We start from the raw sequence: 288358 nt of genomic DNA on the forward strand, positions 1-288358 counted from the left end.
TTCAACCAGGACCGGCTCAAAGAGCCCGAGGCTGGTTGTGCTTAGGAGGGGGGACCCCACGCAATTTTTTCCAGATTTTTTAAGACTTTAATCAACTTTTTAAGGTACACAATGAAGCCCTGCACGGATCTCACAGGTCCGGCCGGGATTCCTTGTGTTTTGTCAGGCAGTGTTTTACTCATCACTCCCGTAAAACATTGCCTGATATTACGAATCACATCGACATCGGAAAAAACGATTGTGCAAAACTCGGCAGCTTAGTGAATAACCGTATCAGGATTCAAAAAGTTGCAGTAAAATGCACCCGATACCATTCAAGTTCAAACACCCTTAAAAACGGCAAAAACACGAATATTAGTAAATAAACCCCTATGTGTACATTGTGCACTATTTGGATTAAATATGTAATGTGCTTTGATGGCTCTCCATGCGTACACAAACTCTGCCGTAAATACCCATACCACGCGCCGATGCGCAGGTCCGCGGGAGCAACCATACGCAAATTGCGGATATGTGCACGCACGGCAGAACAAGTGCACGCGCAGTGGGCATGTGTGTGCAGTTTATACGTGCTGTGTGTTCTGCAATATTTTTCGACTTTGACAGCTGGGAGATTAACTACTGCTCATTTAAATATCCTTGAAGACACGCACTGGACATAATCAGATTTCCAGCTGAATGTGTGAACATTGCTCTATTAACCCTACGCATTTCGTCCTATGGAATTCAACAGGGGTATATCTGGGTGATGAGAAAACAATGCATTGTCTAAACAAAATACAGTTAAGTTTGAAGAACAGGTGCATAAATGAAAAGCAAGAGGAGAAAAAACAAGCGGATACATACCAATACAACTTTAACAGACTGTTGATGCATCAATTTGCAAATAGGCTGAAGCTGAATACAATTTACAAATGAGCAGAGACCATCATCATACATACAAAATGATGGAATTAAAATTCCTATCCACTGGTAAACATATTGGAAGTACCTCAGATGAGGGCAAAGAAATACCATGGAAAAAAGGAGGGGTGAGGGGGGATGGAGGGGTCAGTTATCCATATGACCATGAATGGTTCATGGTCATAGGTATCTTGTATGATAATTGGTATACCTCAAAAGAGTGGTATAGCGATGGTGTATCCATGAAGTCACATATACCTTAATAAGAATAGACTGAATTTAATATAACAATCTACCATATTGTAAGGTGGTTATACCATTCAATTAGTTTAAAATATAACATTGGTGACTGATTCTTTGTGGATAAGTTTGCCTTGTAGTTATTTTTTTGCTTCTGTAGTGGGAACTTGGCTCTTTCCAAGCTTCACCTTCTGTGCCTGTTTATTAAGAAAAGGTATTTTTTTTTGCAGGAACAAATTAGGGTGCGGGCCCCGAAAAGCCCCGAACCACTGTCATGCCTCGGGTAGTATGGTCTGGGAGGTCTTAATGCAGATCTGCTCTTTGGAACCTAGAACGGGGCTGGTGCAAGCCAACACACAAATGATGATGCTGATGGCTGCAGACAGACACCCAGTAGGGAGGATAAGCTTCCATGTTCATAGATTTTCTACCCACTTCAGCAGATTGTGGCATTTGCCCATAAAAGTTAGTAGAAGGCCGTGGCAGCATGGATACATGGACGCAGGTGTATAACTCTGGCTCACACTGAATGTAATGTGTAGTGTTGAGGAAAAGGGGTGGGAAAACCTTAAGTCACTATCTATGCCAGCACACAGCAGAATCCTCAGATGGAAAGAGGGTACCATAGTTCGGCAGACAGCCAACACGAACAGGATGAATAAGAGCTCAATAAGTTAGTGGGAGCAGGGAAGATCTCCCCTTAAATCCAACAACTCCAGAGTTAATAGAAGACACTGTTAGGCAACAAGCCAGTTGTGAGGGACCAACCTTGTGGACAACTGGCGCTGAGGCGTTTGCAGATGAACACACTATCAGGGCCGGATTCCAGTGGAAGAGGAAAGCTCAATATTTGCATCCTGAGTGTATATAAAAGGTGCATGGAGATTACAGCTGTTCCTAGTATTACCTGCTTTAAGGTGATGGATAAGAAAACAGGACACAGAGCCATACTGGATGCCCCGCCACTGAAAATCCATCTCTCCGTTACTTTCACAGAACTTCAGTTGTATCATAATTTACATATTTTTATTAGCTCTTTAAAATGAGAATACTGCACAAATAGCAGGTACCATGTGAAATATTCATGTACAATACATATAACCTCCACCTCTTAAAACCCCTATTAAATTAAAATTGCAGAAGTTTTATTGGCTGCCTTAACATCAAACAGGGGTACGAAGCAAACTGTACATTTCAAAACAGTCGTTGAAGAAAAATGAATGGAATGACAAGATCCCTTTCTAAGGCTTGAATTTAAATGTTTAGACCGGAAATTTTCCGGTCCCCCAGTGAGAAATTTAAAACACCTCCAGCCAGGTTGCAACAGAATCTGCATTGTAAAAAGGAGTGTTATGATAGACTTACCATTGTTAACACTCTTTCTGCAAAGTAGACATGGTTCCACAGGGAAACATCGGGGGTGTAGAGTGGATCTGGATGCAGAGGCACCAACAGGCAAATCTTTAGCTGTCCCAGGATGCATAGGGGCCTCCTCTATAACCCCACCTCTAGGCACTGAGAGCTCAGTTTTGTTAACCCGTCCAGTGCAGGAAGCAGGCAAGAGAGAAGGCATATGTTAGTAACATAAGAACACATTCTCACAACAGGAGAATGTACCAGTGGCTAATGCCAAACAAACCCAAAGAAGCTAGGTACGTCAGGGTGGGCGCCCAGTGGAACCCTGTGTACTTTGCAGAAAGAGTGTTAACAATGGTAAGTCTACCATAACACTCCTTTTCTGCAACAGGATACACAGGTTTCCACAGGGAAACATCAGGGATGTCCAAAAGCAGTTCCTCAAGGGAGGGGACACGCCTTAGCGGATGTGAGAATCCGGCGTCCAAAGGAAGCATCCTGAGAGGCAAAGGTATCAAAGGCATAGAACCTTAAAAACGTGTTCACTGAGGACCACATAGCCACCTTGTACAATTGTTCTGCGGATGCGCCATGGCGGGCCGCCCAAGAAGCTCAATCAGACCAGGTAGAATCGACGCTGGAGATGGAAGACCAGCTTGCTCGTAAACATGTGCAATCACCATTCTAATCCATCTGGCCAAAGTTTGCTTATTTGCAGGCCAGCCACGTTTGTGGAATCCAAACAGGACAAAGAGGGCATCAGACCGTCTAATAGAGGCAGTCCTGTCCACATAGACATGGAAAGCCCTGACCACATCTAAAGAACGATCTTTAGCCAACAAGCCTGAAGAGATAAAGGCCAGAACCACAATCTCCTGGTTAAGGTGAAATGATGACACCACTTTAGGTAAGAAACCGGGTCGAGTTCTAAGTACCGCCTTGTCACAGTGGAAAATCAGAAAGGGTGGACGACAGGACAAAGCTCCTAAGTCTGAAACCTGTCTTGCAGAAGCAATAGCCAGCAAGAAGAGGACCTTGGCCGTAAGCTATTTAAGATCCACAGTTTGAAGAGGTTCAAATGGAGATTCTTGAAATGCTTTCAATACAAGAGACAGGTCCCATGGAGCCACAGGGGGGACATAGGGAGGCTGAATACGTAGAACACCCTGAATGAACGTATGTACATCAGGTATAGAGGCAATCTTGCGCTGAACCACACTGACAAGGCAGATATGTGACTCTTGAGGGAGGCCAGCCAAAGACCTAAATCTAAGCCTCTTTGCAGAAAAGCCAAAATTCTAGAAGTTCTAAATCTATAGGCATGATATTTCTTATTAACACACCAGGTGAAGTAAGAATGCCACACTCTGTAGTAAATCTGGGCAGAGGCCGGTGTGCGGGCCCTCAGCCTAGTCTGCATAATGGCCTCAGAGAACCCTTTGGACCTCAGGAGTGATGCTACAAGAGCTACGCCATCAAAGCCAGCCTGGCCAGATCCAGGTAGAGACAAGGGCCCTGCTGGAGGAGGTCATGACGATGAGGAAGTAGAAGGGTACGCTCGGCCGAGAGACCCTGCAGGTCGGAGAACCAGTGCCGTCTGGGCCACGCTGGAGCGATGAGAATCAGTATTCCTACTTCTTGCTTGAACTTCCAAAGTACCCCGGGCAGGAGTGACACAGAAGGGAATATGTAAGGCAGCTGAAAGTTCCATGGAACTGCTAATGCATCCATGAACACCACCTGAGGATCCCTGGTTCGTGTTCCGAAGACTGGAACCTTGTGGTTGTGTCGAGACACCATGAGGTCCACATGGTATGGTGCACCTGCACCCTTTGTTCCTATATTGTAGTATTGCAGTACTAAGTCCCAGCAAGGTAGCACATCCCAATATAAGAAGCTGGGGTGTGCAGTCCAGGCCCCGTCTCCATATAGTTTACATTATGTGTGTGTATACACACCTGAGGGATTGGGACAGCAGGCTCATATACTGGCCAATATATGCCAAGAACCTTGAACATATTATGGTTGTAATAATTTTAATGGTGTATGGTGCACCTGCACACTTTGTTCCTAGGCTGCCCAGGACTGTTTCGCCTTGGGCTTGGATGGTTTGGAAACCCAAGACTGTCTAGGGCAGGCATGTCCAAACTGCGGCCCTCCAGCTGTTGAGAAACTATACATCCCAGCATGCTCTGACACAGCTTTAGCATTCACTGACAGCAAAATTGTGTTAGGGCATGCTGGGATATGTAGTTTCACAACAGCTGGAGGGCCGCAGTTTGGACATGCCTGGTCTAGGGTATGACTGACCTTTCACTTTCCCTTGAGGTCGAAAAGAACAAAAAGTGGTGCTTTTTACCTTCTGAGGATTAGATGTGGGGAGAAAAGCAGTCTTAGCGGCTGCCAATTCAGACAATTTTATTTAGGTCTTTCCCCAAACAAAATGTTCCCAGTGAAAAGGAGGACTGCCAAGGTCTTCTTGGAGTCCAGGTCCACTTTCCATGGCCTCAACCACAGAAGGCGGCGTGCCTGGACAGACGTAGCCGACACCTTGGCCGCCAACACTCCCGCCTCAGGAAACACATCTTGGATATAATAAGCAGTGGTAATAGGAGACAAGTATTATCTGGCATTGTCTGAGATATTCTCAGGTAGCTCCTCCTCTGGCGCCTGAACCCACGCATCAATACCTTTTGTGGCCCAATAGGCAGCTATTGTGGGTCTATGAACAGCTCCTGTAAGGGAGTAAATAGCTTTCAGGGTTCCCTTAGTGAGGTGACAGGCAGAGTGGGTGGCACCACGAGGCAGGTAACATGAGAGTCCACCGGCGATGGAGTCTCCCATTTGGTACACAGCCTGTATACAGGCAGCTTTACATGGGAGAACCTGCCCAGCAATCCCGGAGACCTGCTGATATGCTTGTAAAATGGTGCCCAGCGTCTGTGAGGGAAAGAGGGATAGTGACACAGCTCCAGAGCGGGAAATCTGCAGGAGATGGCGCCCTGGGCTGGGGGAGGGGCTACAGATCAAGCGCCACCTCCCCTATGCTGGTCTTCCACCCCCGGTACTATGGAGCCTTATTAAAATAAGATTTTACTCACCGGTAAATCTATTTCTCGTAGTCCGTAGTGGATGCTGGGACTCCGTAAGGACCATGGGGAATAGCGGCTCCGCAGGAGACTGGGCACAACTAAAGAAAGCTTTAGGACTACCTGGTGTGCACTGGCTCCTCCCACTATGACCCTCCTCCAGACCTCAGTTAGGATACTGTGCCCGGAAGAGCTGACACAATAAGGAAGGATTTTGAATCCCGGGTAAGACTCATACCAGCCACACCAATCACACCGTATAACTCGTGATACCATATCCAGTTAACAGTATGAAATATAACTGAGCCTCTCAACAGATGGCTCAACAATAACCCTTTAGTTAGGCAATAACTATAAACAAGTATTGCAGACAATCCGCACTTGGGATGGGCGCCCAGCATCCACTACGGACTACGAGAAATAGATTTACCGGTGAGTAAAATCTTATTTTCTCTGACGTCCTAAGTGGATGCTGGGACTCCGTAAGGACCATGGGGATTATACCAAAGCTCCCAAACGGGCGGGAGAGTGCGGATGACTCTGCAGCACCGAATGGGCAAACTCTAGGTCCTCCTCAGCCAGGGTGTCAAACTTGTAGAATTTAGCAAATGTGTTTGACCCCGACCAAGTAGCTGCTCGGCAAAGTTGTAGAGCCGAGACCCCTCGGGCAGCCGCCCAAGAAGAGCCCACTTTCCTCGTGGAATGGGCTTTCACTGATTTAGGATGCGGCAGTCCAGCCGCAGAATGTGCAAGCTGAATCGTGCTACAGATCCAGCGAGCAATAGTCTGCTTAGAAGCAGGAGCACCCAGCTTGTTGGGTGCATACAGGATAAATAGCGAGTCAGTTTTCCTGACTCCAGCCGTCCTGGAACATATACTTTTCAGGGCCCTGACTACGTCCAGTAACTTGGAATCCTCCAAGTCCCAAGTAGCCGCAGGCACCACAATAGGTTGGTTCACATGAAAAACTGACACCACCTTAGGAAAGAATTGGGAACAAGTCCTCAATTCCGCCTTATCCATGTAAAAAAATCAGATAAGGGCTTTTGCATGACAAAGCCGCCAATTCTGATACACGCCTGGCCGACGCCAAGGCCAACAGCATGACCACTTTCCACGTGAGGTATTGTAGCTCCACGGATTTAAGTGGCTCAACCCAATGCGACTTCAGGAAATCCAACACCACGTTGAGATCCCACGGTGCCACTGGAGGCACAAATGGGGGCTGACTATGCAGCACTCCTTTAACAAAAGTCTGAACTTCAGGCAGTGAAGCCAGTTCTATTTTGGAAGAAAATCGATAGAGCCGAAATCTGGACCTTAATGGAACCCAATTTTTGGCCCATAGTCACCCTGACTATAGGAAGTGCAGAAATCGACCTAGCTGAAATTCCTCCTTTGGGGCCTTCCTGGCCTCACAGCACGCAACATATTTCCGCCATATGCGGTGATAATGGTTTGCGTTCACTTCTTTCCTAGCTTTAATTAGCGTAGGGATACTTCCTCCGGAATGCCCTTTTCCTTCAGGATCCGGTGTTCAACCGGCCTGCCGTCAAACGCAGCCGCGGTACGTCTTGGAACAGACAGGCCCCCTGCTGCAGCAGGTCCTGTCTGAGCGGCAGAGGCCATGGGTCCTCTGAGATCATTTCTTGGAGTTCTGGGTACCAAGCTCTTCTTGGCCAATCCGGAACAATGAGTATAGTTCTTACTCCTCTCATTATTCTCATTACCCTGGGTAAGAGAGGCAGAGAAGGGAACACATACACCGACTGGTACACCCACGGTGTCACCAGAGCGTCCACAGCTATCGCCTGAGGGTCCCTTGACCTGGCGCAATATCTTTGTAGCTTCTTGTTGAGGCGGGACGCCATCATGTCCACCTGTGGCCTTTCCCAACGGTGTACAATCATTTGGAAGACTTCTGGATGAAGTCCCCACTCTCCCGGGTGGAGGTCGTGTCTGCTGAGAAAATCTGCTTCCCAGTTGTCCACTACGGGAATGAACACTGCTGACAGTGCTAACACAATTTTCCGCCCATCGGAGAATCCTTGTGGCTTCTGCCATCGCCATCCTGCTTCTTGTGCCGCCCTGTCGGTTTACATGAGCGACCGCCGTGATGTTGTCTGACTAGATCAGCACCGCCCGGTGTTGAAGCAGGGCCTAGCCTGACTTAGGACATTGTAAATGGCCCTTAGTTCCAGAATATTTATATGTAGGGAAGTCTCCTGACTTTTCCATAGTCCTTGGAAGTTTCTTCCCTGTGTGACTGCCCCCCAGCCTCGAAAGCTGGCATCCATGGTCATCAGGACCCAGTCCTGTATGCCGAATCTGCGGCTCCCTAGAAGATGAGCACTCTGCAGCCACCACAACAGCGACACCATGGCCCTTGGAGACAGGGTTATCCGCCGATGCATCTGAAGATGCGACCCGGACCACTTGTCCAACAGATCCCACTGGAAGATCCTTGCATGGGACCTGGCGAATGGAATTTCTTCGTAAGAAGCTACCATCTTTCCCAGGGCTCGCGTGCATTGATGCACCGACACCTGTATTTGTATTAGGAGGTCTCTGTCTAGAGACGACAACGCCTAGGACTTCTCCTCCGGGAGAAACCCTTTTTATCCTGTTCTGTGTCCAGAACCATACCCAGGAACAGTAGACGCGTCGTAGGAACCAGCTGCGACTTTGGAATATTCAGAATCCAACCGTGCTGTTGTAGCACTTCCCGAGATAGTGCTACTCCGACGAACAACTGCTCCCTGGACCTCGCCTTTATAAGGAGATCGTCCAAGCACGGGATAAGTATTTCAGCCATTACCTTGGTAAATACCCTCGGTGCCGGGGACAGACCAACGGCAACGTCTGGAATTGGTAATGACCATCCTGTACCACAATTTTGAGGTACTCCTGGTGAAGAGGGTAAATAGGGACATGCAGGTAAGCATCCTTGATGTCCAGTGATACCATGAAATACTCCAGGCTTGCAATAATTGCCCTGAGCGATTCCATTTTGAACTTGAACCTTTGTATATAAGTGTTCAAGGATTTCACTTTCAGAATGGGTCTTACCGAACCGTCTGGTTTCGGTACCACAACATTTTGGAATAGTAACCCCGGCCTTGTTGAAGGGGGGGGTACCTTGATTTCACCTGCTGGAAGCACAGCTTGTGAATTGCCGCCAGTACTACCTCCCTTTCTCCGAGGGCAGCAGGCAAGGCTGATGTGAGGTGACGGCGAGGGGGAGTCGCCTTGAACTCCAGCCTGTATCCCTGTGATGCTACTTGCAGAACCTAGGGATCCACCTGTGGGCAAGCCCACTGGTCCCTGAAGTTCCCGAGACGCGTCCCCACCGCACCTGTCTCCACCTGTGGAGCCCCAGCGTCATGCGGTGGACTCAGAGGAAGCGGGGGAAGATTTTTGATCCTGGGAACTGGCTGTCTGGTGCAGCTTATTCCTTCTTCCCTTGTCTCTGTGCAGAAAGGAAGCGCCTTTGACCCGCTTGCTTTTCTGAAGCCGAAAGGACTGTACTTTTCTTAGGCTGTGAGGAAACCTGAGGTAAAAATTTTTCTTCCCAGCTGTTGCTGTGGATACGAGGTCCCAGAGACCATCCCCAAACAATTCCTCACCCTTATAAGGCAGAATCTCCATGTGCCTTTTAAAGGCAGCATCACCTGTCCACTGCTGGGTCTCTAATACCCTCCTGGCAGAATGGACATTGCATTAATTCTGGATGCCAGCCGGCAAATATCCCTCTGTGCATCCTTCATATATAAGACGACGTCTTTAATATGCTCTATGTTAGCAAAATATTATCCCTGTCTAGGGTATTAATATTATCTGACAGGGTATCAGACCACGCTGCAGCAGCACTATTTATGCTGAGGCAAATGCAGGTCTCAGTATAGTACCTGAGTGTGTATATACAGACTTCAGGATAGTCTCCTGCTTTTTATCAGCAGGCTCCTTCAAAGTGGCCGTATCCCAAGACGGCAGTGCCACCTTTTTTGACAAACGTGTGAGCGCCTTATCCACTCTAGGGGATATCTCCCAACGTGACCTATCCTCTGGCGGGAAAGGGTACGCCAGCAGTAACTTTTTAGAAATTACCATTTTCTTATCGGGGGAACCCACGCTCTTTACAGACTTCATTCACTCATCTGATGGGGGAACAAAACACTGGCTGCTTTTTCTCCCCAAACATAAAACCCCTTTAATGTGGTACTTGGATTTATGTCAGAAATGTGTAACACATTTTTCATTGCCGAGATCATGCAACGGATGTTCCTAGTGGATTGTGTATGTCTCAACCTCGTCGACACTGGAGTCAGACTCCGTGCCGACATCTGTGTCTGCCATCTGAGGTAACGGGCGTTTTTTGAGCCCCTGATGGCCTTTGAGACGCCTGGGCAAGCGCGGGCTGAGAAGCCGGCTGACCCGCAGCTGTTACGTCATCCAGCCTTTTATGTAAGGAGTTGACATTGTCGGTTAATACCTTCCACCTATCCATCCACTCTGGTGTCGGCCCCACAGGGGGCGACATCCCATTTATCGGCCTCTGCTCCGCCTCCACGTAACCTTCCTCATCCAACATGTCGACACACCGCACACACAGGGAATGCTCTGACTGAGGACAGGACCCCACAAAGTCCTTTGGGGAGACAGAGAGAGAGTATGCCAGCACACACCAGAGCGCTATATAATGCAGGGATTAACACTATAACTGAGTGATTTTCCCCCCAATAGCTGCTTGTATACACATATTGCGCCTAAATTTAGTGCCCCCCCTCTCTTTTTAACCCTTTGAGCGTGAAAACTACAGGGGAGAGCCTGGGGAGCTGTCTTCCAGCTGCACTGTGAAGATAAAATGGCGCCAGTGTGCTGAGGGAGATAGCCCCGCCCCTTTTTCGGCGGACTTTTCTCCCGCTTTTTTCATGGATTCTGGCAGGGGTAATTTATCACATATATAGCCCTGGGACTATATATTGTGATGATTTGCCAGCCAAGGTGTATTATATTGCCCTCAGGGCGCCCCCCCCCAGCGCCCTGCACCCTTCAGTGACCGGAGTGTGAGGTGTGCATGAGGAGCAATGGCGCACAGCTGCAGTGCTGTGCGCTACCTTGTTGAAGACAAGTCTTCTGCCGCCGATTTTCCGGAACACTTCTTGCTTCTGGCTCTGTAAGGGGGCCGGCGGCGCGGCTCCGGGACCGAACATCGAGGTCGGGTCCTGTGGTCGATCCCTCTGGAGCTAATGGTGTCCAGTAGCCTAAGAAGCCCAAGCTACCACCAGTTAGGTAGGTTCGCTTCTTCTCCCCTTAGTCCCTCGCTGCAGTGAGTCTGTTGCCAGCAGATCTCACTGTAAAATAAAAAACCTAAAATATACTTTCTTTCTAGGAGCTCAGGAGAGCCCCTAGTGTGCATCCAGCTCAGCTGGGCACAAGATTCTAACTGAGGTCTGGAGGAGGGTCATAGTGGGAGGAGCCAGTGCACACCAGGTAGTCCTAAAGCTTTCTTTAGTTGTGCCCAGTCTCCTGCGGAGCCGCTATTCCCCATGGTCCTTACGGAGTCCCAGCATCCACTTAGGACGTCAGAGAAATGGTGTTAGTACATCTGACCTGTGCTCCTATTGTCCTGGTGGTCTAGTGGGGTCCCTGTCCAATGACAGTGTCCACGCCAGCACCACAGCCTGTCTCCCTAGGCCGCGAATGGAACATGATTTAATAGCAGGTCCCGCTAGGAGACCCTTTTACCTGGCTCCCGGTAGCAGCCACGCTATCCTGGAGAACGGTCCGGGACTGTATGCGGGTGTCTCCGCCACAAGTACCCAGGATCCAGGCCAATGGGAGTATGCGGCGCCACTGGGGTGGTGATGGAGCTGTAGCACAGAAGTGAATCTTACAGTGCTGGCAGCTCAGAAGAAAAAGTCAGATTTCTGTCAAAAAGTTAAAGCTTTCAGGGCTCCTGTTTAGTGACCTGCTGCTGCAGGCACCAACTTCAAAACTGAGCTCACAGTGCCTGGAGGCGGGGTTATAGAGGACCCTATGCATCCTGGAACAGCTAAAGCTTTGCCAGTTGGTGCCTCTGGATCCAGGTCCACTCTACACCCCCGATGTTGTGTACACTGCTGCAGAAATATATTGCTTTACAAAATTTGATTTTGGTTTGTACCTAATCAATCCTTTGCTCCAAATCCCATGGGGAATGGGGGGGGGGGGCACACTGGAAACACTGAGTATAGTTGGTGCTGGAGGAGCCTGGGGCACAATTAAAGTTCAGAAGCACAGACTACTCCTCTTCTAAAACTAATCCCCTTTGTCAGGTCAAGGCAGTGGGTGAGGAGTAGGGAAGTAGCAGGCTGTGTTTCTGAATTTTAACTATTAGTGCCCCAGGCTCCTCCAGCACCCAGTATTTCCAGTTTTACCCAAGGCGAAACCTAGACATCGCTATGAGAAACTTTATTACAATGTTGTGATGGTGAGACTGCTAGTCTACTTCACTCATAGTAATGGGAAGGTTCATGTCCCAAATGTCTGAAGTGACCATAGACAGTCTACTAGTTGTACATTATACAATACAATCTGCTTTCAAAGTCTTCCATCTTGGTCCCACATAGATCGGGATTTCTACTTGCAACACTCAGGGAGAGATCAGTCTCAAAGACCCCAATTCTACCTTTTACTTTGTCTGTTCTCACATATTTAAAGTAAATTACCTCTGAAGACCTACCGATTGCCATAAATTGTACAAATCGTCAATGAAGCTTCAATTATGGCAATGAGTAATATTTCCATAGAGCAGTGGTGGCCAAACTCTGTCCTGAAAACGTTAACAGTTCATGTTATCCATATCCTAACTGATAATGTATATTCATTACTAATACACTTTAAAAGATCCACAAGGATTCAAAAGATCCATGATCCTAAGGACCAAATTTAGCCATCACTGCCATAGAAGTTTCCACTGCTGGGATTGAGATGTCTTATAGGCCCTACACACTGGCCGACAATCCCCAAAGATATGAACGATCTCGTTCATTATTGAACGAGATACCGTTCATATCTTTGAGTGTGGAGTCACCAGCAATGAACGATGCGCGGCCCCATGCTCGTTCATCGCTGGTGCCGCGTTGGCTGTGCATGCAGGCCAATATGGACGATCTCGTCCATATTTGCCTGCACTGCTATGTAGACAGAAACTTCACTCCCCCCTGCCGCTGGGTCACCCGTATCCGCCGTTGGGCAGCTCGGCGGCGGATCTTTAAATGTGTAGGGCGCTTAACTCTTTCATCAGGCTGGGCCAACAGTATGGTCTCCAGCTGAACTAAGATGTTAGGCAGCAACAAGTAAATTTTTATTTGCTAAATTTACTGTTTATGCCAATTTTTCACTAAGGACTTGTTCCCCTCAATGATCGGGCCACTTTCCACACTTCTAAGCACATACTGTATTACTGTATCTGATAGGTTATCTTTCACAAAGAAAATGAAAACATTTGCTTACTGTCTTTCCATCAAGTGATTCCCGTTACCAATGTTAGATTGCTAAATAGCATTTGTACATCAGTTTACACTGAGCAGCTGAATTATTTTGATACACCGAGGTCTATTTGATGATAATTTGGTACACTAAATACCGAATCCAAACTGGTTAGCAACAAGAATGCTTATGGATGAGATTTAAAAAACATTTTTTAATACCTTACAAATTAGTGAATATTTCAGAGTTAAGCAACATAGTCTTCATTAAAATTGCCAAATTTTGGAATTTTATTGAAATAAACCAATTAAAAAAAATCATACCATCAATGTTACTGTAACAGCTAAAACATTTATATGTTGCACCTAAAATTAAATGGATAGGTGTAAGCTTTGTTCTTGAAAATACAATTAAAACAACAAACACTATCCACAATCGATATTCTACAACTTACGTGGGAAAACAAATAAAACATGCCTATTTTCTTTAAATGATCCAATTTATTAAAACATTCTACAAAAACAAACAAGAAAAAAAAAAAAGGGAAAATATGATCTTGTCCAAGAAAAGTAGCAAAGTTGTTTAATTGTTTGGGGGTGGTGGGGGGATATTTGTAGGTCCTTCATTTGGTAAAGGAGGCCTCATCATTGGGGGCATAGGTCCAGGTGGAAGGACTCCAGGTGCTGGAGGAGGTACACCTGGGGCTGGAGGTGGAGGAACTCCAGGTGCAGGAGGTGGTGGCACACCTGGGGGATGAATACCAGGAGGTGGTAATCCAGGTGGTGGGACACCAGGTGGAGGTACTGCAGGATTCGGAGGGGGTGGTGGTACACCAGGTGGTGGCACTCCAGGAGGAGGCAAGGATGGTGGCGGCACTGGAGGTGGTACACCAGGAGGAGGCACTCCTGGGGCAGGAGGAAGTTGAGGTGGTGGTCCAGGTGGAGCTGGTGCACCAGGAGGCATGGGAGGCATTGGCATTCCACCTGGAGGAGGCGGCGGCATATTTTCTGGCAAGGGTGGTCGAGGTGGCATCCCATTCAGCAGTGGTGGTGGTGGTCGTTTAACACCAGGTGGGGTAGGTGGTATTGTGGGTACAGGTGGTGGTTTCTCCATCTTAAAGTGGAACTGCAAGAAAAACTGAAAAAACACACAAAAAGTTCAGTTCATTTTGCAACGCACTTCCACAATGCTACAGTATGTACAGTGCATATCAGAAAATATTCACAGCACTTCACTTTTTCCACATTGTTATGTTACAGCCTTATTCAAAACTGGAATACCTTAATTTTTCCCTCAAAATTCTACACACAATACCCCATAATGACAATGTGAAAAAAATAAGATTTTACTTACCGGTAAATCTATTTCTCGTAGTCCGTAGTGGATGCTGGGGACTCCGTAAGGACCATGGGGAATAGACGGGCTCTGCAGGAGACATGGGCACTTTAAGAAAGAATTTAGATTGTGGTGTGCTCTGGCTCCTCCCTCTATGTCCCTCCTCCAGACCTCAGTTAGAGAAACTGTGCCCGGAAGAGCTGACAGTACAAGGAAAGGATTTTGGGAATCCAGGGTAAGACTCATACCAATCACACCGTATAACTTGTGATAACTTTACCCAGTTAACAGTATGAACAATCACAGAGCATCAGATAAACTCTGATGCAACTATAACATAACCCTTATTTAAGCAATAACTATATACAAGCATTGCAGAAGGAGTCCGCACTTGGGACGGGCGCCCAGCATCCACTACGGACTACGAGAAATAGATTTACCGGTAAGTAAAATATTATTTTCTCTAACGTCCTAGTGGATGCTGGGGACTCCGTAAGGACCATGGGGATTATACCAAAGCTCCCAAACGGGCGGGAGAGTGCGGATGACTCTGCAGCACCGAATGAGCAAACACAAGGTCCTCCTCAGCCAGGGTATCAAACTTGTAGAACTTTTCAAAGGTGTTTGAACCTGACCAAGTAGCCGCTCGGCAAAGCTGTAATGCCGAGACCCCTCGGGCAGCCGCCCAAGAAGAGCCCACCTTCCTTGTGGAATGGGCCTTAACTGATTTAGGCAGCGGCAACCCAGCCGCAGAATGAGCCTGCTGAATCGTGTTACAGATCCAGCGAGCAATAGTTTGCTTTGAAGCAGGCGCCCCAAGCTTGTTGGAAGCATACAGGATAAACAAAGATTCTGTTTTCCTGACCTTAGCCGTTCTGGCTACATAAACCTTCAAAGCCCCGACCACATCCAGTGACTCGGAATCCTCCAAGTCAGTAGTAGCCACAGGAACCACAATAGGTTGGTTTATATGAAAGGATGAAACCACTTTCGGCAGAAATTGTGGGCGGGTCCGCAATTCTGCTCTATCCGCATGAAAAACCAGATAAGGGCTTTTATGTGACAAAGCCAATTCTGACACACGCCTAGCCGAAGCCAAGGCTAATAGCATGACCACCTTCCACGTGAGATATTTTACTTCCACCGTTTTGAGTGGTTAAAACCAGTGTGATTTCAGGAAACTCAACACCACGTTAAGATCCCAAGGTGCCACTGGAGGCACAAAAGGGGGCTGAATATGCAGCACTCCCTTTACAAACGTCTGAACTCCAGGCAGAGAAGCCAGTTCTTTTTGAAAGAAAATGGATAAGGCCGAAATCTGAACCTTAATGGAACCCAATTTAAGGCCCAAAGTCACTCCCGACTGTAGGAAGTGAAGGAAACGGCCCAGCTGGAATTCCTCCGTAGGGGCATTCCTGGCCTCACCCCAAGCCACATATTTTCGCCATATACGGTGATAATGTTGAGCTGTCACATCCTTCCTAGCCTCTATCAGCGTAGGAATGACCTCATCCGGAATGCCTTTTTCTGCTAGGATCCAGCGTTCAACCGACATGCCGTCAAACGCAGCCGCGGTAAGTCTTGGAACAGACAGGGCCCTGTTGCACAAGTCCTGTCTTAGAGGCAGAGGCCACGGGTCCTCTGTGAGCATTTCTTGCAGATCTGGATACCAAGTCCTTCTTGGCCAATCCGGAACAATGAGTATTGTTCTCACTCCTCTTTTTCTTGATTCTCAGCACCTTGGGTATGAGAGGAAGAGGAGGAAATATATAGACCGACTGGAACACCCACGGTGTCACCAGTGCGTCCACAGCTATCGCCTGAGGGTCTCTTGACCTGGCGCAATATCTCTGCAGCTTTTTGTTGAGGCGGGATGCCATCATGTCCACCTGTGGCAGTTCCCACCGACTTGCAATTTGCATGAATACTTCTTGATGAAGTCCCCACTCTCCCGGGTGGAGGTCGTGCCTGCTGAGGAAGTCTGCTTCCCAGTTGTCCACTCCCGGAATGAACACTGCTGACCGTGCGCTTACGTGATTCTCCGCCCAGCGAAGAATTCTGGTGGCTTCTACCATCGCCACCCTGTTCCTTGTGCCGCTTTGGCGGTTTACATGAGCCACTGCGGTGATGTTGTCTGACTGAATCAGAACCGGTTGGTTGCGAAGCAGGGACTCCGCTTGACGTAGGGCGTTGTATATGGCCCTTAGTTCCAGGATGTTGATGTGAAGGCAAGTCTCCTGACTTGACCACAGCCCTTGAAAATTTCTTCCCTGTGTGACTGCCCCCCACCCTCGGAGGCTTGCATCCGTGGTCACCAGGACCCAGTCCTGAATGCCGAATCTGCGACCTTTGAGAAGGTGAGCACTCTGCAGCCCCACAGGAGAGACACCCTGGCCCTGGGGGATAGGGTGATTAACCGTTGCATCTGAAGATGTGATCCGGACCACTTGTCCAGTAAGTCCCATTGGAAGGTCCTCGCATGGAACCTGCCGAAGGGAATGGCCTCGTATGATGCCACCATCCTTCCCAGGACTCGAGTGCAGTGATGCACTGACACCTGTTTTGGTTTTAATAGATTCCTGACCAGTGTCATGAGCTCCTGAGCTCTCTCTATCGGGAGATAAACCCTTTTCTGGTCTGTGTCTAGGATCATGCCTAGGAGAGGCAGATGAGCTGTAGGAACCAACTGCGACTTTGGAATATATAGAATCCAGCCGTATTGCCGTTACACTTCCAGAGAAAGTGATACGCTGTTCAGCAACTGCTTTCTTGATCTCGCTTTTATGAGGAGATCGTCCAAGTACGTGATAATAGTGACACCTTGCTACCGCAGGAGCACCATCATTTCCGCCATTACCTTGGTGAATATTCTCGGGGCCGTGGAGAGACCAAACGGCAACGTCTGAAAATAAGAATTTACTCACCGGTAATTCTATTTCTCATAGTCCGTAGTGGATGCTGGGGACTCCGTAAGGACCATGGGGATTAGCGGCTCCGCAGGAGACTGGGCACAACTATAAAGAAAGCTTTTAGACTACTGGTGTGCACTGGCTCCTCCCACTAAGACCCTCCTCCAGACCTCAGTTAGGATACTGTGCCCGGAAGAGCTGACACAATTAGGAAGGATTTTGAATCCCGGGTAAGACTCATACCAGCCACACCAATCACACCGTATAACTCGTGATACAATACCCAGTTAACAGCAGGATAACAACTGAGCCTCTCAACAGATAGCTCAACAATAACCCTTTAGTTAAGCAATAACTATATACAAGTATTGCAGACAATCCGCACTTGGGATGGGCGCCCAGCATCCACTACGGACTATGAGAAATAGAAATACCGGTGAGTAAATTCTTATTTTCTCTAACGTCCTAAGTGGATGCTGGGGACTCCGTAAGGACCATGGGGATTATACCAAAGCTCCCAAACGGGCGGGAGAGTGCGGATGACTCTGCAGCACCGAATGAGAGAACTCAAGGTCCTCCTCAGCCAGGGTATCAAATTTGTAGAATTTTGCAAACGTGTTTGCCCCTGACCAAGTAGCAGCTCAGCAAGGTTGAAGAGCCGAGACCCCTCGGGAAGCCGCCCAAGAAGAGCCCACTTTCCTCGTGGAATGGGCTTTCACCGATTTAGGATGCGGTAGTCCAGCCGCAGAATGTGCAAGCTGAATCGTACTACAGATCCAGCGAGCAATAGTCTGCTTAGAAGCAGGTGCACCCAACTTGTTGGGCGCATACAGGATAAAGAGCGAGTCAGTCTTCCTGACTCCAGCTGTCCTGGAAACATAAATTTTTAGGGCCCTGACTACATCCAACAACTTGGAAGCCTCCAAGTCATTTGTAGCCGCAGGCACCACGACAGGTTGGTTCAGATGAAAAGCTGATACCACTTTGGGGAGAAACTGGGGACGAGTCCTCAATTCTGCCCTATCCATATGGAAAATCAGATAAGGGCTTTTACATTACAAAGCCGCCAATTCTGAAACACGCCTGGCCGAAGCCAAGGCCAACAACATGACCACTTTCCACGTGAGATATTTCAAATCCACGGTTTTCAGTGGCTCAAACCAATGTGACTTTAGGAAATCCAACACCACGTTGAGATCCCAAGGTGCCACTGGAGGCACAAAAGGGGGCTGAATATGCAGCACTCCCTTAACAAAAGTCTGAACTTCAGGTAGTGAAGCCAATTCTCTCTGGAAGAAAATAGATAGAGCCGAAATCTGGACCTTAATGGAACCCAATTTAAGGCCCATAGTCACCCCTGACTGTAGGAAGTGCAGGAACCGGCCCAGCTGAAATTCTTCCGTTGGGGCCTTCCTGGCCTCACACCACGCAACATATTTTCGCCATATGCGGTGATAATGGTTCGCGGTTACTTCTTTCCTAGATTTTATCAGCGTAGGAATGACTTCCTCCGGAATGCCCTTTTCCTTCAGGATCCGGTGTTCAACCGCCATGCCGTCAAACGCAGCCGCGGTAAGTCTTGGAACAGACAGGGCCCCTGCTGCAGCAGGTCCTGTCTGAGCGGTAGAGGCCATGGGTCCTCTGACATCATTTCTTGAAGTTCCGGATACCACGCTCTTCTTGGCCAATCCGGAACAATGAGTATAGTTCTTACTCCTCCTTATTATCCTCAGTACCTTTGGTATGAGAGGAAGAGGAGGGAACACATAAACCGATCGGTACACCCACGGTGTTACCAGAGCGTCCACAGCTATCGCCTGCGGGTCTCTTGACCTGGCGCAATATTTTTCTAGCTTTTTGTTTAGGCGGGACGCCATCATGTCCACCTGTGGTTTTTCCCACTGGTTTACAATCATTTGAAAGACTTCTGGATGAAGTCCCCACTCTCCCGGGTGGAGGTCGTGCCTGCTGAGGAAGTCTGCTTCCCAGTTGTCCACTCCCGGAATGAACACTGCTGACAGTGCTAACACGTGATTTTCCGCCCATCGGAGAATCCTTGTGGCTTCTGCCATCGCCGTCCTGCTTCTCGTGCCGCCCTGTCGATTTACATGGGCGACCACCGTGATGTTGTCTGACTGGATCAGTACCAGTTGGTTTTGAAGCAGGGGTTTTGCCTGACTTAGGGCATTGTAAATGGCCCTTAGTTCCAGAATATTTATGTGCAGGGAAGTCTCCTGACTTGACCATAGTCCTTGGAAGTTTCTTCCCTGTGTGACTGCTCCCCAGCCTCGAAGGCTGGCATCCGTGGTCACCAGGACCCAGTCCTGTATGCCGAATCTGCGGCCCACTTGAAGATGAGCACTCTGCAGCCACCACAGCAGAGACACCCTTGTCCTCGGAGACAGGGTTATCAGACGATGCATCTGAAGATGCGATCCGGACCACTTGTCTAACAGGTCCCACTGAAAGGTTCTTGCATGAAACCTGCCGAATGGAATCGCTTCGTAGGAAGCTACCATTTTTCCCAGGATCCGCGTGCAGTGATGCACCGACACCTGTTTTGGTTTTAGGAGGCCTCTGACTAGAGATGACAGCTCCTTGGCCTTCTCCTCCGGGAGAAACACTTTTCTCTGTTCTGTGTCCAGAACCATCCCTAGGAACAGCAGGCGTGTCGTAGGGACCAGCTGTGACTTTGGAATGTTTAGAATCCAGCCGTGATGTTGTAGCACTTCCCGAGATAGTGCTACCCCTACCAACAACTGCTCTCTGGACCTCGCCTTTATCAAAAGATCGTCCAAGTACGGGATAATTAAAACTCCCTTCCTTCGAAGGAGTATCATCATTTCCGCCATTACCTTGGTAAAGACCCTCGGAGCCGTGGAGAGACCGAACGGCAACGTATGGAATTGGTAATGACAATCTTGTACCACAAACCTGAGGTACTCCTGGTGAGGATGGTAAATGGGGACATGTAGGTAAGCATCCTTGATGTCCAGCGATACCATGTAATCTCCCTCGTCCAGGCTTGCAATAACCGCCCTGAGCGATTCCATCTTGAACTTGAATTTTTTTATATATGTGTTCAAGGATTTCAAATTTAAAATGGGTCTCACCGAACCGTTCGGTTTCGGTACCACAAACATTGTGGAATAGTAACCCCTTCCTTGTTGAAGTAGGGGCACCTTTACTATCACTTGTTGTGAATACAGCTTTTGAATTGCCTGTAACACTGCCTCCCTGCCTGAGGGAGTGGTTGGCAAGGCAGATTTGAGGAAACGGCGGGGGGGAGAAGTCTCGAATTCCAGTTTGTACCCCTGAGATACTATTTGAAGGATCCAGGGATCCACCTGTGAGCGAGCCCACTGATTGCTGAAATTTTTGAGACGGGCCCCCACCGTACCTGGCTCCGCCTGTGGAGCCCCAGCGTCATGCTGTGGACTTAGAGGAAGCGGGGGAGGACTTTTGCTCCTGGGAACTGGCTGTATGCTGCAGCTTTTTCCCTCTACCTCTGCCTCTGGGCAGAAAGGACGCGCCTTTAACCCGCTTGCCCCTATTGGGCCGAAAGGACTGTACCTGATAATACGGTGCTTTCTTTGGTTGTGAGGGAACATGGGGTAAAAATGTAGACTTCCCAGCTGTTGCTGTGGAAACGAGGTCCGAGAGACCATCCCCGAACAATTCCTCACCCTTATAAGGCAGAACTTCCATGTGTCGTTTGGAATCTGCATCACCTGTCCACTGCAGAGTCCATAACCCTCTCCTGGCAGAAATGGACATTGCACTAATTTTGGATGCCAGCCGGTAAATATCCCTCTGTGCATCCCTCATGTATAAAAGTGAGTCTTTTATATGCTCTACGTTTAGCAAAATAGTGTCCCTGTCTAGGGTATCTATATTTTCTGACAGGGAATCTGACCACGCAGCAGCAGGGCAGCACATCCAGGCTGAAGCTATAGCCGGTCTCAGTATCACACCTGTGTTTGTATATATATATATATATATATATATATATATATATATATATATATATATATATATTTCAGGATAGCCTCCTGCTTTCTATCAGCAGATTCCTTCAGGGCGGCCGTATCCGGAGACGGTAGTGCCACCTTCTTTGACAAGCGTGTGAGCGCTTTATCCACCCTAGGGGATGTTTCCCAGCGTGACCTATCCTCTGGCGGGAAAGGGTACGCCATTAGTAACCTCTTAGAAATTACCAGTTTTTTATCAGGGGAAGCCCACGCTTCTTCACACACTTCATTTAACTCTTCAGATGGAGGAAAAGCTACTGGTAATTTTTTCTCTCCAAACATTATACCCTTTTTTGTGGTACCGGGGGTAACATCAGAAATATGCAACACATTTTTCATTGCCTCAATCATGTAACGTGTGGCCCTACTGGAAGTTACATTAGTCTCTTCGTCGTCGACACTGGAGTCAGTATCCGTGTCGACATCTGTGTCAACCATCTGAGGTAGCGGGCGTTTTAGAGCCCCTGATGGTTTTTGAGACGCCTGGGCAGGCACAGGCTGAGAAGCCGGCTGTCCCACATTAGGTATGTCGTCAAACCTTTTATGTAAGGAGTCAACACTATCACGTAATTCCTTCCACAGCACCATCCACTCAGGTGTCGACCCCGCAGGGGGTGACATCACATTTACAGGCATCTGCTCCGCCTCCACATAAGCCTCCTCATCAAACATGTCGACACAGCCGTACCGACACACCGCAAACACACAGGGAATGCTCTGACAGAGGACAGGACCCCACAAAGCCCTTTGGGGATACAGAGAGAGAGTATGCCAGCACACACCAGAGCGCTATATAACACTGGGATCCCACTATCAATGAGTGTTTTCCCTATAGCTGCTTTTTTATATATATTACATATATATATATATATATATATATATATATATATATATATATATATATATATATATATATCTCTATCTATCTATCTATCTATACTGCGCCTAAATTTAGGGCCCCCCCTCTCTTTTTTACCCTTCTGTAGTATTCTCAGACTGCAGGGGAGAGCCAGGGAGCTTCCTTCCAGCGGAACTGTGAGGGAAAAATGGCGCCAGTGTGCTGAGGGAGAAGCCCCGCCCCCTTTTAGGCGGACTTTCTCCCGCTTTTTCTGTGATACTGGCAGGGGTAATTTTACATCTATATAGCCTCTGGGACTATATATGATGTATATTTTGCCAGCCAAGGTGTTATTTATTGCCCTCAGGGCGCCCCCCCCCCCAGCGCCCATCAGTGACCGAAGTGTGAGGTGTACATGAGGAGCAATGGCGCACAGCTACAGTGCTGTGCGCTACCTTGGTGAAGACCGAAGTCTTCTGCCGCCGATTTTCCGGACCTTCTTCGTGCTTCTGGCTCTGTAAGGGGGACGGCGGCGCGGCTCCGGGAACGAACACCAAGGTCGGGTCCTGCGGTCGATCCCTCTGGAGCTAATGGTGTCCAGTAGCCTAAGAAGCCCAAACTACCACCTGTTAGGTAGGTTCGCTTCTTCTCCCCTTAGTCCCTCGCTGCAGTGAGTCTGTTGCCAGCAGATCTCACTGAAAATAAAAAACCTATATATACTTTCTTTCTAGGTGCTCAGGAGAGCCCCTAGTGTGCATCCAGCTCAGCCGGACACAAGAATCTAACTGAGGTCTGGAGGAGGGTCTTAGTGGGAGGAGCCAGTGCACACCAGTAGTCTAAAAGCTTTCTTTATAGTTGTGCCCAGTCTCCTGCGGAGCCGCTAATCCCCATGGTCCTTACGGAGTCCGCAGCATCCACTTAGGACGTTAGAGAAATTGGTAATGACAATCCCGTACCGCAATTCTGAGGTACGCCTGATGAGGTGGATAAATGGGGACATGAAGACATGCATCCTTTATATACATACACATACATACTAGGGTCTCAATCTCTGCTGATAAGGTACCTGTCCACGCTGCCACAGCGCTATAAACCTATGCCGACACAATCGCAGGTCTGCGTAGTGTACCAGAATGTGCACGCTATCTGCAGGATCCCTGAGAACAGCTGTTACGTCAGGGCTACCTTTTGGGCAAACGTGACACCCTAGGGGAAGATTCCCATCGCATCCTGGCCCTGGTGGGGAAATGATACTCCCTGAGAATTCTTTGTGGGAAACTGCAGTCTCTTGTCTGGAGATTCCCGCTCTTTTTCATCATGAGGAGGGAAATTTACCTCAGCTTTCTTCCCCTTAAACATGTTTACCCTTGTGTCAGGGACAGATGAGTCATCAGTGATATGCAAATCATCTTTTATTACAATAATCATATATGGAATACTTTTCTGCCATTTTGGCTGTAACTTTGCATTATCGTAGTCGACACTGGAGTCAGACTCCGTGTCGATATCAGTGTCTATTATTTTGGATAGTGATCATTGAGAGACTCTGAAGGTCTCTGCGATATAGGGACAGACATGGGTAGATTTCCTGTCTGTTCTCTAGTCTTTTGTGCAATAAATTCATCTTAGCACTTAATTACACATATCCAAACAGGTGTCGGCGTTGTCGACGGAGACACCCTCTCACACACATATTTGCTCCATGTCCTCCTTAGGGGAGCCTTTTACCTCAGACATGTCGACACACACACGTACCGACACACCACACACTCAGGGAATGCTCATCTGAAGACAATTCCCCCATAAGGCCCTTTGGAGAGACAGAGAGAGAGTATGCCAGCACACACCCCAGCGCTATTAACCCAGGAATAACACAGTAACTTAATGTTAACCCAGTAGCTGCTGTTTATATTGATTTTTGCGCCTAATTATGTGCCCCCCCTCTCTTTTTACCCTCTTCTACCGTGTATCTGCAGGGGAGAGGCTGGGGAGCTTCCTCTCAGCGGTGATGTGGAGAAAAAACATGGCGCTGGTGAGTGTTGAGGAAGAAGCCCCGCCCCCTCGACGGCGGGCTTCTGTCCCGCTTTCATGTACAATTTTTGGCGGGGGCTCATACATATATACAGTGCCCAACTGTATATATGCAAACTTTTGCCAAAGAGGTCTCTAATTGCTGCCCAGGGCACCCCTCCCCCCCACCTGCACCCTTACAGTGACCGGAGTATGTGTGTGTAGTGTGGGAGCAATGGCGCACAGCTGCAGTGCTGTGCGCTACCTCAGTGAAGACTGGAGTCTTCTGCCGCCGATTTCGAAGTCTTCTTGCTTCTTTCACCCGGCTTCTGTCTTCCGGCGGCTCTGCGAGGGGGACGGCGGCGCGGCTCCGGGATCGGACGACGAGGGTGAGATCCTGTGTACGATCCCTCTGGAGCTAATGGTGTCCAGTAGCCTAAGAAGCAGGACCTATATGCAGAGAGTAGGGCTGCTTCTCTCCCCTCAGTCCCACGATGCAGGGAGTCTGTTGCCAGCAGAGCTCCCTGAAAATAAAAAAACCTAACAAAATACTTTCTTATAGCAAGCTCAGGATAGCTCACTAAACAGCACCCAGCTCGTCCGGGCACAGATTCAAACTGAGGTCTGGAGGAGGGACATAGAGGGAGGAGCCAGAGCACACCAGAATCTAAATTCTTTCTTAAAGTGCCCATGTCTCCTGCGGAGCCAGTCTATTCCCCATGGTCCTTACGGAGTCCCCAGCATCCACTAGGACGTTAGAGAAATAAGATTTTAAACCTACCGGTAAAACTTTTTCTCGTAGTCCGTAGAGGATGCTGGGGACTCCGTAAGGACCATGGAGATAGACTGGCTCCGCAGGAGACATGGGCACTTTAAGACTTTAGGATTTGGGTGTGCACTGGCTCCTCCCTCTATGCCCCTCCTCCAGACCTCAGTTAGAGAAACTGTGCCCAGAAGAGACGGACAGTACAAGGAAAGGATTTTTGTTAAACCAAGGGCAAGATTCATACCAGCCCACACCAATCACACCGTATAACTTGTGATAAACTAACCAGTTAACAGTATGAAATTCAACATAGCTTCAGTCGGAAACTGAAAGCAACCATAACATAACCCTTATGTAAGCAAAACTATATACAAGTCTTGCAGAAGTAGTCCGCACTTGGGACCGGCGCCCAGCATCCTCTACGGACTACGAGAAAAAGATTTACCGGTAGGTTTAAAATCTTATTTTCTCTTACGTCCTAGAGGATGCTTTGGACTCCGTAAGGACCATGGGGATTATACCAAAGCTCCCAAACGGGCGGGAGAGTGCGGATGACTCTGCAGCACCGATTGAGCAAACAGGAGGTCCCCCTCAGCCAGGGTATCAAATTTGTAGAATTTCGCAAACGTGTTTGCCCCTGACCAAGTAGCCGCTTGGCACAGCTGTAGTGCCGAGACCCCTCGGGCAGCCGCCCAAGAAGAGCCCACTTTCCTAGTGGAATGGGCCTTGACTGATTTAGGTAACGGCAATCTAGCCATCGTATTCGCCTGCTGAATCGTGGTACAGATCCAGCGAGCAATAGTCTGCTTTGAAGCAGGAGCGCAAACCTTGTTGGCTGCATACAGGATAAACAGCGCTTCAGTTTTTCTGACTTTGGCCGTCCTGGCCACGTAAATTTTCAAAGCCCTGACTACATCCAGATAATCAGAATCCTCCAAGTCTCGTGTAGCCACCGGCACCACAATAGGTTGGTTCATATGAAAGGATGACACCACCTTAGGCAAGAATTGAGGACGGGTCCGCAATTCCGCCCTATCCATATGGAAAACTAGATAGGGGGGCTTTTGTGAGACAAAGCCGCCAATTCTGACACTCGCCGAGCCGAAGCTAAGGCCAACAACATGACCACCTTCCAAGTGAGATATTTTAACTCTACTGTCTGAAGTGGTTCAAACCAGTGCGACTTAAGGAAACTCAAAACCACGTTAAGGTCCCAAGGCGCCACCGGAGGTACAAAAGGAGGCTGAATATGAAGCACTCCTTTACAAAAGTTTGTATTTCTGGAAGTGAAGCAAATTCTTTTTGAAAGAAAATGGATAATGCCGAAATCTGAACCTTAATGGAGCCTAATTTTAGGCCCAAATTCACTCCAGTTTGTAGAAAGTGAAGGAAACGGCCCAGATGGAATTGTTCCGTAGGAGCATTCCTGGCCTCACACCAAGCAACATATTTACGCCATATACAGTGATAATGTTTAGCTGTCACATCCTTCCTAGCCTTTATCAGAGTAGGAATGACCTCATCCGGAATGCCCTTTTCCGCTAGGATCCGGCGTTCAACCGCCATGCCGTCAAACTCAGCCGCGGTAAGTCTTGAAACAGACAGGGCCCCTGTTGCAACAGGTCCTGTCCTAGAGGAAGAGGCCACGGATCTTCTGTGAGCATCTCCTGCAATTCCGGGTACCAGGCCCTTCGTGGCCAAACTGGAACAATGAGAATTGTCCGAACTTCTCCTTTTCTTATTATTCTGAACACCTTTGGGATGAGAGGAAGAGGAGGAAAAACATATACTGAGTGGAACACCCACGGTGTCACTTGTGCGTCCACCGTTACCGCCTGAGAGTCTCTTGACCTGGCGCAATACCTTTGCAGTTTTTTGTTTAGGCGGGACGCCATCATGTCTAACTGGGGCAGGCCCCACTGGCTTGCAATCTGTGTGAAGACTTCCTGATGAAGTCCCCACTCTCCCGGATGCAGGTCGTGCCTGCTGAGGAAGTCTGCTTCCCAGTTGTCCACTCCCGGAATGAACACTGCTGATAGGGCGCTTACATGGTTTTCCGCCCAGCGTAGAATCTTTGTGGCTTCCGCCATTGCCACTCTTTGTGCCGCCCTGGCGGTTTACATGAGCTACTGCGGTGATGTTGTCTAACTGGATCAGAACTGGTAAGTCGCGAAGCAAAGTCTCCGCTTGACTAAGGGCGTTGAATATGGCCCTTAGCTCCAGGACGTTGATGTGAAGACAAGTCTCCTAACTTGACCAAAGACCCTGGAAGTTCCTTCCTTGTGTGACTGCACCCCAACCTCGGAGGCTCGCGTCCGTGGTCACCAGGACCCAATCCTGAATGCCAAATCTGCGGCCCTCTAGAAGGTGAGCACTCTGCAGCCACCACAGGAGAGACACCCTGGCCCTGGGGGACAGGGTGATCAACCGATGCATTTGTAGATGCGACCCGGACCATTTGTCCAGTAGGTCCCATTGGAAGGTCCGTGCATGGAACTTGCCGAATGGAATGGCCTCGTAAGATGCCACCATCTTTCCCAGGACTCACGTGCAGTGATGCACTGACACCTGTTTTGGTTTCAATAGGTTCCTGACCAAAGTCACGAGTTCTTGAGCCTTTTCTATCGGCAGATACACCCTTTTCTGGTCCGTATCCAGAATCATGCCCAAGAAGGGTAGACAAGTCGTAGGAACCAGCTGCGACTTCGGGATATTGAGAATCCAGCCGTGTTGCTATAACACCTTCAGTGAAAGTGACACGCTGTTCAGTAATTGTTCTCTTAATCTCGCTTTTATGAGATCATCGTCCAAGTACGGGATAATTGTGACACCTTGCTTGTGCAGGAGCACCATCATTTCCGCCATTACCTTGGTGAAAATTCTCGGGGCCGTGGAAAGCCCAAACGGCAACGTCTGAAATTGGTAATGACAATCCTGTACCGCAAATCTCAGGTACGCCTGATGAGGTGGATATATGGGAACATGAAGGTATGCATCCTTTATGTCCAGAGATACCATAAAATCTCCCCCTTCCAGGCTGGCAATGACCGCCCTGAGCGATTCCATCTTGAATTTGAACCTTTTCAAGTATAGGTTCAGGGATTTTAAATTTAAAATGGGTCTGACCGAACCGTCCGGTTTCGGGACCACAAACAAGGTTGAGTAATATCCCCTGCCCTTTTGAAGCGGGGGAACCACCACCTGTTGAAGATACAATTTGCCGATTGCATTTAACACTATCTCCCGTTCTTGAGGAGACGTTGGCAGAGGCGATTTGAAAAACCGGCGAGGAGGCACCTCTTCGAATTCCAGTTTGTAACCTAGGGAAACAATTTCTATTGCCCAGGGATCCACCTGTGAGTGGGCCCAGATGTGGCTGAAAATTCGAAGACGTGCCCCCACTGGGGCGGACTCCCTTAGTGGAGCCCCAGCGTCATGCGGTGGATTTTGTAGAGGCCGGGGAGGACTTCTATTCCTGGGAACTAGCTGTGTTGTGCAGCTTTTTCCCTCTGACCTTACCTCTGGCAAGAAAGGACGATCCACAGCCTTTCTTGTTTCTATTTGATCGAAAGGACTGCATTTGATAATGCGGTGCTTTTTTAGGTTGTGAGGGAATATAAGGTAAAAAATTAGATTTGCCTGCCGTAGCAGTGGAGACCAGGTCTGAGAGACCTTCCCCAAACAATTCCTCACCCTTTTAAGGTAAAACCTCCATATGCCTTTTTGAGTCGGCATCACCTGTCCATTGTCTGGTCCAAAGGACTCTTCTAGCCGAGATCGACATAGCGTTGATTCTCGAACCCAATAGACCAATGTCTCTTTGTGCATCTCTCATATATAAGACAGCATCTTTTATATGTCCTAGGGTCAATAGGATGGTATCCTTATCCAGGGTATCAATTTCCGCTGATAAGGTATCTGTCCATGCTGCTACAGCACTACACACCCATGCCGACGCAATAGCCGGTCTGAGTAAGGTACCTGAATGTGTATAAATGGACTTCAGGGTAACCTCCTGCTTGCGATCAGCAGGATCCCTGAGGGTAGCCGTATCTTGGGAAGGCAGCGCTACCTTTTTGGATAAGCGTGTCAAAGCTTTGTCCACCCTAGGGGATGATTCCCACCGTATCCTGTCTGTTGGCGGGAAAGGATACGCCATAAGAATCCTTTTGGGAATCTGCAGTTTCTTGTCTGGAGATTCCCAAGCTTTTTCACATAACTCGTTCAGCTCATGTGAGGGGGGAAAATTTATCTCCGTTTTCTTTCCCTTATACATGTGTACCCGCATGTCAGGGACAGGGGGTTCCTCTGTGATATGCAAAACATCTTTGATTGCAATAATCATATATCGAATACATTTACCCACCTTTGGCTGTGATTTTGCATCATCATATTCGACACTGGAGTCAGAATCCGTGTCAATTATTTGGGATAGTGGGCGCTTTTGGGCCCCCGAAGGTCCCTGCGACATAGGTACAGGCATGGGTTGACTCCCTGACTGTTCCCTAGCTTCAGCTTTATCTAATCTTTTGTGCAATAAATTTACATTGGCACTTAAAACATTCCACATATCCATCCAGTCAGGTGTCGGCGCCGTCACCACATTCATTTGCTCCTCCTCCTCCCTCGAAAAGCCTTCTACCTCAGACATGTCGACACACACGTACCGACACACCACACACTCAGGGAACCCTCTTATCTGAGGACAGTTCCCCCCACAAGGCCCTTAGGAGAGACAGAGAGAGAGAGTATGCCAGCACACACCCAGCGCTATAATAACCCAGGACAAAAACACAATATTTATGTTTACCCAGATAGCGCTTTTATACTCGATTCGCCAATTATGTGCCCCCCCCTCTACTTTAAAACCCTCTTGTCACCGTGATCTAAGCAGGGGAGAGTCCGGGGAGCTTCCTCTCAGCGGTGCTGTGGAGAAAAAATGGCGCTGGTCAGTGCTGAGGGAGAGGCCCCGCTATAAAATACAAAACTTCGGCGGGGGCTCGTAGGTATATATAGTGGCTGGCTGTATATACCCTTCTTTTGCCAGGAGAGGTTTATTTGCTGCCCAGGGCCCCCCCCCCCCCCCCCGCACCCTTACAGTGACACAGTATGTGAGGTGAATGGGAACAATGGCGCACAGCTGCAGTGCTGTGCGTTACCTCAGTGAAGAACAGTTTAGTCTTCTGCCGCCTCTGATGTCTTCTAACTTCACATACTCGCGTGGCGTCTACCTTCAGGCTCTGTGAGGAGGACGGCGGCGCGGCTCCGGGACGAACGGCGAGGATGAGACCTGCGTTCCGATCCCTCTGGAGCTAATGGTGTCCAGTAGCCTAAGAAGCAGAGCCTTTCAACTCACAGAAGTAGGTCTGCTTCTCTCCCCTCAGTCCCACGATGCAGGGAGTCTGTTGCCAGCAGGCTCCCTGAAAATAAAAAACCTAACAAAATACTTTGTCAGAAACTCAGGAGAGCCTCTGAAAAGCACCCACTCTCCTCTGGGCACAGTAATCAACTGAGGTCTGGAGGAGGGGCATAGAGGGAGGAGCCAGTGCACACCCAAATCCTAAAGTCTTTCTTAAAGTGCCCATGTCTCCTGCGGAGCCCGTCTATCTCCATAGTCCTTACGGAGTCCCCAGCATCCTCTAGGACGTAAGAGAAAAAAGTGTTTGAGATTTTTGCGAATTTATAAAAAAAAAACAAAAAAAAAAAAAAACTAAGAAATCACATGTACAAAAGTATTGTTAGCCATTGCTCAATACATTGTTAATGCACCTTTGGCAGCAATTACAGCCTCAAGTCTTTTTGACTATGATGCCATAAGCTTAGCACACCTATCTTTGCGCAGTTTTGCCCAATCCTCTTTGCAGCACCTCTCAAGCTCCATCAGGTTGGATGGGAAGCGTCGGTGCACAGCCATTTTCAGATCTCTCCAGAGATGTTCAATTGGATTCAAGTCTGGGCTCTGGCTGGGCCAATCAAGGACATTCACAGAGTTATCCTGAAGCCACTCCTTTGATATCTTGGCTGGGTGCTTAGGGTCGTTGCCCTGCTGAAAGATGAACCGTCGCCCCAGTCTGAGGTCAGGAGTGCTCTGGAGCAGGTTTTCATCCAGGATGTCTCTGTACATTGCTGCATTCATCTTTCCCACTATCCTGACTAGTCTCCCAGTTCCTGCCACTGAAAAACATCCCCAGAGCATGATGCTGCCACCACCATGCTTCACTCTAGGGATGGTATTGGCCTGGTGATAAGCGGTGCCTGGTTTCATCCAAACATGACGCCTGGCATTCACACCAAGGAGTTCAATCTTTGTCTCATCAGACCAGAGAATTTTGTTTCTCATGGTCTGAGAGTCCTTCAGGTGCATTTTGGCAAACTCCAAGCAAGCTGCCATGTGCTTTTTTTTTTACTAAGGTGTGGCTTCCGTCTGGCCACTCTACCATAAAGGCCTGATTGGTGGATTGCTGCTGAGACGGTTGTCCTTCTGAAAGGCTCTCCTCTCTCCACAGAGGAATGCTGTAGCTCTGAAAGAGTGACCATAGGCTTCTTGGTCACCTCGCTTTGAGCTTTATGGCAAAGGCTGTGACTACTTATGTACATGTGATTTCTTAGTTTTTTATAAATTTGCAAAACCGTAGATGGTACCTCTGCTATCACTGGTTAATAATAGTATGACCGCAGAAAAAAAAAACCCACAGCACAACACTTAAGTCCATTTATTTTTTTACTTTATCCATTTTTATAGAATTGTACCTACACATAAAACATTACAAGTGTCAAACATCAATTACTGCACTCGTGCATGTTTATTATAGGAAAACATATCAGTTCTCCATACAAAGGGAGAGATGTATGAAGTAGCGAGAGGAGTGGAGAAGTTGCCCATAGCAACCAATTAGCTTTGAGGTAGCACTGATCAAGTACATTCTCTAAAATGATAGATAGCGGCTGATTGGTTGCCATGGGTAACCTGTCCACTGGCTCACTTCTTCACTGCTTCATACATTTCCCCCAAAGGGACTTACCTCTAGATTTTAATTTTATATTTATGAAAAACTTACAGTTGAATCCTTTTCTCTGAAGCAGGCTGTGGCGCACTGGACCACGGGATTGGAGGCTGGGCTGAAGTTTGGCACTTAAACTACTGTAACTTTAATTCCAAAGTCCTCCCCCCTGCAAACCCAGCATGCCAGTACTTCTTTTAAAAGGGTCTGGTAAGGAGAAGCAGTAACTCAGTGTAACAGTTACAACACACAAACAAATCCACAGAGTAAAGACGGTCAAGAACCTAAACTTTGCATGACTGAGCATGAGGAAGAGAATGTAGTGTTCCACAGTCTGCTACAGAGAAAAGGATTCAACGTTAAAAGTGACCAAAAATCCTCTTTTCTCTTTCAGTAAGGCTGGTGGGGCACTGGACCACAGGACGTTCAACAGCCGCCCCCAGGGGAGAGAACAATCAGGCTGCCTGACAGGAGAACTGTACGTTCAAAGTGAGCATCAACTGAGGCAACCACATGAAACGTTAAAAACGAGTCAAGTAGTCCAAGATGGTGGATGCAGGGAATCTCACCCCTGTCATGACACGCCGATTACAAATCTCTGCTCCCTCCCCAGCCTGCAGGTGCCCGTTGCCGCTTCTGCTGCTGTGTGATGGGTACCTGAGCTGCCTGTCCAGCACTACTCACCTGCTCTGGGATGCTCCCGACATCCTGGCCGGAGCTCCGTTTGGTGTGCTGGAGACGCCGGAGCCATCTTAGGTCTGCAGGCTGGTGTGACATCCCCAGCGGCGGCTGCCCGTGGAGACCGGTACCGAGTGGCACTTCACTAGGTCGCTGACGTATGCTACAGGTGCTGAGTGTGCACCCCCCCCCTTGGGACTGCCTGCAGAGGAAGCTGGACAGAGGAAGTAGCCCAAATCCTGAGACAGGCTCCACACATGCGGTGCCTGGGAAGTGCCCACTCCAGCGTTTCTACAGCAGGGTGAGTGGCCTGGTTAGCACCCATACCACAGAGACCCACAAATCCCAGCCGGGCTCCCCCCCCCTTCCTTTTGCACTCTACACCAGCAGCCCCCTGCTTTACTGCCCGTTACATGGCCATAGTGCTACCTGCCTAGCAGTGGCTATTTTTTTAGTGACGTAGTCACTACATATTATTGCAGTTCCAAATATACATTACATCATTGCAGTCTACCTCCTTTGCAGTACTGAATCCTAGATCTATTTGGGGACTTTCTTTTGCTCTGAACGGATACTTGCAAATGCTAAATATTGTGTCTACTTGGAGCCATTACACTTCCCCTGAGTTAAAGCCCCTCTAGTGCCACAAGGCTTATATCTGCTGCTATCAGCTCTGTCCTGCTGAATTTATTTATATTCACAGAGATGCCTCCCCACTTTCTGCTGTACCCTCTTGCATACCATAAGCTGGCCTATTTCCCCCCCCCCCCTCCTTTTCAGCGCAGCCTGTGTATAGGATGGCCTCCTTGCCAAGGTTTTCAGTGGTACTTATCGTTACTCTTAATTTGGATTACCTCATCAACCTGGGAGGCCTTGAATGTAGTGAGTGGTGCTGTGCAGGCATATTTGTAACTTTGTATTTCACTCTATTTGACTAGTTATTCTATTGTCATCATTACACTTCCTATTTTAACTCGTATTAAATTGTGTTGTCCTCATGAACGCTATTTGTCATCTGCCTTGTTACCTCATCAACTTGTCTTCATTATGTAGGTTTGATTTCTCTCATTCAACACATGTGGCTTTATCCTCGCTCCCACACTCTACTACGCTCTATGAAAAAGTTCCTGGTGAATCAGTCCATGGCAACCAGCTCTACTCTCGCTTCTCTAGAGGAAACTCCTTCTGGCTACTCTTCCGTTTTTGATTGTTCCACGACTCGCTATACGTCTCAACGCAAATGCAAAACGGATGTGGGCGTTCGGTCAAAAATTAAACCGTCCGACACTGCAGCGATATTAGATTCCCTCCTGGATGAAAAGCTGGCTGACATCAAGGAAGACACCGACTCCACCATGGCTCAATTAAACCAATATTTACAGATCCTTAATGAAGTAGAACAAAGGGTCTACACATTGGACGATGATCAAAGTTCAGCTAAACAATTAATTTAGGTCCATCGACAAGAAATAACCAATCTTACTGACAAACTTGATGACTGGAAAATCGCAGCAGAAGAAACAACAACTTGCGAGTAGTGGCCATTCCAGTGTCGGTAATGGGTCATGAATTACTGGACCTTCTATTCAACTGGATACCGAAACAGCTAGCTATGGATCTGAAAGCGGGATCACTGGGTATCGAAAGGGCCCCACCGAATCGGTCTTGGTCGTAAGAATGGTGCTAGCCACCTTCGCTCGGTTATGAAAATTCTGAACTATACAGACAAAACTAAACTTCTTGACCATTATAAGGTTTCAACAAAATAGTGTAGTTGCATTTGGCTAGTGTTGGATGCTCAGCATTTTGGCCCATTTTACATTTTTTGCATTTATTTTGTTTCTTTAGCCACATGAGGATTGTGCATTGTTGCACATACTACACATGTATGCGGAAAGTTACTTTTATTTTATAGGTTTAATTCCACTGTGGTTCAATATGCTGGTATGTGTCATTATTTCTGCTTGCCTATATCACAAATCTCTATTAGTCGCAGTTTTCTTCCCCTCACATGCTTGGAGGAGGTGAGGCCCTTCATTGATGTTATGTGTAGTCTGGCTGAATAAGCCTTGGCTGGATCAGTCTGGGATGAATGTTATCAAAGGATTAATGTTTCCAAGGATGTCGTCTGTGACTTATTCTGAACGAAAACTGAAAGGAAACCACCAACAAATGCGGAAAATCCTACAAAGGCCAACAATACTTGGACTGCATCCCAACTACAAATGTATGTTCACTGCTAATATTCTCAAATCTTCACCGACTTGGAAAACTATACAATTACTTTCTGCAAAAGACACCTGTAGTGCAATTTTTACTCGGACTCTGCAACTACCTAGAAAACAAATTTTGCACTGAGAAGCATAGTTAATGAAGGAACACAGACTTGCTGTTTGCAAACACTGTGTAATATTCAATCTTACATCAGTAAAACATTTGCCTAACTGTTAACCTGTAGACATTAATCACACTTTAAATACTTGCAAATCGTCTTTATTTCTGCTATTCCACTGCTCTCTCATTCAGCCACCACTCCTCCTCCTATTCTCATTTTACTACCACTATTTACCCCATCCACACTATGGCCTGACTGGCAAGTTCCCCCATTAATCCCTTGTCTTCCTAATCCTTTATTCTGTCCCCCATCCTCCCCTCTGCCTCCCTTCCCCTCATCTTGTTTCCCCATTGCAATTTACTTCTGCCCCTTCACAGGCTCTCTACCCCACCACTCAACCCTGCTCTCTCTCTCCTCTGCCTGTCACCTCACCTCTTCTCCACCACCATCATACTGCACTCATTCCCTGTCTCACTCCTGCAGTCTCCCTTCCTAGCCAAGGACCCAGCACCATCATTACACCATCTATATCCCTTCCTTCCACATTAATCTTACCTCAATGCTACAGCAACCCTGATAATCTCATTCACATCTCTCCCACAAATTCTTACCCCCCCTACCTGTACCCTCTGGAATGCCAGATCTGTTTGGCCCCTACTCATGACCTTTTCATTTCCAATTCCCTGCATTTCCTGGCTATTCCAGAAAGCTGGATTACTCCCTATGACACCAATTCTCCTGCTGCTCTCTGCCTCACATTCTTCTCCCCCCCCTCCCCACCAACCCGGGGGATGCCATGGTTGTGGTGTTGGGGTCCTTTTACCCTCTAGCTACACATACCAACTTGGGATGCGGTCAACATCCTGCTAGACGGGATCCCGGCGGTCGAAATACAGACGCCGGAATCCCGACATATTCTCCATCCGTGGGTGTCCACGACACCCATAGAGGGATAATATAATAGTGTGCAGAGCGTAGCGAGGCACCGTGCCCGCAGCGTGGCGAGCGTTCCGCTCGCCACCCCTGTCGGGATTGTGTGGTCGGGATTCCGGCGTCGGTATTTTGACCGCCGGGATCCCGTCAAGCGGGATTATGTACTGATCCCACCAACTTATACCTCCAGAACCATCCCTTACATTTGAGGTCCATGCGATGCGCCTCTACCAACCTACTAATCTTCGAGTTGCTGTCATCTACCGTCCTGGCAATTCCTCCATATTCCTCGACAACTTTGCTTCCTGGCTACCTCACTTCCTCTCTTCTGACATTCCCTCCATTATCCTAGATGATTTCAACATCCCTATTGATAACCCCACAAAATCACCTGCCTCTAAACTCAGGTGATTAACCTCACCACTTCACTTGGTCATTCCCAGTGGACCACCTCACCCTCCCATGTGAACGGGAGCTCACTGGATCTGGTATTCACTCACCGCTGCAATATTTCTGATTTCTCCAATTTTCCTTTCCCCCTCTCTGACCACCATCTGCTCTCTTTCAACTTATCTATCTCCGCTTCCCCATCTCTCCCTCCTAAGGCTACCATCACTAAGCATAACATTGAGGCTATTGACACCTCATCCCTATCCTCCCTGTTCGACTCACTTCTCGCTCTCTCATGCCCTGAACAAGCTACATCCCTACACAATGCATCTCTTACTCCTGCTCTTGCCTCTGTCGCTCCACCAACCACTATTCACCCTCGCAGATCAACACCTCAACCCTGGCACACCAAATATCTTCAAAAATACTCACGCACTGCCAAGCGAGTGGAGGAAATCACTCTTCCTCCATTTTACATTTATACTTTCATCCTTCAGTGCTGCCCTTTCCCTCGCTAAACAATCATACTTCAAAATTCTCATCTCTACCCAGTCTTCCAACCCCCGGCGCCTCTTCGCCACTGTGAACTAACTCCTCTGCCCACTACCACCTCCTCCCCCATCCTCATTGTCTGCTCTTGACTTTGCTACTTATTTTACATCCAAGATTGATACCATACGTCAGGACATCCCATCCCACCAGACCAGCCACCACTCATCCCTTGCCACCCCTCCCCTTCCCTCTTACCAACTCTAACATCTTTTTCCCAAGTATCTGGTGAGGAAGTCATGGCCCTCATCAGTTCCTCCCCACTTGACACTATCCCCTCCCACCTTCTCCGCTACCGATCTCCTTCTGCTTGTTCCCATCTTGCCCACCTTCTCAATCTCTCCTTCTCATCAGGCACTGTCCCCTCTGCCTTCAAGCACCCTCTAGCCTCCCATATTCTTAAAAATAGTGATCCAAACACCCTCTCCAACTATCGACCCATCTCTCTCCTCACTTTTGCCTTCAAAACTCCTTGAGCATATTGTCTAGCTGCCTCACTGCCTTTTATTCCTCCAACTCAGTGCTTGACCCATTCCAGTCTGGTTTCCGCTCTTTCCACTCCACTGAAACTGCCCTCACAAAAGTCTGCAATACCTCCATGCAGCCAAATCTAAGGGCCACTACTCTCTGCTTATTCTTCTTGACCTCTCTGCTGCTTTTGACACTGTGGACCACCCTCATCTTCTGCAAATCCTTCACTCTCTTGGTCTGTGTGATACTGCCCTCTCCTGGATGTCGTCCTACCTCTCTGATCGTTCCTTCTCCGTCTCCTTTCATGACGCTACTTCCCCCCCACTTCCACACTAACTGTTGGTGTCCCCCAAGGTTCTGTTCTTATTCCTCTTCTTTTCTCTCTCTATACGTCCTATTTAGGTGAACTCATTAGTTTTTAACTTCCAATATCACCTCTATGCTGATGACACTCAAATCTACCTTTCATCCCCTGATCTCTCCCTGGCTCTCTTCTCTCGTACCTCCAACTGTCTTTCTGCTATCTATTCCTGGATGTCCCAGCGCTTTCTTAAACTCAACATGTCCAAGACCGAGCTGATCATCTTCCCGCCCAACCTCACCTCCCACAATCTCATTATCCATTGATGGCACGACTATCTTGTCTAGCCCCCCCAAGTACGCCGTCTTGGCGTAATCCTCGACTCCTCCCTCTCCTTCAAACCTCACATTCAGCTCCGCTCACAAACCTGTTATTTTCATCTCAAACATTTCCACGATCAAACCCATTCTCACCCAGGATGCCACCAAGATCACTATCCACTGATTATTTCCAGGCTGGATTACTGTAATCTCCTAACTGGCCTTCCTGACAATTACCTCTCTCCACTTCAATCTATCCTCAATGCTGTAGCCCGGCTTATCTTCCTCACCAAACGCACTACATCCACCTCCCCTCTCCTACAAGCCCTTCACTGGCTTCCCTTCCCTTTCAGAATCCAATTCAAACTTCTCACTCACTTGAAAAGCACTCACCCACTCCTCTCCCACTTACATTTCTGACCTTCTTTAGTCTCCCACCCGTCCTCTTCGCTTTGCTAATGCTCGCCGACTCTGTCTTCTGATTACTTCCTCCCACTCCTATTTCCAAGATTTTTGACGTGCTGCTCCGTTACTCTGGAATTCTCTACCTCTCCCCCTCAGACAGAACTTCAAACGGGCTCTTAAGACCCACTTCTTTATCAAACCCAGACAAATCTCATCCTAACTCTGTCTACCCAATCTGTGTCACCCGTGTCTGTCTGCCCCTCCCCTTTAGAATGTAAGCTCTCAAGACTAGGGCCCTCTTCCCTCATGTGCTTATTCTTTTTAACAATCCTCAACTGCCCAAATCCTGCAGTTTTCGGCCACCGTGATACTTATCTCAGAGTCATCTACGGATGTAGTTATGCTTGGTGACCCTGTACTTGTCCTATGTTGTCTTCAACTGTAAGTCACTGTTTTCCTGTTTTGATTACGTGCATATGTACTCTGTAATTGGGCGCTGCGGAACCATTGTGGCGCCATATAAAGGATAATAATAATGTTAATATCTATGGGTTATTAATACCATCCATACTGTCCTCATATCACGTGCATTGGACTGACGACATTAGGAATACCGTACATGCTCCTTGGATCGGATAGTGTATCTCTGCACCACATTTTAATAAAACCAGTGGCACTGCTATATTATTTCATAGAAATCTCAGATATTCCATATGCAGAAAATTTTAACATGGTCAGTGATCCGTCCATGGACAGATCGGAGGACGAGTACTCCCAAGGTCTATCTCACAAGGTGGTCTTTTTCTCACCTCTTTTTGCTCTCAGCTTGATCTAGTAGACCCTTGGTGCTTACTTCAACTCTCCCTGCAGTGAGATTATTCCTTTTACTCTCACCCACACTCTTCCAACTCTTGTATTGACTATTTTCTAATGTCTAGACACCCATTTTCTAAAGTCACCCATGCCTCTATCAAAAACTTAATTATATCTGACCATGCCCCAATACTCATAACCCTTCAGTTAGCCTCACCCCAATGTTTTCCTTAAGTTGGCATTTTCCCGCTTATCTTTGTAACTCTGAAGATCTCACTTTACATCTTAAACATCTATGGCATAACTGTCAGAAATAACCTAGACCAAATGGATGCAACACCATTATTCTGGAAGGGATTCTAAAACGGTCCTTAGAGGGCACATTATAGGTCTTACACCCATTCCAAGCAAAAACAGTTCACGTCTAGACTTCAAGAACTGAGCTCTGCCCTTACTACAGCATATCGTAATTACAAGAACAACGATACAGCCTAAAACAGCCTAACTGCATGCAAAACAAATTGATTACATCTTTCTTACAGAGCAGGCCCAAACTAACTATAACTATCAGAGAAAGTATTGAATGTTCAGCATTTCGGCCCTGTGCGCCATAATTTTGAACATACACTTTATGCTATACCCACCGTGCAAATACATGGTTAACAATGCCACCTCTAATTTTTGCCTCAAGAGGGGCACCAGATAAGGTTGCCCCCTTTCACCACATCTTTAACCTAGCCTTGGAAACCCTCTTACGTTAATAACTACATTTGTGTGGATATGAGGGCATATAAAAAAAAAAAAAAAAAAAAAAAAAAAAAAAAAAAGGATTTTGGTACTTACCAGGTAAATCCTTTTCTTTGAATCCATAGGGGTAACTGGAGTACTCTTGGGATATGGACGGGGCGTTAGCAGGGACAGGCACATTTAAATATTTAAATTAGTAACCCTCCACCCCCTCCATACTCCCAAAGGGTACCTCAGTGTTTTTTTTTTTGCTGAGCCGGACAGGAGCGATAGAGAGGATGAACAATAGAGAATTACATAAAACATAACGGACAACAATAAAGTTGACCCATAACGTAACGGACAGCTAAACAGTTGACACGGCAATAGATAACAATCACCTTAACATTTGAACAAGTCGGTGAGAATATATAACCATAAGATCTACTGAACTTACCTCAAGCCAGGTGAAACTGCTCTTGGTGGGCATCCAGTGACCCCTATGGATTCAAAGAAAAGGATTTACCTGGTACCAAAATCCTCTTTTCTTTTTCATCCACTGGAGTACTCTTGGGACGTACCAAAAAGTTTCCCCCGTGGGTGGGAGAGCTGTTTGGTACCTAGATGGCCAAAGCTAGAAGCCACAAATGTATTAATTTATATATATATATATATATATATATATATATATATATATATATATATATATATATATATATATATATATATATATATATATATACACATATACATATACATATATATATATACATACACACACACACACATATATATATACACACATATATAAATATACACACACACATATATATATATATATATATATATATACATATACACACACACACATATATATAAATATACACATACATATATACATATATATATATATATATATATATATATATATATATATATATATATATATATATATATATATATATATATATATATATATATATATATATATATACATACATATACATATACATACATACATACATACACTGATGACCATGTAGCCGCACGGCAAAGTTGCGTCATAGAAGCTCCACGACTTGCTGCCCGTGACGTTTCCACAGAACGCGTGGAATGCGCTGAAACTGATGCAGGCGGTTGCAGACTAGCATGAAGTTAAGCATGATGTATGGTCAGCTTAATCCATCTGGCCAACGTTTGCTTGGAAGCGGACCAACCTACTGTATCTTGACTGCATCATAAAGAACAATGTATCCGTTTTACGTACTGTAGATGTTCGGGCTACATAAATGCGGAGTGCACGTACCACATCCAAAGTAGCAGAAGTTCCTGCACCTTCTGATAAGACAGGAACTACGATTAGTTGATTGATGTGAAAAGACGACACTACCTTTGGTAGAAAAGCGGGATTTGTCCGAAGTTCCACTCTGTCATCATGAAACACCAGATACAGTGACTTGCATGACAAGGCACCCAAGTCTGAAACACGCCTTGCCGAACCTAAGGCTAGGAGAAAAACGGTTTTCCAAGTTAGAAATCGAACATCCACATGTTGTAAGGGTTCAAAAACTGAAGTCTGTAAAAAAATGTAAAACCAGATTCAAGTCCCATGGCGCTGTAGGTGGTATAAATGGAGGCTGAACGTGGAGGACACCTTGCAGGAAAGTGTGAACTGTTAGCAAAAGGGCCAAACGCCTTTGAAAGAAATTTGACAAGGCAGGGACCTGCACCTTGAGTGTAGAAAAACGTAGTCCTCCATCTAACCCCAGCTGTAAAAATAGCAAAAGATGGGATAACTTGAAAGAAGATGTTTGAAACTTCCGAACTTCACACCACCCAATATAAGCTCGCCAAATCCTGTGATAATGAGTTGCTGTAACTGGCTTCCTAGCACGTAACATGGTTGGTATAACAAGACGAGAGGGCATTCCAAAGTCTAAGAGAGCGGTTTCAACAGCCACCTGTCAAACGTTTGTTGATGTATGCGACTGCCGCCGCGTTATCTGACCGAACCTGGACAGTCTAAAACTGTAGCATGTACACTGCCTGTCGCAGCGCGTTGTAAATTTCCCAGAGTTCCAGGACATTTATTGACAGTAATCTTTCTGGGTCTGACCAAAGACCCTGAAGCTGGCAATTTAGGACCACTATTCCCCAATCTCAGACTTGCGTCCGTCATCAGAATTAACCAGTTCCAGACTCCGGTGAGATGATATATGTGGAGCCACCAGAGAAGTGATACTCTGGCCCTTGGAGACAAACGCACCAACTGATGGATTTGTAGATGCGAGCCTGACCATTGGTCAAGAAGATCCAGTTGAAAATGACGTAAGTGAAATCTTCCGAACTGGAGTGCCTCGAAAGACGCCACCATTTTTCCTAACAGTCGAATGCACAAATGCACCGTGACTGTCCGTGGTTTGAGCACTAACTGTACCAGATGAGGAATACTTTGTGCTTTCTGTTCTGGCAAGTAAACTCATTGATCCACTGTATCCACAATCACTCCAAGGAATTGAAGTCTTTAAGACGGAATCAAGCTTGATTTCTTGAAATTGACAATCCAACCGTGCTTAACTAATACACTGTACGTTAGTAAGGCATGTTGAAGGAGTATTTGCTGAGACGGAGCCTTGATGAGAAGATCGTCTAAGTACGGAACTATTATCACTCCCAGGGATCTGAGATGAGCTATTATCACAGACATCACCTTTGTGAATAACCGAGGCGCTGATAAGAGGTTAAATGGTAGCAGCTGTAATTGATAATGGTTCTGTTGTACTGCAAACCTTAAGTACACCTGATGCGGTGGCCAAATTGGAATGTGTAAGTACGCATCCTTGAGATCCAGCGAAATCATGAATTCCTGTGGTTCTAAACCTGCAATCACTGACTGCAAGGATTCCATCTTGAATCTGTAGTAAGTGACGTACTGATTGAGCCCCTTGAGGTTCAATATCGGTCTGACAGAGCAGTCCGGCTTTGGTACTACAAAAAGATTGGAATAACAACCTTGACCCTGTTGGTGAACTGGGACTGGAATCAAAACTGCTGAATCTAAGAGAGACTGAATCGCGGTCTGCAGAACTGCCTTCTTGTCCCCTGACACAGGCAGGCCTGTCTTGAAAAATCGCATTGGTTTTTGTAATTTTTAAACACTAAATTGCGGATTCACCCATCTGTGTATGTCTGAAACCACGCCAAGTGAAACGTCTGAAGGCGTGCTCTGACAACTGAAGATCTGAGATGGGCTGGAAGCCCGCCATGCCACTGGCTTGTCAGCGGCCTTTGTATACCAACGACTGTTAGTGGTTTGCTGAAAACCACGGCCTCTACCACGTCTACTCTTTATTATTACAAGTTATTTATATAGCTCACACATTCCGCAGCGCTTTACAAAGAATATTTGCCCATTCACATCAGTCCCTGCCCAAGTGGAGCTTACAATCTATCTTCTGTATGGTTGTTCCTCTAGCACAGCCTGGAAAGGACTGAGTTCTAAAGGATTTGAACGCTGGTCCAGCGTATTTTCGTTTTGGAACTGGTGTGGGCAATGGCAGGAAAAAAAAACTTTCTCCCAGTAGCCTGAGAAATCCATTTGTCTAATTAAGGACCAAACATAATAACACCAGCGCAAGGCAATGTTTCTATGCCTCGTTTTGACTCTGCCTCTGCCTGCCAAGAACGGAGCCAAAGTGCCCGTAAGGCCGCAACTAGAGACGCCGAAAGGCGAGAACTTGGCCGACGTCCACAGAAGCCGTATCTGAATACTCAGCAGATTCACAAATGTGATCAGAATGAAAAAAAATAAAAAAAAAAAAAAAAATAAAAAAAATAATAATATATATATATATTATATATATATATATATATATATATATATATATATATATATATATATATATATATATATATATATATATATATATATATATATATATATATATATATATATATATATATAGTCTTTTGTAAAAGAGGGCACTCACCAAATTTGTAAAAGGAAATCAGAAGGTCATTTATTGGTACAACATCAGGTCGACGTTTCGATCATATCCAAATGATCTTTGTCAAGACATCAAAGCAGTGTTGTTGGTGACAGAGCACCAGAAGCAGCATGTTCAGCAAGCTCACATACATAGCTATTTATACCATCATCAATCTGAGTTGGTCAGACACACCCACATGTGGCACTTCCTGTAAGCCCATTTAGTGTAAGAGAACAGATGACATAGATAATAGCCTCGCACAAGCTTCTATAAATCAGCTGGGTACTCTTACAAACTTATACTTTGTACCTAATGAAAAAACGAAGGCATGAAACACAATAACAGAGTCTTAGTGACTCAATAACGGGAAACCAGGAAGTGCGCGTGCGTTCCACCAACCCGTGGAACGCACGCGAGGAGCGGAAGTGACGCGCGTCCGGCCGCGAGTAGCCGGAACGGACGTGCGCTGCCATGACAACGAGCTAGTACTTCTAACAGTGCTGTAACAAGGGCGGAACTGACGTACCGTCATATTGCGGCATCATCTATTGTCATGGAAACAGCAGACGCAGATTAGTAAACTTATAGTCCGGCGCACATAAGAGTAATTTAAAGGAGTCTACTTTGCAGTGTATCAATTAATCCATGCGTGGTGTGCTGACCCAATACTTAGATCTGTGATGGCACATAGAATACCAAAATGTTATCTAATTAACATAAAACATAACTTTTAATAGTAATACAGATAAAAAGTACTAATAAAACAATAGACACCACAGTGTCATGAGATGTAGAGCAGGTCTGGCATAGCCGCCATAGTAATAGCTGGCATCCGCCAGGCCCGCAAACACATACAATGCACTGGGTCAAAGATACATATATAAAGAGCAAGACCAAGGATTTAGCTATTCCAAAGAAAATAGCACATCTCTAAATCATTATAGAAATATCCCATATGGATTAGCTTCATTTAAACCTTGTGGGGTAAGTGTCTCTAACTCAAAGATCCACCGTGATTCACGTTGTTTCAGCTTTAATTTCCTATCGCCACCACGAATAGAAGGGGGGATATGGTCGATAAGCATGCATTTAAGGCTGGATACTGAGTGTTTAAATTGTAACCAGTGTTTTGCTACTGGTTTATCAGTTCTATTGGTCTCCAGTGCCTGTCTGATGGCGTAACGATGGTTCGCCATACGTTCGCGGAAGCACCGCGTAGTGAGTCCGACATAATACAGCCCACATGGGCAGATGATGATGTAGATAACAAACTCAGACATACACGAAAGTTTGTATTTAATAGGGATTCGTTTTCCACTATGCGGATGGGCAAACGAAGATACACTCGTCATAGATCTGCATGTTGTACAGTCAGGACAGCGAAAATAGCCTGTTTTTCTCATCGTCAGCCATGTTGGATTGGCATTTTGTGGTTGTAGAGTCGGACGCATCAGCAACTGTCTTAGGTTAGGGCTCTCTACGGTAAGAGTGCATAGGAGGTCTTTGGCTTAGGCCTTCCAATTTGGCATCTGTTGCAACTATGGGCCAATGCTTTTTGATGGCTTTTTCGGCAGCTCTAGCGTTAGTATCAAAGGTCGACATAAAAATAAGCCGACTAGGGTCGAATCCTGAAGCAGGCTTGTAACCAATATTGTTGTATTTGACCTTCGCTTTCTTTAGGCATCTGGAGACCACTTTTGGCGAGTACCCTCGTGCTAGAAATCTCTCAGACATCTCTGAGAGCTGTTGTTCTGCAATAGTCGTTGAGGAATTATTACGCAACACGCGTAGAAATTGTGAAATTGGCATGCTTTCTTTAAGACTATCCGGGTGATGGCTGGTTGCAAACAGCAAAGTGTTGCGGTCAGTCTGTTTACGGAACAAGGTGGATCCTAGGTGATTGCCTTCTCGGAACATCGTAACATCAAGAAAATTCATAGTATCATGATGTATATAAGTGAAGCGGATAGAACTATCAACTGAGTTAAGATACTGAACCATTCCATGGAACTCAATCTCCGTGCCCCTCCACAAAATAAAAATGTCATCAATGTAACGCCCAAAATAAACAAACATCACCAAAATTCGGAAGGATATGCGTATTTTCATACTGATGCATGAATAGATTAGCATAGGATGGCGCCAGGTTGGAGCCCATGGCAGTTAACCGCCTTTTACGGTACGGGTTTTACTTGATCACCGTCTTGGATGTTTTTTAAATAAATTGTCTACACTTTTAATGCACTATTGGCACTCCCTGCTTTTTTCAAATTTCTTGGCAGGATCATTACCCGTTCGGAATCGGGTTTGTGGTGGGGAAGCGACAGTTGGAAGTCCCAGAGGTGCACACTGATAAAGATTGATCGACCAGCGAGACTGGGCGTCAGTGATTGTGAGGAACATTTGCTTCTCGTCTAGCCTGGGACTTGTAGTTCCACGGGACTGACTTTGCCTTGTTTATGCGCTCATACTATTTATTTTTTTATATATCTCTCTCTCTATATATATATATATCTCTATCTCTATCTCTCTCTATATATATATATATATATATATATATATATAATCTCTCTCTCTATATATATATATATCTCTCTCTCTCTCTATATATATATATCTCTATATATCTATATCTCTATATATCTCTCTATATATATCTATCTCTCTATATATATCTATCTCTCTATATATATCTATATCTCTATATATATCTATATCTCTATATATATCTATATCTCTCTATATCTATATCTCTCTATATCTATATATATATATATATATATAATCTATCTATCTATATCTCTATATATCCAATAATGGTCGCACTCACATCTTCAGAAGAGACAACGACTGGGGTGATCACTCCAAATGCAAAGCATTCTAATTATAGAAAGGAAGGTAGAGGCACTCTCCAGATTTTGTAAAGATGCAAAAAGTTAATTTATTGTACTATACGTTACATAATACACTCGAATAGTGTTTCTTAATGTATCCTCAAGCGCTTTCAGCCCACAGAGGGCCTTCATCAGGAGATCTCTATCTATCTATATATATCTCTCTATCTATATCTATATATATCTATATTATATCTATATCTATAGCTATCTATCTCGGATGCCATCAGAATGCAGTCAACGTTTCAGCGAAAACTTTTATAATAAATATATATATAATAAGATTTTACTTACCGATAAATCTATTTCTCGTAGTCCGTAGTGGATGCTGGGGACTCCGTCAGGACCATGGGGAATAGCGGCTCCGCAGGAGACAGGGCACAAAAATAAAGCTTTAGGATCAGGTGGTGTGCACTGGCTCCTCCCCCTATGACCCTCCTCCAAGCCTCAGTTAGGATACTGTGCCCGGACGAGCGTACACAATAAGGAAGGATAATGAATCCCGGGTAAGACTCATACCAGCCACACCAATCACACCGTACAACTTGTGATCTGAACCCAGTTAACAGTATGACAAACGTAGGAGCCTCTGAAAAGACGGCTCACAACAATAACAACCCGATTCTTTTGTAACAATAACTATGTACAAGTATTGCAGACAATCCGCACTTGGGATGGGCGCCCAGCATCCACTACGGACTACGAGAAATAGATTTATCGGTAAGTAAAATCTTATTTTCTCTGACGTCCTAAGTGGATGCTGGGGACTCCGTCAGGACCATGGGGATTATACCAAAGCTCCCAAACGGGCGGGAGAGTGCGGATGACTCTGCAGCACCGAATGAGAGAACTCCAGGTCCTCTTTAGCCAGGGTATCAAATTTGTAGAATTTTACAAACGTGTTCTCCCCCGACCACGTAGCTGCTCGGCAGAGTTGTAATGCTGAGACCCCCCGGGCAGCCGCCCAGGATGAGCCCACTTTCCTTGTGGAATGGGCCTTGACAGATTTAGGCTGTGGCAGGCCTGCCACAGAATGTGCAAGTTGAATTGTGCTACAAATCCAACGAGCAATCGTCTGCTTAGAAGCAGGAGCACCCAGCTTGTTGGGTGCATACAATATAAACAGCGAGTCAGACTTTCTGACTCCAGCAGTTCTTGAAATATATATTTTCAATGCCCGGACCACGTCCAACAACTTGGAATCCTCCAAATCGCTAGTAGCCGCAGGCACCACAATAGGCTGGTTCAGGTGAAACGCTGACACCACCTTAGGCAGAAAATGAGGACGCGTCCGCAGTTCTGCCCTGTCCGAATGGAAAATCAGATATGGGCTTTTATAGGATAAAGCCGCCAATTCTGACACTCTCCTGGCTGAAGCCAGGGCCAGTAGCATGGTTACTTTCCATGTAAGATATTTCAAATCCGCCGATTTGAGTGGCTCAAACCAATGGGATTTGAGAAAATCCAAAACTACATTAAGGTCCCACGGAGCCACTGGGGGCACAACCGGGGGCTGTATATGTAGTACTCCTTTTACAAAAGTCTGGACTTCAGGAACTGAAGCCAATTCTTTCTGGAAGAAAATCGACAGGGCCGAAATTTGAACCTTAATGGACCCCAATTTGAGGCCCATAGACAATCCTGTTTGCAGGAAATGTAGGAATCGACCCAATTGAAATTCCTCCGTGGGGGCCTTCCTGGCCTCACACCACGCAACATATTTTCTCCAAATGCGGTGATAATGTTGTGCCGTCACCTCCTTCCTGGCTTTTACCAGTGTAGGAATGACCTCTTCCGGAATGCCTTATTCCCTTAGAATTCGGCGTTCAACCGCCACGCCGTCAAACGCAGCCGCGGTAAGTCTTGGAATAGACACGGTCCCTGCTAAAGCAGGTCCCGTCTTAGAGGTAGAGGCCATGGATCCTCCGTGAGCATCTCTTGAAGTTCCGGGTACCAAGTTCTTCTTGGCCAATCCGGAGCCACGAGTATCGTTCTTACTCCCCTTTGCCGTATAATTCTCAGTACTTTTGGTATGAGAGGCAGAGGAGGGAACACATACACTGACTGGAACACCCACGGTGTTACCAGAGCGTCCACAGCTATTGCCTGAGGGTCTCTTGACCTGGCGCAATACCTGTCCAGTTTTTTGTTGAGGCGGGACGCCATCATATCCACCTTTGGTTTTTCCCAACGGTTCACAATCATGTGGAAGACTTCTGGATGAAGTCCCCACTCTCCCGGGTGTAGATCGTGTCTGCTGAGGAAGTCTGCTTCCCAGTTGTCCACTCCCGGAATGAACACTGCTGACAGTGCTATCACATGATCTTCCGCCCAGCGAAGAATCCTTGCAGCTTCTGCCATTGCTGTCCTGCTTCTTGTGCCGCCCTGTCTGTTTACGTGGGCGACTGCCGTTATGTTGTCCGACTGGATCAACACCGGCTGACCCTGAAGCAGGGGTTTTGCCAGACTTAGAGCATTGTAAATCGCTCTTAGCTCCAGTATGTTTATGTGAAAAGACATCTCCAGGCTTGACCATACTCCCTGGAAGTTTCTTCCCTGTGTGACCGCTCCCCAGCCTCTCAGACTGGCATCCGTGGTCACCAGGACCCAGTCCTGTATGCCGAATCTGCGGCCCTCTAACAGATGAGCACTCTGCAACCACCACAGAAGAGACACCCTTGTCCGTGGTGATAAGGTTATCCGCTGGTGCATCTGCAGATGCGATCCGGACCATTTGTCCAACAGATCCCACTGAAAAGTTCGTGCGTGGAATCTGCCGAATGGAATCGCTTCGTAAGAAGCCACCATCTTTCCCAGGACTCTTGTGCATTGATGCACAGACACTTTTCCTGGTTTTAGGAGGTTCCTGACAAGTTTGGATAACTCCTTGGCTTTCTCCTCCGGAAGAAACACCTTTTTCTGAACCGTGTCCAGAATCATTCCCAGGAACAGCAGACGTGTTGTCGGTGTCAACTGAGATTTTGGAAAATTCAGAATCCACCCGTGTTGTTGCAGCACTAATTGGGTTAGTGCTACTCCGTCCTCCAGCTGTTCTCTGGACCTTGCCCTTATCAGGAGATCGTCCAAGTAAGGGATAATTAATACGCCTCTTCTTCGAAGAAGAATCATCATTTCGGCCATTACCTTGGTAAAGACACGAGGTGCCGTGGACAATCCAAACGGCAGCGTCTGAAACTGATAATGACAGTTTTGCACCACGAACCTGAGGTACCCTTGATGTGAAGGGCAAATTGGGACATGCAGGTAAGCATCCTTTATGTCCAGGGACACCATAAAGTCCCCTTCTTCCAGATTCGCTATCACTGCTCTGAGTGACTCCATCTTGAACTTGAATTTCTGTATGTACAGATTCAAAGATTTCAGATTTAGAATAGGTCTTACCGAGCCGTCCGGCTTCGGTACCACAAATAGCGTGGAGTAATACCCTTTTCCTTGTTGTAGGAGGGGTACCTTGACTATCACCTGCTGAGAAAACAGCTTGTGAATGGCTTCCAATACCGTCGCCCTGTCTGAGGGAGACGTTGGCAAAGCAGACTTTAGGAACCGGCGAGGGGGAGACTTCTCGAATTCCAACCTGTAACCCTGAGATACTACCTGCAGGATCCAGGGGTCCACCTGTGAGCAAGCCCACTGTGCGCTGAAATTCTTGAGTCGACCCCCCACTGCTCCTGAGTCCGCTTGTAAAGCCCCAGCGTCATGCTGAGGGCTTTGCAGAACCCTGGGAGGGCTTCTGTTCCTGGGCAGGGGCAGCTTGCTGTCCTCTCTTACCCCTTCCTCTGCCCCGGGGCAGATATGACTGTCCTTTTGCCCGCTTGTTCTTATAGGACCGAAAGGACTGCGGCTGAAAAGACGGTGTCTTTTTCTGTTGGGAGGGGGTCTGAGGTAAAAAGGTGGATTTTCCGGCAGTTGCCGTGGCCACCAGATCCGATAGACCGACGCCAAATAATTCCTCCCCTTTATACGGCAATACTTCCATATGTCGTTTAGAATCCGCATCACCTGACCACTGTCGCGTCCATAAACTTCTTCTGGCAGATATGGACATCGCATTTACTCTCGATGCCAGAGTGCAAATATCCCTCTGAGCATCTCGCATATAAAGAAAAGCATCCTTTAATTGCTCTATAGTCAATAAAATACTGTCCCTATCCAGGGTATCAATATTTTCAGTCAGGGAATCCGACCAGACCACCCCAGCACTGCACATCCAGGCTGAGGCGATGGCTGGTCGCAGTATAACACCAGTATGTGTGTATATACTTTTTAGGGTAGTTTCCAGCCTCCTATCAGCTGGATCCTTGAGGGCGGCCGTATCAGGAGACGGTAACGCCACTTGTTTTGATAAGCGTGTGAGCGCCTTATCCACCCTAGGGGGTGTTTCCCAGCGCGCCCTAACCTCTGGCGGGAAAGGGTATAATGCCAATAACTTTTTTGAAATTAGCACTTTTCTATCTGGGTTAACCCACGCTTCATCACATACATCATTCAATTCCTCTGATTCAGGAAAAACTACAGGTAGTTTTTTCACCCCCCACATAATACCCCTTTATGTGGTACTTGCAGTATCAGAGATATGCAAAGCCTCCTTCATTGCCGTGATCATATAACGTGTGGCCCTACTTGAAAATACGTTTGTTTCTTCACCGTCGACACTAGATTCAGTGTCCGTGTCTGGGTCTGTGTCGACCGACTGGGGTAAAGGGCGTTTTACAGCCCCTGACGGTGTCTGAGACGCCTGGGCAGGTACCAACTGGTTTTCCGGCCGTCTCATGTCGTCAACTGATTTTTGTAATGTGCTGACATTATCACGGAATTCCATAAATAAAAGCCATCCACTCCGGTGTCGACTCCCTGGGGGGTGACATCACCATTATCGGCAATTGCTCTGCCTCCACACCAACATCGTCCTCATACATGTCGACACACACGTACCGACACAGCAGACACACAGGGAATGCTCTTATCGAAGACAGGACCCCACTAGCCCTTTGGGGAGACAGAGGGAGAGTTTGCCAGCACACACCCAAGCGCTATAATATATATGGGAACAACCTCATATAAGTGTTGTATCCTTATAGCAGCTTAAATATATCAAATATCGCCAAAAAAAGTGCCCCCCCTCTCTGTTTTACCCTGTTTCTGTAGTGCAGTGCAGGGGAGAGTCCTGGGAGCCTTCCTCACAGCGGAGCTGAGCAGGAAAATGGCGCTGTGTGCTGAGGAGAATAAGCCCCGCCCCCTATTCCGGCGGGCTTTTCTCCCGGAGTTTGAGATATCTGGCATGGGTTTAATACATCCATATAGCCTCAAGGGCTATATGTGATGTATTTTTTAGCCATAAAAGGTATTATACATTGCTGCCCAGGGCGCCCCCAGCAGCGCCCTGCACCCTCCGTGACCTATGGTGTGAAGTGTGTGACAACAATGGCGCACAGCTGCAGTGCTGTGCGCTACCTTCATGAAGACTGAAAAGCCTTCTGCCGCCGGTTTCTGGACCTTCAATCTTCAGCATCTGCAAGGGGGGTCGGCGGCGCGGCTCCGGGACGAACCCCAGGGTGAGACCTGTGTTCCGACTCCCTCTGGAGCTAATGGTGTCCAGTAGCCTAAGAAGCCAATCCATCCTGCACGCAGGTGAGTTGAACTTCTCTCCCCTAAGTCCCTCGATGCAGTGAGCCTGTTGCCAGCAGGACTCACTGAACATAAAAAACCTAAAAACTTTTTCTAAGCAGCTCCTTAAGAGAGCCACCTAGATTGCATCCTGCTCGGACGGGCACAAAAACCTAACTGAGGCTTGGAGGAGGGTCATAGGGGGAGGAGCCAGTGCACACCACCTGATCCTAAAGCTTTATTTTTGTGCCCTGTCTCCTGCGGAGCCGCTATTCCCCATGGTCCTGACGGAGTCCCCAGCATCCACTTAGGACGTCAGAGAAATATATTTTTTTTAAATATGGGAAGTGGGCATAGGGGGCAAATCTAACCTGTGGGCAAGCGCAAGGGGCTTACTAGCACTTGCCTCGCTGCCGGCATCCTGGTGGCCAGGATGCCGCTGTCGGTATACTGATGGCAGGCATCCCAGCCAACGGTATTACATAATGAAATCTATATACATATTTTTCCAGAAACTTACGTCTCAATGAATTCTCCCAACACCATAAAGTACCATCTACATAGGAACAACGTTTTAAGGGGAAATCTCGATCAACATTCGATCCTATCTCAAATAATGCAGTAATAAAAACCTTCACAAGGCTCCTTGATGATTCCATTTCGATATATGATCAATCTCAACGTTTATGTATCGCAATGTGACCAGGGAGAAACAGACAGCCATTAAAGATCTGGCATCTTATGATGGACATTATCATTAGGCCAACCAACAAAGATGGGGCCATTGTCATTCAGGTCAAAGCTACATATATACAAGAAATTGACAGACAGCTATCTGATCAATCCACATACAAGAAATTACGTTCTAATCCAATGACACCTCTTTAAAAAAAAGATTGATTATATCTTGAACAAAGCAACCTAGGATGGTCTCATTGATAGCAAAAATTCATCTGCTCTGGTCCAACCGTTTCCAAAAGTGGCAGATTTATACACATTGCCAAAAATACATAAAGACCCCTGTCACCCGCCGGGGAGGCCATTCATATCTGCCAGAGGGTCTTTAATGCAACAGATTTCGGAATTTCTTGACAAACTCATGGAACCTTTGATTACCAGACAGGACTCTTATTTAAGGTATACCACTCATTTATTGAATCTACTGAACACTCTTCCTAACATCCCAGACAATACCATCATGTGTACCATGGACGTGAGAGATTGTAAACAGTTATCCCACATACAGCTGGATTGACGGCAATGAGTAATTTTTAAGAATAAAAACAAGTGGTAAATCTTAACATTCCATTGTTTCTACAACTCTTGGAAGTAACTCTGACGCATAACTATTTCATCCACAACGGCGAGTATTACCTACAACTCACCGGTTGTGCGATGGGCTCTAACGTAGCTACTAGCTACGCAAATATGTACACGTTTTCACAAGAATGCAACTTTTTCTTTGCCATGGAAGAAACATCAAAGCATATCTTACTATACAAACGACATATAGATGATCTGCTGCTGTTCTGGACTGGTACTGCAGCACAATTATGCAGATTGCTAGAGAGAATTAATTGCATGCACACTCCCATTAAATTAACCTCCACATACAGTTACACGGATATTAATTTTCTTGATGTCCATATTAAAATCATTAATAACAAGATCAGTACATCTGTATTCAATAAACCTACAGATAGGAATACTTTTAAACAGCAGCTTTCATCCACCAGCACTCAAGAAAGCGCTACCCAAATCACAGATGTTTAGGGTGGCGAGGATAACGAGCAACGCAGTGGATGTAGAACCTGCATTAGATTGGGTAATAGAAAAATATATGCAGAGCAGAATTCTCTTTTGGCCCTTAAAGATGTAATGCAAATTCTCAGATCTTCTTTACTCCAATCTGCGCTTAGAGTTGCTGGTAATAAAGACAGAATTCCTTTGGTAACTGAGTTCACTACCGCCAGTTCAGTTATACCAAGGGCCACAAGGGCCCTATGGCAGATTGTCACTAGTAACAAAACCATACCTTGTTTTCAAAACACGCGAATTATGCCCAGTTGTCATTTAAGAAAGGGTTGCTTCAAGTGTTTTTCATGCACTACTTGTAAATATTTGATATCCGGATCTACCTATAAACATCCAATATCACATAAGTTTTGCATTCATCATCATCTGACATGCACCAAACAATTTGTCATTTATGTACTTCAATGTCCATGCGGTTTATTATAGGTCGGTCAGACCATTAGAATGTTCAAAGAGCGCATGGCGCTCCACCAATCCGCTATTAAGGCCACTTTGGAGAACAAAGACAACGACCAGCCAGTAGCACGCCACTACAAGGCTGCTAAACATCAATTACACCAACTAAAATACATGATTGTCGATCACGTCCCCATGCTGTCTAGGGGAGGTGACAGAGCAAAAATGCTGTCACAGAAAGACACGATGGATCCATTGTCTGAACACCCTAGCACAACATGGTTTAAATGAAAAAATTGTCTGTAATGTATTTCTAGGACTCTTCCGACAGTTTACGAACATTATCATCATTGGTCACTAATATGTAGTTCTGTGTATCCATATAGATGTTCTCTTTTTGATTATGAACTTAGTACACTTATCATAGGTGATTTATAGTGTGTGGCACTTTATTATAACTGTATGAGACTTTTTAACATTAATTTATATTTAGTATGTTTCACGTTTGTGTGTACCCCTGGTGATCCTTAGACACAGCGCTGTGAGGCTTCCGGCATCTGCAGTTACTCAGCAACAGAGTGTCGCCGGACATGACCAGATTCCTGCAGCCGCCCGGATGTGCTGCCTACCACTCGCAGACGGGAGCCAGCATGATGGACTCTTTCAGAAAACACATAATAAGGTAGGCTGGTATTACGGTTTTTGTTCACTGCATTGTCACCTTGAGAAAAACGCCTGCGCGGCGTTGAAACGTCAGTGCTTCAACATGCTGTACTTTTCTTCAATACATAATTTCTTCACTAAATCCAACAAGTGCCGCCTGTTTCCTGTGCATTGTGGGCGACTGCCGCATCCTGACCCTGGATACCTAATCTTTGTAACATTACAAGGAGGGCACCGTGGTCATTGCTCATATATGGAGCGCCTATTTATTCACTATAATATAAAAAAATAAAAATTATAAAATATATATATATATATATATATATATATATATATATATATATATATATATATATATATATATATATATATATATATATATATATATATATATATGCGGGGCACAGCTATGCACTTACCACTCACAGGGTGGGGTGCATGTAACACTGCACTCTCCACCACAGAAGCGGGGTACACAGCTGTACTTACCACTCACAGGGCGGGGTGCATGTAGCCCATGACCACATCGCTCTAATAAATACAAACAGAGAACCCAGCACTCAACAAGGTAAACTCACTTATCCTCAACAATTCAATAAATAAATGATGGGGGTTTAGTTGGTGGATTGGCCAATGCACGGAAGCCTGCATACCGATTTTCAAGGTACCCCACCTTCATGCAGGTCCTACACTATCACAGAGTCTTAAAACCTGACTACTTCACTGCTGTTACACAACTCATCTGCCTGCTAGATTTAATGTGTACCTGCCACAGACTTTATGGCTTTTAAAGGCACACTAGTCACCTATTGCACTGGCTCAAAGATGATTGCTAAAGAACAGCTGAGACAGGTTCAGGATAATAAAGTCCACACAGGGGTGCATGAGAAAGCTAGTGGCCACGGTTAATAAGAGCTAACAATAGATTAACCCCTTCATATACACACAGAGGAAAAACCACAGCACTCACCACACCAGAAGCGGGGCACAGCTATGCACTTACCACTCACAGGGTGGGGTGCATGTAACACTGCACTCTCCACCACAGAAGCGGGGTACACAGCTGTACTTACCACTCACAGGGCGAGGATAAGTGAGTTTACCTTGGTGAGTGCTGGGTTCTCTGTTTGTATTTATTAGAGCGATGTGGTCATGGGCTACATGCACCCCGCCCTGTGAGTGGTAAGTACAGCTGTGTACCCCGCTTCTGTGGTGGAGAGTGCAGTGTTACATGCACCCCACCCTGTGAGTGGTAAGTGCATAGCTGTGCCCCGCTTCTGGTGTGGTGAGTGCTGTGGTTTTTCCTCTGTGTGTATATGAAGGGGTTAATCTATTGTTAGCTCTTATTAACCGTGGCCACTAGCTTTCTCATGCACCCCTGTGTGGACTTTATTATCCTGAACCTGTCTCAGCTGTTCTTTAGCAATCATCTTTGAGCCAGTGCAATAGGTGACTAGTGTGCCTTTAAAAGCCATAAAGTCTGTGGCAGGTACACATTACATCTAGCAGGCAGATGATGCAGCAGTGAAGTAGTCAGGTTTTAAGACTCTGTGATAGTGTAGGACCTGCATGAAGGTGGGGTACCTTGAAAATCGGTATGCAGGCTTCCGTGCATTGGCCAATCCACCAACTAAACCCCCATCATTTATTTATTGAATTGTTGAGGATAAGTGAGTTTACCTTGGTGAGTGCTGGGTTCTATGTATGTATGTATGTATGTATGTATGTATGTATGTATGTATGTATGTATGTATATATGTATATATATATATATATATATATATATATATATATATATATATATATATATATATATATATATATATATATATATATATAGATATATATATATATAGATATGGATTTTGATGCCTACCGGTAAATCCTTTTCTCCTAGTCCGTAGAGGATGCTGGGGACGACATCAAGACGATGGGGTATAGACGGGATACGCAGGAGACATGGGCACTCTAAAGACTTTTCATTGGGTGTGAACTGGCTCCTCCCTCTATGCCCCTCCTCCAGACCTCGGTTGTAGGAACTGTGCCCAGGGAGACTGACACTTTTCGAGGAAAATTATTACTTAAATTAGTGGCGAGATATCTACCAACACCCTCAACCACGACGCACACATGGCATGCAACATAACACACGCCAACAGGCATGAACCAATTGCAGCAACATGCTGAAAACTAAGATAACACAACTTGTGTAAATCTCATAACTAAACTGCAGGTAAAGTACACACTGGGACGGGCGCCCAGCATCCTCTACGGACTAGGAGAAAAAGATTTACCGGTAGGTATCAAAATCCTACGTCCTAGAGGATGCTGGGGACGACATCAAGACCATGAGGTCTATACCAAAGCTCCAGTACGGGCGGGAAAGTGCGGATGACCCTGCAGCACCGATTGACCAAACTTTAGGTCCTCCTCGGCCAAGGTGTCAAACTTGTAGAACTTAGCAAATGTGTTTGACCCTGACCAAGTAGCTGCTCGGCAGAGTTGTAATGCAGAGACCCCCCGGGCAGCCGCCCAGGATGAGCCCACCTTCCTAGTGGAGTGGGCCTTTACCGACGTCTGTAACTGCAATCCAACCGTAGTATGAGCTTGCTGAATCGTATTTCTGATCCAACGTGCAATAGTCTGCTTGGAAGCAGGACATCCAATAATGTTGTGAGCATACAGGACAAAACAGAGACTCTGTTTTCCGTATACGAGCCGTTCTAGCAACATAGATTTTCAAAGCTCTAACCACATCTAGAGATTTGGAATCAGTGAATGTGTCAGTAACTACTGACACAACAATAGGTTGGTTTATGTGGAAAGATGAAACCACCTTCGGAAGAAAATGTTATTGAGTCCTCAACTCTGCCCTATCTTCATGGAAGATCAGGTAAGGGCTCTTGTGAGACAAGGCCACCAATTCAGACACCCGTCTTGCAGATGCCAAAGCCAAAAGCATCACCACTTTCCAAGTGAGAAACTTCAACTCTATCTTTTGTAGAGGCTCAAACCAATCCGATTGAAGGAACTGCAATATCACATTAAGGTCCCATGGTGCCACTGGAGGCTGGATGTGCAGAACCCCTTTCACGAAGGTCTGAACCTCTGGAAGAGAGGCCAATTGTTTTTGGAAGAACACTGACCTGGCCGAAATCTGGACCTTGATTGATCCCAATCGGAGGCCCGCCTCCACACCATCCTGCAAAAAATGGAGAAACGCCCTAAGTGAAACTCTTCCGTAGGAGCTTTCTTGGATTCACACCAAGACACATATTTTCTCCAAATACGGTGGTAATGTTTTGACGTTACTCCCTTTCTGGCCTGAATAAGGGTGGGGATGACTTCCTTGGGAATACCCTTCCTGGCTAGGATACGGCGCTCAACAGCCATGCCGTCAAACGTAGCCGCGGTAAGTCTTGGTACACGCACGGCCCCTGCTGCAGCAGGTCCTCTCGAGGAGGAAGAGGATCTTCTATGAGCAACTCCTGAAGATCTGGGTACCAAGCCCTCCTTGGCCAGCCTGGGGCACTGAAGATTGCTCGAACCTTTGTTTTCCTTATGATCCTGAGTACTTTTGGGATCAGCGGAAGTGGAGGGAAGACATACACTGACGGAAAAACCCACTGGGTCACCAGTGCATCCACTGATACTGCTTGAGGGTCTCTCGACCTGGAACAGTATCTCTGAAGCTTCTTGTTGAGACAAGACGCCATCATGTCTATTTGAGGAACTCCCCAAAGACTTGTCACCTCTGCGAAGACTTCTTGGTGGAAGCCCCACTCTCCTGGATGGAGATCGTGTCTGCTGAGGAAGTCTGCTTCCCAGTTGTCTACTCCCGGAATGAATATTGCCGACAGAGCTTGTAGATGTTTTTCTGCCCAGCGGTGGATTTTTGTCGCCTCTGCCATTGCCGCTCTGCTTTTCGTTCCGCCCTGCCTGTTTATGTATGCGACTGCTGTTACATTGTCCGCCTTGATCTGTACGGGACGGTCTTTAAGAAGATGTACCGCTTGTTGAAGGCCGTTGTAAATGGCTCTTAGCTCCAGCACATTTATGTGAAGGCAGGCTTCCTGATGTGACCAACGTCCCTGGAAGTTTTCTCCCTGAGAGACTGCTCCCCCGCCTCGGAGACTTGCAGTCCCAGTCCTGAATCCCGAACCTGCGTCCCTTTAGCAGGTGAGAGCTGTGCAACCACCACAGGAGCGAAATCCTGGTTTTTGACGACAGATTATCTTTCGGTGCATGTGTAGGTGTGACCCCGACCACTTGTCCAACGGGTCCCACTGGAATACTCTGGCATGGAACCTGCCAAACTGTATGGCCTCTTAGGCCGCCACCATCTTCCCCTACAACCGAATGCACTGATGGATCGACACACTCGATGGTTTCAATATCGGTTTTACCATTTTCTGGATTTCCAGAGCCTTTTCCAGTGGAAGAAATACTCTCAACTTCTGTGTCCAGAATCATCCCGAGGAAAGACAACCTTGTCGTCGGTTCCAATTGTGACTTTGGGTAATTTATGATCCACCCGTGTTGTTGGAGTATTGACAAAGAGTGATATGTTTCGTAACAACTGCTCCCTGGATCTCGCCTTGATCAGGAGATCGTCCAGATAAGGAATTATATTGACTCCTTTCTGACGAAGGAGGACTATCATCTCCGCCATCACCTTGGTGAATACCCTCGGCGCCGTGGAGAGACCGAAAGGTAACGTCTAGAATTGGTAATGGCAATCCTGAACTGCGAATCTCAGATAAGCCTGGTGAGAAGGATAAATGGGAACATGCAGGTAAGCATCCTTTATGTCCACTGACACCAGACTGGCAATCACCGCCCGAAGTGATTCCATCTTGAACTTGAACCTTCTCAGGTAGCAATTCAGATCTTTCAGATTTAGGATCGGTCTGACGAGCCGTCCGGCTTCGGAACAACAAAGAGGCTTGAATAAAAACCCCGCCCTTGCTGTGACAATGGCATTGCCGCTGTTACTGCTTCTCTTTCTGGCGGAGAAACTGGCAAGGTCGATTTGAAAAATCGCCATGGAGGAACGTCTTGAAACTCCAGTTTGTATCCCTGGGATACTATTTGCAACACCCAGGGATCCAGGCCAGACAGAATCCAACCCTGGCTAAAGAGTTTGAGAAGTGCCCCCACCCGAGTGGCCTCCCGCAAGGGAGTTCCAGTGTCATGCTGAGGATTTGGCAGAAGTAGGGGTAGACTTCTGCTCTTGGGAACCTGGAGCCGCTGTGGCCTTTTTTTACCCTTCCCTTACCTGCAAAGAAGAGGGAACCTCTCGTCTTTTTTATTTATTGGGCCGAAAGGACTGCATTTGCGGGTGATAGGTCTTTTTTGCCGGTGCAGGCGCAGAGGGCAAAAATGTCGACTTACCTGCAGTAGCCGTCGAGACTAACGCATCCAGGCCATCGCCAAATAAGGCCTCACCTTTATATGGGAGCGCCTCCATGTTTCTTTTGGAATCTGCATCCGCGTTCCACTGGCGAATCCACAACGCCCGCCTAGCCGATACTGCCATGGCAGCGGCTTGTGAACTCAAGAGTCCAATATCCTTCATTGCTTCCAGCATGTAGGCGGCAGCGTCCTTGATATTCCCTAACTTAAGGAGTATCTCATCTTTATCAATCGTGTCAATTTCTGATGACACGCTTTCTGACCATTTTTCAATAGCGCGACTCACCCATGCGCTGGCAATAGTGGGCCTGAGCAGTGTACCATTGGTAACAAATGGATTTCAATGTTGTTTCCATTTTGCGGTCTGCCGGCTCTTTAAGAGAAGCCGTGCCAGGAGCAGGGAGAATCACCTTCTTTGTCAACCTGGAAAGTGCACTGACTCCCATTTATTCCTGTTCTCAGCCGGGAAAGGGTAAGCTATGTGAATCCTTTTGGGAATACAATTTTTTTTTTAATCAGGATTCACCCACATCCCTTCAAACAGAGCATTTAGTTTGTGTGAAGGAGGGAACATGACTTTGGATTTCTTTTCCTTACATAAATAAGCCTTCTCCTGAGGTACAGGAGTGGTTTCTGTACCCTCCAACACGTCCCTTATAGCCACAATCATATATTGTATACTTTTTGACAATTTATGATCTATCTCTCTGGATTCACTATCGTCGACACAAGAATCAGAGTCCGTGTCGGTATCAGTGTTTACAACATTTGCAAATGGTCTCTTATGTGACCCAGAGGGGCCGCTCGCATAAGGAATAACAGCATCCTGAAAAATCACATCTTCCACAGATTTTCTCCAGCATACAGCCTTAGATTCAGACTTATCCAATCTACGGTTAATCAGATGCATACTGTCACGTATCTCTTTCACCCATGCAGGCTCTTGGTGTGCGGGTAGCGCCACCACATTACAACTCTGTGTCCCTAAAATGGCTTCCTCCAGGGAGGAACTCCCTGCCTCAGACGTGTACAGCACACTCACACACACTGAGACTTATTTTGGGGACAGACCCACAGTAAAATATGTCAGAGGGACACAGGATAGGAGCAGCCAGTTCACAATCCCAGCACCAGTATTGCCTGTGAACACAGTATGCCCACAGCCCAACAGCGCTTTTAAATAGTAAAATACACTATTAAATGCACCACAATCGCTTTGTGCCCCCCCTTAATAGCACCCTGTACTTGTCAGAAGTGGAGGAGAGGACCAGCGTGTTCTCTGCAGCCTGAGGAGAGAGAGAAAATGGCGCTGAGCAGTGTGCTGGCTGCCTGAGGAAGAAGCTCCGCCCCCGCAATGGCGCATCCTTACACGCAGTATAAACTCCTAATATTTATACTGGCGGGGGTAGGGCTGTGCCAGCGGCATCTTATGCCCCCTTTTAGCCAGTTTGAGGTATTTTCTTGCTGCCCAGGGCGCCGCTCCCCCCGCGCCCTGCAGTGCCTGTGTGTGGGCAGCAATGGCGCGCTGCACTCCCGCCAGCCGCCACTTACTTGATTGAAGATCATTCTTCTCACACTCACCTGTCTTCTGACTTCTGGCTCTGCGAGGGTGGTGACAGCGTGCTGTGGGAGTGAGCATCTAGACACGGCTAGCGTTCAGTACCCTTCAGGAGCTAATGGTGTCCTGTCAGCCAGAAGCAGAGCCATGAAACTCTTTAGGAAGTTGGTTCTGCTTCTGCCCCCTCAGTCCCACGAAGCAGGGAGTCTGATGCCAGCAGATCTCCCTGAAAATAAGAAACCTTACATAAGTCTTTTCAGAGAAACTCAGTAGAGCTCCTCAGAGTGCATCCAGTCTGCCTGGGCACATTTCTAAAACTGAGGTCTGGAGGAGGGGCATAGAGGGAGGAGCCAGTTCACAGTGTCCATGTCTCCTTCGGATCCCGTCTATAACCCATGGTCTTGATGTCGTCCCCAGCATCCTCTAGGACGTATGAGAAAATATATATATATATATATATATGTGTGTATATACAGGTTGAGTACCCCTTATCCATTATCCATGGTGATAGGACCTAAAGCTAAGCACAGATGGTGATAGGACCTAAATCTAAGCACAGAATGCATTTATGTTACATATACACCTTATCATGGTGATAGGACCTAAATCTAAGCACAGAATGCATTTATGTTACATATACACCTTATAAGCATAGCCGGAAGGTCATTTTAGCCAATATTTTTTGTAACTTTGTGCATTGAACAAAGTGTGTGTACATTCACACAATTCATTTAGGTTTCATATACACCTTATACACACAGCCTGAAGGTCATTTAATACAATAGTTTTAATAACTTGGTGTATTAAACAAAGTTTGTGTACATTGAGCCATCAAAAAACAAAGGTTTCACTATCTCACTCAAAAAAGCCCGTATTTCGGAATATTCGGATATGGGATACTCAACCTGTATTTATCGACAGTCTGCTGGCACTCGTACAGACCACTCCAGCTGCTCAGGGGCTCCACCATGTAGTATAGATAACCCCTCCAAAAGATGCAAACGTAAGACCTAAATACAATAATTTGTGCATTTGTTAAGTCTCTGAGTGCCTGCATCCTTTGGAGGGGGGAGATATATATATATATATACATACATACATACATACATACATACATACACACATACATACATACATACACACCATCAGATTATCTTTTGTCGCTTAGAAACGTCAGTTTTCTTTGCAAATGGCTCAGACTCATCCTCAGTGAGTTTCAGGATGTGTTTAATAGCCTCAATTACAGGAGCCACCTCGACTAAATTGGGAAATTCCTCTGCGAGAATGCTCTTACCTGCGCCCCGATGGAAATAGAAAAAGATTGTGCCCTATCTCCCGAGGCACCTAAAAGAAACTGGCATGCTGGGGTTGCAGAGGGGAAGAATTTGGATTTAAAGTTACTGTAGTTTAAGTGCCAAACTCCAGCCCATCCTGCAATCCCATGGTCCTGTGTCTCACCAGCCTTGCTTAAAGGGATATACTGTATACCTCTAAAAGGGAAAAATATAATGAACAATTAACAGGTAAAACTGCTGAGTCCTATGCAACTTTTCCTTGACTACAACTAAGCTGGCCATACACCAGACCAACTTTCCTCCCAAACATTGGAAAACAGAAAAACTGTTGTTCGGACCAGTTGTTTAAATAAGAGTTGTTCAAATTAAACGTTCTCTGGCTTTTGGAAGCAAAAGGCTGATTGTCATTGCTCCCATACATTGGATTATTGGAGGAAAGTTGGTTCGGTGTATGGCCAGATATACAGCTGATATCTGGATGACAACCATGGCACCATGGGAATAATGATGCTACACATGTTGTCTTTGTTACCTGCTTAGTTTCTCTGTTCCAGTGTGTCCAGAACTTCCCTTCAACCTTGTCAATCTCCCTGCTTGGGACCTGAAAGGAGGCAAAAGGCAGAGTAATCATTAATTATGCCTATCATTAGTGTAGCTTTAGTACATCTTCCTGGGGATTATCTAAAGCAGGAATATTTTCTGTGTAAATACGACTATTTGTCAGCTATAGATTGTAAGATTGCGAACAGGGCTTGTTACTGTTTGGTTAATTGATAGTTCTGTTTTACTACCGTATTTGTACCATATTGCAAAACTTTGTGGAGTATGCGGAATGGAATGTTATATAAAGCTGCACACTCCTCATTTGTTTATTATTCAGATATTAGAACTTTATACTCCTATCTCTCAAACATCCCCCTCTGCATGGAATACAGAACTCAGTCAGCATAAATAGCTCCTCCTGACTGATTTCTGCTGTGTACGGAAGATCAGTCTGTCCTAGGTGTCCCCAGCTGTAAGGAATTACTGTTAGCTGGGCTGAGACTGCATCCTTACATTTCTGCACAATTTCAGCGGAATATGTGTATAATGATCCTTTGTTTTTCCTTTTGTGTACTGGATATTTCCCTGCTCTTTTTACAATTATGTAGTGTAAAGAGTGATCTAGGACTGGTGGGACTTTATCTGTGACTTTTTATACTTATGCATAGTATCATGCTAAGCCACTGTTTTCCAACTCCTGTGCTGCGGCAGTCAGCACTGCCTTCAGTACAAGTGCCGGACCAGGCAGCGCTGGGCTCTTCTGGGAGGCTCAGGTGAGCACGGGCCTTGACATATCAAGACGCAGCAGTGTGACATAGGTCACGCAAGCTGCATTGATGTCCTGCCAGCCTGCTTTTTTCTCTGGAGGCCAATAGTGTACAAACAATGGTGTGTCTTAGCATTTTTAAAATCTTGGTCAGTGTGCCATGAGTTGAAAAACACTGTGCTAAACTGTCAGATGGAGACACCTTGGGCCTAATTCATAACCCAACCCTTGTGCCATGCATGCCACATAGTTCAGATATTCGGTATTTTGTACATGTGCAGTACGGGTATGAGACGCAGCACACAGTTCGGCATCGGACTGTCAGTGATTGATAGTCTGATAATACTTGGGGGTTGAGACCATCCTCAGTTTCCCAAAACGGAGGCATGTCACTGCCATTTTTGGGGAGGGACGGGGCCAGAATCTCCGTCAGAGGACGGAGATCTCTTGGCCTCTTTGTTGTATCTGCGGTGGCAGATGAACGTTGCAGATGAACCAATGTTGCACCTGATGCAGCTCGGCTCCACAATACAAGCCTCGTGCTTCATTAACATACAAGTGCTATCACTGCTGCTTCCATGTAAGCAGCAGCAATAGCTACTCCAACCACATCTGAATCAGGCCTCTTATGTTTAGCCTATGAGATGTGCATCTATTCCACTCCATAGAGATAGCGCTAAAAATCTAGCAGTCTTATTTCCGACCTCCCAGAGATTGGTATTAACTCCCCCGCTGTAAGCAAAGGGACCTGCCCCTCCCCCTCTTTCACTGAATCTCCAGAAAATGACCCAATACATCTCAATGCATATAGCCAAGGCTTGGCAGTGCACTTAGTGATGCCACAAGATAAGCTAGTTTGGACGCAAATTTTGGCTAAATTAGTTCAAGATCTGGTAAAAGTTTCCTCCTCTTTAGAGAGGATTCTAGAGAACTCCTTAAATCCGGTTCAGAGGATTTGCCTGATTCCGAGTGTCCTCTCAAGCTGAGGAATCAGACGTAGACAATTCCTCACTGTTTGGCAAGGACTCTGAAAGTTGGCATGTGGTGGATAACTTAATGCTAACAGTCTGTAGGGTACTACAAATCCAGCACAGCGAGGAATCAGCAAAGTCTGGTGATATACTGTTTAAGATGAAAAAATAATTTTCTTCTATGCAATTAAAAGAATTGCTCTGCGAGCTTAGGCCAAACCCCAGTATGTTTCCGGTAACATGCATGTAAAAGACTGTTTATCCCTTTACCAATGGATAAATGAGACATTTCACCTTGTGTGGATGCCTTTAATTGTTATCCTTTATTACAGAGTGCCCGCTTATTTTCTAGCACTGCACATTACGGGATCGAGAGAAAAACAAATTACAGTAACACGATACAGAACAAAATGCTGCACCTCTTATGAAAGGTATGGAAAGAAAATGCAAGACCATTTCTAAATCTATTTATGTAGCACCTGGTGATCAGAGCAACTCTTTCAGAATTCTTGCAGTCAGGGAGCATGTTTGTATTGCAATCTCAGCTGAACATTTGGGCATGCATCAATCTCCTCAGGGATTAAAATGTTTTTTTCCTTATGGATGTGAAAAAGCCAGGCCATGTCACAAGTCTTTCACACATGACTCACTGCAGATGTTACACTAGTGCCATTAAGGAACAATGGGGATGTTTTTTTATTCAATACTGGTTTTGGTTTGAAAACCAAATGGGTTACTTTATACCCATTTGAGTCTGAAGACACTCAATGTTCAGGTTTAAATTTGATTCATTGAGATCAGCTATCAACGGCATGGAATGAGACAAGCACATTGTTTCGATAGCAGGTTAGTGGTTTCAGTTGATCTGCCTTGTCATCTGGCAATGGCGCCACTGGTTTCTCAAAAATATACGTTATGGTAAGAACTTACAGTTGATAACGGCATTTCTCCCAAGTCCACAGGATAACAATGGGATATGATGAAGCGACAGCAGATTTGCACCAATCGGTCAAAGCTTTTCCGGCCTCCCAGCATGCAACGGGCCCGTCCATTTATCCCCGCCTCCTTGCTCAGGCAAATCAGTTGTATTCCAAAGCTCAAGGCAGGAGCATCATAGATAGCCCTAATCAGGCAATAAGAACACACATGCACACACTTCTGTACAAGAAGGAAGAGGTTAGTGAGTAAAAGGATCCTCAAATCAGGTGCGTCAGGGTGGGATCACTGTGGAACATGTGGACTTAGGAGAAATACCGTTATCAACGGTAAGTTCTTACCATAACGTATATTTCTCCGGCAGGGTCCAGAGGTTATCAACAGGATAACAATGGGATTTCCAAAAGCAATTTAGTGGTGGGGACGCTACTGACTAGACAGGAGAATCCTTCGCCCGAATTCAGCGTCATGAGAGGCAAAGGTATCCAAGGCGTAATGTCTAATGAATGTGTTAATGGAAGACCATGTGGCTGCCTTACATATCTGTTCTGCTGAAGCACCACGTTGTGCTGCCCATGATGGACCTACCTTACAAGTAGAGTGAGCAGAGACATTAGCCGGAACAGGGAGATCAGCCTGAGAATATGCTTCTGAAATTGTCGTCCGAAGCCATCTTGCCAGGGTCTGCTTATCAGCAGACCATCCTCTTGTGAAATCCGTAGAGAATGAAGAAAGAATCTGTCTTTCTGATGGCACTGGTACGATCCACGTAGATCCTTAATGCATGGACCACGTCCAGCGATGCATTTCCCGCAGAAAGGCCCGGTACCTGGAAAGCCGGGACTACAATTTCTTCATTAAGGTGGAATTTAGACACCACCTTCGGAAGACACCCAGATCTAGTTCTGAGAACTGCTTTATCTGGATAAAAAAAAAAAATCAGAAATGGGGAATGACATGATAATGCCCCTAAATCTGATACTCTTCTAGCCGACGCCATAGCCAGTAGAAAGAGAACTTTAGCTGTCAACCATTTAAGATCCACTTTATTAAGTGGTTCAAACGGGGCAACTTGAAGGGCTTTTAGGACTAGACTTAAGTCCCAAGGCACTGTAGGAGGAACAAAAGGAGGTTGAATGCGCAGCATTCCCTGGAAAAAAAGTACGCAAATCCTGTAAATTGGCAATTTTCTTTTGGAACCATAAAGTCAATGCCGACACTTTACACTCTCAAGGAAGCCACCTTCAAACCTTTATCCATTACTGCCTGAAGGAATGCGAAGACCATGGAAACTCTGAAAGACTTGGGCCCATTTTCCATTCACTGCACCAATGAATTAGGTTTGCCATATTCGGTGATAAATGCGAGCTGAGGAGGGTTTCCTTGCTGTGAGCATAGTTTGAATGACCTGTTCCGAGAATCCTCTTGACTCCAAGATAGAGGTTTCAAGAGCCACGCCGTCAAAAACAGTCGATCCAGATGTCTGTGATAACAAGGACCCTGCATCAGTAGATCTGGACGTTGAGTGAGCACAAGTGGAACATCCATCGACATCCTCTGCAGATCTGTGTACCAATGACTTCTAGGCCAAGCCGGAGCTATTAGTATCACGGCACCTTTTCCTTGCTTTATCTTTTTCACCACTCTGGGTAATAAGGTGATTGGAGGAAATACATAAGCCAGATGAAAATCCCATCTCACAGACAGGGCATCCACAAAGATCGCTCTGGGATCCTTTGTTCTTGACCCGTATGCGAGCACTTTGTTGTTCAGCCGGGATGCCATGTGATCTCTCTCTGGCAACCCCCACTTGTCTACTAGTCTGGAAGACCTCCGGGTGTAGAGCCCATTCGTTTGCCTGAATGGCGTGTCGAATGAGAAAGTCCGCTTCCCAGTTTAGGACTCCCGGAACGAACACTGCTAACAAGGCTGGATGATGAAGTTCTGCCCACTTTAGTATGTAACTTACCTCCTTTATCGCTTTTCGGCTGAGTTCCTCCCTAATGGTTGAGGTACGCTATTGCCGTCGCATTGTCCGAGCTGATCTGGACTGGTTTTCCCCCGAAGAATGTCCTTTGCCTGAATCAGTGCCATGTATATGGCCCAAAGTTCCAATATATTTATTGGCAGGCAACTTTCTTTCTTGGTCCATTGCCCCTGAAAAACACAGCCTTACCGACACTGCTCCCCAGCCCTGGAGACTGGCGTCTGTCATCAGAATTTCCCAATCTGATATCCAAAAGGGTCTCCCCTTGTCCAGATGGGATGTCTGTAGCCACCAGGCTAATGACCTTCTTACTTCTATCATAAGAACCATAGTCTGTGTTTTTATCATCTGATGCAACCCATTCCATTTGGCAAGAATCAGACGCTGCAGAGGCCTCGAGTGGAATTGTGCATACTCCACCATGTCGAATGTTGACACCATCAAACCGATCACGTGCATTGCTGCGTGAATGGATACCTTTTGACTGTGTAACAAGTCCTGAATCCTTGACTGAACCTTGGATATCTTGTTCAGAGGTAAAATTACTCTCTGAAAACTTGAATCCAGTACAGCCCCCAAGCGCTCCAGCATGGCCCAGACGGCATTGTTTCTCAGACCTACAGGGTCTCTCGTTAGAGAGTCTCTTCTACTTCCGCAACGTCCCGACCTCCTCGTTCAGGGCCTTTGTGTATACCAGGATTTGGCCCGGCTAGCTTTGACGGCGTGGCTCTTGAAGCTTCAGTTCTGAGGGCCAAAGGATTTTCTGAGGCGGTCATTCAAACTATGTTGAAGGCCCGTAAACTGGTTTCGGCTCGGATTTATCATAGGGTCTGGAATTCCTACTTTGCTTGGTGCGCATCTCTCAATCATGATGCTTACAAGTTTGTTTTTTTTAAATAGAGTTTATTTATTCAAAAAAGGATCACCAATACAGACATATCAATAGACATGGGAAAATCGAGTAATTCAGTACAGGCAATGCAGCAGTTTCCAGCATACGTGATCTCGAAAAATAAGGTACATTACGTCACATGTACAATTTTTCCCATACTATTACTAAGCTCACGGTGCAAAAAAAGGAAAAAAAAAATATATAATGTCTGTAAACAGGTCATAACTCACATATTAAACATTTTAAATTTTCTCCCCAGTCATTTACCAATTGCAACTCCAACTAGTAGGCCGTAACATAGCCTACAGAAATTTCTAGAACAAAGAAAGAAAAGAAAAGAAAAGAAAAGAAAAGAAAAGAAAAGGAAAGAAAGAAAGAAAGAAAGAAAGAAAGAAAGAAAGAAAGAAAGAAAGAAAGAAAGAAAGAAAGAAAGAAAGAAAGAAAGAAAGAAAGAAAGAAAGAAAGAAAGAAAGAAAGAAAGAAAGAAAAGTAAAGAAAAGAAAGAAAAGAAAGAAAGGTAAAGAAAAGAAAGAAAAGAAAGAAAGAAAGAAAAGAAAGAAAAGAAAGAAAAGAAAGAAAAAGAAAGAAAAAGAAAGAAAAAGAAAGAAAAAGAAAGAAAAAGAAAGAAAAAACATCAGGGAGCAGTATTACAATACAAAAGGTGAGGTATATGAAATAATGATTAATATCACGACCTGGCCTTGTATGAACCTAGGACCCACACCGCCCTCAGGGCGCAGTACTCTCATAGCGCAAGGGCAGGAGAGGAGTATACAGAGGTAGTCCAAGGGGACCATATTTTCTCATATTTGGAAATGAGATTATTTTTCATGTATACATAGCGGTCTTTAAGGAGAGTATCATTAACCAGAGCCTTAAAGGCTGTTACAGAAGGGCAACGCGGGGCCATCCATGACCGCGCAATGCACACTTTGGCCAGGGCACAAATACTACGAGCATAAAGGCCCTCCCACTTGGACCCCGAAGCAGGACCCCCCATTCCCAGTACACAGAATCTCGAGGTCAACATACTCCCAGGCATCCCCGTGTGCTCCAGAATCGACCTGACCCCAGAGCAGAACACCTGAATGGACGGACACTCCCACACAAGGTGCCAAAAGGATCCCCCATCGGTCCCACATTTAGGGCAAACAGCTGTAGTGCCAGCCCCAAACCTGGCCAACCGAGCCGGTGTCATATAGGATCTGTGCAAAATAAAGAGCTGTATTTGGTGGAATCGGAGTGACTTAGTCACCATACCCGGGTACTCCAGGGCAAGCTCCCAGTCCTCCTCGCCTATGGGGCCCAGGTCACCCGCCCAGCGCTCACGAAGTCCCGAGAGAGGGTCTGCATGAAATGTCATAGGTACGAGTAGGTAAAAGAAATCACACAGCGAGCTTAAAAAGGTCTTTATGGGGAAATGAAGGAGCACCAAGGATGAGTCCCGAAATTGTGATTGTAAGGCGTGTCGGAGTTGAAGGAATCTAAAAAAGTAAGAATTAGGTAGACCAAATTCCTCCTTTAACTGCTGAAACGATTTCAGCGTGCCATCCCTGTACAACTGGGATATGGAGACAATGGAGTACGGAGCCCACACCACCCCGCCCTCAAGAGCCCCCAACTTGGGTAGTGAAGTAGAGTGCCAGAGGGGAGTATCCGGGTCCAAGCCATCAAACCCAAGCAGATTTCTCAGAGCGAGCCAGATCTTCATGGCCTGGAAGACAATAGGGGGAGAGTACCGAGAAACCCTTCCACTCAGCAAAACCTGCACCGGAGAGAGGCCCGGGCAGTAGCACTGGAGAAATGCCCATTGTAAAGTGCCGGCATCCCCGCCCTGTATCCAGGTGCTAAGGTGTGATAACTGAGACGCAAAGTAGTACAGTTGAAAGTTGGGCAAGGCTAAACCTCCATCAGCTTTCAGCCTAGTGAGAGTATTCAGCTTTATCCTAGGCCTTTTGTTGGCCCAGATTAAGGAGGATAATATACCATTCAGTTTCCTAAAAAAGGACGGAAAGGTATATACCGGGGATTGCAAGACAATATATAATAGTTTGGGTAGAATTATCATTTTAATTAGACTAACCCTGCCAGTCACCGTCAACGGAAGCTTGCACCAAGCTCTCGACTTGCGTATAATCAGTTGCGTCAGTGGGTCCAAATTCAGGGGTATAAAATCAGAAGGGTTATTCGTGACTTGAATTCCAAGATATTTAAACTGATCTGTCCAACATAGCGGCAAGGAGAGCTTCGGGACCTGGGGAGAACCAATGACGGGCATAATAAATGACTTGGGCCAGTTGATACGGAGACCAGAAAAGCCGCCGAATTCCTCAATGACCTGCAGCAAAAAAGGCATATCAACAGCATAATCATGTAGGAATAACAGTAGGTCATCCGCATAAAGGGCAGTTTTGTCTACACAAGGGCCCGTGACAATTCCCCCAATGTCCGGGTGTGTCCTAATCAGGCAGGCCAAAGGCTCTATGGCTATAGCAAATAGGGCAGGAGAGAGGGGGCACCCCTATCTAGTACCCCGAGACAGGTTAAAGGAGGGCGAAATATAACCATTTACCAAGATCCTGGCACGCGGATTTTGATATAGCAGTCTGATCCATTGTATGAAGTTAGGGCCAAAGCCCATACATTTCATAACTCCCCACAGGTAGGACCATTCAACGCTATCGAACCCCTTAGCCGCGTCCAAAGAGACCATGACCGAGTCCGAGGGGAAGGTATGTGGAGCTTGCAGAATAGTATTCAGCCTGCGCAAGTTAATGGACGTGGACATAACCGGCATAAAGCCGGATTGATCCTGATGTATGATGGACTTAATAACCGAGTTGAGCCAAACTGCTAAAATTTTTGCCAGGATCTTAGCATCAGTAGGAATGAGGGAGATTGGCCTATAGGACTCCAAGAGTCTGGGGTCCTTGCCGGGCTTCGGCAGCACTACAATAACAGCCTCGGACATTGAGGGAGGAAGTTGGTTAGTAGTAAACGTGTCCGTAAACATAGTAAGCAACTTGGGGCCAAAGAACTCTATATGTGTTTTGTACAGCTCAGTGGGGATGCCATCGCAGCCCGGAGACTTGCCACTGGGGGACATGCCCACTGCCGCGGACACCTCCTCCAAAGTCAAAGGCGCCTCCAGAAAATTGCAAGCCTCGGGGGAGAGTCTGGAGAGGGGTACACTATTCAAATATATGTCCAAGTCTGCCGCAGAACACGTCAGTCGAGACTTATACAAATCCCTGAAGTATGAAAGTAACAATTGCGCAATATCTGGGGTGTTGTCTGCAATGGAGCTATCAGTACCAGACATCTGCGCAACCGCAGACCCAGGCCGGTCGTGATGTACCAAATGGGCCAACAAGCTTCCCGGTCTATCCGCCTGCATGTACAAATTAGTGGCCCGAAACAAAATGGAGTGAGCGTTTTTATCTGAGAGATGAGCCAGCCATGCCGCCTGAGCAGTCAGCCATTGCGTCTTAAGTGCAGAGGTGCCCTCCGCCAGATAAAGGATCTCGAGGTCCCTAAACTCTGATTCAAGTGTCCTCTCCTTCTCCCTACATGACAATTTATGTGCAGCAATTTTACCTATCAGTGTACCACGTAGAAAGGCTTTAAATGAGACCCATATGACAGGAGCCGGGGCCAAGCCCACATTATCAGGAGTCGGGGCCGAGCCCACATTATCCGCAAAAAACCCTCCCACCTTTTTGTTAAGTCCGAGCAGTCGCCCAACTGAGCTAGCCAGGATGGATGTACCTTCCAATACGACTGTCCCCTCTGGCACTCCACCTCCAAAGATAACAGCAAGGGCGAATGGTCGGACACCCCCCACAAGGCCTCATAGTGAACATCTAGGATTCTGGGCAGGAGCTCAGGGGAGACCAGGGCCAGGTCAATTCTGGAGAAATGATGCTTACAAGTTTAGTACGGCCAAGCTGTTGGCTTTCCTGCAACAGGGCCTAGGACTTAGGCCTTCGTCTGGCCTCCCTCAAGGTTCATATTTCGGCCTTGTCGGTATGGTTTCAGAGAAAAATTGCGACTCTGCCTGATGGTCATACGTTCACTCAGGGTGTTTTACGGATTCAACCTATGTCCTACCTGTGGCTCCTTGGGATTTGTCGGTGGTTCAGGAGGCCCTGCAAGAGTCTCCGTTTGAAACTTGTCCTCCAAAGAGAGGTCTTTGGATGTGGTACGGGCTCTCCGTATCTATGTAAAGAGGACAGCCTCCGTTAGGAAGCCTGATCCTCTCTTTGTACTTTTTGGTTTTCACAAACGTGGCTGGCCTGCGAATAAGCAGACACTGGCCAGATGGATTAGAATGGTGATTGCACAAGCTTATGTACAGGCTGGTCTTCCAGCTCCTGCTACCATCAAAGCCCATTCTACTCGGTCGGTTGGACCTTCTTGGGCGGCCCACCGTGGTACGACCCTTGGACAATTGTGCAAGGTGGCTACGTGGGTGGTCCTCAGTGAACACGTCTATAAGGTTCTATGCCTTCGATACCTCCGCCTCCCAGGATGCTTCCTTTGGACGCCGGGGTTCTTGTGCTCGCTACAGTGCGTCCCCTCCCATGAGGAATTTCTTTAGGACATCCCCGATGTTATCCCTGTGGAACCCAGTGTACCCCGCTGCAGAAAAGGAGAATTATGGTAAGACCTTATCGTTGTTAAATCTCTTTCTGCAAGGTACACTGGGTTCCACCCTGACGCACTTAGCTTCTTTGGGTTTGTATGGCATTAGCCGCTGATACCTTCTCCTGTCGTGAGAATGTGGTCTAAGTGGCTACTAACGGTTGTTGTCTCTTTTACCTGCTACTGCATTGGACAGGTTAACAAAACTGAGCTCCTGTGCACAAAGGCGGGGTTATAGAGGAGGTGGCGTTAAGCATCTTGGGAACAGTCAAAGCTTTTAGCCTGTTGGTGCCTCAGATCAAGATCCTACTCTACACCCCGATGTTATCCCTGTGGAACCCAGTGTACCTCGCAGAAAGAGATTTAACAGCGGTAAGTTCTTACCATAAATCTCCTTTTCTGAACTGCCTCTAACAAAGCCCTGGCCTTTGTCTCTACCCGAGACGGGCTGGTACAAAAAACCCTTCGAGGAGGGTGCTTCTTGAAGGCAAAAGCACAACCTAGAGATACCACTTCCTGCACCCAGGTATCTGTTGTAGACTGCTGCCAGATTTGTGTAAACTGAAGTCGGCCCACCACCCTGGGGTCCCCCAGGTGGAGGCCCGCACCATCAGGCTAATGGCTTATTATCTGTTTTCCCAACTGGTCCTCTGTTAGCCCAATGCTTTTTAGTCTTACCAGACTTGTTAGTTATATTGGGGCTGCTTGCCATCACTTTTTCCTTTAGCTTTTCCTTGAGATAGAAAGGGCAGAAAAGCCAGAACCTTAGGTTTGAAATTGTATGTGGAAGGAAACTTGACCTTCTTGGAGTCTGCTTCTGACTCCAGAATATCTGTCAATTCTTTACCAAAAAATAAGAATTTACTTACCGATAATTCTATTTCTCGTAGTCCGTAGTGGATGCTGGGACTTCCGTAAGGACCATGGGGATAGCGGCTCCGCAGGAGACTGGGCACAAAGTAAAAGCTTTAGGACTAGCTGGTGTGCACTGGCTCCTCCCCCTATGACCCTCCTCCAAGCCTCAGTTAGGATACTGTGCCCGGACGAGCGTACATAATAAGGAAGGATTTTGAATCCCGGGTAAGACTCATACCAGCCACACCAATCACACCGTACAACCTGTGATCTGAACCCAGTTAACAGTATGATAAAACTTAGGAGCCTCTAAAAAGATGGCTCACAACAATAAACAACCCGATTTTTTTGTAACAATAACTATATACAAGTATTGCAGACAATCCGCACTTGGGATGGGCGCCCAGCATCCACTACGGACTACGAGAAATAGAATTATCGGTAAGTAAATTCTTATTTTCTCTGACGTCCTAGTGGATGCTGGGACTTCCGTAAGGACCATGGGGATTATACCAAAGCTCCCTAACGGGCGGGAGAGTGCGGATGACTCTGCAGCACCGAATGAGAGAACTCCAGGTCCTCCTCAGCCAGGGTATCGAATTTGTAAAATTTTGCAAACGTGTTTGCCCCTGACCAAGTAGCTGCTCGGCAAAGTTGTAAAGCCGAGACCCCTCGGGCAGCCGCCCAAGATGAGCCCACTTTCCTTGTGGAATGGGCTTTAACAGATTTTGGCTGTGGCAGTCCTGCCACAGAATGTGCAAGCTGAATTGTACTACAAATCCAACGAGCAATCGTCTGCTTAGAAGCAGGAGCACCCAGCTTGTTGGGTGCATACAGGATAAACAGCGAGTCAGATTTTCTGACTCCAGCCGTCCTGGAAACATATTTTCAGGGCCCTGACTACGTCCAGTAACTTGGAGTCCTCCAAGTCCCTAGTAGCCGCAGGTACCACAATAGGTTGGTTCATGTGAAACGCTGAAACCACCTTAGGGAGAAATTGAGGACGAGTCGTCAATTCTGCCCTGTCTAAATGAAAAATTAGGTAAGGGCTTTTATATGATAAAGCCGCCAATTCTGAGACACGCCTGGCTGAAGCCAGGGCTAACAGCATTACCACTTTCCATGTGAGATATTTCAAGTCCACAGTGGTGAGTGGTTCAAACCAATGTGATTTTAGGAACCCTAAAACTACATTGAGATCCCAAGGTGCCACTGGTGGCACAAAAGGAGGCTGTATATGCAGTACCCCCTTGACAAACGTCTGAACTTCAGGCACTGAAGCCAGTTCTTTCTGGAAGAAGATCGACAGGGCCGAAATTTGAACCTTAATGGATCCTAATTTTAGGCCCATAGACAGTCCTGCTTGCAGGAAATGTAAGAAACGACCCAGTTGAAATTCCTCTGTGGGGGCCTTCTTGGCATCACACCACGCAACATATTTTCGCCAAATGCGGTGATAATGTTTCGCGGTTACATCCTTCCTGGCTTTGATCAGGGTAGGGATGACTTCATCTGGAATTTTTTTTTTTCCATCAGGATCCGGCGTTCAACCGCCATGCCGTCAAACGCAGCCGCAGTAAGTCTTGGAACAGACAAGGTCCCTGCTGGAGCAGGTCCTTTCTTAGAGGTAGAGGCCACGGATCCTCCGTGAGCATCTCTTGCAGTTCCGGGTACCAAGTTCTTCTTGGCCAACTGTTGAGACGGGACGCCATCATGTCCACCTTTGGTTTTTCCCAACGGTTTACAATCAGTTGGAAGACTTCTGGGTGAAGTCCCCACTCCCCCGGGTGGAGGTTGTGTCTGCTGAGGAAGTCTGCTTCCCAGTTGTCCACTCCCGGAATGAACACTGCTGACAGTGCTACCACATGATTTTCCGCCCAGCGAAGAATCCTTGCAGCTTCTGCCATTGCCCTCCTGCTTCTTGTGCCGCCCTGTCTGTTGACGTGGGCGACTGCCGTGATGTTGTACGATTGTATCAATACCGACTGACCCTGAAGCAGAGGCCTTGCTTGACTTAGGGCATTGTAAATGGCCCTTAGTTCCAGGATATTTATGTGAAGAGACGTTTCCATGCTTGACCACAAGCCCTGGAAATTTCTTCCCTGTGTGACTGCTCCCCAGCCTCTCAGGCTGGCATCCGTGGTCACCAGCATCCAATCCTGAATGCCGAATCTGCGGCCCTCTAGAAGATGAGCCCTCCGTAACCACCACAGGAGAGACACCCTTGTCCTTGGAGATAGGGTAATCCGCTGATGCATCTGAAGATGCGATCCGGACCATTTGTCCAGCAGATCCCACTGAAACGTTCTTGCATGGAATCTTCCGAATGGAATCGCTTCGTAAGAAGCCACCATTTTTCCCAGGACTCTCGTGCATTGATGCACTGACACCTGGCCTGGTTTTAGGAGGTTCCTGACTAGCTCGGATAACTCCCTGGCCTTCTCCTCCGGGAGAAACACCTTTTTCTGGACTGTGTCCAGAATCATCCCCAGGAACAGTAGACGTGTTGTTGGAATCAGCTGTGATTTTGGGATATTTAGAATCCACCCGTGCTGACGTAACACTACCTGAGACAGTGCTACTCCGAACTCTAACTGTTCCCTGGACCTTGCCCATATCAGGAGATCGTCCAAGTAAGGGATAATTAAGACGCCTTTTCTTCAAAGAAGAATCATCATTTCGGCCATTACCTTGGTAAAGACCCGGGGTGCCGTGGACAATCCAAACGGCAGCGTCTGAAACTGATAATGACAGTCTTGTACCACAAACCTGAGGTACCCTTGGTGAAAAAGGGAAGATTGGGACATGGAGATAAGCATCTTTGATGTCCAGAGATACCATATAGTCCCCTTCTTCCAGATTCGCTATCACTGCTCTGAGTGATTCCATCTTGAACTTGAACCTTTTTATGTAAGTGTTCAAGGATTTTAGATTTAAAATTGGTCTCACCGAGCCGTCCGGCTTCGGTACCACAAACAGCGTGGAATAATACCCCTTTCCCTGTTGTAGGAGGGGTACCTTGATCATCACCTGCTGGGAATACAGCTTGTGAATAGCTTCCAATACTGCCTCCCTGTCGGAGGGAGACGTTGGTAGAGCAGACTTCAAGAATCTTCGAGGGGGAGACGTCTCGAATTCCAATTTGTACCCCTGTGATACTACCTGCAGGATCCAGGGGTCCACTTGCGAGTGAGCCCACTGCGCGTTGAAATTTTTGAGACGGGCCCCCACCGTGCCTGAGTCCGCTTGTAAAGCCCCAGCGTCATGCTGAAGACTTGGCAGAAGCGGGGGAGGGCTTCTGCTCCTGGGAAGAGGCTGCCTGGTGCAGTCTTTTTCCTCTTCCTCTGCCCCGGGGCAGAAATGAGTGGACTTTTGCCCGCTTGTTCTTATGGGAACGAAAGGACTGAGTTTGAAAAGACGGTGTCTTTTTCTGCTGAGAGGTGACCTGGGGTAAAAAGGTGGACTTTCCAGCCGTTGCCGTGGCCACCAGGTCTGATAGACCGACCCCAAATAACTCCTCCCCTTTATACGGCAATACTTCCATATGTCGTTTGGAATCTGCATCACCTGACCACTGTCGCGTCCATAACGCCCTTCTGGCAGAAATGGACATCGCACTCACTCTTGATGCCATGGTGCAAATATCCCTCTGTGCATCACGCATATATAGTAATGCATCCTTTAAATGCTCTATAGTTAATAATATACTGTCCCTATCCAGGGTATCAATATTTTCAGTCAGGGAATCCGACCAAGCCACTCCAGCGCTGCACATCCAGGCTGAGGCGATTGCTGGTCGCAGTATAACACCAGTATGTGTGTATATACCTTTTAGGATATTTTCCAGCCTTCTATCAGCTGGTTCCTTGAGGGCGGCCGTATCAGGAGACGGTAACGCCACTTGTTTTGATAAGCGTGTGAGCGCCTTATCTACCCTGGGGGGTGTTTCCCAACGTGCCCTAACCTCTGGCGGGAAAGGGTATAGTGCCAATAATTTGTTAGAAATCAGCAGTTTTTTATCGGGGGAAACCCACGCCTTATCACACACCTCATTTAATTCATCTGATTCAGGAAAAACTACTGGTAGTTTTCACACCCCACATAATACCCTTTTTTGTGGTACTTGTAGTGTCAGAAATGTTCAATGCCTCCTTCATCGCCGTGATCATGTAACGTGTGGCCCTACTGGACATTACGTTCGTCTCCTCACCGTCGACACTGGATTCAGTATCCGTGTCTGGGTCTGTGTCGACCATCTGAGGTAACGGGCGTTTTAGCGCCCCTGACGGTGTCTGAGACGCCTGAATAGGCACTAACTGATTTGCCGGCTGTCTCATGTCGTCAACAGTTTTTTGCAAAGTGCTGACATTGTCACGTAATTCTTTAAATACAACCATCCAGTCAGGTGTCGACTCCCTAGGGGGTGACATCACTAACACAGGCAATTGCTCTGCTTCCACATCATTTTCCTCCTCATACATGTCGACACAATCGTACCGACACCCAGCACACACACAGGGAATGCTCTGACAGAGGATAGGACCCCACTAGCCCTTTGGGGAGACAGAGGGAGAGTTTGCCAGCACACACCAGAGCGCTATATATATTCAGGGATAACCTTATATAAGTGTTACTCCCTTTATAGCTGCTGTATTATATATTAGCTGCCAATAGTGCCCCCCTCTCTTGTTTTACCCTGTTTCTGTAGTGTAGTCTGCAGGGGAGTCAGGGAGCCGTCCTTCCAGCGGAGCTGTGAAAGAAAATGGCGCTTGTGTGCTGAGGAGATAGGCTCCGCCCCCTTCACGGCAGCCTTTTCTCCCGCTTTTTTCTGGAAAACTGGCAGGGGTTAAATGCATCCATATAGCCCAGGAGCTATATTTGATGCATTTCTTTAGCCACATAAGGTTTTTATCAAGTTTTATTGCGTCTCAGGGCGCTCCCCCCCAGCGCACTGCACCCTCAGTGACCGGAGTGTGAAGTGTACTGAGAGCAATGGCGCACAGCTGCAGTGCTGTGCGCTACCTTATCTGAAGACAGGAACGTCTTCTGCCGCCGCTTTCTCCGGACCTCTTCGCTCTTCTGGCTCTGTAAGGGGGCCGGCGGCGCGGCTCCGGGACCCATCCAGGCTGAACCTGTGATCGTCCCTCTGGAGCTATTGTCCAGTAGCCAAGAAGCCCAATCCACTCTGCACGCAGGTGAGTTCGCTTCTTCTCCCCTTAGTCCCGCGCTGCAGTGAGCCTGTTGCCAGCAGGACTCACTGAAAATAAAAAACCTAAGTATACTTTTACTTTTAAGCAGCTCAGGAGAGCCACCTAGATTGCACCCTTCTCGGCCGGGCACAAAATCTTAACTGAGGCTTGGAGGAGGGTCATAGGGGGAGGAGCCAGTGCACACCAGCTATTCCTAAAGCTTTTACTTTGTGCCCAGTCTCCTGCGGAGCCGCTATCCCCATGGTCCTTACGGAAGTCCCAGCATCCACTAGGACGTCAGAGAAATAATATATCCAGAAAAAGGCAAAAATTCCAAAACCTTCTTAGATTCTGAATCAGCTTTTCACGTACGTAGCCAAACTGCTCTGCGAGCAGCTATTGTTGAAGATAATGCCCTGGAGGCAATAGTACCCATATCCAATGCTGCTTCTTACAAGAACATTGCAGCCTGTTTTATACGAGCTATATGGGATTTTTGCTCTCTAGAAGCTATTGAAAAATCCCCCTCCATTGCATCAGCCCAGGCAGCCACTGCCTTTGCCATCCAAGCTGAAGCCATGGCTGGCCTTATGACTGCCCCAGACAGGGATAAAATGGTTTTTAGAAACTCTCCTATCCGTGACATCATTTAATGATGTTGAAGACAAAGGTAATGTAGATTTTCGCACTAATCAAATTACATGCATATCTACTTTAGGAGCCACCTCCATCTTTAAACAATCCCCAGCTGGAAGAGGATAATTGGAAATCAATTTCTTAGGAATTCTAAACTTACTGGGCGTAGCCCAAGCTTCTTCCACAATTTCTGTCAGCTGATCTGACCCTAATAACTCAGTCTTAACTGTTTTGGGACGTTTAAACACATGGTTTTTAACGCAGGCTCTGCTGAATCCTCTAAGGATAGAATGGCTTTCATTGCTTTAATTTACTCAGCTATATCCACTGAGCTGAGACCTACCTCATCCTCTTCGTATGCCGAAGTAGAATTTGAGCTTTCATCTTCCGATGAATCCTCATCTGAATAATGTGTAGCCTATGATTCTGAGGGTGAAGATTTACTTACCACCGGCTGATCAGCTTGTTTTGTTTTGAGAGGATGCTGCAGGAAGTGATACACCACAGGTGGGGGTTAATAGTGTAACCGATCCCTGGTACAGGAGTTGGAGGAATTATCCGTTCAGCTACACTGGATAAAGTCTGTGCAAACATAGCCCAAGGTGGATCCATCTGCACCTGATCTGCCTTGTATTTTTCATTAACCCCTGGTGAAAGCTAAAAAATTTGCACACAAACCATCCTGAACCAGATCCTGAGAGGAGAACACAGCTTTGCAAGACAAACATGATATGAGTGTTGGTGTTGCTGTGAGTGTACCTTCCTCACCTTTGCCGCTCAAGGACATGATAAATAATCAGCACTTCCACAGTGTACTACACAATTTGTGACTAATCGCTTTAAACTTCTTAAAGTGACCTACAATCCGACCCTACCCATGCAGTGAGGATCGGAACAAACTGACAGAAATATAGTAAAGTCAGCAATAACACTAGCAGTCAGTCACATGTTATACATTAGTATAGTAAGCAATATGAGCATATCATCAACTACATTTTATGTAGGAGAACATATTACTGCATCATGTTAAACAGATCTAACGTATTCAGGCACAACTGCGAAAGAAACCACAGTAAACGTATACAGACTCATATGCAATAGGCACTTATCTAACTATTCGTACTCAAAAGGGTAGAGAGAGAGAGAGAGACTTAGTGCTGTATTATCCTTACTCAGTAGAGTGGGATACAGGGAGACTCATCTCGCTTCCAGGACCGATCAATACGCTAGCGAACGCCGAGTGGATCCAGATGCTACTAGTGTACACTGCCGCTCCATGAACCTATAGTGAACACAGACGCTCTGTTAACACCGACGCACCAGTCACACAGCCGCCTATGCTGCAACTGGGTCCCCTTCGTGTACAGCGCCTGAGACGAAAGCGGGAAACAGTTCATGGCGGGAGACTCGGGAGGAAACTGGTCATGAACCGGGGGGAGGGACGACCAGGAGAGCGTCTGACTCCCCTCTGCTGACATCAACCCTAGGGATCGCGGCCTCATACTATTCCTGGAGCCACTGATCCCTAAGGCCTAGCGCTGGTGCACCCGTGGTGGCAGCAGCGTCAGCAACTGTTTGCTAGTCTACTCCAAAACAGTGCGGCTGTGTCCGTATTCCCCTACTAAGCGGAACAGATGCCTTACCTTCTCCCCATGCTCAGGCCACAGCCTGGTAACGTCTGCTGGACCTGCTAGTATATCCGACACAGACGCTCTCCGAAACAGCACTGTAGTCGTGGGTAAGCGTTGTCGCGACCCAGCGGAGAGTTGTTGGAGTGACTCATTCTAAGGTACGTATAAGACACTGTTTAGAAAGATCACTCAAGAAAAAATAGTAAGACTATAAAAATAAAATAACAAAGCTTAGGGCTGCTAAAAACCAGCATCCCTCTGACCATGGTCCGGTTCCTGTCTCACCAAACAAAAAACTGATTTGTCTGAGCAAGGAGATGGGGATATATGGAAGGGCCCGTTGCATGCTGGGAGGCTGGAAAAGCTTTGACCAATTGGTCTGCCGGAGAAATTATGTACATCTTTAGGGGTCTGCTGCTCAACACTCCACAGCAGAAAGTAATTCTTGCTGATGACAAGTCACCGCTTTACACAGAGTGGTATGGCTTTTTATTAATGCTGTTACATTTCAGTGCACATCTGCATGACAGTCTTAGAAGAGTCTCTACAATCGATGTGCTGGTGATGGTGTGACCAGACAACATCCAAGACGACATTGGTTGATTCAGTGGCAGCTCAAGCTACTTCCTCAACAGGTCACATGGAAGACTTTTTTTTCTCTTGTCTATTTCCACATCCTGTAGGGCAGGCATGTCCAAACTGCGGCTCTCCAGCTGTTGTGAAACTACATATCCCAGCATGCCCTAACACAGTTTTGCTATCAGTGAATGCTAAAGCTGTGTCAGGGCATGCTGGGATGTGTAGTTTCTCAACAGCTGGAGGGCCGCAGTTTGGACATGCCTGCTGTAGGGTGTCAGAAGTAGGAGCTCTACCTTTCCCGACACCTTCATACCTGAATGTTGTTGATGATAGGATAGTACTTTGTGTGTAATCATCATTTCGAACTAAGGTGGTTTCCAGCTTACAAATAAATCAAGACATTTTAATTCTAGTACCAGCTAAGAATCCATGTACAGAATAACAGTGAGCTCTACACTCCTTGTTAGGGCCTTGAAGATACAGATTGCAATGATATTAGTATATTGGATGATCTACTGGTCCCCTGGAATGCCTACATAAACTATTTGCTTGTCTCCAAACCAGTGATTGCTTGTTGAATATGGTCAGGGACCCGAGCCACAGAGCTAAGTTGGCCACCAGGGCATAAACTTTCATACTGCAGCCTCACCAAAGGGAAATATCAGCGCTGTGTGTCTAATGTGGAGTTAAAATATATAGCTAATGTTGTGCAAAGTAATGTTTAAATATCTAAATATTTAACATGTTCAAATTAATGGTTGGCACTGCTGGAACAGGGATTTAGTTCCAGCGCTGTTAGTAGCATTGTATAATCTTATTTTTAAAATGTATTGAATGTACACTTTTAGGGAGCAGTATTTTTGAAAGAGCCAGTGCATTGAGTGACAAAGCAACTTGGGGAGGCCTATTGTGCCACACAGACTCAAACAACATGGAAACCTTTAAATAATTATTTGATCTAAGGCCAGTAGTGCATTTGTTTTTCTTGAATTCCTGTATTATGGGTTATTTAAGGACTGTATTCCTTAAGAAAAAAATCCATTACAGTCTTCACACTAGGCTGTTTTAACAGGGTGCCGCGCCCTACCTGTTTTTATCTGCGCGCTGCTAAAACCACCTGCCTGTTGCCATATGCAGTGAGAACAGATGCCATGCACGCGGCATCTATTCACATTAAGGGGAGAGCTTGGCGAAGCGCAGCACATGCCCTCAGTGACCCGACAGCTGGGCACACCACCATTAGTGGCACGCCTCCAATAGTGACATCCCCCGGCCAGCCATACTGCCCCCATACCTCTGTGCCTTGCCCTGTCCACATCCTAGCAGGAACACATTATATGATAAATCAGACGGTGTTTTAAAATCAAAATAGATCATTTAGATTACTTCCTGATGGCTAAATAATCAGTGTGCCTATTCTGTGTGTTAAGTGGTAAATATTTAAAAGGAGGAAAGCAACCGACAGATAACCGTCAGTTAAGCTTACATTATTATTATTATTATTTTTTTTTTAAACCATTGTTTCTAGAAGCAAGATTATACATCTGAACTAATCCTAACTGGTTAAAACAGGTAGGGAGCAGATTAACCCCCTAACGTGTGTGTTGAAACTGTGCTAAAAGGCTCGCTGTGGCAGTAAAATGTGTATACCATGTTGAACATTATGGTGTATATATCCTCTGAATATATAGAGCAGTAACAACTTTAAGTACAGTGGTAATATTCCTAGGTGACGATTTAATGGTTGCCAGCGCCCCCTGCTGGGTATCTATGCTAATGGGCGTCAATCGTAACTATTCAATTGTTTCTGATAGACACCCATTAGCAGTGCTAAAAAGTCCCTAGTTTGGGCACCTAAACCCTGACTTTTTTCACCCAATCAAGCGTTTTACACAATAGATGCCCATTAGTGGGCGTCTATTGGAGAAACAATTATTTATTTATTACCAGTTATTTGAGTTGCTCCAATAGACGACCATTAGTAGTCACGCTTAGAGAAGCTCCTGAAGGAGTTTCCTGCATTTATTTTCTGTTTGCTGTTTCAGACAGGGCTTGTTGGCACCAGCCTGTCTGCTTCAAAGAACTTACAGGGGGTGAGGGGAGGGGGGGGGGGATGGTTCTGGTCCCCGCTGACAGGACACTTAGCTCCTGAGGGTCCTATTCGCAAGCCCCACCACGGCGAGAGCACAGTCCCGCAGCACGCCGCCACCCCTAACAGAGCTAGAAGTAATTAGAGTGGTGAGTAGGTGGCCGGCGTCCTGGTTAGCGGGTCGCCGTCTGTAATGGCGGCATCGGGGTATGGAGCGCAGCACTGACATGCAGGCTGCATCTCCAGGCTCAGTACAACATTGTGTGTGTGTTCCCGCTGTGAGGGGCAAGCTGAGCTTTTTAACATTACCCTACACGGTCAAACAGCTTACAGGGGTTCTAACCCGCTGTTAAGCTTCTCGGACACCTCAGCCAGTATAATAAAACCGGAAAGACCGTGCGCCATTACGGGGGCGAGGCTTCACTATGAACGGATCCAGCAGCTCACCAGCGCCATTTTCCCTCTGCAGCTCACACTGACAAGACTTGCCAAAAAGCGCAGCTCCTCCACAAAGACTCCACGTTTCCTCAGCGGTACCAGGAGATCATAGTAGGGGGGGTGGGGGGGTTAGAATACTAAGCCCTATTGAGGAGCTTAGTTTGTGACCCAGATGAGCTTGGCTTTAGCATAAAGGGCGCAGTGTGGCTGGCTCCATCTTCTCTGCGTCTCCCTGCGGGCTCTGTGTGGGTTAACTGTGCTTTCACCTTTACTGTGTGTGAGTGTGTGTGTCCTTTCACATCACCATGTCAAGGGAGTGTGTTTCCTGCACACTGTCTTCCCCGTGGGATTCACTACAGTGTACCCAGGATAGTACACATTCTCAGGCTAGTGGGTCTGAACCTGCATGGTTGGATTCCCTTAAAGGGATGATCTCATATATTTCTAATAAATTATCCCATAATGAGAAAGACGCAATACTTAAGACTGTGGAGGACCTGATGACTAGAGATTCAGTTCCCATACCAGCGTCTCAAACCCCTGCCATTTGTCCACAAAAGCCTACTCTGGCCCAAATCCTGCAGGCTGACACTGATGATGATGACGTATCAGAAGCGGAGGAGGGTGAAGTGGACTCGCGTGGGGGGGATGCAGCCCTGTCACAAGGAATATAGGCCCTGATAGAAGCTATTACAGAAGTCCTGCACATTTCTGACAAGGTGGCGGAGGTGGATGAGGAATCTTATTTTAATATAAAAAAAGAAATCCTCTGCTACTTTCCCTGCTTCAAAGGAGTCAAATTCTCTGTTTGAAGAAACTTGGGTTAGTCCGGACAAGAAGTTTCAGATCCCTAAAAAGGTTACTCACATCTTTCCCGTTTCCTCAGGATGATAGGAAAAAGTGGGAAAATCCACCGATTGTTGAGCATCGGTATCTAGGTTGTCACGTGAGATAGTCTTACCTGTCCCTGGGGCAGCCTCCTTAAAGGACACGGCTGACCGCAAAATTGAGACCACTCTCATCCCTGTACACAGCTGCTGGGGTGGCCCAGAGACCTACTATTGCTTGTGCATGGATCACTAGGGCCACTGCAAAATGGCCAGGTAATCTAATTGATGGGTTAGATTCTTTATCCAGGGGGGAGATAATTTTACTCCTACAGCGTATACAGAACTCTGCTAATTTTATGGTGGAGGCCATAAAGGAAATTGGTTTGCTCAACGCATGCACCACTGCCATGGCAGTGTCAGCACGCAGAGGCTTGTGGATACGCCAGTGGACTGCAGATGTGGATTCCGGGAAAGGCATGGAAAACCTACCATTCACAGGTGAAGCCCTTTTTGGAGATGAACTGGATACGTGGGTATCCAAGGCTACGGCGGGTAAGTCTACATACCTTCCTTCCGCAGCACCCCCAGCTAGGAAAACCTACTCTGCTCCAACCATGTAGTACTGTCAGACAGCGAAATTTAAAAGTAAATCCAGAGTTTCTTCTACAGCCTTCAAAGGCAATAGAGGTAAACCCAGAAAACTTGCAACTGCAGTTTCACGGGAACAGACCTCCGGTCCTGCTTCCTCAAAGCCTTCAGCATGACGGAGGACCACACTGCCTGGAAGTCAGGCAGGTGGGAGCCCAATTAAGATATTTCAGTCACATATGGGCAACATCATGCCTGGATCCATGGGTCAAAGATCTTATCGCCCAGGGCTACAGACTGGAGTTTCAGGAACTCCCATTTCACAGATTCTTCAAATCAGGCTTACCAGCTTCTTCAGAAGCAAGCATGACTTTACAGGCAGCAATTCAAAAACTGGTACAGACTCGGGTCATAGTTCCAGTTCCACTTCAACTGCAAAACAAGGGTTATTATTCCAACCTGTTTGTGGTGCCAAAACCCATACTTACGGGTGTTCAAATTCAAGATGGGAGTCTCTGAGAGCGGTGATCTCAGGTCTGGGGGGGGGGGGGAATTCCTGGCGTCTCTGGATATCAAGAATGCGTACCTTCATGTTCCTATTTGGCCGCCTATCACGCCCTGCCATTTTGCCTCTCCACGGCAATGAGGGTGTTCACCAAGGTAATGGCAGAGATAATGTTTCTCCTCCGCAAGCAAGGCGTAAACATAATACCGTACCTGGACGATCTGCTGATAAAAGAACCATCTAGGGAGGTTGTTAGACAACATTGCCCTCTCAACACGACTACTGCAGGATCACAAGTGGATTCTGAACCTGCCAAAATCTCACCTGGAACCAACACGGAGGCTTCCGTTCGTGGGGATGATACTGGATACAGAGGCACAGAAGGTATTCCTTCCATTAGAAAAGGCATTGGTAATTCAGTCGATGGTGCGGGACGTTCTAAGATATCGGTGCATCTATGCATTCGCCTCTTGGGGGGGGGGGGGGGGGGGGGGGGAGATAGTAGCCTCTGCAGTACGGAAGGTTTCATGCAAGGCCCTTCCAGCTGGATCTGTTGGACAAATGGTCCGGATTGCATCTTCACATGCACCAGAGGACACGTCTGTCGCCAAAAGCCAGGATTTCTCTTCTGTGGTGGCTTCAGACTTGTCACCTGACTGAGGGCCGAAGGTTCGGGATTCAAAATTGGATTCTGCTAACCACAAACGCAAGTCTCAGAGGTTGGGGAGCAGTCACCCAAGGGGAACAGTTCCAAGAAAAATGGTCAAGTCAGGAAACCATTCTTCCAATCAACATTCTGGAACTAAGGGCCATATTTAGAACGCCTTTCTGCAGGCATCACATCTTCTTCAGGATCACGCTATTCAGGTTCAGTCGGACAATGTGACGGTGGTAACGTACATAAACCAACAAGGCAAAACGAAGAGCAGAGCAGCAATGTCAGAGGTAACAAGGATTCTCATCTTGGCAGAACGGCACGCTGTGGCGTTGTTGGCAGTCTTCATTCTGGGAGTGGACAACTGGGAAGCAGACTTCCTCAGCAGACACGACCTCCACACAGGGGAGTGTGGGGCCTTCACCCGGAGGTGTTCGGGTGCTTGACATGTTGGTGAGGAATTCCACAAATCGACATGATGGCCTCTCGTCCCAACAAGAAGCTCAAGCAGTATTGTTCCAGGTCGAGAAACCCACAAGCAGTGGCGGTGGACGTTCTGGTGACTCCATGGGACTACCAGGTGGTGTACATGTTTCCACCACTTCCATTGAGCCCAAGAATTCTCAAAAGAATAAAAAAGGGAAAAGGCTCAAGTTATTCTCATTGCTCTGGACTGGCCAAGAAGGGCCTAGTACGCGGATCTATTGGATATGCTCCTAGAGGACCCGTGGCCTCTACCTCTTCGCGAGGATCATCTACCACAGGGGCCGTTTGTCTATCACGACTTACCGCGGCTACATTTGACGGCATGGAGGTTGAGCATCAAATTCTAGCCCGGAAAGGGATCCTGGACAGGGTTATTCCAACCTTGATCCAAGCCAGAAAGGGGGTAACTTCTAAACATTACCACCATATTTGGAAAAAATACATCCGTTGGTGTGAGAATAGGAAATTTCCTGTGGTGGAATTTCAACTGAGACGTTTTCTCCTTTTTCTGCAGTCAGGAGTGGATTTGGGCCTACGTTTGGGCTCCTTAAAAGTCCAGATTTCGGCCTTATCCATTTTCTTCCAGAAACAATTAGCTTCTCTCCCGGAGGTTCAGACATTTTTGAAGGGCGTTCAGCACATTCAACCGCCCTTTGTGCCTCCTACGGCACCCTTGGCATCTCAACTTGGTGTTGCAGTTCCTGCAGTCGGAATGATTTGAGCCTTTACAGGACGTTGATGTCAAGTTTCTTACATGGAAGGCCGTCACGCTGCTGGCCTTGGCTTCAGCAAGGCGTGTGTCGGAGCTGGGGGCGTTGTCTCACAAAAGCCCCTATTTGATTTTTCATGAAGATAGAGCTGAACTCAGAACTCGTCAGCAATATCTTCCAAAGGTGGTGTCTGCGTTTCATATCAACCAACCTATTGTGGTTCCGGTGGTTACCGACACCTCTGCTACTTTAAAGTCCTTGGATGTTGTGAGGGCTTTGAAGATCTATGTGAAGCGGACAGCTCGTCACAGAAAATCGGACTCGCGGTTTGTTCTCTATGATCCCAATAAAATTGGGCGTCCTGCTTCAAAGCAGTCTATTGCTCGCTGGATCAGGCTTACTATCCAGCATGTTTATTCTACAGCAGGTTTGCTGGTTCCAAGATCTGTACAGGCCGACTCTACTAGGTCGGTGGGTTCTTCCTGGGCGGCTGCCCAGGGTGTCTCTGCTTCACAGCTCTGCCGAGCAGCTACTTGGTCAGGTTCGAACATGTTTGCTAAGTTCTACAAGTTCGATACTTTAGCCTCTGAGGACCTTCAGTTTGGTGAATCTGTTCTGCAAGAACCTCAGCACTATCCCACCCGGTTTCGGAGCTGTGGTACATCCCCATGGTACTAATGTGGACCCCCAGTATCCTCTAGGACAGAAGTTCTCAAACTCGGTCCTCGGGAGCCCACACGGTGCATGTTTTGCAGGTAACCCAGCAGGTGCACAGGTGTATTAATTACTCACTGACACATTTTAAAAGGTCCACAGGTGGAGCTAATTATTTCACTTGCGATTCTGTGAGGAGACCTGCAAAACATGCACTGTGTGGGCTCCCGAGGACAGAGTTTGAGAACCTCTGCTCTAGGACGTAAAAGAAAATAGGATTTTAATTACTTACTGGTAAATCTTTTTCTCGTAGTCTGTCGAGGATACTGGGCGCCCGCCCAGTGCTTCGTGTTTTCCTGCACTGTTACTTGGTTCAGTATTGTTGTTGGTTCAGCTGTTGCTGTTCAAGTTTGGTTAGCATGGCTTTCCTCTTGTTTGTGTGTGCTGGTTCGAATCTCACCACTGTTCTTTTAAATCCTTCTCTCAAAGTATGTCAGTCTCCTCGGGCACAGTGTCTAGACCGAGTCTGGTAGGAGGGGCATAGAGGGAGGAGCCAGCGCACACTATTGATGTCTTAAAGTGCCCAAGGCTCATAGTGGGCCCGTCAATACCCCATGGTACTAATGTGGACCCCAGTTTCTACGGACTACAAGAAATGGTTTTACCAGTAGATAATTAAAATCCTATTTTTGTGTTATACTTTATCCATAACAGTAAATTATCTTAATTGTCCATGTTATTTGAAAAGTAGCCACTGCTTGTACCACCTGTCAGTGACAGAATGAAATAACGAGTTTTATGGTAAGAACTTACCTTTGTTAAAACTTTCTGCGAGGTACACTGGGCTCCACAAGGATAGACATTAGGGGTGTAGAGAAGGATCTTGATCCGAGGCACCAACAGGCTCAAAAGCTTTGACTGTTCCCAAGATGCATAGCGCCGCCTCCTCTATAACCCCGCCTCCCTGCACAGGAGCTCAGTTTTTAGTTAACCAGCCCAATGCAGTAGCAGGAAAAGAGATGACAATAGTTAGTAGCCAAAAACACCACATTCTCTCGGCAGGAGAAGTGTCAGCGGCTAATGCCATACCAACCCAAAGAAGCTAAGTGCGTCAGGGTGGGCGCCTTGTGGAGCCCAGTGTACCTTGCAGAAAGAGAGTTTTAACAAAGGTAAGTTCTTACCATAAAACTCGTTTTCTGCTGCGGGGTACACTAGTCTCCACAAGAATAAATATTGGGGATGTCCTAAAGCAGTTCCTTACGGGAGAGAACGCACTGTAGCGGGCACAAGAACCCGGCGTCCAAAGGAAGCATCCTGGGAAGCAGCAGTATCGAAGGCATAGAACCTTATGAACGTGTTCACTGAGGACCACGTAGCCGCCTTGCACAATTGTTCAAGGTTCGCACCAAGGCGGGCCACCCAAGAAGGTCCAACTGACCGAGTAGAATGGGCCGTAATGTGAGCAGGAGCTGACAGACCAGCCTTCACATAAGCATGTGCAATCACCATTCTAATCCATCTGGCCAAAATTTGCATGTGAGCAGGCCAGCCACGTTTGTGAAAACCAAACAGAACAAAGAGAGAATCAGATTTCCTAATAGAAGCAGTTCTCTTCACATAGATACGGAGAGCCCGTACCACATACAAAGACCGCTCTTTGGGAGACAAGTCAGGAGACACCATGGCCGGAACCACAATCTCCTGATTAAGGTGGAACGAAGAAACCACCTTAGGCAGATAACCGGGACGAGTCCTAAGAACCACCCGGTCACGGTGAAATATCAGATATGGGGAACTACAAGACAAGGCACCCAAATCCGACACTCTTCTAGCTGAGGCAATAGCCAGCAGAAACACCATCTTAAGGGAAAGCCACTTAAGATCAACTGAACCAAGAGGTTCAAACGGAGACTCTTGTAATGCCTCCAAAACCACCGACAAGTCCCAAGGAGCCACAGGTGGGACATAGGGAGGTTGGATACGCAACACTCTGAGTAAAGGTATGCACATAAGGTAAGGTCGCAATTTTTCTCGGAAACCATACAGACAAGGCAGAAATTTTTAACCTTGAGGGAGGCCAGACGCAGGCCTAAGTCCAGGCCCTGCTGAAGAAAAGCCAACAATTTGGCTGTACTAAATTTGGAAGCGTCATAATCGTTAGATGCGCACCAAACAAAGTAAGAATGCCAGACACCGGAGGGAACACGTACGGCAGCCGAAACCTCCACGGCACCGCCAGCGCATCCACGAATGCTGCTTGAGGATCCCTTGTCCTTGCTCCGAAGACCGGAACCTTGTGGTTGTGTCGAGACGCCATCAGATTAACGTCTGGAAGACCCCACTTTTCCCACTAGGAGTTGAAACACTTCTGGATGGAGATCCCACTCTCCGGCATGCACGCCCTGACGACTGAGAAAGTCCGCTTCCCAATTCAGGACTCCCGGAATGAATATTGCCCATTGCAGAATCCGTGAGACTTCCTTCATTGCCAAACGGCTTCGAGTGCCGCCTTGACGATTTACGTAAGCCTCTGTGGTGGTGTTGTCCGACTGTACTTGAACAGGACGGTTCTGAATTAAATGCTGGGCCAGGCTCAACGAGTTGAAGACCGCCCGCAATTCCAGAATGTTGATCGAGAGGAGAGACTCCTCCTTGGTCCACCGACCCTGAAGGGAGTGTTACTCCAGCACAGTGCCCCAGCCCCTTAGACTGGCATCTGTCGTCAACAGGACCCAGTCGGATATCCAGAAGGGACGGCCCCTGCACAATCGTTGGTCCTGGAGCCACCAGTGCAGCGACAGACGGACCTCCGGAGTCAATGAGATCATGCGAGACCTGATCCGGTGAGGCAGGCCATCCCACTTGGCCAGAATCAGCCTCTGGAGGGGGCGAGAATGGAATTGAGCATACTCCACCATGTCGAATGCCGACACCATGAGGCCCAGCACCTGCATAGCCGAATGTATCGACACTTGCGGACGAGAAAGGAAGCAACAAATCCTGTCCTGAAGCTTCAGGACTTTCTCCTGAGACAAGAACAACTGCTGGTTGCGAGTGTCCAATAGCGCTACCAGGTGCACCATGCTCTGAGCAGGGACCAGGGAGGATTTCTTCCAGTTGATGAGCCACCAGTGGGCTTGCAGAAACCGGATAGTCATATCCAGATGACGCAGGAGAAGTTCTGGGGAATTTGCCAGGATCAACAAGTCGTCCAGATACGGTAGGATCCTGACCCCTTGACGGCGGAGTACCAACGTCATCACTTTGGTAAAGACTCGCGGAGCCGTAGGTAAACCAAAAGGTAACGCCCGAAACTGGTAATGGAGGTTGCCAATCGCAAACCTCAGGTATTGCTGATGCGACACTGCTATCGGAATATGCAGGTAAGCATCCTGTATGTCCAGGGAGACCATATAATCCCCAGGTTCCAAGGACAGAACTATAGAGCAAAGGGTTTCCATACGGAACTTGGAGACTTTCACAAACTTTTTCAATGCCTTGAGGTTGAGAATGGGCCGGGATGACCCATTCGGTTTCGGGACTAGAAACAGCGGAGAATAGTACCCCCGGCCTCTCTGAGCAAGAAGCACCTGTACTACCACTCCTGTGTCCAGGAGGGTCTGTACCACCGAATGTAGAGTTTTTGCCTTAGTCTGGTCCAAAGGGACGTCTGTCATGCAAAATCGATGAAGGGGACGGTTTTTGAAGGCTATGGCGTAACCCCGAGTGACGACTTCCTGTACCCAGGCATTTGAACTGGTCTTCAACCATTCCTGGGTATATCCTAGAAGCCGGTCCCCCAGGGGGAGGCCCGCCCAGTCATGCGGCAGGCTTATCGGTCTTGGAAGCTGGCTGACTGGCAGCCCAGGATCTTTTTGGCTTTGGCTTACCAGGTTTGGAAGTGCGGGCCTGCTTGTGGTACACCTGACCTTTTGCTTTACCTGAAGGACGAAAGGGGCGAAAGGAAGTACCTTTAGCCTTCGACACAGAAGGAGCGGTACTTCGCAGACCGGCAGTTTTGGCAGGAGCCAAGTCAGCCACAATCTTATTTAAGTCCTCCCCAAACAGAATATCTCCCTTGAAAGGGAGTACCTCCGGGGTTTTTCTAGAGTCCAGATCCACAGACCAAGATCTCAGCCACAATATCCGGCGAGCCAGGACTGACGTAGTAGAGGCCTTGGCTGCTAGAATACCGGCATCAGAAGCCGCCTCTGTAATATAGTGAGAAGCTGTGACAATATATGACAAGCATTGTCTAGCATGGTCAGAAGATATTTCAGCTTCCAACTCTAGAGCCCATGCTTCAATAGCCTCTGCAGCCCATGTCGCTGCAATAGTGGGCCTTTGTGCAGCACCCGTGAGGGTGTAAATCGCCTTCAGACAACCCTCCACACGTTTATCCGTAGGCTCTTTTAGAGATGTGGCGGTAGTGACAGGTAGATCTGAGGAATCCACCATCCTAGCCACATGCGAGTCCACTGGAGGAGGAGTTTCCCAATTTTTAGACAGCTCTGGCGCGAGGGGATAGCGAGCCAGCATCTTCTTTTGAGGCACAAACTTCTTCCCTGGGTTTCCCCAAGATTCCTGACGTATATCCACTAGGTGGTCAGAATGAGGTAAAACTTGTTTAACCACCTTCTGACGTTTGAACCTATCTGGTTTCTTAGGAGGGACGGATGGCTCGGGATCATCCGTAATCTGTAGAATCAACTTAATAGCCTCCAAAAGATCAGGAACATCCACATGTGAACTACCCTCCCCATCAGCAGTATCTGTGTCAGAATCTGTGGGGTCAGTGTAAGCGCCGTCTTCATCAGACGAGGTGTCAGTGACAGCAGTGGATTGTGAGGAGGTAAGAGCTTGCTTAGAGGACCCCTTGGACTTAGGCGAGCGAGGGTCAGACTTTTTAGTAGTCAAGGACCAGTTAAATTTCTTCAATTGAGCAGACAGGTTATCTGCACACGGCGGGTTAGCCGCAGGGACCACATACGGTTGAACCGGCATAGGAGGTCCCATAGGGGGCGTTAGTTTAGTAACTAGCGTATTTAGAAGTGTGGAGAAAGTAGCCCACGGCGGGTCATTATGCACCCCCGTTGCAACAGTTCCACCGGGGGGCAAGGAGCCCCCAGAACCAGAGCCCGCAGCTGCTATATTCTCCTCATAGGGATCTGTGGCCTCAGCAACACCGGTAGTGTGTTCAGCCCCAGAACCGTTACCTTCAGAAGCAGACATGATATAACTTGCAATATCATGTAACACAGTACAATTGTCAGCAGCACAATACCTCTTGCCCAAACCCCTGCGCAGTGTAGTCAGCACAAGCAGGGATACAGGAGAGATATGGTGACTAAAATCAGAGAAAAATACAAAGTAGAGTATATCTTGTGAATATCCTATATTATATTATTATAAACCTGACGCACCAAGCCCCCTCAGGTTATAGAATAATAAGATTTTACTTACCGATAAATCTATTTCTCGGAGTCCGTAGTGGATGCTGGGGTTCCTGAAAGGACCATGGGGAATAGCGGCTCCGCAGGAGACAGGGCACAAAAAGTAAAGCTTTTTCCGATCAGGTGGTGTGCACTGGCTCCTCCCCCTATGACCCTCCTCCAGACTCCAGTTAGGTACTGTGCCCGGACGAGCGTACACAATAAGGGAGGATTTTGAATCCCGGGTAAGACTCATACCAGCCACACCAATCACACCGTACAACTTGTGATCTAAACCCAGTTAACAGTATGATAACAGCGGAGCCTCTGAAAGATGGCTTCCTACAACAATAACCCGAATAAGTTAACAATAACTATGTACAATTTATGCAGATAATCCGCACTTGGGATGGGCGCCCAGCATCCACTACGGACTCCGAGAAATAGATTTATCGGTAAGTAAAATCTTATTTTCTCTATCGTCCTAGTGGATGCTGGGGTTCCTGAAAGGACCATGGGGATTATACCAAAGCTCCCAAACGGGCGGGAGAGTGCGGATGACTCTGCAGCACCGAATGAGAGAACTCCAGGTCCTCCTTAGCCAGAGTATCAAATTTGTAAAATTTTACAAACGTGTTCTCCCCTGACCACGTAGCTGCTCGGCAAAGTTGTAATGCCGAGACCCCTCGGGCAGCCGCCCAAGATGAGCCCACCTTCCTTGTGGAGTGGGCCTTTACAGATTTAGGCTGTGGCAGGCCTGCCACAGAATGTGCCAGTTGGATTGTGCTACAGATCCAACGAGCAATCGTCTGCTTAGACGCAGGAGCACCCATCTTGTTGGGTGCATACAATATAAACAACGAGTCAGATTTTCTGACTCCAGCTGTTCTTGCAATATATATTTTTAATGCTCTGACAACGTCCAGTAACTTGGAGTCCTCCAAGTCACTTGTAGCCGCAGGCACTACAATAGGCTGGTTCAGATGAAATGCTGACACCACCTTAGGGAGAAAATGCGGACGAGTCCGCAGTTCTGCCCTGTCCGAATGGAAAATCAGATATGGGCTTTTGTAAGATAAAGCTGCCAATTCTGACACTCTCCTGGCAGAAGCCAGGGCTAGAAGCATGGTCACTTTCCAAGTGAGATATTTCAAATCCACCTTATTTAGTGGTTCAAACCAATGAGATTTTAGAAAATCCAAAACTACATTGAGATCCCACGGTGCCACTGGAGGCACCACAGGAGGCTGTATATGCAGCACTCCCTTAACAAAGGTCTGGACTTCAGGGACTGAAGCCAATTCTTTTTGAAAGAAAATCGACAGGGCCGAAATTTGAACCTTAATAGATCCCAATTTGAGACCCATAGACAATCCTGATTGCAGGAAATGTAGGAATCGACCCAGTTGAAATTCCTCCGTCGGAGCACTCCGATCTTCGCACCACGCAACATATTTTCGCCAAATTCGGTGATAATGTTGCACGGTTACTTCTTTCCTTGCTTTAATCAAAGTAGGAATGACTTCTTCCGGCATGCCTTTTTCCATTAGGATCCGGCGTTCAACCGCCATGCCGTCAAACGCAGCCGCGGTAAGTCTTGAAACAGACAGGGACCCTGCTGAAGCAAGTCCCTCCTTAGAGGTAGAGGCCACGGATCTTCCGTGATCATCTCTTGAAGTTCCGGGTACCAAGTCCTTCTTGGCCAATCCGGAACCACTAGTATCGTTCTTACGCCTCTTTGCCGTATAATTCTCAATACTTTTGGTATGAGAGGCAGAGGAGGAAACACATACACCGACTGGTACACCCAAGGCGTTACCAGCGCGTCCACAGCTATTGCCTGCGGATCTCTTGACCTGGCGCAATACCTGTCCAGTTTTTTGTTGAGGCGAGACGCCATCATGTCCACCATTGGTCTTTCCCAACAGGTTACCAGCATGTGGAAGACTTCTGGATGAAGTCCCCACTCTCCCGGGTGAAGATCGTGTCTGCTGAGGAAGTCTGCTTCCCAGTTGTCCACTCCCGGGATGAACACTGCTGATAGCGCTATCACATGATTCTCTGCCCAGCGAAGAATCCTTGCAGCTTCTGCCATTGCACTCCTGCTTCTTGTGCCGCCCTGTCTGTTCACATGGGCGACTGCCGTGATGTTGTCCGACTGGATCAACACCGGTTTTCCCTGAAGCAGAGGTTCTGCCTGGCTTAGAGCATTGTATATTGCTCTTAGTTCCAGAATGTTTATGTGAAGAGACGTTTCCAGGCTCGTCCATACTCCCTGGAAGTTTCTTCCTTGTGTGACTGCTCCCCAGCCTCTCAGGCTGGCGTCCGTGGTCACCAGGATCCAATCCTGTATGCCGAATCTGCGGCCCTCCAATAGATGAGGACTCTGCAACCACCACAGAAGAGACACCCTTGTCCTTGGAGACAGGGTTATCCGTAGGTGCATCTGAAGATGCGACCCTGACCATTTGTCCAACAGATCCCTTTGGAAAATTCTTGCGTGGAATCTGCCGAATGGAATTGCTTCGTAAGAAGCCACCATTTTTCCCAGGACTCTTGTGCATTGATGTACAGACACCTTTCCTGGTTTTAGGAGGTTCCTGACAAGCTCGGATAACTCCTTGGCTTTTTCCTCCGGGAGAAAAACCTTTTTCTGAACCGTGTCCAGAATCATCCCTAGGAACAGCAGACGAGTTGTCGGCATTAACTGGGATTTTGGAATATTCAGAATCCACCCGTGCTGTTTTAGCACTTCTTGAGACAGTGCTAATCCCATCTCTAGCTGTTCTCTGGACCTCGCCCTTATTAGGAGATCGTCCAAGTATGGGATAATTAATACGCCTTTTCTTCGAAGAAGAATCATCATCTCGGCCATTACCTTTGTAAAGATCCGAGGTGCCGTGGACAATCCGAACGGCAGCGTCTGAAACTGATAGTGACAGTTTTGTACAACGAACCTGAGGTACCCCTGGTGTGAGGGGTAAATTGGAACGTGGAGATACGCATCCTTGATGTCCAAGGATACCATAAAGTCCCCCTCTTCCAGGTTCGCTATCACTGCTCTGAGTGACTCCATTTTGAACTTGAACTTCTTTATGTACAGGTTCAAGGACTTCAGATTTAGAATAGGCCTTACCGAGCCATCCGGCTTCGGTACCACAAAAAGAGTGGAATAATACCCCTTCCCTTGTTGTAGAAGAGGTACCTTGACTATCACCTGCTGAGAGTACAGCTTGTGAATGGCTTCCAAAACCGTCTCCCTTTCGGAGGGGGACGTTGGTAAAGCAGACTTCAGGAAACGGCGAGGTGGATCCGTCTCTAATTCCAACCTGTACCCTTGAGATATTATCTGCAGGATCCAGGGATCTACCTGCGAGTGAGCCCACTGCGCGCTGTAATTTTTGAGACGACCGCCCACCATCCCCGAGTCCGCTTGAGGAGCCCCAGCGTCATGCTGAGGCTTTTGTAGAAGCCGGGGAGGGCTTCTGTTCCTGGGAAGGAGCTGCGTGTTGCTGTCTCTTCCCTCGACCTTTGCCTCGTGGCAGATATGAATAGCCCTTTGCTCTCTTATTTTTAAAGGAACGAAAGGGCTGCGGTTGAAAAGTCGGTGCCTTTTTCTGTGGGGGAGTGACTTGAGGTAGAAAGGTGGATTTCCCGGCTGTAGCCGTGGCCACCAAATCTGATAGACCGACTCCAAATAACTCCTCCCCTTTATACGGCAAAACTTCCATATGCCGTTTTGAATCCGCATCACCTGACCACTGTCGCGTCCATAAAGCTCTTCTGGCCGAAATGGACATAGCACTTACCCGTGATGCCAGTGTGCAGATATCCCTCTGTGCATCACGCATATAAAGAAATGCATCCTTTATTTGTTCTAACGACAGTAAAATATTGTCCCTGTCCAGGGTATCAATATTTTCAATCAGGGACTCTGACCAAACTACCCCAGCACTGCCCATCCAGGCAGTCGCTACAGCTGGTCGTAGTATAACACCTGCATGTGTGTATATACTTTTTTGGATATTTTCCATCCTCCTATCTGATGGATCTTTAAGTGCGGCCGTCTCAGGAGAGGGTAACGCCACTTGTTTAGATAAGCGTGTTAGCGCCTTGTCCACCCTAGGAGGTGTTTCCCAGCGCTCCCTAACCTCTGGCGGGAAAGGGTATAATGCCAATAATTTCTTTGAAATTATCAGTTTTTTATCAGGGGCAACCCACGCTTCATTACACACGTCATTTAATTCTTCTGATTCAGGAAAAACTATAGGTAGTTTTTTCATACCCCACATAATACCCTGTTTAGTGGTACCTGTAGTATCAGCTAAATGTAACGCCTCCTTCATTGCCAAAATCATATAACGTGTGGCCCTACTGGAAAATACGGTTGATTCGTCACCGTCACCACTGGAGTCATCGCCTGTGTCTGGGTCTGTGTCGACCGACTGAGGCAAAGGGCGTTTCACAGCCCCTGACGGTGTTTGAGTCGCCTGGACAGGCACTAATTGATTGTCCGGCCGCCTCATGTCGTCAAACGACTGCTTTAGCGTGTTGACACTATCCCGTAGTTCCATAAATAAAGGCATCCATTCCGGTGTCGACTCCCTAGGGGGTGACATCCTCATATTTGGCAATTGCTCCGCCTCCACACCAATATCGTCCTCATACATGTCGACACACACGTACCGACACACAGCAGACACACAGGGAATGCTCCTAACGAAGACAGGACCCACTAGCCCTTTGGGGAGACAGAGGGAGAGTTTGCCAGCACACACCAAAAAGCGCTATATATATATCAGGGATAGCCTTATAATAAGTGCTCCCTTATAGCTGCTTTGTTATATCAAATTATCGCCATAAATGTGCCCCCCCCTCTCTGTTTTACCCTGTTTCTGTAGTGCAGTGCAGGGGAGAGACTTGGGAGCCGTCCTGACCAGCGGAGCTGTGAGAGGAAATGGCGCCGTGTGCTGAGGAGATAGGCCCCGCCCCTTTTCTGGCGGGCTCGTCTCCCGCTATTTAGAGAAATCAGGCAGGGGTTAAATATCTCCATATAGCCTCTAGGGCTATATGTGAGGTATTTTTAGCCTTTATAGGTAATCATTTTGCCTCCCAGGGCGCCCCCCTCCCAGCGCCCTGCACCCTCAGTGACTGCCGTGTGAAGTGTGCTGAGAGGAAAATGGCGCACAGCTGCAGTGCTGTGCGCTACCTTTTGAAGACTGCAGGAGTCTTCAGCCGCCGATTCTGGACCTCTTCTGTCTTCAGCATCTGCAAGGGGGCCGGCGGCGTGGCTCCGGTGACCATCCAGGCTGTACCCGTGATCGTCCCTCTGGAGCTTGATGTCCAGTAGCCAAGAAGCCAATCCATCCTGCACGCAGGTGAGTTGACTCCTTCTCCCCTCAGTCCCTCGCTGCAGTGATCCTGTTGCCAGCAGGAATCACTGTAAAATAAAAAACCTAGCTAAACTTTTTCTAAGCAGCTCTTTAGGAGAGCCACCTAGATTGCACCCTTCTCGGCCGGGCACAAAAATCTAACTGGAGTCTGGAGGAGGGTCATAGGGGGAGGAGCCAGTGCACACCACCTGATCGGAAAAAGCTTTACTTTTTGTGCCCTGTCTCCTGCGGAGCCGCTATTCCCCATGGTCCTTTCAGGAACCCCAACATCCACTAGGACGATAGAGAAATAGGGATAGCAAGTTGAGTGAGAGACACGAAATGGAAATCACCCAGCAAGCTAATGCACACACATATAGTCACAGTTATACAATGCAGAGGTTATTACCAACAATAATACTGCACCGGACTAGCTTATATATATAGCTATGTAGTCAATAGATATAACACTGGATGTATATCACAGGGTGCTTGTACCAGAGAACCCTGACTAAATGCACTCTTAACTTTCACTGTCTAAATGACATGTAGAATACTTAGGTGTCATGTAAAGTCACAGCGCTGACAACCAGGCGGCTTTACACAGGAGGATTTGCCCAAGCAGTCCCAGGAACAGTGTAGCTGAGATAAATGGCGCCCAAACACTGACAGGGAGTGAGGGAGAGACAGATATGCAGCTCCAGGGCGGGAACATTTACTGGAAATGGCGCCCTGGGACTGGGGGAGGGGCTCCAGGTCTAAGCCTTATCCCCTCTGCTGGCAAAACCACCTGGTACAGCGGGCTACAAATAAAAAGGTTTAAAGAGAAAACCTGACCTGCACCCATGCCCTGGTGATCTAGTGGGATCGCCTGTACTGCCACAGTGTCCACCGCCAGCGCACGCAGCCAGCCTCCCACCGGCCGTGCCGGATCGCGGTACAGCACGGGTCCCGCGTGGGACCCACTCACCACCTCCCGAAGCGCGGCCACGCGATCCTGGAGAGCCCCCGTCGTGTGTGCCTGACCAGAAGAAAACCGGAGACTCCCGCTGTAGTTACCCGGCAACAAGGGCGCGGGAGTGTACAGCGCCGCTGGGGAGAGATGGAGCTGCAGCAGTGAATGTCTCCTGACATCTACACACTGCTGCAGCCCTTGAAGTCTTCACTTTTCTTCATAAAAAAAAAGCTCTTCTTAGGGCTGCCTGGAGCAGCCCCTCTGTTATGTGCCTGCTATCTGCGACACCAACTATAAAACTGAGCTTCTGTGCAGGGAGGCAGGGTTATAGAGGAGGCGGCGCTATGCATCTTGGGAACAGTCAAAGCTTTTGAGCCTGTTGGTGCCTCGGATCAAGATCCTACTCTACACCCCTAATGTCTATCCTTGTGGAGCCTAGTGTACCCCGCAGCAGAAATAAATACTGTGTGTTGCTAACGTAGACTAAATGGCACTAAGTAATTTCAGAGGAAAGTCATAACACTTCACTGAAAACAAATAGGATGTCCCCAGAGAACCAGAGTCAATACAAAAGCGTTCAGATGAACTGTATTATTGTGGTACTAAATACCTCTGGCCATTAAGAGTTTAGAATAGAAACTACAACACACCTTAAAAGCAATGGTTTCGTAAGGCTCTGCTGCCATCAAAAGATATTGCCAACGTCTGTCTGGAGGTTCAATCCTCTGTTCATAGGCTGACATGAAGCGATGCCTAGGAATGATGCTCTCTGCTATCTCTGGATAGTCAATCTGACAGAAGAAAATAAGAGTTTAAAGCATTTCAACATGGTAATGCAGAAAGAAACAACCCCCCCCCCAGAAAAAAAAAAAAAAAAAAACAACAAAAAAAAAAACAATGAATGTAAAAACCACTCACTAGTTTACAAGATTATGTATGTTTTTATAACTCGGCTAGTCAGCAGTCCGTCAAAACAACGTAACAACTTAACAGTAATGTCAGGCAAAACACGAATTCCCCCCATAGAAGTGAGGAGCAGCGTTAGCCTTTAATGATATAGGATATAAAAGAGGTAAAATATAATAAAAATAATAATACAGGTTGAGTATCCCATATCCAAATACTCCGAAATACGGAATTTTTTGAGTGAGGGTAAGGTAGTGAAACCTTTGTTTTCTGATGGCTCAATGTACACAAACTTTGTTTAATACACAAAGTTATTAAAAATATTGTAATAAATGACCTTCAGGCTGTGTGTATAAGGTGTATATGAAGCATAAATGCATTCTGTGCTTAGACTCAGGTCCCATCACCATATCTCATTATGGTATGCACTTATTCCAAAATACAGAAAAATCCGATATCCAAAATACTTCTGGTCCCAAGCATTTTGATTAAGGGATACTCAACCTGTAATAAGACTAAGCATAAGTAATGCTTAAAAAATAAATAAGCCTCAGTTACCTGAAACAGTAGTGATTGCTGGCCAACCTCAGAATCCCTCTGTTTGGTCACTGTAAATTAAAAAATAAGAATTTACTTACCGATAATTCTATTTCTCGTAGTCCGTAGTGGATGCTGGGGACTCCGTCAGGACCATGGGGATTAGCGGCTCCGCAGGAGACAGGGCACAAAAGTAAAAGCTTTAGGATCAGGTGGTGTGCACTGGCTCCTCCCCCTATGACCCTCCTCCAAGCCTCAGTTAGGATACTGTGCCCGGACGAGCGTACACAATAAGGAAGGATTTTGAATCCCGGGTAAGACTCATACCAGCCACACCAATCACACTGTACAACCTGTGATCTGAACCCAGTTAACAGCATGATAACAGCGGAGCATCTGAAAAGATGGCTCACAACAATAACCCGATTTTTGTAACAATAACTATGTACAAGTATTGCAGACAATCCGCACTTGGGATGGGCGCCCAGCATCCACTACGGACTACGAGAAATAGAATTATCGGTAAGTAAATTCTTATTTTCTCTGACGTCCTAAGTGGATGCTGGGGACTCCGTCAGGACCATGGGGATTATACCAAAGCTCCCAAACGGGCGGGAGAGTGCGGATGACTCTGCAGCACCGAATGAGAGAACTCCAGGTCCTCCTCAGTCAGGGTGTGCCCCTGACCAAGTATCAGCTCGGCAAAGTTGTAAAGCCGAGACCCCTCGGGCAGCCGCCCAAGATGAGCCCACCTTCCTTGTGGAATGGGCATTTACATATTTTGGCTGTGGCAGGCCTGCCACAGAATGTGCAAGCTGAATTGTACTACACATCCAACTAGCAATCGTCTGCTTAGAAGCAAGAGCACCCAGTTTGTTGGGTGCATACAGGATAACAGCAAGTCAGTTTTCCTGACTCCAGCCGTCCTGGAAACTATATTTTCAGGGCCCTGACAACATCTAGCAACTTGGAGTCCTCCAAGTCCCCAGTAGCCGCAGGCACCACAATAAGCCGGTTCGGGTGAAACACTGACACCACCTTAGGGAGAAACTGGGGATGAGTCCGCAGCTCTGCCCTGTCCGAATGGACAATCAGATATGGGCTTTTTTGAGACAAACGCCGCCAATTCTGACACTCGCCTGGCCGAGGCCAGGGCCAACAGCATGGTCACTTTCCCTGTGAGATATTTCAAATCCACAGATTTGAGCGGTTTAAACCAATGTGATTTTAGGAATCCCAGAACTACGTTGAGATCCCACAGTGCCACTGGAGGCACAAAAGGGGGTTGTATATGCAGTACTCCCTTGACAAACTTCTGGACTTCAGGAACTGAAGCCAATTCTTTCTGGAAGAAAATCGACAGGGCCGAAATTTGAACCTTAATGGACCCCAATTTTGAGGCCCATAGACACTCCTGTTTGCAGGAAATGCAGGAAACGACCGAGTTGAAATTTCTTCATGGGGCCTTCCTGGCCTCACACCACGCAACATATTTTTGCCACATGTGGTGATAATGTTGTGCGGTCACCTCCTTCCTGGCTTTGACCAGGGTAGGAATGACCTCTTCCGGAATGCCTTTTTCCCTTAGGATCCGGCGTTCAACCGCCATGCCGTCAAACGCAGCCGCGGTAAGTCTTGGAACAGACATGGTACTTGCTGAAGCAAGTCCCTTCTTAGCGGCAGAGGCCATGAGTCCTCTGTGAGCATCTCTTGAAGTTCCGGGTACCAAGTCCTTCTTGGCCAATCCGGAGCCACGAGTATAGTTCTTACTCCTCTACGTCTTATAATTCTCAATACCTTGGGTATGAGAAGCAGAGGAGGGAAGACATACACCGACTGGTACACCCACGGTGTTACCAGAACGTCCACAGCTATTGCCTGAGGGTCTTTTGACCTGGCGCAATACTTGTCCAGTTTTTTGTTCAGGCGGGACGCCATCATGTCCACCTTTGGTCTTTTCCAACGGTTCACAATCATGTGGAAGACTTCCCGATGAAGTCCCCACTCTCCCGGGTGGAGGTTGTGCCTGCTGAGGAAGTCTGCTTCCCAGTTGTCCACTCCCGGAATGAACACTGCTGACAGCGCTATCACATGATTTTCCGCCCAGCGAAAAATCCTTGCAGTTTCTGCCATTGCCCTCCTGCTTCTTGTGCCGCCCTGTCTGTTTACGTGGGCGACTGCCGTGATGTTGTCCCACTGGATCAATACCGGCTGACCTTGAAGCAGAGGTCTTGCTAAGCTTAGAGCATTGTAAATTGCCCTTAGCTCCAGTATATTTATGTGGAGAAAAATCTCCAGACTTGATCACACTCCCTGGAAATTTTTTCCTTGTGTGACTGCTCCCCAGCCTCTCAGGCTGGCCTCCGTGGTCACCAGCATCCAATCCTGAATGCCGAATCTGCGGCCCTCTAGAAGATGAGCACTCTGTAACCACCACAGGAGAGACACCCTTGTCCTTGGAGATAGGGTTATCCGCTGATGCATCTGAAAATGCGATCCGGACCATTTGTCCAGCAGATCCCACTGAAAAGTTCTTGCGTGGAATCTGCCGAATGGAATCGCTTCGTAATAAGCCACCATTTTTCCCAGGACTCTTGTGCAATGATGCACTGACACTTTTCCTGGTTTTAGGAGGTTCCTGACTAGCTCGGATAACTCCCTGGCTTTCTCCTCCGGGAGAAACACCTTTTTCTGGACTGTGTCCAGAACCATCCCTAGGAACAGCAGACGTGTCGTCGGAAACGGCTGCGATTTTGGATATTTAGAATCCACCCGTGCTGTCGTAGAACTACTTGAGATAGTGCTACTCTGACTTCCAACAGTTCTCTGGACCTTGCCCTTATCAGGAGATCGTCCAAGTAAGGGATAATTAAGACGCCTTTTCTTTGAAGAAGAATCATCATTTCGGCCATTACTTTGGTAAAGACCCGGGGTGCCGTGGACAATCCAAACGGCAGCGTCTGAAACTGATAGTGACAGTTCCGTACCACGAACCTGAGGTACCCTTGGTGAGAAGGGCAATTTGGGACATGGAGGTAAGCATCCTTGATGTCCAGGGACACCATATAGTCCCCTTCTTCCTGGTTCGCTATCACTGCTCTGAGTGACTCCATCTTTATTTGAACCTTTGTATGCAAGTGTTCAAAGATTTCCCATTTAGAATAGGTCTCACCGAGCCGTCTGGCTTCAGTACCACAATATAGTGTGGAATAATACCCCTTTCCTTGTTGTAGGAGGGGTACTTTGATTATCACCTGCTGGGAATACAGCTTGTGAATTGTTTCCAATACTGCCTCCCTGTCGGAGGAAGACGTTGGTAAAGCAGACATCAGGAGCCTGCGAGGGGGAGACGTCTCGAATCTCCAGTCTGTACCCCTGGGATACTACTTGTAGGATCCAGGGGTCCACTTGCGAGTGAGCCCACTACGCGCTGAAACTCTTGAGACGACCCCCCACCGCACTTGAGTCCGCTTGTACGGCCCCAGCGTCATGCTGAGGACTTGGCAGAAGCTGTGGAGGGCTTCTGTTCCTGGGAATGGGCTGCCTGCTGCAGTCTTCTTCCCTTTCCTCTATCCCTGGGCAGATATGACTGGCCTTTTGCCCGCTTGCCCTTATGGGGACGAAAGGACTGAGGCTGAAAAGACGGTGTCTTTTTCTGCTGAGATGTGATTTGGGGTAAAAAAGGTGGATTTTCCAGCTGTTGCCGAGGCCACCAGGTCCGATGGACTGACCCCAAATAACTCCTCCCTTTTATACGGCAATACTTCCATGTGCCGTTTGGAATCTGCATCACCTGACCACTGTCGTGTCCATAAACATCTTCTGGCAGATATGGACATCGCACTTACTCTTGATGCCAGAGTGCAAATATCCCTCTGTGCATCTCGCATATATAGAAATGCATCCTTTAAATGCTCTATAGTCAATAAAATACTGTCCCTGTCAAGGGTATCAATATTTTCAGTCAGGGAATCCGACCAAGCCACCCCAGCGCTGCACATCCAGGCTGAGGCGATCGCTGGTCGCAGTATAAACACCAGTATGTGTGTATATACCTTTTTAGGATATTTTCCAGCCTCTCAGCTGGCTCCTTGAGGGCGGCCCTATCTGGAGACGGTACCGCCACTTGTTTTGATAAGCGTGTGAGCGCCTTATCCACCCTAAAGGGTGTTTCCCAACGCGCCCTAACTTCTGGCGGGAAAGGGTATACCGCCAATAATTTTCTATCGGGGGAAACCCACGCATCATCACACACTTCATTTAATTTATCTGATTCAGGAAAAACTACAGGTAGTTTTTTCACACCCCACATAATACCCTTCTTGTGGTACTTGTAGTATCAGAAATATGTAACACCTCCTTCATTGCCCTTAACATGTAACGTGTGGCCCTAAAGGAAAATACGTTTGTTTCTTCACCGTCGACACTGGAGTCAGTGTCCGTGTCTGTGTCGACCGACTGAGGTAAATGAGCGTTTTACAGCCCCTGACGGTGTTTGAGACGCCTGGACAGGTACTAATTTGTTTGCCGGCCGTCTCATGTCGTCAACCGACCTTGCAGCGTGTTGACATTATCACGTAATTCCTTAAATAAGCCATCCATTCCGGTGTCGACTCCCTAGAGAGTGACATCACCATTTCAGGCAATTGCTCCGCCTCCTCACCAACATCGTCCTCATACATGTCGACACACACGTACCGACACAGCACACACACAGGGAATGCTCTGATAGAGGACAGGACCCCACTAGCCCTTTGGGGAGACAGAGGGAGAGTTTGCCAGCACACACCAAAAACGCTATAATTATACAGGGACAACCTTTATATAAGTGTTTTTCCCTTATAGCATTTTAATATATATATATACACATATCGCCAAATAAGTGCCCCCCCTCTCTGTTTTAACCCTGTTTCTGTAGTGCAGTGCAGGGGAGAGCCTGGGAGCCTTCCCACCAGCATTTCTGTGAGGGAAAATGGCGCTGTGTGCTGAGGAGAATAGGCCCCGCCCCCTTTTCGGCGGGCTTCTTCTCCCGTTTTTCTGAGACCTGGCAGGGGTTAAATACATCCATATAGCCCCCAGGGGCTATATGTGATGTATTTTTAGCCAGAATAAGGTACTATCATTGCTGCCCAGGGCGCCCCCCCCCAGCGCCCTGCACCCTCAGTGACCGCTGCTATGAAGTGTGCTGACAACAATGGCGCACAGCTGCAGTGCTGTGCGCTACCTTATGAAGACTGAAGAGTCTTCTGCCGCCGTTTCTGGACCTTCACTTTTCGGCATCTGCAAGGGGGGTCGGCGGCGCGGCTCCGGGACGAACCCCAGGGTGAGACCTGTGTTCCGACTCCCTCTGGAGCTAATGGTGTCCAGTAGCCTAAGAAGCCAATCCATCCTGCACGCAGGTGAGTTCACTTCTCTCCCCTAAGTCCCTCGTAGCAGTGAGCCTGTTGCCAGCAGGACTCACTGAAAATAAAAAACCTAACAAACTTTTACTCTAAGCAGCTCTTTAGGAGAGCCACCTAGATTGCACCCTTCTCGGCCGGGCACAAAAATCTAACTGAGGCTTGGAGGAGGGTCATAGGGGGAGGAGCCAGTGCACACCACCTGATCCTAAAGCTTTTACTTTTGTGCCCTGTCTCCTGCGGAGCCGCTAATCCCCATGGTCCTGACGGAGTCCCCAGCATCCACTTAGGACGTCAGAGAAATTAATTATTCTGGATTAATGGTTTATTTAATATCTAATGCAGACCGCTTTATAATTTCAAAAACACTTTCACCTTTATAACCAGGACGTCCAATCTTAACAAACTTCTTGACTTCAACCTTGACTTTCTCGGGGGCTGGTTGTGCAGGTGCCTCCTTGGCCTCCTTTGCTGCACGGCGAGCCCTAACCACAACAAGAAACTCCTGAACTACAGTACTTATAATAACACACACATATTACCCATCCCCATTTAATGCAACTTACAAATTTGTCTGATGTTTTTTCCCTTGTGTATGCGCAAGATAACTCCCCTATGGACAGAAAAATAAACCATTTAAACAGAACATAAACTTGAGCTCTCGCAGTGAATAGAAGAAATAATTAAGACAAAGGAATCTTTTCAATATGCGTAGAATAATGAACCTTAATCTAGTTAATTCTCAGTAAACTTTCAATAAAAATAACATTATGACTTTAACGCCTCCCCACCACCAAAAATAAAATTAGTAAAATATGGAGCAGCAGTCCAGGTACAGTTTTAATACACAACTCACCTCATTATTGTGCAGGGTGAGGCAAAGTTTGCATTCATATGAGCCCAAGTGATTCTTCATAAAATAAGGATCCTGGGAGAAAAAAAATTTTTTTTGTTTAACTAACATTTTTTGCCAACAGTGACAAGTTGTTAGACAGTATTTATGGATCAACTACTGATCATCAGCCCATAATAATTTAACATTTTGGGGTGGTAAATTCAATTGTTTTTCCCAGCTGCCGCCTCTGGATGGCACCCAACGGAGCATTCAATTGTTGCTGTTTGGGCGTGATTAGTTTTGGGGAGATATTTCAGCTCTGGCTCACCTGGGGTAGGGAGCCGAAATCTGCTAAAATTGACCTATTTGGGCACTTAAACGGCACTTTTTGAACCGCGCCAATTAGTTTAGTTGGGTCTAGCTGCTTTACACGGCTAGATACACACCTACACAGGAAAAACACACCAAATTTTAGAACCATACTGAGATGCAATTACACAAAACATGAACAACATACAGTGGTTCTTATTCTGAGAGGCATAACTATCACAAATCACTGAGGTATATGATTTTCTTAGCATCACAGTATGGTTTCAGACAGCTCTTGAAGAAATGCCATAAACAAGAACTAATTTCTGAAGGATCTCCACTCTTAAGCCATCTATAAAAATGAGTGGTTTCAGAAGAAATATTTTTGTCCTCTATGAAATAGAATACCCAAAGTATAGCACCATAGTTGCCTAGATTAGTAGGCTAATTTTTCATTAAGTTTTTAGAGATTTCATAGCTTTTGGAAACAAGTTCCACATTATATACATCTATATTACATATCTCTATACATATATCCACACACACACACACACACACACACACATATATTTGTATCCTGAAGACGGTAATAATAACACCGAAACATTGATCAGACCTGTGACTCTGTTTTAATATAAGTGGAGTACCGCACATGGGGATCTACATATGCTATAGAGGGCACCCATGCAGAATTACACTAATGGAGTGCCGGACATTGGGTGAATATACATTGGAATACATTGACTATTGCATCGATGTTTTTCTGTCAAGGCACCTATTTGTTTTATACTAACCACCTACAGGACGATTTTTTCTACTCTTTTTAAAAACACTATTAATTTTGGGTTCACAATAACCTGTTGACTTTTGCCATCTATGTAGAAACTTTGTTTTACCAGAGACGTTTTAACAATTTTCTGGTTAGAGCCTGTATGATTAATATGGCTGAGACCATAAGTGACGATTGTCTCTTTAACCCGGCACTATTCCCCATTGGGGATACGTTTGGATATTCTGACTCCGATGGGGAGGGAATACTCCACAAAGACTGTTTAAGTGATGCCCCTGAACGGTTACTGCCTGACATTATATATATCGCGACTTGTTGAGATTAAAAAAGAAAGATTGATTTCCATCTGCATGTTGTGTCACTCAGTGACTATTATAGATCCAAAAAAATATCAAGAGGGTTCAGGATCAGGAATTGTCAGACAATTGGACTGGCTTGGTAAACTTAACAACCAGGTAGCCAATTATAAACGTGACATCCTGAAATTTAAAAAGGAGAAACTATCGAAGGTCGAGCAAGACTATGGTCAATTCAATTCAGTGAGAGTTTGTCTTCAAATTCCTGACTTTACAAACTCCCGTGCATCACGGGAATTTGATTGTCAGGAATGTGTTTTTTAGTCGCCAATTCAATTCAGAGAGGGATATTGTAATTAGTCTGACTTAAATCTAATTGTCGGGAATTTGCAAACTCCCGGGAATTCAATTGTCAGGAATTTGGGTTTTTTTTTAGTCTGCAATTCACTTCAGGGAGGGATATTGTAATTAGTCTGACTTAAATATGCAAGTCGGGGGAAGGGACAGGGAGGAGACTTATTTTCCCTCCTTTTACTCCCAGGAATGCAATGTTAAGGCAAGACTTTGGAGTAGAAGCCACAACCATTTTGGTACTGACATGAAAGTAATGGTAGCAGCAGTGGGAAGCAATATATTGTTCTGTGGAAGTGTGGAAAAACATCAATCATCGCTTTATAATGTGACATAATTGTCGTTGGCACCAGTAGGCTAAGCTTGCTGGCACTGTGCAAGTCAAAGGCAGGGAATCTCTAATAATCACACGTAACTGGGATTGGTTTAGGGTGGCTTGCTTGGCATCATCAATATGGAAGTGTAATGGTTGAAGATCTTGGGCAGTCGACTTCAGCTGTGTTTTCTTTAGCGTATCACTTACTATCTTCCATTCCTCCGGAATGTGTTACAGTATTTAGGCACTGGTATGGTATTCTTTTAGGCTCCATTCTGCAAACATGTCCAAACCACTTTAAATGCTGTCTTTTAATATAGGATTCAACTGTGGGTTGGTCTTTGCATAGTTTTCGAATGTTTTACTTTCTCCGGTCCATTCGTTTTTCTTGAAGTATATTTCGTAAGCACCTCATTTGGAAACATTCCAGCTTTGTTAGGTCGTTTTTAAGTATTGCCATTATTCTGAACCATAAAGTAAGTTTGTTCTAACTGATATGTTTAATACCCTAATTTTTGTGGCAATGGTAGTGTCCTTTTGGTCCCAGAGGCCTTTTTTCTGAGATGCAAAGGCAGCTGTGGCACAACCTATGCATCTCGTGATGTCACTTGTAGCGGCTATCTGTTAACCGTTGATAGTTGAACCCAGGTATTTAAAGGTATCCACTTGTTCGCCGGTAGTATGCAGGGGAGGGTGTGTACAGTGAGAAGTAGTGTACTGTGTGAGAGGGTGCAGAGTAGCTGCAGTAGTGTTTGCGGGGAGGGGTATGCAGGGCGAGAGGTAGTGTACTCTGTGTGGGGAAGGGAGTATTGGGGGGGGGGGGGATGTATCCATGTGACCGGCGGTCAGGAGACGGACAATCACATGACCTCCCCCTACATCCCGCACCCTCACTATCCCGACGGTCAGTATGCTGACCAACAGGGACTATTCCCATTCGTGGGTGTCCACGACACCCATAGAGTGGTAATAGAAGCCTTGGCGAGCGCAGGGCACCACCGAGCCCTCAGCGCAGCGAGCCCGCAAGGGGCTCGCTACACACCCCCCCCGCCGGGATTCTGCTGCCGGTATGCTTACCACCGGTCAGCCATTCCACACCCGAGTGTTGGTTGAGAGGTAGCCATGCACAGGTCAAATATGGATATTTCACTATGCAAATGGGTATGTACCCAACTCCAAATTACTTCCAAAGTTACAAAAATACTGATCTGCAGTACATTTGTCCATGCACATGTGTTTGCCCTTTTCACTTTGGGAATTGCTCCTGTGCAAATGTCTTATGTTCTCATATAGTAAATACTCAGGGGTCTATGGGGTCGATTCAATTCAGCAATGTCACGATCCGGGTATCTGGACGCCATTTCTTACCCATCAGATGCCTCCTAAGGCTGGCTCAGCGCTCCAGGACCGGATCCCATCTGTTATCCTGATGTGTACATTCCTGTATCCTCTCCTGTCACTCTGGGACGCTGTCACAGTAAACGCCATATTACACCTGGCATGGCGTCTCCCGCGGCCTCCGCCGCCGTCCCTGCTCTTCTGCATGCAGAGTGTCTGAGTGGCGATTACGTCAGCCGCGGCCTCCGCTGTGTCCGCGTGGTTGGATGTGCATCTGTCAGCCTGGCGCCTCCTGTCTCCGGTGGCCGGCGCCGCCATTACTGTTTTCATTACCACATGGATTACAAACCAAACTTCCCTCCAAGTGTCTGCATGGGCGCAGCCATCTTGGATTCTGTCAGCTGATCATTTCCACCAATCTGTTCTCAGTATTGATAATCTGCATAATTGCCTAGCCAATCCCTTCCTTGCTGCAGGTATAAATACACTGTGCCTGAGCAAGGACGGCGTCAGTGCTTTGGTTGTCAAACCTAGTTCCTGTTTGTCTCTCTCCTGTGATTGTCTTCCAGGTTCCAGCTCCTGTCTCAAGACTTCCACCATAGAGACCCGCACCAGCATTCCACCTGCGGTGTAGCCTGACTCTCCAATCCATTGTGGATTCATCTGTTTCCAGCTACAACATTACCTGCTTCCAGCTCAGCTTCCAGCAGAGTACAGCTTCCCTTAAAGGGCCGGTGTCCTTTCTACACTTTACCACTCTCCACCGGTATTATTATTTCTCCGCTCTCAAGTTCTACATTTCAGTTCATATTTCATCGCTCCCAAGTTCATTTATTATTTAACTGGTTCCAGCCAGTATCCACTCCGTGCTAACAACAGTCTGGTTCCAGCCAGTATCCACAGCAGCTGTTTTATCTTCAGCAACCCAGCTTTTCCTGGAACACCAGCTGGCACAATCCTGGGTTATCTCCATTGCTACAGTCGGGCCTGGTAAGGACTTTCCATCTAGAAGATCATAAGAACTATCTCACACTACCAGTGCCCTGTGGCTCCTGCCATCCTGTAGTACCCAGGAACTGTATTTATTCTTTGCTGACTTTTACGTTTTCTTTTACTGCTGCTGTGTTGCGGAGTTGTCATAATAAACATCATTGACTTTTATCCAAGTTGTAGTGGTCACGCCTTCGGGCAATTATTATTCATGTTACTTACATGTCCAGGGGTCTGATACAACCTCCCAGGTTCCGGTACATCTCAGCCCCTACAACTGAGGCTGCCTCCCGTCAGCTCAGGCCCTCAGTTGTGACAGTAAGCACTGACCTAATGAATCCAGCCGGAGACCAGGATCAAGCGGCCAGGCCGATGCAAGAACTGGCAGCCCGACTAGAACATCAGGAGGCTGCACAGGGCCACATCATCCGCTGTCTCCAGGATCTCTCTACTCGGCTGGATGGGATTCAGACAACTCTCCGTGGATCAGGCGCGTCTGGTGCGTCAACCACAGTGACTCCAGCTATAACCCCACCCACCTAACCCATTTCTGCTCCACGTCTTCATCTTCCAACGCCAGCAAAATTTGACGGATCTCCAAGATTCTGCAGGGGATTTCTCAACTAGTGTGAGATTCAGTTTGAGCTACAACCTGGCAATTTTCCCAGTGACCGTACAAAAATTGCCTACATTATTTCTCTTCTCAGTGGCTCAGCCCTTGATTGGGCATCACCGTTATGGGAGAGGTTCGACACCCTGCTATCTTCCTACACTGCCTTCGTGTCAACATTCAGGCGCATCTTCGACGAGCCAGGCCGGGTAACCTCAGCTTCATCCGAGATTCTCCGTTTACGCCAGGGGTCACGTACTGTAGGACAATATCTGATACAGTTCCAGATCCTGGCATCCGAACTGGCATGGAACGACGAGGCCCTGTATGCTGCATTCTGGCATGGCTTATCTGAGCGTATTAAAGATGAGTTAGCTACCAGAGACTTACCTTCTAAGTTAGATGAGCTAATCTCATTCTGCACGAAAGTTGATTTACGTTTCAGAGAGAGAGAGAGCAACTGAGCGTGGAAGATCATCTGCTCCAAAATCTTCTGCTCCTCCTCCTCCTCAACTGTCACCATCTAAAGATGAGCCCATGCAACTTGGCCGTTCCCGTTTAACTCCTGCTGAGCGCCGAAGACGTCTCTCCGAGTTTCTCTGTCTCTATTGTGCAGCTCCGTCTCACACCATTAATGCCTGTCCCAAACGTCCGGGAAACTCCAAATCCTAGCTCGCCAAGGAGAGGGCCGGCTAGGAGTAATGATCTCCTCTCCATCTCCTCAAGATTGTAATCTCCCAGTCTCGCTTCAAGTTGCTCAACGTTATCGGAACGTCATTGCCCTCCTTGATTCCGGAGCAGCTGGGAACTTTATTACCGAAGCCTATGTTAAACGGTGGTCCCTACCCACTGAGAGACTTCCTTCGTCCATTTCTTTAACTGCCGTGGATGGCAGCAAAATTTTTGATGCAGTTATTTCTTTAAGGACTCTACCAGTTCGTCTGAGAGTGGGAGTTCTTCATTCCGAACTTATTTCTTTTTTAGTGATTCCAAGAGCCACACATCCTGTGGTCCTGGGCCTTCCATGGCTCCGTCTTCACAATCCTACAATTGATTGGATGACTACGCAAATCCTGGCATGGGGTTCCTCCTGTGCTGAGACATGTTTGTTTAAAGTATTGCCTGTCTGTTCTTCCTCCCCCAGGTCGTCTGATGTTCCACCTCCTCCATATCAAGATTTCACGGATGTGTTCAGTAAAGCTTCTGCTGATATCCTTCCTCCTCATAGAGAATGGGACTGTCCGATTGATCTCGTTCCAGGGAAGGTTCCACCTCGAGGCCGAACTTATCCGTTGTCTCTGCCTGAGACGCATTCTATGGAGGAATATATTAAAGAGAACCTAGCAAAGGGGTTCATTCGACCTTCTCCAGCCGGCGCAGGCTTCTTTTTTGTAAAAAAGAAAGATGGTGGTCTGCGGCCGTGCATCGACTACAGAGGTTTGAACGACATTACCATCAAGAACCGTTATCCTTTACCCCTGATTACTGAGCTCTTTGACAGAGTTAGCGGAGCTACCATCTTTACAAAGCTGGACTTGCGAGGTGCATACAATCTCATCCGGATCCGTGAGGGTGACGAGTGGAAGACCGCCTTTAACACCCGTGACGGACATTATGAGTACCTCGTCATGCCCTTCGGATTGAGCAATGCTCCAGCTGTCTTCCAGCATTTTGTCAATGAGATCTTCAGAGACATTCTATACCGTCATGTCGTGGTCTATCTAGACGATATCCTCCTTTTTGCCAACGATTTAGAGGAACATCGTTTTTGGGTTAAAGAGGTTCTGTCCCGTCTCCGTGTCAATCATCTCTATTGCAAATTAGAAAAATGCGTCTTTGAAGTCAAGTCCATTCCGTTTCTAGGGTACATTGTGTCCGGTTCCGGACTAGAGATGGATCCTGAGAAACTACAAGCAATCCAAAATTGGCCGGTACCCTTAACCCTCAAAGGGGTCCAGAGGTTCTTAGGGTTTGCCAACTATTACCGAAAGTTTATACGAGACTTTTCCACCATTGTGGCGCCTATTACTGCTTTCACTAAGAAGGGTGCTAACCCGTCCAAGTGGTCTGAAGAAGCCATGCAAGCATTTCATCTTTTAAAACAAAGGTTCATCTCTGCGCCTGTTCTGAAACAGCCTGACATCGACTCTCCTTTCATCTTAGAGGTGGATGCCTCCTCCGTTGGAGTAGGAGCGGTGTTATCTCAGAGGGCTAAAGATGGCCATTTACACCCTTGCAGTTTCTTCTCCCGGAAGTTCTCCCCAGCTGAGCGCAACTATGCCATTGGCGACCAGGAGTTGCTAGCCATCAAGCTCGCTCTAGAAGAGTGGAGGTATCTGTTGGAGGGAGCTTCTCATTCAATCACCATACTTACAGACCACAAGAACCTTTTATACCTGAAGGGCGCACAATGTCTCAACCCTCGTCAGGCCAGATGGGCACTTTTCTTTTCCAGGTTCGACTTTAAACTCCAGTTCTGTCCGGGCTCTCAGAATCGCAAGGCCGATGCCCTTTCCCGCTCATGGGAGCAAGAAAATGAGTCAGAGTCTTCAGACAAGCATCCTATTATAAATCCGTTGGCATTCTCCACGGTAGGGATGGACTCTACGCCCCCATCAGGGAAAAGTTTTGTGAAGCCGATGCTAAAGGAAGAAGCTCATGCATTGGGCCCATGCTTCCCGTTTTGCCGGACATACAGGTATCCAAAAAACCCTGGAGTTTATCTCTAGGTCCTATTGGTGGCCAACTCTGAAAAAGGACGTCTTGGAGTTTATTGCATCTTGCCCAAAGTGTGCCCAACATAAAGTATCCCGCCAGTCGCCTGCGGGGCAACTGGTTCCACTATCCGTTCCCCGTCGACCATGGACCCACTTGTCGATGGATTTCATTACAGACTTACCCATGTGCAACAAGTTCAATACCATCTGGGTGGTAGTTGACCGGTTCACCAAGATGGCACACTTCATTCCTCTCACCGGTCTTCCGTCAGCTTCCAAGTTGGCTCAAGTATTCATACAAGAGATCTTCCGACTCCACGGTCTTCCTGAAGAAATCTCAGATCGAGGAGTTCAATTCACAGCCAAATTCTGGCGAAGTTTATGTCAAGTCCTCCAAGTCAAGCTAAAGTTTTCCACGGCTTACCATCCTCAGACCAATGGTCAAACCGAGAGGGTGAATCAGGACTTGGAGGCCTTCCTCCGCATCTACGTGTCCTCCTCTCAAGATGACTGGGTTCAATTACTTCCCTGGGCCGAGTTCTGTCATAACAACCAGTATCATTCTTAATCTGCTTCAACACCATTCACCACTAACTTTGGATTCCACCCTAAAGTCCCTGAGTTCCAACCGCTTCCAGCAACTTCTGTTCCCGCAGTGGATATCACCTTGCATCAGTTTGCCAATATCTGGAAGAGCGTACGATCAGCTCTGCTCAAGGCATCGTTCAGGTACAAGAAGTTTGCGGATAAGAAGCGTCGAGCAGTTCCTGCTCTCAAGGTGGGTGATCGGGTATGGTTATCCACGAAGAATTTTAGGTTAAGAGTTCCCAGTATGAAGTTTGCACCTCGCTATATCGGTCCTTTCAAGATTGAACAAGTCATCAATCCTGTTGCTTACAGACTCCAGTTGCCTCCCTTCTTAAAAATACCCAGGACATTCCATGTTTCCCTGTTGAAACCGCTGATCTTGAATCGGTTTCATTCCTCACTTCCTCCAACTCCGAAAGTCCAAACTCAACGAGGCGTTGAGTATGAAGTGGCCAAGATCCTGGACTCACGTCACTGTTACGGTCAACTACAATATCTTATTGACTGGAAGGGTTATGGTCCTGAGGAACGTTCATGGACCAATGCTTCTGATGTCCATGCTCCTGCCTTGGTCCGGAGATTCCATTCCAAGTTTCCTCAAAAGCCAAAGAAGTGTCCTGGGGCCACTCCTAAAGGGGGGGGTGCTGTCACGATCCGGGTATCTGGACGCCATTTCTTACCCATCAGATGCCTCCTAAGGCTGGCTCAGCGCTCCAGGACCGGATCCCATCTGTTATCCTGATGTGTACATTCCTGTATCCTCTCCTGTCACTCTGGGACGCTGTCACAGTAAACGCCATATTACACCTGGCATGGCGTCTCCCGCGGCCTCCGCCGCCGTCCCTGCTCTTCTGCATGCAGAGTGTCTGAGTGGCGATTACGTCAGCCGCGGCCTCCGCTGTGTCCGCGTGGTTGGATGTGCATCTGTCAGCCTGGCGCCTCCTGTCTCCGGTGGCCGGCGCCGCCATTACTGTTTTCGTTACCACATGGATTACAAACCAAACTTCCCTCCAAGTGTCTGCATGGGCGCAGCCATCTTGGATTCTGTCAGCTGATCATTTCCACCAATCTGTTCTCAGTATTGATAATCTGCATAATTGCCTAGCCAATCCCTTCCTTGCTGCAGGTATAAATACACTGTGCCTGAGCAAGGACGGCGTCAGTGCTTTGGTTGTCAAACCTAGTTCCTGTTTGTCTCTCTCCTGTGATTGTCTTCCAGGTTCCAGCTCCTGTCTCAAGACTTCCACCATAGAGACCCGCACCAGCATTCCACCTGCGGTGTAGCCTGACTCTCCAATCCATTGTGGATTCATCTGTTTCCAGCTACAACATTACCTGCTTCCAGCTCAGCTTCCAGCAGAGTACAGCTTCCCTTAAAGGGCCGGTGTCCTTTCTACACTTTACCACTCTCCACCGGTATTATTATTTCTCCGCTCTCAAGTTCTACATTTCAGTTCATATTTCATCGCTCCCAAGTTCATTTATTATTTAACTGGTTCCAGCCAGTATCCACTCCGTGCTAACAACAGTCTGGTTCCAGCCAGTATCCACAGCAGCTGTTTTATCTTCAGCAACCCAGCTTTTCCTGGAACACCAGCTGGCACAATCCTGGGTTATCTCCATTGCTACAGTCGGGCCTGGTAAGGACTTTCCATCTAGAAGATCATAAGAACTATCTCACACTACCAGTGCCCTGTGGCTCCTGCCATCCTGTAGTACCCAGGAACAGTATTTATTCTTTGCTGACTTTTACGTTTTCTTTTACTGCTGCTGTGTTGCGGAGTTGTCATAATAAACATCATTGACTTTTATCCAAGTTGTCGTGGTCACGCCTTCGGGCAATTATTATTCATGTTACTTACATGTCCAGGGGTCTGATACAACCTCCCAGGTTCCGGTACATCTCAGCCCCTACAACTGAGGCTGCCTCCCGTCAGCTCAGGCCCTCAGTTGTGACAAGCAATTTATGAATAGCGCTGGGAATTAGCTCCCGACGCTATTCAATTCAGCTCCAGTTAAGTCGGCGATGGCCCGTTCTCGCCGACTAAACAGGTTGAATTGTCGGGAGAACGGGCATTCTCCGACTTAACTCCCCGGCGCGAGGCTGATTCCCGACAGAATCAGCCTCGCTCCGGCCGCAAGGCAGCACTTTTGTCGGGTTTCTTCTCTCATCCCCCAGGGATGAGAGAAGAATTTCCGACAATTGCGGGTCACTAGCAGCTGAATTGAATAGCGTCGGGAGCTAATTCCCGGCGCTATTCATAAGTTGCCGAACTGAATCGACCCCTATGTACACTAAGAGTAGGTTACTAATATGGTAGCATGAACTGCCGATCAACCGATTGTTTGGCCTAGTGTACTAGGAGTGGGGTGCAGGGTAGTGGCTGTAGTATAGTGTTTGTGGGGATGGGGGTGCAGTGCAGAGTAGTGACGGATTATGCAGGGAAGGGAGTTAAGTAGTGTATTGGGTGAGAGGTAAGGGGGGTACACACAGAGATCAGTGCTTAAATTCTAAGCAATCTGACTATATTGCTTAGAAGTTGAGCACGGATCTCTCCGTGTGTACCCCCACAGCGATAGCAATGCGCGGCCCCGCGCTTCACTGTCGCTGGTGCTAGATTGAGCCTGTATGGGGCTGTAGTGTACTGTAGGTGGGGCCGGGAGTCGAGATTAGCAGCAGTACTGTAGTGTGTGCAGGGTGAGCGGTGTAGAGTAGCAGTAGTAAAGTGTTTTTTTTTTTTTTTTTATTTAGCAGTGTAGTGCAGTGGTTTTCCAAACATTTTTGTATCACCAACTGAGTATCAGAATTTTTTTCACGGCACCGCAAGTCCAAAAGTTTTTATATAAAAATTCTGAAAATATTAAAATTAAGTAAAATGTTTTTCGAAGGGGTAAATTCAGTTTCAGCATTGATTGAATAGTGCCAGTATGGGGTCTCCCGCAGCTAATCAATTTAGCGCTCCGTAAATCAGAGAATGCCGGTTCTCGCAACTTAAACCTGCTGTTTTGTAGGGAGAACCAGCATTCTCTGACATAACTGCCCCGCTGCAATGTTGTTTGCGCTGCGGCACAAAACACATCGCTGTCCTAGTTGTGTAATCATGTACTGTACGATAAGATTTGATCGGCGTCCTCTTAAAACTCCAGTCAGGTGCATGCTGTCCTTCCTCCTTCAGATGAAATCCTCTACTGCAGCAAGATATGTTAGTTGAAACAACTAAGAAGGTAGAGGGACAAACCACTTGCTAAACTAGCCAGTGGGAATATAAAATGTGTTGGATTGAAAAATTAGACCTACTTACAGCATTTCTAATAGCTTAGTATTAAATTCAAAACAAAAATTTGTAAACTCTCACCCCTTGGGGGATGAGAGAAAAAAAAGGGAGAGTTTAAGTCTACAATTGTCGGGAATTCGAACTCTCTCCCCACCCGCGAGTTCATTGAATTGGTCTGACCATTATAACCTATAGGGAGAACAAATTGTCAGGAATTGTATATACATCGCCGACTAAACAGTCACATTGGCGAGAATTGAATTAGTGGGAATTCCAATTGTCGACAAAACTTAAGTAAACTAGTGGAATTGGCAACTAGTCATCGAATTGAATTGACCCCTATGGGGTCAATTCTATTCGGCAACTAAAGAATAGCGCCGGGAATTAGCTCCCGACGCTATTCAATTCTGCTACTAGTTGCCCGCAATTGTCGGGAATTCTTCTCTCATCCCCGGGGGATGAGAGAAGAGACCCGACAAAAGTGCTGCCTCGCGGCCGGCGCGAGGCTGATTCTGTCGGGAATCAGCCTCGCGCCGGGTAGTTAAGTCGGAGAATGCCCGTTCTCCCGACAAAACTACCCGACTTAACTTTAGCTGAATTGAATAGCGTCGGGAGCTAATTCCCGGCGCTATTCTTTAGTTGCCGAATAGAATTGACCCCTATGAGTACCACAGAGTATATCGCTGGCTATCTGGAGAAAAAGCTGAGGACAGGAGACGTGCGTTCTTCCAGAAACCCAGGTATCCAAAAACCAAATTTGACTCAGATTCATCTCATGAATTACAAAGCACAGCTAGTGATTCAGAATCTGGAGCAACGGGCTTTAATGTGTCCCCTTTAGGGGTTACTACCCGTGGAAAAAACAAACCGCGAGCAGTAAGTACACAAAAAGAGGGGGGCAGAACAAAAGGCAGAGGACATGGAGGAAAACCATCAATATCGCAGACGAGGTACTTTTTAATCTATCATCACATGATTTAACTTCGCTGAACTTAATTTGCTGTGGAAAGGACTTTCGTTTATACCCACTTCTCACTTTGATACGTTTGAATGGCATTTGGAAAAATACAAATTACGCCAATTGAAATTAAAGGAGTTTTAGGCTAATAAAGATATTGTACCTAAGATCGAGTCTGATATACCGATACAACTAAAACCATATATATAAAAAAAAAAATAAAAAAAATAAAAATAAGAATTTACTCACCGGTAATTATATTTCTCGTAGTCCGTAGTGGATGCTGGGGACTCCGTCAGGACCATGGGGAATAGCGGCTCCGCAGGAGACAGGGCACAAAATTTAAAAGTTTGACCACTAGGTGGTGTGTACTGGCTCCTCCCCCTATGACCCTCCTCCAAGCCTCAGTTAGGATACTGTGCCCGGACGAGCGTACACAATAAGGAAGGATTTTGAATCCCGGGTAAGACTCATACCAGCCACACCAATCACACCGTACAACTTGTGATCTGAACCCAGTTAACAGTATGATAACGTAGGAGCCTCTGAAAAGATGGCTCACAACAATAAACAACCCGATTTTTTTGTAACAATAACTATGTACAAGTATTGCAGACAATCCGCACTTGGGATGGGCGCCCAGCATCCACTACGGACTACGAGAAATAGAATTACCGGTGAGTAAATTCTTATTTTCTCTGACGTCCTAGTGGATGCTGGGGACTCCGTCAGGACCATGGGGATTATACCAAAGCTCCCAAACGGGCGGGAGAGTGCGGATGACTCTGCAGCACCGAATGAGAGAACTCCAGGTCCTCCGTAGCCAGGGTATCAAATTTGTAGAATTTTACAAACGTGTTCTCCCCTGACCACGTAGCTGCTCGGCAGAGTTGTAATGCCGAGACCCCTCGGGCAGCCGCCCAAGATGAGCCCACCTTCCTTGTGGAGTGGGCATTGACAGATTTGGGCTGTGGCAGGCCTGCCACAGAATGTGCCAGTTGAATTGTGCTACAAATCCAACGAGCAATAGTCTGCTTAGAAGCAGGAGCACCCAGCTTGTTGGGTGCATACAGTATAAACAGCGAGTCAGATTTTCTGACTCCAGCCGTCCTTGAAATATATATTTTCAATGCTCTGACAACGTCCAGCAACTTGGAATCCTCCAAATCGCTAGTAGCCGCAGGCACCACAATAGGCTGGTTCAGGTGAAACGCTGATACCACCTTAGGCAGAAAATGAGGACGCGTCCTCAATTCTGCCCTGTCCGAATGGAAAATCAGATATGGGCTTTTATACGATAAAGCCGCCAATTCCGACACTCTCCTGGCTGAAGCCAGGGCCAGTAGCATGGTTACTTTCCATGTAAGATATTTCAAATCTACCGATTTGAGTACTCCTTTTACAAAGTCTGGACTTCAGGAACTGAAGCCAATTCTTTCTGGAAGAAAATCGACAGGGCCGAAATTTGAACCTTAATGGACCCTAATTTGAGGCCCATAGATAATCCTGTTTGCAGGAAATGTAGGAATCGACCCAGTTGAAATTCCTCTGTCGAGGCCTTCCTGGCCTCACACCATGCAACATATTTTCTCCAAATGCGGTGATAATGTTGTGCAGTCACCTCCTTCCTGGCTTTGACCAGGGTAGGGATGACCTCTTCCGGAATGCCTTTTTCCCTTAGGATCCGGCGTTCAACCGCCATGCCGTCAAACGCAGCCGCGGTAAGTCTTGGAATAGACACTGTCTCTGCTGAAGCAGATCCCTTCTTAGAGGTAGAGGCCACGGATCTTCCGTGAGCATCTCCTGAAGTTCCGGGTACCAAGTCCTTCTTGGCCAGTCCGGAGCCACTAGTATCGTTCTTACTCCCCTTTGCCGTATAATTCTCAGTACCTTGGGTATGAGAGGCAGAGGAGGGAACACATACACTGACTGGTACACCCATGGTGTTACCAGAGCGTCCACAGCTATTGCCCGAGGGTCTCTTGACCTGGCGCAATACCTGTCCAGTTTTTTGTTGAGGCGGGACGCCATCATGTCCCCCATTGGTCTTTCCCAATGGACTACAATCATGTGGTGAACACTGCTGACAGTGCTATCACATGATTTTCCGCCCAGCGAAGAATCCTTGTAGCTTCTGCCATTGCCCTCCTGCTTCTTGTGCCGCCCTGTCTGTTTACGTGGGCGACTGCCGTGATGTTGTCCGACTGGATCAACACCGGCTGACCCTGAAGCAGAGGTTTTGCCAGGCTTAGAGCATTGTAGATTGCTCTTAGTTCCAGTATATTTATGTGAAGAGACGTTTCCAGGCTTGACCACACGCCCTGGAAGTTTCTTCCTTGTGTGACCGCTCCCCAGCCTCTCAGGCTGGCATCCGTGGTCACTAGGACCCAGTTCTGTATGCCGAATCTGCGGCCCTCTAACAGATGAGCACTCTGCAACCACCATAGCAGAGAGACCCTTGTCCTTGTCGACAATTTTATCCGCTGATGCATCTGCAGATGCGATCCGGACCATTTGTCTAGCAGATCCCACTGAAAAATTCGTGCATGGAATCTGCCGAATGGAATCGCTTCGTAAGAAGCCACCATTTTTCCCAGGACTCTTGTGCATTGATGCACAGACACTGTCCCTGGTTTTAGGAGGTTCCTGACGAGTTCGGATAACTCCCTGGCTTTCTCCTCCGGAAGAAATACCTTTTTCTGAACAGTGTCCAGAATCATCCCTAGGAACAGCAGACGTGTCGTCGGGATCAGTTGGGATTTTGGAAAATTCAGAATCCACCCGTGCTGTTGGAGCACTACTTGAGTTAGTGCTACTCCGACCTCCAGCTGTTCTCTGGATCTTGCCCTTATCAGGAGATCGTCCAAGTAAGGGATAATTAATACGCCTTCTCTTCGAAGAAGGATCATCATTTCGGCCATTACCTTGGTAAAGACCCTGGGTGCCGTGGACAATCCAAACGGCAGCGTCTGAAACGGATAATGACAGTTTTGTACCACGAACCTGAGGTACCCTTGGTGTGAAGGGCAAATTGGGACATGAAGGTAAGCATCCTTGATGTCCAAGGACACCATAAAATCCCCTTCTTCCAGATTCGCTATCACTGCTCTGAGTGACTCCATCTTGAACTTGAATTTTTGTATGTACAGGTTCAGAGATTTCAGATTTAGAATAGGTCTTACCGAGCCGTCCGGCTTCGGTACCACAAATAGCGTGGAGTAATACCCCTTTCCCTGTTGTAGAAGGGGTACCTTGATTATCACCTGCTGAGAATACAGCTTGTGAATGGCTTCCAATACCGTCGCCCTGTCTGAGGGAGACGTTGGCAAAGCAGATTTTAGGAACCGGCGAGGGGGAGACTTCTCGAATTCCAACCTGTAACCCTGAGATACTACCTGCAGGATCCAGGGGTCCACCTGCGAGTGAGCCCACTGTGCGCTGAAATTCTTGAGGCGACCCCCCACCGCCCCTGAGTCCGCTTGTAAGGTCCCAGCGTCATGCTGAGGCCTTTGCAGAAGCCGGGGAGGACTTCTGCTCCTGGGAAGGGGCTGCTTGCTGCAGTCTCTTACCCTTTCCTTTGCCTCGGGGCAAATATGAATGTCCTTTTGCTCGCTTGTTCTTATAGGAACGAAAGGACTGCGGCTGAAAAGACTGCGTCTTTTTCTGCTGGGAGGGGACTTGAGGTAAAAAGGTGGACTTCCCGGCTGTTGCCGTGGCTACCAAATCAGATAGACCGACCCCAAATAATTCCTCCCCTTTATAAGGCAATACTTCCATATGCCGTTTGGAATCCGCATCGCCTGACCACTGTCGTGTCCATAGACTTCTTCTGGCAGATATGGACATCGCACTTACTCTTGATGCCAGAGTGCAGATATCCCTCTGTGCATCTCGCATATAAAGGAATGCATCCTTTAATTGCTCTATAGTCAATAAAATACTGTCCCTATCCAGGGTATCAATATTTTCAGTCAGGGAATCCGACCAAGCCACCCCAGCACTGCACATCCAGGCTGAGGCGATTGCTGGTCGCAGTATAACACCAGTATGTGTGTATATACTTTTTAGAGTATTTTCCAGCCTCCTATCAGCTGGATCCTTGAGGGCGGCCGTATCAGGAGACGGTAACGCCACTTGTTTGGATAAATGTGTGAGCGCCTTGTCCACCCTAGGGGGTGTTTCCCAGCGCGCCCTAACCTCTGGCGGGAAATGGTATAACGCCAATAACTTCTTTGAAATTAGCAGTTTTTTTATCAGGGGTAACCCACGCTTCATCACACACGTCATTCAATTCCTCTGATTCAGGAAAAACTACAGGTAGTTTTTTCAGACCCCACATAATACCCCTTTTTGTGGTACTTGCAGTATCAGAGATATGCAAAGCCTCCTTCATTGCCGTGATCATATAACGTGTGGCCCTACTGGAAAATACGTTCGTTTCTTCACCGTCGACACTAGATTCGGTGTCCGTGTCTGGGTCTGTGTCGACCGACTGAGGCAAAGGGCGTTTTACAGCCCCTGACGGTGTTTGAGACGCCTGTACAGGTACTAACTGGTTTTTCCGGTCGTCTCATGTCGTCAACCGACTTTTGCATCGTGCTGACATTATCACGTAATTCCATAAACAAAGCCATCCATTCCGGTGTCGACTCCCTAGGGGGTGACATCACCATTACCGGCAATTGCTCCGCCTCCACACCAACATCGTCCTCATACATGTCGACACACGTACAGACACAGCAGACACACAGGGAATGCTCTGATAGAAGACAGGACCCCACTAGCCCTTTGGGGAGACAGAGGGAGAGTTTGCCAGCACACACCAAAGCGCTATAATTATATAGGAACAACCTTATATAAGTGTTGTTTCCTTATAGCTGCTTAAAATAAGAATTTACTCACCGGTAATTCTATTTCTCGTAGTCCGTAGTGGATGCTGGGAACTCCGTAAGGACCATGGGGAATAGCGGGCTCCGAAGGAGGCTGGGCACTCTAGAAAGATCTTAGACTACCTGGTGTGCACTGGCTCCTCCCACTATGACCCTCCTCCAAGCCTCAGTTAGGTACTGTGCCCGGACGAGCGTACACAATAAGGAAGGATTTTGAATCCCGGGTAAGACTCATACCAGCCACACCAATCACACCGTACAACTCGTGATATGAAACACAGTTAACAGCATGAAACAATAGAGCCTCTCAACAGATGGCTCAACAATAACCCGATTTAGTTAACAATAACTATGTACAAGTATTGCAGATAAACCGCACTTGGGATGGGCGCCCAGCATCCACTACGGACTACGAGAAATAGAATTACCGGTGAGTAAATTCTTATTTTCTCTAACGTCCTAGTGGATGCTGGGAACTCCGTAAGGACCATGGGGATTATACCAAAGCTCCCAAACGGGCGGGAGAGTGCGGATGACTCTGCAGCACTGAATGAGAGAACTCCAGGTCCTCCTCAGCCAGGGTATCAAATTTGTAGAATTTTGCAAACGTGTTTGCCCCTGACCAAGTAGCTGCTCGGCAAAGTTGTAAAGCCGAGACCCCTCGGGCAGCCGCCCAAGATGAGCCCACCTTCCTTGTGGAATGGGCATTGACAGATTTTGGCTGTGGCAGGCCTGCCACAGTATGTGCAAGCTGAATTGTACTACAAATCCAACGAGCAATAGTCTGCTTAGAAGCAGGAGCACCCAGCTTGTTAGGTGCATATAGGATAAACAGCGAGTCAGATTTTCTGACTCTAGCCGTTCTGGAAACATATATTTTCAGTGCCCTGACAACGTCTAGCAACTTGGAGTCCTCCAAGTCCCTAGTAGCCTAGGCACCACAATAGGCTGGTTCAGGTGAAACGCTGACACCACCTTTGGGAGAAACTGGGGACGAGTCCTCAATTCTGCCCTATCCATATGGAAAATCAAATAAGGGCTTTTACAAGACAAAGCCGCCAACTTTGATACTCGCCTGGCAGAAGCCAAGGCCAATAACATAACCACCTTCCACGTGAGATATTTCAGATCCACGGTTTTTAGTGCTTCAAACCAATGTGATTTTAAGAAACTCAACACCACGTTGAGATCCCAAGGTGCCACAGGAGGCACAAACGGGGGCTGACTCTGCAGCACTCCTTTTATAAATGTCTGAACTTCAGGTACTGAAGCTAGTTCTTTTTGAAAGAAAATCGACAGAGCCGAGATCTGTACCTTAATGGAACCCAATTTAAGGCCCATAGTCACTCCTGCTTGCAGGAAATGCAGAAATCGACCTAGTTGAAATTCCTCTGTTGGGGCCCTTTCGGCCTCACACCATGCAACATATTTTCGCCATATGCGGTGATAATGAGTTGCTGTAACCTCTTTCCTGGCTTTAGTAAGCGTAGGAATGACTTCCTCCGGAATGCCCTTTTCCTTCAGGATCCGGCGTTCAACCGCCATGCCGACAAACGCAGCCGCGGTAAGTCTTGGAACAGACAGGGCCCCTGCTGCCGCAGGTCCTGTCTGAGTGGCAGAGGCCATGGGTCCTCTGATATAAATTCTTGAAGTTCTGGGTACCAAGCTCTTCTTGGCCATCCACGAGTATCGTTCTTACTCCTCGCCTTCTTATTATTCTCAGTACCTTTGGTATGAGAGGCAGAGGGGAGAACACATAAACCGACTGGTACACCCACGGTGTTACCAGAGCGTCCATAGCTATCGCCTGAGGGTCCCTTGACCCGGTGCAATATCTTTTATAGCTTTTTGTTGAGGCGGGACGCCATCATGTCCACCTGTGGCCTTTCCCAATGGTGTACAATCCTATTGGAAGACTTCTGGAGGAAGTCCCCATTCTCCCGGGTGGAGGTCGTGTCTGTTGAGAAGATCTGCTTCCCAGTTGTCCACTCCGGGAATGAACACTGCTGACAGTGCTAACACATGATTTTCCGCCTATCGGAGAATCCTTGTGGCTTCTGCCATCGCCATCCTGCTTCTTGTGCCGCCCTGTTGGTTTACATGGGCGACTGCCGTGATGTTGTCTGATTGGAGCAGTACCGGCTGGTTTTGAAGCAGAGGCCTTGCCGGCCTCAGGGCATTGTAAATGGCCCTCAGGTCCAGAATATTTATGTGTAGGGAAATAACCTGACTTGACCAAAGTCCCTGGAAATTTCTTCCCTGTGTGACTGCCTCCCAGCCTCAAAGGCTGGGAATCCATGGTCACTAGGACCTAGTCCTGTATGCCGAACCTGCGGCCCTCTTGAAGATGGGCACTCTGCAGCCACCACAGTAGAGATACCCTGGTCCTTGGAGACAGGGTTATCAGCCTATGCATCGGAAGATGCGATCCGGACCACTTGTCCAACAGGTCCCTCTGAAAAGTTCTTGTATGGAACCTGCCTAATGGGATTGCTTCGTAGGAAGCTACCATTTTTCCCAGGACTCGCGTGCAATGATGCACCGCTACCTATTTTGGCTTCAGGAGGTCTCTGACTAGAGATGACAACTCCTTGGCTTTCTCCTCCGGGAGAAACACTATTTCTGGTTTATGTCCAGAACCATCCCCAGGAACAGTAGACGTGTCATAGGAACCAGCTGTGACTTTGGACTGTTTAGAATCCAACCATGCTGTTGTAGCACTTTCCAAAATAGTGCTACCCCGACTACCAACTGCTCCTTGGACCTCGCCCTTATAACGAGATTGTCCAAGTACGGGATAATTACAACTCCCTTTTTTTGAAGGAGTATCAACATTTCGGCCATTACCTTGATAAAACACCCTCGGTGCCATGTACAGTCCAAACGGCAGTGTCTGGACTTGGTAATGGTAATCCTGTACCACAAATCTGAGGTACTCCTGGCGAGGATGGTAAATGGGGACATGCAGGTAAGCATCCTTGATGTCCCAGGATACCATGTAATCCCCCTCGTCCAGGCTTGGAATAACCGCCCTGAGCGATTCCATCTTGAACTTGAATTTTTGTGTTCAAGGATTTTAAATATAAAATGGGTCACACCGAACCATGCGGTTTCGGTACCCCAACCCGTGTGGAATAGTAACCCCGTCCTTGTTGAAGTAGGGGCACCTTGAGTATTACCTGCTGGGAATACCGCTTATTAATTGCCTCTAGCACAGCCTCCCTGCCTGAGGGAGTTGTCAGCAAGGCATATTTTAGGAAACGGCTGGGGGGAGACATCTCGAATTCCAGCTTGTACCCCTGAAATACTACTTGAAAGAAACAGGGATCCACCTGTGAGCGAGCCCACTAATTGCTGAAATTTTTGAGACGGCCCCCCACCGTACCTGGCTACACCTGTGGAGCACCCGCGTCATGGTGTGGCCTCACAGGAGGCGGGGGAAGAATCTTGATTCTGGGAACAGGCTGACTGGTGCAGCTTTTTTCCCTCTACCCTTGTCTCTGTACAGAAAGGAAGCGCCATTTGTTTCTGAAGCCGAAAGGACTGTACCTTTGTCTGTGAGGAAACCTGAGGTAAAATTATTTCTTCCCAGCAGTTGCTGTGGATACGAGGTCCCAGAGACCATCCCCAAATAATTCCTCACCCTTATAAGGCTCTCTATGCGCTTTTTAAGTCAGCATCACCTGTCCAGTGACAGGTCTCTAATACCCTCCTGACAGAATGGACATTACATTTATTTTGGATGCCAGCCGGCAAAATATCCCTCTGTGCATCCCCCATATATAAGACGACGTCTTTAATATGTTTTTATGTTTGCCAACTAGTATCCCTGTTTGACAGGGTCACCGACCACGCTGCAGCAGCACTATCTGCAGGTCTCAGTCTAGTACCTGAGTGTGTAAATACAGACTTCAGGATAGCCTCCTGTTTTTTATCAACAGGTACCTATTAAAGTGGCCGTATCCTAAGACGGCAGTGCCACCTTTTTTGACAAACGTGTGAGCGCCTTATCCACCCTAGGGGATATCTCCCAGCGTAACTTATCCACCTGGCGGGAAAGGGTACGCCATCAGTAACTTTTTATAAATTACCAGTTTCTTAACGGGGGAACCCACGCTTTCACACACTTCATTTATTCATCTGATGGGGGAACAAAACACTGCCTGTTTTTTCTCCCCAAACCTAAAACCCATTTTTAGAGGTGCTTGGGTTAAAGTCAGAAATGTATAACACATTTTTTATTGCCGGGATCACGTCACGGATGTTCCTAGTGGATTGTGTATATGTCTCCACCTTGTCGACACTGGAGTCAGACTCCGTGTCGACATCTGTGTCTGCCATCTGAGAGAGCGGGCGTTTTTGAGCCCCTGATGGCCTTTGAGACGCCTGGGCAGGCGCGGGCTGCGAAGCCGGCTGTCCCACAGCTGTTACGTCATATGTAAGGAGTTGACACTGTCGGTTAATACCTTTCACCTATCCATCCACTCTGGTGTCGGCCCCACAGGGGGCGACATCACATATATCGGCCTCTGTTCTGTCACCATATAAGCCTCCTCATTCAACATGTCGACACAGCCGTACCGACACACCGCAGACACACAGGGAATGCTCTAAACGAGGACAGGACCCACAAAAGCCCTTTGGGGGGACAGAGTAAGAGTATGCCAGCACACACCAGAGCGCTATATATATATACAGGGACTAACTGAGTTATGTCCCTAATAGCTGCTTTTTATATAATATACTGTATACAGTGCCAATTTTAATGCCCCCCCTCTCTTTTCCCTCTTACTGTACTGTAGAATTGCAGGGAAGAGCCAGGGAGCTTCCTTCCAGCCGAGCTGTGAGGGAAAAATGGCGCCAGTGTGCTGAGGAGATAGGCTCCGCCCCTTTTTCGCGGCCTATTCTCCCGTTTTTTATGGAATTCTGGCAGGGGTATTTACCTCATATATAGCCCCTGGGGCCATATATTGAGGTATTTTAGCCAGCCAAGGTGTTTTTATTGCTGCCTCAGGGCGCCCCCCCCAGCGCCCTGCACCCTCAGTGACCGGAGTGTGAAGTGTGTGAGAGGAGCAATGGCGCACAGCTGCAGTGCTGTGCGCTACCTTGGTGAAGACAGAGTCTTCATGCCGCCGATTTTCCGGACCATCTTCTTGCTTCTGGCTCTGTAAGGGGGACGGCGGCGCGGCTCCGGGACCGAACATCAAGGCTGGGCCTGCGGTCGATCCCTCTGGAGCTAATGGTGTCCAGTAGCCTAAGAAGCCCAATCCGGCTGCAAGCAGGCGAGTTCGCTTCTTCTCCCCTTAGTCCCTCGCTGCAGTGAGCCTGTTGCCAGCAGGTCTCACTGAAAATAACAAATTCTAAGACTATAACTTTCTAAGAGCTCAGGAGAGCCCCTAGTGTGCATCCAACCTCGGCCGGGCACGAAATCTAACTGAGGCTTGGAGGAGGGTCATAGTGGGAGGAGCCAGTGCACACCAGGTAGTCTAAGATCTTTCTAGAGTGCCCAGCCTCCTTCGGAGCCCGCTATTCCCCATGGTCCTTACGGAGTTCCCAGCATCCACTAGGACGTTAGAGAAATATATATAATATCGCCAAAAAATGCCCCCTCTCTGTTTTTTACCCTGTTTCTGTAGTGCAGTGCAGGGGAGAGCCTGGGAGCCTTCCTAGCAGCGGAGCTGTGTAGGAAAATGGCGCTGTGTGCTGAGGATAGGCCCCGCCCCCTATTCCGGCGGGCTCTTCTCCCGGTTTTTCTGAGACCTGGCAGGGGTGAAATACATCCATATAGCCTCATGGACTATATGTGATGTATTCTTTTTAGCCAGAAAGGTATTAACATTGCTGCCCAGGGCGCCCCCCCCAGCGCCCTGCACCCTCAGTGACCGCCGGTGTGAAGTGTGCCTGAGCGCAATGGCGCACAGCTGCAGTGCTGTGCGCTACCTCATGAAGACTGAAAAGCCTTCAGCCGCCGGTTTCTGGACCTCTTCTTACTTCGGCATCTGCAAGGGGGTCGGCGGCGCGGCTCCGGTGACCCATCCAGGCTGTACCTGTGATCGTCCCTCTGGAGCTAGTGTCCAGTAGCCTAAGAAGCAAATCCATCCTGCACGCAGGTGAGTTCACTTCTTCTCCCCTAGGTCCCTCGTTGCAGTGAGCCTGTTGCCAGCAGGACTCACTGAAAATAATAAAACTATCAAAACTTTTACTCTAAGCAGCTCTTTATGAGAGCCACCTAGATTGCACCCTGCTCGGATGGGCACAAAAACCTAACTGAGGCTTGGAGGAGGGTCATAGGGGGAGGAGCCAGTACACACCACCTAGTGGTCAAACTTTTAAATTTTGTGCCCTGTCTCCTGCGGAGCCGCTATTCCCCATGGTCCTGACGGAGTCCCCAGCATCCACTAGGACGTCAGAGAAAAAAAAAAAAAAAGAATCAACTTTTGATCCCGCATCCTCAAATGCTTCTATAAAATCTTGCGTGTGTCTTTTGGACCATAATATATCTGAAATGACTAACCGTAAACCTAATATACAACCAAACTTGACGTCCTTGGAGAGAAAAGCTATGAAGACTCTCTTCCAACAAGAATTTGATTATCCGTCCCGCTGATAAAGGGGGCGGAGTAGGGCTCCAGGATTTGTGTGATTACAGAGCTGAAACTATGCGAAAATTACAAGACAGTGATACTTATTGTTGACTTAAATCGGATCCAACTCAGCTCTTTAAAAAGGATCTTAGAGAGTGTTTATTGATGGTGAAAGACAGCCTCCTTATTAGTGAGGAACTCTGATATTCTACTTCCAGATTTCCCTAAAACACCACTAATGTATACACTCCCTTGGTAGGCCAATCATATCAGCTCGTGACTCTTTGTTTCAGCCTTCTTCTATTCTTATTGATTTAGTACTTCAGCCATTGGTACAGAAACATAAGAATTTTCTATTAGATACAACCATGTTACTTAACAAATTAAGTGCATTTGGGTCTATACCTGATAATGCGTGGCTGATAAGTGTTGATGTATCAAGTTTGTATACGGTTATCCCCCATGGGGGCGGTATAAGAGCAGTGAGGAATATGCTGTTGACCGATGCTACACTCAAATCAGTATATGTGGATTTCCTTATTGATTTATTAACATTTGTGTTAACCAAAAATTATTTTCTTTTTGACTGTATTTATTATTTACAGCGTACTGGCTGCGCAATGGGGTCCTCTGTGGCCCCGGCTTATGCAAATTGTTTTATGTTTGACAGTGAAAGAGTTATTTTTCAGTGATGACTATTAGTTCCAGAATATTGTTTTATACACAGTTTATAGACTATTTCTAATCTGGAATGGTACTCAGAAATCATTCATTGAGTTAATCCTGAAAATTAACTCGTCCGAGACTCGTCAAATTGAATTTTAATATGAATCGTGAACAGCTGGATTTTCTGGACGTAACGATCAAAGTGATTGGTGGTAATATTTCTACGTCTGTCTTTTCTAAAGCGACAGACCGTAATACATTATTGCACATGAATAGTTGTCACCCCAAAAAGTTGAAGTTGGGACTTTCGTATTCACAGATTATCCATATTGCAAGGCTCAATGACCAATTGGATGTCGCTATGGTCAAGTTAGATTAACTAATTGAGAAGTTTGTGAATAGAGGATATTCACTGCAATCTCGTGTCAACACAAAAAAGAAAGTGTTGGCATTAAACCGCAGTGGTTACCTTTGGCTAATAGGTTCCCAGTCGTGACTAAATACCATAATCGGTCTCCGAAAATTGAGCGGATCAGTAAGGATCTCTGGCCTATCATCAAAACAGATGAAGGTATTGGTCTTTCTAATACAACTATTATGCCTTGTCATAGGCGTAATAAAAATTTACGAGATTAGCGAGAACAGATATTTCTGATTACAACAAGGAGGAACATTTTCTCTCACATAAAAAATGGGGTTGTTTCAGATGTTCATGTACTACTTGTCAATATTTAATACAGGGCGATACATTTTTTCATCCACATTCTGGAAAGGAGTATCAAATTCGTCACCACCTTGATTGTAATAGTGTATATGTGGTATACCAGATAATTTGCCCATGCGGCATGTCATAACGGAAAAACACAGTGCAAGTTTAAAGAGCGCATGTCAGCTCACCGATCAGCAATTAGGGCTGCTGTTGGATGTGGTACCAGCAAACAGCCGGTAGACCGGCATTTTGCAGAAAATGGTCAGTTTTACCAGTCTGAGATACCGCATGATTGATCATGTTCCTGTAACAGGAGGTTCGGACAGAAACTTGATGCTCCTACAGTGTGAGAATCGATGGATACATCGATTGAATGTAGTTAGCCTGAAGGGGTTAAATGATTATATACAGTGGTCATGTTTCCTTTAAATTATCTATCGCCAATTGCTGACATTAAGGTTCATTTTTCCACTATATACATAATTTTTTTGGGTCAGTGTATAGCAGCTGTTTATACATCGTCTAAATTATGTTATGATGGGATGGTCTTCATAATGAGGCTTTACAAGTATGGATTGCTGAGTACATATTTATAACATATTTATAAGGTATATCCATAGTATTACGGTATTCAATGTGTCATCTTGCTCTATATTGTACTTTTAGCTACATTATGGATTACTTTGTTACATTATTTTTCAGTGTGGCTGTGTGTCAGCGGGTTGCTATGGTGATGGGCTCACTGTATGTCAGCCGCTGGATGTGCGCCATTACGCAATGCTCCTTGTGCGGCTCCGGGACTGGCGGCTTACTTCCGGGATGACGGAGGGGGCTGGCGTCCCGCATGTATCGTCATGGAGGTCACTGGGGGTGGTTTCCCGAATTGTATGTTGTTTTTAAAAGAGGATTTTGGTACTTACCGATAAATCCAATTCTCTGAATCCTCTAGGGGACACTGGAATCCTATACGGTAGGGGTGTGAAGCTTGCAACCGGAGGTGTGGCACAACCTAAAATTAGCATTGTCTGCACAGCCGGCTCCTCCACCTTCACATCCCTCCTCCCTCAGTTTGGAAAATTTGACTGAGAGAATAGAACATGATACTATAGCACATGGCGAGGAACTGAACCGTACAACATACCAAAACAGCATCCCAGAAACTCTTAACCGAAAAACTAACGCTGTTTGCACGAACTGTTTGAACAAAGCAGGTTGACAGCACCAAGGCGGGCGTCCAGTGTCCCCTAGAGGATTCAGAGAAATGGATTTATCGGTAAGTACCAAAATCCTCTTTTCTCTTTCATCCACCAGGGGACACTGGGACGTCCCCTACTGTATAGGACTCCAAAGTTATCCCCCAGGGAGGGAGTGCTGTCGGTGGCCTGCAAAACTAAACGTCTGAACTTAGAGTCTCCGGACGCAAAGGTATCAAACTTGTAAAATTTTGCGAACGTGTTGGTTGAGGACCACGTCGCCGCTCTGCAAAGTTGAGTAGTGGAAGCACCTCTGGCAGCCGCCCATGAGGCACCCACTGATCGGGTGGTATGAGCTCCCGTTTGAACCGGAAACCTGTTTGCCACAGGAAATAATAAGAATTTACTTACCGATAATTCTATTTCTCATAGTCCGTAGTGGATGCTGGGGACTCCGTAAGGACCATGGGGAATAGCGGCTTCCCAGGAGACTGGGCACATCTAGAGAAAGCTTTAGGACTATCTGGTGTGCACTGGCTCCTCCCCCTATGACCCTCCTCCAAGCCTCAGTTAGGATACTGTGCCCGGACGAGCGTACACAATAAGGAAGGATTTTGAATCCCGGGTAAGACTCATACCAGCCACACCAATCACACCGTATAACCTGTGATCTGAACCCAGTTAACAGCATGATAACAGAGGAGCCTCTGAAAGATGGCTCACAACAATAATAACCCGATTTTTGTAACAATAACTATGTACAAGTATTGCAGACAATCCGCACTTGGGATGGGCGCCCAGCATCCACTACGGACTATGAGAAATAGAATTATCGGTAAGTAAATTCTTATTTTCTCGAACGTCCTAAGTGGATGCTGGGGACTCCGTAAGGACCATGGGGATTATACCAAAGCTCCCAAATGGGCGGGAGAGTGCGGATGACTCTGCAGCACCAAATGAGAGAACTCCAGGTCCTCCTCAGCCAGGATATCAATTTTGTAGAATTTTACAAACGTATTTGCTCCTGACCAAGTAGCTGCTCGGCAAAGTTGTAAAGCCGAGACCCCTCGGGCAGCCGCCCAAGATGAGCCCACCTTCCTTGTGGAGTGGGCATTTACAGATTTTTGGCTGTGGCAGGCCTGCCACAGAATGTGCAAGCTGAATTGTACTACAAATCCAACGAGCAATAGTCTGCTTAGAAGCAGGAGCACCCAGCTTGTTGGGTGCATACAGGATAAACAGCGAGTCAGATTTCCTGACTCCAGCCGTCCTGGAAACATATATTTTCAGGGCACTGACAACGTCTAGCAACTTGGAGGCCTCCAAGTCCCTAGTAGCCGCAGGCACCACAAATAGGTTGGTTCAGGTGAAACGCTGAAACCACCTTGGGGAGAAACTGAGGACGAGTCCTCAATTCCGCCCTGTCCGAATGGAAAATCAGATAAGGGCTTTTTCAGGATAAAGCCGCCAATTCTGACACGCGCCTGGCCCAGGCCAGGGCCAACAGCATGACCACTTTTCATGTGAGATATTTTAACTCCACAGATTTAAGTGGTTCAAACCAATGTGACTTTTGGAACCCAAAACTACATTGAGATCCCAAAGTGCCACTGGAGGCACAAAAGGAGGCTGTATATGCAGTACCCCTTTTACAAACGTCTGAACTTCAGGGACTGAAGCTAGTTCTTTTTGGAAGAAAATTTACAGGGCCGAAATTTGAACCTTAATGGACCCCAATTTCAGGCCCATAGACACTCTTGTTTGCAGGAAATGTAGGAATCGACCCAGTTGAATTTCCTCCGTCGGGCCTTACTGGCCTCGCACCACGCAACATATTTTCGCCAATTGCGGTGATAATGTTTTTGCGGTTAAATCCTTCCTGGCTTTGATCAGGATAGGGATGACTTCATCCGGAATGCCTTTTTTCCTTCAGGATCCGGCGTTCAACCGCCATGCCGTCAAACGCAGCCGCGGTAAGTCTTGGAACAGACAGGGTCCTTGCTGGAGCAGGTCCCTTCTTAGAGGTAGAGGCCACGGATCCTCCGTGAGCATCTCTTGAAGTTCCGGTTACCAAGTCCTTCTTGGCCAATCCGGAACCACGAATATAGTGCTTACTCCTCTCCATCTTATCAATCTCAGTACCTTGGGTATGAGAGGCAGAGAAGGGAACACATACCCTGACTGGTACACCCACGGTGTTACCAGAGCGTCTACAGCTTATTGCCTGAGGGTCCCTGGACCTGGCGCAATACCTGTCGAGTTTTTAATCATGTGGAAGACTTCTGGGTGAAGTCCCCACTCTCCCGGGTGGAGGTCGTGCTGAGGAAGTCTGCTTCCCAGTTGCCCACTCCCGGAATGAATACTGCTGACAGTGCTATCACATGATTTTCCGCCCAGCGAAGAATCCTTGCAGCTTCTGCCATTGCCCTCCTGCTTCTTGTGCCACCCTGTGTTTACGTGGGTGACTGCCGTGATGTTGTCCGACTGGATCAACACCGGCTGACCTTGAAGCAGAGGTCTTGCTAAGCTTAGAGCATTGTAAATGTCCCTTAGCTTCAGGATATTTATGTGAAGTGATGTCTCCAGGCTTGACCATAAGCCCTGGATATTCCTTCCCTGTGTGACTGCTCCCCAGCCTCGCAGGCTGGCATCCGTGGTCACCAGGACCCAGTCCTGAATGCCTAATCTGCGGCCCTCTAGAAGATGAGCACTCTGCAACCACCACAGGAGGGACACCCTTGTCCTTGGTGACAGGGTTATCCGCTGATGCATCTGAAGATGCGACCCGGACCATTTGTCCAGCAGGTCCCACTGGAAAGTTCTTGCGTGGAATCTGCCGAATGGGATTGCTTCGTAGGAAGCCACCATTTTACCCAGAACCCTTGTGCATTGATGCACTGAGACTTGAATCGGTTTTAGGAGGTTCCTGACTAGCTCGGATAACTCCCTGGCTTTCTCCTCCGGGAGAAACACCTTTTTCTGGACTGTGTCCAGGATCATCCCTAGGAACAGAAGACACGTCGTCGGAACCAGGTGCGATTTTGGAATATTGAGAATCCAATCGTGCTGCCGCAACACTACCTGAGATAGTGCTACACCGACCTCCAACTGTTCCCTGGATCTTACCCTTATCAGGGAATTGTCCAAGTAAGGGATAACTAAAATTCACTTCCTTCGAAGGAATATCATCATTTCGGCCATTACCTTGGTAAAGACCCGGGGTGCCGTGGACCATCCATACGGCAGCGTCTGAACTGATAGTGACAGTTCTGTACCATAAACCTGAGGTACCCTTGGTGAGAAGGGTAAATTTTGACAAGAAGGTAAGCATCCTTGATGTCCCGAGACATCATGTAGTCCCCTTCTTCCAGGTTCGCAATCACTGCTCTGAGTGACTCAATCTTGAATTTGAACCTCTGTATGTAAGTGTTCAAAGATTTTAGATTTAGAATCGGTCTCACCGAGCCGTCCGGCTTCGGTACCACAACAGTGTGGAATAATACCCCGTTCCCTGTTGCAGGAGGGGTATCTTGATTATCACCTGCTGGGAATACAGCTTGTGAATGGCTTCCAAAACTGTCTCCCTGTCAGAAGGAGACATCGGTAAAGCCGACTTTAGGAAACGGCGAGGGGGAGACGTCTCGAATTCTAATTTGTACCCCTGAGATATCACCTGAAGGATCCAGGGGTCTACTTGCGAGTGAGCCCACTGCGCGCTGAAATTCATTGAGACGGGCCCCCCACCGTGCCTGATTCTGCTTGTAAAGCCCCAGCGTATACTGAGGGCTTGGCAGAGGCGGGAGAGGGTTTCTGTTCCTGGGAACTGGCAGATTCCTGCAGCCTTTTTCCTCTCCCTCTGTCACAGGGCAGAAATGAGGAACCTTTTGCCCGCTTGTCCACGAAAAGACTGCGCCTAATAATACGGCGTCTTCTCATGTTGAGAGGCGACCTGGGGTACAAACGTGGAATTCCCAGCTGTTACCGTGGCCACCAGGTCTGAAAGACCGACCCCAAATAACTCCTCCCCTTAATAAAGCAATACTTCCAAATGCCGTTTGGAATACGCATCACCTGACCACTGACGTGTCCATAACCCTCTACTGGTAGAAATGGACAACGCGCCTAGACTTGATGCCAGTCGGCAAATATTCCGCTGTGCATCACGCATATATAGAAATGCATCTTTTAAATGTTCTATAGGCAAAAATATACTGTCCCTATCTAGGGTATCAATATTTTCAGTCAGGGAATCCGACCACGCCAACCCAGCACTGCACATCCAGGCTGAGGCGATTGCTGGTCGCAGTATAACACCAGTATGTGTGTAAATACCTTTTAGGATACCCTCCTGCTTTCTATCAGCAGGATCCTTAAGGACGGCCATCTCAGGCGACGGTAGAGCCCTTACAAGCGTGTGAGCGCTTTATCCACCCTAGGGGGTGTTTCCCAACTCACCCTAACCTCTGGCGGGAAAGGATATAATGCCAATAACATTTTAGAAATTATCAGTTGTTATCGGGGGAAACCCACGCATCATCACACACCTCATTTAATTTCTCAGATTCAGGAAAACTACAGGTAGTTTTTCCTCACCGAACATAATACCCCTTTTTTGGTGGTACTCGTATTATCAGAAATGTGTAAAACATTTTTCATTGCCTCAATCATGTAACGTGTGGCCCTACTGGAAGTCACATTCGTCTCTTCACCGTCGACACTGGAGTCAGTATCCGTGTCGGCGTCTATATCTGCCATCTGAGGTAACGGGCGCTTTAGAACCCCTGACGGCCTACGAGACGTCTGGACAGGCACAAGCTGAGTAGCCGGCTGTCTCATGTCAACCACTGTCTTTTATACAGAGCTGACACTGTCACGTAATTCCTTCCAACAGTTCATCCACTCAGGTGTCGACCCCCTAGGGGGTGACATCACTATTACAGGCAATCTGCTCCGTCTCCACATCATTTTTCTCCTCATACATGTCGACACAAAAGTACCGACATACAGCACACACACAGGGAATGCTCTGATAGAGGACAGGACCCCACTAGCCCTTTGGGGAGACAGAGGGAGAGTTTGCCAGCACACACCAGAGCGCTATATATATACAGGGATAACCTTATATAAGTGTTTTTCCCCTTATAGCTGCTGTATAGTTAATACTGCGCCTAATTAGTGCCCCCCTCTCTTTTTTAACCCTTTCTGTAGTGTAGTGACTGCAGGGGAGAGCCAGGGAGCTTCCCTCCAACGGAGCTGTGAGGGAAAATGGCGCCAGTGTGCTGAGGAGAGAAGGCCGCCGATAAGGGGGCGGAGCCTATCTCCCGTTTTTCTATGTATTCTGGCAGGGGTTAAATGCATCCATATAGCCCAGGAGCTATATGTGATGCATTTTTTTTGCCATCCAAGGTGTTTTTATTGCGTCTCAGGGCGCCCCCCCCCAGCGCCCTGCACCCTCAGTGACCGAAGTGTGAAGTGTGCTGAGAGCAATGGCGCACAGCTGCAGTGCTGTGCGCTACCTTGTTGAAGACAGGACATCTTCTGCCGCCGATTTTCCGGACCTCTTCTGCCTTCTGGCTCTGTAAGGGGGCCGGCGGCGCGGCTCTGGGACCCATCCAAGCTGGGCCTGTGATCGTCCCTCTGGAGCTAATGTCCAGTAGCCTAAGAAGCCCAATCCACTCTGCACGCAGGTGAGTTCGCTTCTTCTCCCCTTAGTCCCTCGATGCAGTGAGCCTGTTTGCCAGCAGGTCTCACTGAAAATAAAAAACCTAATCTAAAACTTTCACTAAGAAGCTCAGGAGAGCCCCTAGTGTGCACCCTTCTCGTTCGGGCACAGAGATCTAACTGAGGCTTGGAGGAGGGTCATAGGGGGAGGAGCCAGTGCACACCAGATAGTCCTAAAGCTTTCTTTAGATGTGCCCAGTCTCCTGCGGAGCCGCTATTCCCCATGGTCCTTACGGAGTCCCCAGCATCCACTTAGGACGTTAGAGAAATAAGCTTGCCGAATGGCAAGTCTAATCCATCTAGACAAAGACTGCTTAGATGCTGGCCAACCCTTCTTTGGTCCATCATAAAGAACAAACAAATGGTCCGACTTTCTGAAGGACGACGTAACTTGTACGTATACCCGTAAAGCTCGAACAACATCCAAGGACCCGTCCCCATCTGCGAGACCCCAATTAGCTGGTTTACGTGAAACCCCGAAACAACCTTAGAAAGGAAATCTGCTCTTGTACGGAGTTCTGCCCTATCCTCATGAAAAATTAAAAAAGGGACTCTTACAAGATAAGGCTCCCAACTCAGAATCCCGCCTGGCCGAAGCCAAGGCAAGCAATAATGTGACCTTCCAAGAGAGAGATTTCAGGTCTGTTCTTGCTATCTCAAAAATTCCAACACCAAATGTAAGTCCCATGGCGCAGTGGGAGGACGCAAAGGGGGTTGGATCCTCAGAACCCCTTGAAAAAAGGTTTGAACCTCTGGCAAGGATGCTAACCGCTGTTGAAATAGGATGGAGAGAGCCGAAATTTGAACCTTCAGAGAGCCCAGCCTCAGTCCTACCTCTAGACCGGCCTGCAGGAAAAGTAGAAATCTAGATAAGTGGAAGTTCGTTGAATTCCACCCACGTTCTTGACACCAGTCCATGTATCGCTTCCAAATCCTGTAGTAGTGCATGGCTGTGACCGGCTTCCTAGCGGCAATCATCGTAGGAATTGCCGTTCTTGGTATCCCTCTGTTCCTTATGATCCGGGTTTCAATAGCCACGCCGTTAAAAGCAGCCTGTTCAGGTCTGGGTGGTGGAACGGTCCCTGAGATAGCAGGTCCTCTCTCTGAGGTAACTGCCAAGGATCTTCCGCTAGTAACCCTCGCAAGTCTGAGTACCAATTCCTGCGGGGCCAATCTGGTACGATTAGAATCGGCCACACTCGTTCTCGTTTCAACCTTTTCAGAACCCTGGGTATGAGTGGGAAAGGTGGAAAAATGTAAACCTTCCTGTAACACCAAGGAAGTGTTATTGCATCCACTCCTTCTGCTGCTGGATCTCTTGTCCTGGACACACATCTGAGCAGCTGATGGTTTTCCGAGACGCCATTAGGTCTACTTGAGGTAGACCCCATCTCCTCACCACCATGTCGAAAATACCGCTGATGTAGGCACCACTCTCCCGGATGCATGTCCTGGCGACTGAGATAATCTGCTTCCCAGTTCTCGACACCTGGAATGAACACTGCCGAGAGGATGATGTTTCGCCTTTCTGCCCACAACAAGATCTTTGTGGCTTCATTTAACGCCATCCTGCTCTTTGTTTCTCCTTGACGGTTTATGTATACCGTCATCGTCCAACTGTATCTTAATGTGTTGACCCATGACTAGGTCTTCGGCTAAGAGAAGCGCATTGTAAACTGCTCTTCGTTCGAGAATGTTTATGGGTAGGCTGCTCTAGAGTAGGGTCCATCTGCCCTGAAACTGATCCTCCTCTAAGACGGCACCCCAACCTCTGAGACTGGCGTCCGTTGTCAGGATCCTCCAATCCCAAATGCCGAATCTCTTGCCTGCTGCGAGATTCCTGTGCAACGACCACCAAATTAAGGAGGTTCGTATGCGCGGTGGGGATTCTTCGATGTAAAAGAATACAAGAAAATACGGTAAAGATTAACTGCGCCCCTAGATGGCCGCAGTGAGGGCGAATAAGGAGGAGAGGTCACTCTCTCTCCACCAAAGCAATACAAAAAGTCCGCCTTCTACTGCGCTATCCGTAAGTCTTAAAATGGAAATACTGTCAGTCTTTCAACAAAACCCCAAACCCCAAATGGGGGGAGAATGGACAGTTCAGATTGTTCAAAATGGAAATAGTAGAATGTCACAAATGTAGGTGATTGATAGATGTATATCATGAGGGGATGTCAGGAAAGTTCTCAACTGGTACGCACCGTACTCACATGTACAATGTGCGTGAAGTGTCCATAAAAGGTAACTTTTTCCTTCCGGACTACCGTGAGGTCCGATACTCCTCCTTCCCTTTAATCGCCCCTCGTGAGACAAGAAATAGAAAACAGAGGCAGGACCCAAATGGTGTAATGCGTTCGTGGGACCAATTTTTATAGAGTATGTGTAGTGATCTTATTATTTAAACGAGAAACGTACCACACTTACATAAAAACACAATAAATACTCCTATAAAAGGTATCTTTAAAAGCCAAGAAGGTGAGGCGTACCCCAAACTCACGTTCTGTGGGAGTTTTGCAGACACATCAAGGTTTCTTAAGAAGATGGTTTCCTGCTTCTTCTTTAAACAATTCTCATTGGAACCATGAAGTTCATGAAAACCCACAGAAGAAATAACTTTTATGATATGTCCATTTATTGGGGAAAAGTGTCAAAATTTTTTATAATATAAAACAATGTCCAAACATGGATCACCATGCATAAACCATGGAGGAAAAATCCCCAATACTGGGAGGTAGTAATGGAAAAACACAGACCTAGGGTGCGGTAAATCCGGATTCCCACACTCCTAGGGACTGATCTCCTGGCTACCGCGGTGAACCTCCTTTACCACCAACGCGTTTCGACTGAAGAGTCTTTGTCAAGGTGCAGCTAGGTGGTGGATCATGCAGGAATAAATACCCTGCAGCATGGTGACTCCCCTTTATTGGGGGGCGGGTCAAAAAAAATGATTAAAAATGTGATGGGAATTGGTTGCATCCATATGTATAATGGGTGCTAACTCCTTATATGATGTGCTAATGATTATAAGCTTAATGAAGAAAAAAAACTGTGCTTAAAAACCGCATTTAAACGGTAAAAAAAAAAGACTAATTTGCGGCGTGCGTTCCACCGTCGTGGAACGCATGCCACTTCTGCCGGAAGTGAACTGGAACAGGTCTCCTGTAATAACCGCACCTGGCGTGGTTCAAAATGCAGCAAACCACACCATGGGTAGGACACAGCAGCGAAGCGACAACATCACGCTGGTCCCGCTGGAAAGACAGGGAGAGCAAGGCATGTCTCGTTTCGGCGTGTGTTCCACACCGCGTGGAGCGCACGCTACTCCCGCCGGAACCGTTGCCAGGGAGACATCGTTGCTATAGCGACGCAATGTAGAACGAAGTGCGGCTAGAGGGAGTGACGTGTCTCCGTAATGCAGGGCACGCTCGCAGGAAGATCACAGAAAGGCCAAATTCTAATGTAATGGTGTGCGTTCCACGTAGGTGGAACGCATGCGGAGGTTTCCTGAGATGGCGTGGCCGTTTACTTGGCGACATATGCAAAACAGCATTGCAGGTAAAAAAGGTACCTCATTTAAAAAGTGCGGACCTAAATTGAAAAATGAAATATTCAATGCAGAAGGGGTCCTAAACATGATCATGCTGTTTTGCATATGTCGCCAAGGAAACGGCCACGCCATCTCGGGAAACCTCCTAGTGTGTTCCACCTACGTGGAACGCACACCATTACATTAGAATTTGGCCTGTGATCTTCCTACGAGCGTGCCCTGCATTACGGAGACACGTCACTCCCTCTAGCCGCACTTCGTTCTACATTGCGTCGCTATAGCAACGATGTCTCCCTGGCAACGGTTCCGGCGGGAGTAGCGTGCGCTCCACGCTGTGTGGAACGCACGCCGAAACGAGACATGCCTTGCTCTCCCTGTCTTTCCAGCGGGACCAGCGTGAAGTTGTCGCTTCGCTGCTGTGTCCTACCCATGGTGTGGTTTGCTGCATTTTGAACCACGCCAGGTGTGGTTATTACAGGAGACCTGTTCCAGTTCACTTCCGGCGGAAGTGGCATGCGTTCCACGACGGTGGAACGCACGCCGCAAATTAGTCTTTTTTACCGTTTAAATGCGGTTTTTAAGCAGTTTTTTCTTCATTAAGCTTATAATCATTAGCACATCATATAAGGAGTTAGCACCCATTATACATATGGATGCAACCAATTCCCATCACATTTTTAATCATTTTTTTGACCCGCCCCCCAATAAAGGGGAGTCACCATGCTGCAGGGTATTTATTCCTGCATGATCCACCACCTAGCTGCACCTTGACAAAGACTCTTCAGTCGAAACGCGTTGGTGGTAAAGGAGGTTCACCCCGGTAGCCAGGAGATCAGTCCCTAGGAGTGTGGGAATCCGGATTTACCGCACCCCAGGTCTGTGTTTTTCCATTACTACCTCCCAGTATTGGGGATTTTTCCTCCATGGTTTATGCATGGTGATCCATGTTTGGACATTGTTTTATAATATAAAAAATTTTATGACACTTTTCCCCAATAAATGGACATATCATAAAAGTTATTTCTTCTGTGGGTTTTCATGAACTTCATGGTTCCAATGAGAATTGTTTAAAGAAGAAGCAGGAAGCCATCTTCTTAAAGAAACCTTTATGTGTCTGCAAAACTCCCACAGAACGCGAGTTTGGGGTACGCTTCACCTTCTTGGCTTTTAAAGATACCTTTACAGGAGTATTTGTGTTTTTATGTAAGTGTGGTACGTTTCTCGTTTAAATAATAAGATCACTACACATACTCTATAAAAATTGGTCCCACGAACGTATTACACCATTGGGGTCCTGCCTCTGTTTTCTATTTCTTGTCTCACGAGGGGCGATTAAAGGGAAGGAGGAGTATCGGACCTCACGGTAGTCCGGAAGGAAAAAAAGATACCTTTATGGACACTTCACGCACATTGTACATGCGAGTACGGTGCGTACCCGTTGAGAACTTTCCTGACATCCCCTCATGATATACATCTATCAATCACCTACATTTGTGACATTCTACTATTTCCATTTTGAACAATCTGAACTGTCCATTCTCCACCCATTTGGGGTTTTGTTGAAAGACTGACAGTATTTCCATTTTAAGACTTACGGATAGCGCAGTAGAAGGCGGACTTTGTTTTTCTTCGATGTAAAAGCCAGTGTGACCCTGCTCCCTGAGCAATGAGGTTCATCTGGAATGGTCGGGAATGAAGTCTGCCGTACTGGAGAGCTTCGAAAGACGCCACCATCTTCCCGAGAAGTTGCACACAGAGGTGTAGAGAAACAGTGTGTGACCTCAGTACCTGAGCCACTAATCTCTGTAGGTCCTGGACCTTGTTCCCTAGTAGGAATACTCTCAATTGTACCGTGTCTAAGATGAGACCGAGGAATTAAATCTGTTGAGTTGGCATGAGGTTGGATTTCTGGAAATTCACAATCCACTCATGTTGAATGAGAAATTGATGAGATGTCTGAACATCCTTGATCAACTGTTCCCGAGAAGATGCCTTGATTAGTAGATCGTCAAGATAAGGTATAATCGTGACCCTCAACAGTCAATTCTGCAACCCTGATTGCCACGATCTTCGTAAATATTCTTGGGGCCGATGATAGACCGAACAGCAAGGCCCTGAATTGGTAGTGATCCGTCACCAGTGCGAACCTTAAGTAAGCCTGGTGAGGGGCCCAGATTGGTATATGCAGATATGCATCCTTTATGTCCATGGATACCATGAACTCGCCTTGTTATAAGCCTGCAATGACCGACTGGATTGATTCCATCTTGAATTTGTAGACCCTTAGAAACTGGTTTAAAACGTTTAAATTGAGTATCGGCCTGACCGTCCAATCTGGCTTTGGCAAGACAAAAAGATTGGAATAGAAACCCATTCCTCTCGGAGAGGCGGGAACCGGAATAATGACCTCTGACCGTAGCAATTTTTTAATTGCTGTCAGTAATGCTTTTGCTTTCTGAGGGCACAGAGGCAATCCCGTTGTAAAAAACTGACTGTGAGGCCTCTGTTGAAAATCCAGTTTGTACCCCTGGGAGATTAGGTGGTTTATCCAAAGTTCTGGTGAGGTTTTGGCCCAGATGTCCCGAAAACCTTCCAGACATGCACCCACCAAGGGGGACCCCAGGTGAGCTGGTAGGCCGTCATGCCACGGTTTTGTCAGCAGGTTTATCCTGCTTTCTATGTGCTGCCTGTGAGCGGCCTCTACCTCTGCCCCCACGTACTTGTGTACCGAAACCTCTTCCTCGGGCTCGAAAGGACTGAACTAAATGAATTAAACGCTGGTCCCGAATAGCCTCTCCTAACCTCTGGAGTGGCTCTCGTATAAGGAGTAGGCAGAAAAGTGGACTTCCCTGCTGTAGCTTGCAAAATCCACTTGTCCAACTCTGGACCGAAAAGCATCTCACCCCCAAAGGGGATGGATTCTACCGCCTTCTTGGTGTCAGAGTCTCCTTGCCATTCTCTGAGCCATAAAATCCATCTAGCCGATATGGCTGATGCAGAGATGCGCGATGCTATCATGCTAATATCCTTAGAGGCTTGACACAAGTATGAAGCGGATTCCCGAATGTGTTCCGCCAGTTGGGTAATTTCTTCCAAGCTATTTTCCTCCTCGATAGCCTGTACAATACGTCCAGACCATGCTCCCATGGCCTTGTTAACCCAAGCACAGACGATCGTAGGCCTCTGTGCTGCACCAGCTGCTACAAAAAGTGAATTTAAAGCTGCGTCAACTTTACGATCTGAAGCACCCTTCAAAGTCGTTACATAAGGTATTGGTAAGATTGTCTTTGACAACCTTCCTAGTGAAGCATCCACTACTGGTGGAGTCTCCCACCTATCCATTACACCCTTAGGTAGGGGATAAGTTACTTGAAACCTCTTCGGAAATTGAAAACATTTGTCAGGTTGTTTCCAAGCTTCCTCAGAGATGGGAGGGATTTAAAAATAGGAAACACTGCTGAACGCGGTTTTTAGGATTCGAACAATTCGAAATCCTCTGGCTCCTTTAAATCTTCTACCTTAAAGTTCAGAATCTCCTTTACCGCGTCAATTAAAGAATCAAGACCCGAAATTGCCGTGTCTTCTTCCGGAAAATTGGCGTCTAGGTTGGATTCAATTAACTCACCTTCCTCTGTATCAATGAGAATACCCTCTTCCTCCTCTGATTACTGTATAATAGGAAGAGGTCTTTTAACAGCCTTGCGCACATTCGCTTCTGCGGGCGGTGTTAACACGATGAGAAATTCCTCCATTGTCTTTGAGAATCCCGCAGCCCATTCCGATTGCTGCTTACGTGATTCTGCCATCTCCTTGGAAATTCTATTTGCAAGGTTGTCTTCCCATGAGCCAGAGCACTGTTCCCAGGTGGAGCGTCCTTGTCTAAGCAGGAGTCGCACACCCCGGAACTGCCAACCCGCGTGCTCTTCTTGTTACACTTCGTACAAACATAACAGGTCTTGGAGGCCTTGGTTGGCGCTTTAGACATGTTGTTTGAAACCCTTACCAGGGTATTACGCAGCGCTTTCACCCTTTAAACTAGGAAGAGAAAGACTGTGAGAGATGACGGAAACAAAGGTATTGGATCCGGCTGGAATTATGTTTCCCGTCCTTATATAGAAAAAGGATCAAAGGAAAAAATAAATAAATTGAATTCAATAAATTTAAAAAAAAAAAAAAAAAAAAAAAAATGTAAAACAGCAGCCGAATTGCAACCCTCACCACAACTGTAAATCGGCAACGATGGTAGAGTTGGTATCCACTTGCTTCCTAATATTTTCTTCAGGATCTTTGTAGTAGAATTCCTTTGAAAATATAAATAATTATTATTTTTCAGGAGATCCTCACAGTACATAAGTTTCACCAGCAGAGGGAGCTGATACTATAACAAAAATCCCTCTGATACTAATGCTGCTTTCAGATCGCAAATGCCGGATCCCACCCGGTAAGAGAAACGTGGGATCCGGCATTTGCGCTCCTTTGCTGGCTTTCTGACCCGGCAATATACCGGGTCGGTTGCCATAGCAGCGGTGGGGGCGCAGCAGCAGCAGGGGTGGAGGCGGCGCTGGGAGATGAGCTCATCTCCTGCGCCGCCTCTCCCTATGCTGTGAATGGGAGCCGTGTCGCATCGGAACGGCTCCCATTCACACTGCACCTGACCCGGTATTCAACCCGGTAATAACCCTTCTTTTTTACTGGGTTGAATTACCGGGTCAGGCGACCCGCTAATTCAGCAAAGGAGCTTTCACATCTCACACTGACCCGTTTCGACACAGCAATATGCCGTGTCGATACCGGGTTATTTGTGCCATGTGAAAGGGGTATAAGTCTCTGACCGTAGCTCGCCAGCAGAGGGAGCTGTTGCCATCATAAAAGTCCCTCTTCCATCCTATTCGTTAATACAGAAGAAGGCGAAGTTATCTATTAATTCATATTGGCACCTGTATGGGATAATTAAGAAGCCCGCTATTGGAATAACGTGGACCCTAAACAAAATTCCCCTGTTGGTCCCACTGAAACCGGAGCCCTGGCGCCAGAGTCCGCACTCGCGCTACACAGAGTGCTATGTCTCTGCCTCCCCCGTTACCTCAATATCCCCCTGCACGCGGCTGAGGGATCTCCTCAGCCGCGCTACACCACACACTGCAGCGGCCCTCCCCGCCGGTGGGCGCGCGCCGGGAACCGCTCTTACTATGTCCCTTAGCGGCGCCGCACAGCGCTCATGCCTCCAGTGTAGGAACACCGCGCAAACTGCTGCTGAGAGGAGGAGGGGGTGGCGCCTTATGTAAAAACTAGCCATTTTAGTCTTGGGAATAAAATACCAATAAAAAAAAATAAAAATGAAAACTACAGTACGGTTAACTGTTGGTCCTGTACTCACTCAGATGCTGTGAAATGAAGGATCTCCTGTGGAGAGATGCAGGTCCCTTCAATAGGGAACTTTGTCTCTCCAATATATAAGTATGCCTTGTCTCCCTTTTATTAGGTGGACGCAGCACACTGTTTTAGAAATTTTAGTCAGGAGCTCAGTGCTCCACGTACTGTACCTCCAGCACAATTTTTCAAACTGAGGGAGGAGGGATATGAAGGGGGAGGAGCCGGCTGTGCAGACAATGCTAATTTTAGATTGTGCCACACCTCCGGCTGCAAGCTTCACACCCCTACTGTGTAGGACTCTATTGTCCCCTAGTGGATGAAAGAGAAAGTAAGATGTTTTTCATTCATTTGTATCCTGAAGACGGTAATAACACTGAAACGTTGACCAGACCTGTGACTCTGTTTTCATTATAAGTGGAGTGCCGCACATGGGGATCTACATATGCTGTGTGTCACGGACATTGCAATGAGGGCACCCACGTAGATTTACACTAATGGAGTGCCGGACATTGGGTGAAAATATATATGTCTATTTGATATAGGTTCCTTAATGCGCTATTATTAAATCAGTATGGTAAAAAGGGTTGTTTATACAATTTTATAAATTCATAACTTAAACTAAACATTTCTTTCTAATTAGGTAAAATAACCTGCCTTTGCTTAAAGAGAATTCTTTCAATTATTTCCATCATCATAGTATGGAAAGTCTATTGTCTAAGAATTAGTAAGTATACGATATTACTAAGATACTGATTAAATAGAACATTATGGAGTCTTTCAACAGATAACCATTATTTAAATAACAATTAAGGTTGTCATTCATGGTAAAATAATGTAATCTCTTTTTTAAAAAGATTTTTTCAATCTGATAATTATGAATCATCTTTTGAACTACATATTATGCTATGATGGATTAAATATGTTGTTTATAAAATATTCAAATTACCAGATGTATTGTGTATTAAGATACTTTTTCTCCTTTCTTACACCCAGACACCCCTGAAGAAGTCGCCATAGACGAAACAAAATATAATTTATTGTATTATCACTGTATTTATAAAAACTGAACAAACATACACGTTTTTAAAGCAGTTGACTTTTTTGTCAGAAACAATTATAAAAATGTATTTTTTAATATGTTATTTTGCAATTTAATAAAATATGTTTTTGACATTCGGGGGTGTGCGTTTATAAGGTACTAACAGGGCATCCTCAGTTCATATACATAAATATTGGAATGTCCATTTAATAAGAGCGCTCCTCAGAGATAAATAGACAGATAGATAGATATAATCACAGAGCTCAGCACTCATCATAATAAACCGCAGGGTTTTAGTTCAAGAACTGATCAATGCATGTAGGCTTGCAAGGGACCAAATTTCTATGCAAGTCTTACACTATCACTCAAAATTATAAACCAGTTAACTGCTATTACATTAGAAAAAAACTTTAAATATGCTAACTGGTATAAAGCTCACCTGCCAACTGATTTATGGCTTATAAAAGGTAAGAGTCTCCAATCATAGCTGCTGCAAAACTACTCGGAAGACAGCTGAGTTTTAAGCCAGTTAGCATACCTAAAGTTTAATTCTAATATGATAGCAGTTACCTGGTTTATAATTCTGAGTGATAGAGTAGGACTTGATGTGAAATGAGGTCGCTTGACATGGGCTGCAAGCTTAAATGCACTAATTCATGTATTAAAACCCCACTGTTTACTATGGTGAGTTTATTATGGAGAGTACTGAGCGCTATGATTTTATTCATACAATGTGGTTGCCTGCTATTTTGCATCACGAACCTTGGTATCGCAAGGGCAGTTTTGCACCCCAAATCCGGGAATCGTGAGTGCAGTGGATTACTGTGTGAAATATTGTATTGTAAAATCTAGGAGCCAGGATGAAAACGTAGGAGCCAGACCACCGTGCCCCCGCAATAAAGAGAAACTAACTGAACCCCCCCCACCACATAACTGAACAGCTTCCCCTCCCACCCCCAGGCAAACCAACCCCCACAGCCACACAACCAAGGGGATATCCCCTGGCATATCAGCCCTCCGCATCCACACTGCACTACCCCCAAGCAAACAACAACAACCCACCTCCCCAGCGGCCACATTAATGAGCAACTAAACCCCACGGCCACACAAATGAGGGGATACCTCCAGCCAAACAACCACTCCGCAGTCTTCCCCTGGGCAGACAATCCTTCCTACCCTGTGGCCACAGCACTTTCCCTCCGAAGCCACAATCCATGGCCACGCCATCCCTTATTGGAGATCTCTATGCAGCTGGAATTTGGAGACCGCAGACAGAGCAGGCCGGAACAGACACTCCTGTGCAAGAAATGTCTGCCGCAATACAGGCATGCCTCCAAAAATCTCCGCTGGGGCTGTTAGAGCTGAAGAGGATATGCTCGCTCCCTCCCTCCCTCCCTCCCTCCCAAATCTGGTAGCTAGGCAGCAAAATCTACCTGGCCCCTGGGATTTGTCAAGCCCTGATAAATATATCACCATCCAGAGCCCAGTATTCCACGTAGAACAAGACAGCTGCACTCGAGCCCTCACGAATAATTTGTATAATGCATTTTAGGGGCGACAGTCGGCTCCAAAATCCAAGAAGTTCAAACACAAGGTTTGATCATCAACGTTTCAGTGCTTTATAGGCATTACCATCATCATAGAAACATAGAATTTGACGACATAAGAACCACTTGGCTCATCTGGTCTGCCCCTTTTTATTTATCCTTTAGGCAATCTCAACCCTTTTTGAACCTTAAATCATTACCATGGTAGAGACCAATATAATTTCAATACCTTGTTGATATCAATGGTCTCCAAGGCCAGCTGCCTGAGACGTTCTCTTCTGTCCCTGTTGCTTTCAGATGCAGATGCAACTCCACCGCTGCCGGTCTTTCCACCAGCTCTGTGTTGGAAATCCATGGCTGGAGAGGCTTAAGGGACACACAGGGGAAGAAAACTGTAAAGACACAATAAATAAAAGTGAAGGCCTAAAATAGGCAGCTTTTTTTTTTTTATATCCCTGTATTCCTCTGATAAGAAGCAGTATAGATGGAAGTTTGCATAAGGTGCAGCAGAAAACCTATATGCAAGTTTATTGCATTTCTCTATAGGGTTCAAGAACTCCATGAAGATGAGGCACCCATCATGCATCCAGTTCTCAGAAAATGGAAAGGGCTTTTATATACATAAAAGGTCAGGTTAAAATATAGGCTTTTCAGAGTTCCATCCCACTCAAGAACTGCCCTGCCACTCACTTTTTATCTTGTGAGGAAGAGAAATTCTCTCTCACCTGCTCAGAACTTTGAATAAAGCTTATCACTGACTTTTGCATATAGGGGTACATTTACTAAAGTGCAGTTTTTTTTTTTTTATAGAAGTGGAGATGTTGCGCATAGCAATCAGATTCTAGTTATTATCTTCTAAAAGGTTCTAGATCAGGCACGTCCAAACTGCCGCCCTCCAGCTGTTGAGAAACTACATATCCCAGCATGCCCTGACAGTTTTGCTGTCAAAGAATGCTAAAGCCGTGTCAGGGCATGCTGGGATGTGTAGTTTCTCAACAGCTGGAGGGCCACAGTTTGGACATGCCTGTTCTAGAAAATGCTCTGAAAAATCAGATTGGTTGCTATGGGAAACATCTTCACTTCTGTAAAACTGCACTTTAGTAAATACACACCCCGAGTGTCTTCTGTATACATACAACCCCTGCACAACTTTTCCATCTTTCTAATTGTCCAATCATTTGGTGTGCAGTATTACCTGGTGTGTAAGCCTAAACCTGCATACTCTGTCAGCTATGTGAAGCTAATGGCCCCCATAGATCTGCTGCTGCGATTTCCCAACCCATTGGCACCACCGATCCGTGGCCATCGATGATCGGCAATCCGCAGGGGTAGTTAAACATACTAAAAATGTCAGATTCCCTAATTGAAAATGGTCGGGATTGGGGCATTGCTATTTTTAAACATGTTTAATATTCCCTACCCGGCTGTCGCAGGATCGAGGCATTGCCCCAATAAATACCAGATATACAGGGGCCATAAACCTAACATATACCCATCATTTTATAGAGTAAACTTGATAAATGCTTCTTCAAAGCTTATCGGTTACTAAGAGCAACGTCATTGTCTCCATTGCTAGATAAATCAACCCCTAGATTTCCATAGCATCATGTAAACTGGGGGCAACCCATCCCTTTTACATCTCTACTCTGCCCTCATCCCCTGACCTTTTCTTACGCAGTGTTGTCTGCACAAGTGCGCCAGCTGGTTGGTGTCACACAAGCAGCGATAGCGATGCTGCAAAGACGCTGCGCTAAAACCACGGCGGCGGGGCAGAGCATTCCCTCCGCCTGTGCCGCAGCAATCTGTAGGGAGAGCCCCGGCCACGCACCATAGACAAGAAAACTCCTCTCCCCAGAGCACTGTAACTGCGAAGAAGAGACAGGGGCTCAGAGCGCTGTGTGACACTGGTAATGCCCCTCTACTGGGAACCTACTCTCCCACCCCCTCTGTGCGTGGAACCCCGCGGCAAGTACGGTCAGCTACCCGGTATACTCACTGGTACAGGACCTCTCGTCGTCTTCCAAGCGCCACAGCTCTGTACCATAAATGCGCGGCGACGGACGCCGTGCGCTACAGACCGGACATGACGTGGCTCTAGAGAAAACTTTAATCAGACCTCAACTCACTAACACAGTCACTCACACCCACAGACATAGGCATACTTCCGGGTGTGAACGCGGCGGGTACCTGCTGGGGTCATAACTATGTGCTATCGACGCCCCAGTGTGTGAGAGACGGGCTGCGGTGTCTACTCTGTGCTCCTGTCATTGGGTTTCAGGGCCCCGGGCGCAACATGCGCTTCAACGAGAAGGAGCTGCTGTCTCTGTCCAGGCAGAGAGCAGAGAAGGCGGCTGAGCTGAGCATGAGGGCTCCCAAGAAAGGCAGCGGTGAGTGTGACCGGCCCGGAGACCCCGCACATCGATACTGGCCCCTGCTACGCATCCATCACTTGCGGCGTTTGTGTCCCCTGTACTCTCCCTGTCTCCTACTGTGCCCCTCACTCCCCCCACAGCTGTCATACACGACCCATCTGGTAATTAGTAAGGATCAGCTTTGGATTTATTAAGTACTAAGGGGTCTATTCATGTAGTAAACGAAAACAGAATTGCTACTTGTCACTAAGGGGTCTATTCATGTAGAAAATGAAATCAGAATTGCTACTTATCACTATACATCGCATCGCTTCGATGCGATGTATAGCCGTGATAAGTAGCAATTCATGTATACTTACCCTTCCGTCGATGCGCTGCGGTGTCTGGGGCTCCCGCGGTGACGTCTTCTCCGGCGGTCCCTCCCTGCGATGCGCGGAGTCCAGCGACGATCCCTTTGCGCATGCGCAGCTCAGTGACCTCCCGGCAGGCCGCAGTGGTTGCTGGGAGGTCGGGGGGCGGAGCCAGCACGAGGTGCCGAGCAGCGATCAGGGAAGCATTGAGCTTCCCTGATGTCTCCGCACCGCAGTTCAGGTTACGCCGTCCTCAGATGGCGAACCTGAACTCCATGGAGAAGCGGAAAGCAGAGCTTTCCGCACCTTCATGAATCGCACTCACCATACAAAGGTATGGTGATGCGATTCAGGCACAGAGCGGGGGTACCGCTGGAGAAGTCAGAGACTTCTCCACGGTAACCAGCTCTGTGAATTGCGGTAAGCAGAGAAAAGCCCTGTTTACCGCAAAACAGGGCTTTTCTCTGCTTCGTGAATAGACCCCTATACATCGTATCGCATCGCTTCGATGCGATGTATAGCTGTGATAAGTAGCAATTCATGTATACTTACCCTTCTGACGATGCGCTGCGGTGTCTGGGGCTCCTGCGGTGAGGTCTTCTCCAGCGGTCCTTCCCAGCGATGCGCGGGGTCCAGCGGCCGGTCCCTTTGCGCATGCGCAGGGTGTTGACCTCCCGGCCAGCCGCAGTGGTTGCTGGGAGGTTGGGGGCGGAGCCAGCGCGAGGTGCAGAGCAGCGATCAGGGAAGCATTGAGCTTCCCTGATGTCTCCGCACCACAGTTCAGGTTACGCCGTCCTGAGATGGCGAACCTGAACTCCATGGAGAAGCGGAAAGCAGAGCTTTCCGCACCTTCATGAATCGCACTCACCATACAAAGGTATGGTGATGCGATTCAGCCACAGAGCGGGGGTGCCGCTGGGGAAGTCAGGGACTTCTCCACGGTAACCCGCTCTGTGAATTGCGGTAAGCAGAGAAAAGCCCTGTTTAACGCAAAACAGGGCTTTTCTCTGCTGCATAAGGGGTCTATTCATGCAGCAGAGAAAAGCCCTGTTTTGCGTTAAACAGGGCTTTTCTCTGCTTACCGCAATGTTGTGAGAGGCAGAGAGGTTCCTGCATTAGGAGGAGGTGCAGGCCCTGACATGCCACATGGAGCATTATGGGGTTGCTCCAAGGTAGGTAGCTCTTAGCTTAGACATATTGTAGTAAGGAGCCATTATCATGTGGCTCCTTGCTGGTTAATCTTAGACCCAGATTGGGGTAATGGAGGTGTGAGGTGTGGTGCCTCTGGACTGGCTGAGCTGGATGGTCTTAGTGTGGCATACCTTTACATTCTATTAACACTTTTCACTTATTAGTTTTTTTAAACACTATTTCTCTATTTCTCTGACGTCCTAGTGGATGCTGGGGACTCCGTCAGGACCATGGGGAATAGCGGCTCTGCAGGAGACAGGGCACAAAATTTAAAAGTTTGACCACTAGGTGGTGTGTACTGGCTCCTCCCCCCATGACCCTCCTCCAAGCCTCAGTTAGGTTTTGTGCCCGTCCGAGCAGGGTGCAATCTAGGTGGCTCTCATAAAGAGCTGCTTAGAGTAAAAGTTTTGATAGTTTTATTATTTTCAGTGAGTCCTGCTGGCAACAGGCTCACTGCTACGAGGGACCTAGGGGAGAAGAAGTGAACTCACCTGCGTGCAGGATGGATTTGCTTCTTAGGCTACTGGACACTAGCTCCAGAGGGACGATCACAGGTACAGCCTGGATGGGTCACCGGAGCCGCGCCGCCGACCCCCTTGCAGATGCCGAAGTAAGAAGAGGTCCAGAAACCGGCGGCTGAAGGCTTTTCAGTCTTCATGAGGTAGCGCACAGCACTGCAGCTGTGCGCCATTGCGCTCAGGCACACTTCACACCGGCGGTCACTGAGGGTGCAGGGCGCTGGGGGGGGGCGCCCTGGGCAGCAATGTTAATACCTTTCTGGCTAAAAAGAATACATCACATATAGTCCATGAGGCTATATGGATGTATTTCACCCCTGCCAGGTCTCAGAAAAACCGGGAGAAGAGCCCGCCGGAATAGGGGGCGGGGCCTATCTCCTCAGCACACAGCGCCATTTTCCTACACAGCTCCGCTGCTAGGAAGGCTCCCAGGCTCTCCCCTGCACTGCACTACAGAAACAGGGTAAAAAACAGAGAGGGGGGGCATTTTTTGGCGATATTATATATATTTAAGCAGCTATAAGGAAACAACACTTATATAAGGTTGTTCCTATATAATTATAGCGCTTTGGTGTGTGCTGGCAAACTCTCCCTCTGTCTCCCCAAAGGGCTAGTGGGGTCCTGTCTTCTATCAGAGCATTCCCTGTGTGTCTGCTGTGTGTCGGTGCGTGTGTGTCGACATGTATGAGGACGATGTTGGTGTGGAGGCGGAGCAATTGCCGGTAATGGTGAGGTCACCCCCTAGGGAGTAGACACCGGAATGGATGGCTTTGTTTATGGAATTACGTGATAATGTCAGCACGCTGCAAAAGTCGGTTGACGACATGAGACGACCGGCAAACCAGTTAGTACCTGTACAGGCGTCTCAAACACCGTCAGGGGCTGTAAAACGCCCTTTGCCTCAGTCGGTCGACACAGACCCAGACACGGACACCGAATCTAGTGTCGACGGTGAAGAAACGAACGTATTTTCCAGTAGGGCCACACGTTATATGATCACGGCAATGAAGGAGGCTTTGCATATCTCTGATACTGCAAGTACCACAAAAAGGGGTATTATGTGGGGTCTGAAAAAAACTACCTGTAGTTTTTCCTGAATCAGAGGAATTGAATGACGTGTGTGATGAAGCGTGGGTTACCCCTGATAAAAAACTGCTAATTTCAAAGAAGTTATTGGCGTTATACCCTTTCCCGCCAGAGGTTAGGGCGCGCTGGGAAACACCCCCTAGGGTGGACAAGGCGCTCACACGTTTATCCAAACAAGTGGCGTTACCGTCTCCTGATACGGCCGCCCTCAAGGATCCAGCTGATAGGAGGCTGGAAAATACTCTAAAAAGTATATACACACATACTGGTGTTATACTGCGACCAGCAATCGCCTCAGCCTGGATGTGCAGTGCTGGGGTGGCTTGGTCGGATTCCCTGACTGAAAATATTGATACCCTGATAGGGACAGTATTTTATTGACTATAGAGCAATGAAAGGATGCATTCCTTTATATGCGAGATGCACAGAGGGATATCTGCACTCTGGCATCAAGAGTAAGTGCGATGTCCATATCTGCCAGAAGAAGTCTATGGACACGACAGTGGTCAGGTGATGCGGATTCCAGTATTTGCCCCGAGGCAAAGGAAAGGGTAAGAGACTGCAGCAAGCAGCCCCTTCCCAGGAGCAGAAGTCCTCCCCGGCTTCTGCAAAGGCCTCAGCATGACGCTGGGACCTTACAAGCGGACTCAGGGGCGGTGGGGGGTCGCCTCAAGAATTTCAGCGCACAGTGGGCTCACTCGCAGGTGGACCCCTGGATCCTGCAGGTAGTATCTCAGGGTTACAGGTTGGAATTCGAGAAGTCTCCCCCTCGCCGGTTCCTAAAATCTGCTTTGCCAACGTCTCCCTCAGACAGGGCGACGGTATTGGAAGCCATTCACAAGCTGTATTCTCAGCAGGTGATAATCAAGGTACCCCTTCTACAACAGGGAAAGGGGTATTACTCCACGCTATTTGTGGTACCGAAGCCGGACGGCTCGGTAAGACCTATTCTAAATCTGAAATCTCTGAACCTGTACATACAAAAATTCAAGTTCAAGATGGAGTCACTCAGAGCAGTGATAGCGAATCTGGAAGAAGGGGATTTTATGGTGTCCTTGGACATCAAGGATGCTTACCTTCATGTCCCAATTTGCCCTTCACACCAAGGGTACCTCAGGTTCGTGGTACAAAACTGTCATTATCAGTTTCAGACGCTGCCGTTTGGATTGTCCACGGCACCCAGGGTCTTTACCAAGGTAATGGCCGAAATGATGATCCTTCTTCGAAGAGAAGGCGTATTAATTATCCCTTACTTGGACGATCTCCTGATAAGGGCAAGATCCAGAGAACAGCTGGAGGTCGGAGTAGCACTAACTCAAGTAGTGCTCCAACAGCACGGGTGGATTCTGAATTTTCCAAAATCCCAACTGATCCCGACGACACGTCTGCTGTTCCTAGGGATGATTCTGGACACTGTTCAGAAAAAGGTATTTCTTCCGGAGGAGAAAGCCAGGGAGTTATCCGAACTCGTCAGGAACCTCCTAAAACCAGGGACAGTGTCTGTGCATCAATGCACAAGAGTCCTGGGAAAAATGGTGGCTTCTTACGAAGCGATTCCATTCGGCAGATTCCATGCACGAATTTTTCAGTGGGATCTGCTAGACAAATGGTCCGGATCGCATCTGCAGATGCATCAGCGGATAAAATTGTCGACAAGGACAAGGGTCTCTCTGCTATGGTGGTTGCAGAGTGCTCATCTGTTAGAGGGCCGCAGATTCGGCATACAGAACTGGGTCCTAGTGACCACGGATGCCAGCCTGAGAGGCTGGGGAGCGGTCACACAAGGAAGAAACTTCCAGGGCGTGTGGTCAAGCCTGGAAACGTCTCTCACATAAATATACTGGAACTAAGAGCAATCTACAATGCTCTAAGCCTGGCAAAACCTCTGCTTCAGGGTCAGCCGGTGTTGATCCAGTCGGACAACATCACGGCAGTCGCCCACGTAAACAGACAGGGCGGCACAAGAAGCAGGAGGGCAATGGCAGAAGCTGCAAGGATTCTTCGCTGGGCGGAAAATCATGTGATAGCACTGTCAGCAGTGTTCATCCCGGGAGTGGACAACTGGGAAGCAGACTTCCTCAGCAGACACGATCTTCACCCGGGAGAGTGGGGACTTCATCCAGAAGTCTTCCACATGATTGTAGTCCATTGGGAAAGACCAATGGTGGACATGATGGCGTCCCGCCTCAACAAAAAACTGGACAGGTATTGCGCCAGGTCAAGAGACCCTCAGGCAATAGCTGTGGACGCTCTGGTAACACCATGGGTGTACCAGTCAGTGTATGTGTTCCCTCCTCTGCCTCTCATACCCAAGGTACTGAGAATTATACGGCAAAGGGGAGTAAGAACGATACTAGTGGCTCCGGACTGGCCAAGAAGGACTTGGTACCCGGAACTTCAGGAGATGCTCACGGAAGATCCGTGGCCTCTACCTCTAAGAAGGGATCTGCTTCAGCAGGGACCGTGTCTATTCCAAGACTTACCGCGGCTGCGTTTGACGGCATGGCGGTTGAACGCCGGATCCTAAGGGAAAAAGGCATTCCGGAAGAGGTCATCCCTACCCTGGTCAAAGCCAGGAAGGAGGTGACTGCACAACATTATCACCGCATTTGGAGAAAATATGTTGCATGGTGTGAGGCCAGGAAGGCCCCGACAGAGGAATTTCAACTGGGTCGATTCCTACATTTCCTGCAAACAGGATTATCTATGGGCCTCAAATTAGGGTCCATTAAGGTTCAAATTTCGGCCCTGTCGATTTTCTTCCAGAAAGAATTGGCTTCAGTTCCTGAAGTCCAGACTTTTGTAAAAGGAGTACTACATATACAGCCCCCGGTTGTGCCCCCAGTGGCACCGTGGGATCTCAATGTAGTTTTGGATTTTCTCAAATCCCATTGGTTTGAGCCACTCAAATCGGTAGATTTGAAATATCTTACATGGAAAGTAACCATGCTACTGGCCCTGGCTTCAGCCAGGAGAGTGTCGGAATTGGCGGCTTTATCGTATAAAAGCCCATATCTGATTTTCCATTCGGACAGGGCAGAATTGAGGACGCGTCCTCATTTTCTGCCTAAGGTGGTATCAGCGTTTCACCTGAACCAGCCTATTGTGGTGCCTGCGGCTACTAGCGATTTGGAGGATTCCAAGTTGCTGGACGTTGTCAGAGCATTGTAAATATATATTTCAAGGACGGCTGGAGTCAGAAAATCTGACTCGCTGTTTATACTGTATGCACCCAACAAGCTGGGTGCTCCTGCTTCTAAGCAGATGATTGCTCGTTGGATTTGTAGCACAATTCAACTGGCACATTCTGTGGCAGGCCTGCCACAGCCTAAATCTGTCAATGCCCACTCCACACGGAAGGTGGGCTCATCTTGGGCGGCTGCCCGAGGGGTCTCGGCATTACAACTCTGCCGAGCAGCTACGTGGTCAGGGGAGAACACGTTTGTAAAATTCTACAAATTTGATACCCTGGCTAAGGAGGACCTGGAGTTCTCTCATTCGGTGCTGCAGAGTCATCCGCACTCTCCCGCCCGTTTGGGAGCTTTGGTATAATCCCCATGGTCCTGACGGAGTCCCCAGCATCCACTAGGACGTCAGAGAAAATAAGAATTTACTCACCGGTAATTCTATTTCTCGTAGTCCGTAGTGGATGCTGGGCGCCCATCCCAAGTGCGGATTGTCTGCAATACTTGTACATAGTTATTGTTACAAAAAAATCGGGTTGTTTATTGTTGTGAGCCATCTTTTCAGAGGCTCCTACGTTATCATACTGTTAACTGGGTTCAGATCACAAGTTGTACGGTGTGATTGGTGTGGCTGGTATGAGTCTTACCCGGGATTCAAAATCCTTCCTTATTGTGTACGCTCGTCCGGGCACAGTATCCTAACTGAGGCTTGGAGGAGGGTCATGGGGGGAGGAGCCAGTACACACCACCTAGTGGTCAAACTTTTAAATTTTGTGCCCTGTCTCCTGCGGAGCCGCTATTCCCCATGGTCCTGACGGAGTCCCCAGCATCCACTACGGACTACGAGAAATAGAATTACCGGTGAGTAAATTCTTATTTCTCTATCGTCCTAGTGGATGCTGGGGTTCCTGAAAGGACCATGGGGAATAGCGGCTCCGCAGGAGACAGGGCACAAAAAGGAAAGCTTTAGGATCAGGTGGTGTGCACTGGCTCCTCCCCCTATGACCCTCCTCCAAGCCTCAGTTAGGTTTTTGTGCCCGGCCGAGAAGGGTGCAATCTAGGTGGCTCTCCTAAAGAGCTGCTTAGAAAAGTTTAGCTTAGGTTTTTTATTTTACAGTGAGTCCTGCTGGCAACAGGATCACTGCATCGAGGGACTTAGGGGAGAAGAAGTGAACTCACCTGCGTGCAGGATGGATTGGCTTCTTTGGCTACTGGACATTAGCTCCAGAGGGACGATCACAGGTACAGCCTGGATGGTCACCGGAGCCTCGCCGCCGGCCCCCTTGCAGATGCTGAAAAGAGAAGAAGGTCCAGAATCGGCGGCAGAAGACTCCTCAGTCTTCTTAAGGTAGCGCACAGCACTGCAGCTGTGCGCCATTGCTCTCAGCACACTTCACACGGCAGTCACTGAGGGTGCTGGGCGCTGGGGGGGGGCGCCCTGGGCAGCAATGAAAATCCTTTTTTTGGCAAAAAATACCTCACATATAGCCTCCGGGGCTATATGGAGATATTTAACCCCTGCCAGAATCCATTTTTAAGCGGGAGACGAGCCAGCCGAAAAGGGGGCGGGGCCTATCTCCTCAGCACACAGCGCCATTTCCTCACACCGTTCCGCTGGTCAGGAAGGCTCCCAGGCTCTCCCCTGCACTGCACTACAGAAACAGGGTTAAATCAAGAGAGGGGGGGCAAAATTTGGCGAAAATTGTGATTTTATAAAAGCAGCTATAAGGGAGCACTTATTATAAGGCTATCCCTGTAAAATATAGCGCTTTGGTGTGTGCTGGCAAACTCTCCCTCTGTCTCCCCAAGGGGCTAGTGGGGTCCTGTCCTCTATCAGAGCATTCCCTGTGTGTGTGTGCTATATGTCGGTACGTGTGTGTCGACATGTATGAGGACGATGTTGGTGAGGAGGCGGAGCAAATTGCCTGTAATGGTGATGTCACTCTCTAGGGAGTCGACACCGGAATGGATGGCTTATTTATGGAATTACGTGATAATGTCAACACGCTGCAAGGTCGGTTGGCGACATGAGACGGCTGGCAAACAAATTAGTACCTGTCCAGGCGTCTCAAACACCGTCAGGGGCGTTAAAACGTCCTTTTACCTCAGTCGGTCCACAGACACAGACACGGACACTGATTTCAGTGTCGACGGTGAAGAAACAAACGTATTTCCCTTTAGGGCCACACGTTACTTGTTAAGGGCAATGAAGGAGGTGTTACATATTTCTGATACTACAAGTACCACAAAAGAGGGTATTATGTGGGATGTGAAAAAACTACCTGTAGTTTTTCCTGAATCAGATAAATTAAATGAAGTGTGTGATGATGCGTGGGTTCCCCCCGATAGAAAATTATTGGCGGTATACCCTTTCCCGCCAGAAGTTAGGGCGCGGTGGGAAACACCCCTTAGGGTGGATAAGGCGCTCACACGCTTATCAAAACAAGTGGCGGTACCGTCTATAGATAGGGCCGTCCTCAAGGAGCCAGCTGACAGGAGGCTGGAAAATATCATAAAAAGTATATACACACATACTGGTGTTATACTGCGACCAGCGATCGCCTCAGCCTGGATGTGCAGAGCTGGGGTGGCTTGGTCGGATTCCCTGACTAAAAATATTGATACCCTTGACAGGGACAGTATTTTATTGACTATAGAGCATTTAAAGGATGCATTTCTATATATACGAGATGCGCAGAGGGATATTTGCACTCTGGCATCAAGAGTAAGTGCGATGTCCATATCTGCCAGAAGATGTTTATGGACACGACAGTGGTCAGGTGATGCAGATTCCAAACGGCACAAAGGTGTATTGCCGTATAAAGGAAGAGGAGTTATTTGGGGTCGGTCCATTGGACCTGGTGGCCACGGCAACTGCTGGAAAATCCACCGTTTTTACCCTAAGTCACATCTCTGCAGAAAAAGACACCGTCTTTTCAGCCTCAGTCCTTTCGTCCCTATAAGAGTCATATCTGCCCAGGGATAGAGGAAAGGGAAGAAGACTGCAGCAGGCAGCCCATTCCCAGGAACAGAAGCCTTCCACCGCTTCTGCCAAGCTCTCAGCATGACGCTGGGACCGTACAGGACCCCTGGATCCTACAAGTAGTATCCCAGGGGTACAGATTGGAATGTCGAGACGTTTCCCCCTCGCAGGCTCCTGAAGTCTGCTTTACCAAGGTCTCCCTCCGACAAGGAGGCAGTATGGGAAACAATTCACAAGCTGTATTCCCAGCAGGTGATAATCAAATTACCCCTCCTACAACAAGGAAAGGGGTATTATTCCACACTATATTGTGGTACTGAAGCCAGAAGGCTAGGTGAGACCTATTCTAAATCAAAAAAATTTGAACACTTACAAAGGTTCAAATCAAGATGGAGTCACTCAGAGCAGTGATAACGAACCAGGAAGAAGGGGACTATATAGTGTCCCGGGACATCAGGGATGCTTACCTCCATGTCCCAAATTTGCCCTTCTCACTAAGGGTACTTCAGGTTCGTGGTACAGAACTGTCACTATCAGTTTCAGACGCTGCCGTTTGGATTGTCCACGGCACCCCGGGTCTTTACCAAGGTAATGGCCGAAATGATGATTCTTCTTCGAAGAAAAGGCGTCTTAATTATCCCTTACTTGGACGATCTCCTGATAAGGGCAAAGTCCAGGGAACAGTTGGAGGTCGGAGTAGCACTATCTCGGATACTGCTACAACAGCACGGGTGGATTCTAAATATTCCAAAATCGCAGCTCCTCCCGACGACACGTCTGCTGTGCCTAGGGATGATTCTGGACACAGTCCAGAAAAAGGTGTTTCTCCCGGAAGAGAAAGCCAGGGAGTTATCCGAGCTAGTCAGGAACCTCCTAAAACCAGGAAAAGTGTCAGTGCATCATTGCACAAGGGTCCTAGTAAAAATGGTGGCTTCCTACGAAGCAATTCCATTCGGCAGATTTCACGCAAGAACTTTTCAGTGGGATCTGCTGGACAAATGGTCCGGATCGCATCTTCAGATGCATCAGCGGATAACCCTATATCCAAGGACAAGGGTGTCTCTCCTGTGGTGGTTACAGAGTGCTCATCTTCTAGAGGGCCGCAGATTCGGCATTCAGGATTGGATGCTGGTGACCACGGAGGCCAGCCCGAGAGGCTGGGGAGCAGTCACACAAGGAAAAAATTTCCAGGGAGTGTGATCAAGTCTGGAGACTTTTCTCCACATAAATATACTGGAGCTAAGGGTAATTTTATAATGCTCTAAGCTTAGCAAGACCTCTGCTTCAAGGTCAGCCGGTATTGATCCAGTGGGAAAAACATCACGGCAGTCGCCCACGTAAACAGACAGGGCGGCACAAGAAGCAGGAGGGCAATGGCAAAAACTGCAAGGACTTTTCGCTGGGCGGAAAATCATGTGATAGCACTGTCAGCAGTGTTTCATTCCGGGAATGGAAACTGGGAAGCAGACTTCCTCAGCAGGCACGACCTCCACCCGGGAGAGTGGAAGCTTCATCGGGAAGTTTTTCCACATGATTGTGAACCGTTGGGAAATACCAAAGGTGGACATGATGGCGTCCCGTCTGAACAAAAAACGGGACAGGTATTGCGCCAGGTCAAGAGACCCTCAGGCAATAGCTGTGGACGTTCTGGTAACACCGTGGGTGTACCAGTCGGTGTATGTGTTCCCTCCTCTGCTTCTCATACCTAAGGTACTGAGAATTATAAGACGTAGAGGAGTAAGAACTATACTCATGGCTCCGGATTGGCCAAGAAGGACTTGGTACCCGGAACTTCAAGAGATGCTCACAGAGGACTTATGGCCTCTGCCGCTAAGAAGGGACTTGCTTCAGCAAGTACCATGTCTGTTCCAAGACTTACCGCAGCTGCGTTTGACGGCATGGCGGTGGAACGCCGGATCCTAAGGGAAAAAGGCATTCCGGAAGAGGTCATTCCTACCCTGGTCAAAGCCAGGAAGGAGGTGACCGCACAACATTATCACCACATGTGGCGAAAATATGTTGCGTGGTGTGAGGCCAGGAAGGCCCCACGAAGAAATTTCAACTCGGTCGATTCCTGCATTTCCTGCAAACAGGAGTGTCTATGGGCCTCAAATTGGGGTCCATTAAGGTTCAAATTTCGGCCCTGTCGATTTTCTTCCAGAAAGAATTGGCTTCAGTTCCTGAAGTCCAGAAGTTTGTCAAGGGAGTATTGCATATACAACCCCCTTTTGTGCCTCCAGTGGCACTGTGGGATCTCAACGTAGTTCTGGGATTCCTCAAATCACATTGGTTTAAAACCAGTCAAATCTGTGGATTTGAAGCATCTCACATGAAAAGTGACCATGCTCTTGGCCCTGGCCTGGGCCAGGCGAGTGTCAAATTGGTGGTTTTTTTCTCAAAAAAGCCCATATCTGTTTGTCCATTCGGACAGGGCAGAGCTGCGGACTCGTCCCCAGTTCTCTCCCTAAGGTGGTGTCAGTGTTTCACCTGAACCAGCTTATTGTGGTGCCTAGCGCCTACTAGGGACTTGGAGGACTCCAAGTTGCTAGATGTTGTCAGGGCCCTGAAAATATAGGTTCCAGAACGGCTGGAGTCAGGAAAACTGACTTGCTGTTATCCTGTATGCACCCAACAAACTGGGTGCTCTTGCTTCTAAGCAGACTATTGCTAGTTGGATGTGTAATACAATTCAGCTTGCACATTCTGTGGCAGGCCTGCCACAGCCAAAATATGTAAATGCCCATTCCACAAGGAAGGTGGGCTCATCTTGGGCGGCTGCCCGAGGGGTCTCGGCTTTACAACTTTGCCGAGCGGCTACTTAGTCAGGGGCAAACACGTTTGTAAAATCCTACAAATTTGATACCCTGGCTAAGGAGGACCTGGAGTTCTCTCATTCGGTGCTGCAGAGTCATCCGCACTCTCCCGCCCGTTTGGGAGCTTTGGTATAATCCCCATGGTCCTTTCAGGAACCCCAGCATCCACTAGGACGATAGAGAAAATAAGAATTTACTTACCGATAATTCTATTTCTCGGAGTCCGTAGTGGATGCTGGGCGCCCATCCCAAGTGCGGATTATCTGCAATACTTGTACATAGTTACAAAAATCGGGTTATTATTGTTGTGAGCCATCTTTTCAGAGGCTCCGCTGTTATCATACTGTTAACTGGGTTCAGATCACAGGTTGTACAGTGTGATTGGTGTGGCTGGTATGAGTCTTACCCGGGATTCAAAATCCTTCCTTATTGTGTACGCTCGTCCGGGCACAGTATCCTAACTGAGGCTTGGAGGAGGGTCATAGGGGGAGGAGCCAGTGCACACCACCTGATCCTAAAGCTTTACTTTTTGTGCCCTGTCTCCTGCGGAGCCGCTATTCCCCATGGTCCTTTCAGGAACCCCAGCATCCACTACGGACTCCGAGAAATAGAATTATCGGTAAGTAAATTCTTATTTTTTAATTGCATTTCATTTTTGTATCACTTTATAGCTTCGGCTTCCTAAATACTAATTCATTAAGACTATAGTTTTTTCACTGGTATGCTACGCTGGGCTTTCTGGCTTATGCTGGTGTTTTGGGGTGCCACACCCTGCACCTAGATATAGCGCTAGGGACCCCAAATATACAGAGACGCCTTGATGCGGCTTTGGGGCTTATTCACACATTTGCGCAAATATGTGTAACGAAGATCTCTGAATTCTATTATCATGTGGAATTTACATCTGGTTACGGTTATCATTCAGGGTGCTGGGGGAAACCAATGCCTTTTTTTCTTGCTTAGAAATACCCCTCCCTTTCGAGCACCTGAATGATATCACTAAGCTAATTGAGCATCTACCAATATATATAGGCTAAAAGCTTTGACTGTTCCCAGAATGCCTAGCGCCGCCTCCTCTAAAACCCCGCCTCCGTGCACAGGAGCTCAGTTTTGTAGTTGGTGCCATGCAGTAAGCAGGCACATAACAGGGGGGCTGCACCAGCAGCCCTGAGAGAAGCTTTTAAAGAATATTGAAGACTTCAAGGGCTGCAGCAGAGACACTGTGTTAGATGTCAGTCAGACATCTCCTGCTGCAGCTCCATCATCTCCCCCAGCAGCGCTATACACACCCGCGCCCTGGTTGCTGGGTACCTACAGCGGAGGCTCTGGTTTTATTCCAAGTTAGTCACACACACGACCGCTGCTCTCCCGGATCGTGTGGCCGCACTCAGGAAGGCGGTACGGGGGGGGGTCATCTCGACGGGACCCGTTGTAAATTGCAATCCCGCGCGTGCTGGCGTGGACACTGGAGTAATACAGGTACCCCACTAGACCACCAGGGTATGGGCACAGGTCGGTTTTCTCTCATAAAACAGTTTTTTCTGCTGCGGGGTACACTGGGCTCCACAAGGAATGGACAATGGGGTGTAGAGTAGGATTTGATCCGAGGCACCAACAGGCTCAAAGCTTTGACTGTTCCCAGAATGCATAGCGTCACCTCCTATATCACCCCGCCTCCTGCACAGGATCTAAGTTTTGTAGTTGGTGCTGCAGTAGCAGGCACTTAACAGAGGGGCTGCCCCAGGCAGCCCTAAGAAGAGCTTTTTTTTCTGAGGAAAAAAGTGAAGACTTCAAGGGCAGCAGCAGTGTTATATGTCAGTGGACATTCACGGCTGCAGCTCCGGCTCTCCCCAGCGGCGCTGTACACTCCTGAGCCCTGGTTGCCGGGTAACTACAGCAGGAGGCTCCGGTTTTTTTCTTGTCAGGCACACACGACGGGGGCTCTCCGGGATCGCGTGGCCGCGCTTCGGGAGGTGGTAAGTGGGTCCCGCTTGCGGGACCCGGTCTTTATCGCTATCCGGCGCGGTCAGTGGGAGGCGGGTTTGCGCGTACTGGCGGTGGACACTGTGGCAGTACAGGCGATCCCACTAGATCACCAAGGCATGGGACAGGTCAGGTTTTCTCTATAAACCGTTTTATTAGAGCCCGCTGTACCCGGTGGTTTTGCCAGCAGGGGGATAGAGCTTGGACCTGAAGCCTCTCCCCCAGCCCCAGGGCGCCTTTTTCTGCAAATGTTCCCGCCCTGGAGCTGCATATCTGTCTCTCCCTCACTCCCTGGCAGTGTCTGCGACGCCATTATCCCTCAGCTCACTGGTCCTGGGAATGCTTGGGCAAATCCTCCTATGTAAAGCCGCCTGGTTGTCAGTGCTGTGACTTTACAAGACACTTAAGTATTCTACCTGCCTTTTTTAGTCAGTGTTAGTTAAGAAAGAGTGCATATAGTCAGGGTTTTCTAGTACAATTACCCTGTGATATACATCCAGTTCTTACTGTGTACTGTTATATCTATTGTTATATAGCTGTGTAAGCTAGTCCAGTGCAGTATTATTGTTAGTAATAACCTCTGCATTGTACAGACTGTGACTATTTGTGTGTGCATTTGATAGCTGAGTAGTGTCCATTTCGTGTCTTTCACTTAACCTGCTATCCCTATATTCTATAACCTGAGGGGGCTTGGTGCATCAGGTTTTATCTAATATAGGATTTTCACAAAGATATACTGTATTACGTATTTTTCTCTGTGATTTAGTCACCATATCTCTCCTTTATCTCTGCTGGTGCTGACTACACTGCGCAGGGGTTTGGGCTAGAGGTATTGTGCTGCTGAAAAATTGTACTGTGTTACCTGATACTGCAAGTTATATCATGTCTGCTTCTGAGGGTAACGGTTCTGGGGCTGAACACACTGCCGGTGTTGCTGAAGCCGCAGATACCTATGAGGAGAATATAGCAGCTTTGGGCTCTGGTTCTGGAGGCTCCTTGCCCCCCAGTGGGACGGTGGCAACGGGGGTAAATAATTACCCGCCGTGGGCCGCTTTTACCACGCTTCTGCATGCGCTAGTTCATAAACCTAACACCCCCTATGGGACCCCCAATGCCGGTGCAACCGTTTGTGGTCCCTGCAGCTAACCTGCCGTGGGCAGACGATTTATCTGCTCAAATAAAGAAGTTAAACCAGTCCATGTCTACTAAAAAGTCTGACCGTCGCTCGCCTACGTCCAAGGGGTCCTCTAAGTGAGCGCTTGTCTCCTCACAATCCACTGCTGTCACTGACACCTCGTCGGATGAAGACGGCACTTACACTGACCCCACAGGTTCTGACTCCGATACGGCTGATGGGGAGGGTGGTTCACATGTGGATGTTCCTGATCTTTTGGACGCTATTAAGTTAATTTTACAGATTACGGATGATCCCGAGCCATCCGTTCCTCCTAAGAAACCAGATGGGTTCAAACGTCAAAAGGTGATTAAACAAGTTTTACCTCACTCTGACCACCTAATTGATATACGTCAGGAACCCTGGGAAAACCCGGGTACGAAGTTTGTGCCTCAAAAGAAGATGCTGGCTCGCTATCCCCTCATGCCGGAGCTTTCTAAGAATTGGGAAACGCCTCCTCCAGTGGACTCGCATGTGGCTAGGATGGTGGTTTCCTCAGCTCTACCGGTCACCACCGTCACGTCTATAAAAGAGCCTACGGATAAACGTGTGGAGGGTTGTCTGAAAGCGATTTACACCCTCACGGGTGCTGCACAAAGGCCCACTATTGCAGCTACTTGGGCGGCAGAGGCTATTGAAGCATGGGCCTTGGAGTTAGATGCTGAAATCTCCTCTTACCCTGCTAGACAATGCTTGTCTTATATTGTCACAGCTTCTCACTATATTAAAGAGGCGGCTTCTGATGCCGGTATTCTAGCAGCCAAGGCCTCTACTATGTCAGTCCTGGCTCGCAGGATATTGTGGCTGAGATCCTGGTCTGTGGATCTGGACTCTAGAAAAACCCTGGAGGTACTCCCTTTCAAGGGAGATATTCTGTTTGGGGAGGATTTAAATAAGATTGTGGCTGACTTGGCTACTGCCAAAACTGCCTGTCTGCCAAGTACTGCTCCTTCTGTGCTGAAGGCTAAAGGTACTTCCTTTCGCCCCTTTCGTCCTTCAGGTAAAGCAAAAGGTTAGGCGTACAACAAGCAGGCCCGCAGTTCCAAACCTGGTGAGCCTAAGCCCAAAAGAGCCTGGGCGGCCGTCAGCCAGCTTCCAAGACAGATAAGCCTGCCGCATGACGGGGCGGGCCTCCCTCTGGGGGATCCCCGGGTGGGGGGCCGGCTTCTAGGGTATACCCAGGAATGGTTGAAGACCACTCCAGATGCCTGGGTATCGGAAGTCGTCAACCGAACCCCTCATCGATTTTACCAGACAGATGTCCCGTTGGACAAGACAAAGGCAAACACTCTACATTCGGTGGTACAGACCCTCCTGGATACAGGAGTTGTAGTACAGGTACCTCTTGCGCAGAGGGGCCGGGGGTACTATTCTCCGCTGTTTCTAGTCCCGAAACCGAATGGGTCCTCCCGGCCCATTCTCAACCTCAAGGCATTGAACAGGTTTGTGAAGGTTTCCAAGTTCCGAATGGAAACCCTTCGCTCTATAGTTCTGGCCTTGGAACCTGGGGACTTCATGGTCTCCCTGGATATACAGGATGCTTACCTGCATATTCCTATAGCAGTGTCTCATCAGCAATACCTGAGATTTGCGATTGGCAACTGCCATTACCAGTTTCGGGCGTTACCTTTTGGTTTAGCAACGGCTCCGCGAGTCTTTACAAAAGTCATGGCGGTGATGACGGTGGTACTCCGCCGTCAAGGGGTCAGGATACTGCCGTATTTGGACGACTTGTTAATCCTGGCAAATTCCCCAGAACTTCTCCTGCGTCATCCAGATGTGACGAGCCACCCGTGGGCTTGCAGAAACCGGACCATCAACTGGAAGAAGTCATCCCTGATCCCTGCTTAGAGCATGGTGCATCTGGGAGCACTATTGGACACTCGCAACCAGCAGTTGTTCCTGTCTCAGGAGAAAGTCCTGAAACTTCAGGACAGGATTCGTTGCTTCCTATCTCGTCCGCAAGTGTCGATACATTCGGCGATGCAGGTGCTGGGGCTCATGGTGTCGGCATTCGACATGGTGGAGTACGCTCAATTTCACTCTCGCCCTCTCCAGAGGCTGATTCTAGCCAAATGGGACGGCCTGCCTCACCGGATCAGGTCTCAAATGATCTCATTGACTCCGGAGGTCCGTCTGTCGCTGCTCTGGTGGCTCCGGGACCAACAACTGCGCAGGGGCCGTCCGTTCTGGATATCCTACTGGGTCCAGTTGATGACAGATGCCAGTCTAAGGGGTTGGGGCGCGGTGCTGGAGCAACACTCACTTCAGGGGCGGTGGACCAAGGAGGAGTCCCTCCTCTCGATCAATATTCTGGAGTTGCGGGCGATCTTCAATGCCTTGAACCTAGCCCAGCATTTAATTCAGAACTGTCCTGTTAAAGTACAGACGGACAACGCCACCACAGTGGTTTACATAAATTATCAAGGCGGCACTCAAAGCCGCCTAGCAATGAAGGAAGTCTCACGGATTCTGCAGTGGGCAGAACGCCATCTACCGGCCATATCGGCAATATTCATTCCGGGAGTCCTGAATTGGGGAGCGGACTTTCTCAGTCATCAGGACGTGCATGCCGGCGAGTGGGGCCTCCATCCAGAAGTGTTTCAACTCCTAGTGGAAAAGTGGGGCCTTCCAGACGTAGATCTGATGGCGTCTCGACACAATCGCAAGGTTCCGATCTTCAGAGCAAGGACAAGGGATCCTCAAGCAGCATTTGTGGATGCGCTGGCGGTACCGTGGAGGTTTCGGCTGCCGTACGTGTTCCCTCCGGTGTCACTCCTGCCCAGGGTAATTCGGAAATTCAAGCAAGAAAAAGGAATTCTGCTTCTCATAGCTTCAGCTATGACTGCACTGGTTCTCAGACCTGCAAGGCCTATCGTCAGAGCGTCCAATTTTACTTCCACAACGCCCAGACCTCCTCGTTCAGGGCTCCTGTGTCTACCAGGACCTAGCCCGGCTGTCTTTGACGGCGTGGCTCTTGAAACTTCCGTCTTAAGGGCTAAAGGGTTTTCTGAGGCGGTCATTCAAACTATGTTGCGGGCCCGGAAACCGGCTTCTGCTCTGCTTTACTATAGGGTCTGGCATTCTTACTTTGGTGCTCATCTAACGATTATGACGCTTCCAAGTTTAGTATAGCCAAGTTGTTGGCTTTTCTTCAGCAGGACCTGGACTTAGGCCTGCATCTGGCCTCCCTCAAGGTTCAAATATCTGCCTTGTCGGTGTGGTTTCAGAGAAAAATTGCGACCTTACCTGATGTGCATACCTTTACTCAGGGCGTGTTGCGTATCCAACCTCCCTATGTCCCGCCTGTGGCTCCTTGGGACTTGTCGGTGGTTTTGGAGGCGTTACAAGAGTCTCCGTTTGAACCTCTTGGTTCAGCTGACCTTAAGTGGCTTTCCCTTAAGGTGGTGTTTCTGCTGGCTATTCCTTCAGCTAGAAGAGTGTCGGATTTGGGTGCCTTGTCCTTATCTGATATTTCACCGTGACCGGGCGGTTCTTAGGACTCGTCCCGGCTATCTACCTAAGGTGGTTTCTTCGTTCCACCTTAATCAGGAGATTGTAGTTCTGGCACTTGTTTTTCCTGATCTGTCTTCCAAAGAGCGGTCTTTGGATGTGGTACGGGCTCTCCGTATCTATGTGAAGAGAACTTCTCCTATTAGGAAATCTGATTCTCTCTTTGTTGTGTTTCGGTTTCACAAACGGGGCTGGCCTGCTCACAAGCAAACTCTGGCCAGATGGATTAGAATGGTGATTGCACATGCTTATGTGAAGGCTGGTCTCTCTGCTCCTGATCACATTAAGGCCCATTCTACTTGGTCTGTTGGACCTTCTTGGGTGGCCCAACGTGGTGCGACCCTTGAACAATTGTACAAGGCGGCTACGTGGTCCTCTCTGAACACGTTCATAAGGTTCTATGCCTTCGATACTGCCGCTTCCCAGGATGCTTCCTTTGGATGCTCGGTTCTTGTGCCCGCTACAGTGCGTCCCCTCCCATAAGGAACTGCTTTAGGACATCCTCATTGTCCATTCCTTGTGGAGCCCAGTGTACCCCGCAGCAGAAAACGAGTTTTATGGTAAGAACTTACCTTTGTAAAAACTCTTTCTGCGAGGTACACTGGGCTCCACAAGGCGCCCACCCTGACGCACTTAGCTTCTTTGTGTTGGTATGGCATTAGCCGCTGACACGTCTCCTGTCGTGAGTTTGCGGTGTTGTGGCTACTAACCGTTGTCGTCTCTTTTCCTGCTACTGCATTGGACTGGTTAACTAAAAACTGAGATCCTGTGCAGGGAGGTGGGGTGATGCATTCTGGGAACAGTCAAAGCTTTGAGCCTGTTGGTGCCTCGGATCAAGATCCTACTCTACACCCCATTGTCCATTCCTTGTGGAGCCCAGTGTACCTCGCAGAAAGAGTTTTAACAAAGGTAAGTTCTTACCATAAAACTCGTTATTAAGCCCCCAGTACCCGGTGGTGAAGTTCAGCAGGGGGATAAGGCTTTGACCTGTAGCCCCTCCCCCAGCCCCAGGGCACCATTTAGAGTAAATGTTCCTGCCCTGGAGCTGCATGTCTCTCTCTCCCTCACTTCCTGTCAGCGTTTGGGCGCCATTATAGCAAGCAGAGCTGATTCTGGGACTGTTTGGGCAAATTCTCCTCTGTAAAGCCGCCTGCCTGTCAGTGCTGTGCATTTTACAGGACACTTAAGTATTCTACATGTCTGCTGACAGTGTTAGTTAAGAAAAAGTGCATTTAGTCAGGGTAATTTAGTACAAGTACCCTGTGATATACATCCAGTCTTTCCTGTGCATTGCTATATCTATTAAGTGTATACTCTGTACATAGTACTACTCTGTATTGCTAGTCCAGTGCAATTATTGCATGTCATAATTTCTGCATTGTACAAACTGTGACTCTGTGTGTGTGTGTGCGCATATAGCTGCTGTGTGACCTCCATTTCGTGTATCTCACTCAGATTGCTATCCCTATATTCTATAATCTGAGGGGGCTAAGTGTGTCAGGTTTATCATAATATAGGCAGTTCACAGGATATACTCAGTGTGTATTTTTCTCTGTGATTTTTAGTCACCATATGCCTCTTGAATTCCCTGTTTGTGCTGATACACTATACAGGGGGTTCTTGTCAGGTATTGTGCTGCTGATATTGTACTGTGTTGCCTTGCATTGAGCTTTTGATTATGTCAGCTACAAAGGGCAACGGAGCTGGGGCTGATCCCACATTGCGTGGTGTTGACGCTGCAGACACATTTGAGGATAACATAGCAGCTGAGGGTTCAGGTTCTGGGGGTTCCTTACCCCCCAGTGGGACTGTAGCAAAGGGGGTGCAAAATGACCCACCTTGGGATACCTTCTCCACGCTATTGAATATGCTGGTAACTAGACTAACGCCCCCTATGGGACCTCCTGTGCCGGTACAACCGCTTATGGTCCCCGCGGTTAACCCGCCATGTGCAGATCAACTGTCCAATCAGTTACAGCAATTGAACCAATCACTGACTGCTCAAAAGTGTAACCCTCGCCCGCCTAAGACCAAGGGGTCCTCTAAGCGGGAAATTACTTACTCGCAATCCACCAACGTCCCATACACCTCGTCTGATGAGGATGGCGTTTATACGGACCCCACAGATTCTGATGGGGAAGTTGTTTCGCAGGTGGATGTTCCTGACTTGTGAGAGGCTATTGGGCTCATTCTTCAGGTTGATGATGAACCGGAGCCTGACACTGACCCTAAGAAACTTAACCACCTTCTGACGTTTAAGCCTGTCAGGTTTCTTAGGGTCAGTGTCAGACAGGTTTAAACGTCAGACGGTGGTTAAACAAGTTTTACCTCACTCTGAACATTTAGTTGGCATACGTCAGGAGTCCTGGGAAAATCGCCTCACAAGATGATGCTGGCTCGCTGCGGAGCTTGGTAAAAATTGGGAAACCCCCCCCCCCCCCCCCCGCCAGTGGATTCGCAAGTGGTGCGGCTGGTAGTATCCTCCACTCTGCCTGTAACTACTGTCACGTCCTTGAGAGAGCTGACGGACAAGCGTGTGGAGGGTTGTTTGAAGGCAATCTACACCCTAAACGGTGCTGTGCATAGGCCCACTATTGCAGCGACATGGGCTGCAGAAGCTGTGGAAGCGTGGGCTCAGGAGCTGGAGGCGGAGTTGCCTTCCAATGCTTCTGATCATGATAGACAATGCCTGTCGTATATTGTTACACCGTCTCATTACATTAAAGAGGCGGCTTCTGATGCTGGTGTTCTGGCGACCAAGGCTTCTACTACGTCCATTTTGGCTCGCCGAATTCTCTGGTTATTGTCCTGGTCTGTGGACATGGACTCTAAGAAAACCCTGGAGGTACTCCCCTTCAGAGGAGACATTCTTTTCGGAGAAGACCTCAACAAGATAGTGGCTGACTTAGCGTCTGCTAAAACAGCATGTCTTCCTAGTACTGCTCCTTTGGTGCCGAAGGCTAAGAGTACTTCCTTTCGCTCCTTTCGTTCTTCAGGGAAAGCAAGAGGCGTACCCAAAACAGGTTCGCACTTCCAAACCCAGTAAGCCCGAACCCAAACGGGCCCGGGCTGCCAGTCAGCCTGCTTCCAAAACTGATAAGCCTGCTGCATGACGGGGCAGGCCTTTCTCTGGGGGATCCCAGAGTCGGGGGCCGACTTCTATGGTTTACCCAGGAATGGTTGAAGACCACTTCCGATGCCTGGGTACGGGAAGTCGTCACTCGAGGTTATGCCGTATCCTTCAAGAATCGTCCCCCTCATCGATTTTGCCTGACAGACGTCCCTTCAGATCAGGTGAAGGCAAAGACTCTTCATTCGGTGGTACAGTCCCTCCAGGACACAGGAGTGGTAGTACAGGTGCCTCTGGCTCAGAGAGGCAAGGGGTACTAATCACCACTGTTCCTAGTCCAACGATTGAGCAGGGGTCATCCCTTCTGGATCTCCAACTGGGTCCTTCTGACGACGGACGCCAGTCTGAGGGGTTGGGGCGCGGTGTTGGAGCAACACTCCCTTCAGGGTCGGTGTTCCAAGGAGATGTCTCTCCTCCCGATTTAAACATTTTGGAATTGCAAGCGGTGTTCAACTCATTGAACTTGGCCCAGCATTTAATACAGAACAGACCTGTTCAAGTACAGTTGGACAACGCCACCACAGTGGCGTACATCAATCATCAAGGCGGCACTCGAAGCCGCATGGCAATGAGGGAAGTATCACGGATTCTTCAGTGGGCGGAACGTCATCTGCCAGCCATATCGGCAGTATTCATTCCGGGGGTCCTAAGCTGTGAAGCGGACTTTCTCAGTCGTCAGGACGTACACGCCGGAGAGTGGAGCCTCCATCCAGAAGCATTTCAAGACCTCTTGGACAAGTGGGGCCTTCCAGATGTGGACCTGATGGCGTCTCGACATAATCACAAGGTTCCGGTCTTCGGAGCAAGGACAAGGGATCCTCAAGCAGCATTCGTGGACACACTGGCAATTCCATGGAACTTTCGGCTGCCATATGTGTTCCCTCCGTGTCACTTCTGTCCAGAGTGATAAGGAAGTTCAAGCAAGATCGCTCCAGCGTGGCCCAGATGGCATTGGTTCTCAGACCTTCAGGGTCTCTCGATAGATCGTCCCCTTTTTCTTCTGCAGCGCCCAGATCTCCTCGTTCAGGGTCCCTGTGTATATCAGGATTTAGCCTGATTGGCTTTGACGGCGTGGCTCTAGAAGCTTCCGTCTTTAGGGCCAAAGGATTTTCTGAGGCTGTCATTCAAACCATGTTGAACGCCTGGAAACCGGCTTCTGCTCGGATTTATCATAGGGTCTGGAATTCTTACTTTGCTTGGTGCGCATCTAACAATCATGACGCTTACAAGTATAGTACAGCCAAACTTTTGGCCTTTCTACAAGAAGGCCTGGACTTGGGCCTTCGTCTGGCCTCCATCAAGGTTCATATTTCTGCCTTATCAGTTTGGTTTCAGAGAAAAATTGCGACCTTACCTGATGTGCATATGTTCACTCGGGGTGTGTTGAGGATTTAACCTACTTATGTCCCGCCGGTGGCTCCTTGGGACTTGTCGGTGGTTCTGGAGGCGTTGCAAGGGTCTCCATTTGAGCCTCTTGAATCTGCAGACTTTAAGTTGCTTTCTCTTAAGGTATTGTTTTTGCTGGCTATTGCCTCTGCTAGATGGGTGTCTGATTTGGGTGCCTTGTTTTGTAGGTCACCATATCTGATTTTTCACCGTGATCGGGCGGTTCTTAGACCACGTCCCGGGTATTTACCTAAGGTGGTGTTTTCTTTCCACCTTAATCAGGAGATTGTGGTTCCAGCCTTTGCCTCTCCTGATTTGTCTTCCAAAGAACGGTCTTTGGATGTGGTATGGGCTCTCCGTATCTACGTGAAGAGAACTGACTCCATCAGGAAGTCTGATGATCTCTTTGTTCTGTTTGGTTTTCACAAACGTGGCTCTCCTGCTAACAAGCAGACCCTGGCCAGATGAATTTGAATGGTGATTGCACATGCTTATGTACAGGCTGGCCTTCCAGCTCCTGCTACCATCAAGGCCCATTCTACTCGGTCGGACCTTCTTGGGCGGCCCGCCGTGGTGCGACCCGTGAACAATTGAGCAAGGCGGCTACGTGGTTCTCAGTGAACACGTTCATAAGGTTCTATGCCTTTGATACTTCTACCTCCCAGGATGCTTCTTTAGGATGCCGGGTTCTCGTGCCCGCTACAGTGTGTCCCCTCCCATAAGGAACTGCTTTAGGACATCCCCAATGTCCTTCCCTGTGGAGCCCAGTGTACCCCGCAGCAGAAAACGAGATTTATGGTAATTACTTACCGTTGTTAAATCTCTTTCTGCGAGGTACACTGGGCTCCACAGGGCGCCCACCTTGACGCACTTAGCTTCTTTGGGTTGGTATGGCATTAGCCGCTGACAATTTCTCCTGTCGTGAGTGTGGTGTATGTGGCTACTAACAGTTGTTGTTTCTTTTGCCTGCTACTGCATTGGACTAGTTGACAAAAACTGAGCTCCTGTGCACGGAGGCGGAGTTATAGAGGAGGCGGTGCTAGGCATTCTGAGAACAGTCAAAGCTTTGAGCCTGGTGGTGCCTTGGATCAAGATCCTACTCTACACCCCAATGTCATTCCCTGTGGAGCCCAGTGTACCTCGCAGAAAGAGATTTAACAACGGTAAGTTCTTACCATAAATCTAGTTTTTCATCCGATTGGGCGTTCTCGTTCACGCAATGCAAGCCACGCATTGGTAATGATGTCATTGTGTCAACCCCTTTTCATCCCCCTAGGGGAGGTTTTTTAAAATTCTAATTACATAGGTATTCTGTGGGTGGGAAATAGGAAAACTATGTTAAATGTCATCTTCCTAACATATCGGGAAGTAAGATAAATAGTAGTCAGTCAGTGAGTGAGGGCGTTTGTAGATATACAGTGCATTCAGAAAGTATTCACAGCACTTTCATTTTTCCCTCAAAATTCTACACACAATACCCCATAATGACAATGTGAAAAAAGTGTTTTGAGATTTTTGCAAATTTATTAAAAATTAAAAACTAAGAAATCACATGTACATAAGTATAATTCACAGCCTTTGTTGTTGCACCTTTGGCAACAATTACAGCCTCAAGTCTTTTTGAATATGATGCCACAAGCTTGGCACATCTATCTTTAGGCAGTTTCGCCTATTCCTCTTTCCAGCACTTCTCAAGCTCCATTAGGTTGGATGGGAAGCGTCGGTACACAGCCATTTTCAGATCTCTCCAGAGATGTTCAATCGGATTCAAGTCTGGGCTCTGGCTGGCCACTCAAGGACATTCACAGAGTTGTCCTGAAGCCACTCCTTTGATATCTTGGCTGTGTGCTTAGGGTCGTTGTCCTGCTGAAAGATGAACAGTTGCCCCAGTCTGAGGTCAAGAGCGCTCTGGAGCAGGGATGTCTCTGTACATTGCTGCATTCATCTTTCCCTCTATCCTGACTAGTCTCTCAGTTCTTGCCACTGAAAAAACATCCCCACAGCATGATGCTGTCACCACCATGCTTCACTGTAGGGGATGGTATTGGCCTGGGGATGAGCGGTGCCTGGTTTCCTGCAAACACGACGCCTGGCATTCACAAAAAAAGTTCAATCTTTGTCTCATCAGACCAGAGTATTTTGTTTCTCATGGTCTGAGAGTCCTTCAGGTGCATTTTGGCAAACTCCAGGTGGGCTGCCATGTGCTTTTTACTAAGGAGTGGCTTCTGTCTGCCCACTCTACCATACAGGCCTGATTGGTGGATTGCTGCAGAGATGGTTGTCCTTCTGGAAGTTTATCCTCTCTCCACAGAGGAATGCTGTAGCTCTGACAGAGTGACCAAGGCCTTCTCCCCCGATTGCTCAGTTTAGATGGCAGGCCAGTTCTAGGAAGATTCCTGGTGGTTCCGAACTTCTTCCATTTACGGATGATGGAGGCCACTGTTCTCATTGGGACCTTCAAAGCAGCAGATATTTTTGAGTACCCTTCCCCAGATTTGTGCCTCGAGACAATCCTGTCTCGGAGGTCTACAGACAATTCCTTTTACTTCATGCTTGGTTTGTGCTCAGACATGCACTGTCAAGTGTGGGACCTTTATATAGACAGGTGTTTGTCTTTCCAAATCATGTCCAGTCAACTGAATTTACCACAGGTAGACTCCAATTAAGCTGTAGGAACATCTCAATGATGAGCAGTGAAACAGGATGCACCTGAGCTCAATTTTGAGCTTCATGGCAAAGGCTGTGAATACTTATGTATATGTAAATTCTTAGTTTATTTTTAATAAATTAGCAAAAATCACACAAAAAAACTTTGAACGTTGTCATTATGGGATATTATGTGTAGAATTTTGAGTGAAAAAATGAATATATTCCATTTTGGAATAAGGCTGTAATATAACAAAATGTGGAAAAAGCGAAGCTTTGTGAATACTTTCCGGATGCACTGTAGATATGTCAGATTTCTATATTGCCAGTTACAAGTTCTTATGTGCCCATACTGTATATACCTTTTTTCTGAGACACATAATAATGTCGATATGCGGGTAACCCGCAGCAGGGTGCTGGTGACAGTATACCGACAAGGTTAAAATGCAGCTTAAAGAATATAACAGTGTCGGCTGCTAACTAAACGTGCTGGTACATGTACAGTATGCTTACACTTTATACTGCCCTCAAAGTGCAAACAGTAGATCCTGCATTTGTATGTAAACATAGACATTGTATGTAGCAAACAAACACTAGCAGTTTTGTTTTTAAATTGATGTTTAGAATTAAGCTGAAATACGCCATTACAACTAAATCTCTGAAGAAAAGTTATCTGCCATCTGCCCCACCTGCAGTGCGACATTTTGTCAGTGATTTTTTTTTATTTTTTTTTATTTGCAGCTAATTCTGCCTTTATAATTGTTATCTCCTTAATTGGTCAGATGACTTTTTTAAGTGACTAAATGATCATAAAGGCTTACACACCTTTTCTCTAACGTCCTAGTGGATGCTGGGGACTCCGTAAGGACCATGGGGAAATAGACGGGCTCCGCAGGAGACGGGGCACTCTAAGAAAGAATTAGGACTACTGGTGTGCACTGGCTCCTCCCTCTATGCCCCTCCTCCAGACCTCAGTTAGAATATGTGCCCGGCCGAGCTGGGTGCACTTTAGTGAGCTCTCCTGAGCTTGCTAATAAGAAAGTATTTTGTTAGGTTTTTTATTTTCAGAGAGATCTGCTGGCAACAGACTCTCTGCTACGTGGGACTGAGGGGAGAGAAGCAAACCTACTAACTGCGGATAGGTTGCGCTTCTTAGGCTACTGGACACCATTAGCTCCAGAGGGATCGAACACAGGAACTCAACCTTGGTCGTCCGTTCCCGGAGCCGCGCCGCCGTCCCCCTCGCAGAGCCAGAAGACAGAAGACGGCGAGTGAAGCAAGAAGACATCAAAATCGGCGGCAGAAGACTCCTGTCTTCATATGAGGTAGCGCACAGCACTGCAGCTGTGCGCCATTGCGCCCACACTAACCCACACACTCCGGTCACTGTAGGGTGCAGGGGGGGGGGGTGGGCGCCCTGCGCAGCAATTGAGTACCTCCTGGCAAAATAGAGCATATATACAGCTGGGCACTGTATACATGCATGAGCCCCCGCCATTATTTTACACAAAATCGCGAGACAGAAGCCCGCCGCTGAGGGGGCGGGGCTTCTTCCTCAGCACTCACCAGCGCCATTTTCTCTCCACAGCTCCGCTGAGAGGAAGCTCCCCAGGCTCTCCCCTGCAGAAGCACGATAGAAGAGGGTGAAAAGAGAGGGGGGGCACATACATTTGGCGTAAAAACAAGATATACAGCAGCTACTGGGTTACCACTACGTTACTGTGTGATTCCTGGGTCATATAGCGCTGGGGTGTGTGCTGGCATACTCTCTCTCTCTGTCTCTCCAAAGGGCCTTGTGGGAGAACTGTCTTCAAATAGAGCATCCCCTGTGTGTGTGGTGTGTCTGTACGCGTGTGTCGACATGTCTGAGGTAAAAGGCTCCCCTAAAGAGGAGATAGAGCAAATATGTGTGTGAGGGTGTCTCCGTCGACAACGCCGACACCTGTTGGATATGTGTAATTAAGTGCCGAGGTGAATTTCTTGCACAAAAGATTAGAGAACAGATAGGAAATCTACCCATGTCTGTCCCTCTGTCGCAGAGACCATCAGTGTCTCTCAATGCTCACTATCCAAAATAATAAACACTGATGTCGACACGGAGATTGACTCTAGGGTCGACTACGATAATACAAAGTTACAGCCAAAATGGCAGAAAAGTATTCAATATATGATTATTGTAATAAAAGATGATTTGCATATCACTGATGACTCATCTGTCCCTGACACAAGGGTACACATGTTTAAGGGGAAGAAAGCTGAGGTAAATTTCCCTCCTCTCATGAGGAAAAAGAGCGGGAATCTCCAGACAAGAGACTGCAGTTTCCCACAAAGAATTCTCAGGCAGTATCCTTTCCCCACTAGGGCCAGGATGTGATGGGAATCTTCCCCTAGGGTGTCACGTTTGCCCAAAAGGTAACCTGTCGTAACAGCTATTCTCAGGGATCCTGCAGATAGCGTGCACATTCTGGTACACTACTCAGACTGGCGATTGTGTCGGCATGGGTTTATAGCGCTGGGGCAGAGTGGACAGGTACCTTATCAGCAGAGATTGAGACCCTAGTATGTAGATATATATATATATATATATATATATATATATATATATATATATATATATATATATATAGATATATGTGTATATAGATATGTGTGTGTGTGTGTGTGTGTGTGTGTGTGTGTGTGTGTGTGTGTGTATATATATATATATATATATATATATATATATATATATAATAAATAAATAAAACATGCCCAAAGAGACCTGAGTATACTGGGTCCTAGAGACAAAGCTATGTCGATTTCTGCTTGACGTGTCCTGTAGAATATGCAATGGACAGATGATGCCGACTTAAGAGGCATATGGAAGGGTTCTCGGACCTGGTCTCCACAGCTATAGCTGGTAATTCTGTTGTTTTGCCTTATATTCCTGCACAGCCTAGGAAAGCGCGACATTATCAAATGCAGCCTTTAGAACAAAGAAACAAGAAAGTCCGAGGTGCGTCCTTTCTTGCCAGAGGCGGGGGCAGAGGAAAGAAGCTGCACAACACAGCTAGGTCCCAGGAACAGAAGTCCTCCCCGGCCTCTACAAAAATCCACCGCATGTCGCTGGAGCTCCACAGGCGGAGCTAGGCCCGGTGGGGGCACGCCTGCGTAAGTTCAGCCACAAGTGGGTTCACTCCCTGTTAGGTCCCTGGGCAATAGATATTGGGGTCAATTCTATTCGGCAACTAAAGAATAGCGCCGGGAATTAGCTCCCGACGCTATTCAATTCTGCTACTAGTTGCCCGCAATTGTCGGGAATTCTTCTCTCATCCCCGGGGGATGAGAGAAGAAACCCGACAAAAGTGCTGCCTCGCGGCCGGCGCGAGGCTGATTCTGTCGGGAATCAGCCTCGCGCCGGGTAGTTAAGTCGGAGAATGCCCGTTCTCCCGACAAAACTACCTGTTAAGTCGGCGAGAACGGGACATCGCCGACTTAACTTTAGCTGAATTGAATAGCGTCGGGAGCTAATTCCCGGCGCTATTCTTTAGTTGCCGAATAGAATTGACCCCATTGTGTCTCAGGGATGCAAGCTGGACTTTGAGAAGATGCCCCCTCACCGACGGCCCTGCCGGCTTCCCCCCACGAGAGGGAAACAGTGGTAACTGCAATTCACAAATTGTATCTTCAGCAGGTGGTGGTCAAGGTTCCCCTCCTTCAACAGGGAAAGGGTTATTATTCGACCATGTTTGTAGTACCGAAACCGGACGGTTCGGTCTGAACCATATTGAATTTAAAATTCCTGAACATATACCTGAAAAGGTTCAAGTTCAAGATGGAATCGCTCAGAGCGGTCATCGCAAGCCTGGAAGGGGGGGATTATATGGTGTCTCGGGACATAAAGGATGCATACCTTCATGTCCCCATTTATCCACCTCATCAGGCGTACCTCAGATTTGTGGTACAGGATTGTCATTACCCATTCCAGACGTTGCCGTTTGGTCTGTCCACGGCACCGAGAATATTTACCAAGGTAATGGCAGAAATGATGATGCTTCTACGAAAGCAAGGAGTTACAATTATCCCATACTTGGACGAACTCCTCATAAAGGCGAGGTCCAGAGAGCAGTTGCTGATCAGCGTAGCACACTCTCGGGAGGTGTTGCAACAGCACGGCTGGGTTCTGAATATTCCAAAGTCGCAGCTGATTCCTACGACGCGTCTGCCCTTCTTGGGCATGATACTGGACACAGACCAGAAGAAGGTTTTTGTCCCGGCGGAGAAGGCTCAGGAGCTCGGGACTCTGGTCAGAGGCCTCTTAAAACCAAAACAGGTGTCGGTGCATCAATGCACGCGAGTCCTGGGAAAGATGGTGGCGTCATACGAAGCCATTCCCTTCGGCAGGTTCCATGCGAGGACCTGTCAGTGGGATCTGTTGGACAGGTGGTCCGGATCGCATCTTCAGATGCAGCGGCTGATCACCCTATCCCCCAGGGCCAGGGTGTCTCTTCTGTGGTGGCTGCAGAGTGCTCACCTTATCGAGGGTCGCAGGTTCGGCATTCAGGAGGCTTGTCTGCACATCAATATCCTGGAACTAAGGGCCATATACAACGCCTTAAGTCAAGCAGAGCCTCTGCTTCGCTACCAACCGGTGCTGATTCAAGCAGACAACATCACCGCAGTGGCTCATGTAAACCGCCAAGGCGGCACAAGGAGCAGGGTGGCGATGGCGGAAGCCACCAGAATTCTTCGCGGGGCGGAGAATCACGTAAAAGCACTGTTAGCAGTGTTCATTTCGGGAGTTGACAACTGGGAAGCAGACTTCCTCAGCAGGCACAACCTCCACCCGGGAGAGTGGGGACTTCATCAAGAAGTCTTCACACAGATTACAAGTCGTTGGGAACTGCCACAGGTGGACATGATGGCATCCCGCCTCAACAAAAAGCTACAAATGTATTGCGCCAGGTCAAGAGACCCTCAGGCGATAGCTGTGGACGCACTAGTGACACCGTGGGTGTTCCAGTCGGTTTATGTATTTCCTCCTCTTCCTCTCATACCCAAGGTGCTGAGAATCGTAAGAAAAAGAGGAGTGAGAACAATACTCATTGTTCCGGTTTGGCCAAGAAGGACTTGGTATCCGGAATTGCAAGAAATGCTCACAGAGGACCCATGGCCTCTGCCTCTCAGACAGGATCTGTTGCAACAGGGGCCCTGTCTGTTCCAAGACTTACCGCGGCTGCGTTTGACGGCATGGCGGTTGAACGCCGGATCCTAGCAGAAAAAGGCATTCCGGATGAGGTTATTCCTACGCTAATAAAGGCTAGGAAGGACGTGACGGCTAAGCATTATCACCGTATATGGCGAAAATATGTTGCTTGGTGTGAGGCCAGGAATGCCCCTACGGAGGAATTCCATCTGGGCCGTTTCCTTCACTTCCTACAGTCGGGAGTGACTTTGGGCTTAAAATGGGGGTCCATTGAGGTCCAGATTTCAGCCCTATCCATTTTCTTTCAAAAGGAACTGGTTTCTCTTCCTGAAGTTCAGACGTTTGTAAAGGGAGTGCTGCATATTCAGCCCCTTTTGTGCCACCAGTGGCACCTTGGGATCTTAACGTGGTGTTGAGTTTCATGAAATCACACTGGTTTGAGCCACTTAAAAACGTGGAGTTGAAATATCTCACGTGGAAGGTGGTCATGCAGTTGGCCTTAGCTTTGGCTAGGCGTGTGTCAGAATTGGCGGCTTTGTCACATAAAAGCCCCTATCTGGTTTTCCATATGGACAGGGCAGAATTACGGACTCGTCCGCACTTTCTGCCAAAAGTGGTGTCCTCTTTTCATTTGAACCAACCTATTGTGGTGCCTGCGGCTACTCGTGACTTGGAGGATGCCAAGTTACTATAGGTGGTCAGGGCTTGGAAGGTTTATGTAGCCAGAACGGCTGGAGTCAGGAAAACTGAGTCGTTGTTTATCCTGTATGCATCCAACAAGCTGGGTGCTCCTGCTTCAAAGCAAACTATTGCTCGCTGGATCTGTAACACGATTCAGCAGGCTCATTTTGCGGCTGGATTGCCGCCTCCAAAATCAGTAAAAGCCCATTCCACAAGGAAGGTGGGCTCTTCTTGGGCGGCTGCCCGAGGGGTCTCGGCATTACAGCTTTGCCGAGCAGCTACTAGGTCGGGTTCAAACACTTTTTTGCAAAATTCTACAAGTTTGATACCCTGGCTGAGGAGGACCTTGTGTTTGCTCATTCGGTGCTGCAGAGTCATCCGCACTCTCCCGCCCGTTTGGGAGCTTTGGTATAATCCCCATGGTCCTTACGGAGTCCCCAGCATCCACTAGGACGTTCGAGAAAATAAGATTTTACTCACCGGTAAATCTTTTTCTCGTAGTCCGTAGTGGATGCTGGGCGCCCGTCCCAAGTGCGGACTTATTCTGCAATGCTTGTATATAGTTATTGCTTACATAAGGGTTATGTTATGGTTGCATCAGGTTGGTCTGATGCTCTGTTGTTGTTCATACTGTTAACTGGGTAAGTTTATCACGAGTTATACGGTGTGATTGGTGTGGCTGGTATGAGTCTAACCCTGGATTCCAAAATCCTTTCCTTGTACTGTCAGCTATTCCCGGCACAGTTTCCTTAACTGAGGTCTGGAGGAGGGACATAGAGGGAGGAGCCAGTGCACACCAGTAGTCCTAATTCTTTCTTAGAGTGCCCTGTCTCCTGCGGAGCCCGTCTATTTCCCCATGGTCCTTACGGAGTCCCCAGCATCCACTACGGACTACGAGAAATAGATTTACCGGTAAGTAAAATCTTATTTTTTATTTTCTGACAGCTAGCCAGACATTTTCATTCCTCGCGTAACTTGGTTATTAACCACTTAGCTGACTATTTCTCTTACGTCCTAGAGTATGCTGGGGACTCCGTAAGGACCATGGGGATAGACGGGCTCCGCAGGAGACATGGACACTTTAAGAAAGACTTTAGGTATGGGTGTGCACTGGCTACTCCCTCTATGCCCCTCCTCCAGACCTCAGTTTACTACTGTGCCCAGAGGAGACTGGGTGCATTACAGGGAGCTCTCCTGAGTTTCCTGTCAAAGTATTTTGTTAGGTTTTTTATTTTCAGGGAGCCTGCTGGCAACAGACTCCCTGCATCGAGGGACTGAGGGGAGAGAAGCAGGCCTACTTCTGTGAGTTTCAAGGCTCTGCTTCTTAGGCTACTGGACACCATTAGCTCCAGAGGGATCGGTACGCAGGTCTCACCCTCGCCGTCCGTCCCAGAGACGCGCCGCCGTCCTCCTCACAGAGACGGAAGATAGAAGCCGGGTGAGTATGAGAAGAAAAGAAGACTTCAAAGGCGGGAGAAGACTTCATGATCTTCACTGAGGTAACGCACAGCGGTCAAGCTGTGCGCCATTGCTCCCATACACCTCACACACGGCAGTCACTGTAAGGGCGCAGGGGTCGCGCCCTGGGCAGCATATAAACCTCTTTCTGGCAAAAATAGACATATATACAGTTGGGCACTGTATATATAATGAGACCCCGCCAGTTTCAGTATATTTGAGCGGGACAGAAGCCTGCCGCCGAGGGGGCGGGGCTTCTCCCTCAGCACTCGCCAGCGCCATTTTCTCCACAGCACAGCGCTGAGAGGAAGCTCCCCGGACTCTCCCCTGCTTAACCACGGTGAAAGAGGGTTTTGAAGAAGAGGGGGGGCACATAATTTGGCGCATTTATACATGTACAAACAGCGGTACTGGGTAAACATATATTTATATTGTGTTTTTTCCTGGGTCATATAGCGCTGGGTGTGTGCTGGCATACTCTGTCTCTCCAAAGGGCCTTGTGGGGGAACTGTCTTCAGATAAGAGGATTCCCTGTGTGTGTGGTGTCGGTACGCGTGTGTCGACATGTCTGAGGTAGAAGGCTTTCAGGGGGAGGAGGAGGAGGAGAGAATGAGTGTGGTGTCTCCGTTGACAACGCAGACACCTGACTGGATGGATATGTGGAAGGTTTTAAGTGCTGATGTAAATTTATTGCACAAAAGATTAGACAAAGCTGAAGATAGGGAACAGCCAGGGAGTCAACCCATGTCTGTCCCTATGTCGCAGGGACCTTCGGGGTCTCAAAAGCGCCCACTATCCCAAATTGTAGACACAGATACCGACACGGATTCTGACTCCAGTGTTGACTACGATGATGCAAAATTACAGCCAAAAGTGGCTAAATGTATTCGATATATGATCATTGCAATAAAAGATGTTTTGCATATCACAGAGGAACCCCCTGTCCCTGACACGAGGGTACACATGTATAAGGGGAAGAAACCCGAGGTAATCTTTCCCCCCCTCACATGAGTTGAATGAATTATGTAAAAAAGCTTGGGAATCTCCAGACAAAAAACTGCAGATTCCCAAAAGGATTCTTACGGCGTATCCTTTCCCGCCAACGGACAGGATACGGTGGGAATCCTCTCCTAAGGTGGATAAGGCATTAACACGCTTATCCAAAAAGGTAGCGCTGCCATCCCAAGATACGGCTACCCTCAGGGACCCTACTGACCGCAAGCAGGAGGTTATCTTGAAGTTCATTTACACACATTCTGGTACCTTACTCAGACCGGCGATTGCGTCGGCCTGGGTTTGTAGCGCGGTAGCAGCATGGACAGATACCTTATCAGCGGATATTGAGACCCTAGATAAGGATACCATTTTATTGACCCTGGGGCATATAAAAGATGCGGTCTTATATAGGAGAGATGCTCAAAGAGACATTAGTCTTCTGGGTTCTAGAATCAACGCGATGTCCATTTCTGCTAGACGAGTCCTAGACTGGTCCCGGCAATGGACCGGTGATGCCGACTCAAAGAGGCATATGGAGGTTTTACCTTACAAGGGTGAGGAATTGTTTGGGGAAGGTCTCTCGGACCTGGTCTCCACAGCTACAGCTGGTAAATCAAATTTTTTACCTTATATTCCCTCACAGCCTAAGAAAGCGCCACATTATCAAATGCAGTCCTTTCGATCACAAAGAAACAAAGTACGAGGTGCGTCCTTTCTTGGCAGAGGAAAAAAGCTGCATAACACAGCTAGTTCCCAGGAACAGAAGTCCTCCCCGGCCTCTGCAAAATCCACCGCATGACGCTGGGGCTCCGCTACAGGAGTCCGCCCCAGTGGGGGCACGTCTTCGAGTTTTCAGCCACATCTGAGTTCACTCACAGGTGGATCCCTGGGCAGTAGAAATTGTTTCCCAGGGTTACAAGCTGGAATTCGAAGAGGTGCCTCCTCGACGGTTTTTCAAATCGGCCCTACCAGCTTCTCCCCCGGAAAGGGAGATAGTGTTAAATGCAATTCACAAATTGTATCTTCAACAGGTGGTGGTCAAGGTTCCCCTGCTTCAACAAGGGAGGGGATATTACTCAACCCTATTTGTGGTCCCGAAACCGGACGGTTCGGTCAGACCCATTTTAAATTTAAAATCCCTGAACCTATACTTGAAGAGGTTCAAGTTCAAGATGGAATCGCTCAGAGCGGTCATCGCCAGCCTGGAAGGGGGGGATTTTATGGTATCTCTGGACATAAAAGATGCATACCTTCATGTTCCCATTTATTCACCTCATCAGGCGTACCTGAGATTTGCAGTACAGGATTGTCATTACCAATTTCAGACGTTGCCGTTTGGGCTTTCCACGGCCCCGAGAATTTTCACCAAGGTAATGGCGGAAATGATGGTGCTCCTGCGCAAGCAAGGTGGCACAATTATCCCGTACTTGGACGATCTCCTCATAAAAGCGAGATCAAGAGAGCAGTTACTGAACAGTGTGTCACTTTCACTGAAGGTGTTACAGCAACATGGCTGGATTCTCCATATCCCGAAGTCGCAGTTGGTTCCTACGACTAGTCTGACCTTCTTGGGCTTGATTCTGGATACAGACCAGAAAAAGGTTTATCTTCCGATAGAAAAAGCTCAGGAACTCGTGACTCTGGTCAGGAACTTATTGAAGCCAAAACAGGTGTCAGTGCACCACTGCACTCGAGTCCTTGGAAAGATGGTGGCATCATACGAAGCCATTCCCTTCGGCAGGTTCCATGCGAGGACTTTCCAATGGGACCTATTGGACAAGTGGTCCGGGTCACATCTACAAATGCATCGATTGATCACCCTGTCCCCCAGAGCCAGGGTATCTCTCCTGTGGTGGCTGCAGAGTGCTCACCTTCTAGAGGGACGCAGGTTCGGCATTCAGGACTGGATCCTGGTGACCACGGGGACGCGAGCCTCCGAGGTTGGGGAGCAGTCACGCAGGGAAGAAACTTCCAAGGTCTTTGGTCAAGTCAAGAGACTTGTCTTCACATCAACATCCTGGAACTGAGGGCCATATACAACGCCCTACGTCAAGCGGAGACCTTACTGCGCGACCGACCAGTTCTGATCCAGTCAGACAACCTCACCGCAGTGGCTCATGTAAACCGCCAGGGCGGCACAAGGAGCAGAGTGGCAATGGCGGAAGCCGCCAGGATTCTTCGCTGGGCGGAAAATCATGTGAGAGCACTGTCAGCAGTGTTCATTCCGGGAGTGGACAACTGGGAAGCAGACTTCCTCAGCAGACACGACCTGCATCCAGGAGAGTGGGGACTTCATCAGGAAGTCTTCGCACAGATTGCAAGTCAGTGGGGACTGCCCCAGATAGACATGATGGCATCCCGCCTCAACAAAAAGCTGCAGAGATATTGCGCCAGATCAAAAGACCCTCAGGCGGTAGCTGTAGACGCCCTAGTGACACCGTGGGTGTTCCAGTCGGTCTATGTGTTTCCTCCTCTTCCTCTCATCCCAAAGGTGTTGAGAATAATAAGAAAAAGAGGAGTACAGACAATTCTCATAGTTCCAGATTGGCCACGAAGGACCTGGTATCCGGATCTACTGGAAATGCTCACAGAAGATCCATGGCCTCTTCCTCTACGACAGGACCTGTTGCAACAGGGGCCCTGTCTGTTCCAAGACTTACCGCGACTGCGTTTGACGGCATGGCGGTTGAACGCCGGATCCTAGCGGAAAAGGGCATTCCGGATCAGGTCATTCCTACTCTGATAAAGGCTAGGAAGGACGTGACAGCTAAACATTATCACCGTATATGGCGAAAATATGTTGCTTGGTGTGAGGCCAGGAATGCTCCTCCGGAAGAATTCCATCTGGGCCGTTTCCTTCACTTCCTACAAACTGGAGTGAATTTGGACCTATAATTAGGCTCCATTAAGGTTCAGATTTCGTCCTTTATCCATTTTCTTTCAAAAGGAATTGGCTTCTCTCCCAGAAGTACAGACTTTTGTAAAGGGAGTGCTGCATATTCAGCCTCCTTTTGTACCTCCGGTGGCACCTTGGGACCTTAACGTGGTTTTGAGTTTCCTTAAGTCACACTGGTTTGAACCACTTAAAACGGTGGAGTTGAAATATCTCACTTGGAAAGTGGTCATGTTGTTAGCCTTGGCTTCGGCTAGGCGAGTTTCGGAATTGGCGGCTTTGTCTCATAAAAGCCCCTATCTAGTTTTCCATATGGATAGAGCGGAATTGCGGACCTGCCCTCAATTCTTGCCTAAGGTGGTGTCATCTTTTCATATGAACCAACCTATTGTCGTACCTGTGGCTACGCGCGACTTGGAGGATTCAGAGTCCCTTGATGTAGTCAGGGCTTTGAAAATTTACATGGCCAGAACGGCTAGAGTCGGGAAAACAGAAGCACTGTTTGTCCTATATGCGACCAACAAGGTTGGCGCCCCTGCTTCAAAGCAGACTATTGCTCGCTGGATCTGTAACACGATTCAGCAGGCTCATTCCACGGCTGGATTGCCGTTGCCAAAATCGGTCAAGGCTCATTCCACAAGGAAGGTGGGCTCTTCTTGGGCGGCTGCCCGAGGGGTCTCGGCACTACAGCTGTGCCGAGCTTCTACTTGGTTGGGTTCAAACACCTTTGCAAAGTTCTACAAGTTTGATACCCTGGCTGAGGAGGACCTACTGTTAGCTTAATCGGTGCTGCAGAGTCATCCGCACTCTCCCACCCGTTTGGGAGCTTTGGTATAATCCCCATGGTCCTTACGGAGTCCCCAGCATCCTCTAGAACGTAAGAGAAAATAAGATTTTAAACCTACCGGTAAATCTTTTTCTCGTAGTCCGTAGAGGATGCTGGGCGCCTGTCCCAAGTGCGGACTACTTCTGCAAGACTTGTACAGGTTGAGTATCCCTTATCCAAAATGCTTGGGACCAGAGGTATTTTGGATATGGGATTTTTCCGTATTTTGGAATAATTGCATACCATCATGATATATCATGGTGATGGGACCCAAGTCTAAGAACAGAATGCATTAATGTTACATATACACCTTATACACAAAGCCTGAAGGTCATTTTAGCCAATATTTTTTATAAATTTGTGCATTAAACAAAGTGTGTCTACATTCACACAATTCATTTACGTTTCATATACACCTTATACACACAGCCTGAACGTCATTTATTACAATATTTTTAATAACTTTGTGTATTAAACAAAGTTTGTGTACATTGAGCCATCAAAAAACAAAGGTTTCACTATCCCACTCTCACTCAAAAAAGTCCGTATTTCGGAATATTCCGTATTTCGGAATATTTGGGTATGGGATACTCAACCTGTATATAGTTATTGCTTACATAAGGGTTATGTTATAGTTTTCATCGGTCTTGGACTGATGATATGTTGTTTTCATACTGTTAACTGGTTAGTATATCACAAGTTATACGGTGTGATTGGTGTGGCTGGTATGAATCTTGCCCTTGGATTAACAAAATCCTTTCCTCGTACTGTCCGTCTCCTCTGGGCACAGTTTCTCTAACTGAGGTCTCGAGGAGGGGCATAGAGGGAGGAGCCAGTGCACACCCATACCTAAAGTCTTTCTTAAAGTGCCCATGTCTCCTGCGGAGCCCGTCTATCCCCATGGTCCTTACGGAGTCCCCAGCATCCTCTACGGACTACGAGAAAAAGATTTACCGGTAGGTTTAAAATCTTATTTTTTCCCTTCAAAACTGTTCAGAAAATTAAATTTTTTTTATTTAAAAGAGTTTTTAAGAAGATTTTTAAATATTATATGTTGCACATCTGCAGAACGGATCTCCTCGTCAAAAATTGAGGGACATAGTGAGTGGCGCTGTCGTATGTGTATTGAATCCCAAAAGCTAGGCTCAGACTGATATAATTTTATTGGTTCTGGGTTTTAGACTCCCCTTCCTGTAACATCAACCTACCTTGCCATCAGGATTATTCTGTTCTAATTCTATATTTAGACTTTATTCTAAGACGGAGCATTATAGGTAGATGAGCTTATCTCCCAAATAAGCCAGACTAGCCTGTAGCTCCTCTAGATACTATAATAATGGTGGTATTATTATTATTATTATTATTATTATTTATTATTATTATAAGATCATCTTCAATTAGTGCAAATGTTTGCAAAGTCTGTTAAACCAAGCCATTGTCTGAGTAAAAAAACAAAAAACTTTCCCATTTAATATATTCCACTGTGCCTTATCAAGTGTTTTCTTTGTATTGTTAAACTCTTATGGCTTCTTTTATCATTATTTAGGTTTACTAATTTATACAGTTTTTCTCTACCCAGTACTGAAGAAGCGTCTGGTAAAATTGGTTGTGAATTTTCTCTTTTATTTCCGGGCAGATGAGGAGGAGGTATGACAATGCAAATATTTACTTTTCATGTCACTATGAGAGCTGTGGGCCCTACACATTCAGCGATATGCCGCCGAGGTGGCCCACGGGCGACCCAGCAGCAGAGGGGGGAGGAGGAGAGTAACGTTTCGCCCGGCCCCATAGCAATGCATGCTAACATGGATGAGATTGTTCATATTGGCATGCAGGTATAAGCGACCCGGCACCGAGAGCGTTCCTATCTTTCACTGGTATCCCTTAATGTGTAGGGCCTATAACTCCTAATTGCTAATGACAGAGTGCTGTAAGTGCACATTGCTGGTGGTGGCTGCTGGCTATATTTGTAGCAGGAATCATTTTGTGTCCTTGAAAATTGTTTAAAATGCATGAGTAGAAGGTGTGTGCTTGCATATACATACCCAGTATTGGAAGATTTGGAGATTCAGGACAGAGGTGCCTGACTGCAACATGCTGGGGTCATGACCATGTTACAGAGGGCATGCCCACATCTCTGGTGTGTGTGTGTGTGTTTACCAAAAACACACAATACCACTTAATTTGCATGTTTCTATCTGCTTTCTCTGATTGCCACTGTCCTGCCACAATCTGGGTGGTTAGAAAGTATGTATATTAAAGTTTCCCCCTCTCCATCCTGCTTACCAACTGACGTTTTGTTTCCCCTGTATCTTGAGAGAAAGTCATAGTCCCCTCATCACTTGACTCTCTCCCCTCCCTTCTCCACTATCTCCCTCCTTGGGTGGGATGTATCACGCATCGCATTTTGATTGCAATTTGAGCTGTCCCTGCTCGCGATGTGTGTGCTTCTGGATTTATGGCCCATGAGTCTGTCTATGCATGCGTCTAGTGATACGCACACTGCGGGGGGTGCTGGGAGGGATCTGATTGTATCCATCTCGACAAGAAAATGTGAAAGACTCCCATAGGCTTCTATAAGACAATGCATTTCCCACAACATCCAAGCCCCGGAATCAATCACATTCCGGGACTTGGTGCATGTGCAGTGCGCGGCCAAACCTCCGTAAATGGCATTTATGGAGGTTTGGCCGCGTCATTCCCCTTCATCTCGCCCCTTCTGCCTGATCCCATCTTGCCCACCTCCTCCATCTCATCAGGCACTGTCCTCTGCCTTCTAGCATGCTTTTGTCTCCCATATTCTTACAAAAATCTAGCCTTGTTCCTAACACTCTTTCCAACTACTGACCCATCTCTCTCCTTCCAAACTCCTTGAGCATATTGGTGGTCATTCCGAGTTGTTCGCTCGTTGACGATTTTCGCTATATTGCGATTCGTCGCTTAATGCGCATGCGCAAGGTTCGCAGAGCGCATGCGCTTAGTTATTTCTCTAACGTCCTAGTGGATGCTGGGGACTCCGTCAGGACCATGGGGATAGCGGGCTCCGCAGGAGACAGGGCACATCTAAAAAGCTTTTTAGGTCACATGGTGTGTACTGGCTCCTCCCCCTATGACCCTCCTCCAAGCCTCAGTTAGGTTTTTGTGCCCGTCCGAGAAGGGTGCAAACTGGATGGCTCTCTTAAGGAGCTATTTAGTAAAGTTTTTTTTTAGGTTTCTAATCAGTGATTCCTGCTGGCGACAGGATCACTGCAACGAGGGACTTAGGGGAGAGACTGGCAACTCACCTGCGTGCAGGAGGATTGAAGTCTTAGGCTACTGGACACTGAGCTCCAGAGGGAGTCGGAACACAGGTCAGCCTGGGGTTCGTCCCGGAGCCGCGCCGCCGATCCCCCTTACAGACGCTGAAGAAAGACGGCGGAACGGAGGTCCGGAAACAGGCGGCAGAAGACTTCACAGTCTTCAGAGAGGTAGCGCACAGCACTGCAGCTGTGCGCCATTGTTGTCACACGGCTCACTGACACGGTCACGGAGGGTGCAGGGCGCTGCTGGGGGCGCCCTGGGCAGCAATATAAATACCTATTTGGCAAATAAATACATCACATATAGCCATTAAGGCTATATGTATGTATTTTAACCCAGGCCAGTTATTAAAAAACCGGGAGGAAAAGCCCGCCGAAAAGGGGGCGGAGCTTATTCTCCTCAGCACTCAGCGCCATTTTCCTGATCAGCTCCGCTGGTGAGGAAGGCTCCCACTCTCCCCTGCACTGCACTACAGAAACAGGGTTAAAAGAGAAGGGGGGCATAAATTGGCGATATAATGATATATTAAGAGCGCATATATAGAAACAACACCTTCTAGGGTTGTTATATACATTATAGCGCTTTTGGTGTGTGCTGGCAAACTCTCCCTCTGTCTCCCCAAAGGGCTAGTGGGTCCTGTCCTCTATCAGAGCATTCCCTGTGTGTGTGCTGTATGTCGGTACGTGTGTGTCGACATGTATGAGGAAAATGTTGGTGAGGAGGCGGAGCAAATTGCCTGTAATGTTGATGTCACTCTCTAGGGAGTCGACACCGGAATGGATGGTCTACTTATGGAATTACGTGATAATGTCAACACGCTGCAAGACGGTTGACGACATGAGATGGCCGGCGGACAAATTAGTACCGGTCCAGGCGTCTCAGACACCGTCAGGGGCTTGTAAAAACGCCCATTTACCTCAGTCGGTCGACAGACACAGACATGGACACTGACCCCAGTGTCGACGGTGAAGAAACATACGTAATTTTCCTTTAGGGCCACGAGTTACATGTTAAGGGCAATGAAGGAGCTGTTACATATTTCTGATACTACAAGTACCACAAATAAGGGTATTTTGTAGGGTGTGAATAAACTACTTGTAGTTTTGCCTGAATCAGATAAATTAAATGAAGTGTGTGATGATACGTGGGGTTCCTCCGATAGAAAGTTATGGGCGGTATACCCTTTCCCGCCAGAAGTAAGGGCGAGTTGGGAAACACACCTTAGGGTGGATAAGGCGCTCACACGCTTATAAAAACATGGCGTTACCGTCTCTAGATACGGCCGCCCTCAAGAAGCCAGCTGATAGGAAGCTGAAAAATATCATGACAGTATATACACACATACTGGTGTTATACTACGACCAGCAATCGCCTCAGCCTGGATGTGCAGCGCTGAGGGGGCTTGGTCGGATTTCCTGACTGAAAATTTTGATACCCTTGACAGGGACAAGATTTTATTGACTATAGAGCATTTTAAGGATGCATTTCTATATATGCGTGATGCGCAGAGGGATATTTGCATTCTGGCATCAAGAGTAAATGTGATTTACATATCTGCCAGACGAAGACACGACAGTGGTCAGGTGAGGCAGATTCCAGACGGCATGTGGAAGTATTGCCGTATAAAGGGGCGGTCCATCGGACCTGGTGGCCATGGCAACAGCTGAAAAATCCACTTTTTGTTACCCCGAATCACATATCGGCAAAAAAGGACAGTCTTTTCAGTCTCAGTCCTTTCGTCCCCATAGGGGCAGGCGGGCAAAGGCCAGTCATATCTGCCCAGGGGTAGAGGAAAGGGAAGAAGACTGCAGCAAGCAGCCCATTCCCAGGAACAGAAGCCCCTCACAGCTTCTGCCAAGTCCGCAGCATAACGCTGGGGCCGTACAAGCGGACTCAGGTGCGGTAGGGGGTCATCTCAAGAGTTTCAGTACGCAGGGGGCTCACTCGCAAGGGAACTCCGGGATCCTACATGTAGTATCCCAGGTGTACATTGGAAATTCGAGACATCTCCCCCTCACACAATTCACAGGCTGTATTCCCAGCAGGTGATAATCAAAGTACCCCTCTTACAACATGGAAGGGGGTAGTATCCCACACTATATTGTGGTACTGAAGCCAACCGGCTCGGTGAGATCTGAAATATTTGAACACTTACATACAAGCGTTCAAATCAAGATGGAGTCACTCAGAGCAGTGATAGCGAACCAGGAAGAAGGGGACGATATGGTGTCACTGGATATCAGGGACGCTTACCTACAGGTCCAAATTTGCCCTTCTCACCAAGGGTACTTCAGGTTCCTGGTACAGAACTGTCACTATCAGTTCAGACGCTGCCGTTTGGGTTGTCCACGGCGCCCCGGGTCTTTACCAAGGTAATGGCCGGAATGATGATTTTTCTTAAAAGGAAACATGGACGCTTTCCTGATAAGGGCAAGGTCCAGAGAACAGTTGGAGGTCGGAGTAGCACTATCTTAAGTAGTTCTACGTCAGCACGAGTGGATTCTAAATATTCCAAAATCGCAGCTTTTTCCGATGACACGTCTACTGTTCATAGGGATGATTCTGGACACAGTCCAGAAAAACGTGTTTCTCCCAGTGGAGAAAGCCAGGGAGTTCTCCGAGCTAATCGGGATCCTCCTAAAACCAGGAAAAGTGTCAGTGCATCATTGCACAAGAGTCCTGGTAAAAATGGTGGCTTATTACGAAGCAATTCCATTCGGCAGATTTCCCGCAAGAACTCTTCGGTGGGATCTGCTGGACAAATGGTCCGGATCGCATCCTCAGATGCATCAGCGGATAACCCTATATCCAAGGACAAGGGTGTCTCTCCTGTGGTGATTACAGAGTGCTCATCTTCTAGAGGGCCGCAGATTTGGCATTCAGGATTGGATGCCGGTGACCACGGAGGCCAGCCTGAGAGGCTGGAGAACAGTCACACAGGGAAAAAATTTCCAGGGAAGTGTGATTAAGTCTGGAGAATTCTCTCTGCATAAATAAGCTTAGAGTAAATTTATAAGGCTCTAAACTTAGCAAGACCTCTGCTTCAAGGTCAGCCGGTATTGATCCAGTGGGATAACATCACGGCAGTCGCCCACGTAAACAGAAAGGGCGGCACAAGAAGCAGGAGGGCAGTGACAAAACTGCAAGGATTTTTCGCTAGGCGGAAAATCATGTGATAGCACTGTCAGCAGTGTTCTTTCCGGGAGTGGACGACTGGGAAGCAGACTTCCTCAGCAGGCATGACCTCCACCCGGGAGAGTGGAAACTTCATAGGGAAGTTTTTCAGCATGATTGTGGACCGTTGGCAAAGACCAAAGGTGGACATGATAGCGTCCCGCCCGAAAAACGGGACAGGTATTCCGCCAGGTCATGAGACCTTCAGGCGATAGCTGTGGATGTTCTGGTAACACCGTGGGTGTACCAGTCAGTGTATGGGTTCCCTCCTCTGTTTCTCATAACCAAGGTATTGAGAATTATAAGACATAGAGGAGTATGAACTATACTAGTGGCTCCGGATGGGCCAAGAGGGACTTGGTACCCGGAGCTTCAAGAGATGCTCACAGAGGACTAAGGGCCTGGGGAGCTAAGAAGGGACTTGCTTCAGCAAGTACCATGTCTTTTCCAAGAATTACCGCGGCTGCGTTTGACGGCATGGCGGTTGAATACCGGATTCTGAAGGGAAAAAGGCATTCCATAAGAGGTCATACCTACCTTGGTCAAAGCCAGGAAGGAGGTGACCGCACAACGTCATCACCACATGTGGTGAAAATATGTTGCGTGGGTAAGGCCAGGAAGGCTCCACGAAGGAAATTCAACTAGGTCGATTCTGCACTTCCTGAAAACAGGAGTGTTTTGAGTCTCAAATTGGGGTTCATTAAGATTTAAATTTCGGCCCTGTAGATTTTCTTCCAGAAAAAATTGACTTCAGTTCCTGAAGTCCAGATTGTAAAGGGTGTATTCCATATACAGTTCTTTTGTGCCTCTAGGGGCACCGTGAGATCTCAACATAGTGTTGGGATTCCTTAAAATCATATTGGTTTGAACCGCTCAAATCTGTGGATTTGAAATATCTCACATGGAAAGTGACCATGCTGTTGACCAATATCTCACATGGAAAGTGACCATGTTGTTAGTCCTGGCCTCGGCCAGGCGATTGTCAAAAAGAATGGGCGGTTTTGTTTTACAAAAGCCCATATTAGAACTTTCCATTTGAACAGGGCAGAACTGGGACTCGTCTCCAGTTTCTTCCTAAAGGGGTGTCAGCGTTGTCACCTGAAACAACCTATTGTGGTGCCTGCGGCTACTGGGGACTTGGAGGACTCCAAGTTACTAGACGTTGTCAGGGCACTAAAAATATATATATATATATATATATATATATATATATATATAGTTAGGACGGCTGGAGTCAGAAAGTCTGACTTGCTGTTTATATTGTATGCACCCAACAAGCTGGGTGCTCCTGCTTCTAAGCAGTCTATTGCACGCTAGATTTGTAGTACAATTCAGCTTGCACATTCTGTGGCAGGCCTGCCACAGCCGAAATATGTAGATGCCCATTCCACAAGGAAGGTGGCCTCATCCTGGGCGGCTGCCCGAGGAGTCTCGGCATTATAACTTTGCCGAGCAGCTACGTGGTCAGGGGAGAACACGTTTGTAAAATTTTACAAATTTGATACTCTGGCTAAAGAGGACCTGGAGTTCTCTCATTCGGTGCTGCAGAGTCATCCGCACTTTCCCGCCCGTTTGGGAGCTTTGGTATAATCCCCATGGTCCTGACGGAGTCCCCAGCATCCACTAGGACGTTAGAGAAAATAAGAATTTACTTACCGATAATTCTATTTCTCGTAGTCCGTAGTGGATGCTGGGCGCCCATCCCAAGTGCGGATTGTCTGCAATGCTTGTACATAGTTATTGTTACAAAAATCGGGTTATTACTATTGTTGTGAGCCATTTTTTCAGAGGCTACTTCGTTTTGTTATCATACTGTTAACTGGGTTCAGATCACAAGTTGTACGGTGTGATTGGTGTGGCTGGTATGAGTCTTACCCGGGATTCAAGATCCTTCCTTATTGTGTACGCTCGTCCGGGCACAGTACCTAACTGAGGCTTGGAGGAGGGTCATAGGGGGAGGAGCCAGTACACACCATGTGACCTAAAAAGCTTTTTAGATGTGCCCTGTCTCCTGCGGAGCCCGCTATCCCCATGGTCCTGACGGAGTCCCCAGCATCCACTACGGACTACGAGAAATAGAATTATCGGTAAGTAAATTCTTATTTTTACACAAAAGTTAGGTATTTTACTCACGGCATAACGAGGAATTTTCATCGTTCTGGTGATCGTACTGTGATTGACAGGAAGTGGGTGTTTCTGGGCGGAAACTGCCCATTTTCTGGGCGTGTGCGAAAAAACGCTGGCGTTTCTGGGAAAAACGCGGGAGTGTCTGAAGAAACGGGGGAGTGTCTGGGCGAACGCTGGGTGTGTTTGTGACGTCAAACCAGAAACGAAACTGACTGAGCTGATCGCAATGGCTGAGTAAGTCTGGAGCTACTCAGAAACTGCTAAGAAATTTCTATTAGCAATTGTGCTAATCTTTCGTTCGCTATTCTGCTAAGCTAAGATACACTCCCAGAGTGCGGCAGCTTAGCGTGTGCAATGCTGCTAAAAGCAGCTAGCGAGCGAACAACTCGGAATGAGGGCCATTGTCTGCAGCTAGTCTCTTAAGTAAGAGAAGGAAAAGCACATGATAATCAGTCACCCAGACGGAATGGATTGCAAAATACAAAATGCGATAGAATGTTACAGGATTTACTATAAAAATTAGTTACAAGCGACTGTATTAATGTTTAGTCTAGCTACATATATTCAGGTGTAATAGCAATAATAAGCTGTAAAAATTGGTTTTATTCACAGATGTAAAATAAATCAAATCAAAGCCTAAAAATATTAGTAATGTTAGAAAGCGTTAAAACATGGTTGATCAAGGTTTCTAATACATGATTACATTTAAAAAATAAATAAATGTAACTGAATTTTTTTTTTCTACCATGCTGTGAGAAAGAAACTGAACATTCACTAATAAATGTTAGTTTTAGAATGCTTCCAACAAATTTCTGGAAATTCTGAATTCCAGTTTGGAAGGATGGCTGAGGCCAGTAATACCCCTTTTAGACATGCTCTAAATTCCCGGGATTTTGCACATGAACGCGCATCATCCCGGGAATTTGGTATGTCTGAAAGGCACCGACTCGGGAACGTGATCCGGGTCGCCAACCCTGCAATTGACCAGGGGTTTTCCCGGGACTCAAGTCCCGGAAAGACAATCCGGCTTAGGTCTGAAAGGTGCGACCCGGGAATTTGCTCCCAGGTCGCACCTGATTGGCGGGGCTGCCTGGAGGAGGCCGGAGTTAAGAGGGGGGATGCGCCGGCTGCTGTAGTCCGTGCTGCTGTGAGTAGTTGAAGCAGCCGGCGCAGCCAACAAACAGGTCTGCAGTGAGAGTGTGTGTGTGTGTATATATATATGTGTATATATATATATATATATATATATATGTGTGTGTGTGTGTGTGTGTGTGTGTGTGTGTGTGTGTGTGTGTGTGTGTGTGTGTGTGTGTGTGTGTGTGTATATATATATATATATATATATATATATATATATATATATATTTCTCTGACGTCCTAGTGGATGCTGGGACTCCGTCAGGACCATGGGGATTAGCGGCTCCGCAGGAGACAGGGCACAAACATAAAAGCTTTAGGACTAGGTGGTGTGCACTGGCTCCTCCCCCTATGACCCTCCTCCAAGCCTCAGTTAGGTTTTTGTGCCCGTCCGAGCAGGGTGCAATCTAGGTGGCTCTCCTAAAGAGCTGCTTAGAAAAAGTTATTAGGTTTTTTATTTTCAGTGAGTCCTGCTGGCAACAGGCTCACTGCAACGAGGGACTTAGGGGAGAAGAAGTGAACTCACCTGCGTGCAGGATGGATTGGCTTCTTAGGCTACTGGACACCATTAGCTCCAGAGGGATCGAACACAGGCCCAGCCATGGAGTCCGGTCCCGGAGCCGCGCCGCCGACCCCCTTGCAGATGCCGAAAAGTGAAGAGGTCCAGAAACCGGCGGCAGAAGACTTTTCAGTCTTCATGAGGTAGCGCACAGCACTGCAGCTGTGCGCCATTGTTGTCAGCACACTTCACACCAGCGGTCACTGAGGGTGCAGGGCGCTGGGGGGGGGGCGCCCTGGGCAGCAATGAGAATACCTTGTTCTGGCTAAAAATACATCACATATAGCCCCTGGGGCTATATGGATGTATTTAACCCCTGCCAGGTCTCACAAACCGGGAGAAGAGCCCGCCGAAATAGGGGGCGGGGCCTATCTCCTCAGCACACAGCGCCATTTTCCTGCACAGCTCCGCTGCGAGGAAGGCTCCCAGGACTCTCCCCTGCACTGCACTACAGAAACAAACAGAGAGGGGGGGCACTTTTTTGGCGATATTGATATATTAAGCTGCTATAAAGGAAACAACACTTCTGTAGGGTTGTTCCTATATATTTATAGCGCTTGGGTGTGTGCTGGCAAACTCTCCCTCTGTCTCCCCAAAGGGCTAGTGGGGTCCTGTCTTCGATAAGAGCATTCCCTGTGTGTCTGCTGTGTGTCGGTACGTGTGTGTCGACATGTATGAGGACGATGTTGGTGTGGAGGCGGAGCAATTGCCGGTAATGGTGAGGTCACCCCCTAGGGAGTCGACACCGGAATGGATGGCTTTGTTTATGGAATTACGTGATAATGTCAGCACGTTACAAAAATCAGTTGACGACATGAGACGGCCGGCAAACCAGTTAGTACCTGTCCAGGCGTCTCAGACACCGTCAGGGGCTGTAAAACGCCCTTTACCTCAGTCGGTCGACACAGACCCAGACACCGAATCTAGTGTCGACGGTGAAGAAACAAACGTATTTTCCAGTAGGGCCACACGTTATATGATCACGGCAATGAAGGAGGCTTTGCATATCTCTGATACTGCAAGTACCACAAAAAGGGGTATTATGTGGGGTCTGAAAAAACTACCTGTAGTTTTTCCTGAATCAGAGGAATTGAATGAAGTGTGTGATGAAGCGTGGGTTACCCCGATAGAAAACTGCTAATTTCAAAGAAGTTATTGGCATTATATCCTTTCCCGCCAGAGGTTAGGGCGCGCTGGGAAACACCCCCTAGGGTGGATAAGGCACTCACACGCTTATCAAAACAAGTGGCGTTACCGTCTCCTGAAACGGCCGCCCTCAAGGATCCAGCTGATAGGAGGCTGGAAACTACCCTGAAAAGTATATACACTCATACTGGTGTTATACTGCGACCAGCCATCGCCTCAGCATGGATGTGCAGTGCTGGGGTGGTTTGGTCGGATTCCCTGACTGAAAATATTGATACCCTGGATAGGGACAGTATTTTATTGACTATAGAGCAATTAAAGGATGCTTTTCTTTATATGCGAGATGCTCAGAGGGATATTTGCACTCTGGCATCGAGAGTAAGTGCGATGTCCATATCTGCCAGAAGAAGTTTATGGACGCGACAGTGGTCCGGTGATGCGGATTCCAAACGGCATATGGAAGTATTGCCGTATAAAGGGGAGGAATTATTTGGGGTCGGTCTATCGGATTTGGTGGCCACGGCAACAGCCGGGAAATCCACCTTTTTACCTCAGGTCCCCTCCCAACAGAAAAAGACACCGTCTTTTCAGCCGCAGTCCTTTCGTTCCTATAAGAACAAGCGGGCAAAAGGACAGTCATATCTGCCCCGAGGCAAAGGAAAGGGTAAGAGAGTGCACCAAGCAGCTCCCTCCCAGGAGCAGAAGCCCTCCCCGGCTTCTGCAAAGCCCTCTGCATGACGTTGGGGCTTTACAAGCGGACTCAGGGGCGGTGGGGGGTCGACTCAAGAATTTCAGCGCACAGTGGGCTCACTCACAGGTGGACCCCTGGATCCTGCAGGTAGTATCTCAGGGTTACAGGTTGGAATTCGAGAAGTCTCCCCCTCGCCGGTTCCTAAAGTCTGCTCTGCCAACGTCTCCCTCAGACAGGGCGACGGTATTGGAAGCCATTCACAAGCTGTATTCTCAGCAGGTGATAGTCAAGGTACCCCTCCTACAACAGGGAAAGGGGTATTATTCCACACTATTTGTGGTACCGAAGCCGGATGGCTCGGTAAGACCTATTCTAAATCTGAAATCTTTGAACCTGTACATACAAAAATTCAAGTTCAAGATGGAGTCACTCAGAGCAGTGATAGCGAATCTGGAAGAAGGGGACTTTATGGTGTCCCTGGACATCAAGGATGCTTACCTGCATGTCCCAATTTGCCCTTCACATCAAGGGTACCTCAGGTTCGTGGTGCAAAACTGTCATTATCAGTTTCAGACGCTGCCGTTTGGATTGTCCACGGCACCTCGGGTCTTTACCAAGGTAATGGCCGAAATGATGTTTCTTCTGCGAAGAAAAGGCGTATTAATTATCCCTTACTTGGACGATCTCCTGATAAGGGCAAGGTCCAGAGAACAGCTGGAGGACGTAGTAGCACTAACCCAAGTAGTGCTGCAACAGCACGGGTGGATTCTGAATTTTCCAAAATCTCAATTGACCCCGACGACACGTCTGCTGTTCCTGGGAATGATTCTGGACACTGTTCAGAAAAAGGTGTTTCTTCCGGAGGAGAAAGCCAGGGAGTTATCCGAACTTGTCAGGAACCTCCTAAAACCAGGAAAAGTGTCTGTGCATCAATGCACAAGAGTCCTGGGAAAAATGGTGGCTTCTTACGAAGCGATTCCATTCGGCAGATTCCACGCACGAACTTTTCAGTGGGATCTGCTGGACAAATGGTCCGGATCGCATCTGCAGACGCATCAGCGGATAACTTTGTCTCCACGGACAAGGGTGTCTCTTCTGTGGTGGTTGCAGAGTGCTCATCTGTTAGAGGGCCGCAGATTCGGCATACAGGACTGGGTCCTGGTGACCACGGATGCCAGTCTGAGAGGCTGGGGAGCGGTCACACATGGAAGAAACTTCCAGGGAGTGTGGTCAAGCCTGGAGATGTCTCTTCACATAAATATACTGGAGCTAAGAGCGATTTACAATGCTCTAAGCCTGGCAAAACCCCTGCTTCAGGGTCAGCCTGTGTTGATCCAGTCGGACAACATCACGGCAGTCGCCCACGTAAACAGACAGGGCGGCACAAGAAGCAGGAGGGCAATGGCAGAAGCTGCAAGGATTCTTCGCTGGGCGGAAGATCATGTGATAGCACTGTCAGCAGTGTTCATTCCGGGAGTGGACAACTGGGAAGCGGACTTCCTCAGCAGACACGATCTACACCCGGGAGAGTGGGGACTTCATCCAGAAGTCTTCCACATGATTGTGAACGGTTGGGAAAAACCAAAGGTGGATATGATGGCGTCCCGCCTCAACAAAAAACTGGACAGGTATTGCGCCAGGTCAAGAGACCCTCAGGCAATAGCTGTGGACGCTCTGGTAACACCGTGGGTGTTCCAGTCAGTGTATGTGATTCCTCCTCTGCCTCTCATACCAAAAGTACTGAGAATTATACGGCAAAGGGGAGTAAGAACGATACTCGTGGCTCCGGATTGGCCAAGAAGAACTTGGTACCCGGAACTTCAGGAGATGCTCACGGAAGATCCGTGGCCTCTACCTCTGAGACGGGACCTGCTTCAGCAGGGACCGTGTCTATTCCAAGACTTACCGCGGCTGCGTTTGACGGCATGGCGGTTGAACGCCGAATTCTAAGGGAAAAAGGCATTCCGGAAGAGGTCATCCCTACCCTGGTAAAAGCCAGGAAGGAGGTGACTGCACAACATTATCACCGCATTTGGAGAAAATATGTTGCGTGGTGTGAGGCCAGGAAGGCCCCGACGGAGGAATTTCAACTTGGTCGATTCCTACATTTCCTGCAAACAGGATTGTCTATGGGCCTCAAATTAGGGTCCATTAAGGTTCAAATTTCGGCCCTGTCGATTTTCTTCCAGAAAGAATTGGCTTCAGTTCCTGAAGTCCAGACTTTTGTAAAAGGAGTACTACATATACAGCCCCGGTTGTGCCCCCAGTGGCTCCGTGGGATCTTAATGTAGTTTTGGATTTTCTCAAATCCCATTGGTTTGAGCCACTCAAATCGGTGGATTTGAAATATCTTACATGGAAAGTAACCATGCTACTGGCCCTGGCTTCAGCCAGGAGAGTGTCAGAATTGGCGGCTTTATCGTATAAAAGCCCATATCTGATTTTCCATTCGGACAGGGCAGAACTGCGGACGCGTCCTCAGTTTCTGCCTAAGGTGGTTTCAGCGTTTCACCTGAACCAGCCTATTGTGGTGCCTGCGGCTACTAGCGATTTGGAGGATTCCAAGTTGCTGGACGTTGTCAGGGCATTGAAAATATATATTTCAAGGACGGCTGGAGTCAGAAAATCTGACTCGCTGTTTATACTGTATGCACCCAACAAGCTGGGTGCTCCTGCTTCTAAGCAGACGATTGCTCGTTGGATTTGTAGCACAATTCAACTTGCACATTCTGTGGCAGGCCTGCCACAGCCTAAATCTATCAAGGCCCATTCCACAAGGAAGGTGGGCTCATCTTGGGCGGCTGCCCGAGGGGTCTCGGCATTACAACTCTGCCGAGCAGCTACGTGGTCGGGGGAGAACACGTTTGTAAAATTCTACAAATTTGATACCCTGGCTAAAGAGGACCTGGAGTTCTCTCATTCGGTGCTGCAGAGTCATCCGCACTCTCCCGCCCGTTTGGGAGCTTTGGTATAATCCCCATGGTCCTTACGGAGTCCCCAGCATCCACTAGGACGTCAGAGAAAATAAGATTTTACTTACCGATAAATCTATTTCTCGTAGTCCGTAGTGGATGCTGGGCGCCCATCCCAAGTGCGGATTGTCTGCAATACTTGTACATAGTTATTGTTACAAAAAAAATCGGGTTGTTATTGTTGTGAGCTGTCTGTTCAGAGGCTCCTACGTTTGTCATACTGTTAACTGGGTTCAGATCACAGGTTGTACGGTGTGATTGGTGTGGCTGGTATGAGTCTTACCCGGGATTCAAAATCCTTCCTTATTGTGTACGCTCACCCGGGCACAGTATCCTAACTGAGGCTTGGAGGAGGGTCATAGGGGGAGGAGCCAGTGCACACCACCTAGTCCTAAAGCTTTTATTTTTGTGCCCTGTCTCCTGCGGAGCCGCTAATCCCCATGGTCCTGACGGAGTCCCAGCATCCACTACGGACTACGAGAAATAGATTTATCGGTAAGTAAAATCTTATTATATATATATATATATATATATATATATATATATATATATATAATATATGAATATGGCATGTGTGTGTGTGTATATGTTACATGTATGTGTGTTTGAGTGTGACGTGTATGTGTAAGACGTGTGTAAATGTACGAGTGTGACGTGTGTGTGTGTGTGTGTGTGTGTGTGTGTGTATAAGACACGTGACATGAGAGTAGCCTGGTCTGACCTGGCTGCCAGGGCAGACCAGGCTTATGTCTGAAAGGGGTCGACCTGGGAATTTCCCAGGTCTCAGGTTTAGTGTGAAAGGGGGTCCCAGCAAAAACCCGGGATTTTTCAGAGGTGAAAATCCCGTGTCTGAAGCTGGGAAATTCCCGGGTCCTATGTCTGAAAGGGGTATTGCAGAAAGGAAAATTGTCTGTTTCCAGTCAACAAAAGTACATGCAATTATGTTTCTCAATCTATGGGGTGACAGCACTTAATTTGAACATGTCATATTGAACCATTATACTGTATATAGTAGTTACTGTTTTTTCCTTTGTTGTGTATTAAACCTTTTTGCATCTCCTGCCTTGTCTTGATACATAGTTATTGTTTATCGTAGCCTATTGGAGCACTGCTTTTAGAACATTGCAGAGTTATGAAAGAAAAAGAAAAAGGTTTCTCAATAAGTAAGTTAAGAGTTGGTGTAAAATGTTAATACCCTTTGTCACATATGGGTATAAAGAATCCCTATGTTTAAAAAGGACAATTTACTTTTACTATTCAGTTATTAGAATAAAAAACCTGCTTGTACTGTACCTACTCTTATAGCACTGTAACCTCTTGGCCCTCATTTGTGTTTTTTTTCAAAGCTCTATAAAAACTTTTGCTGATGTATGGGCTACTTAAATTGCAATCACAAATATTTTCTCTGACGTCCTAGTGGATGCTGGGAACTCCGAAAAGACCATGGGGAATAGCGGCTCCGCAGGAGACTGGGCACAACTAAAGAAAGCTTTTAGGTCACCTGGTGTGCACTGGCTCCTCCCACTATGACCCTCCTCCAAGCCTCAGTTAGATTTTGTGCCCGGCCGAGGTTGGATGCATACTAGGGGCTCTCCTGAGCTTCTAAAAAGAAAGTATATAATTAGGCTTTTTATTTTACAGTGAGACCTGCTGGCAACAGGCTCACTGCAGCGAGGGACTAAGGGGAGAAGAAGCGAACCTACCTGCTTGCAGCTAGCTTGGGCTTCTTAGGCTACTGGACACCATTAGCTCCAGAGGGATCGACCGCATGGAACTGGCCTTGGTGTTCGGTCCCGGAGCCGCGCCACCGTCCCCCTTACAGAGCCAGAAGCAAGAAGAGGTCCGGAAAATCGGCGGCAGAAGACATCAGTCTTCACCAAGGTAGCGCACTGCAGCTGTGCGCCATTGCTCCTCATACACACTTCACACTCCGGTCACTGAGGGTGCAGGGCGCTAGGGGGGGGCGCCCTGAGCAGCAATAAAAACACCTTGGCTGGCAAAAATACCACAATATATAGCCCCAGAGGCTATATATGTGATAATTACCCCTGCCAGAATCCATAAAAAAGCGGGAGAAAAGTCAGCAAAAAAGGGGCGGAGCTATCTCCTTCAGCACACTGGCGCCATTTCTCCCTCACAGCTACGCTGGAAGGAAGCTCCCTGGCTCTCCCCTGCAGTCTACACTACAGAAAAGGGTAAAAAAGAGAGGGGGGGCACTAAATTTAGGCGCAGTATATATAACAGCAGCTATAGGGGACATAATTCAGTTAGTCCCTGCATTATATAGCGCTCTGGTGTGTGCTGGCATACTCTCACTCTGTCTCCCCAAAGGGCTTTTGTGGGTCCTGTCCTCTGTTAGAGCATTCCCTGTGTGTGTGCGATGTGTCGGTACGGCTGTGTCGACATGTTTGATGAGGATAATGATGTGGAGGCGGAGCAGATGCCTATAGAAGGGATGTCACCCCCTGCGGGGCAGACACCTGAGTGGATGGACTTATGGAAGGAATTGCGTGCACGTGTCGAATCCTTACACAAAAAATTTGATGACATGCCAAATGCGGGACAGCCGGCTTCTCAGCTCGTGCCTGTCCAGGCGTCTCAAAGGCCATCGGGGGCTCTAAAACGCCCGCTACCTCAGATGGCAGACGCGGATGTCGACACGGATACTGACACCAGTGTCGACGACGATGAGTCTAGTCTAATGTCCACTAAGGCCATTCGTTGCATGATTGAAGCAATGAAAGAGGTGTTACAAATTTCTGATATAAACCCAGGTACCACTAAAAAGGGTATTATGTTTGGGGAGAAAAAACTACCCGTAGTTTTTCCCCCATCAGAAGAATTAAATGAAGTGTGTGAAGAAGCGTGGGCTTTCCCTGATAAAAGATTGGTAATCTCTAAGAAGTTACTAATGGCGTTCCCTTTCCCGCCAGCGGATAGGTCACGTTGGGAGACACCCCCTAGGGTGGATAAAGCGCTCACACGTTTGTCTAAAAAGGTGGCACTACCGTCTCCGGATACGGCCGCCCTCAAGGAACCTGCTGATAGAAAGCAGGAGGCGATCCTGAAGTCTGTATATACACACTCAGGCATTATACTTAGACCAGCTATTGCGTCAGCATGGATGTGCAGTGCTGCCGCTGCGTGGTCAGATTCCCTGTCAGAAAATATTGACACCCTAGACAGGGACACTATTCTGCTAACCATAGAGCATATAAAAGACTCAGTCTTATACATGAGAGATGCACAGAGGGAGATCTGCCGGCTGGCATCTAAAATAAGTGCATTGTCCATTTCTGCTAGGAGAGGCTTATGGACTCGCCAGTGGACAGGGGATGCAGATTCAAAAAGGCACATGGAAGTTTTGCCTTATAAGGGTGAGGAGTTATTTGGGGATGGTCTCTCGGACCTAGTTTCCACAGCAACTGCTGGGAAGTCAGCATTTTTACCTCATGTTCCCTCACAGCCTAAAAAGGCGCCGTTTTATCAGGTACAGTCCTTTCGGACTCAGAAAAACAGGCGTGGAAAAGGCGGGTCCTTTCTGTCCAGAGGCAGAGGTAGGGGAAAAAGGCTGCAACAAACAGCAGGTTCCCAGGAGCAAAAGTCCTCCCCCGCTTCTTCCAAGTCCGCCGCATGACGGTGGGGCTCCACAGGCGGAGCCAGGTACGGTGGGGGGCCGCCTCAAAAATTTCAGCGATCAGTGGGCTCGCTCACAGGTGGATCCCTGGATCCTGCAAATAGTATCTCAAGGGTACAAACTGGAATTCGAGGCGTCTCCACCCCACCGGTTCCTAAAATCTGCCTTGCCGATTACTCCTTCAGACAGGGAGGCTGTGCTAGCGGCAATTCACAAGCTGTATTCCCAGCAGGTGATAATCAAGGTGCCCCTACTTCAACAAGGACGGAATTACTATTCCACACTGTTTGTGGTACCGAAACCGGACGGTTCGGTGAGACCCATTTTAAATTTGAAATCCTTGAACACATACATAAAAAAATTCAAGTTCAAGATGGAATCGCTCAGGGCGGTTATTGCAAGCCTGGACGAGGGGGATTACATGGTATCCCTGGACATCAAGGATGCTTACCTGCATGTCCCCATTTACTATCCTCACCAGGAGCACCTCAGATTTGTGGTACAGGATTGCCATTACCAATTCCAGACGCTGCCGTTTGGACTCTCCACGGCACCGAGGGTGTTTACCAAGGTAATGGCGGAAATGATGATACTCCTTCGAAGAAAGGGAGTTTTAATTATCCCGTACTTGGACGATCTCCTAATAAAGGCGAGGTCCAAGGAGCAGTTGTTGGTGGGAGTAGCACTATCTCAGGAGGTGCTACACCAGCACGGTTGGATTCTGAATATTCCAAAATCACAGCTGGTTCCGACGACACGTCTACTGTTCCTGGGTATGATTCTGGATACAGTCCAGAAAAAAGTGTTTCTCCCGGAGGAGAAAGCCAAGGAGCTGTCATCTCTAGTCAGAGACCTCCTGAAACCAAAACAGGTATCGGTGCATCACTGCACGCGGGTCCTGGGAAAGATGGTGGCTTCTTGCGAAGCAATTCCTTTCGGCAGGTTCCATGCCAGAATCTTTCAGTGGGACCTGTTGGACCAATGGTCCGGATCGCATCTTCAGATGCATCGCCTAATAACCCTGTCTCCAAGAACCAGGGTGTCTCTGCTGTGGTGGCTGCAGAGTGCTCATCTTCTAGAGGGCCGCAGATTCGGCATACAGGACTGGGTCCTGGTGTCCACGGATGCCAGCCTTCGAGGCTGGGGGGCAGTCACACAGGGAAGAAACTTCCAAGGACTATGGTCGAGTCAGGAGACTTCCCTACACATAAATATTCTGGAACTAAGGGCCATTTACAATGCCCTAAATCAGGCAAAAACCCTGCTTCTACACCAGCCGGTACTGATCCAGTCAGACAACATCACGGCAGTCGCCCATGTAAATCGACAGGGCGGCACAAGAAGCAGGATGGCAATGGCAGAAGCCACAAGGATTCTCCGATGGGCGGAAAATCACGTTCTAGCACTGTCAGCAGTGTTCATTCCGGGAGTGGACAACTGGGAAGCAGACTTTCTCAGCAGGCACGACCTCCACCCGGGAGAGTGGGGACTTCATCCAGAAGTCTTCACGCTGATTGTAAATCGATGGGAACGGCCACAGGTGGACATGATGGCGTCCCGCCTAAACAAAAAACTAGAGAGATATTGCGCCAGGTCAAGGGACCCTCAGGAGATAGCTGTGGACGCTCTAGTGACACCGTGGGTGTACCAGTCAGTTTGTGTGTTCCCTCCTCTGCCTTTCATACCAAGGGTACTGAGAATAATAAGAAAACGAGGAGTAAGAACAAATACTCGTGGTTCCGGATTGGCCAAGACGAGCGTGGTACCCCGAACTTCAAGAGATGATCTCAGAGGACCCATGGCCTCTGCCGCTCAGACAGGACCTGCTGCAGCAGGGGCCCTGTCTGTTCCAAGACTTACCGCGGCTGCGTTTGACGGCATGGCGGTTGAACGCCGGATCCTGAACGAAAAGGGCATTCCGGAGGAAGTCATTCCTACGCTGATTAAAGCCAGGAAAGATGTAACTGCAAAGCATTATCACCGCATATGGCGGAAATATGTTGCTTGGTGTGAGGCCAAAAAGGCCCCAACAGAGGAATTTCAACTAGGTCGATTTCTGCATTTCCTACAAGCAGGAGTGACTATGGGCCTGAAATTAGGCTCCATTAAGGTACAGATCTTGGCTCTGTCGATTTTCTTCCAGAAAGAACTAGCTTCACTACCTGAAGTTCAGACGTTTGTTAAAGGAGTGCTGCATATTCAGCCCCCGTTTGTGCCTCCAGTGGCACCTTGGGATCTCAACGTGGTGTTGAGTTTCTTAAAATCACATTGGTTTGAGCCACTTAAAACCGTGGATCTAAAATATCTCACGTGGAAAGTGGTTATGTTATTGGCCTTGGCTTCAGCCAGGCGTGTGTCAGAATTGGCAGCTTTGTCATGTAAAAGCCCTTATCTGATTTTCCATATGGATAGGGCGGAATTGAGGACTCGTCCCCAGTTTCTCCCTAAGGTGGTATCCGCTTTTCACTTAAACCAACCTATTGTGGTGCCTGCGGCTACTAGGGACTTGGAGGATTCCAAGTTACTGGACGTAGTCAGGGCCTTGAAAATTTATGTTTCCAGGACGGCTAGAGTCAGGAAAACTGACTCGCTATTTATCCTGTATGCACCCAACAAACTGGGTGCTCCTGCTTCTAAGCAGACTATTGCTCGCTGGATTTGTAGCACAATTCAGCTGGCGCATTCTGCGGCTGGACTGCCGCATCCTAAATCAGTAAAAGCCCATTCCACAAGGAAGGTGGGCTCATCTTGGGCGGCTGCCCGAGGGGTCTCGGCTTTACAACTTTGCCGAGCTGCTACTTGGTCAGGGGCAAACACGTTTGCAAAATTCTACAAATTTGATACCCTGGCTGAGGAGGACCTTGAGTTCTCTCATTCGGTGCTGCAGAGTCATCCGCACTCTCCCGCCCGTTTGGGAGCTTTGGTATAATCCCCATGGTCCTTTCGAAGTTCCCAGCATCCACTAGGACGTCAGAGAAAATAAGATTTTACTCACCGGTAAATCTATTTCTCGTAGTCCGTAGTGGATGCTGGGCGCCCATCCCAAGTGCGGATTGTCTGCAATACTTGTACATACTTATTGTTAACTAAAGGGTTATTGTTGAGCCATCTGTTGAGAGGCTCAGTTGTTTTCATACTGTTAAACTGGGTATAGTATCATGAGTTATACGGTGTGATTGGTGTGGCTGGTAGGAGTCTTACCCAGGATTCAAAATCCTTCCTTATTATGTCAGCTCGTCCGGGCACAGTGTCCTAACTGAGGCTTGGAGGAGGGTCATAGTGGGAGGAGCCAGTGCACACCAGGTGACCTAAAAGCTTTCTTTAGTTGTGCCCAGTCTCCTGCGGAGCCGCTATTCCCCATGGTCCTTTCGGAGTTCCCAGCATCCACTACGGACTACGAGAAATAGATTTACCGGTGAGTAAAATCTTATTTCTCTAACGTCCTAGTGGATGCTGGGGACTCCGTCAGGACCATGGGGAATAGCGGGCTCCGCAGGAGACAGGGCACATCTAAAAAAGCTTTTAGGTCACATGGTGCGTACTGGCTCCTCCCCCTATGACCCTCCTCCAAGCCTCAGTTAGGTTTTTGTGCCCGTCCGAGAGGGTGCAATCTAGGTGGCTCTCTTAAAGAGCTAGTTAGAAAAGTTTTTTTTAGGTTTCTAATCAGTGTCTCCTGCTGGCGACAGGAGCACTGCAACGAGGGACTTAGGGGAGAGACTTGCAACTCACCTGCCTGCAGGAGGATTGAAGTCTTAGGCTACTGGACACTGAGCTCCAGAGGGAGTCGGAACACAGGTCAGCCTGGGGTTCGTCCCGGAGCCGCGCCGCCGATCCCCCTTACAGACGCTGAAGAACGGCAGAACGGAGGTCCGGAAACAGGCGGCAGAAGACTTCAGTCTTCATAGAGGTAGCGCACAGCACTGCAGCTGTGCGCCATTGTTGCTACACGGCTCACGGATCTCGGTCACGGAGGGTGCAGGGCGCTGCTGGGGGCGCCCTGGGCAGCAATATAGAGTACCTTAGAGGCAAATAAATACATCACATATAGCCATTAAGGCTATATGTATGTATTTAACCCAGGCCAGTTTATTAGAAAAACCGGGAGAAAAGCCCGCCGGAAAAGGGGCGGAGCTTATTCTCCTCAGCACTCGGCGCCATTTTCCTGCACGGCTCCGCTGGTGAGGAAGGCTCCCACGACTCTCCCCTGCACTACAGAAACAGGGTAACAAAGAGAGGGGGGGCATAAATTGGCGATATAAATATATATTGAGAGCGCATATATAAAAACAACACCTTCTAGGGTTGTTATATACTGTATAGCGCTTTTGGTGTGTGCTGGCAAACTCTCCCTCTGTCTCCCCAAAGGGCTAGGAGGGTCCTGTCTTCAATAGAGCATTCACTGTGTGGCTGCTGTGTGTGTCGGTACGTGTGTGTCGACATGTATGAGGACGAAGTTGGTGTGGAGGCAGAGCAATTGCCGATGATGGTAATGTCACCCCCTAGGGAGTCGACACCGGAATGGATGGCTTTGGTTATGGAATTACGTGATAATGTCAGCACATTACAAAAGTCAGTTGACGAAATGAGACGCCCGGCAAACCAGTTAGTACCGGTTCAGGCATCTCAGACACCGTCAGGGGCTGTAAAACGTCCCTTACCTCAGTCAGTCGACACGGGTACCGACACAGATGAATCTAGTGTCGACGGTGAGGAAGTAAACGTATTTTCCAATAGGGCCACACGTTATATGATCACGGCAATGAAGGAGGCTTTGCAGCTCTCTGATACTACTGGTACCTCAAAAAGGGGTATTATGTGGGGGGTGAAAAAACTACCTGTATTTTTCCCAGAATCAGAGGAATTGAATGATGTGTGTGATGAAGCGTGGGTTACCCCCGATAGAAAAATGCTAATTTCAAAGAAGTTGTTGGCATTATACCCTTTCCCACCAGAGGTTAGGGCGCGCTGGGAATCACCCCCTAAGGTGGATAAGGCGCTCACACGTTTATCAAAGCAAGTGGCGTTGCCGTCTCCTGATACGGCCGCCCTCAAGGATCCAGCAGATAGGAGGCTGGAAACTACACTGAAGAGTATATACACACATACGGGTGTTATACTGCGACCGGCAATAGCCTCAGCCTGGATGTGCAGTGCTGGGGTAGTGTGGTTGGATTCTCTGACTGAAAATATTGAGACCCTGGATAGGGACAGTATTTTATTGACTCTAGAGCAATTAAAGGATGCTTTTCTTTATATGCGAGATGCTCAGAGGGATGTTTGTACTCTAGCATCAAGAGTAAGCGCGATGTCCATATCTGCTAGAAGAAGTTTATGGACGCGACAGTGGTCAGGTGATGCGGATTCCAAGAGGCATATGGAAGTATTGCCATATAAAGGAGAGGAATTGTTTGGGGTCGGTCTTTCGGACCTGGTGACCACGGCAACTGCCGGCAAATCCACCTTTTTACCTCAGACCCCTTCACAACAGAAAAAGACACCGTCTTTTCAGCCGCAGTCCTTTCGCTCCTATAAAAAGCGACCAAAAGGACAGTCTTATCTGCCGAGAGGCAGAGGAAAGGGTAAGAAAGGGCAGCACGCAGCCCCTGCCCAGGAACAGAAGCCCGCCCCGGCTTCTACAAAGCCATCAGCATGACGCTGGGGCTTTACAAGCGGACCCAGGAACGGTGGGGGGTCGACTCAAGATTTTCAGCAATCAATGGGCTCACTCACAAGTGGACCCGTGGGTCCTGCAGATAATATCTCAGGGTTACATGCTGGAGTTCGAAAGGTTTCCCCCTCGCCGGTTCCTAAAGTCTGCTTTACCAACGTCTCCCTCAGAAAGGACGTCGGTTTTGGAAGCCATTCACAAGCTGTATTCTCAGCAGGTGATAGTCAAGGTACCCCTCCTACAACAGGGAAAGGGGTATTATTCCACACTATTTGTGGTACCGAAGCCGGACGGTTCGGTAAGACCTATTCTAAATCTGAAATCCTTGAACCTGTACATACAGAAATTCAAGTTCAAAATGGAGTCACTCAGAGCAGTGATAGCGAATCTGGAAGACGGGGACTTCATGGTGTCCCTGGACATAAAGGATGCTTATCTGCATGTCCCAATTTACCCCTCACACCAAGGGTATCTCAGGTTCGTGATACAAGACTGTCATTATCAGTTTCAAACGATGCCGTTTGGTTTGTCTACGGCCCCTCGGGTCTTTACCAAGGTAATGACCGAAATGATGGTTCTTCTACGAAGAAAAGGCGTATTAATTATCCCTTACTTGGACGATCTCCTGATAAGGGCAAAGTCCAGAGAACAGCTGGAAGTCGGTGTAGCACTAACCCAGGTAGTGCTCCAGCAACACGGGTGGATTCTGAATCTTCCAAAATCTCAATTGACCCCGACAACTCGTCTGCTGTTCCTGGGAATGATTCTGGACACGGTTCAGAAAAAGGTGTTTCTCCCGGAGGAAAAAGCAAGGGAGTTATCCGAACTTGTCAGGAACCTCCTAAAACCAGGAACGGTGTCAGTACATCAATGCACAAGAGTCCTGGGAAAGATGGTGGCTTCGTACGAAGCGATTCCATTCGGCAGATTCCATGCACGGACATTTCAGTGGGATCTGCTGGACAAATGGTCCGGATCGCATCTGCACATGCATCAGCGGATAGCACTGTCACCAAGAACAAGGTTGTCTCTCCTGTGGTGGCTGCAGACTGCCCATCTGTTAGTGGGCCGCAGATTCGGCATACAGGACTGGGTCCTGGTGACTACGGATGCCAGCCTACGAGGTTGGGGAGCAGTCACAAAGGGAAGAAATTTCCAGGGCGTGTGGTCAAGCCTGGAGACGTCTCTTCACATAAATATACTGGAGCTAAGAGCGATCTACAATGCTCTAAGTCTGGCAAAACCGCTGCTTCAGGGTCAGCCGGTGTTGATCCAGTCCGACAACATCACGGCAGTCGCCCACGTAAACCGACAAGGCGGCACGAGAAGCAGGAGTGCAATGGCAGAAGCGGCAAGGATTCTGCGCTGGGCGGAGAATCATGTCATAGCACTGTCAGCAGTGTTCATCCCGGGAGTGGACAACTGGGAAGCAGATTTCCTCAGCAGACACGACCTTCACCCGGGAGAGTGGGGACTTCATCCAGAAGTTTTCCACATGATTGTGAACCGTTGGGAAAAACCAAAGGTAGACATGATGGCGTCTCGCCTCAACAAAAAATTGGACAGGTATTGCGCCAGGTCAAGAGACCCTCAGGCAATAGCTGTGGACGCTCTGGTAACACCGTGGGTGTACCAATCAGTGTATGTGTTCCCTCCTCTGCCTCTCATACCAAAGGTGCTGAGAATTATACGGAAAAGAGGAGTAAGAACGATACTGGTGGCTCCGGACTGGCCAAGGAGAACTTGGTATCCGGAACTTCAAGAGATGCTCACGGAGGATCCGTGGCCTCTACCTCTGAGAAGGGATCTGCTTCAGCAGGGACCTTGTATGTTCCAAGACTTACCGCGTCTGCGTTTGACGGCATGGCGGTTGAACGCCGGATTCTAAAAGAAAAGGGCATTCCAGAGGAAGTTATTCCTACCTTGATTAAGGCTAGGAAGGAAGTGACTGTACAACATTATCACCGCATTTGGCGAAAATATGTTGCGTGGTGTGAGGCCAAGAAGGCTCCAACGGAAGAATTTCAATTGGGTCGATTCTTACATTTCCTGCAAGCAGGATTGTCTATGGGCCTAAAATTGGGGTCTATTAAAGTTCAAATTTCGGCCTTATCAATTTTCTTCCAGAAGGAATTGGCGTCAGTGCCTGAAGTACAAACTTTTGTCAAAGGTGTACTACATATACAACCCCCAATAGTGCCTCCAGTGGCACCGTGGGATTTGAACGTGGTTCTAAATTTTCTCAAATCTCATTGGTTTGAGCCGTTAAAATCGGTAGAATTAAAATACCTTACATGGAAGGTAACCATGCTGTTGGCCCTGGCTTCTGCCAGGAGAGTTTCAGAGTTGGCAGCTTTGTCATACAAGAGCCCATATCTGATATTCCATTCGGACAGGGCAGAATTGAGGACGCGTCCTCAATTTCTCCCTAAGGTGGTTTCGGCATTTCACTTAAACCAGCCTATTGTGGTGCCTGCGGCTACTAGCGACTTGGAGGACTCCAAGTTACTGGACGTTGTCAGAGCATTAAAAATATATATTTCAAGGACAGCTGGAGTCAGAAAAACTGACTCGTTGTTTACATTGTATGCACCCAACAAGATGGGTGCTCCTGCGTCTAAACAGACGATTGCACGTTGGATCTGTAGCACAATCCAACTTGCACATTCTGTGGCAGGCGTGCCACAGCCTAAATCTGTAAAGGCCCACTCCACAAGGAAGGTGGGCTCATCTTGGGCGGCTGCCCGAGGAGTCTCGGCATTACAACTTTGCCGAGCAGCTACGTGGTCAGGGGAGAACACGTTTGTAAAATTTTACAAATTTGATACTCTGGCTACAGAGGACCTGGAGTTTTCTCATTCGGTGCTGCAGAGTCATCCGCACTCTCCCGCCCGTTTGGGAGCTTTGGTATAATCCCCATGGTCCTGACGGAGTCCCCAGCATCCACTAGGACGTTAGAGAAAATAAGAATTTACTTACCGATAATTCTATTTCTCATAGTCCGTAGTGGATGCTGGGCGCCCATCCCAAGTGCGGATTGTCTGCAATACTTGTACATAGTTTTTGTTACAAAAATCGGGTTATTATTGTTGTGAGCCATCTTTTTAGAGGCTACTTCGTTTTGTTATCATACTGTTAACTGGGTTCAGATCACAAGTTGTATGGTGTGATTGGTGTGGCTGGTATGAGTCTTACCCGGGATTCAAGATCCTTCCTTATTGTGTACGCTCGTCCGGGCACAGTACCTAACTGAGGCTTGGAGGAGGGTCATAGGGGGAGGAGCCAGTACGCACCATGTGACCTAAAAGCTTTTTTAGATGTGCCCTGTCTCCTGCGGAGCCCGCTATTCCCCATGGTCCTGACGGAGTCCCCAGCATCCACTACGGACTATGAGAAATAGAATTATCGGTAAGTAAATTCTTATTTTTTTCCTGATATTAACATTTCTCCAATCCGCCAGTATGTGAAAATACATTGCAGATATATTTTACAGTGATTTGCAGATCATTTTAATCCAAAGATCAGGGGGTAAATTTACTAAAATGGGAGTTCTATTTAAGATGGGATGTTGCCCATAGCAACCAATCAGCTTCTACTTATCATTTATCTAGCACCTTCTAGAAGATAATACCTGGAATCTGATTGGTTGCTATGGGCAACATCCCATCTTAAATAGAACTCCCATATTAGTAAATGTACCCCCAGATCTGCAAACTATGAAAGTACCCACTTTAATATTTTAGTATTTTACTATTAAAATACTAGTAACTGTCGCAAATTGGCTAATTGTTACCATACTCTAGTAATCTACACCTTCTGATTGGTCAGTGAAATCCAACATGTGAGACAACCTGATTTACTGAGTTTGATCACTTTTTGATTGGAGACAGAAATTGGTGAACACCATACATACAGATGTGTCCACTTACATCTAGCCTCCTGGTACGTTGAAAAGCCCTTTTAGTCACGCCATGCGTGGTGTAACTTGGTAGTAGTGAGCGACTTTTACCATGAAAATGCGTTTTTCGCTCCACTATGCAAATAGGATGCACAAGTAAAATATGTGGCATGCTTATATTCTGTGATGCGACCATGGCTGTATCTGCATACGAAATATGCTACAGCGTTTTCCTAGTAAACACTAACATAGCATTTCGTATAGTTACAGCCGCATGCGCACAGAGATTATAGGCATGCTGCATATAATTTTAATCAGCATATGCTGCTTGTGCTTCCTATTCTCATAGCGATGCGAATAAGACACATTTTCGTTAAAGACTCCCAACGCTGAGTTCCACAAGACCTGTCCGCTCAGTCATGCCAGGCATCTCCCACTGCATGGCATATTGAGGCAAGATATGAGGACACATCTGTACATTGTCGATATTTTTACACAGTCTGTAAAGCACAGAATTGTCCACACTGATTACTGGTGATTGCTTAGTTTAACCTTGCTCTTGAAACATAATTTATTTGCTTTGGCATTTGCAAGGATAGTTTTTACAGCTGTTTCTGTTGTCAGACTTTATCGATGAGCCAGACAGAAAGTACATTTTTGAATGCAACAGTCGAGAACAGTGCGAAGAGTGGGTGGAAGCACTGACTAATGCGAGGTAAGTTCCAATAATAGTAATTTTTATAAACCAACCAGGTGCTCAAGAGGATTGGTGCAAATTATTACATAATAAATAAATGAATCCCCCCCCCCCCCCCCAGCAAATGAACTTTTAAACAGTCATAGTATTAATATATAATACTTGAAAATGAAGTTACCACTTGTGTATATGTCTGGTAATATATGGAAAATGATGGGTGCTTCCCAGGTGCGAACCATCAAGAGTCCATTTTCAGACAGCGGCCCAACCCAGCATATTGTCGGGTTTGTGATGTCACCACTGACATGTGTGGAGACTGCACTTGGAGATTAAATGCTCTCAAAGCGCCACCTCTTCTCTATGCAGTGAACAGGTCTTGGGTCGCATCGACCCGGCTAACTCGTTTACACTGCACTGCGACCTGGGTCCTTCCTGGGATCAACACTGCAAGCTAACCGTGTTGGATTCCCGGGTAACAGGACCCAGGTTAACCCTTATACACGAGCCACTCCCGGGTTATCATGGCAGTAACCCAGGTTTTTAGTGGCGGTGTAAATGGGGTATTATCTTCTGTTTTTCAAATATCAATAAATATTTTCCAACCTTGTGATAGTTGTTGATTTCTTTTTCATCCACTAGGGGTCACTGGAGTACTCTTCGGTTATGGACTGGGCGTAGCCGGAAATGGCACATATTTAAATATTTAAATTAGTAACTGGCCATCCCCTCCATAATCCCATAGAGCCTTCAGTATTTTTCTGTGCCTCTAGCGGAAGGTACTGAGGACTGAATGTCCTGCGATTCTATAAGCAAGATTATTTCAAACAAGATTATTTTTGGTTTTTCTACCTGATCCCTTCCCAACTTATCAGAGAAGTTCGGGTTAGGGATCATTGGTGCTGCATTAGCAGCAGATGGTCTGCCGGCGCTCATACAAAGGGCCCCGCCATTGACTAAAATCAGCGCAGCTGATCGCAGCCACGGGCTGCACAAGGACGCAGGACGGCGCTTACAGAAAGGTCCCGTCATGGCCTCCGCAGGTGGTACAGGTACTGAGCGGTAGGCAGCTCTCACTGCCGGCGCTCACTTACTTATTTTTTTTCTGTCTATTGCGGGCGGTCAGCTCACGCTGCCGCCCATTATGTGGGGACTGTGTGTATTTATATACTTTAATGGCGTTCCCCTGCTGCCTGCCACTAGTAAAACCCCTTGATAATTCTCCACTTGCACAGGGCGAGCGAACCCCGGCACTGCGCAGGCCGCTCGACGCTTCCTGGGTCACCCGGCGCCGCTGGACACTTGCAGGTGTAGCTAGCGAGCAGCTCCCGCCATTACCGCCGGAACGCTCGCCGCTTCCCGTCTCGCCAGTGTCCGCGCAATCCGTCCTCCTCCCTACCCTGGTACGGCTCTGATGGGGTGTGTGGCCGAGCTGACCGCGGACAGCTGCTGCCGCGGCCCGCTCTGGCAGCCGCTCACCTATCTCCGACGTGCAGTCCTTCACACGGCCGCGGTAAGACTTGCACTCCCCGTCTCCCGTCTGCTGAACAACGGGGGGGGAGCAGTGTGGGGGAAATCGGCAGCCATAATAAAGGCTGCACCTGCAAATAAGACTCTTCTGCAGGAGAGAGAGGGGGGGAGGAAGCCCGCAGGGAGGCCCCAATAACTAAGCTGCGTTTAGGCAGCAAAATCATCAGGAATTTTAAGCCTGTGGCCAATATCAGAGTCTGTTACATATACAATATAACTGTTATATATATATATATATATATATATATTTATTTCTCTGACGTCCTAGTGGATGCTGGGGACTCCGTCAGGACCATGGGGAATAGCGGCTCCGCAGGAGACAGGGCACAAAATTTAAAAGTTTGACCACTAGGTGGTGTGTACTGGCTCCTCCCCCCATGACCCTCCTCCAAGCCTCAGTTAGGTTTTTGTGCCCGTCCGAGCAGGGTGCAATCTAGGTGGCTCTCATAAAGAGCTGCTTAGAGTAAAAGTTTTATTATTTTCAGTGAGTCCTGCTGGCAACAGGCTCACTGCAACGAGGGACCTAGGGGAGAAGAAGTGAACTCACCTGCGTGCAGGATGGATTTGCTTCTTAGGCTACTGGACACTAGCTCCAGAGGGACGATCACAGGTACAGCCTGGATGGGTCACCGGAGCTGCGCCGCCGACCCCCTTGCAGATGCCGAAGTAAGAAGAGGTCCAGAAACCGGCGGCTGAAGGCTTTTCAGTCTTCATGAAACAGCACTGCAGCTGTGCGCCATTGCGCTCAGGCACACTTCACACCGGCGGTCACTGAGGGTGCAGGGCGCTGGGGGGGGCGCCCTGGGCAGCAATGTTAATACCTTTCTGGCTAAAAAGAATACATCACATATAGTCCATGAGGCTATATGGATGTATTTCACCCCTGCCAGGTCTCAGAAAAACCGGGAGAAGAGCCCGCCGGAATAGGGGGCGGGGCCTATCTCCTCAGCACACAGCGCCATTTTCCTACACAGCTCCGCTGCTAGGAAGGCTCCCAGGCTCTCCACTGCACTACAGAAACAGGGTAAAAAACAGAGAGGGGGGGCATTTTTTGGCGATATTATATATATTTAAGCAGCTATAAGGAAACAACACTTATATAAGGTTGTTCCTATATAATTATAGCGCTTTGGTGTGTGCTGGCAAACTCTCCCTCTGTCTCCCCAAAGGGCTAGTGGGGTCCTGTCTTCTATCAGAGCATTCCCTGTGTGTCTGCTGTGTGTCGGTACGTGTGTGTCGACATGTATGAGGACGATGTTGGTGTGGAGGCGGAGCAATTGCCGGTAATGGTGATGTCACCCCCTAGGGAGTCGACACCGGAATGGATGGCTTTGTTTATGGAATTACGTGATAATGTCAGCACGCTGCAAAAGTCGGTTGACGACATGAGACGACCGGCAAACCAGTTAGTACCTGTACAGGCGTCTCAAACACCGTCAGGGGCTGTAAAACGCCCTTTGCCTCAGTCGGTCGACACAGACCCAGACACGGACACCGAATCTAGTGTCGACGGTGAAGAAACGAACGTATTTTCCAGTAGGGCCACACGTTATATGATCACGGCAATGAAGGAGGCTTTGCATATCTCTGATACTGCAAGTACCACAAAAAGGGGTATTATGTGGGGTCTGAAAAAAACTACCTGTAGTTTTTCCTGAATCAGAGGAATTGAATGACGTGTGTGATGAAGCGTGGGTTACCCCTGATAAAAAAACTGCTAATTTCAAAGAAGTTATTGGCGTTATACCCTTTCCCGCCAGAGGTTAGGGCGCGCTGGGAAACACCCCCTAGGGTGGACAAGGCGCTCACATGTTTATCCAAACAAGTGGCGTTACCGTCTCCTGATACGGCCGCCCTCAAGGATCCAGCTGATAGGAGGCTGGAAAATACTCTAAAAAGTATATACACACATACTGGTGTTATACTGCGACCAGCAATCGCCTCAGCCTGGATGTGCAGTGCTGGGGTGGCTTGGTCGGATTCCCTGACTGAAAATATTGATACCCTGGATAGGGACAGTATTTTATTGACTATAGAGCAATGAAAGGATGCATTCCTTTATATGCGAGATGCACAGAGGGATATCTGCACTCTGGCATCAAGAGTAAGTGCGATGTCCATATCTGCCAGAAGAAGTCTATGGACACGACAGTGGTCAGGCGATGCGGATTCCAATATTTGCCCCGAGTCAAAGGAAAGGGTAAGAGATTGCAGCAAGCAGCCCCTTCCCAGGAGCAGAAGTCCTCCCCGGCTTCTGCAAAGGCCTCAGCATGACGCTGGGACCTTACAAGCGGACTCAGGGGCGGTGGGGGGTCGCCTCAAGAATTTCAGCGCACAGTGGGCTCACTCGCAGGTGGACCCCTGGATCCTGCAGGTAGTATCTCAGGGTTACAGGTTGGAATTCGAGAAGTCTCCCCCCTCGCCGGTTCCTAAAATCTGCTTTTGCCAACGTCTCCCTCAGACAGGGCGACGGTATTGGAAGCCATTCACAAGCTGTATTCTCAGCAGGTGATAATCAAGGTACCCCTTCTACAACAGGGAAAGGGGTATTACTCCACGCTATTTGTGGTACCGAAGCCGGACGGCTCGGTAAGACCTATTCTAAATCTGAAATCTCTGAACCTGTACATACAAAAATTCAAGTTCAAGATGGAGTCACTCAGAGCAGTGATAGCGAATCTGGAAGAAGGGGATTTTATGGTGTCCTTGGACATCAAGGATGCTTACCTTCATGTCCCAATTTGCCCTTCACACCAAGGGTACCTCAGGTTCGTGGTACAAAACTGTCATCAGTTTCAGACGCTGCCGTTTGGATTGTCCACGGCACCCAGGGTCTTTACCAAGGTAATGGCCGAAATGATGATCCTTCTTCGAAAATGGTGGCTTCTTACGAAGCGATTCCATTCGGCAGATTCCATGCACGAATTTTTCAGTGGGATCTGCTAGACAAATGGTCCGGATCGCATCTGCAGATGCATCAGCGGATAAAATTGTCGACAAGGGTCTCTCTGCTAGGGTGGTTGCAGAGTGCTCATCTGTTAGAGGGCCGCAGATTCGGCATACAGAACTGGGTCCTAGTGACCACGGATGCCAGCCTGAGAGGCTGGGGAGCGGTCACACAAGGAAGAAACTTCCAGGGCGTGTGGTCAAGCCTGGAAACGTCTCTCACATAAATATACTGGAACTAAGAGCAATCTACAATGCTCTAAGCCTGGCAAAACCTCTGCTTCAGGGTCAGCCGGTGTTGATCCAGTCGGACAACATCACGGCAGTCGCCCACGTAAACAGACAGGGCGGCACAAGAAGCAGGAGGGCAATGGCAGAAGCTGCAAGGATTCTTCGCTGGGCGGAAAATCATGTGATAGCACTGTCAGCAGTGTTCATCCCGGGAGTGGACAACTGGGAAGCAGACTTCCTCAGCAGACACGATCTTCACCCGGGAGAGTGGGGACTTCATCCAGAAGTCTTCCACATGATTGTAGTCCATTGGGAAAGACCAATGGTGGACATGATGGCGTCCCGCCTCAACAAAAAACTGGACAGGTATTGCGCCAGGTCAAGAGACCCTCAGGCAATAGCTGTGGACGCTCTGGTAACACCACGGGTGTACCAGTCAGTGTATGTGTTCCCTCCTCTGCCTCTCATACCCAAGGTACTGAGAATTATACGGCAAATGGGAGTAAGAACGATACTAGTGGCTCCGGACTGGCCAAGAAGGACTTGGTACCCGGAACTTCAGGAGATGCTCACGGAAGATCCGTGGCCTCTACCTCTAAGAAGGGATCTGCTTCAGCAGGGACCGTGTCTATTCCAAGACTTACCGCGGCTGCGTTTGACGGCATGGCGGTTGAACGCCGGATCCTAAGGGAAAAAGGCATTCCGGAAGAGGTCATCTCTACCCTGGTCAAAGCCAGGAAGGAGGTGACTGCACAACATTATCACCGCATTTGGAGAAAATATGTTGCATGGTGTGAGGCCAGGAAGGCCCCGACAGAGGAATTTCAACTGGGTCGATTCCTACATTTCCTGCAAACAGGATTATCTATGGGCCTCAAATTAGGGTCCATTAAGGTTCAAATTTCGGCCCTGTCGATTTTCTTCCAGAAAGAATTGGCTTCAGTTCCTGAAGTCCAGACTTTTGTAAAAGGAGTACTACATATACAGCCCCCGGTTGTGCCCCCAGTGGCACCGTGTGGATCTCAATGTAGTTTTGGATTTTCTCAAATCCCATTGGTTTGAGCCACTCAAATCGGTAGATTTGAAATATCTTACATGGAAAGTAACCATGCTACTGGCCCTGGTTTCAGCCAGGAGAGTGTCGGAATTGGCGGCTTTATCGTATAAAAGCCCATATCTGATTTTCCATTCGGACAGGGCAGAATTGAGGACGCGTCCTCATTTTCTGCCTAAGGTGGTATCAGCGTTTCACCTGAACCAGCCTATTGTGGTGCCTGCGGCTACTAGCGATTTGGAGGATTCCAAGTTGCTGGACGTTGTCAGAGCATTGAAAATATATATTTCAAGGACGGCTGGAGTCAGAAAATCTGACTCGCTGTTTATACTGTATGCACCCAACAAGCTGGGTGCTCCTGCTTCTAAGCAGACGATTGCTCGTTGGATTTGTAGCACAATTCAACTGGCACATTCTGTGGCAGGCCTGCCACAGCCTAAATCTGTCAATGCCCACTCCACAAGGAAGGTGGGCTCATCTTGGGCGGCTGCCCGAGGGGTCTCGGCATTACAACTCTGCCGAGCAGCTACGTGGTCAGGGGAGAACACGTTTGTAAAATTCTACAAATTTGATACCCTGGCTAAGGAGGACCTGGAGTTCTCTCATTCGGTGCTGCAGAGTCATCCGCACTCTCCCGCCCGTTTGGGAGCTTTGGTATAATCCCCATGGTCCTGACGGAGTCCCCAGCATCCACTAGGACATCAGAGAAAATAAGAATTTACTCACCGGTAATTCTATTTCTCGTAGTCCGTAGTGGATGCTGGGCGCCCATCCCAAGTGCGGATTGTCTGCAATACTTGTACATAGTTATTGTTACAAAAAAATCGGGTTGTTTATTGTTGTGAGCCATCTTTTCAGAGGCTCCTCTGTTATCATGCTGTTAACTGGGTTCAGATCACAGGTTATACGGTGTGATTGGTGTGGCTGGTATGAGTCTTACCCGGGATTCAAAATCCTTCCTTATTGTGTATGCTCGTCCGGGCACAGTATCCTAACTGAGGCTTGGAGGAGGGTCATGGGGGGAGGAGCCAGTACACACCACCTAGTGGTCAAACTTTTAAATTTTGTGCCCTGTCTCCTGCGGAGCCGCTATTCCCCATGGTCCTGACGGAGTCCCCAGCATCCACTACGGACTACGAGAAATAGAATTACCGGTGAGTAAATTCTTATTATATGTATGTGTGTGTGTGTGTGTGTGTGTATATGTGTTTGTGTGTTTACACACTGATAGTATACAGTGTCTGTGTATATACATGTGCATGTATTACTATATATCTATGTGTATATATCTATGTGTGTGTATATATATATATATATATATATATATATATATATATATATATATATATATGTGTGTGTATATGTATGTATGTATGTATATATATATATATATGTATGTATGTATGTATGTATATATATATATATATATATATATATATATATATATATATATATATATATATATATATATATATATAGAGAGAGAGACAAAGGATGAGGTGGTAAAGAGCGACCAACGGTGCCAAATGATACTTAAAAGCAGAATGGTAATATAAAAAGAGTGTACAAATTTATTGCAATGAAACGCACTACACAAAAATGGTTGTAAAAACACACAAGCTCATATAAAAGGATATATATATGACCCAAAAAATACAAAGTTAAAAAATAAAAAATTTAAAAATTAAAACAGAGCATAGTATCATAGAACTTAAAAACCTTTGGAGTGTCACTTTAGTATATCGGATAAAAAAATATACTAGAAAAAGTTTCTAAAAGTTTCTAAAAGCCATAAAAGAATATAAGGCATTCATAACGATATAAAAGAGGAATCAAATAGCTTAACTTATTGATGAGGTTAGACCAAAGAGAAGCACCTTCTCTTTGGTCTAACCTCATCAATAAGTTAAGCTATTTGATTCCTCTTTTATATCCTTATGAATGCCTTATATTCTTTTATGGCTTTTAGAAACTTTTTTTAGTATATTTTTTTATCCGATATACTAAAGTGACACTCCAAAGGTTTTTAAGTTCTATGATACTATGATCTGTTTTAATTTTTAAATTTTTTATTTTTTAACTTTGTATTTTTTGGGTCATATATATATCCTTTTATATGAGCTTGTGTGTTTTTACAACCATTTTTGTGTAGTGCGTTTCATTGCAATAAATTTGTACACTCTTTTTATATTACCATTCTGCTTTTAAGTATCATTTGGCACCGTTGGTTGCTCTTTACCACCTCATCCTTTGTCCACATAACCACTTTCATAGGTAAAGATACCAATACCTATATTCATCTGAGGTAAATGAGCTGACACCCTGATTTAACAAAAGGGAGTGCCAACATAACAAGCAGTTATTATACAATTTTTGCAAGGTTCCCATCCTAGTTTTACACATATTAGATACTGCATCCGTGGCGCTGATATCTTTCCCGTACATATATATATATTCTTGCACTAAGCAAGCACATGGCCGGACACCATTTTAACATTACTTCCTGGTTCTTCCCAGGAAGTTGCTGCCCTACAACACTCGGCCTTTAGAGGAGCCGGGGTGTTGTTAGGAATTTTATTTTCTTGCTTTTGTACAGCACAAGATGAACACGTGTGTTGTAATGTAGATTTATACACACTTTATTTACGTGGTACTAAGTCACGGTACTGGTCTATCCTTCTGTACTTGTTTGTCCGTGTACATAAGGAGTAAGGCTAAGACATAGCACATACGCACTATTGCCGTTCCTCGTTGGGGGAGGCTGGCGTATATACTGACTGAACAATTGTTATTATTGTTTTCTAATTTGACAGTTTCAGAGATACCTGTCGCAGTGTGTCCTACAGTATACAGCAGTAGGGCTGTTGTTTAACCTGGTTTGGGCCCGCTTTCGGCTTAACAGGGCAGTGGTTGCATGGCAAAACAGTTCACGTTTGCCCTACAAGAAGCACACCTTACGCTTCTCGCTGATCACACTTGTGAATCTGCTCAATATCTAGGGACAGTTTCTGTGGATGTCAGCCAGTTTAGTTCTCGCTTTTCAGTTTCACTAGTGCGGCACGACGTGTGTTTTTTTCGCTACGTGCTTAACAGGACGGTGTCCGTTTCTAAACGAGAATAGAAACATTACCTTACGCTGCCCACATGTTTCGTCCTGTCTTGGACAAATTCCTAAATAAATAGATTCAGGATATAGTTTTTACATCTCTGTCCTTTCGGGGCCGTGCTACAGGAACAGCCACAGACGGGTCAGGTGGTAGTGAACGTGGTTTCGATAACCTCTAATTGTCTGATTGTCGTCAATATACGGTTAAAGGCTGCCACCTACTTCCAGGCATCTTTAACCAGGGTTTCAGTGGCGTTTACAGCTAAGCCACTGAAAAGCCAGGGCTAGAATGAGTTTCCAGGCCATCGCCGATCGTCAGTTGTGGGCATCCACAGTTGGGGGATCTGCAATTTTTGGGTTCGCAGTTTATCAGACAAAGGTTGATTGTTTTCCACCATTGCAATTTGCAAGATCTGCCTGGGTCAGAAGATAAAATCGCGGTTCTGCACACCGCCATACAAGCTCTAGTAGATTGAGCACTTTGACTGCAGTCAACAACTGAGCCACGGTCATTATTCCAGTTTGGGGTAGTTCCAAAGCTGGCTGAATCTGTCAGTCCGATACTGACCCTTCAGGTCAATCACAGCGTCGCTTATACTACACATTCATGAATACCTGCAGTTGATGACTACAGATTGAAAATCACAGTGATTCTGGATTTCAACAAGAATAGGTACTTAGACGCATCAGGCCTACTTAAGTTGGCAGTAAAAACCATTCTTGCTTTCGAGCGCTACCGTTTTGGCTTTGTATGGCGCCTAGGGTTGTCACAAGTAATGGCTATCGTGATAGCTCATCCCTGGAAGTGATAACAGTTCAGTGTTTTGCAGATCTGCTCATTAAAGCTCCGTCTCAAAACTTCGTCATGCAACGGCCCTTACTAACGTACAAGGGTGTCGTTCAGCACGGTTAGATTGTTAACCTAGAGATATCAAGCCTCATTCCGTAACAACGGACTCATGCATAGGGATAATTCCGTGATTACACGATTTACCTGCCTGAACATACCACACAAACTGTTCGTCATCACGTACAGTTCGTACGCAAGCCACGGACAGTCTTGATCCGGTTGGCCTTTTGCCTATTGGTAAGGAGAGTGACGTCTTTCGATGCACTCTACTTCGCAAGGAGTCACTCAGGTAATTTTCACCTGGAAGTTCTTGCACGCTCCTACAAGTTCATCAAATAGTACGGTTGTCTCTAAGGGCCAGAGTTTCACTACTCTAGTGGCTCCAAGTACATAATTTTACCGCAGGGACAATGTTCGGCGTCTGGAATTGGATAATTCTAAATATGAACGCGAGTCTCAGAGGTTGGGGACCTGGGGTCCCAAAAATGAATAACTTCACAAATCACGGAGATTTCGGTCAAACGCGCTGCGGCAAGCGGGCCACATGCTCCGTTCTCAGACTGTCCAAGTGCGGTCAGACAACACAACGGCGATCACATACATCACCGATCAAGGACGGAATCGAAGTCGCATGACCATGCGGCAAGTTGCTCCATGTTCATTCTGGGAGTGAACAGCTGGAAGGCAGCTTATTCCAGGACACTGAGCATTGAATTCTTAAGTGTTCCAGATGTCGGTCCAGCGGTGGAGTTACCCACAGGGGTATCTATTGGCATCTCGCAAAAACAAATAAAAAAAAAAAACATCCAAGTATGTGTCCATCCCAGTATGTGTCCAGTACAAGGGCCCCGAAGGCAGCAGCTGTAGATGCTCTGATGCTCTCACGATCGCGTGGCTGTACAGCATTGTGAATCTGTTACAACGGTTACGCTGCTTCCTCGGGTACTAAAATGGATCATACAAGACTCCATGACAGTCATACTAGTGGCGCCACATTGGCCTCGGAGGCCATGATTCTTGGATCTCCGCGAACTACTCGCAGCCGATCCTTCACCGCTCTCGCCACGTCCAGACCTATCCCACTAGGGTCAGTTCTTTTACCCCGTTTTAGCGCGGCAGTGTTTCACGGGGTGGCTGTTCAAAGCGCTCTCAAGAACGGAGGGCATTCCAGAATCTGGTATAAAAACCATGTTAGGGGCTGGGAAGCCAGTACGGCAGCTCATTATCACAAGGTTTAGCGTGCCTCTATAGGTTGGTGTGACGCTCAGAAGTTTCCAACATCATTTTCAAGTTATCCCGTCTTTTAATATTTTTACAGACTGGGTTTGGTGAAGGATTATATTCTACACTCAAGGTGCAGGTCTCTGCATGTCAATTTACCTGCAAAGGTGTTTGGCTCCTTTGCCGATTGTACACACTTTCCTGCACGGTGTCCTCAGACGACCTCCATTTATACCACATACAGCGCCATGGGACGTGATCTGGTTTTACCACCTACAGCGCCAGGGGACGTGATCTGGTTTTAGGTTTTTTATTTACAGTCTTCATTTGTTGAATTCTTACAACAAGTGGATGTTACGTTTATCAATTGGTAAACACTTTTCTCTTAGCCTTAGCCTCTCAGCAAGGCGTGTTTTTAACATAGGGTGGCTTGCATGTCAAGGCCCCAAATCTGGTGTTTTATGGTCATAGGGCGGAACTTCGCACAAATTCCGTGTTCCAGTCAAAGATCGTATAATGTCACGCATCAACTAATTAATGTAGTTCCTCTGTTATCAATATGTTCGAGAACTTAAGTTACTTTGAATGTGGTACGCGCACTACGCGTTTATGTAACCCAAACAATTGTACGTAGAACAGACACATTGTTCTCTATAATGTAGTGAAGATGGCTTTACAAGCTTCCAAGCAGTCCTTATGTCATACGTCAGGCTTAGCTTCATAATAGGCTACAACGCCTACATCGAGGTCAGACCATTCCAAACGTTCTAGTGAACGTCATAAGCGGGCTTCAACCGCCTACATCGGTGTCAGACCATTCCATACGTTCTTTGGGAACGTCAGGAGCAGCAGGTCGTGGAGTTTCTACGAAACAGCGTAGACGAGCTGCTACATGGTCATCAGTGCATGACCATCAGTGCGCATGTTGGTGCGCTTTTACAGGTTGGCTACGTTTGCGGCATCAGCATTTAGCTTTGGCCGTCTAGTATTACAGGTGCCAAACTGCTCTCCCGCCCAAGGGGGAAACTTTGGTACGTCCCAAGAGTACTCCAGTGACCCCTAGTGGATGAAAAAGAAAATAGGATTTTGGTACTTACCAGGTAAATCCTTTTCTTTGAATCCATAGGGGGCACTGGACGCCCACCCAGAGCAGTTTACCTGTCTTGTGGTAAGGTCTGTGGATCTTATGGTAACACTTCATCACCAATGCATTCGATGTTATGGTATCAACTGATTTGTTATCAGTTCCGTTATGTGTCAACTTTAGGGTTGACCATTATATTATAATGTTATAGGTGCATATAATGTTATATGTAATTCTCTATGGTTCATCCTCTCTATCACTCCTGTTCGGCCCAGTAAAAATACTGAAGGCTCTATGGGATTATGGAGGGGATGGCCAGTTACTAATTTAAATATTTAAATATGTGCCATTTCCGGCTACGCCCAGTTCATAACCCAAGACTACTCCAGTGCCCCCTATGGATTCAAAGAAAAGGATTTACCTGGTAAGTACGAAATCCTATTTCCCCCCCCCCACTAATTTGTCCAATATAAAAGCTAATGGCATTTTATTATTCAGTAGTTTCCATTATGCATTTTGCAGGTTACAGCCCACTTCAGATTGGAGATCAACTACATTTTAAAAGTTTAAAATATTGGAAAAAAAACTCCCAAGTAAAAGTGTAGTAATCATAATGAAATTCTTTTTCAGTCTGATGAAGCAGACTGTGTTCTGTGAAACGCATCACGGTAACTATAGAATGATGGGGGTAATTCCGAGTTGATCGCAGCAGCAAATTTGTTAGCAGTTGAGCAAAACCATTTGCATTGCAGGTGTGGCAGATATAACATGTGCAGAGAGAGTTAGATTCGGGTTGGGTGTGTTCAAACTGAAATCTAAATTGCAGTGTAAAAATAAAGCAGCCAGTATTTACCCTGTACAGAAACAAAATAACCCACCCAAATCTAAAGGCCCATACACACTTGATGATGCACACGTCGTTAGCGACTTCCGAACAGCTGAGCAAACGACATGAGCATACACACTACCAACGACCAAAGACCATTCATCGTTGAAGCATCCAAGCTGAACAGTTTATTAAAATAATGAGCTGGGAACAGGGCTGGTGAACAGTGGCTTGGTCGTTGGTCGTTCACACCATACATATTCAACGACGTCTCTGGTCGGTAACGACCATAGTGGAAATTGAGCACACATGCTCCACAGATAAGCGAGGGTCGTTAACGTCCCGCGGGGCCGCGCATCGGTCGGATGCATACACACTTGACGATATAATGAGCGACGTCGTTGATGAGGGCTGAAATGAACGACGTCGCTCATTTTATCGTCAAGTGTGTATGGGCCTTTACTCTCTCTGCAAATGTTCTATCTGCCACACCTGCAGTGCACATGGTTTTGCCCAACTGCTAACAAATTTCCTGCTGCGATCAACTCGGAATTACCCCCGATATACGAGAAATGTTATCTGCTTTTCTTTATTGGGACAAATAAATAAAAAAATGATCACAAGGTTGGAAAATCTATATTAATATTTCCGGTACACCTGTACCCATGAGATATTCTACCTTCACTATCTCTACATGTATGCAAGCATTGACATAAGCCAACTAATGGGTATCAACTAAATCGTTTCTTTAATGATGAAGCCAGTACATTGTTTTCTTGTTAGTACAGTGGGCATATAGTGTGCTGAGCGTGTGCATTTGTGTTTCAGCTACGAGTTCATGAGGAGAAGTCTCCTTTTTTATAGGAACGAAATACTAAAAATGACTGGGAAGGTGAGTTTTGGGAGTGAGGTTTGCACTGTTCTACGCTTCATGCACGGTTCTCATACTTACCCTGCTCGTATGTGCACATAGGACCCTTTGGAGCAGTATGGGATATCTGATGAATCTCGATTTCAGCTAGAACCCCCGGATACCTAAAGTACAGTAATTCTTACTTTATTTGCCCAGTGTGACTTTTGTCAAGCCTGACCTTTCTCCATAAAACCAGGTTTATTGGATAGACTGACTCCGTCTGATGCGTTACCTCAAAATGGAACTACATGGATTCTTAAATCTTCAAAGCCATGTTATCATAGTCTCCATCATGAAGTCAGGTAGATTCTGATAAAGATATAATCAGCAATAATGGTGGTGGAGTAGTAAATCCATTTGTCTTAAAAAAAAAAAAAAAACATGTTAACGACGTGTGGGCGTATAAAATGGTCTGATAGAGTTGGAGTAAAGACAAAACTGCTTTGTAACTTTCAATTAGTGGCCTTTAGTTTACCTGTGAGGAAACTTAAATGATTCATCTGTTGTACTGTATTTGTGAGAATCTTGATATTGAATTTCCTGGCTCACATCAATATTGTAATCACATGGTTCAAGCATTACAAGTTTGTTTTTTCCTTACATAACTACTTACTTCATTGGCTGTTTCAGTTGTTTTTATTTTCTGTTTTCATATTTGGTCAGCAACATATTACGTTATAGCACAAAAGTGTAATATCCAATATTATTTGCTAAACTTTCTTGATATACATTTTAAGACAATAAATATTTTAGTCTCTGCATAGAGATCTCAGGGAGCTGATGCATCTGCAGTTGTTACCTGATTTTACACTGATAATGCTTATTTGGCAGCTGCCTTTAGAACACTAAGGGGTCTATTTACTAAGCATTGGATAGAGATAGAGTCGCTGGAGATAAAGTAACAGCCAATCGGCTCCTAAAGGCCCGTACACACTGGTCGATGTATCGGCCGTTCTCTTGAACGGCCGATACATCGTGGGACCGTCGGCCAGTGTGTACGGGCGATACGTCTGTGAACTCCGTCGTTCAGACGTATCGCGTCGGCCGCGCAGCACAGCCGACAGCCAATATATCTAACGATATATTGGCCCGTCGCTGTGTGTGTACGGGGCGGTCGTCCAACCGCCCGTACACATGCTGCGGCGGCCGGCGGTGATTGACAGGTGAACTGCGCCCGCCCAGTTCATGACGTCAGTCCCCCGACGGATCGGGCTGTGTGTATGCACAGCACACTGCCCGATCCGTACATAGATATATCTGCAGATCAATTGATCTGCAGATATATCTAATAGTGTGTACCCACCTTAACTGTCATTTTACAAACACAGCCTGCGACATAGCAGTTAGGAGCCGATTGGCTGGTAGTTTATCTCCAGCGACTTTATCTCCATCTAAGGCTTAGTAAATGGACACCCTATATCACTGGTCCCTGTAGAGAAGCACACATACGGCAATTATGTTCTATACAGAACAGAGCTCAACCATGACTTGATATCATTATTTGTTCTCATTGTCTATGAGCAAACTATTTGGATATGTAAGTCTTTTATTAGGTCTGATATTGTAAATTGCCCACACAATCTACAATCAGACTGATTTGTTTTCATTAAATGTTACAAGCAAATGTGATCACATTTAAATGTTCATTATGTCTGTAGAGTAATTATGTAGATAAAATGTAACAATCGCCCATGCACTTAATGTTTTTCTAGTCTTGTTAAATCAGAATTTATAATGTAAAGCCATCACTATTTCTTTGCCAAAAATGTTGTTTACATTGATAACATACTTAACAATGCAGTAGCAGGACTATCTGTGCCTCAGTTGCGTATTGATTATGTGTAATGAAATGCAACAATGTGTACAGGGAAAGGGGCTGGAAGTGCCTATGTGTGATCAGCTAGACCAGCGCATGGATTGTATCCATTCAGTCACACAGTATAGTCCACAAATGCTATGTGATGTGCAGGCTGCTGGAAAAATAGCCATATTTCAAAAGAGTCCATCAAGCTTAAACTACTGTATAAATAACATTAATAATCATTACAAAATCTTCAGTTCTGTTTGGTTTTAAAGATATTCTTTTGTATGCAGCCATGTGATGAGTCTAAATCTCTTTGTGACATAGAATAAGACACCTAGGGGGTACATTTACTAAAGTGGGAGTTCTATTTAAGCTGGGATGTTGCCCATAGCAACCAGTCAGATTCCAGGTATTCTCTTTTAGAATGTGCTAGATAAATGAGAAGTAGAATCTGGTTGCTATTGGCAACATCCTATTTTAAATAGACCTCCCATCTTAGTAAATTTACCCCCTAGATCCTATTACAGTATGCTGGTACAAATACTAAAGTGAAATAGTAACAAAAACTGTGATTAGAGCCGTATATTTCATAATGCAACATAATGCTGTTTTTCATTTTGCACAATTTTATCTATATTTGGTAGAGGGTACTAGTTAATGAAATTCAGAGCCCATTGTTATTTGCAAATAAGAACTGTTTCAGAAATGTCTGCCAGACTTCAGATATAGTGACTGTAATTTCTTATCAGGTGGGTGTTTAAACTAGGGAAAGACCGCTGCAGGGTACTCATGGCTATGCTGTGTGTACACAAACTCCCCCCCCCCCCCCCGCCCCAAGTCCCCGACAGCAATCTATTTAATCTCTTCCAAACCACTATACATGGCCTCTCCATAGCACGTAAGGTGTATATGACCCATAAGTCTGCTGGAGGCATTCATACTGATACAGGTTGAGTATCCCATATCCAAAATGCTTGGGACCAGAAGTATTTTGGTTATCGGATTTTTCCGTATTTTGGAATAATTGCATACCATAATGAGATATCATGGTGATGGGACCCAAGTCTAAGCACAGAATGCATTTGTTTCATATACACCTTATACACACAGTCTGAAGGTAATTTTAGCCAATATTTTTAATAACTGTGCATTAAACAAAGTGTGGGTACATTCATACAATTCATTTATGCTTCATATATACCTTATACACACACAGGGGCGGATCCAGAAAAGAATGACAGGGGGGGCACCATAAGTGGTTGTGCTATCAAGGAGGGGTGGAGTTAGAAGTGGAGTGGGCGTGGTGAAGTTTCAGTGCGTGTGACCAATTGTGTGAGGGGGTGTGGTCAAGTGCTCAATGTGAGTATCGAGTGTGTCTATGATCGAAATGCACTGCTGGAGGGGGTACAGGTCCACAGTTAGTTCTTATACCTTATGGGGATCATTCCGAAATGTTCGCACGCTGCTGGTTTTCGCAGCCGTGCGAACGGGTTGGAACTGCACATACGTAGCGGACGCAATGCGCTGGCGCATTATTGCTCAGCGACGGCCGTTGCTGGGCAACGACAAGAACACAGAAGAAAGCGATCGCAGCGGCTATCGCATGAAGATTGACAGCAGGAAGGTCACCCCCACTCCCCCCCCCCAGCAAAAGACCGCTCACAGCAGCACCATTCTCTCTCCCCAGTTTACCCCCACTCCCCCCCCCTGAGGGGGAGATACAGGGAGGGGGAGGGTGCTTAGTGATAGTCACAGGAAGAGTGAGGGTAAGGGTACTGAGGGTGAGATACAAGGAGGGTGAGGGTAAGGGCATTGAGGGGGAAATATGGGGAGGGTAAGGGCGCTGAGGATAGTTACAGAGAGGGTGAGTGCTCTGAGGGGGAGTTACAGGGAGGGTGAGGATAAAGGCGCTGAGGGGGAGATACAGGGAGGGTGAGGGGGAGAGTAAGGGCGCTGAGGGGGAGTTACAGGATGAGGACAGGGACACTGAGGGTGAGCTACAGGGAGGGTGAGGGGGCTGAGGGGGAGATACAGGGAGGGTGAGGGGGCTGAGGTAGAGATACAGGGACAAAACATTTGTTTCAGGAAAGAAAAATATATTATATACACATGATGTGACTGTACATACTATTCTCAAAAAACCATACTTTCCTATTCAAAATAATCTAAATAATGAAGCATTCCCTGACAATATCGCACGCCCATGCCTCCCTCCCGGCATCACATTTACTATAATACTACAAGTGCATGGACTGTAATATAATGCTACTAGTGCCTGTAATATAATGCTACAATGCATGGGATATAATATAATTCTACAAGTGCATTGTAGCATTATATTACAGGCACTTGTAGCATTATATTACAGTCCACGCACTTGTAGTATTATATTATAGTCAAGGCAGTGGGCATTGTTTTGGAGCAAATACCTTACAGCAGGTTTGCCCCACTGGCTGGTACCTGAGGACTGGAAGGAGCCGACAGCGCATGGTGGGTACAGGTCCTAAGGGTACAGGAGAAGACAGCTGCTGCGGATGGCGTGATGTCTTCACATTACGTTGCGGGCACCAGGTTCCCTTTGGTTATTAGGCAGGGGAGGATCAGCGCCGGCGGCTAAGAGTGAGAGTGTGAGTAGTACACTTTCACTGCACAGCGTACACGGTGTGGTGTCAGTGGGGAGCACAGCACCACGCCGGAGATCGGTAGCAGAGATCCCCAGCGGCGGCGGGCTGCATCTGTAAAGTTCCTCCTCCTGCTCGGCTCCTCCGTGTGAGCAGAACAGCAGCAGCAGGTGACAGGAGAGCAGGGGCAGGGGCAAACGCAGGATTTAGTGAGGGGGGTTTCCATGTGTGTATGTGTGTGTGTATGTATGTATGTATGTATGTATGTGTGCACGTACATGTGTGGGTGTGTGTATGTGTGTATGTATGTATGTATGTGTGCACGTACATGTGTGGGTGTGTGTGTGTATGTATGTATGTATGTGTGCACGTACGTGTGTGTGTGTGTGTGTGTGTATGTATGTATATATATATATATATCTAATGACAAAAAATAGGCACTCACTGAAGATGTTGCTTAATACCAAGGTGCCCTCCATATATGTAATAGGTGGCATGCCCCCCCCCCCCCCCCATGCAGTAGAACCAGGCGGTACTCAGCGGTCTCTGTGAGTAAATCAATGTATTACAGTACAAAAGGCATAGTGTACCTACGTTTCAACGCCACATAAAGCGTTTTTTTTTCCTTCAAGCCTACAGTAAAGCACCTTGAAAAAAACGCCCATTGAAACATCGGTACACTATGCCTTTTGTAATACATTGATTTACTCACAAAGGCTACTAAGTGCCACCTGGTTTCCACTGCATGGAGGGGTGCATGCCAGTCTCCACCCAGGGAACTACTGCACCAGGGACATGCAGTATTGCACCATATAATACACACAGAGTAACACACAAACACATATACACAAACACACACCCAAACATACATACACAATCACATACATACACACATACATAAATTACTACAAATACAAACATACATACAGTTACAGTATGTAATTACCCTTCCACCAGGCGCTAGCAGCACTGTAAGGACGGAGGGAACTTGAGCAGCCAGCAGCTCCCCCTTCACCCCTCCGGACTGTTTATAGTAGAGAGCTATGGTAGCTCTCTGCTGCCGCTGCAGTGCAGCGGCTCCGCGGTCGCGATCGCGGCTTTTACCTGAGATGGAGACAGCTGTGTCTCCATCTTAAGAACAGGAGATTCAACTCATCAGGGGGGCGTGCGCCACTGAGGGGGACATGTCGGGTGCCGGAGGCGGATGCGCACAGCGGCGGGGGACATGTCGGGGGCGGGTGCGCACAGCAGCATGGACAATACAAAACATCTATTAAAAATGACAGGGGGGGCACGTGCCTTGGTGCCCCCCCCTAAATCCGCCACTGTACACACAGCCTGAAGGTCATTAATACAATATTTTTAATAACTTTGTGTATTAAACAAAGTTTGTGTACAATGAGCCATCAGAAAACATAGGTTTCACTATCTCGCTCTCACTGAAAAAAATCCGTATTTCGGAATATTCCGTATTTTGGAATATTTGGATATGGGATACTCAACCTGTATCACCCTTCTGCATTAGCTGGGATATAAATACCAGCCATTAGTTCACACACATCCTATGGTCTGAATGAAAGCAGAGTATTTGCATCACCCACGACCTGGCTTCATCACTGAAGCTTCCTTGTAGAGGCTTCCTCTGGGACACAGCAGACTTGATAGAGCATTGTATTGCCTACATACATCTAAAGTCTTAGGGGTCTATTTACTAAGCCTTGGAGAAAGGTAAAGTGGACGGAGATAAAGTGCCAACCAATCAGCCCTTAACTGCAATGTTACAGGCAAAATCATTTAGAAGGTGGTTGGCTGGTACTTTCTCTGTCCACATTATCCCATCCAAAGCTTAGTAAATAGACCTCTTTAGTATATTTGTGTGGCAGCATCAGCTGTTAAAACAGTAACCTGATAGCACTATGTCAAATGTATTTTTTCTTTAGCCTAGCAAAGCAATGTATTTCTACAGTGTTATACATTTACGATTAGATTTCATTAAAATATTTTGTTCATGTTCAAGTAATGTCTGATACAATTGTAAAAGTTTTTTTGGAGTGGAAAACTGCAGGAGATGAGGGGTTAATGATAAAAACATCTCCTCATTAAGAATTTTTTAGCTTTCACAGAATGTTTTTTGCTGTTTTAATTTACACAGTCTGGTGTAGTTTTTAGACTGATTTAAAAAATAATGGGTAAAATACTGTGTTAAGTCTTACAAAATAAAATGTTTCCAATTGACCGTGTTATTCATTTTGTACTAAGTTTTGCAGAACTATTATATATCTACAACAACCATCCAAGTCACTTACTGAAATATCTTGCTCTCTTTTAGCCAGTGTCAGGCTAATGAAGCCTATAGCAATAACCTGTGACTAATTAAATATCTTGCACAGTACAGCAAATTTACAAACTGCATGGCAGTTCTGATGTTCAACTAATGCTAGCCATACATCAAACCAACTTTTCTCTAACTTTCCAAACCTCCAACCGTCCAACTTGTCTGTCCAACAAAAACAGTGCTCCACACATCTAACCAACTTTTCATCAGACCAACCAACCTGCCAACTTCTGTCCAACTTGTGATGTCACCGAAGTAGGCGGACAGTGTCAGTGAAACTGGGCTTTTCTTTCACCATACATTTATTAAATTGACAAACAGCTCGCACCCACAAATAAGTGTGGCTGTATGTGGTACTCGCACCACCACCGGACTCGCAGATTTTTATTATAACCACCTACTTTCGAGCTGTTCACACCAAATTGGATTCCCCCTAAGAATGGTATTCTCACTGCAGCTAAACACCATTCATTATTACTGTACATGTAAGCTCCCACGAGCAGGTCCCTCTCCCTCATGTGCTTTTGCTTCTCTTACACTATGCTATACTCTATACGCCCTTCGATGGCACCATAGTCTCGGTTTTCTGCCACCGTTACCTGTTCCAGTGTCAGGATTTGCTGGTGCAGCTATTGTTAAATATGTCGTACTTGTCCTATATCATCTTGAACTGTATGTGCGGTTTCTTGTTCTGCTCATTTGTTTATGTACTCTGTAATATATATATAATCTCTATCTCTACATATTTTAGACTCATGGTTTGCTGCCAGGTGAGGGGGTGGGGTGGGCAGGGGACACAGTGCAAGCCACAGCCTGTTCATGCCGGGACGAACGAAGATGCGTTGGGCTGCTTGCTCAGTGTGGACCTACAGTATAGTGCAGCTACAGTAATACTTTGGAAGATGCTGGTCAGTACTAATAGCCCTGTCTTGTCTCTGCGACATACTCCGTATTGACCTGCGGAGCAACTGAAGAGTACACTCTGTACTGATATACTATAAAGGGCACCCATTGCCTGTCAAAGGGAGGCAGTCAATTTCCCGCCTGTTGGGATCCCGGCGGTCAGGATACTGATGCCGGAATCCCAACACCAGCTGAAATACTGGCGGTCGGAGTCCCGAACGCTAGCTGGTCACCCCTCTTGGGTGGTGGTTCACGCCACCACCCGGAGGGGAATATGACCCTGGGGCGACCGACACGTGGCGAATGGACACGCTGCGCTCGCCGCCGGGATTCCGGCTGTTGGTCTCCTGACCGCCGGGACCTCGTACTGATCCCCTGTCATGTCTCTGGGAGATACTCAGTACTGTCCTATAGTGTAGCTGATGAGAATGGTCAGTAATCAGTACCTCACAGACAGCACTGTCAGTGGGTGCCCTATATAATGAATTTGTACTGACTATAGTCATCAGCTGCTCTATATGTCACTCCTGAGTATGTACCACAGACAGGACAGTGCTGAATGTGTGCCACAGAGAGCACAGTCAGTGGGTGCCTTATATAGTGTACCGTAGGTCAGTACTAGTTGCTCTGTGTAAAGGCTTGTCTGTTTTAAGTGCTGCTTGGATTTCTAAGTGTGAGTTGGAAACAGTAAAAAGGTGAACTCTGTTTAATCTCTGTCTATCCATATAGGGATAGTAATATTGTGAGAGAAAGTTAATCTGAATCTGATTGTTTGTATCTATACTGTTTCTTTTTTGTTTTAATATATCTGTACTGGGGTTTTTTTTTTGTGAGGGAAAAAAAAAGAAAAAGTGAGGTGAAAAGCCAGAGGGGTTAACTCAGGTGTGAGTAATCAGGAGGAGGAGGGGCTGACTAAAGCAGCTGGCTGAGCCTATATAAGCAGTGATTAGACTCTTTGGAGCTTGCTCTGTGTAAAGGCTTGTCTGTTTTAAGTGCTGCTTGGATTTCTAAGTGTGAGTTGGTAACAGTAAAAAGGTGAGTTAGAATACAGAAAAAGGTGAGTTTTATAATACACAATCAGGAACACACATTTGCAGTACCAGTAAACTTCTGGTGAGGCTGCAAGGGGCTGACCTTGTGAGTGAGTGAGAGGGTCTCTTACTTGGAGTAGCAGAGGGGCTGTGATTGTGCATGTGTGAGGGGCATTTTTTCCCCCCCCTTTATTAGCAGGAGCTGGAAGCCGAGTGAAAAGGAGGTGCAGTGAGCTGGAACAACTGCAACTGCTACATGGAGTATAGGTGCCGCAGGAGAGAGTACTACGGCTGCATAAAAGTGAAGGACCAAGACCCGCACAAAGATAGATAAGTATAAGCCAGCTTAATTATTGTATAAGTGATATTGCTTGTCTTCTATTTTTTATTTTTTCTGCTTTTTCTTTGAGAGTAACAGGGAGTTAGACCTTACAAACAATATGGGAGGGGCTGTGATTGGGGACCTCACTCAGTGCATGTCGTGCAAGATGTATGCACACCTGGAGCTACCGGCCCAGTGTGATTACATCTGCACAAGGTGTGTGCGAACTGTTGCCCTGGAAGCCCAGGTAACTGATCTAGAGCAATCCGTTACGCGACTGAGGGAGATTCACAATCTCGAGCGTAGTTTAGACAGAACGGTGGAGGAGTTGCGGGAGGGGTCACTGGTAGAAGAGGATGATGATCAGGTAGCCAGTTGGGTCACAGTTAGAAGGAAGAAAAAGAGGGGGAGGCACGACATCTCCGAACTATCAAACCCGAACAAATTTGCCCGATTGGACGAGGAATCGGAGGATGATAGTGAAGAAATGACGGTGCCGGAGTAGACTGCTCCCTCTAGCATCCAGAGGAGCGGTCCCTCTGGCGCGGTTGGGATAAAAGAAAGCGAGGTACCTAGTCAGATGGTGGTGGTAGGGGATTCTATCATCAGGAAGGCAGATAGGGCAATCTGCTACCAGGACCGTGATCGCCGTACAGTCTGTTGTCTCCCGGGTGCTCGGGTACGGCACATCGCGGACCGGGTAGATAGATTGTTGGGAGGGGCTGGGAAAGACCCGGCGGTCTTGGTGCACGTTGGCACCAATGACCAAGTTAGCGGAAGGTGGGATGTCCTTAAGAAAGACTATAGGGACTTAGGAAAGAAACTGAAGGCAAGGACATCTAAGGTAATATTCTCTGAATTATTACCCGTGCCACGCGCTAGTCCAGGGAGGCAGAGGGAGATTAGGGAGGTAAATGTGTGGTTTAGGGATTGGTGCAGGAAAGAGGGGTTTGTGTTCCTGGAACACTGGGCGGACTTCTCAGTCAGGCGCCATCTCTTTTGTCGTGACGGATTGCACCTGACTGAGGAGGGGGCAGCGGTGCTGGGGGGAAGGATGGTTAGAAGGTTAGAGGAGATTTTAAACTAGGAGCCCTGGGGGGAGGGTTTAGCTAGAAACTACGGGTCATGCAGTGAGAATAGTGGGGATGGCGGTAGTAAACGAAATGGAGGAGAAGTTGGGGGGAGGGTAAGAGCAGGCGGTAAGGTTACTAACATGGGTACTAAAAGGGATTTTACCAAAGCACTAACCAATGACTATTACAGGTCATCATTGCTACATAAGGTGAAAGATGTCCCTAACGCAAGGGAAAATACTTATCTTAGTTGTATGTATGTAAACGCCAGAAGCATTACTGGTAAAAAGGGTGAACCAGAAATACTTACAGCAAGCAAACAGTATGATATTATAGGCATTACTGAAACTTGGTGGGATGAATCTCATGATTGGACAGTCAATCTAGAGGGCTATACACTGTTTAGGAGAGACAGACTAAATAAAAAGGGTGGAGGGGTGTGTCTTTACGTAAAGCCGTTTTTAAAACCTGATATACGGGAAGATATTCAGGAGGGGACTGTAGACACTGTCGAGACATTATGGGTAGAAATTGCATGCAGGGAAAAAGGAAGAAAAAAGTTAGTATTGGGTGTATGCTATAGGCCGCCTGGTATCAACGCATCTGATGAGGAATTGTTACTAAAGCAAATTGAAAGAGCAGCAGGAGTAGGAGACATAGTAGTGATGGGAGATTTTAACTATCCAGAGATAAACTGGAAAAACGATTCATGTGATACTGCTAGGGGCAATATGTTTTTAAACACACTTAATGATAACTACTTAGTCCAACTAATTGAGGAACCAACTAGGTACAATGCAATCTTAGACCTGGTATTAACAAACAATGGGGATTTGGTATCCGGTATTATAGTAGGGGAACCCATAGGAAACAGCGACCACAATATGGTCACATTCAATATCCGTTTCCATAAACAGCCCTATACTGGCTCAACTAGGACTCTAAACTTTAGCAAAGCAAATTTTGAAAAGATGAGGGTATTTTTCAGGGATATTGAATGGGAAGGTTTGTTTTTAGGAAAAAAATACTACAGAGAAATGGGAGGTACTAAAATTCCTGCTAGCTAAAAATACACTCAAATTTATTCCTACGAGCAGCAAAAAAAGGAATAAAAATCATAAACCGATGTGGCTTAACAAAAAGATTAAGGAACTTATGGGCAAGAAAAGGCGAGCATTTAAAAAATACAAATCTGACAGGGAAGCAGAGTCATTTCAGCACTATAAGGAATGTAACAAAATTTGCAAGAAGGAAATAAGAGCGGCTAAAGTAGAAACTGAAAAACTAGTAGCAAAGGAAAGCAAAGCGAATCCCCAAAAATTCTTTAAATACATTTAATAGCAAGAGATTAAAGAAGGAGAGTATAGGCCCTTTAAAAGACAAGTTGGGAGTCTTAAGCAAAAATGATAATGACATAGCGGACACACTAAATTAGTTTTTTTCAACAGTATTCACTAGAGAGGACCCAATTCAGGGACTGACACACAATCTCAGTAATGAGAATATCCCACTGATAGGTACTTATTTAAGCGAGGAAGTAGTCTGTGACCGATTAAAACATTTAAAGATTAATAAATCACCAGGGCCCGATGGTATTCACCCAAGGGTTCTAATGGAGCTTCACTCTGAACTGGCAAAACCGCCATCTTTGATCTTTAAGGATTCAGTTATATCAGGTATGGTTCCCAAAGACTGGCGTATAGCGGAAGTAGTGCCTATATTCAAAAAGGGAAGTAAAGCTGAACCAGGTAATTATAGACCAGTTAGTCTTGCATCTATAGTGGGGAAAGTATTGGAAGGTATTCTAAGAGATAGTATTCAGAAGTTCCTTGAAGTCAATCAGGTCATTATAAGGAATCAACATGGGTTTATGAAGGACAGATCCTGTCAAACCAACTTACTTGGCTTTTATGAAACAGTAAGCGCAAACCTAGATCAGGGTAAAGACGTGGATGTAATCTTTTTAGACTTTGCCAAAGGGTTCGATACTGTACCACACATGAGACTTATCTACAAGCTACAAGAATCAGGGCTAGGAAGCACAATATGCACTTGGGTCAAAAACTGGTTAGATAATAGGGAGCAGCGCGTTGTGGTTAATGGATCTTTTTCAACTTGGACTGAAGTGCTAAGTGGTGTGCCGCAAGGCTCAGTATTAGGACCGCTATTGTTCAATATTTTCATTAACGACCTAACAGAAGGTCTAGAGAGCATGGTGTCAATTTTTGCAGATGATACCAAATTGTGTAAGGCTATAAATACAGAGGAGGATGCCGAGTCTCTTCAGAACGATTTAGTTAAATTAGAAGCATGGGCAGCCAAATGGAGAATGCGCTTCAACACAGACAAGTGTAAGGTAATGCACTGTGGTAACAAGAGCAAAAATTACACCTACCTACTAAATGGGGTAAAATTAGGGGATTCTGTACTGGAAAAGGACTTGGGTGTCCTCATAGATAGCAAGCTAAGCAGTAGTACCCAAAGTAGGACTGCAGCAAGGAAGGCTAATAAGATATTAGCATGCATAAAACGGGGTATTGACTAGGGACGAGAGTATTATACTCCCGTTATATAAATCACTAGTGAGGCCACACCTTGAATACTGTGTACAATTCTGGGCACCGTACTACAAAAAGGATATCCTGGAGCTAGAAAAGGTACAGAGGAGGGCGACCAAGCTAATTAAGGGCATGGAGACGATGGAATAATAATAATAATAATTTTATTTATATAGCGCTCTTTCTCCAACAGGACTCAAGGCGCTTTACAGACATCAAAAACAATGCACATGATACAGAGGATTTGAGTAATACAACAATAGACAAGCAACACAGACATAAAAGAAAAATCTTAAGTCCACAGAAAGCATAACGCAGGATTGGCGCAGGCATTTTGGGTAATAACTTCCAAGGGTTGTGTATTCCACCCTTATAGGTACCAAGTGCAGCAGCCATCTTGGGCGCTAAGCGTAGGATTACCCAGGGTGGAATAGTCTACCTCTAGAAGAGATGACACAAAATGGGGGTGATTTCAGAGTCCTACAGTTTAGAGTAGGGTTCCAACAAAACCACAAGGTCCATGTATTTTTCATCCCATCCACAAGTGTACCATATGGGGCAGCCATGTTGGGCGCACTTTGAAGGTTACACTGTGGGAGGTGAGCCATACAAGGGCCAAGTTCATATGTGGGAAAACTGATGCTTATGTAGTAGTATGATGTACCCTGCATGTAGGGCACAATGGAAAGGTGTGCAATCAGTGGAGGTAAACATTACAGGAAAAACACATGGTGGGTTGGAAGCGAGCAATGGAGAGAAAAAAAACACAATAGCAGGTAACTAGTGGCAGAAGTAGGAGTGGGATAACATTTTGATCAGATCTTAGTTCGGGTGGGTAGGAGAATGAGGGGGGCATACTCAGACGCAATGGGGATGTCCCTGCTGATCCTGGTCCTGGTCCTGGTCCTGGTCCTGGAAAGGCTTGAAAGACTAGGCATGTTTACATTGGAAAAGCGGAGACTAAGAGGGGATATGATCAACATCTACAAATATATAAGGGGACAATACACAGAGCTTGCGCGGGACCTGTTTTTGGTTAGATCAACACAGAGGACTCGTGGACACTCGCTCAGGTTAGAGGAGAGGAGATTCCGCACAATACGTCGTAAAGGCTTTTTCGCGGTAAGGACAATACGTGTTTGGAATTCCCTGCCCGAGGGAGTTGTAATGGCGGAATCTGTCAACACCTTTAAGAATGGGTTAGATAAATTCCTAATGGATAAGGATATCCAGGGGTATGGTGCATAGTCATGCATTATAGTTACTATAAATAGGGATAAAATGCAACGGCTGACAGCAGCATCAGTCAGAAATTTTAGTCAAATCATCATGCATAGGAGACCACAAATAGATTGAACTCGATGGGCAATTGTCTTTTTTCAACCTCAGATACTATGTTACTATGTTACTATCCTGCCCTGTCTCTGGGAGATACTCATTACTATGCTATAGAGCAACTGATGGGTATAGTCTGTATTAATATACTGTACAGTGTCTTGGAGATACTCGGGACTGGCACATACAGCATATGATCAGAATATGTATAGCCAGTACTCGTACACTGTGGAGGGCAGCACCTGCTGCCTGTCCTGCGCTAAGATATACTCAGCCCTAATGTACGGTCACCGTGCAGTGGGTGAGCCTGGCAGAGCAGGGGTTACTGGTAGTGGGGTGCGCTGATGCCGCTGTGTCACCCTGGCTCTATGCCCGGCGGCCACGTGCTCTGCCAGGGGGCGGGTATGAGGGGGGGCAGATCCTAAGTCCTGTGCTCAGCCCGCAGCACCACTACTAGACCATCAGCAACTGTTAGTAACCCCAGGGGGGGGCCGGTCAGCGCAGAGCCCTCTGCCCCCCGTCCCTCCCCCACCCGCAGAAACTTTGCACCAACTCCGGGCTCTGGCTGAGATGCGCCAGTTAGGACTTGGCACAGTGAGAGGGGGGCATGAGAGAGCCCGGGGCCGTCACAATGTCCCGCACGCAGCGGCTGATGGCAGCGGTGACGGGCTGCTGCTTCATCTGCGGAGGAGGGGTGCCCCGGGGGCGTGAGGTCCGGCTGACAGTCTGGTGCCCGGTATGGCTGCGCCTTCTTCCCCTTTCTGCAGCAACAGAAGCCTGCACATGGGACGGAGCCGCTGAGCCCGGGGGGCAGTGCGCCGTGTATCAGCGCTTCCTGGGGGCGGAGTGTGACTCCTTTGAGCTCAGCCTGACCGCTCTGGGGAAGCTCATGTACTTGCTGAAGAGTGCACCCCCGGGACTGAAAACCCAACTGGTTCTGGAGGCTGCACCTTTCTCAGGTGTGCTGCTGGCATGGAGGGGCACCACATAGCGTTGCTGTAAGACAGGCACACATTGGTCTCCGCCTACTAATCGACCAGTTGGGGGAAACTTTCCCTCTACACTAGAACGATTAGTTGGGAGAATCAAACAGGTTTGATTTTCCCAACTAGTTGGACAGACCGTTTCTGGACGTTTTTTAGAGTGTGGGAGCAAACGGCTGATAATCGTTTGCTCCCACACACTGCCAGATTATCTTTCCAACCAGCCAACTAGTTGGCTGGTTGGAAAGAAATCGTTCTGATGTATGGCCAGCATAAATTTCCACTAGGGTGTTTGATGGACACATATGCAGAGAAGCTGCTTACAAAGAAAAGGCATGCCTCTACAAACCGCTGCTTCTTTGCAAATGCATCCATTTTGCTCTGCAAACAAATGCTGTAGCTAAATTTAGGGGCAAGTAAAGAAATACAGCAGCTCTAAAGTAGCGTTTGTGCTGTGAGGCTGTCATTTTACACTTTCAGATCTCATTTTGTGCATGCCCTCAGCAGCTAGCTGAAGAAGATATGCCCTCCTACACCTCACCTCCCTTTACCACGCTGCACCATGTAGCAACATTTTATTTAAAATTGCATCTTAATCCCACTGCAGACACAGCAATACACCACTCAATCTGCAGCAAAAATGCAGGGCTGTGACTGGAACCACACTGGAAGTTATTTTAAATGTGTACAAAGTCACAGATGAAGCAAAACTGAATGTGGCATAAAAGAAAACCGCAGGCACTGCATTTAAGCACTTTGTATACAGATTCAGACTCCTTCGCACACAGATGTGCAAGTGTCATCCTTGACGTCTCGTGGGGCGGTTTTGTCACATTACTATTAAGAAACATTTAAAGTAAAAAGACGCCAAAAATGTTTGAGGAGATCTGTTGGGGCAAATTTACTAAAGTACGGGTTTATAAAAGTGGAGTTATTGCCCATAGCAACCAAATTCTAGCAATCATTTTCACTAATGTATAAAAATGTTAGCCAAAATCTGATTAGTTGCTACGGGAAATACCTCCACCTTTTTAAAACTGCACTAGAGTAATTTACTCTATACTTCCCTATGGTGTCAGTCTACTACAGGCTCATACATTCACAGCTCCCCCAGATTGTCTGACTGTCACAAAACCACTATTTCAACCTGTAACTCTTACAGCAGAGAAGATAACAGGATTTTAGTACTTACAGGTAAATTTAATTTTCTCTAACGTCCTAGAGGATGCTGGGACTCCGTAAGGACCATGGGGAATAGACGGGCTCCGCAGGAGACATGGGCACTTTAAGAAAGACTTTAGACTCTGGGTGTGCACTGGCTCCTCCCTCTGTGCCCCTCCTCCAGACCTCAGTTTTAGACTGTGCCCAGAGGAAGATGGGTGCACTGCAGGGAGCTTTCCTGAGTTTCCTGCTAAGAAAGTATTTTGTTAGGTTTTTTTCTTATTTTCAGGGAGCTCTGCTGGTAACAGACTCCCTGCATTGAGGGACTGAGGAGAGAGGAGCAGACCTACTTAAATGATAGGCTCTGCTTCTCGGCTACTGGACACCATTAGCTCCAGAGGGAGTGGAACACAGGTTCGTCCTGGGCGTTCATCCCAGAGCCGCGCCGCCGTTCTCACAGAGCCGGAAGAAACTAAGAAAGAAGACTACTGAGGCGGCAGAAGCCCTCGGGTGCTTCACTGAGGTAACGCACAGCACTGCAGCTGTGCGTCATTGCTCCCATACACCTCGCACACTCCGGTCACTGTAAGGGTGCAGGGCGCAGGGGGGGCGCCCTGAGCAGCAATAGAATACCTCTCCTATGGCAAATGAATATATACATGTACAGGTGGGCACTGTACATGTATATAAAAGAGCCCCCGCCATATTTTATTAAGTTTGAGCGGGACAGAAGCCTGCCGCCGAGGGGGCGGGGCTTCTCCCTCAGCACTCACCAGCGCCATTTTCTCTCCACAGCACCGCTGAGAGGAAGCTCCCCGGACTCTCCCCTGCTTGACACAAGGTGAAAGAGGGTTTTAAAGTAGAGGGGGGGGCACATAATTGGCGATTATACATTACAGCAGCGCTACTGGGTAAACATTCTGTGTTTTTCTCCGGGGTCATATAGCGCTGGGGTGTGTGCTGGCATACTCTCTCTCTGTCTCTCCAAAGGGCCTAAAGGGGAACCTGTCTTCAGAAAAGAGTTTCTCTGTGTGTGTGGAGTGTGTCGGTACGCGTGTGTCGACATGTTTGATGATGAAGGCTCGCCTAAGGAGGAGGGGGAGTGCATGATTGTCAGGTCGCCATCGGCAACGCCGACACCGGCCTGGATGGATATGTGGAATGTCTTGAATGCTAATGTAAATTTATTGCATAAGAGATTAGACAAGACTGAGGCTAGGGATCAGTCAGGTAGTCAGGCCATGCCTGTCCCAGTGGCACCGGGACCTTCTGGGTCTCAAACGCACATTATCACTGACACAGATACCGACACGGATTCAGATTCCAGTGTCGACTATGAGGATGCAAAATTACAGCCAAAAGTGGCTAAAGGTATTCGTTACATGATCATTGCTATTAAAGAGGTTTTGCATATTACTGAGGAACCCCCTGTCCCTGACACGAGGGTACACATGTATAAAGAGAAAAAGCCTGAGATCACCTTTCCGTCCTCATTTGAGCTAAGCGAATTGTGCGAAACGGCTTGGGAATCTACAGACAGGAGACTACAAGTTCCCAAAAGGATTCTTATGGCGTATCCCTTCCCACAAAAGGACAGGATACGATGGGAATCTTCGCCTTAAGTAGACAAGGCGTTGACACGCTTATCCAAGAAGGTGGCACTACCTTCCAAGGATACTGCTACCCTCAAGGATCCTGCGGATCGTAAGCAGGAAGTTACCATGAAGTATGGCATCGGCCTGGGTTTGTAGTGCTGTCGCAGCATGGACAGATTCCTTGTCTACGGAGATTGAGACCCTAGATAAGGATACCATTCTAATGACCCTAGAGCATATCAAGGATGCTGCGGTATATATGAGGGATGCTCAAAGAGACATTTGTTTACTAAGCTCCAGAATAAATGCTATGTCTTTCTGCTAGGCGACTCTTGTGGACCCGACAGTGGACGGGGGATGCCGACTCAAAGCGGCATATGGAGTCGTTGCCTTACAAGGGGGAGGAGTTGTTTGGAGAAGGCCTCTCGGACCTTGTCTCTACTGCTACGGCTGGTAAATCGAATTTTTTACCTTATGTTTCCCCACGGCATACTAAGAAGGCACCTCATTACCAAATGCAGTCCTTTCGTTCAAATAAAAGCAAAAAGGTACGGGGATCGTCCTTTCTTGCCAGAGGTAAAGGCAAGGGAAAAAATCTGCGCACAGCTAGTTCCCAGGAGCAGAAGTCCCCCCCCCCCCCCTTTACGTCTGCAAAATCCACCGCATGACGCTGGGACTTCCCTGGGGGGGCCAGATCAAGTGGGGGCACGTCTTCGAATTTTCAGCCACGTCTGGGTTCACTCACAGGTGGATCTCTGGGCAATAGAGATTGTTTCTCAGGGATACAGGCTGGAATTCGAAGAGATGCCTCCTCGCCGGTTTTTCAAATCGGCTCTGCCAGCTTCTCCGTCAGAAAGTGAGTTAGTGTTAGCTGCAATTCAAAAATTGTACCTGCAACAGGTGATAGTCAAGGTTCCTCTTCTCCAGCAAGGAAAGGGGTATTACTCAACCCTGGTTGTGGTTCCGAAACCGGACGGTTCGGTCAGACCCATTTTGAATCTGAAATCCCTGAACCTGTACTTGCAAAAGTTCAAGATGGAATCGCTCAGAGCGGTCATCGCCAGGCTGGAGGGGGGGGGGGGATTGGATGGTTTCCCTAGACATAAAGGATACTTCCCTTCATGTTCCGATTTTTCTTCCTCACCAGGCGTTCCTGAGATTTGCGGTACAGGACTGTCATTACCAATTTCAGACGTTGCCGTTTGGGCTTTCCACGGCCCCGAGAATTTTCACCAAGGTAATGGCGGAAATGATGGTGCTCCTGCGCAAGCAGGGTGTCACAATTATCCCATACTTGGACGATCTCCTCATAAAGGCGAGATCTCGAGAGAAGTTACTGGATAGCGTGTCACTGTCAGTGAGGACGTTGCAACAGCACGGCTGGATTCTCAATATTCCGAAGTCCCAGCTGGTTCCTACAACGCATCTGACCTTTTTGGGCCTGATTCTGGACACAGAACAGAAAAAGGTTTTTCTTCCGATGGAAAAGGCTCAGCAGCTCATAGCTCTGGTCAGAAACCTATTAAAGCCAAAAAAGGTTCCAGTGCTTCACTGCACCCGTGTCCTGGGGAAGATGGTGGCATCGTACGAGGCCATCCCCTTCGGCAGGTTCCATGCGAGGACTTTTCAATGGGACCTACTGGACAAATGGTACGGGTCTCATTTACAAATGCATCAAAGGATCACCCTTTCTCCCAGAGCCAGGATATCTCTCCTGTGGTGGCTGCACAGTGCTCACCTCCTGGAAGGCCGCAGGTTCGGCTTTCAGGACTGGATCCTGGAGACCACGGACGCGAGCCTCCGAGGTTGGGGAGCAGTCACACACGGAAGAAATTTCCAAGGACTTTGGTCAAGTCAAGAGACTTGTCTTCACATCAACATCCTGGAACTAAGGGCCATATACAACGCCCTACGTCAAACGGAGATCTTACTTCGCAATCGACCAGTTCTGATCCAGTCAGACAACATCACCGCAGTAGCTCATGTAAACCGCCAAAGCGGCACAAGGAGCAGAGTGGCAATGGCGGAAGCCACCAGAATTCTTCGCTGGGCAGAGAATCATGTAAGCGCTCTGTCAGCAGTGTTCATTCCGGGAGTGGACAACTGGGAAGCAGACTTCCTCAGCAGACACGATCTGCATCCGGGAGAGTGGGGACTTCATCAGGACATCAGCACATTGCAAGTCGGTGGGGACTACCCCAAATAGACATGATGGCATCCCGTCTCAACAAAAAGCTACAAAGGTATTGCGCCAGGTCAAGAGACCCTCAGGCGGTAGCTGTGGACGCCCTAGTGACACCGTGGGTGTTCCAGTCGGTATATGTGTTTCCTCCTCTTCCTCTCATACCCAAGGTGTTGAGGATAATAAGAAAAAGAGTGATAACAATTCTCATTGTTCCAGATTGGCCACGAAGGACCTGGTATCCGGATCTGCAAGAAATGCTCACACAAGATCCGTGGCCTCTTCCTCTAAGGCAGGACCTGTTACAACAAGGTCCCTGTCTGTTCCAAGACTTACCGCGGCTGCGTTTGACAGCATGGCGGTTGAACGCCGGATCCTAGCGGAAAAAGGTATTCCGAATGAGGTCATTCCTACGCTAATAAAGGCTAGGAAGGACGTGATGTCTAAACATTATCACCGAATATGGCGAAAATATGTTTCTTGGTGTGAGGCCAGGAATGCTCCTACGGAAGAATTCCATCTAGGCCGTTTTCTTCACTTCCTACAAACTGGAGTGAATTTGGGCCTTAAATTAGGCTCCATTAAAGTTCAGATTTCGGCCTTATCCATTTTCTTTCAAAAGGAATTGGCCTCTTCACCTGAAGTACAGACTTTTGTGAAGGGAGTACTGCATATTCAGCCTCCTTTTGTACCTCCGGTGGCGCCTTGGGACCTTAACGTGGTGTTAAGTTTCCTTAAGTCACACTGGTTTGAACCACTTAAAACAGTGGAGTTGAAATATCTTACTTGGAAGGTGGTCATGTTGTTAGCCTTGGCTTCGGCTAGGCAAGTTTCGGAATTGGCGGCTTTATCACATAAAAGCCCCTATCTGGTTTTCCATATGGATAGAGCGGAGTAGCGGACCCGTCCTCAATTCCTACCTAAGGTGGTCTCATCCTTTCATATAAACCAACCTATTGTCATGCCTGTGGCTACATGTGACTTGGAGGATTCCGAGTCCCTTGATGTGGTCAGGGCTTTGAAAATTTACGTGGCCAGAACGGCTAGGATCAGAAAAACAGAAGCACGGTTTGTCCTGTATGCAGCCAACAAGGTTGGCGGCCCTGCTTCAAAGCAGACTATTGCTCGCTGGATCTGTAACACGATTCAGCAGGCGCATTCTACGGCAGGATTGCCGTTACCGAAATCGGTTAAGGCCCATTCCACTAGGAAGGTGGGCTCGTCTTGGGCGGCTGCCCGAGGGGTCTCGGCACTACAGCTGTGCCGAGCTGCTACTTGGTCGGGGTTAAACACTTTTGCAAAATTCTATAAGTTTGATACCCTGGCTGAGGAGGACCTCCTGTTTGCTCAATTGGTGCTGCAGAGTCATCCGCACTCTCCCGCCCGTTTGGGAGCCTTGGTATAATCCCCATGGTCCTTACGGAGTCCCAGCATCCTCTAGAGAAAATAAGATTTTACACTTACCGGTAAATCTATTTCTCGTAGTCCGTAGAGGATGCTGGGCGCCCGTCCCAAGTGCGGACTTCTTCTGCAAGACTTGTATATAGTTGTTGCTTACATAAGGGTTATATTATAGTTAATCGGTTTGGACCGAGACTATGTTGTTTGTTCATACTGTTAACTGGGTAGTTTGTCGCAAGTTATACGGTGTGATTGGTGTGGCTGGTATGAATCTTGCCCTTGGATTAACAAAAATCCTTTCCTCGTACTGTCCGTCTCCTCTGGGCACAGTTTCTCTAACTGAGGTCTGGAGGAGGAGCATAGAGGGAGGAGCCAGTGCACACCCAGAGTCTAAGTCTTTCTTAAAGTGCCCATGTCTCCTGCGGAGCCCGTCTATTCCCCATGGTCCTTACGGAGTCCCAGCATCCTCTACGGACTACGAGAAATAGATTTACCGGTTAGTGTAAGATATTATTTTTTTTCTGATTTCACAGGAGACACTAGAGGCTTATATCAGTGCATGAGTGGAGCCGGCACTTTAAAATGTATTATTGTGACTGTCTCCTCGCCCACTGTGCCCCCTCTCCAGACCAGTTAGAGAAACTGAGCACACGGAGAGAGCAGAGATTTAGAAAAGAAGGTTAAACATATGAAGAAGAATTTGAAACTTTGACTAACAATATGCACAATCAATTGCAGTCACAACAGAACAAAAATACCATAGAATATGAATTTAATAGCAGATAAGAACCACTTGGCCCATCTAGTCTACCCTTTTTTTTTTTTTTTTTTACCTCAAACCTTATTTGAGCCTTATTTCTTTGTAAGGATATCCTTATGTCTATCCCATGCATGTTTAAATTGCTCTACTGTCTTAGTCTCTACCACCTCTGATGGGAGGCTATTCCACTTGTCCACTACCCCTGTGAAGTAATTTTCCCTCAAATTTCCTTTGAGCCTACCTCCTTCCACTTTCAGTGCATGTCCTCGTGTTCTATTGCTTCTCTTCATTTGAAGAATGTTTCCCTCCTGGGAAAGATGGTGGCTTCATACAAAGCCATTCCCTTCGGCAGGTTCCATGCGAGGATCTTCCAGTGGGATCTGTTGGACAAGTGGTCCGGATCACATCTTCAGATGCATCGGCTGATAAAGGCGAGATCTCGAGAGAAGTTACTGGACAGCGTGTCACTGTCAGTGAGGACGTTGCAACAGCACGGCTGGATTCTCAATATTCCGAAGTCCCAGCTGGTTCCTACAACGTATCTGACCTTTTTGGGCCTGATTCTGGACACAGAACAGAAAAAGGTTTTTCTTCCGATGGAAAAGGCTCAGCAGCTCATAGCTCTGGTCAGAAACCTATTAAAGCCAAAAAAGGTTCCAGTGCTTCACTGCACCCGTGTCCTGGGGAAGATGGTGGCATCGTACGAGGCCATCCCCTTCGGCAGGTTCCATGCGAGGACTTTTCAATGGGACCTACTGGACAAATGGTACGGGTCTCATTTACAAATGCATCAAAGGATCACCGTCCCCAAGGGCCAGGGTGTCTCTTCTGTGGTGGCTGCAGAGTGCTCACCTTCTCGAGGGCCACAGGTTCGGCATACAGGACTGGGTCCTGGTGACCACGGATGCAAGCCTCCGAGGATGGGGGGCAGTCACTCAGGGAAGAAACTTCCAAGGGCTGTGGTCAAGTCTGGAGATGTCCCTACACATAAATATACTGGAACTAAGGGCCATTTACAACGCCCTGAGTCAAGCAGAGCCCCTGCTTCGAAACCGGCCAGTACTGATTCAGTCAGACAACATCACGGCGGTCGCCCATGTAAACCGCCAGGGCGGCACAAGAAGCAGGATGGCAATGGCGGAAGCCACAAAGATTCTTCGGTGGGCTGAGAATCACGTGCAAGCACTGTCAGCAGTGTTCATTCCGGGAGTGTACAACTGGTGAGCAGACTTCATCAGCAGACACTACCTCAACCCGGGAGAGTGGGGACTTCATCAAGAAGTCTTCACACAGATCGCAAAGCGATGGGAACTGCCACAGGTGGACATGATGGCGTCCCGCCTCAACAAAAAGCTAAAAAGATATTGCGCCAGGTCAAGGGACCCTCAGGCGATAGCTGTGGACGCCCTAGTGACACCGTGGGTGTACCAATCGGTCTATGTGTTTCCTCCTCTTCCTCTCATACCCAAGGTACTGAGAATAGTAAAAAAGAGAGGAATAAGAACAATACTCATTGTTCCGGATTGGCCAAGAAGGACTTGGTACCCGGAACTGCAAGAGAAGCGCACAGAGGACCCATGGCCTCTGCCTCTCAGACAGGACCTGCTGCAACAAGGGCCCTGTCTGTTCCAAGACTTACCGCGGCTGCGTTTGACGGCAAGGCGGTTGAACGCCGGATCCTAGCTGAAAAAGGCATTCCGGATGAAGTTATTCCTACGCTGATAAAGGCTAGGAAAGACGTGACAGCAAAGCATTATCACCGTATATGGCGAAAATATGTTGCTTGGTGTGAGGCCAGGAAGGCCCCTACAGAGGAATTCCAGCTGGGTCGTTTCCTGCACTTCCTACAGTCAGGGGTGACTATGGGCCTAAAATTGGGGTCCATAAAGGTCCAGATTTCGGCCCTATCCACTTTCTTTCAAAAAGAACTGGCTTCACTGCCTGAGGTTCAGACGTTTGTTAAGGGAGTGCTGCATATTCTGCCACCAGTGGCACCCTGGGATCTTAACGTTGTGTTGGATTTCCTGAAATCCCACTGGTTTGAGCCACTTAGGACCGTGGAACTAAAGTATCTCACGTGGAAAGTGGTCATGCTGTTGGCCTTAGCATCGGTTAGGCGTGTGTCGGAATTGGCGGCTTTGTCATGTAAAAGCCCATATCTGATCTTCCATATGGACAGGGCAGAATTGAGGACTCGTCCCCAATTTCTCCCAAAGGTGGTATCATCGTTTCATTTGAACCAACCTATTGTGGTGCCTGCGGCTACTCGGGACTTGGAGGACTCCAAGTTACTGGACGTAGTCAGGGCTTTTAAAATATATGTTTCCAGAACGGCTGGAGTCGGGAAGACTGACTCGCTGTTTATCCTGCATGCACCCAACAAGCTGGGTGCTCCTGCTTCAAAGCAAACTATTGCGCGCTGGATCTGTAGCACGATTCAGCTAGCTCATTCTGCGGCTGGATTGCCGCATCCAAAATCCGTAAAAGCCCATTCCACAAGGAAGGTGGGCTCTTCTTGGGCGGCTGCCCGAGGGGTCTCGGCTTTACAGCTTTGCCGAGCGGCTACTTGGTCGGGTCCAAACACATTTGCAAAGTTCTACAAGTTTGATACCCTGGCTGAGGAGGACCTTGTGTTTGCTCATTCGGTGCTGCAGAGTCATCCGCACTCTCCCGCCCGTTTGGGAGCTTTGGTATAATCCCCATGGTCCTTACGGAGTTCCCAGCATCCACTAGGATGTCAGAGAAAATAAGAATTTACTCACCGGTAATTCTATTTCTCGTAGTCCGTAGTGGATACTGGGCGCCCGTCCCAAGTGCGGACTTTCTGCAATACGTTGTATATAGTTATTGCTTAAATAAGGGTTATTGTTATGAGCCATCCGTTGAGTGAGGCTCAGTTGTTGTTCATACTGTTAACTGGGTAAGGTTATCACAAGTTGTACGGTGTGATTGGTGTGGCTGGTATGAGTCTTACCCTGGATTCAAATTTCCTTTCCTTGTAATGTCAGTTCGTCCGGGCACAGTTTCCCTAACTGAGGTCTGGAGGAGGGGCATAGAGGGAGGAGCCAGTGCACACCAGATAGTACCTAATCTTTTCTTTAGAGTGCCCAGTCTCCTGCGGAGCCCGTCTATTCCCCATGGTCCTTACGGAGTTCCCAGCATCCACTACGGACTATGAGAAATAGAATTACCGGTGAGTAAATTCTTATTTTTCATCCACCTAGGGGTCACTGGAGTACTCTTGGGACGTACCAAAGCTTCCCTCGTGGGCGGGAGAGCTGTTTGGCACCTGTAACACTAGGCGGCCAAAGCTAGACGCTGATGCCGCAAACGTATCAAAATTGTAAAAGCGCACAAACGTGTGCACTGATGACCATGTAGCCGCACGGCAAAGCTGCGTCGTAGAAAACGCACAGCAAAGCTGCGTCGTAGAAACCCCATGACCAGCTGCCCATGAAGTTCCCACAGAACGTGTGGAATGAGCTGTTACTGATGTAGGCGGCTGTAACCTAACATGAAGGCAAGCCTGACGTATGGTCAGTTTAATCCAACTGGATAAGGTCTGCTTAGAAGCTGGCCAACCCATCTTGGCAGGCTCATAGAGAACAAACAACGTATCCGTCTTACGAACTGCAGATGTTCGGGATACATAAACGCGTAATGCGCGTACCACATTCAAAGTTCCAGAATCTTCTGTTTACACAGGAATTACTATTGGTTGATTGATGTGAAAAGATGACACTACCTTTGGCAAGAAAGTGGGATTCGATATAAACGTATAAAGGTTTTTGTATTGGGTTTTTTTTGATCTGTACGCCTAGTACAGTGTTGCCGTAGGCTTTGGGATCTCCAGGGCTAGAGTTTGGTTAGGGATATGGGTATGCCACAGTACGGGGAGGTATACGGGGTGGGGGGATGTCTGGGGGCCGCTGTTGACCTCTCAGCAGTTTTTCTGTTATATGTTTTGAATTTACGAAGCCTATATGCTTGTTATTCAGAGGGTGTGGTAGGGTTGCACTGCTTTCTGGGGTTCGGCTCGGGGTCCGGGGCCTGCGGACGACATGATTACGTGAGCGGAGCGCCGGGTGGACGGGCGGTTGCTAGGAGTGTTGTGCCCCTGTTGATACCTTGGCCGACATGCCTCCCTTAAAAATCTTGGCGTGGAATGTCCGGGGCTTCAACAACAAAGTTAAGCGATCCTTAGTATTTAAAATGATCAAGAAATATGGCCCGGATATCATTTGTCTGAGTGAAACCCATTTGGAGGGGAATAGGCTGTTGTCGCTCCGCAGGCCTTGGGTGGGCGTATCATTCCTCGCACTCCTCGTATTCCCGAGGGGTGTCGGTAATGATAAAGAGGACTGTACAGTTTGAGATGATCAGGGTAAATACAGATCCACATGGTAGATACGTGTTCCTAGAATGTAAACTGTTTTCACGTAATTTTTTCCTATGGTCTGTGTATGTTCCCCCCCCCCCCCCATTTTCATATGATGTCCTGCAAAAGGCTGCCTCATTTGTTGCCTCCTCCCCCCACACCCCTGTCATCTGCCTGGGGGACTTCAACACTGTGTTTGATGCCTCTTTGGACAGATGGAGGGCTCCTCAGGTTCAAGGGGCGGGGGGCGACTTGATTTCATCTAGATCTAAATTTGCAGATTTTCTAGATAGTATGCAGTGGGTAGATGCCTGGAGGATTCGGAATCCTACCCTTCGGCAATACTCCTGTTATTCGGGTACACATGGCTCCTTTTCCAGAATCGACCTGGCCCTGGTCTCGCCTGAGCTTCTGCCTGGCGTGACGGATGTCCGTTATGAGGCACGGGGGGTGTCCGACCATTCACCCCTGGTGCTGTCATTGGATGGGGACTGTCAGAGGGGACAGTCATATTGGAGGTTGCATCCATCTTGGCTGGCCCAGCTGGGCGATTGCCCGGATTTAGCGCCCACATGGGAGGGATTTTTCACGGATAATGCGGGCACGGCCCCAGTTGTTTGGGATGCATTCAAAGCGTATTTGCGCTGTACATTGATTGGCAAAATTGCTGCCTGCAAGGTGGCTCGCAGGGCGACGGAAAGACAGCTTGAGACTGAGTGTAGGGACCTGGAGACACGATACCTGACTGAAGGTACCCCTGCGCTGAAGGCCCGCTGGCTGATGGCTTAGGAGGCCTGGCTGGCTCACCTTTCAGACAAAAATGCACACTCCCTCTTGTTTAGGGCCACTAATATCTACATGCAGGCGGACAAACCAGGTAGTTTGCTGGCCCACTTAGTGCATTATGACCTGGGACCACGATAGCGCAGCTGCTTGGCCCCGACGGCTCCATGGTAGATAACACCCCTGACATCGCACAGATGTTCCTCCGTTACTTTAGGGAGGTATATGATAGTCGACTGACATGCTCCATGGAGGACTTAGATCTGTACCTGACAAATATACCCCTTTCTAAACTCTCCCCTGAGGCTAGGGACGCCTTGGACGCGCCTCTGACCCTGGAGGAGGTGATGTCGGCGGTGGAGGTGTCTCCTAGTGGTAAATCCCCGGGTAGTGATGGTATTCCCACGGAACTATATAAACAGTACATTAAGTTCTTTGGTCCTCAGCTGCTTGACACGTATGTTGATATGTTTGCCGCTAACTGCCTTCCTCCCTCCCTCAATGTCCGAGGCTATTCTCATAATGCTTCCAAAACCTGGTAAGGACCCTAAACTTTTGGAATCCTACAGGCCAATCTCCCTTATTCCCACCGATGCCAAGATCCTGGCGAAAATTCTCGCGGTCCGGCTCAACCTAGTAATTGAATCTATAATTCATCCGGATCAAACCGGCTTCATGCCTGGGAAATCCACATCCATTAATTTGCGCAGGCTGTACACTATTTTGCAGGCTCCTCATGACTTCCCCTCGGACGCGGCTGTGGTCTCATTGGATGCGGCCAAGGCATTCGACAGCGTTGAGTGGCCCTACCTGTGGGGAGTCATGAGGAACATGGTCTTTGGCCCAAACTTTATACAATGGATCAAATTGTTATACCAGAATCCACGCGCCAGGGTCCTGGTGAACGGCTACATTTCCTCCTCCTTCCCTTTGACACGGGGCACCAGACAGGGATGCCCCCTCTCTCCTGCCCTGTTTGCCATAGCCATAGAGCCCCTGGCTTGTTTGATTAGGTCGCACCCGGACATTGGGGGAATAGATACGGGTTACTGCACTGACAAAATAGCCCTTTATGCGGATGACTTGCTGTTATTCCTCCGAGACTACGCGGTGGATATGCCCACTGTGTTGCGGGACATTGAGACCTTTGGTGGGTATTCGGGTCTCCGCATAAACTGGTCCAAATCATTTATTATGCCCATTATAGGCTCCCTCCCCCAGGTTCCGAAAATATCACTACCGCTGTGTTGGACAGTCCAGTTTAAGTACCTCGGGATCCTAGTTACTAACGACCCATCAGACTTTGTGCCCTTAAACCTTGACCCTCTTGTACAGACGGTAGTGCGCAAATCGAGAGCTTGGTGTAAGCTTCCACTGACAATGACGTACAGGGTCGGCCTCATTAAAATGGTAGTTTTGCCTAAACTATTGTATGTTCTCTTGCAGTCCCCTGTATACATCTTTCCAGCCTTCTTCAGGAAATTAAATAGTGTCATGATGTCCTTGATATGGGCCAATAAAAGATCTAGAATAAAATGATCCACCCTTACCAGACAAAAAGGACGGCGGCTTGGCCTTGCCCCACTTCCAATTGTATTACTATGCTGCTCAGCTATCACATATCGGTATGTGGCTTCGAGGAGGGGAGGGGGCAGGACTAAGTTGGGCGTTCCTTAGGTGCTATTACCCGGGTCTTTCCCCGGCACAGGTCCTGGTGGGGGGAAACCCTTCTAGATTCTCACCTCCTATTGTCTTTCAGGCTATGAAGATATGGCTAGCATAGAAAGGCCTGCTTGGGTACGAGGGTATGGACCCGGATACTCCCTTATGGCACTCCACATTGCTTAGTGAACTGGGGTCTCTAGAGGGCGTGGAGGTGTGGGCTCCATATTCGATAGTTTCACTGTCCCAGCTATATAGCGATGGTTCATTGAAATCATTTCAGCAATTAAAGGAGGAGTTTGGACTCCCGAACTCTCACTTTTACAGATTCTTACAGCTCAGGCACGCCTTGCAGGCGCAGTTCGGAGATTCTCCCCCGGTGCTCCTCCCCTTCCCCATAAAAACATTTCTACACTCGCTGGGTCGAGTCAAGGTGATCTCCTTCACCTACTCGTACCTTCTTCAAACAATACATGCAGACCCGCTCTCGAATCTTCGGGAGAGCTGGGAGTGTGACTTGGGTCCCATAGATGGGGAAGATTGGGAGGGCGCTCTGGGTAATCCGAGCCAGGTCACCAAATCGCTGCGGTTTCAGCAGATACAGCTTTTCATTCTGCATAGATCATACATGACGCCGAGCAGGCTGGCCAGATTTAGGTCTGATAGCGCTGATGTTTGTCCCAAGTGCGGGGCTGCCGGAGGCACATTCTGGCACCTCACGTGGGACTGCCCGTTGCTGCAGACGTTCTGGGCTGGGGTCGGGTCGATTCTAGAACATACGGGGATACCGAGAGGTTTGCTGACTCCGAGATTTTGTATTTTGGGGGTGGGCGATCCTGATTCTGGGTCCCGTTGGGAAAGCATGTATGCCCGCAGTATGTGCGCTCTTGCAAAGGTGTGTATTGCGCGGACATGGATGGCCCCGCGTCCTCCCACGATACCTGCTTTCAAAGGTTTGGTAAACGATACCCTATTAAAAGAACGCTATGTATATATGAAATATAATGCCCTTACCAAATACGAGAAGATATGGTCTCCCTGGATCAACTCCACATACTCCTCCCTTGCCCTTCAGATTTAGAGGGCACCGGCTTTCTCTGCGGTGCGCTATAGGCCCTGGGGTGCTGGGCCGAACCTTCATCTCTCCTTTAACGTAGTTGTTTAACTATCTAGCTGCCACACCACACCATACACACCTTGGGTTGATTAGGCTTGAGTTTATTTCAGGGGGTTTTGTTCGGGGGTAGAGGGGTTGTGGGCTATACAAGGCCTACTAGACGGGGTAATTACAATAAAGGTTTGGGGAGAAAATATCTAAAATGTTAAGTATGTGAATCATGATCTGTTTACAGACTTCAGAAAATATGTATATTGTGGGAAGACTGCACGGTAATAGCAATACGGGGAATGTCATTCGTATATGTATACCCTTGGAGACAAGCTTGATTCAGAATAACGTGTAATGCCAAATGTGCTTCCCAGTGGACACTGAAATGTCTGTATCTTTATTACGCTGTTGAATAAAAATTACTCTATTCAAAAAAAAGAAAGTGGGATTCGTTCGAAGTTCCGCTCTGTCATCCTGAAACACCATATACGGTGGCTTGCATGACAAGGCACCCAAATGTGAAACACGCCTTGCCGAAGCTAAGGCTAGGGAAAAAATTGTTTCCCAAGTGAGAAACTTAATAACCACTTGTTGTAAGGGTTCAAAATGTGAAGACTGTAAAACTAAAACCAGATTCAAGTCCCATGGCGCTGTAGGTGGAATGAATGGAGGCTGTACTCTGAGGACACCTTGCAGAAAGGTGTGTACCGACGGCAATAGAGCCAATCGTCTTTGAAAGTAAATTTACAAAGCAGATACCTGCACCTGTAGTGTAGATAAACGCAGTCTTCCATCTAATCCCATTTGTAGAAATAACAAGTCGGGATAACTTGAAATATGATGTCGGAAACTTCCGAGCTTCACACCAACGTATATAGGCACGCCAAATTCTGTAATAATGAGCTGCCGTAACTGACTTCCTAGCACTTAACATGGTTGGTATAACCGATTATGGAATGCCCTCTCTTCTGAAGAGGGCGGTCTCAACAGCCACCCCGTCAAACGCAGCCGCGCTAAATCGGGGTAAAGGGACGGACCCTGTTGTAACAGGTCCGGACGTAGCGGGAGCGGTCAAGGATCGTCTGCGAGTAGTCCGTGGAGATCTGAGAAGCAAGCTCTCCGAGGCCAATGAGGCGCCACTAGTATGACTGTGGCGGACTCTCTTTTAATCCGTTGTAGCAACAGAGGGAGCAGCGGAAACAGATACACGAGGCTGTACGGCCACGCGATTGCGAGAGCATCCATAGCCACTGCCTTTGGATCTCGCGTTCTGGACACATACTGGGCGTTTAGTGATTGTGACGAGATTCCATCAGGTCCACTTGAGGGTGACCCCACCTCTGGACCAACATGTGAAACACTTCTGGATTTAATGACCATTCTCCTTGATGAAAATCCCGACGGCTGAGATAAGCCGCCTCCCAGTTGTCCACTCCCGGAATGAACACTGCCGACAATATCACTTGGTGATGCTCGGGCCAATTGAGGATTCGAGCTACTTCCCGCATGGTCATGCGGCTTCTCGTTCCTCCTTGTTTGTTGATGTATGCGACCGCCGTCGCGTTGTCTAACTGCACTTGGGACAGTCCGAGACAGAAGCATGTGCACTGCTTGTCGTAGCGCATTGTACATTACCTGGAGTTCCAGGACATTTAGAGACGGCAATCTTTCGTGATCTGCCCAGAGACTTTGGAGCTGACAATTTTGAACCGCAGCTCCCCAACCTCTGAGACTCGCGTCCGTCGTTAGAATTATCCAATTCCAGACGCCGAACCGTTTTCCTGCGGTTAGCGTGTGTACTTTGAGCCACCAGATTAGAGATACTCTGGCCTGTGGAGACAACATCACCATCTGGTGAATCTGCCGATGCGAGGCCGACCACTGTGCGAGCACATCCAGGTGAAAAGGACGTGAGTGAAAACTTCGAACTGAAGCGCTTCGAAGGCTGGCAGCATATTTCCGAACAATCGAATGCACAAGTGTACCGAGACTGTGCGTGGCTTGAGCACTAATTGTACCAGATGACGAATACTCTGTACTTTCTGTTCTGGAAGGTAAATTATGTTGGAGGATCATCTGTTGAGACAGATTTTGATGATTAGATGGTTCAAGTACGGAACTGTTATCACTTCCAGGGATCTGAGATGAGCTATTATCACAGACATCAGTTTGGTGACTACCCGAGGCGCTGACGAGAGGCCAAACAGTAGAGTCTGAAACTGGTAACTGTTTCGCCGTAGCGCAAACGCAAGAACCTCTGATGAAGTGGCCAAATTGTAATCCTGTAGCTCTAAACCTGCAATTACTGACCGCAGGGATTCCATCTTGAATCTGTAGTAAGTGACGTACTGATTGAGCCCTTTAAGTTCAATATTGGTCTGACCGAGCCATCCGGCTTTGGTCCTACAAAAACTTGGAATAACAACCCTGACCTTGTTAGTGAACAGGGACTGGAAATAAACTGCTGAATCTAGTAGAGACTGAATTGCGATTTCCAGAACTCAGACATGGGCTGGGAGCACGTCATGCCCCAGGCTTCTTGGTGGTGGCCCTAGCGTTGTAAACCATGTCCTCTACCACATCTACTAGGTGTGGGTGTTCCTTTACCACGGCTTTGAAAAGGCTGAGGTCTCTAATTTAGAATTAAACAACTTCTTGCCAGCGGAAGGTAATGCTTTCAGAGAGCCCGTTGCCGAACTAGTGACGCTGAAAAACGAGAACTGAGCTGACAGACGTCCGTAGAAACTGTACGTAAATACTCAGCAGCTTCACCGATGTGATCAGCAAGAAGTATAAGGTGGTTGACTTGCAGGCGGATCTGAGTTGTGTTATCAATATAATCACCGCCTCATGTACCCAAATTCCAACCAAACCAGGTCTAAGTAGCACCCCTGCTGCTGTATACATGGACTTTTAGCTTACGCTCTGACGGGTCTTGAATCGTAGTAGAAGTTGTTACTGGAAAGGTTAATTTCTTTTCTTTTTTCTTTTTTTTTTATAAGTCTTGACACATTCGAATCCACCATTGGCGGATTCTCCTATGTAGATGGTACAGACTCTGGAAACGGGTAACTAGACTTAAACCGGCGAGGTACTAAAGATCTGTCGTATATGAAAATATCACCTCATTATTTGTCAGCGGTTCTTCAGTGTCTGTAAAAATGAGAGACTGACGTACCGCCCTGATGAGATTATCAATGCCGGCTGTCAAAATCCTCACTATATGACTGCTGGTCCAATTCACCTTCCTCATGCTCATCCTGCGCAGTCGCCAGGATGCAATATAGCAGAAACTGGGAAAGTATAAGACAAATGAGAACTATCTTTGTGACCCGAACTAGACTGGGACCTGTGCAAAGACGGAGACCTATTCTGAGACCCTCTGGTATCTCTTGTGGTCTCACCCGAGCCTCAAATTTTTTTTGAATTTTATTTTTATTTTATTTATTTATTTATTTTTCCCCCGCGTGTCTCTTTTGTCGAGCAGCGCCCATTTTGTGAGGCAACAGATACTGACAGACATTGCAGTTACACTGTTGTACGGCTGAAGGCAGTGCACGTGGCCAGACCATAGGAAAAACTGATCCAAAAAGTCCTACCAACACCCCTACGCCAACCGGTGGAGTATTGTTGTAGGACAGCCCTTCCTGGAAAAAGAAACAGAAAGCATGGTTAAAATGGCTTCCAGCCATGTGCTTACATTGTATAACATAGCATACTAGGTTATAAAGACGTGCCCTTATACTCTCAATATAATGCAGCGTTTCACAATATAAAGCAGCCTTACTATAACGCAGCCTTTTTCAATATAACGCAGCCGTTCTCAATATAAAGCAGACTTTCACAATATAAAGCAGCTTCTCTCAATATAATGCAGCATTTCACAATATAATGCAGCCTTTCTTAATATAAAGCAGCATGCCACAATATAAAGCAGCATTTCACAATATAAAGTAGCATTTCACAATATAACGCAGCATTTCACAATATAAAGCAGAATTTCACAATATAATACAGCATTTCTCAATATAAAGCAGGCTTTATTTAATAACTTATAATCTAGGCTTAACAGCCTGTCTAGTACTGCTGCCGTGGTCATTATGTCCCCCCCCTTCAGCTGCACTGCATGTAAAGGGGACAGACCGCGGCAGCCCTGAGCGCTGTCCGTGGTCTGAGTGAGGGCTGAGCCGCTGCAACTCCACCCCTCCCCCCGCGTGAGCTCCGTACTGTGTAGCGGGCGGGCACTCTGTACTATTGGGGAGCGGGTATTAGCGGGTGGCGGTGGTGGCAACAGGTATCATCTGGCTGACTCCCCTCAGCACCGGATCCTTACACTGACGTGCGGGTCGGGAGCGGCGGCTAGAGCGGGCGCTAGGGAGCCTGTGAAGAGTGGCAGGCAGGCAACAGCTATGGCGGCGTGCAGTCCCCACACACGGCGGGGCGGCAGTGGGAGCTGACAGCCCCTGTCATAAATACCTGTGAGTACTGTGCTGTGACGGGGCTTTGTAGCTGACCTGTGCTCTTGGGCTCTGACGGGGCTTCTCCAGCAAGCTCCGTCCAGTCCTCTCTGCAGCCTCAGCTGAAGTTAGCTGAGCTGCTTGTGGCTGTGAGGGGGCTCCTATTGTGAGGCCCGACACGCCAAGAGTTGCACGCAGCAGGTTCTGTAATCCCGGACCCATAGCTTTTGTGTAAATTGGGAAGGGATTATAATCAGAAAAAAGTAGAAAAAAAATATCTAAAAGTAAAATATGTATGTCCCCCCCTGGAGGTCCACACTTGTGCTTCCTATCCATGTGAGCACCGAAAAAAACACTGGGGTATTCTGGGAGTATGGAGGGGAGGAGAGTTACTTAAATTTAAATATTCAGTGCCTGTCCTTGCTAACACCGTCCATATCCCAAGAGTACTCCAGTGACCCCTAGTGGATGAAAAAGAAACAACCCTTTCGTGTTTTGGTTTTGGATCTGGGTGATTTTTGAAAAAAAACATAAAAACTGCTAAAATCACAGAATTTGGTGGTAATTTTGCTCCTACGGTATTATTAACCTCAATAACAATAATTTCCAGTCTTTTTCTGAACACCTCACAATATTGTTTTTAGGCCAAAAGGTTGCTGGATGACTAAGCTAAGCGACACAAGTGGACAACACAAACACCTGGCCCATCTAGGAGTGGCACTGCAGTGACAGACAGGAGGGCAGATATAAAAAAAGGCCCCAAACAGCACATCATGCAAAGAAGAAAAAGAATTGCAATGAGGTAGTTGTATGACTAAGCCAAGCGACACAAACAACTGGCCCATCTAGGAGTGGCAGACAGGAGGGCAGATATCAAAAATAGCCCCCTAACAGCACATGATGCAAAGAAGAAAAAAGGTGCACCGAGGTTGCTGTATGACTAAGCTAAGCGACACAACCACCTGGCCCATCTAGTAGTGTCACGCAGTGGCTGAATGTAGAGAGTGGGCAGCAAGTGTTTGGTCCACTGACAGCATCTCCAGCACGCTCCAGTCATTTTGTAAAAAAATCTGCAATTGGTGGACTTATACGGCAGTACCCCTGGACTCATATGGCACTTTTCAAAAACTAGGCCCCAAACAGCACCTCATGCAAAGATGTCAAAGAGGTAGCTGTATGACTAAGCCAAGCGACACACACAATTCCAACTGGAATTATACGTCCAAATCACTGGAATTATACGTCCAACTAACTGGAATTAATTGGCAAAATCACTGGAATTAATTGGCAAGATCACTGTACTTAATTGGCAAAATCACTGGAATTATACGACCAAATCACTGAAATTGGCAAAATCACTGTAATTAATAATTATACTTCCAAATCACTGGAATTAAATGGCAAAATATCGGTATTGCCGTGCCTAGTGAAGTGGAATCTAGATGGGATTTGGTACCGGGGACACGATACCTCCATCAATTGTCTAAATCCCACTGCACTAATGGCGGATACCGGATGCACGTCTAACACCAACATAAGTGTCAAGGCCTCAGTTATGAGGGCTTGTATGACTGTATCGTCATGTGAAGCTGAACCACTAGTCATGAACATAGGCCTCAGCCGTTCCTTGCCACTCCGTGTCATAAATGGCATATTGGCAAGTTTACGTTTCTCAGACCATTTAAATTTCTTCTTTTGGGTCTTTTTACTGAACTTTGGCTTTTTGGATTTTACATGCCCTCTACTATCACATTGGGCATCGGCCTTGGCAGACAACGATGGCATTTTATCATCTATGTCATGGCTAGTGGCAGCAGCTTCAGCACTAGGAGGAAGTGGTTCTTGATCTTTCCCTATATTATCCTCAAATTTTTGTTCTCCATTATGTTTCTGGAGTTATATAACACAGTATGTGGGACAGGAATGACTGACTGCCAGGACACTACCACTGGTCTGATGCAGTACAACACAGCAACACTGTGAGGGACTTGTTGTTATTATTATTATACGGCAACAGTGTCCATATAGCAGCAGCGTATACCACTGTGACTGCCTGGTCACTGGAATGACTGATGCCCAGGACACTACCACTGTTCTGATGCAGGACAACACAGCAACACTGTAAGGGACTTATTATACAGCAGCACTGGACATATGGCAGCAGATGACACCACCACTGTGACTGATGCAGCACAACACACCACCACTGAACTGATGCAGCACAACACAGCACTGGACATATGGCAGCAGAGGACACCACCACTGTGACTGATGCAGCACAACACAGCACCACTGGACACAAGCACCGTGACTGGACAGATTCAGCACAAGCCACGGACACAGAGAACGGAGACACATCCTCTCTGTACACTCTCCAATGCCGGAGTGAAAATGGCGGGGATGCGCGGCTCCTTATATGGAATCCAAATCCCGCGAGAATCCAACAGCGGGATGATGTTTTGCCTTGTTCTCGTTTCCGAGTCAGGCGGGAAAACCAGAGCCTGGCTCGGAACCGGACTCGAATGGTGAAGTTCGGTACGGTTCTCTGAGAGCCGAACCCGCTCATCTCTACTGAGAATATGCTTCTGAAATAGTCATCTGAAGCCATCTTGCCAGTGTTTGTTTACTAGCAGGCCATCCTCTCTTGTGAAATCCGTAGAGCATGAATTGAGAATCTGTCTTTCTGATGGCACTGGAACGATCCACGTAGATCCTTAATGCACTGACCACATCCAGTGATGCATCTCCCGCAGAAAGTCCTGGTACCTGAAAAGCCGGGACTACAATTTCTTCATTAAGGTGGAATTTAGACACCACCTTAGGAAGATACCCAGATCTAGGGGGTAATTCTGAGTTGATCGCAGCAGGAACTTTGTTAGCAGTTGGGAAAAACCATGTGCACTGCAGGGGAGGCAGATATAACATGTGCAGAGAGAGTTAGATTTGGGTGGGTTATTTTGTTTCTGTGCAGGGTAAATACTGGCTGCTTTATTTTTACACTGCAATTTATACCCCTTTCACACCAGAAATGCAGGGACAAAACCCGGGAATTCTGCCACGGGCTCATGCAGGGACATTCCCGGGTTGGCACCTTTCACACCAGCATTTTTTGCCAAGACATCCCGGGTCTGCACCTTTCAGAATGAACCCGGGATGGCCCTGCATTTTCTGAAAATGGGCGTCTCAGAAAAAACACAAGACCAGTAAGTGCCCTGAATAGCCAATCAGCAGAGGCAACCCGGGAAGGTGCGACATGTCCCTGCACCATTCACACTGTCCAGGTTCCAGGGAAGAACCCGGGACCAACCCTGGTCGATTGCAGGGTTGAAATGCAGGGACAGAAATCCCGGGATTTTGTCCCTGTACCCTTTCACACTGAGAAATTTCCCGGGTTGATGCGCGTTCATGTGTTTTAACCAGGGAAATTTTGGGCTGTGTGAAAGGGGTATTGCAGATTGAACACACCACACCCAAATCTAACTCTCTCTGCACATGTTATATCTGCCTCCCCTGCAGTGCACATGGTTTTGCCCAACTGCAAACAAAGGGGGTAATTCCAAGTTGATCGCAGCAGGATTTTTGATAGCAATTGAGCAAAACCATGTGCACTGCAGGGGGAGGGGGGGGGGGCAGATATAACATTTGCAGAGAGAGTTAGATTTGGGTGGGTTATTTTATTTCTGTGCAGGGTAAATACTGGCTGCTTTATTTTTACACTGCAAATTAGATTGCAGATTGAACACACCCCACCCAAATCTAACTCTCTCTGCACATGTTATATCTGCCTCCTCTGCAGTGCACATGGTTTTGCCCAATTGCTAACAAAAATCCTGCTGCGATCAACTTGGAATTACCCCCAAAGTTCCTGCTTCGATCAACTCAAAATTAACCCCCTAGTTCTGAGAACTGCTCTATCTGGATAAAAAATCAGAAATGGAGAACGACATGACAATGCCCCTAAATCCGATACTCTTCTAGCTGATGCCATAGTCAGTAGAAAGAGCGCTTTAGCTGTCAACCATTTAAGATTCACTTTATTAAGTTGTTCAAATGGGGCAATTTGAAGGGCTTTCAGGACTAAACATAAGTCCCACGGCACAAAAGTACGCACATCCTGTAAATTGCCAATTTTCTTTTGGAACCATACAGTCAATGCCGACACTTGAACTCTCAAGGAAGCCACCTTCAAACCTTTATCCATTCCTGCCTGAAGGAAAGCTAAGACCCAGGAAACTCTAAAAGATTTAGGGTCCACCTTTCTTTCACTGCACCAATGCATATAGGTTTGCCATATTCGGTGATAAATACGAGCTGAGGAAGGTTTCCTTGCTCTGAGCATTGTTTGAATTACCTGTTGTGAGAATCCTCTTGACTTCAGGATAGAGGTTTCAAGAGCCACGCTGTCAAAGACCGTCGATCCAGATGTCTGTGGTAACAAGGACCCTGCGTCAGTAGGTCTGGACGTTGAAGGAGCAGAAATGGAGCCCCCATCAGCATTCTCTGCAGATCCGTATACCAATGTCTTCTGGGCCAAGCCAAAACTATTAGTATCACGGCACCCTTTTCTTGCTTTATCTTTCTCTTACGTCCTAGAGGATGCTGGGGTCCACATTAGTACCATGGGGTATAGACTGGTCCACTAGGAGCCACTGGCACTTTAAGAGTTTGAGAGTGTGGGCTGGCTCCTCCCTCTATGCCCCTCCTACCAGCCTAGAAACTGTGCCTGAGGAGATGGACATCTTCGAGAGAAGGATTTTTACACAGATAGTGGCGAGATTCACACCAACTCACACACAAGGCCACCCAAGCTAACTAGCTTGAAACATCAGCAACGGCTGAACAGGATTACAGCTAGTGGAGCTCTCCAGAGTTTCTCTAGTAAAGTTATTTTTTAGAGTTTATTATTTTACAGGTAGGCTGCTGTCAACAGCCTCCCTGCTTCGAGGGACTAAGGGGAAGGGGGGGGGGGGGGAGGAATAGTGTCCGCCCTGCGGGGTCTGAGCCACTATCTCCGCTGACAGGACAATGAGCTCCTGAAGGGATCGAACGTTCCCTGCAACAGGGGATTGCTCTCCCCTGCAGCATGCCGCCACCCCCTTACAGAGCCAGAAGATCAGAAGATGGCGAGATATGGCGGCACAAGGGTAGGAGCGCAGCGCTGAGCAGCTGCATTCCGGGAAGGCTCAGCGGCACACAGTGTTTGCGCTATGAGGGGCGTCCTGAGCCAGCGACTTAATACCCTACGCTGGTCACAGAGTCTAACCGGAGACTGAATCCTCAGGCTAGTGACAGAATCCGCAGTACACAGACGCTAACCGGCCCCGGCTAGCGACAGAATCCTCAGGCCGGTATAAAGAATTGTGCGGGAAGACGCGCCATCTTCAGGAGGCAAAGCTTCTCATCAGAGCTGACCCTGCAGCGTTCAGCGCCATTTTCCTGCCTGCAGTTCCTGTACAAGGAGGCTTTCACTCCAATCAACTCCAGCTATCCTGAGCGGCACCAGGAGGTTGTAGAAAGGGGGGGGGGGGGGCTGTGTAAATTCTGTGTAGTCTATTAAGGTACACAGATAGCGCTGATAGTTTTATTTGTTCTACCTCAGAGAACACTGTGTGGTTTGGCTCCAATTTCTGTGTGTCTCTCTGCCATACTTTGGGGGGTGGGGGGGGGGAGCTGTGACTGACAACTCCCTGTGTGCAGAGGCGTCACTAGGGTTGGTGTCACCCGGTATGGTAACTCATGGTGTCACCCCACGGACCTCCTTCCGTATCACACCACACGGGAACCCTTTTTGTACTAGTTTTACTAATATATATATATATATATATATATAACGTCAATAATCCCCGGCACTCCAGACCTATTTGTTACTGGCTCCAGTGCCCTCCTGGTGGGTAAGATATCCCACATATGCAGAGTCCATAGAATAGGCGGCACTTGGAGACTGAGAATTAATGAAAAACCCCTCAGGGTGTGTTTATTCAAATGGTGACGTTTCGGGGAGAGTCCGAAGAAGGGGAAACTCTCCCCGAAACGTCACTGTTTGGATAAACCCCTGTGGGGTTTTGGTTTTCATTAATTCTCAGTCTCTGAGTGCCGCCTATTCTATCTAGTCTATACTATCTAGCCTATTCTACCCTTATACTATCTAGTACTGGTGCCCTTTACACATTATGCCACTGAATGAGCCAAAATTCCCACAATGCCACAGAGTATGATCCTATATTCACATTATGCCACACAGTATGATCCACAATTCACATTATGCCACACAATATGATCCAAAATTCACATTATGCTACACAGTATGATCCAAAATGCACATTATGCCAAACAGTATGATCCACAATTCACATTATGCCACACAGTATGAGTCAAAATTCACAATATGCCACACAGTATGAGCCAAAATTCACATTATGCCACACGGAATGTGCCAAAATTTACATTATGCCACATAGTATGAGCCAAAATTCACATTACGCCACACAGTATGAGCCAAAATTCACATTACGCCACACAGTATGAGCCGAATTTCACATTACTCCACACAGTATGAGCCGAAATTCACATTACGCCTCACAGTATGAGCCAAAATTCAGGGACAGGGAGAGTGACAGAAAGTGACAGCAGGGACATAGGGAGAGTGACAGGGAGTGGCAGCAGGGGCATAGGGACTGGAAGAGTGATAGCAGTGACAGAGAGAGTGACAGAGGGACAGAAAGAGGGACATAGGGAAGCAGGGTAACAGTACCTAATGAGCAGCGGAGGGTGCTGTAGTCGGTGGTGGTGAGGAGGAGAAGGCCCTGGGCAGCGGCGGTGCAGAGGAGAGTGGCGGCAGTGAGGAGAAGGCCCACACAACACAGGAATACATAGGAAAGCAGTTGATATGTCGGCGGTCAGGATCCCGGCAGTCAGGATACCGACACCAGAATCCCGACCACTGACAATGCCACCCCCGGAATGCCGGATAACAGGGCCTATTCCCACTTGTGGGTGTCCACGACACCCACTGAGTGTGAAAAGAACCTGCGGCGAGTGCAGAGAGCCAACGAGCCCGCTGTGTGGTGAGTGCACTCGCGCCGACCCTCCCCTGCTGGCATTCTGGTGTCCGGGATCTCAGGGTTGATATGATGACTTTTGGGATCCTGACCACTGGCATATCAGCCCCAATCCCAATACATACACTAATATACTGTATATGACAGGGAGAGTACAATACAATACAGGTGGACAATGGGCTGGATGGGTGGACAGTGCGATGTGGGGACACTGGGCTGGTTGGGGTGAGCAGTGCGAAGTGGGGACACTGGGCTGGATGGGGGGAGCAGTGCGATGTGGGTACACTGGGCTGGATGGGGGAGCAGTGCGATGTGGGTACACTGGGCTGGATGGGGGAGCAGTGCGATGTGGGGACACTGGGCTGGATGGGGGGAGCAGTGCGATGTGGGGACACTGGGCTGGATGGGTGGACAGTGCGATGTGGGGACACTGGGCTGGATGGGTGGACAGTGCGATGTGGGGACACTGGGCTGGATGGGTGGACAGTGCGATGTGGGGACACTGGGCTGGATGGGTGTACAGTGCGATGTGGGGACACTGGGCTGGATGGGTGGACAGTGCGATGTGGGGACACTGGGCTGGATGGGAAGGTGGGCAGTGAAATGGTGATGGCAGCAATACACTATGCTGAATGAGGGAGGCACTGTGATTGGACTGGCTGGGGGTTCTAGCAGGTAAGCAGTTAAGACGGGCAGTCGGCATGTTGGGAAGGGTAGGGGGGAAATAAGGCTCTATGGGAAGGAGAGGGAGTGAGATGGTGGTGAGAGGGGGGACACTAATGTGCATGAGAAGGGGACACTGTGACTATACTGGCAGGGGACTTTCTAGGTGCAGGAGCAGTGAGAGGAGTGCAGTGGGCTGGTTGGGGAGGGAAAGGAGGAGACACTGGCTTGGCAGGGTGGGAGTCACTGGGATGGGGGGGGGCAGTAATGGTGGTGGACACTGGACAGGGTGGGAGACACTGGGATGGGGGGAAGTAATGGTGGGGGACACTGGACAGGGTGGGAGACACTGGGATGGGGGGAAGTAATGGTGGGGGACACTGGACAGGGTGGGAGACACTGGGATGGGGGGCAGTTATGGTGGGGGACACTTGGCAGGGTGGGAGACACTGGGATGGGGGGGGCAGTAATGGTGGGGGGCACTGGGCAGGATGGGAGACACTGGGATGGGGGGGGGGCAGTTATGGTGGGGGACACTTGGCAGGGTGGGAGACACTGGGATGGGGGGCAGTAATGGTGGGGAGCACTGGGTAGGATGGGAGACACTGGGATGGGGGGGCAGTTATGGTGGGGGACACTTGACAGGGTGGGAGACACTGGGATGGGGGGGAAGTAATGGTGGGGGGGGCACTGGACAGGGTGGGAGACACTGGGATGGGGGGGCAGTAATGGTGGGGGGCACTGGGCAGGATGGGAGACAATGGGATGGGGGGGGGGCAGTTATGGTGGGGGACACCTGACAGGGTGGGAGACATTGGGATGGGGGGGCAGTAATGGTGGGAGACACTGGGATGAGGGGCAGTAATTGAGGGGGACAGTGGGCAGAGGGCACTGACCTTGGGTTGCTGCTCCTGTCAAAGCTTGGCCCCGCACACTGGCTGCAGCACTGCACTAATACACAGCAGCCTGCTGAGCAGTCCCTCCACTCCGGCTGCTCCTGGGATCTGGCAGCCTGCTGTTTGTGAGGTGGCTGCCAGGGATCAATGCCTCACGCTGGCGGTGCGGCGCGGCTCGGTGGGAGGAAAATAGACAGTGTAGTGCCCAGCCCCAGCGTCAGGAATCCACCATCAATGAGACTGAGCTGTGCGGACAGGAGGCGGGGCTTCCCGGCTTCTCTCCAGCTCTGAGCCTCTCGGGGACCGGAACCAAGCACTGAAGTTACGATCGCCCCCGTGCTGACAAAGGTACACTTCCCCGCCTGCAACACTCCGACACGGGTCTGTACTGTCTGACAGTGACAGCGGGGAGAAGGGGGTGTGGACAGCGCCGCGGCCTGCAGATATGTGTCTCGCCTCTCAGATTGCTGGATGGGAATGGGATGCGGGCGCGCGGCTCTATTTGGTGTCACCCCATTGAAGGGTGACACCCGGGTGCGGGCCGCACCCCCCGCACCCCCCTCATGACGCCACTGCCTGTGTGTGTGTGCATGTGACTGTTCGATACCTTTCATGGCCATGTCTAGGGTCTCTGTGTCATATGCTGCTGGAGTGGTTTCCTCTCAGGAGGAATCCATTTCTTGTACACAGAAATGTAATCACATTGCTGAACCAGCGTCTAAATACCCTAAACTGCTCACATTCGCTAGCCGGAGACTGAATCCCCAGACTAGCGACTGAATCCTCAGTACACGGGCGCTAGCCGGGGACTGAATCCCCAGGCTGGCGATGGAAACCTCAGGCCAGTATATAGAAGTTGCACGGGAAGAGGCGCTATCTTTAGTGGGCGTAGCTTCTTCTCAGTGCGGACCCAGCAAAGTTCAGCTCCATTATCCTTCTGCAGCTCCACATTGCACAGACTGCGAATGGTGATGGGGACGTGCTGAGGGGGGGGATGGCACCCTTTGCAGGGGGTGCAGCTCATGTGTGAGGCCATTAGCTATATATGTTAAATATTGCTGAGGGGGCTTAGTTCACTGACAATAAGAAAGCCTCGCTGATCTTCCCTGCGTCTAATGTATTAAACGCTGTTTGTAATATCCTGAGAGGAGGATAGAATGAATTGGGACATCTATGTCCAGACTGTCAAGGATAGTGGTTTTTCCAGTCCCGGGCTCTGCCGCGTTGAAAGAACCGGCTGATAGCGGTATTGATGCTATGCTCAAATCCATATACACAGCTTCGGGAGCGATACTACGACCTACCATTGCCTGTGTATGGATTTCTAAAGCTATAGTAAAGCTGACACGTTACTTGAGTAATTGATTACAATGGATGAAAGTGGCGTTGAATTACGTAACACAAGATTCTGCGAGATTTACGGTGGAATCCATGAAAGACCTGGGTTCGACGGCTGCAGGAATTTCTTCCATGTCCGTCTCAGCTCGTCGAGGACTGTGGCTGCGCCAGTGGTCTGCCGATGCAGAGTCCAGGAGAGGTGTGGAGACCCTACCCTACTCAGGTCAGGCTCTCTTTGGGGAAGCATTGGATGCGTGTATCGCCATGGCTATAGCGGGCAAGTCCCCTTTTCTTCCCTCAGCTGCACCTGCTATGAGGAAAACATTTTCTTCACCTGCATCTCAGTCCTTTCGGGTTTCTAAACCAAGAAAGACCAAACCGGCCAACACCTTCGTTAGAGGGGGCCTACCAAAATCCAAGAAACCTGTTGCATCAGGTTCCTAAGAACAGAAGCCTGCTTCAGGTTCGCCTAAGTCCTCCGCATGACGGTGGGCAGTGCAGCCTGGAAGTAGGGCCAGTGGGGGCAAGACTCAGACATTCCAGTCACGTCTGGGTGTCATCCGGCCTGGATCCCTGGGTACTAGATATTGTGTCCCAGGGGTAGCGGCTGGAATTTCAAGCTCTCCCTCCTCATCGGTTCTTCACATCGGGCTTGCCAGCTTTGGCGGCAGACTGGGCTACCCTGCAGGGAGCCATCCAGAAGTTGGTGGAGGCACAGGTCATTGTACCAGTCCCTCCTCACAGGCAGAACACAGGTTACTATTTGAACCTTTTCGTGGTACCGAAACCGGATGGTTCAGACGGACCCATTCTGAACTTAAAATCACTAAACCCCTTTCTGAGGGAGTTCAAGTTCAAAATGGAGTCTCTAAGGGTGGTGATATCAGGTCTCGAAGAGGGGGAATTACTGGTATCCCTGGATATCAAGGATGCGTACTGCCACATTCCGATTTGGCTGCCGCATCAGGCTTATCTCCGATTCGCTCCGTTGGACTGTCATTTTCAGTTCCAGGCCCTACCATTCGGCCTCTCCGCAGCACCAAGGGTTTTTACCAAGGTGATGGCAGAAATTAGAGTTCTCCGCAGGCAGGGGGTGAACATAATTCCGTATCTGAACGATCAAGGAGAAGCTTTTTTTTTTTCAGTTAATAGCTCTCACGACCCTGCTTCTCAAGGAACAGGGTTGGACCCTGAATATCCCAATATCTCATGGGGAACCAACCAGGAGGTTGTCCTTTCTGGGGATGATCCTCGACACGGAGGTGCAGAGGGTGTTTTTTCCAGAGGAAAAATCGTTGGTGATGCAAACAATGGTCCGGGATGTCCTGAAGCCAGCCCAGGTGTAGGTTCATCAGTGCATTCGCTTTCTGGGGAAGATGGTGGCCTCTTACGAGGCTTTGCAGTATGGGAGGTTTCACGTTCGGTCCTTCCAACTGGATCTCATGAACAAGTGGTTGGGATCCCATCTACACATGCACCAGAGAATACGTCTGTCACCAAAGGCCAGGATTTCACTCCTTTGGTGGCTGCAATTACCTCACCTTCTGGAGGTCCGCAGGTTCGGGATTCAGGACTGGATCTTTCTAACCACGGGTGCAGGTCTCCGGGGCTGGGGCGCAGTCACTCAAGGGGAAACTTTCCAAGGAAGGTGGTCAAGTCTGGAAGCCGGCCTGCCGATAAATATTCAGGAACTAAGAGCCGTCTACAACGGTCTTCTCCAAGCGGCCCATCTTCTGAGAAATCGGGCCATTCAAGTACAGTCGGACAATGTAATGAAAGTGGATTACATAAACCGACAAGGCGGAACGAAGAGCAGAGCTGCATTGTCAGAGGTAACAAGAATCATCCTCTGGGCAGAAAAACACGCGTTGGCGCTGTCAGCAATTTTCATTCCGGAAGTAGTCAACTTGGTAGCAGACATTCTCAGCAGACGCGATCTCTATTCAGGGGAGTGGGGCCTCCATCCGGAGGTGTTCAAGGAGGTAACAGATATTTGGGGCCTATACCAAATCGATATGATGGCCTCTCATCTTAACAACAAGCTTCGGCGGTATTGTTCCAGGTCAAGAGACCCGCAAGCAGTGGCGGTGGAAGCCCTAGTGACTCCGTGGGTGTTCCAGTCGGTGAACGTTTTTACTCCACTTCAACTCATTCCAAGAGTTCTCAAACTTATAAGGAGAACAGTAGTTCAGGCAATCCTCACTGCTCCGGACTGGCCAAGAAGGGCTTGGTACGCGGATCTTCTGGATCTACTGCTACAAGAGCCGAGGTATCTCCCTCCTTGAGAGGACCTGCTGCAGTAGGGACTGTCCGCCTATCAAGACTTACCACAGCTATGTTTGTCGGCATGGAGGTTGAACGCCAGGTGCTAGCTCAGAAGGGCATTCCAAACAAGGTTATTCCTACCTTGATACAGGCTAGGAAAGGTTTAACGTCTAAGCATTACCATCGTATTTGGAAAATATGTATCTTGGTGCGAGTCCAAGAAATTTCCTGCTGTGGAGTTTCAACTGGGACGGTTTCTCCTCTTCCTGCAAGCAGGTGTGGATATGGGCCTGCGGTTGGGATCCATAAAGGTCCAGATTTCAGCCCTATCCATTTTCTTCCAGAAACAGTTGGCTGCCCTCCCTGAGGTTCAGACTTTTTTGGAAGGGAGTTCTGCATATCCAACCTCCCTTTGTACCGCCTACGGCGCCCTGGGATCTTAACGTGGTGTTGCAATTCCTCCAGTCGGACTGGTTTGAACCTCTACAGGAGGTTGAGGTCAAGTTTCTCACATGGAAGGCTGTCACTTTGTTGGCCTAAGCTTCTGCTAGACGTGTGTCAGAGGTGGGAGCTTTGTCATGTATAAGCCCATACTTGATCTTCCATGAAGATAAAGCTGAGCTTCGGACACGTCGGCAGTTTCTTCCGAAGGTTGGGTCGGCTTTTCATATCATCCAACCTATTGTGGTGCCAGTTGCGACTGACTCCTCAATTTCATCAAAGTCCTTAGATGTTGTAAGGGCTTTCAAAATCTATGTGAGGAGAACTGTTCGTCACTGAAAATCGTACTCTCTGTCCTGTATGATCCCAAGAAAATTGGGTGTCCTGCTTCTAAGCAGACGCTCTCTTGCTGAATCAGGTTCACTATCCAGCATGCGTATTCTACCGCAGGCTTGCCGTGTTCTAAGTCTGTTAAGGCCCACTCTACTTGTAAGGTGGGTTCTTCCAGGGCGGCTTGCCTGGGTGGCTCGGCAACTCCTTGGTCAGGGTCGAACACGTTTACAGCTACTTGGTCAGGGTCGAACACGTTTGCTAAGTTTTATAAGTTTGACACCTTGGCAGCTGACGACCTAAGTTTGGTCAAATGGTTCTGCAGGAGCCTACGCGCTCTCCCTCCTGTACTGGGAGTTTTGGTACATCCCCATGGTACTAATGTGGACCCCAGCATCCTCTAGGACGTAAGAGAAAATAGGATTTCTCTTACATCCTAGAGGATGCTGGGGTCCATTTTAGTACCATGGTTTATAGCAGGCCTGGCCAACCTGTGGCTCTCCAGCTGTTGTGAAACTACACATCTCAGCATGCCCTGCCACAGTTTTACTATTAGGGAAAGTTAAAACAATGGCAGGGCATGCTGGGAAGTGTAGTTTCACAACAGCTGGAGAGCCACAGGTTGGCCAGACCTGGTGTATAGACTGTTCCGCGGGAGCCTTCGGCACTTTAAGACTTTTCAAGTGTGAACTGGCTCCTCCCTCTATGCCCCTCCTCCAGACCTCAGTTTAGAAAATGTGCCCGGTAGACTGGCTGCACATCAGTGAAGCTCTACTGAGTTTTGCTGAAAAAGACTTTGTTAGGTTTTTTGTTAGACAGGGAAGCTGCTGGCAACAGTTTCCCTGCTTCGTGGGACTTAGGGGGGGAAGTAGGAAGCAACTTCTCAGTTAGTTTAATGGCTCTGCTTCCGCTGACAGGACACCATTAGCTCCTGAAGGGTACTGAACACAGCCCTTGCCTGGCTGCTGCTCACTCCCACAGCACTGCCGCCACCCCCTAACAGAGTCAGAAGGCTGGCGAGTATTAACCATAGACCTGCAGAGAGGGGCCCTCCGGTCATCATGGCGGCATAAAGGTACCAGCGCAGCGTGGGATGCTGCGCAGCAACATGTCTCTCAGCACAGGGTGCAGGGCGTGCGGGGGGCGCCCTCTGAGGGTCATGATAAATCCTTACTCTCACTGGCAAAATGTACATACATGTGAGCCGCTGATGTACACTACCCCCGCCAGTATAAATATTACTGTGGCTGAACTGCGCCATTACAGGGGGCGGGGCTTCACCTCAGAATTGCTTGTAACACTCATTTGGCGCCATTTTCTCCTTACAGAGACGCCGGAGCGCTGATCCTACAGGCTGCTTCTCCTCACACATCGCTGATACAAGTACCAGGGTGTTATAGAAGGGGAGGGGAGCACATCATTTATTGAAGTCTGCGGGCTTCACATTGGATAAAAAGCGCTGTTTTGGTATATATGTATATTCATTGTATATAATACATATAGGGGCGTGGTGTGGACTGGCAATCCCCTCTGGGTCTCTCTGACAGACTTTATGTAGATCTGTCCCCAATAGCTCCCCTATGTGTGTGAGTAGTGTGACTGTACACGTGTGTAACATGTCTAGAGAAAGTTCTTCCCCAGAGGAAACCATTTTGGAGGCACAAGAGTGTTCTGAGCCTGTGTGGGTGAGCAAGCTACAGAGTAATATGTAAATTCTCTGAGTCTGAACAACAAAGCAAGACAGTCTGTGGAGGATGCTCTGTTTGCTGATTCCTCCACGTCACCCACTCGGGATCCCTCCTGTACCCAGAAAAGGTCTCTGACCCAAATTATGCAAAGGGACACTGATACAGATTCCGACACTGAAGTCGACACTGGAGATTTGAGGGGGGGTAGATCCCAAACTGGCTAAGAGCATTCAATGTTTGATAGTCACTATAAAAGTGGTGTTGGAACTGACAACACCTCCACCTGAGGAAAAAGATTATTTTAAATTAAATAAACAGGTGGTGACTTTTCTTCCATCTAAGGACCCTTTTCCTGAAAAGGATGGGCATAAGTCGGAGTCGCCCCCAATGATAGACACCTCAGTCTCTAGGTTGTCAAAGAAAATCTTTTGCCTGCCCCAGGGTCAGCTTCATTAAAAGAACCTGCTAACCGCAAATTAGAGACGACTTTAAAGTCCATCTATGTTGCTACGGGTACGTTACTCAGGCCTGCGATTGCTTCTGCGTGGGTAGGTAACGCAGTTGAAAAGTGGGCAGATAACTTGATTGTTAATATTGACACGGTCGATAAGGATGACATGCTGCAAATTGTAGGTCATATCAAAGACTCTGCAGGTTACTTGGTTGAGGCTATGAAGGACGTAGGCTTACTGGGCTCATGGGCCTCTGCTATTGTGATTTCAGCCCGCAGGGAACTCTGGATCCGTCATTGGAATGCTGACGCAGAATCCAAAAGAAATATTGAGGCGCTCCCTTACAATGGTGAGGCCCTCTTTGGAGAGAACTTAGATGCCATGATATCAACTACTACATCTGGCAAGTCAGCATTTCTGCTGTCGGCAGCTGCTCCGGCTAAAAAAGTATATCATTCTCATACTATGCAGTCCTTTCGGCCCAACAAGGACAAAAAGGCTGAAACTACCCCTTTTTTCACAGCAAAGGGGAGAGGAAAAGGTAGAAAACCTACAACAGCCTAAGGCTCCCAGGAGCAGAAGTCAGCAACTACTTCTGCAAAAGCCACAGCATGACGCTGGGGCTCCGCTGCGGGAGTGCGATCGGGTGGGGGCACGTCTACTATATTTCAGCCAGGTCTGGCTTCGCTCAGACCTGGATCCTTGGATTTTACAGATAATATCCCAAGGTTACAAGTTGGAATTTCAAGACCTTGCCCCATGCCGATTTTTCAAATCAGCCTTGCCAGTTTCCACTCAAGACAGCTCGAATGTTCTGAACGCAATACACAAATTGTGTCAAGACAAAGTAATTGCCTTGGTTCCTGCCGAACAAAGGAACCAAGGCTTTTATTCAAGCCTGTTTGTGGTACCGAAGCCGGATGGCTCGGTCAGACCGATTTTAAACCTAAAATCTCTGAATCTCTATTTGAAAAGATTAAAATTCAAGATGGAATCCTTGAGAGCAGTGATTTCCAGCTTGGAAGAAAAGGAATTTCCCGGTGTCAGTGGACATCAAGGATGCTTACTTGCATGTCCCCATTTACCCGCCACATCAAGCATACCTGAGGTTTGCGGTTCAGGATTGCCACTAGCAATTCCAGGCATTACCGTTCGGGCTCTCCACGGCTCTGAGAATATTCACCAAGGTGATGGTGGAGATGATGGTTCTCCTTCGCAAACAAGAAGTCAACATAATTCCATATTTAGACGATCTCCTCATAAAAGCGAGATCCAGGGACAAGCTACTCCAGAACATAGCATTATCCCTGAAGGTGCTTCAACAGCACTGTTGGATCATACATTTTTCAAAATCCCAGTTGGAACAGACAATGAGATTATCATTTTTGGGAATGATACTGGACACCGAGGTACAGAGAATATTTCTACCAGTGGAAAAGGTTCAGGAGATCCAGAGCATGGTCAAACAACTTTTGAGACCAAGAACAGTATAAATTCATGAGTGCATTCGTCTGTTGGGGAAAATAGTAGCGGCTTACGAGGCGCTACAATATGGCCGTTTCCATGCCAGGGTCTTCCAGTGGGACCTACTGGACAAGTGGTCAGGGTCGCATCTCCACAAGCACCAAAGGATAATCTTGTCAGCGAAAGCCAGAATTTCGCTCCTGTGGTGGCTACAAATTTCTCACCTCCTGGAGGGACGCAGCTTCGGGAATCAGGCCTGGATCCTGGTGAGCACGGGTACAAGTCTCTGAGGATGGGAAGCAGTCACGCAAGGAGAAAGCTTCCAAGGAAGATGGTCAAGTCAAGAAACTTGCCTTCACATAAACATTCTGTAGTTGAGAGCTGTGTACAACAGCCTTCATCAAGCGGCACACCTTCTTCAAGGTCGTCCCATACAGATCCAGTCAGACAATGTAACGGCAGTAGTTTACATTAACCGTCAAGGCGGAACAAAAAGCAGGGCGGCAATGGCAGAGGTGACAAAAATACTCCTGGGCAGAAAGACATGCAAAAGCTCTGTCGGCAATTTTCATTCCGGGAGTGGACAACTGGGAAGCAGACTTCTTCAGCAGACCCGATCTCCATCCAGGAGAATGAGGCCTCCACCCAGAAGTCTTTGCGGAGGTAACAAGTCATTGGGGCGTTCCTCAAGTGGACATGATGGCATCTCGTCTCAACAAGAAGCTTCCGACATATTGTTCTAGGTCGAGAGACCCACAAGCAATAGCAGTGGATGCACTGGTGACCCAGTGGGTGTTTCAGTCGGTGTATCTGTTCCCTCCACTTCC

At 47.6% G+C, this 288358-nt stretch overlaps 2 protein-coding genes across 3 annotated transcripts; one reads left to right on the forward strand and one right to left on the reverse strand.

Annotated features, from left to right (window-relative positions):
• Positions 1–13327: 13327 nt before the first annotated feature.
• SF3A2 (splicing factor 3a subunit 2) lies at positions 13328–155441 on the reverse strand. Its single transcript, XM_063914788.1, has 9 exons — positions 155348–155441; positions 153581–153743; positions 109564–109635; positions 109274–109320; positions 109083–109192; positions 103330–103379; positions 102516–102656; positions 64055–64123; positions 13328–14198 (listed from the first exon to the last, which is right to left on the reverse strand). Exons 2-9 carry the CDS (start codon positions 153704–153706, stop codon positions 13644–13646), a joined length of 1170 nt encoding a protein of 389 aa, XP_063770858.1. The 5' UTR covers positions 153707–153743; positions 155348–155441; the 3' UTR covers positions 13328–13643.
• Positions 155442–155494: 53 nt separating this feature from the next.
• PLEKHJ1 (pleckstrin homology domain containing J1) lies at positions 155495–237099 on the forward strand. 2 transcript variants are annotated; one of them, XM_063914789.1, is made up of 6 exons: positions 155495–155738; positions 195285–195367; positions 209923–209989; positions 222654–222744; positions 236400–236463; positions 236545–237099. In XM_063914789.1, the coding sequence occupies exons 1-6, from the start codon at positions 155645–155647 to the stop codon at positions 236608–236610; spliced, it is 465 nt and encodes a 154-aa protein (XP_063770859.1). In that variant the 5' UTR covers positions 155495–155644; the 3' UTR covers positions 236611–237099. The 2 variants fall into 2 exon arrangements, with proteins under 2 accessions (XP_063770859.1, XP_063770861.1); XM_063914791.1 differs by having other exon boundaries at positions 155500–155738; positions 195300–195367.
• Positions 237100–288358: the final 51259 nt, after the last annotated feature.

The sequence above is a fragment of the Pseudophryne corroboree genome, chromosome 1 (assembly GCF_028390025.1).
Source record: "Pseudophryne corroboree isolate aPseCor3 chromosome 1, aPseCor3.hap2, whole genome shotgun sequence".
NCBI classification, from domain to species: domain Eukaryota; kingdom Metazoa; phylum Chordata; class Amphibia; order Anura; family Myobatrachidae; genus Pseudophryne; species Pseudophryne corroboree.

Bases quoted from the DNA above. Each gene is read 5' to 3' on its own strand.
- SF3A2 (XM_063914788.1), bottom strand. From the start codon at position 153,706: ATGGATTTCCAACACAGAGCTGGTGGAAAGACCGGCAGCGGTGGAGTT. The intron at 109,321-109,563 runs GTGAGTTGTGTA...TTCTGTCCATAG, and splicing joins TCACCCTGCACAATAATGAG to GGGAGTTATCTTGCGCATAC. The intron at 103,380-109,082 runs GTGAAAGTGTTT...TTTAATTTACAG, and splicing joins TGGACGTCCTGGTTATAAAG to TGACCAAACAGAGGGATTCT.
- PLEKHJ1 (XM_063914789.1), top strand. From the start codon at position 155,645: ATGCGCTTCAACGAGAAGGAGCTGCTGTCTCTGTCCAGGCAGAGAGCA. The intron at 155,739-195,284 runs GTGAGTGTGACC...TAATTTATACAG, and splicing joins GGCTCCCAAGAAAGGCAGCG to TTTTTCTCTACCCAGTACTG. The intron at 209,990-222,653 runs GTAAGTTAAGAG...TTCTGTTGTCAG, and splicing joins AGAAAAAGGTTTCTCAATAA to ACTTTATCGATGAGCCAGAC.